General features: G+C 42.4%; 1 protein-coding gene and 6 non-coding genes across 7 annotated transcripts; 6 read left to right on the top strand and 1 right to left on the bottom strand.

Moving 5' to 3' along the window:
• Positions 1 to 12,768: 12,768 nt before the first annotated feature.
• Positions 12,769 to 134,198, bottom strand: LOC138611332 (contactin-associated protein-like 4). Its single transcript, XM_069684380.1, has 24 exons — positions 134,114 to 134,198; positions 99,942 to 100,052; positions 85,761 to 85,954; positions 77,557 to 77,704; positions 76,212 to 76,415; positions 70,103 to 70,278; positions 69,788 to 69,934; positions 66,963 to 67,230; positions 65,485 to 65,634; positions 65,158 to 65,329; positions 54,792 to 54,898; positions 51,803 to 51,922; positions 50,522 to 50,722; positions 49,210 to 49,372; positions 47,475 to 47,602; positions 47,138 to 47,308; positions 43,831 to 44,049; positions 35,221 to 35,460; positions 29,753 to 29,977; positions 28,033 to 28,166; positions 23,222 to 23,309; positions 19,485 to 19,703; positions 17,791 to 17,862; positions 12,769 to 15,902 (listed from the first exon to the last, which is right to left on the bottom strand). Exons 1-24 carry the CDS (start codon positions 134,196 to 134,198, stop codon positions 15,706 to 15,708), a joined length of 3,939 nt encoding a protein of 1,312 aa, XP_069540481.1. The 3' UTR covers positions 12,769 to 15,705.
• Positions 63,655 to 63,737, top strand: trnal-uaa (transfer RNA leucine (anticodon UAA)). Its single transcript has one exon. It is a non-coding gene; the product is annotated as a tRNA-Leu (tRNA).
• trnal-uaa (transfer RNA leucine (anticodon UAA)) lies at positions 64,159 to 64,241 on the top strand. Its single transcript has one exon. It is a non-coding gene; the product is annotated as a tRNA-Leu (tRNA).
• On the top strand, positions 66,704 to 66,786 carry trnal-uaa (transfer RNA leucine (anticodon UAA)). The gene has a single exon. It is a non-coding gene; the product is annotated as a tRNA-Leu (tRNA).
• trnal-uaa (transfer RNA leucine (anticodon UAA)) lies at positions 72,676 to 72,758 on the top strand. The gene has a single exon. It is a non-coding gene; the product is annotated as a tRNA-Leu (tRNA).
• Positions 77,786 to 77,868, top strand: trnal-uaa (transfer RNA leucine (anticodon UAA)). The gene has a single exon. It is a non-coding gene; the product is annotated as a tRNA-Leu (tRNA).
• Positions 78,106 to 78,188, top strand: trnal-uaa (transfer RNA leucine (anticodon UAA)). Its single transcript has one exon. It is a non-coding gene; the product is annotated as a tRNA-Leu (tRNA).
• Positions 134,199 to 214,209: the final 80,011 nt, after the last annotated feature.

Here is a 214,209-nt window from a genome sequence, read left to right as displayed (position 1 = left end):
GTTCTCAGGAGAATAAACAGGTTGACTAGAAGAAGGTTAAACAAAAGGTTGACCTAAGTTTCATGAGGATAGACAAAGGTTTGGTGGAAGACGATAACGAACAAGCACAGAAGGGTAGGAACACAGAGACTAAATACCTACGGTGTAATCAGGGACAGGTGAGACCAATCAAACACGTGAAAACAAAAGGGGCGGGGCACACAATCCAAAAGCAGGAAGAGAAACGAAGGAAGTAAAGCATCACGAGAGACAAAGTGACAACAGTTACAAAGTAAAACCCAGTCCGGAGGTCTGCCCGGAACCTGGGCGTCATAATTGAAGACCAGCTAACCTTTAAGCTTCTCGTGGCCTCGATTGCTCGGTCATGTCGATTTGCCCTGTACAACATCAGGAAGATCAGACCCTACCTGTCAGAGCATGCAACACACCTGCTGGTACAGGCTCTCGTGATATCACGCACTGACTACTGCAACTCCCTCCTGGCAGGCCTTCCTGCATGCACATTCAAACCTCTGCAGATGATCCAGAACGCTTCAGGCCATTTCAATATTGCAATCTGCATAATGAATTTAAAGGTTTTGCTTTTTCCCTGTATCATTCTTGTCCGTCTCTCCCTCTCACCATGTCTTTTCTTCTTTGACCAAAACCAGACTGCAGCCGGCTGATAGCAGGCCTTCAGTCAGCGCTGTGATGTTTCTATCAGCAGACAGACGAATGAAAAACTTCCTACTGTGTCTCTGAACCTCTGAAACCACATCAGCCCTCCTCCTGCTCACCAGACTGACCTTTCACCTCCCTCCTTTTTTCTCTCCTCTTCATGGCGACTTTCAGCCCTTCCTTTCGTCTCGTTCCATCTCTCCGTCTCATTTCTATAATGTCTCTTATTCCTCTGTCATCCCCTCTGACTTCTCTTTCTGTGTTGTATGTTTCCATCTTAAGACTGAGTCCCAATCAATCAATCAATTAATCATCGTTAGCAGGACTCCGGTGTTCTAAAATTCTCCTCTTTGGGTATTGAGGTTTGGAATGTTGGTGTCTGGGTGATGTGGGGCTTTTTTCTCAGTACGGGTGCATTTAGTCGCTTTTGCTGCTGTTCATTTGCTTTTCAGATTTACCAATGCCTACACTGCAAGTCAAATTGTGTTATTATTTATAAAGTCTGAAACAAGTCTGAGCCGGCATCGGAGGTAGTAACAGAGGCGAAACAGCGTCAGTGTAAACAGGGCGGAGCCGGCAGGGTGGAGCAGCACCGTGTATGTAAGCGAAGCATGCGCTGTCTTTACACCTCGCACACATTTTGCTTCTGCAACGCTCGGACGCTGTGTAAAAACCAAGCGGCAACCTCCGGTGTTGAAAAATGAAGCCAATGCGAAAAACTGCAGTTCCTCGAGTGGCCACTTGAGGCTCCAGAAAACATATAGAAATAACATTACAGCAGGTGGGAAAATGCCCATTTTTACAGCAGAAATAAACATGTTTACAGCCTGGTACAAAAAACGGTAGCTAATTTTATTTTTCAAGATAACTGTACGGGGGTGAATTTTTTTACAACACGTTTTAACTATATTAAGCCTTAATTGACAGGTGGATCCTGTCAATTAAGGCGTTGCTTGGTCCAATGTAAAATTGCAAAGGCGGCATGACGGCGGAGCTTCGTTACGGCGCTGTGGCTGAATTGCACATTGGATGTTTTCCAAATGAAGCTTACACTTGTGTTTTTCTTCGGAGTTGACTCCACCAGCTTTAATTAGCTTGAATCTATCCTCACGGTAAAGAGAATCCTTTTAGAGGACACTGTTCAGTATCTTTACTTTACTGTGATGGGAGAAACAGTTGGAAATGTTCCCTCAGATAATTAACTGGAGGAGAAAATTGGAGAGGTTTCAGAACTTCATATAATTATTTAAACATTTTCAGAAACTAACCCTTCACTTTTTCGTCTAAGGCCGAAGGTACGTCTGCTGACATGTGCTGACACTTGCAGAGACACGCATCGAGATGAGTAGAGGACAGACGTGGGGGAGCGATGAGGAAATAGAAATATGGGCTGACCAAACAATTTCACAAATGCTTGTTGAAATGCACGAGAACACGGAGGTGTTCAAAGTGTTCAGTAAGAAACTAAAGGAGATGGAACTGATCGATCTGTGGAACAATGTCGGTTAAAAGCAAAAAACTCAACAACAAAACATTAAAGTCCGCAATCATGTTAAGTGTGACTGATCAGTGTGCTCTCTCTCTTTGTTTACTTAAGGGGTTTACTCACGTGGAAATTCTGACCAATCAGAGAGCAGCTTCCCCGCACATCAAAACTTTTGGTCCGCTGCTAAAAGCTGCCAAACCAAACTCGAGGCAAAATGCGACTTTGTAACAGTTTGGTCTTTGATTCGGACCAAACAAACAGACTTTAGGTGTGAATGCGCCCTTAGCGACACACTTCCCTATATAGAGCAAATCACCTGTCACAGATGTGATTTCCAATAAGCAATCAGCAGGTGATACACCTGACGCACTTCCTGTCAGGAAGACAGAGTTAAAGCTTTTGTCTTTAATTGTCCTGTACTTTTCACGGTGTCTGCAAACGAAATCATCAAAAGACATCTGTATGATTCGTGGCCTTCATTTTATTGGACCAGTGTAGCTACACGACCCTTTAGAGTAGAGTATGCAATCTACGCGATGTTGGAATGAATTGCATCTACCTCTTTCTCTGCTGTAACATGCTGCTGCTGCTGCTGCTGCTGCTCTTTGGGCTCAGCTTATATTTGCATTAGTAACTGTTGACATGGCAGTCTTTTTGTTGACAGCTGACAAAGTGACTAATAACGTCACCATGTTAGGTTTGGGGCAAACAGATATTTTCACTAATGAGTTGTACAACCCATTATTTTCTTTACAAGAGCTCACACGTGTCCTGCAGAGGCGGTAATGCTTTCTAAAACTCTCATTTCAACAGGGCCGACTCGCCCGGTGGGGAAATTAAAGTGTAGCCGTCAGCTCCACCTCAGCTTTGCTGCTCTCTGTGTGAACACACGCACAAGCAGAGAAAACCTATCTTGGTTTAAATAGATCTATTTGCAAATACATAATTCATGTTCCCAGTGTAAGCACTAATATATTTCTACCTGCTGCTATGTTTAATTCATTACCTGCAGACATTTCTCTGCCTTCAGACTGGGGGAATAAATTGTGAGATATGTTGTGCGATATTTCTCAGTGGCTGTTGTGTCCACTCAGACCGCATGCCCCCGGATAGCACTAATGATTCCCTCAGCACCGAAATCCACCTTACTCCAGCTGAAAATATATTTCTCTAGGGGTTACCAAATTGGGTCGCAAATACCAGGTGATACAGGTGTCAGTTTGTGGCAAAACTGTAATTATTTTCACTGACAGCCAAGTGTTTAAAATGGCACAGGCACTAATGAACAACAAACATCGCCCGGACACCTTTACAGCAACTTTTGTCAAAGTTTGTCGAATGTGGGCAGGTGGAAACTTTGCTAAACTTCCTTTCCGGTTCATAAACTGACACTCATTGATTGTAAAGTGAGGGTCAGAGTGTAAGATGTTTCCTATTCGGTTGATGGAAAAAGGTTGCCAGATCCTTTTCAGTATAACTGCTATACAGTTTAAATGGAAGTATTTTCAATTCCTAAACTGAGACACAATGTATGAACCCACCTGGGTGTTGTATGAAGCTGAATTGTCCACACAAACATGAGAAGCAAAATATATGTTTGATGCATTCCAGTCACAAAAGGAAAGGATTATTACAGGGGACTAAATCTGTGCTCAAAGCCCAGCAGAGCAGCTAATGAAACAATCAAACTGCCACCAAACGCAACAACAAAGGGCAGTTACTATAAAGCTGTTAGTTCATGTTCAGAGTTAATAATATCAAACAACCTGCAACTGGCAGAAATTTGCATGCAAAAAAATCTGTATTCCGAGCAGACTCCCTGTGGTTTATCGCAACTAAACAGGAAAGGTACATCGATTAATATTCAGTCTGTAGGAAATGATCATGCAGGGATATTGCAGATTAAAGGTGGAGACAGAATCAAGGGCGGACAATAAGGCAAGAAACAAACAAGCTTGGGAAGAACTAAGTGGCTGAAAGAAACTAGAGAAAATTGCAGAAGGAAAGTCAGGATGAAGGAATCAGAGAATAGTGTCAGGATGTAGCTGCCTGTAATGGGAGAGGAGCAGTGGAAAATGAGACACCTTAGCGCAAAAAACAAACGCCTGGAGGTACTGATGACAAAAAGTGCCTTGGAGAAGATCTGCAGCGCAATGAGAGCTTGAAGTGTTTCACTGAAAACAGAAGTTTCATATGAGTTTCATCCGTCTAAAATCACAGCTTGTTCTTTCTCATGTTCCTTCCAATGACAGCTGTCAGCACAGAGAACACGGGAAGCTTCGTCTTGATGCAACAGATGTCTGTGCCTCCTTGCTGATGTTCAAACACTTATAAATGCATAAAGTCATACTCTTGGATGACTCATTAAAATGACTCTGGCTGTTGTGATTTATTCCCTTCAGTAATGCACAGGAAAATTAGCTCATTTATTAAAGGGGAAGGGCAGCATGGTGGTTAGCACTGTCGCCGGGGGGGAGGGGCATGATCTCTGCATGTGCTCCGGCTTCCTCCCACAGTGCAAAGACATGCTCGTTAGGTTTATTGGTGACTCTTTAAATTGCCTATGATCGTGAATGGTTGTCTGTATGTTTGTGTCAGCCCTGTGACTGCCTGACCAGACGACCTAAGTGTCGCTCAATGACAGCTGGGATCGGCTCCAGCCCCCACACACCCCCAACAGGATGAGCTGTATAGACAATGGATGGATGGATGAAAAGGGAAATGGTGTCCTCAGAAAGGCTGTACTCATTACTTTTGATAAAACACCTTTGACATTAGTTTAAACTGACTTTTAGTTAGAGCGGAGGTTATAGTTAAAGTGGTAATCTCGTGGTAAAGCTCTGCCTTCATCTGAGCGTCGACTTTGTTTCTTTTTCTTTGGATTTTCACTTATTTTTGGCTGCCTGCGGGGTCAGGCCTACACATGGGTCTGTATGTGACTGACGGTACTTTCAGAGCCGGCCCGGGGAACACTTCAAAATAAAAGCATTGTGTCGCAAGAGGGGAGTCAGAATTCCAGATCGAGCTTTTACTTTGAAAAAGCTTACCGGAAGTGTTGACGTTCTTTACTCTCCATGCCTGTGACTTTAATTACAGGAAGAGATGTTAATATTGCTGTCAGAGATCAAGAGGACTCATCACAGTTCATTTTCATCGTGTATTTTGACCGAGAAAAACAGGCGAGCCTCCTATTCTCTACATTTTGGCGCGTGAGTTGCGCGAGATACGCCCGTGTCACGCCAGCATTGTGAAGACTTTCATGCATTTCAAATGAGCCGCAGCCATCAAGCACACGCCACGCTTCCAGTGTCGCCCACAAAGGCGCACATTGACCTGATGCGTTCAGCCGCATACTAGGTTTGGACCTACTCTTGTGGAAGTTGTATCTGAAGTCATCCTTCTTTTCTTTGTTTGTTCAGCCATAGTAGATTACTGTTTACTCGCAACACTTGCAGAGAGCGGAAAAGCAGCTGCTTAGCTCCGCCTACCCTCTCTATCAGACCAACCACTGCTGGCTGATGGAAAACGCGTCACTAACTGGGCGCCACTTGTGATTTTGTCTGCAAAAGTCGCACCAGACTCCGAGTCCATAATACTGCAAATGCAAAGGCTTTCATCAGTGGGCCACAGGCTCAATCAGTCGGCTAACTTAGTGACTTAACAGACTTATTTGAATGAAAGTCTTCTAGATTATTACTTGCAGACAAAATTGTAGTGTCTAAATTGGCAAATATATATTTGATAGCAAGGCTGGTCGATAAGAGGGCTGTAAAAACGAAACACTTCAGAGGAAGATGTGGAAGAATCAAAATGCTTCCAAGGTTGTTTGACTTCGATGCTTAAGTGTTGCAGGGTCACATGGTGGTCTTTGTTTCAGAGAGGAGGCTAATGCAAAACAGGTCGTCCAGACTCTGCCGGTTGGAGGCCTGCGCCCTCTTCTCCACCGGCATGATAAGAGTGTGCAGGGGTGACAATTTATTATATGATAGCACCGCAATAAGCCGGGTCTGCCGTGATGTGTATCACAACAAGCACTAACTCGTCTGTGTGGAGGCAGACAGAGGGGAGGAGCTGGAAATGTTTCAGAGACAGTGTGGATAATGCTTATAAAGTAAATGTCGTCTGCAGGGAGCCATGTTTTAAAAGTTGTCCTCCTCTGCTGCGACAGATTAGCTCTGTGTCTCCAGGCACTGTTATTTTTCCATTAGAGATTAGACCAGTGTTATCTCCTGTTAAGAGGAAGGAGGTGGGAAGAGTCAATGTGCTCTTAAACCGAGGCTCTGACACTGTAGAACAATCTGATACATATTCTCTACGAAACATCCGGCTGATCTAATCTGATGAAACTCTCACTGCTACGATTATCTACCCAGATTTCAGCTAAACACATAACATTAAGATTATAGGCAACGATAAGACCATCAATTGGTTGGTGAGAGATTGCATAGTAAGCGGAGCTACCTTTGACTGGATGTGGTTTGGGTGGTGAACAATCCTCACAGCTGATGGGTGTAGAGGGGGCTCCTCTTATTTCTTGTCCTCTGCAAAGGGAAGAGATGGGTGACACACAAAGTAATATAACTCCTGACTTTTTAAAGCAGATTCCATCTCAATTGCCAACGAAGTCCTCTGAATTTTACCCTTGAGACAATTTTTTGGAACAACCAATATGGCTGCCGCTGATCCGGAGCAGTGAGAGTCATCTATGCATCAGTATTAAACAAACTAGAGAGTAGTGTATTATTGGCTACAAGTCATGCCATGCCAAGTGTATGTATTTTATGTTTACAAGAAGCCTAAGGGATCAGTAGGCGATTTGTAGGGGGATGAGGGGGGATGCCATCCCCCTTGTTAGCAAAATGACGAAAAAGCATCCCCTTTGTTAACCTGCCATCCAGGGCCAACCCCCCGAGGTCACTACTGCGCATACCCAGACGCTGTCATATTGGAACTATAACCAAAAAATGATTAAGTGTTGTCACAGTTCTGGTTAAGGCGGCCTGCAATGTCAATGAGAGGAACAATGGGAGGTGTACATTACACATGTGGGGGCAGGGGGGTTCTCCCATTGGACCATCCCCCTTGTTAAAAATTAACAAACCACCTCCTGCTCGGGATCAATAAAGTATCTACCTAAAAGATGAGTGTGTGTACTTTCACATTAGTACTTGACTAAGATTTCCAGGACCACAGACATCAAATCCGTCCGTGTACATATATTTGAATGAGCTGCTCAATCGACGCAGGTACCAAATCCAGCAGATGTTCTGAATGAACAAGAACACATGAATAAAATGAAGCGTTGTTCAGGTTCATTAGACAAAAGAACGGGATCTGATATCTGCTGTAGGTGGACTGACAATTAGCAGGACTGACTCTGCCATCAAACTACATCTCCACAGCCGCTCAGATCAGGTGGGCTTGATAATTACCAGCAGGCTGATAAAAGCGTCATGACGAATCATCAAGGGCTTTCATCAGCGGTCAGGTTTGATACTTGAGATAGGAGAGACGGCAGTTATTCTAATATATCATAAAACTAATTTCAGTAATATGAGGTGTTCATTCTGGACTTTGTTTATTACTCTCTCTATTACACGGTCTGTTCAAGGAAACTTAGAGGAACCTTGAAATGATGAAATAACACCTTCTTTTTCTCGAGTAGCTTTGCACTGACAGAGGACGTCCATACAAGAAAACTTCCTACAATAAAAAAGTTACCACAGCACCAGTCTAACCTGACATTTTTACGCACCGTATTGCCTGATCCACCTATCAATCATCTCCAACTCCACTGTTTCTGTCCACGTCCCGTCCTGTGTGGCAGGTTTGGGTCCGATAAGAGAAATCAATACCAGGAAATGGCTTTCAATGAGATTCGTCTTATCAGTGAATGCCATAAAAGGAGCGAGTGTCTGCGGGCATTTGTACATGCAGTGTGCATCCTGCTAGCTCATCTCCAACAACCGTGATAGATGGGTAGATTGTTTGATGCCCGCACAAGGAGCAGTCTCTATAAAGAGTCTTAAAGCTTTGCTAAATGTCACCCTAACCTTCTGGATGGTTGTAATAGATCCAGTCTGACGTGACACTGAAAGTCTGAAAGTGGTGAAGAGTCAGTGAGTTTATGAAACTGGTGTAAAGCAGAACTATCTGCAAAGAAGGCCACAGGTAAAAAAGCACCCCAATTACAGCATGCAGGACAGCACATTATCGCCCAGCTAAATTACACATTCTACTCCAACATTTAACATGTTTTAAAAAATATAATTTGAGCAGTATTGCGGTTGTTGTGAAGAAGGAGCGGACCTGTAAGGCGAAGCTCTCCATTTACTAGTCGATCTACAATCCAACCCTCACCTATGATGAGCTTTGGGTAGTGACCAGAGGCATGAGATGGCAGATACAGGCGGCCGAAATGAGTTTCCTCCGCTGGGCGTCTGGGCTCAGCTTTAAAGATAGGGTAAGGAGCTCAGACATCTGGAGGGAGCTCCGAGTAGAGCCGCTTCTCCTCCACATCAAAAGGAGCCAGTTGAGGCGGTTCGGGCATCTGATTAGGATGCCTCCTGAGCGCCCCCCTGTGGAGGTTTTCTGGGCACATCCAACTGGGAGGAGACCCCGCGGTAGACCCAGAGCTCGCTGGAGGGATTATCAGATCACCAGTGAAGCTTCCCCAAAACATCAACTGCAAGACGTTTGACCTCTCCACGTCCAAGCATCATTATCATCAATCTCATTAATCAATAAATTGTTAAATCACATCCTGTTGATGGTTCGGTCCTTGCTAGTGAAATGCACAATAAATCATTGTATTGCACTGTGCCCTGCTAATCCATACACAAATAAGACACTGAAGTAGTTGGAAGTTTGAGGCTGTGTCACCTTTCAAAATCACTTATTCCAACTGTATTCATTCTAGGACTCTTCTCTGTTTGTTTCGCAGGAAAAATCACAAGCGGCGCCCAGTTAGTCACGCGTTTTCCATCAGCCAGCAGTGGTTGGTCTGCCAGAGAGGGTAGGCGGAGCTAAGCGGCTGCTTTTCCGCTCTCTGCAAGTGTTGCGAGTAAACAGTAATCTACTATGGCTGAACAAACAAAGAAAAGATGGATGACTACAGATACAACTTCAACAAGAAGTGAAAATCCAAAGAAAAAGAAACAAACTCGACGCTCAGATGAAGCAAACAGTCTGAAAAGGAAAGCGACCGTCAGCCAGGAAAATCAAGAGTTACAACCGGAGCTGACCGTGGACGTCACACATGCAGCACTGTCTGGATATCTGGGAAGTGTGCTCCTGCAGTTACCGTTTATCACCACAGGTGTCGCCAAAGAGAACGAAACTGAGATCTTCGAGATTACATCTTTAAATTGTCGGATTTTATCTGCCTTGGTTTTGAAATGTTTGAATTTTCTTGTGCAACCATGTAAAACACTTTTTAAAACGTGCTGTGTAAGAGGGATTTGTTGTTGGCGTTGTTGTCTCACAAATCAAATTGAATAACGTTGCCTGAATATGTAGGAAAAATAACCTACTTTTCATGATCAGAAGCTGTATGCCGCTGAAGCTTGGGCTGTGTGCCACTTTTTAAATTAATAATTTATTCTGTGCATTTCTCTTCAAACACATTTTAAAAGCTGATCTTAATCTTTAAATTACTTACAACACATTATTCATCAGAATAATTACAGCACTCTAACACGTCAGCTTTTTTAAAATCACTTCAGAGTCAGTGTGTTGAGTCGGTCTGCTGTATTCATATAATTCATTGGGTTTCTTCTCCCATCTCGATGAATAAAATAACAGCAGACCTTAATCCTTAAATTACCTCCATTTTTTTTCTTGTATGCCTCGAGCGAGCGGGTTTCAATCTGCAGGAGAGAAGCTGCCGATGGAGGGATCAGCGTCCTGCAGCTCCACAACAAAGTGCACATCATGTGGAGAGCAGAAGAGGAGCTGCGGATCAGACGGAGGGAGATACATGAAGTAGGAATCAGAGACAGAGGAGTAACTTCACGTCGTATTTACTCGGCCTCATTACTGCCCAGCAACAACACAGATGTTTATTGCATTGCATCACTGGCAGATTGAAGCTGCTGCTGTTGAAGAGATAAGTGAATGTTTGCTTATTCACTGAACTTAATGGAATCAGCTTTAAAAAAATGCTGCAACATGTCAACTGAAGCTGAAATAACTCAACTGCACAAGGGATAAAAAGGTGACATTAGGGTTCAAAGAAAACTCCATCAAGACAAACTTGCAACCAACTTCACCTCTTTTTTGTGCTTAATTACACACAGGGTGTGAAGATAACTGTGACCAAAACAATCATAGAATTTCTCTTTGTTAATGTTGGACTTGAATAGCTGGGGTCCCCTGAAACCCCTCCAGGATCCAGTATCCCTGGACCCCTGTTTGAGCATCCGTAGGCTACACAAAATGAGTTGGATCATGACCGATGCTTCACACTAAACGGAGATATGTTATGCTAGTTAGCTACGCTTACAGGGAGATACCTGTGCTCTGAATCAGTTCAGACTGCAGAATCAAATTAAATCCAGCACAAAGTCCTCACATTAAAAATCTAGCAGCAGTGACACTTCACCCTAAGCTTTTTTTTTTTATGAGTGACAGCTAATCTTATGCGTGCGACTTCAGACTAACACTTCATTTACAGCTCTGACGACGCACAGCAGCTGAAACGAGGTCAAACAGGGTAATGTAATTCATGTCATTTCTGCAACATCATTCACCAATTTATATTATGCTTAATTCTAAAGATGATTAAAAAAAAAAGAGTATACTTTAATGGCAAAACAGCAAAAACACCTAACATCCAAGACAAGCCAACCGCGCTAAATCACCAGCCATCAAGCTCGAATGTACTGATGTTAGACTCGGTGGATAATGGGGAAAAAATCTTTCGCCTGGGATTTCAAACACCACATGTGACAAATCTTTGCTTGCTCAGGGAATGTTTGTGTGCTCCCCTAAAATCAGCTTCAGTAGACAAATGAAAAAATCCAGGTACAGGTTTGCAAAGTTGTGGTAAGACATTAAAAGTGACGTGAACATAAACACATTTTTGAGGAGAGGAGATTTTGAACTAACAAAGGCAGCTCTTCATTTAAAAATGCAATTTGTCATATTACAGCTGCACATTTAAGTTATGTACCCGTAAGTGTCTGTAGATGATGATGTAGTCGCACCCCCGACTCCAGCCACTCAGGAAGCTCCACCTGCGGACCGACAGACAAAGATCCACACACTAACAGAGCACACACTCGCACACAAACACGGACACAGTCTCCACAAAAAACTACAGAACTACAGCCAAGGCCGTAACAATGATCAAACCGATGATCCAGGTCTGGTCTGCTCACGTTCCATTGTGGCTGTCGCTTTGCAGACAGTAGATCTACAATATTCAGGCCTTTCAGGTCCTGCAGCTCATTGGCTGACAGAAGAATAATAGAGAGAATATTCATCACATTAACACTTTGCATCTGATCTCTTATAGTGTTCAAAATCTTGAGCATCATCAGTGGTATTGCAACATTCATGCAGGCAACTCAGTTTTCAGCGATGCATCTTGTCCCACATCAGCCATTAGATCAGCCATCAGATCAGTGATCTGTGGCAGCTGAATCGTCTCGTAACCTCGGGCGTCTGAGTGTTTAAACAGGCAGAGAGGCTAAGTGGCTCTTCACAATGAATCACTTTGACCCTCTCTGCTCCTGAATGCTTCACGGCTTTACATATTTCCCTCATCCCTGGTCTGCAGAATATTAACAGCTATCAGGAAGATACAGCAACAAGGAGATACGTGAGAGGTTATTTTACGGGAAGTTAAGAGGTGCAATCTCATACAATAGAGGTCAGTAATTAGTCTTTAAAGTAATCTCGAAGATTTTCATGTAAATAAATGTCTATTAAGTCTCTATCTATCGCTGAATGAGGTAACGCAATGGTGATTGAGCCTATGACCCACTGATGAAAGCAATTATTTGCAGTATTAGAGGCTGGCTGTCTGGTGCGACTTTCGTGGAAAAAAATACAGGCGGCGCCCAGTTAGTGACGCGTTTTCCATCAGCCAGCAGTGGTTGGTCTGCCAGAGAGGGTAGGCGGAGCTAAGCAGCTGCTTTTCAGGTCTCTGCGAGTGTTGCGAGTAAACAGTAATCTACTATGGCTGAACAAACAAAGAAAAGATGGATGACTACAGATACAACTTCAACAAGAAGTGAAAATCCAAAGAAAAAGAAACAAACTCGACGCTCAGATGAAGCAAACAGTCTGAAAAGGAAAGCGACCGTCAGCGAGGAAAATCAAGAGTTACAACCGGAGCCAACCGTGGACGTCACACATGCAGCACTGTCTGGATATCTGGGGAGTGTTACCCTTTATCCCCACAGGTGCCGCCAAAGAGAATGAAACTGGGATATTTGAGATTACAACATTAAACTTTCCAAAGATTTTATTAACAGATGTGTTACCATGTCTGGTTTTCTGTTGCTGCAAACTACAAATTCTACTAAAAATACGGTTGTAAATATGCGACTCCTTAAGTATTCATACTCCTGGGTTAGAATCCAACAACAAAAGGAAAACAAAAGGAAACTCTCAGTCTCTGAAAAACATTTTATTTTCATTAAACAGGATTTTGTCTGTAACCAAACAAACCAGAATGTTTAAAATCTTCTGGATATTTTTATGCCATGTCACTCAAACTCACTGACGTCACTGTTATTCACCAATCACCAATATTAAGTACCATTACATTGTTATAGTTACACCCAGAACCCTTCACGTTATGCCAGAGATGATTCAGCAAAATCTCATGAAATTAAAAACTAAAGGTCTGTTGGCTGCAAAATGCTCCTCTTTCTCTCCCTATTTAGAGTCATGGTAACGTATGGTAAATTAAGACACCTTTCTGAACGACCAATAACGTTTTTTATGCCTTGTTTTCCCTTTGATGTCAGCAATCCTTTATCGGATCTGTGCAGGCTTGGTTGTTTCGTCAGTTTGGAGTTAAAGACGAGCAGCTGCTGCAGAACTGATGCAGCAGAGATGCAGCACACCGGCGAATGCTTGTTAACACCAGTGACAGAAACACAGCAGAAAACAATTCCTGCAATCAGTCACTTACTGTTGTGGGGTAAAAAAAACACAAAGGGATTAAAGACTGACTTTAAAGTTTGATCAACTTTTGCCATTAAAATCCCATCTGTGCTTCGTGGTCTCACAGAGAGACGGTGGTATGCGTTTGAGGAACAGCTGCTGTCGATCCTCTTTGTGCCTCTCCTCTGTCAGCAGCTCTCTTCACACATGGGAGGACTTGCTTTATTTCCAATGTTAATATCTGAATTGCTGTTTTCATTACATACCTGTCTGTTTGACTCTCTGGGATTAGGTCTCTGTCTCGTTCTGATCATCTCTCTGCTTTTCATCGAGTCACAGCCCACCTGTCAGACTGAAAAGATTAGCATTTCAAAAACACATTAGCTGTCGCTGCGTGCAGTGAACGAGGTGACAGACAGCCTCACTGTTATAGAGTCTCTGCTGCTGTCAGCATTAAAAGCTTTACTCTTCAGAGACGTTTAGAGAGCGGGGAGAGGAAGCTCGCAGCAGGCGACATACAGCAGGACGGAGAAAACTTTTAAGTGGGCGCAGCAAGAGAAAGCAAAGTGAACTGAATGATGAAGGCCTATCAGGGGAGCCACACATGTGATGGAAGTCGAGAAATGAGCAGTTTCATCTAAGTACATATGAAACTGCCTCCATGTTTATACAGGAGGGGGAGCATGAACTGAATGACCCTGTTTGACCACCGCCCTGATTATGGCTCAGATATATTAAAGATCAGCTCATGTTTTAAGACATATAAAACGTTCTGCTTGAAATAATAAATTGTGTCTGAGATGAAATCCTCCAGAACCTGCACAGGCCCCGCCCACTGTGCACATTTCCAACCGCTCCCTCCGTCGCGAAGACAAAACCCATCTCTGCCATCGTTTAGTGGAAACTTGTTGAAACTCAGCGAGCTTGAAATGTAGTAATTAGAAGCAGTAATGTTAACTTTAGTAGTCAGTAGTGAGTTTGGAAAAATGACGATGGCGGTTACAGCTGGCTCGGGCATCGACGTAGTGGTTGCCATAGGTTACACATAATGATATGCACAGCGTCACCCCGTCCATTAACAGGATTGGCTCCTTAGGTTTGTGACGTCTCAAACCTGCCAATCTGAACACGTGTTGTTCAGCCTGTCCTTGGTACGCTGCAGTTTAACAGCAGACAGGCCCAGCCATGGAGATGACTGCTGATGTTGTCCCTGATATGTCTTGTAGCACATGAAGAACACCACATGGAGATGTTTACAAGGTTAAACACTGGATTTTACCTGGACAGGGTCTTTAAACATTTTACTGCAACACACTTTCACAAAAGGAAGGGAAGACGTCTGGTGGTTTCTGTGGGAGAAACAGCTGGAAATGTCCTCAGATTACCTTAAACTTTTTGTGATGCGTTTTCAGTACAGGTAAGTCAACCCACATTTGTCTCTCAGAGGCCTTCTTTGTCTACAGACGCTGCTTAGCTTGTAAATTACTTCCTGTTGTGTATGATGTATGCAAGGATGTCAATAAATCTATGCTGTGTACATCCCTAAAAGCTTATGTTCTATAACATAAGATTTTAAAGCTGCATGCATCAGTGAAAACCAATGCTTAAAGAGTGGAAACAAAACCGTAAAAGTGTAAAAGCGTCTGTTCCCATCTTTCTTAAAGAGGAGGTGTTATGCTGTGTCACACCTTAAGACATATATATAATGTTACAATGTTGGATGTTCAGACTAAACATGGGTGAAGTTTCAGATCTGTAGGTAAAAGCATGTTGGAGTAATCCCCAGGCTTCTCAGCTCAGTCTGCAGGCTGCTGTGAACGCCAGGTTTCAGACTGTGACATCACAAAGTGCAGCCTCAGCAGGCTTTGGCGAGCTGGCCAATCAGAGGAAGGCGGCCTTGTGGGGGCAGGGTTTCTTAAAGGGACAGAGCTAGAGAGCAAGCAGAGGCAGTATGAGGGCCTGCGTGAGAAAAAAATGTCTTTAACTGTAAATTATGCTAAGCTACACCACAGGTATCACAGAGTGAAATATGAAGCCTGAAATTAGCATAAAACCCCCCCTTTAAAGAGAAACACAACTACAGGAGGGTGTGGCTTCACATTTTCCCTCCCCATACATCAAAAATACTGATACCTCCATTATTTCCACCACTTCAATATGACAAAGTGACATTAGCCAGAGGTTGTTACAAAGACATTAATTCAACATTTACATTTTCAATATTTACAGTTTAAACAAAGATATCAACACCTCATGTGTCCAACACTGTTGCATGTTTGTATTTACAATTTACAGCAGAGACGACACAGTAAAATGTTTGCTTCCGCACTTCTGTCGGTGAAGTCTCTGAGTGGCTCTGAGTGCAGTTCGAGTCCTGAGGCCTGACAGGACTCACCCTGTCTGCAACCTCTGCTCCAGAACCCACCACTTCATCAGGCCTCCACTTAAATGAAATACTCCTTTGGGTTTTCACCGGAGACGTTCTGGGAGTCAGTCTGGTTGTTGAAAGGAAAATCTTGGCTGTCTTCCTGTTTGACTCCCTTCACCTCCTGATTCCGGTACGTCTCTTTTCTCCGGTAGAGGAATCTGGCAGTTATCGCCATGACGGTCACAATAACAAAGATCACCACTGCTATGACACCTGCAAGGGAGAAGAATGACAAGACGTAGAAAGGCTGAGATGTCAGATAATTTCCTTTTCAATATTTCATATTTAAAGACTCAAAGGAACTGAAAATATAAGCCCCTTTTTTCTCCGTTGCACTGCTATTTAATTTCCTAATGTTTTGATTATCTCTCTGATCTTAGGTTCAAGCACATTAAACTCATTTCAAATCTTTTGTATCTATTGGACTTTTCTGCTCTGCTGAGCACATTTGGGAATATGAGGGCAGCTTTCATCTAATTTGAATTTCAAAATCTGCCTGAAATCAATTTAATACTGCATTACATTAAAAAGACACCTCGCTTTTTACTATAAAGGCAGAAAAGTTTTCTCATCAGCAGGTCATTCGTGCAAATGTTTAATTAGGTGAGCTGCCCTTTGTGCACTGAGACAAAGTCAGGCCACTTTAATGGACAGGTTTAAATGACTTTTCTCTGTGTCTCACCTTTTCTATCTACAACATTATAGATTGAACCTTTTCAGACTTCACTTTGAATCAATCAGTGCTGGCAGGGCAACAAAGTTTTAAATGAGTTTTAAATGGACTCTTGCCGGGAACGTCGCTTCACTGTTTCTTAGAGCTCAACATCTCTCCTCAACTTTGTTCACCCGAGCAAAGGTGAGGTGTAACCTTTAAACTTCATCTTTGTTTGAAACTAAGTGACATCTTAAGACATAGATATATATATATAATGTGACAATGTTCAGACTAAACGTGGATCAAGTTTCAAATCTGTAGGTAAAAGTATGTTGGAGTAATCCACAGTTTTTTCTACACGCTGCACTTTGTGATGTCACAAAGTCAGCAGGCTTCGGAGAGCTGGCCAATCAGAAGAAAGTGTGCTTGTAGGGGCGGGGTTTCTTAAAGACACAGAGCTGACTGAGTGGTTTCAGGCAGAGGCTGTATGAGGGCCTGCACAGAGCACCAGTGTGAGAAACATGAGGAGTTTGTTGTGTAAATTATGCTAAGCTACTCCACAGGTATCACAGAGTAAAATATGAAGCTTGAAATTAGCATAATACCCCCCTTTAATTATTAACATTTAGTGATGAAAGTATGATTGGCTTGACAGTCAATAGTGTAGTGTCAAAAGTGTACCACAACTAAAGGTGTTGCTGCTGGTGTTTTACACGTAAACTGTGCAAAAGAAGGGGACATATAAGTTATTCAGTGTGTTGACGAACAAATGGAAGCCTGAAGTTTTGCATTTTTTAGCTGCCATATTGTTTTTATTGGAATAAGAAGTGATCATATTTAGACAAGAGAAAGGAGGGGTTAGCAAACAATACGTTTTCAGCTAACACTAGTGCTGTCATGGTTAGCAAGATGCAACCATAATTCATGGTAACTGATATTATTTGGGATGCTATGAACTCAATAAAAATATGAGCAGTCGACTACTTAGTGTGTCTTGTAGTCCAACCTAAAGCTGCAGAGGACATTTTCAGGGCCCATTGTGACAACTTGTCAATCACAAAGGTAGCCATGCTCCGAAGCGTACGCTGTGTTCACCGGATTTTAATCTAAATAGGACCACATTTAAATTGTATTAACAGTATGTTTCATTGAAGAAGACTTAAACTAAAATTGATACCATAAAGTCATTTAGAAAATGTTTTTAAGTTAATTAATCAAGTGAGAAGTCGGGTCATTTTCTCATTGACTTCAATATAATCAGGCTTCTTTTTTCAGCCATTAGAGCCGCCCCCTTCTGGTCATGAGAAAGAATGCAGGTTAAGGCACTGGCTTCATGTTCAGACCCCACGACTGGATCCACTTGTTACAAACAGTCTTTGGTGATATGAGGGAAACGACATGAGACAGGTTCCTGTTAAAGTACAAGACATTGAAAAGGTTCAGTACCTCCAATCAGAGCTGAGTCAGTCCTGATGGCATTGACTAAAGGTTCACCTGAACCCACAGAACCAGACTGGTCTACAAAGGAGAGAGAGAGAATAGTGGCAGAGGAGGAAAGGAAGAAAGACAAGGTGAAGATTAAAACCAAAGGGCAGCAGGAAGCAGAAAAAGTGCAAATCGACAAAAAAGAGGTGATAAAAGAAAATGAAACGGCAATTAGCAAAAACATGAACACAATCAGAAAGAGAAAGACAAAAGAGACAAGATCAGAACATCAGCATTCAGAGTCGACAGGAATACTGCAACAGCTCCCCAATGAGTCTAATAAAGCATCACAAACTGTGACAACGAGCCCAGAGGAAACACTATCCCAAAGGAGACTTTCCCACTGTGTGATCCAGATTCATTAAAACATTCATCACACTGTCATTAGTCTCCAGCAAACAAGGGGGATGGTATATGTGATAAATGAGCCTCTCGCGAGCTGGAAAAGCAGCTTTCATGCAATTTGGACACAGAAACGGAAAGACAAGAGGAGATACACGCCTCATTACTGTAAGTAGATTAAACCCCAAAGCAGATAGACGGACACAGAGCTGAAATATAAAGGTTAACCAGTTCCTAACATCATCTGACCTAAGAAATATACCTTCTTGTTTCGTATTCTTTAGTTGCTTTGGTTTATAAGAGCTGTACTGTCTGCTCCAGATCAGTTGCAGTACCTAATCAACTCTTTATGGCTTTGCTTGATTTACTAGTTTTTAACAGATGAAGATACCAAAGTCTGAATGAGCTGAGCAGTACAACTCGTCATCCTACACAATAAGGCTTGATGAGTGAACCAAAGATACTTTAATGACTCCTAATCTGGCATAAAACACAGCACTGTTGTTGTAACTGTCAGCTGCTTCTTATTTAGTACTTAAAGGATAAAGGGGATAGTATGTATTTTTTTTGTTATTTTAGAAAAAGGCCATGAAAAGACCAAAATAAATGGTCTCTCAACACTTACTAACCGTGCCTCAATTTAGGGGCTGCATCCTTCCAAGGACGCGGTCTACGGAGGATGAGTCATTCGGAGCCTGCGCAGGCCGCGAAGGCCGAACTGAAATTCGATGCTCTCGCCTACGGAGGATTTCCTGTTTTCCAGCTGTTCCCGCCTCAGCAGGACTCCTGTCGCCTAGCAACAGGTAGCTAGCAGGGCTAACCTGCTAACATAAATAACGTCACGTAACTTGCACGTTTAAGAGTCCACCGTCACACCTGGTGGATCCTTCGTGGCCCAGGAAGAGGAGGACGCATTCATCGGTCGCATCTGAAGGAGCCTCCGAAATGGGACAGCCTTCGACGCACCACTGTGATGCAATCTGCCTTAAAATAAGTCCTTCGAAGGATGCGGCACCTGAATTGGGACACAGCTACTGTCTGTCTGTCGTAGCATTCGTTCATACTTTGGGGATAAATCTTTCAAATATATTGTTTAATGTGATTCATTGTGTTTTATGGCTGCAGGAGGGTTTATGTGGGATTGAATCAAAATCAATGAGATCGGAGTGTAAATGTGCATCAGATTAAATCCTGATAAGTAGTTGATGACAAAGCATAATAACAACATCCAGTTCTGAGCTTCTACATGCAGCTTTGTATCTAAGATCTTGACTAACTATTGTTATGGATTTTCTAAGACGTCGCCAACTTACCTGACAGGTGGTGCGTGTTCTCTGCTGCGTAGGGATTGGCCGGAGCCGAGGAGCCGCAGTTGGATCGGACTAAAGGTCCGGTGATGATGACGGGGCTGGTGTCCGGGTGGAGCAGAGCAGCTTTCAGAGGGCTGATGGAGTTAAAGCGGACCACCGACAGACAGCCGGTGAAACCCAGAGACGCCAACCTGACCAGGTCTGGATCCAAATCATCAGACCCTGAGGAGAAGTCATCGTCAAACTGATGAATGGAGAGTGAATGGAAACGGCCTCTACAGAAGTACAACAGGCATGATTACAAACATTTCGCCGGCTATGACTTTGATAATTATTGGTTATACATTAGTGGTCTTACGTGTTTTACTGGTTAGATTTCTTTCCACTTCTTAGTGCGTTTCATATAACATACAGTTACTTACACAGCTGTACATTCTTCTGTTATCGGTACGCTGACTTGATCTGCACCCGGGAACATGTCAGTCGTTCATAATGCCGAGTACAATACTGTTTATCTGTTGTAGATTTGTTTGTGTAATGAGAGCAGCAGGACACAAACTGACATCAAGTCAGGATCCATGATGCTCATCACTGTCCAATCAGACAGACAGCCAAGCACACAGACACACACCACCCTCATTACTGCAGACAGGCTGTCAGTGACTCAGCTTCCAGTCTGCATCTATCACTCCACAAGACAGATCCCCCCCCCCCCACCTCTGTCTGTTCATGTTATTGACTTTAATCCCTTCATCGTTCACCTCCTCTCCCTCACAGCAGCGTAAACAGCAGCTGTGAAAGCCGACATCACCGCTGTAAACAGCTGCATCAGTGTCTGTGAGGATGACTGAGAGGTGACAGTGGTTTTACAGGAACACATCTGCATGTTGATGAGAGCAGCAGGAAACATTAGTGCAGCCTCTCAGCAGAAACACTCCTCACTCCATCACCTCTCTCTCTCTCTCTCTCTTTGTGTTCCTTCCGGGTCCATTAGTTAGGCTGATGGATGACAGCGTTGGCAGGAAACGACAGAATATCCACTTTCCTGCTGCTTTTCTGATCCTGATGTGACTCTCTGCCTCCTCTGGTTTGACAGAGGGGAGGACCGGTCACATGCTGACATGACGGGGTTAAAACACAATGAGCTGACGTATACTACACTGGAGCTTTACATCCAAACGGACACCATATACTGTGGTATTTGTACCCCTAGGATACTGGTGTCGGTGTTGATGTAGATGTTAAATATTTGGCTTTAACATATATTTTCACATTTATGACAGAGAAGGATATTTGAGGGTCAAAACAGCAAACAAAATATTTTGTGAAATTAACCAGCAGATGACACTTTTGAATGCAATGATTTAGATCATTTTCATGCCTAAAATTTTCACCGATTTTCAGTCCTATCATGCCATAATGGGGAGCTAACGCCATCATGATAGAAAAAAATGCAATGTCGCTCTGTGCCTTTGGAGGACGCTATCCGCTTCTCCAATGGGCCCTGGAAAACCCAGGGAGCTTGCTAAACGACACTTCTTCAATCTAGGACGCCCGCCTCCCATGTCGTGTCTCATTCAAAATCAGGTTTGACATGTAGACTGCAGACCTGAAGATTCTTTAGACGATCCACCGGTACATTCTCGTCGTATTTTGGATACATTGCTTGCTGCAAAAACGGTAGTATTTCACTGCAGCGTCTCTCGCTGGGCCGCTCCTTTCAGAGGGAGGGACGCAATGCATGCTGGGTGTTGTAGGAATGTAGAATGGGTGAAACCACGAGCTGTTTGTACAACTTCTTCCACAGCTATGGCGGCAATTTCAAATATTATTGCTTCTATCGATTACAGAGAACACCAGCTTTGGTTAAATATTTCTTGTGTGAGTGCTTAAACAACATCATATCCATCCATCCATTATCTATATCGCTTATCCTGTTCAGGGTAACGCGGGGGGGCTGGAGCCTATCCCAGCTGTCATTGGGCGAGAGGCGGGGTCACACCCTGGACTGGTCGGCGGTCAATCTCAGGGCTGACACAACGGACAACCTTTCACACTCACACCTACGGTTAATTTTAGAGTCACCAATGAACCTAACAAGCATGACTGTGTACCCGGAGAGACTCCACACATGCACACAGACAGAACATGCAAACTCCACACAGACAGGCCCACTACATCTTCGATTCAAACCAGGAACCTTCTAGCTGTGAGGCGACAGCGCTAACCACTACACCACCACGCAGCCCGCAGCATCATGTACATATTAAAACAGGAAATGACGACCATTGACCATGTCTTTATTTACACATAGCCAGTGTGTCTCCTTTTATATTTGACATTGCAGGGGCTGTGTCGGTCTTATCGGAGCGCTGACTGCAGCCTCTCAGCCCCTCAGGTTATTAACGGCTTATATCTCGGTCTCTCTCTGATGGAGCCATGATGGAGCCAATTACCATCTCACCCTGACTGTTACAGGTCCCTGTCCAGGACTACTCAGCTAAATGGCCAAAACATGGCACTGAAACATCCCTGTTTGGTGACATTCTGCAGTAAAGCCTCCATTAAATGATCCCCTGTGCACTTCTGTAACGAGACGAGGAGGGCAGAAGAGATCTATTATTCTTTCATTCATATATTCATCTTGCTCATTAACTATTTAGCCTTGGGCATAACTGTATGACTTTGGTAATCCTCCATCCATCCATCCATCCATCCATTATCTTCCACTTATCCAGGCGTCCCTCTCCCCAGCGACGTTTCCCAGCTCCTCCTGGGGGATTCTGAGGCGTTCCCAGGCCAGACGGGATATATAATCCCTCTAGCGAGCTCTGGGTCTGCCCCGGGGTCTCCTCCCAGATGGATGCGCCACAGGGAGGTGCCCAGGAGGCATCCTAATGAGATGCTACCTCAACTGGCTCCTTCAGATGCGAAGGAGCAGCAGCTCTTCTCCAAGCTCCCTCTGAATGTCTGAGCTCCTTACACTATCTCTAAGGCTGAGCCCAGACACCCATCGGCGGAAACTCCTTTCGGCCACTTGTATCCGCGATAAACAGCTCATGACCACAGGCGAGGGTTGTAACGTAGATCGACTGGTAAATCAAAAGCCTCGCCTTCAGGCTCTGCTCCCTCTTCACCACAGCGGTCCGGTACATCGCCCGCAATGCTGCTGATGCTGCACCGATCCGTCTCAATGGGGTTGACAGATGGATCCAACTCCACCCTCTCATCCAAATATGGTCATTTCTGGACCGAGAAATTAGATTAAATCTTGGTCTAGCATCAACTCCATCCATCCATCCATCCATCCATCCATCCATCCATCCATCCATCCACCCATCATCTTCTGCTTATCCAGGGTCGGGGGTCGCAGTGGCAGCAGGCTAAGCGAGGTGACCCAGGCGTCCCTCTCCCTGCAGCATGTTCTTCTTGATGTGAGCATCCATTTAACAACACAACAGCTTGTACATTACGTGGCCAAATCAAACTCCACTATCAGCTGAAGTAGTTTAGTAGTTTAAATCCTGACTCAGCACAACTTAGCATCAGTACGGTAATATGATTCATATTTTCATTTCGGTACAAAACACATTTGGCTACTTTCAGTACTTTCATAAAAGGGCACATTCTGAGTGCTGGATGGGTCCAAACATCTCAGCGCTGTTGTTCAGATGAGTGCCGGTCTGAGTGCTCTCTAACTAAAAAGGCCTTGTCTCTGCTTTTACTGCCTCCTCACTCACCGTGCACTCTGCCCAACACCAGCGACTTGATGGCGTTGAATTCTCCGTCAGACGTCAGGTTAAAGTCTTCTCTGGCGTTTTGGTCGATCTGAAACAAAAAACATTTTCCTCTCCTTAATTTGGGTTAAACTTTTTGTCTCCTCACTGGATTGATTTAATAAAAGCAGTAACTTTCAAATGACTCAGCAGGTTTGACCTTCTCAGTGCAGAAACTGAGGTGAATTTGGAACTCCATTAGTTTTACAGTTGAATTTAAAGAACAGTGTTTCATCTCGGCAGCTCAGTGGGAGAAATAGGTCCACACTTTTGGTGAAAAACATTCAGGCTGAAATCCTCCACTGGTTATTATTTTAATGAGAGCTGCTCTACAGAGTCTCACACCCAGCGTGGCTGTGAAAAGGAGAGGAAAAGAAGCAGAGAAGTTTCAAACTGAGCTTCGCATTTAAAAGCCATTTAACCCCAAGCTAGAAGTCGAGCTTACCTGATTATGATGAAATGTTCTACTTCTGACTTTGTAAGTAGGAGCTTCACAAGACACGTGCCTCTACATCTAAACAAACGGAAAGTCTACAGACGTGCTCCTCCTTGACCTGACAGCAGCATTTGACACTGTCGATCACGACATCCTTCTAAACATCGACATCCTGCTGGTTTCAACCCCCCCTCTCTAGAAGATCAGAGTATGTTGTGTTGGGAGGAGCAAAGTCCCGGACACACCCTGTCACTCCTGCGGGGTCCCCCTAGGATTGGTCCTCGGCTTTTCACCCTCACACGCCCCCCCACATCAGCCACGTCATCAGCCAACATGGAATATTGTTTCACTGCTGTGCTGACAACACCCAACTCTACCTCAAAACTGACCCTACCTCCTGTGCAGCCATGCCATCATCATCTGCACTGACCAGCTGCCTTGAGGAGATAAAGGTGTGGATGAAAAATAACTTCCCGCAACTAAACAGCTCCAAAACTGAAGCTATTTTGTTTGGCACTCCGCATCAGGTCCTGTCATCCAACTCGACCTGGGTGTAAAAATTGACCCTCACTTGACCTTTGAGGCCGACATTAAACATCTGTGCAGGAGCTCCTTCTTCCACCTCAGAAACATCGCAAAACTCTGTCCTTCAATCGTCCTCCCTGATGCGGAAAAACTCGTCCACGCCTTTGTCTCCCCAAGAGCTTGACTGCTCCAACGCACTTCTCATCGAGATGCCTAGCCAGAGCCCCCAGAAGCTCCAACACGTTCAAAACAACGCCGCTTGGGTCTCAATGAGAGTGTGTTAGTATGATGACATCACAACCATCCTTCACCAAATACACTGGCTTCCCATCTCTCACAGGATTGAATACAAAATCTCCCTACGAACTCTCACACTCTCTCTCTAACTCAAAGAAAGTTTCACCCCTCAAACTGCCAAAGCAAACCTGCTGTTGTGATCAACTTGGAAAACCAACAGAAGATAAAGCTTACATGCATTAAGTCCTCAACTCAAACTTTGAGGCAATGAGCACTAGCCAATCACAGCACAGATCAGTTGGATCTTTTTATTTCAGGAATATAACAGTTACCCTACTTAGGCACACACACAACCATACTTTTAGCTAGCTAGAGGAAATGTCAGGGGAACACACGGGTACCAAATCTCATGGCCATCATTCTAATAGTTGTAAACATATTTCACTGACAACCACAAATGTCAACCCGATGGTGACGCAAGAGGAAAAGTCAGAAGATCACGAAAGTCAGCAGGATTCAGCTCGTTGACCTGCACAAATGTCACGGCAGTCGATCAAACATTTAGTCCAGACAAAACATCTCAAAATATCCAAAGAAAACAGAAGACAGACAAACAGCGTCATGCCAAAAAGCATGGCAATTACTGCATTCAACCCAAAGCTGTACGACTCCACACAGTGAAAAGACACATGCTTAAAATGCTTGCAATGAAACGTTATGGATGTGTGTAAGTTGTCGATATATATTTTTGGTATTGTGCTAATAAATAAATGCACAAATGGTTAAAGAGAGTGATAACCAGCCTGATACTGAAAGGGTGAGCTTACTTTACTTGTGTAACCCGGAGTATTTCTCCTTCAATGTGAGGAATAAGTGGAGCATGCTGCGCGACCAACAGGAAGCCCTTGGAGGAACACACCGGACACTGGCCTCTCTGATGACAAAACAGAGGACGCAGTGTTTTGGTAGCCCAGAGTGATTCAGGATTCAGTGAGTCATTTTTCAGCGGGACACCTGCTCAGGGGAGACGATGGGATACAGACTGTAAGCTGCCGGCCATCAGGAAACGGCACACAGAAACTCAGGCTGTGGTTCACGTGATGTCCCCGGAGTATGTTATAACGATGGAATGATTCAAGGTGATGGAAAGTGGCAAGATGAGATGCACCTCATATTTCACTGGACCCTCACAACGCAGTGAGGCCGCGCGGGACTGGGTCACCTTGCATTCCATCTCAGCCTGTGGATAATTACACACACGTTCATGCTGCTGGCTCCTGGTTAGATGAAGTGAACCTCATATATCATCTGCGGCTGCTGTTAACAAGATAAGACATCGGTAGATCCAGGTAGCATAAAGATGCTTCATATTTCATCCGAGGCTCTTCTAATGTGGAGTTTGTCCCTGCTGCCCTGCCGTAGATCTGCTGTCATAGCCGTGGCAATGTAATGACTGTTTGTTCGCTGATTTAAACACCCACACATGCAAACTACCATGTGTCCCTGGCTATGTGAGTGACAGCAGGCGACTCATTATCTCAGAATTTGGGAAAACAAATAATTTTAAAACGCCATGTGCCCACGACTGTCACTTTATTGTGTAAAAAACATACTTAATTTTTTCATCTATTAGGAACTTATGTCCCTGTTTGAACTGAGGATAAGCTGGTGAATGGAGGGACACCATATTAGCCTCAACACCATTTTAACACAACTTAAATTCAGTTAACACCGTGTAATGCTCGTTGTAAAGTATGTTAAAGCGTGTGAAGGGATAAAAAGGTAAACAGTATCTGTAGTCATCAAGATAATTGATTTCTGTACTACAATACAGCAGAATACACAGTTCCATCACTGGTGTGGCTAGCTGTTAATGTTTGTTATTACACAGCTGTTGTTAAATACTTGATTCTGATTGGTTAGTTACAGCATTCCAAAGTCTGTTGTTTCTCGAGAGCAGAGAAGGTTGTTATGAAGAACAGACCGTTCTTCAATCCGGAGGACTAACTGTGACGTCAATATGTTTACAGAGGGAACAAAAGGAAAGAGACGAAAACAGCGGAGAGAAAGCAATAAAGGTGAAACGAGGCAAAAACTGACGGTTACGACAGAGAGATCTACAAAACTGAAGACGGCACAGGAAGCAAACATTAAGGTCAAGCTGAAACGGCATCTCGAGAGTATCTAGCTTCCGTGTCGTGACGTATTTCCGAGTGAAACAGGACGTGCAGGCGGGACATATCATTAGAGGGATTTGATTTGATCGTTGAGAAGTGGGCGTAGACAGACGTTCTCCACAGCGCAGTAGCTAGCTAACTGACCGAGCGTTCTTGGTGCTCTGCGGCTAAATGTTGCAGATTGATTGGTTGAAATTGTTTGGTGCTAACTTACGTAAGCACGCGTGAAATTTAGTTTTACTGGAAGAAAAAATGATCAGATTTTGATATAAGAATACGAAGAAATTGATTTTCTGTATTTTTTTTGGCCTATATTGTCAAATAGATGCACAATATTACCGGGGATGTGATCTAAAAGGATTAAAGTGACATTTTTCATTTCACCTCGACTTTAAACGGAACATAGTGCGGGATACGGGATACGGCAGTGAATGGCAAAGAAAACGTCAACAGACTGGTGCTGCGCTGATTCCTGCGCTCCCGTTCAACTTGTCTTACTTCAGTGGAAATGTTTCATTTAATGTGAGTAAAAACAGCTAGCTTAGCTCATTTAAATGTGAGCAATATTAGCTAGGTTAGCTCGTTTTAAGTTTACTGTTGCTATGGACGCGGCTCTCACTGAGTGTAACAGACTATTTTTAAATGGACAACTGAAGGATGATCATTTTTAAAATACTTTCCACATCAATATATTGTGTCAAATAATTGATTTCATAAGAAAGAAGCCGTGTAATCGCGTTGGGGTCCCGCTCACCCTGCTGGGGTTCCATTCCTCGAAAACAACCTGCTCAGTATACATTATCCCTTACTTACAGGACATTAGGCAATGTTCACAACATCCTCGCCCAATGTGTTGAAAATGTGTATTTAGCAAATGTGGAGCCTTTGGAACAGACTTAGCATGTCGATAGGAAACTGGATTAGTCTGCATAAATGGTTTGTCTTTTTTATTATCTGGAAACTGGGTAGAAAAATGTTAATACAATATAAACAGCTGCCATCCCACATGATGGGAAGAGTTACTTTAACAGGACGTGCAGATATGTGCATTTTTCAAAACCCAGGAAGGGAACCCTAAAGATTTTAATTCCATCTGGTAATGAAATAATTTATTTTGAAAGTAGAAGGACTGTAATTACTTTTGCCGGCTCAAATCATCTACAACTCTCAGTTTTGTTCTGCGCCCTGCACCTGCTCTCCAACATCTTGACTTATAAATATTTAACAGCATCCAGAACTAGTTTAGTGCTCCATTAAACCCTTTTCCCTCTATATACTTACACTATACACCTAAGGTCAATCTCCCGAAATATCTCGAAATATTGTAAGGTGTATTCATTCAATTCATGGAAATGGTGTAAATAATGATGATATGTGTGAATGTGTGTGCGTATTGTTACCTGCACTGACACAGAGTCCGTCAGTCTCCTGATGCTAACAGTGTGTAGCTGTCCGTTGGCCAGGCTCCTCGCTCTGCTCCTCAGCACTTCAGCCTCTCTGCTGCTGTCCAGCTTGTACCTCACCTCCAGCTTATCTTCACACACACAAAACGAGACACGCACACACAGTTAAGTTGAAGTTTTTTTCAACTTAAACTTTTTCACTTGATAAAAACACCCACGTCGTCTTCTCTAATCTTTACTTTCTTTAAGGAGGTATTTTTCACGTTGATGATTAATCAGAGAGATGAGTATCTGGGTCAATAAAGCTTCCATATTAAGAGGATTAGGAGCTAATTCCCTATCAATAATGACTCACAGTCTAATTAATTTTACTCATACTTTGAGGATTAACAGCAGATTTATTAAAATCCCAGTGATGTGTTTGAGCTTTTAGCATTTTAGGAGAATAAAATATTATCATATAAAATTGATATATCTTGAAATTAACTTTAATTTTCAAGTATAATAATTGATCCCACAAAATGCTCACAAAAAGATATTTTATATGTTTTTATTACCAAGAAGAAGGAAGGCGGTTTACCAGAAGCAAATGAAGAAAGATATATATATACTGTATATAAAGGGCAGAACAACAGAAAGCTCTCAAGGATTTAATTGTACACTTCAGTTTGAGTGCATTTACCTGACGACTCCTCGGTCAGCATGAAAACCTTAATGCCCTGCTGTCCGTCAGCTTCCTCTGACTCATTAACACCAGAAAAAAAAGTCAATTTAAAGCTAATCTAGCAGCAAAGTGCTGATTTTATTAGACTCCTGGAGGCTGAAAATGTGATTTTAAATTCAAAGTGCCTCCTACTTCTCCTAAAAGCCGAACTCGCAGCATAATTATTTCACACTTACAGGTAGATAAAACACATCAGCAGGTTTTCTGCTGTTTTGTTCAGCAGCACACCAACCTGCCGCCCATTAGCAGCCCACCAAACTTTTACTCCCTCAGCTTCACTTTGCAGGCCTCAAAGATAAGACCAGCGAACACTTCTTTAAACCTGAGACGAAACTTAATAACAGGCCAGGCTGGACGGATTAAAAGGAGGTAGAGACTGACGGCGGGAATCAGAGAGAGGAGATCTGACAGATCCTGATAGATCTGCTACAGCTGGAGAGCAGAGCTGATGAGGAGGAGAGAGGGAGGGAGAAGAGAGGAGGAGAGGTCGATATCAGGAGGAGATGACAGGAACGAGAGACAGGATGAGAGCAAGAGAGGAGGTAAGATGAGAGGCAGGGAAGAGATGTGAAGAGAAAAAAGTAATGGATGGTAGAAGTGTGTAGAAAAGGAAAAGTCTTGACAAGATTTTTAATTTTAGGTTTAAAAATGCAGACAGAATGACCTAAAAGAAGAGAGCAACGGGCAAAGAGCAAAGGGACTACCAAGATGTTATTAGGGGAGAGATGGTGGGGGGGAAAGGAAGCAAGGAGGAAAGGAAGCTTTTCATAAATAACATTTAAACTTAGGTGTAAATGAGCTGGAAGAAATGAGAAAAAAAAGGGATGTGAAAAAGGAAAGTGAGGAAAGCGGTAACGAGGATGCGTTTTAAAACAGTGATACACGTAAAAAAAGTGTGTAAAAGAAATGAAGGTGAGAAGACCTAGAAAAAAAGATGGCAAGCTTCAGTCACAGCCTAACAAACACGCTCCTTCAAAATAAAAGCCTCCTCACCGTGCTTGTTGATGAGCAGGGCCAGGTACTCTCTGTAGTAGGAGCTGACGTAGAACAGCACAGCCGGACTCTGGTTGGTCCTGAAGCTCAGGGAGACGTTCTCTCCTCTCAGCGTCATGTCAGAGTAGATGGAGGACGGCAGAGCGCTGCTGTTCCTGTGTAACTCGTACGGCTCCTTAAAGGTGTAGACGACGGACGTCCCCGACTTGAAGCTGGCCGACACCTCTGGAGGAAGGGAGAGAGACAGCCACAGACAGGTTAGTGTGCAGGCTTTTATTTTGTAATAGCAGAAATGAAAGGAGAAGCTGATTCTGCAGAATGTGAACAGCAATGTAGAGCTTTCGTTATGGCTCATGAAGCAGACATATTTAAGCCTGTTGATTCTAGAAAGATAAGTGAAGGTGATTTATGCTTTTAACAAGAATACTGCCAATTAATATTTTCATTATTTTCCAATCCATATTGTTCTTTCACTTCTCCACATTGTATTGTAAAAAAAACGCACAAAGACCTTTGCAGTAGGTTTTGATTGTCAGCATGTCAGAGACTCTTTGCACATGATTAAACATGTCTCAACATCTGCTTTGGACCTCCTCTGCCTCGGACCCCTACACTGTAGCATCACCTGCATCCGGTATTTGTGCCGCTGGTGGTCACGTATCCTTCCCGAGGACACTTTGACTGGAGGAGCGGGGGAGGACCCACCGATCCAACCCCTGTCATACTATTTGGAATAGTTTCAGAACAAGAACTAACACTCAGTAGAATTTAATTACTGATATGATTCACAGCCCTTACGGCAGCAAATTTGCAGCCTTTTATTACTTTAGTAGTTTTATTGATAATTCTCTTTGAAGGGGAAAGCATTGACTTTTTATGCACGGACACCATTTACTTCACTTTGCAGCATCTCTTTTGTTTTTCCTCCAGTGGAATAAATGTTCAATATTACCAGGAAGAGAATAATTGTGTCCCTGCCAGTTTATATATTTACAGTAACATTTCACTTTATATTAGAATGAGTTGCTCAGAGTTTTTAGATCAATAAGATATTTAAAGCATTAAAAGAGCTCCAGACCAGAAAACAACCTTAATACTAATTACAGAAAAGGGTGTTTTAAAAGTTCAGCTCCATTTCCTCACAACTTTAAGCACAGCTTTATCCATAAAGTATTCACTAATGCAGCAAGGCGATTAAAATTCCCTTCCTGTGCCTCCGCCTGCTGACGTAGATGCAGACAAGCAGAAGAGATACCAGCAGTGGTTGTGAGGAGGGCAAAGAGAGTCCTCGTAAAAATGCTGAACTCACTTAAGTTCCTGAACCCAGACACAGAGTTCACTGTGACGATGCATTATAAGTGCACTGAATCTAACATCAAAAGCTAGACTTACATAGACTCTAGCACTTCAAACAGACACTATTTGCATGACACCTTTGATGTCACGTGGTAGCTAAGTACTTCTTGATGAGTGTTAAGTGCAGTAAAAGGTTCACTGGAATGATACAGACTCTTAACCTTTAAACAGCAGCAGAAAAACACCCACACGCCGACGCTCTGATCAAGAGAAGCTCTCTCTTTATTTCTGCATTTCCATTTGATTAGTTTTATAAAAGGTTAGTGTGAGGATATTTCCGAGTAGAGTCATATAGAAATAATTGCCTATATGCACTAATTAACTTATTAGACTTCATCTTTACGGAGATAATAGATCTCCAGGTTTCATCTGCAAAGTAAAAGACAGTTTTCTGTATTAACTCTTCCTTTCTCCTCCGAAAGGAACCAAAGCTGACATCATAACAGCTTTAACCTTGGATGTCGAAATGTTTGAGTCAACTACAGTAAAAGTAAACTGCAGAAGCCGGGATGGAGGCAAGAAGTGCAACGCAGCGGCGTAACTAGCATGGATGCACATAATGCAACAGCATACGGACCCTGCAACATAAGTCCCTACCAATCGCGATATTCACAGTCACTTCATCATCATCAAACTGCTTTGAAAGGACTTAATAAACGTTTATAACGATGAACCTAAACACTTGTGCTTTGTGTTTATATTGCCGTTGCCCAGAGATATATATTGTTCTCACTGTGTGGGCATGCTGTCCCAATTTTAATGGGTCATGTATGTCGCCGTTGCTGGCTGTTTTAAAGCTGCATTTTTACACTTCTTTCATTCATTGCTGACATTACGTCATGTTACATCTGATAGTGATGTTGAGCAAGCTGCTGGTGAGCAGCGCACAGGGCCACTGATGACTAATCTATGCATTAATCATGCTTTATTGACTTATCATGAGGAAAAAAAACAGCACCGCTGAGCTTTCAGGCGCTGTCCGAGGTGCTGAAGTTGTAAATGCGCAGAAACAGGTAGGCCTATATGAAACAGTCACTAACAATAATGATGTATGTTTATGACATTCTTTCACATGTATTCAAACAAAAATTTATGTTAGAATGAGGCTGTTATTGTAACTGAGCAATCTGTACATAAGAGCGGGGGAGAGGCAAAGGGGAGGCACGTTGCAAACTGATGAGCAGGCAGAACATTATGATGCATGGTGACTGACAGGGCCCGCTTTAAGCCTCACATTGGGGTCCGGGGCTGACATGCGACACCGCTGGTTTTCTGTTAGGGTCTGGAGTTTTCTTGTGTTGTTTCTGTTTTTCATTGTGGCTCTGTTTTTTCTCTCCTCTCCCCCCTCCTCTTTGTGTTACCTTTTTTCCACAGCGTGTGTGGCAGGAGGCGTGGCTGGCTCACTCTCCTCTGGAGCTGCAGCACACCTGTACTGAATCGTCCAGCGATTACCTACTCCATAAAAGACTGGTCAAGACTCCACCACTCTGCCAGATAATTCCGTCTCGTTCGGTAGTGCTGATGCATGTACTTTTTACCTCTAGCGTTCCATAGTGTTTTTGCTAGTCCCTACTACCTGTAGCTTTAGTAATTTCTGTAGCTAACAGCTTTTTCTTGCCTCACCGCCTTCAGTGGTCAGCCAGCCTCCAGCCACCACCACCTGGCTCATTCTGGTTAAGCCCTTTTTGGACTTTTTACTTTTTCGTTGGATAATTCTGCCTGCACTATTAATTAAAGACCTTTAAACTGCTTTCCGTGTCCGTCTCAAGCTACTGTGGTCCTAACACTAGACCAGCGTTAACAGTTTTCCCCAGTATTCCCTAATGGCAGTGGCCTCTTTCAGCAGGACCATGCACCCTGCCACACTGCAGACATGGTTCAGGAATGGTTTGAGGAACATGCCGAGTTCAAGGTGTTGACTTGGCCTCCAAATTCCCCAGATCTCAATCCAATCGAGCGTCTGTAGGATGTGCTGGACAAACAAGACCGATCCATGGAGGCCCCACCTCAGGACTTAAAGGATCTGCTGCTCACGTCTTGGTGCCAGATACCTCAGCACACCTTCAGAGGTCTAGTGGACAGGTCAGGGCTGTTCCAATATAAGGCAATAATGTTATGGCTGATCGGTGCACGATGGATTAAACTCTTTCAACTGCTTCAGCTTTAAGAGCTCCATTAGAGTTTTGACCACTAGAAAAGCAAGGGATCCTCATTTTTATGTGGATGAGGACACAGGATAAGCTTAGTCCAAATGTCTGGATTTACTGACTCCCACACTTCAGTCTTACTTCGTGTTCACTTTCTTTGTCTGCCAGGATACGAGATTGCTAGGATAAATAAACCTCGGCTAGACACACTACAATAAAAACTCATTTTGGTAACAGCTATAGGAGATATCTCTCCAAGTTTATTTCTGGCCTACATGACTCATGTAACATTTTCATAAAGTAATTGCTTTCTTTACTTTCTTTTCAAGTTCTTTTTGTTTTTTTAGTTCAAGTCTGTATTGCAAAGAATCAAAGAATTGCAGAAAAAGTCTGGTGAATTTTGCACTCTAACTGGCTCTCTGGAAGTCTGCAGGAAGCTGCTTTAGGTCCCTTGGGTACTGGTTAAATTGGGGGTGTAGACAGCCTCCATCACCCAGGCAACATATTTAAAGCGTATTTTTGACACGCATGTGTCAGGACAGAACCGCTCCGATGTTATTCAATGCTGCAATCTCCAGCAGCCGCGTATGCTGTGCGGGAGGCGGGCGTAATATGCGAGTAATTTTCTGCTGCTCCATTCGTTTTACGCGTCACGTCTATTTCTCCCCGCTGCTGCGCGTCAGTGAAGCGTAGAAAGCCACTGACTGCTGTGTAAATACATGCCAACAACCAAAGAACCCATGTTAAACGATGTGATCTCTTCATTTGGACGACTTTGATGTCAGTTTCCTGTTGAAGTTATTGATCAGCTAGATGAGCAGGCGAGATTAATTTGAAAGAGTAATGCATCTGTACATTTCCTCAACATCTGGGTAAACCAATCCTATAAATGAATCCTCCTTTGACTTGTGCATCCTACTTAAATATGGAATTTATGCACAATTAAGAAATAAGTCTACAAGAAGTTGTCTTCTTCTACGGTTTCCGACAGACTGCACACTTCTCGGCGTCACTGCCACCCTTATTTATGTCCAGGAATCACAGCTACCATTGGCTAACTTGAGACTCATCGTTGCTGTAGTCACAGCCGGTGTAGATCATAAAATAGATGCTGCCGTGACGCTTGCGTGTCACGCAATTCCCAGTGTAGATTCCCAGTAACATATCACACAAGAGACAGATGAAGTCCAGACATTTGGATTCAGTCACACAATGTTCCCAGCATATTGGAAATGTGAATCTCAGACCTTTTTGTACTGTGCGAGCCGACACGTACGCCAAGATCCTCGGGCAGAGGTCTTCTATATGTACCAAATGCCCGACTGAAGACGAAGGGGGACAGAGGATTTGCTGTGCGTGCTCCGAAGCTCTGAGACGACCTGCCCGAGGAGATCAGGTCAGCCGAGTCAGTTTTTTAAAATTCATTTTATATAATTGTTAAATTTCTTATTTTAATATCTGCCTTTGATTTTACGACCTGTCTGTTTTACTTTGGGACCTGTTTGTTTTGCTGCCTTTGTAAAGCGCTGTGTAACATGGATTTTGAAAAGTGCTCTATAAATAAAGGTTATTATTATTATTATTAAAAGATGCAATGAGCCAATAATGGTAGTGACAAAGACGTACATGGATGTAGACGACACAGGATTCAAAAACAGCGTTACGAATGTTTTACAGAGAAGGAAACGCATTCAACACATCTGCTAAACCTCAAGGATACACACATACCCCAAAGGCCACCAGTAAGCTTATAAATCCTTCAGATTACACGGCCCTTTTTATGGGTGTGACATGCTGCAGTGAGGATCTCTGTGACCAAAGGGATATTCTTATTACACTCCTCTTCCAAATACTTTTATTTTAATACAAACTAATGTTGTTAAATTTGTTTATATAAGATTCCCCAGCCAGAGAAAACTGAGTGTAACGGTCTGGCCTGCTTTCACCTCTACAGCATGTGTGTACCTGTGTGGCAGAAGACTCCGGTGTATGCTGACAGGCTGCAGTCACAGTGGAAGCCGGTGGCTCTCTCCACGCAGCGGCCCTGGTTCTGGCAGAGCGAGCCGTAGCTGCTGCAGTGACCCGGGCAGCCGGGTCGAACCCCGGGTGTGATCTTCGCCCTCTCCTCCAGGTCCAGAGTGACGCCGTTCAGCTGCAGGGAGCGAATACAGCCGCGAAAGCCCTTCTGCCTGGACGCAGTGCCTCCTGACAACACAAAAACAGTGCACTGCATTTACTTTTCCTCATCTCGTGTTTGCGTGTTAATATCAGAAGCAATTAACATCAAAGCAGGAAGGAATCAAAGCTAGCACCCACAGAACCAAGATAGAATAAATATCTGTTCTCTTTGTCTCAGCCTTTGTTTCATTCCATTGTGTGTTGACAGTTCTCTGTGCTTTCTTTCTCCCAAGTTTGCCATTTCTCCTCCTCCTGTCAGCTGCAGCACATCCACATGTCACCTCTGCACCCCCACAAGCTCCAAACTGTCAACACTCTTCTCATGAAATGACACAACAAAGAAACAGCTACGAGGCAACAAGCTGGAGGTGGAAAACAGCATCAAGGACAGAACTTTCATCAGCTGTCTTTAGGTCTATCTGTAGAGCATGAATTCCAACTGGTGACTGGCGAACCCGACGGTTGGCTGCCTCGCAGAGTTACTGTCTGGCTGTGTCCGGTCAAATGTGTGTCCGTGTGGAGCAGGGAGACAGATTTCCTTCCCTTTCGACCACTTTTCCTTCATCTTTTATAATGGCTACAAACCCGAGGACGGTGAAACAACATGCCACAGCAGGAGTTCAGACCTGACAACCTGTCAGTTCTGCAAAGATCACAGATTGTAACTGCTTTTGTCCCCAGAGTTCAGACATGCCAGCACTTTGCTCTCAGCCTTCAAAGCTGGCAACTTCCTACCGTTCATCAGCAGCTGCTTTTCACACCGCTAAATCACAGCTGAGGTCTGTTGGGCCCTGTTCCTGCTCTCTACAAGTCAAACTTTACCTCATTACAACAGGAAGGTAGAAGTAATGTAACAGGGAAGATGTCACACGGCCGAATGATGTAATGGGAAGTATCGGGATGTCGGTGTATCAGTATAGATCTAGATGGATGTAAAGTATAAATCTGATACGCGTGTGCTTTCTTTAATGCAGTGTTTACAAATAATTCTGATGAACTCAAACTTCAGAAGCTGTTTCAGCAGCTTAGATCACTTATTTATATATTATTTTTATATGCAAGTAATAATCTGGAAGATTTTCATGTAAATAAATGTCTGTTAAGTCTCTATCTATCGCCGAATGAGGTGGAAGCCTTTGTATTTGCAGTATATAGTATTATTATGGACTGGGTGTCTGTGGCGACTTTCATTAAAATAATCCCAAGCGGCGCCCAGTTAGTGACGCGTTTTCCATCAGCCAGCAGTGGTTGGTCTGCCAGAGAGGGTAGGCGGAGCTAAGCAGCTGCTTTTCCGCTCTCTGCAAGTGTTGCGAGTAAACAGTAATCTACTATGGCTGAACAAACAAAGAAAAGATGGATGACTACAGATACAACTTCAACAAGAAGTGAAAATCCAAAGAAAAAGAAACAAACTCGACGCTCAGATGAAGCAAACAGTCTGAAAAGGAAAGCGACCGTCAGCCAGGAAAATCAAGAGTTACAACCGGAGCCAACCGTGGACGTCACACATGCAGCACTGTCTGGATATCTGGGAAGTGTGCTCCCGCAATTACCGTTTATCGCCACAGGTGGCGCCAAAGAGAACAAAACTGAGATCTTTGAGATTACAACTTTAAGTAATAACTTGTTAAGACAGTAATGTTTATCGCTACTTATCCTTAAATTCCAGAAAGTTACAAAGGAGGTAAATTTAAAAAGACTCCTACATGGACTGAAAATTGTCTTTTGAACAACAGTCAAAATAAGCCAGACAGTGGCAATAGCGGTCATTAGGTCTGGTCTTTTGTTTTGTTGCTTTGTTTTAATAATCATAATAATGATAACAATACTGAAAACTATAACAGTAATAATTGACTTGATATTCGGCACTTTTAATGTAACTGAAGGACACTTTGTGAGAAGTTGGTTTCCGGGCTGACTGATGAAAACCACTGTTCACTTAAAGAGTTTACAAACACTCTGAACATGCAGACAGTTTTTTATAATAAAACCTTCAGAGTCTGGAAACTTTTAAGCAGCTATTCAAGCTGCAAAGCTTCCTCAGTGAGGGCTTCAACATATCCAGCAGCGCAGCTTCGGCTCTAACAAGAACAACAGCCTCTCGACATCAAGTGAAGACGGTGCTTACGGTTTTCACTTCTGGGAATGAAAGATCATTCCCAACAAGCATAATGAAGGAGTTGTGGAGTAAAGTTCAGAAGTAAAGATCAAAGAATCCAAATGTAGATAAGCTCCACCTCTGACCGAATGAGCAGCGTTCAGTGAGAGCTTCAACCTCAGACGACCCCTCTGCAGGAGAGCACACTGTGGGAGCGCTCTCTGCACTGAGGCATACAGTATGAGAGGGAATGGGAAAACAATTACTGAAATGGAGATCAAAGAGAGCATCAAAGGCAAAGCGTGTGGCTTAAAATACAAAGAACCTCGACCTGCAGGCCCGGGAGTGTAAAAAGAGAGAATTAACTGAAAGAAAACTGAGGAGTTAGCAGAAGGAGAGAGCCTCAACCTCACATCCAGCTGCACAGCCTCAGAGAGCAGAGGAGGGGAGGGGAGTCCTGACATGAAAGCACGATATTATGCAATAAAACACACCGGATCTAATTAATGATCAAAGAGTTCAGTGAGGATGGAACTGATGATTATTTTTTAATCATCATTTAAGCTTCCAGTTTTAGCAACACCAGCAGCAGGACTCGAGGATGGCAGTGCCGGTTAGTTCTAAACTTTGGTCTGGACTGAAATATATTAACGTTGGGATTTCAATTCCTTTGTGTGTGTGTGTGGGTGTGTGTGTGTGTGTGGGGGGGGGGGGGGGTATCGGGAAAAGCATTAAATTAATTGCCATGAAATTTGGTAAAAACATTTATGTTCGCCTCGGGATGATTTGTGATATCCTGCATGATTCTCTTACTTTTCAGAGTAAAAACGCGGAAGTTCAAGCAGGAAGACTCATTCAGTCAATTATTAAAGTAATAATCTGGGAGATTTCCATGTAAATAAAAGTCTGTTAAGTCTCTATCTATCACCGAATCAGGTAACACAATGGTGACTGAGTCTGTGGCCCACTGATGAAAGCCTTTACATTTGCAGTATTACAGACTGGGTGTCTGTGGCGACTTTCATGGAAAAAAATCACAAGCGGCGCCCAGTTAGTGACACGTTTCCCATCAGTCAGCAGTGGTTGGTCCGCCAGAGAGGGTAGGCGGAGCTACCCAGCTAGCAGGGAACGTTCCCATAACATTGGTTAATATTACCTACAAGTTGTAATTACGTTTGGAAGAAAACCATTGAATCCAATATTCAAAGAACATTTCAAGGATGTTTATCATTTCAAATACAGTTCTTGTAACGTTAAAACTGAAACTAGGACAAAACGTTTCAACTGCAACATTCAGAAGATGTTTTCAGGACGTTATTGAGGCCTGGGGTGTCAGAGCGCCTTCTATACAACATTTGCTCAATGTGACATAAAAACAAAGGTAGAACAAGCTTACAGCAACATCCTGAGGATCTTTTCTGGATGTTAGTACGGCCTGAACTATCAGAACGTGATTTATAAAACGTTCCTGAAATGTGATTTGAACATTCTCACTGCAACTTTCTGAAGATGTTTTCAGAGAACGTTCTCCTGCTATTAAAAGGAACTTTCTGGGAACCAAATAAAAACGTCCCACTCAAAACATTACCAGAACATCACACAAAACATATCTAGCTGGGAAAGCAGCTGCTTTTCCGCTCTCTCCAAGTGTTGCGAGTAAACAGTAATCTAACTATGGCTGAACAAACAAAGAAAACATGGATGACTACAGATACAACTTCAACAAGAAGTGAAAATCCAAAGAAAAAGAAACAAACTCGACGCTCAAAAAATCACAAGCGGCGCTCAGTTAGTGACGCGTTTCCCATTCCCAGCAAACAGTCTGAAAAGGAAAGCGACCGTCAGCCAGGAAAATCAAGAGTTACAACCGGAGCCAACCGTGGACGTCACACATGCAGCACTGTCTGGATATGTGGGAAGTGTGCTCCTGCAATTACTGTTTATCGCCACAGGTGGCGCCAAAGAGAACGAAGCTGAGATCTTCAAGAATATCTTATCTTGTCTCTTTGTCAAGGTTCATTGTTCCCAAAAAGGAGAGGACCCAGATGCAGACTTTTATGATTTAATAAAACAAAAGTCCAACTGAAAATCCAACAAAAACAGGAGAAAACACAAGGAGCCAGGTAATCCAAACTCCATAATAATAACACGGAGATCCAAACGGAAGACGTACCTTGGGTTTTACAGACAAAGACAATGAACCAGCCACCTGACAGGGGAGCACAAAGACTAAATAAACTTAGGAGGTGAGGCTAATCAGACACAGGTGAGACAATCAAGGGGCAGGTGAAAACAATCAGGGCAGGGCACATAATCAAACAAGTGGGAAACACAAAGGCAGGAAGTGGATCAACAAGAGAGACAAGGTGACAAAGTAAAACAGGAAATGATCTAATCAATGAAACAAATACAAGACTAACTAAACAAGACTAAATCCTGACAACACAGAATAAACTAAATACAAAACTCAACGATGAGAACTCATGACGATAGACAAAGTGACCAGGTAAACACCAAAATACAAATCAACAACAGAACTAAACTAGAATAACTCATGACATTCTTATTATCACTAAACCAACCAGATTGCGCCTCGACTTCTGTCGACCAATCATCCTGCTGCTGACAAATTTTAAATCTGTTCTCTCTGCTGTCTGTTTGTCATGTTAGCTCGATCACTGCGACGCTCCTCCTCTCCACTCACTTCATCAGTGTCCAAGTCCAGCTCCTCATCCGGCGTCCTTCCTTCACCACCACCACCAGTGTCTAGACTCCATCGGGGGGGGTATCCTATCCTGCTCTCGGCCTCACTACCCCTTCGAGTACACGAAGACATCACGATGGGGTCTAATCGCCAAAGACTTTGCACATTTCTCATCTTTCCTTGTAAATAAATAATTGTTTTGTGCTTAGTGCTAAACACAATATATAGTTTAAAGACTCTTGTGCATCTGCTCCTGTTGATAATTAGTTCAACTAAAACTCTCTTTGCACGGCATCATTTGAACAACCATCCCATTCGATTGCACTTCTCCTCCCTGCTCACTGTGCCCTCTGCACAGGGCACCTAAATACCACACGGATGGTAAAACCGAATTGTAATATCAGGAAAATAATCTCAGCGGGATTGTGCTGGCTTATATTCTGCAACAAAAGCAGCAGAATCCTCTGCAAGTATTTGAGAAATTAAATAATATCCCAGAGGCAGCTCAGTTACAGCAGGTTTTCTTCTAAACCAAATGGAATACGGCAGCGTTCCCGGGATGCACAGAGGGAATATTGCAACACACCAGTCAACATGGATGCCAATGCAGCACCAATATAACCGCTGCTTATCTTTCCGAACCAGGCCCTACAACAAGTAATGTGAAATGCTGCTGGCAATGAAAGCTAAAATCTTTGAATTAAAAGTGCTGCGTGTGGATATTTTACACCTTCAAATACCAGGCAATACTACGCCTTCTGAATCCTACGAGGCAATAAAACGGGCTATTAATCGAAACAAGTAATTCACTGCCTTTTAAATAGTACAAGGAATAATTAAGAGTCATAAATGCACTGTTTATGGAAGTACGGATTATGAATTAATAGAAGACAACACTCTGCTTTATTAATTCATACAAGTAGACTAATAAATCCATGGAGGGCTCATGAGAGCGCTGCAGATGATACATGCAAGGAATGTTTCCTCATGAATCGTCAAATCCAGGATTACAGCTCACAAATAACTAGCACATAATTACATACAACAATGTTTTGGCTTGTAATTGCATACAAGCTAAGCTCTTATTAAAGCCTATTAATACCAGTATTGTGTTCTTTACATTTCCGGCACACAGCTGATGCCTTAAATTGCTTTCTCAAGGACACTTCAACAACAGATTCCACATTAAACTTCCTGCACCGAACAAGGAGAGGGACAATTCGTCACACCTGCAGGTCAAATCATAACCATCATGTCAAAAGTTTGATTAAAATTTTCTGGGAAATAACTCCTTTTCATGTAAACAAACAAATCTATCCGACTCATCCCGGTGTACTCTTCTCATAATGTGGGTTGCTGACCTCAGACTGGATTATTGGCTAAACATATTCTGCAAATCAATATTCAGCTCGATTTCCCTGCTGCTGCTGCCGCCTGCATCCAATCTCATCAATGTTTGCTGGCTTGTTTTCCCGGTGTGTTTGCTGATATGAAGTGACATACATAATATTTGCAGAAAGATAAAACCTGGTGATAAATGATGGATTTTCATGTTTTCCTCCTTCAGGTTTACAGACAGAGCGAGAGGTCAAATAGGGAGGTTTATTAGTACAACTGAACTGATGACGTTGAGATAATCAAGGCTGCAGTATTGATGAGTATTGATAAGTCAAAATACCCCCCCCCTGACGGGCGCTGCCATTTTGAGCTGGTGACGTCATTTGGAGCCGGAGCTGCGCAGTCGAGATCGGCAGGTGAATCCAAGCTTTCATCTCTTCCCAACTCGATTATTATAACTCCCTGTATACTGACATCAGCCAGTCGTCCCTGGTCTGCCTGCAACTGGTCCAAAATGCAACAGCCAGGCAGCTGACTGGTACCAGGAAGAGGGAGCATATTGGTCCCATTTTTGTCTCTCTTCACTGGCTTCCAAACCAAAGATCCCGCACGCCGGCGTATTTAACATCAGAACAGCTTCTTGTGTCGGTCTGAAGCAGACGCTCACAGGTATGGAAACCTCTATGACTGTTGTGACTGTTTTAGTTACGTGTCCTCTCACTGTTTCTTCTCTAATCTGCTAATCCGGAACAGATCGGCTGCAGGCGTGGGATTTGTCAACAGAGCTGTCAATCATCATTAATTAAAGATAATTAAAAGTAAACTTGTCAGAAAATTAACACTTGGACATAAATCAGCACGATAAGAACTAACTATAATGACAGAAACATGTTTGAGAAACGTTTATTTGACGTATATTTTGATTTCAAAGTTTCACCCATGTCCCATCTGTTAACATGGAGGAGGCGGGCTTTATGACCTATACTGCAGCCAGTCAGCAGGGGGCGATAGAGAGGGTTTGGCTTCACTTTTAGGGAGCCGTCAAGTCGTCCATCTTTTTTGTACTGTCTGCAGCAGAAACCATCGACTGCTGGGCAGCTGCGAGCTTCGCCCAGTAGAAGTTAAGCACTAATAGAGTATTTATTTGTTCTTCTTAGAGTATGTAGGAGTCTGTAGGAAGAGGTCAGACTGTCTCGAGGCCGGGATCTCAGTCTACAGAGACTCTCTGAGACTTGTGGGATCTCAGTCAGTGAGGTTATATTGCTCTGCTGTGGATAACAAGGCAGACCCAGCACCACCATATCCAATACAGCTACAGAGACAACATAAGTCGCCCAGTAGAAGATTAGCATGTGTGACATAGAGAGTATCTGCAGCCCTTTCCTGACAAAGATACACAGCACTATGTAGCATGCACACCGTGCGCTACCTGCTGATGGTCTATGAACATTGATTTACCTATTAGGTTCTGCTATTGAAGGAGAGCTGCAGTTAAATGGACTGTACTTATATAGCACAGTTCTGGATGCCCTTTACATGAATGTTTCAAACTGACATTAGCTGTGCTTATCACTGCCTAATGGAAACTAGCAAACCAGTTTAGCATGTATAAGACAGCCAGAGTGAGCTTACTTCTATCTGTAAAAGTGATTGACTCTGCAGGGTCCGAAGCAGAATCAGACTTTGGAGCCTCCTTTTCCTTGAAGCAGGTGTTAAGTTTTCTTATCCCTTGAACTGGATTTGAACTTACTTTGCAAAGATTCAAAGAAGACTCTGTAACGATGATCAAATGTCCTCCTATCTAAATGACTTTTCTTTCTACTACTACTCCATGTACCGCCTTTTATAAACTTAACAAAGACACTGAGAGATACTTCTTCTGACAGAGAGACTAAAAAAATATTTGACTAGAAGTTTTCTTATCAAGCGGCAAACTTAGAGGCGCTGCAGAAACAGAAACGCTGAAGTACAAAGAAGATAAGAGAATCAAGGCAAGTGTGTGTGGAATCTAGTGCCTCAGAGATTTGGAGAGAGAGAAAGAGACTTCCATTTCCAGTCCCAAAAGACTTGGGAAAGGACCGTGAACCCACCAGCGAGACTAATGAGGCCTAAAGTAAACTCATATACCCACGCACACATTTGATCTATTATAAGAGGCTGTTTTTCTGAAGACAAAAAGTTTATCAAAAAGCACAAAAATAACCAGACTTTGGAGACTTTCTAAAGAAAACCAAAAGGAGTAAATTGAACTGCTCACCGATGAACAGCTGGCTGTTGAGCTGCAAGTGGAAGTGTCCGTCAGCAGGAGCTTCCTGTGCAGCTACAGGAAGTCCGTCCAATCGAAGCGACGCCTCCTTGATGTTCCGCTCGGCTCGAACTCGATGCCAGCGGTTGTCGTTCAGCGGGACCCTCGACTCAACACGAACCTCCAGAGGCCCGTTACCCACATCGAAGGAGAAAACCACCTGAGTGGAGGCTGAGAGAGAGGAAGAGATGGGAGTGACAGGTAAGACAAGAAGGGTGATCAATGTAGGGGACGTATGGAATTACTAAAGAGATAATTAATGGCATTTGTTTAAGGCTTTGATTGTGATAACAGTTTTCACCACATATTTTCGCATTCCTTTTTGTAAATGTTCTCTGATGCCTGTTCATTGTTTGATCACATTTTTGAAAACGGGTTGGCATGAATCTTTATTTTTTAGCTGCATATTTTTACAACAGACCTGCCAGCGCTACATATGGGAATAAACGCAGGAGCTTTAACAAGCAGGTAAGTTGGACTCAAAGGTATGGACACCTAACAAGCAGATGGAGAGAATAAAGGGCTCCACAGAACGTAGTTTAATTAATCTTTTACAAGAAAACAAAAACACAAACGCCAACAGAGCCTCTAACTAAGCATTTAGTTCTCACAGGATAACAACAAACAAAAGACCAGAGAGTCTGGAAAGAAGTACTGATTACGTGGAGGAACTCGGCTATTCTATACTCATTTGCAGACTGCTAAACTGTTCTTTGATTCTGATTGCCAAGCCTCGCAACGAGGAAAGAAAAATGTCAGCCAGGCAAAGTAACAGGCTGGTACAGATCTCAGCATCTTGCTCTCAGCCATATTAGTATTTCTCATAGTTTTAATAAATCACCCAGGAAGAGACATTAACAAGTGCATTTACTAAGAACTCTCCTAGAGAACAATTTCGAAGTACTTCCCTACATTTTGCAGGGAATTGTTGTACTCTTCCCAAACTACATTAATCTAAAGGCAAGATGGACATTTGGGCACATGCAGAAGTGGAAAGTAACTAATTACATTTACTCGCATTACTGTAACTGAGTAGGTTTTTTTGTGTGCTTTTACTTTTTTAAGTAGTTTTTAAAATCTGTAATTTTACTTTTACTCAAATGAATAATAAGTTTAATAGGACTTTTACAAATATATTATAAATCATCAGGCTCAATCAGGCTTATGGGCCTCTATAAATGTGTGTTGGTGAGTGTGTGTGCAGACCCTTGCAGACCCTCTATTCAGGAGGGGCGCTGTTGTGGTTCCCTGAGCAAATCACACGATGAGGTGAGCGTTTGAGTGGTTCAAATTAGCAACTGGGCCCCATTCAGACCGCTGAACATGGCGAAAGAGCGGCGCAGAGCTGGCCTTCTTTCTGTTGGACAGGTAGGTGCCTCAAACCAGGTAGGACAAGCTAACCGGCGTTTAGCATGCAAATGCTTTATTCGGGCCAGTAACTAGCATAAAACGAAGCGAACGGGAGTTAATATTTGGTGGATGTATGACCTTGCCCTAAAGCTTCAACTACATTAACATGCAACTTAACTTACGGAACTATGAAGAGGCCATTCTTCACAATGAGGAATTCATCTCATTAAAAAAAAAATGTTTTTCTCATATCATTAATGAGGACTCTGTTGTTTAAACTTTCACTCTTATGATTTTTTGATGTAGGACTTTCTCTTTTCATCCAAAAAAGTACTGCCAAGTTCCCTTGAAGCTTCAGCATCTTGAGTCAGGACCACGGCCAGCTCCTTGGCCCTGTTGGAGCTGCCTTGTTTCAGCGCCATGGACAGCTCCTCGGTGCTGAATGTCTGTAATTACTCCTCTCGGGGTGTCTGCTCAGCTCTCTCTGTTCTCTCCAACAACAGCGCAAGATTTAGGAGAGTGCAGGCCAAGAAAACCATCATCCTTCATGCTGTGCTGCCGGAGAGTGAGGATGTATTACCATGGGAGTACAGAGCAAGATGAAGCAGTGTCCCAGCATCCTGTGGTAACTTCATTTTTGCAATTGTTCTCAGGCAGGGACACATTGTTACAGAGCAATCAGAGGCCGCCTGCAGCAGAGCAGCAGTATTCAGAGCCTGAACACCCACACTGACCGTGATTTCCCTGAGGAGAGGGGCAGTTGGTGCAGCAGTCTCCCAGCGTAAGGGGCTGTTTGAATCCCATTTCTAAAATGGCTTCTTCCTGAATGCAACACAACACAAAAAGAACCAAAATACTGGAAATAGAAGCAAAGCAAAACAGGTACGGTGACGTAAAAGAGCTTCAAAGGGCAACTATGGTCACTCTAATAACAGATTCAAGTCATCTACGCAAGCCGTTCCACACAACACACATTACTGCCGCCCATAAATGTGCACCTCATTCCATCTGCAATGCTGTCATAGCCATATAGGCACAAGGACACCTTGCTGGATAATACAGCTATATTTTAAATGACACAATCTATTGCAGGCTATAAACATTCATCTCACACCCGGCCACATTTCCATGGCACCCATAAACTAAATCACACCCTGTTAGTTATTACTGTCATAATCCAAATGACACCCTATTGCCACCATAAATGTGTGCCTTACAAAGAGGCAGGAATTAATGGAGGGTCACGGCTAAAATGCCCCTGACAGTTCATAAAGCCGCTAAATTAAAAACAAGGGTGCAAAAAAAAAAAAAGCAATGATAATGAGTCACTTTTTATGGATATTATCTCGACTACATTTTATTTGTTGTGTTGCGTCCCATGTGGGCCAGCGTGCACTGCAGTGTATGACTATGAAAATGTCTGTGTGGGAAGGAAATTGATCGGAAGACAACAAACACTGCGATCTAAAGCAGAACACAGCGTCGGATAAAACAAAAGCAGCACCTGAAGAAACACGCCATCCATAGAAATCAGCCTGTCGATAAAAAATTAAACAAACCTCTAAAGTAAAGGTGAATAAATGAAGTGGAAAATGTTATCATCTTCTCATGTACAGCCTGCATGCATTTGAGTCCCAGCACTGGGAAGGGAATGAAACAGATTGTATGGGTACAGGAGAGGGTTTTAAAGGGTGCAATGAAAAAAACCCTCAAGAAATCAGATTAAGACTGAAAAGTTTCTTACTATTGCATCACTTTTTCACACATAAATAGAAAAAAAAAGTCAGTATTACATTTGTAGCAATGCTAAAAATAACACTCAAACACCATACAGGGCTTAGAAGACACACAAATCCCCTTCAAGTTGGTTTGAAACGGATTCAGTCTTTATCCTGCAGCTCTTACTTACAGCTCAGTTCGATCCGGATGAAGTCTTTGATGCCCAGGTTTTCCAGGAACACACCGGAGTCGGCCGTGGTTTTGAACAGGAAGGAGATATCTGCGCTCAGCTCTCCGTGGAAGGTGGGGAAGTGGAGGTACGACGTCTCTTTGTCGAAGAACGCAGCGTTCCAGAAGTTCTCTGAGAAACACGGTAAGAGCTCAGTTTAAAAACAGAAATCACAAAATGTGAGGATGTTGAAGCTCTTACGTCACTCATGCAGATTTATAGAATAAGAACATTTCAACAGTAAGATTTCTATCATCTTAGATTAAGTGAAACTTGGCAAGAACTGGGCCGGACTTACTGTCACCATGGCATCGGAGCGGTCCCACCCTGTAGGCGGCCTCTGACCCCGGCCTCCGGAGGTCACCCAGCACCAAAGACCTGACAGGGAGGCTCTCCTTATGGGTGAGCAGGCCAGAGTCTTCAGCCCTGCAGGGAAAGAAAAGAAGAAGAGGGGATATGATGGAGAATTACAAGCATAAGAAGATGGTACAAAAACAGGATAGAGGAGCCAAAAGAGAAAAAAAACTATGATCATTTGTGTGCATAGATGTATTTGTGGTGTTTTTTACGTTACATCAGTTTGGGGACAATATTACACGTTGTTACTCGCTGATGTAAACATTGCAGTGTGAAGGTGCAATCTCTCTGGGACTATTTATTCCACAAGCTGAATTATAACCATCCTGACAGTCAACATTGTGACAGTTTTTGGAACAACTGCTCCAAAAACTCCTCCTGTCCATTTACGCCCACAAGCAGCTCCACGCACTGACGATAACCCGCCTGTTAGCCTTATGCTGAGGAAAGTGGTGTATAAAAATACATCCAGGACTGGAAGGACTGGAAGTGAGGAGTGTTTACAGCACTTTGTGAGTCTGATGAAATATTGAAGAGCAGTGGTGGCAGCTCCAGTCTATAAAATTAGACCATTGCACAAACAGTTTGTACTGGGAAATGATAGAAGGAAGGAGATGAGGCAAAAGCAGGATTGCTTACAACTTAAGGAAAGACTAACACACTTTCTCAATTTCTCCCAACAGCTAAAGTTAAACTGGGACAGTTTAATGCTGTGTGGTCTGGTCTGAAGTCTTAAATTATGTATAGTGTCCTACAAAATATGACATTCAATTAAAGGTATAATCAGTATGATCTTTCCTTGCATTTTGTCAACAACGCATTCAAACTGGGCCCCTCCTCCTGGGCTCTTGGTCACCAGAAGATCACTCTCACTCTCTCGTGCGAGAACACGCCCACCCCGCCGAGCTAACACCGACAGCATCACGGTTACCTTTGTGCTAGCATGCTAACCGCCGGTTAGCTTTACGGCAGCATGCTAACCCCCAGTTTGCTTTTCCTGACCAGTTTGAGGCACCTACCTGTCCAACAGAAAGAAGGCCAACTCTGCATCGCTCTTTCGCCATGTTCACTGGTCTGAATGGGGCCCTGTTGCTAATTTGAACCACTCCCACACTCACCTGTACGCTGTGATTGGCTCAGGGAACCACAACAGCATCCCTCCTGAATAGAGGGAAGGGTCTCACAAGGGTCTGCACACACACTCACCAACACACATGTATAGAGGCCCATATGTGATGATTTATATTATATTTGTAAAAGTCTAAATCCTACTTATTATACCTTTAACCAAATCTTTTAACCACCATGACATATTGAGAACAGTGTCTAAAGTCCTCAGTCAAAGAAGAGGAATACTACACATTTTTTTCGAGACAGGTGCGTAGGAGATCATAAAGTACAAGCAAACTCCTGCACACTGTCTAACCTTCATTGTCAAGTCTTTAATCAGTTATTCTTCTTCTGGCATCATGGGGTTTCTACCACATGAGAGATAAACATTAACAATGAGGAGCACTTACAAAAGTATAAATGTTTTCCTTTAATAAAACATGGCAACCAGCCAGTAGATGTTTAAACTGAAATGAGTAAACTTGCAGAAGCAGGATAACCTGCCGTAGACTTTGTGACTATTAATGAGGGGAGAAGTGTGTGTGTGTATTGATAAGGTTCAGTACCACTCTGTGCGGTCGGCGTCACAGTTGCAGTAGTGTTGTGGATCCACACAGTCGCCCTGCAGGCCGCAGGCACACTGCTGGCTGCCTGGGTGAGCTCCGCCCCAATAAGTCTGGAGACGACCGGGACCAGGACCACCGAGCCACCAGCTGAAGGGAGAGCCCTCTGAAACAACCAACAGCGACAGACTCGTTTGACTTACATGAGAAAACATTTGGATCATTTAGGTTCAGCCTTTTACATCACAGTCCCGCGACTCAAACAGTTTCAACTTCTAAAGAATTGGAGATCCAGATTCAACACGGTAGCTTTCATCGCCATCATATGAGTCTGATAGCAAAACAGCACATTTAAAATAAGCTATCGAAGATGATACATAAAACAGAACTTGTTTAGTGGTGCAATCTGTTCCCTCAGAAAAGCTGCCTTATATACCTCAGCTCTGACAATAAAACATCGAGCCAAAAATGACTGTGCCCATGAAATGTTTTCTGTTGTTGGTTCTGAGAATCTTTAATATGCAAATACTTTAAATTAGGGTAAGGAAAGGTCCATCTATCCATCATTCGATGTTTTTTACTGGAACAACCTTTACACAGCAACAAAACAGCATGTGCTTAAATACTGCCTTTACACTGCTGCTCTCAGCGTGTGCTGCTCTTTTCCTGCGCTGTTGATGTAACTCGAAGAGTCTCGGCCAAATGCCAAGAGAATAAAACACTCCTCCATCCGTCCATTCATCCCTCTCTCCCCTAGTCCTCTATCCATCTTCTGCTTGCCTTGACCTGTTCCTGTCTTGTTTTCCTGCCAACTGACCAGACAGCAGATGGACAGAGGACTGTAATGCTGAGAAAGGATAAGATAAAGGCTGCATGTATGCATGAATCATAAAAAGGATCCCGTCCGCTTCATCATCAGCTCTGTCGACACCAAGTTAAATGAAAGTACAAACAATGTTCTTGGTTGGTAGACTGATTCTAACTCACAGCATCTTGGGCGAGTGATGGCTTGTTAACGTGACGTAAAGAGGCACCATCAGAAACACAGATAATCAAATTGGACTTGACAGACCGTTGGCGAATGAAGGAGACATTTAAACAAATCATACTTGATTCATTGGTCTGGCTCACTGGTAAACAGGACGGAAACCTGCAAAGCCTGGTTTAGTTTGTTGTAAAGAGCATATGTGCATACATGTACATGTCTATGCTTCAAATTAGATGAGAAGCATTTAACCTAATTTGATCCTGTGAGCCAGGACAGTAAAAGAGTTCAACCTTACCGTCTTTCCTAGATAAACAAACAGGCCCTTACCTGGAGTGTTGAGGAGGCGGGACTTCCTGCAGTGGTATGACAGCTCCTGTTCACAGTGCTCTGATTGTCTGATGGCGGCCAACAGCTGCTCGTCTTTAGTTGAATAGTCAAAGTGGACTAAATGCTGGTTTCCACCTGAAGACGGTCGGACTCTGGTCAGCTCTGTGTTGTTGTGCTGGATCACCATCCATGTGTTCTCCTCTGCAGAGGGACAGACAGACACAAGAGGACACCTAAGAGTCAAAGGTATGATGACTTCTGCTGACAACCTATGGCTGAAGATCATTGCCTCAGGTCTTTACCATCTCTGTTCACAGCTCTCGAGAGCAACTTTGCCATTCACTCAGTATTCCATTTATGTCATGTAAATAGAATTTATGATTACTCTTAAAATGTTAACTCATACTCAGCAATACACTGACGTTCATTTAACACTTAACTTTCCAAACACTGAATAACTAAAAAAGAAAAAAGAACCTCCTGAGTGTGAACTTTAACTCGCTCCACCATGATTCAATCGAAGCTACTTCCATTTGCAGATGTCGCCAATCTAAATAAATTATGCAGAAAAGCACAAGTAAATGTTTCTTCCACCTGTGGTTCTTTGTTATTAATTAGGGAAAAAGACAGTTTGAAGATGGGCACGTGGGCACATTAATGTTACTACTGCAACATTTCAAGCGAGCTAAGTTTCAACAAGTTGCCACTGAACGATGGCAGGGATGTGTTATGTTTTTGCGTCGTTGGGGGCGGTTGGAAATCTGCATAGTGGGCGGGGCCTATGCAGATTCAGGAATTTTTAATGAGGGAGAAGGTAATTCAATTTATTTTGCAGAAAAATCATATCAGACACAATTTATTATTTCAAGCAGAGCATTCTATATCTTAAAACATGACTGGAGCTGCTCTTTAACCTTCAGGTGTCCACATACATTTGGCCAGTTAGTGTATGTGACAAACAAAGACGTATTGAGACACAAAGAGAGGAGGAAAGAAAAAGAGAAAAAACTGTAGAAAGTCACAAATCATAAAAAATATTCAAATTTATACAATTATGTAAAACATGTAGAACACAGATGGCAGGAAAGATGTACATTAAGAAGGGAAAAAATAAATTCAACAGGATACAAATTATATAAAACACAAAGACACGAAGGGAACAGAAGACATCAAGAAAAGTGTGGGGTGCGTGATGACTGTAGCATCATCATTTACAATTATGTTAATCATTGTGTTGTGTGATTACGAGTGTTTGTGTGTGTGTGTGTGTGTGTGTGTCACCTGTCACGTTGCAGTAGACCAGCTGTGGTTTGATCGGTCCGCTGCCGTCCACGTCGATGTAAAAGTGTCCCGACGTGTTGCCGTTGTGTTTGTACGCCTCGCAGGACTGTTCGTACACAGCTGGGAGGAAAATAATGAGATCAGCTGCAGCGTGAATCAACATCAACAGATCAGCTGTGAGGGGAGGAAGAGCACACACCGTGCAGGATTACGTGTGCTGCTTCACACACGTGTACGTATGACCACTGAATCACTGAAGAACACGAGTTTGATTTCTGCAGCAGCTGCTCATAAAGTAAAAATGAACCCGGCTGGGGAGGACAGTAACGACTGATGGGAGTACAAAGACCTTTATCAGAGCTGCATCTTCCTCTCTGTCTCTGTAAGTCTTCCTCCGTCCTCTCTCTCTCTCTCTCTCTCACACACACACACACACACACACACACACACACACACACACACACAGAGCTTCTTTTGCAGTAAAAAACTGAACTTTTCAAGTCAAATCCATACCTTGAGGTTCCCACACTCTGCTCACCTGTTTATCTCGCTTTTTCCTCACAAGTCTTTTATTCATCACTTTTCCTTCAGTATAGTTGGAAGGTTTTCACAGCAACATCAGAAATAGAAATGAAACCGAAGATGAACCGTGTGTGTGGGAAACTCTCTTCTTCTGTTGTCGAGGTTTTGACTCGAGGAAATTGAAACGGGAACTGTAAATCTCACCTCTAAGCTCACCTGCTTCCATTTCATGTATTTATTGTATTTTTGGCAGTTCAGTCGCAGCTACAGTCTCATTACCCTCCGCCTTATCACTCACCTACATAAAGATGTTATAAAGACTGCTCTGTGAGGGGAGAAATGCTGGGTATAAGGTGTGAAGGCAGTTGAAATGGGTCCCAAAGCTGCAGCCTCAACAAAAACCAAGAAACCTTCTCTCTTTGTTCAGACTTAAGTCAAGATTTGCAGCAGCCCCGCTAAAAGGCCCATCTGCCGTTATAAAACAATACGGCTGATAAGTGCATCTGTGATTGGCAACCTGGAATAACTAAAGGTTTTCTGTGTATTGAGGTAAACTGTAAAAAGCCTCTTTGGAGCTGCCAACTTGAAAAGTCTCTTAAACATCCTTGACATGAATGATGGAGAAGCTGACATGTGCACAAAAGTAGAACATTGCTCGTTTGTTGATCACATTTTCGTTTCAGTTTGCCTCCGTGCTGAAAGTGGAGTAAGTGTTTGTAAAAGGAAATCCATTATCTGCACTTCTTTGAATGTTTCACTCACTTTTCATTTCTCATTTGGTTCTAATTTACATTTTCTTTTGTTTCAGCACGCTCTAACTTTTTGCTTTCTCCCTTTTTTAAAACTGTCTGCTAGAAATGACACTAACATGCCCCAAATCTGCAGCAGCAAATGCAAACATAATGCCTCCTGCATTCCATTTCACATCAACATAATTAGGAAATATTTCTGCAAAACCTTGACGGATAATGTATTTTATTTAAATGGCAATACAGTCTCCGCTTTTAGCCACTAAAGTATAATGAATGTTTTTACTATGCCTACATTCAGGACCAAGTCAAATATAAGTTGAAGGAAAAGACACAATGTGTTTACTTTATTAGTGTTTAACCAGAATTATAATTTTTAAGCCTCACGGGATGAAAAACCTGACCTTCAGTGTCATGTCTCTTTGTCCCTCACCATCCACTCATCCAACTCCCTACGATTGTGTGCGGTACAAAAAATGAGCACAATATTGCATTGGGAAAAAACAACACTGCCAGCATAATGCAGTTTTCCTCAAAACATATTTGGAGGATCCATTTAACTTTTTGTTTCATATCTTATGCAGATTACCGACATTTAAAGAGGGGGTATTATGCTGTTTCACATCTTAAGACATAATGTTACAATGTTGGACGTTTCAAAGTTTGAAATCTGCAGGTAAAAGTATGTTGGAGTAATCCCCAGGCTCAGCTCAGCCTGCAGGCTGCTGTGAACGCCAGGTTTCACACAGCTTTTTCTACACGCTGCACTTTCTGACATCACAAAGTGCAGCATCAGCAGGCTTCTGAGAGAGCTGGCCAATCAGAAGAAAGTGGGCTTTTAGGGGCGGGGTTTCTTAAAGGGATGGAGCTGACTGAGTCGCTTCAGGTTGAGGCTGTATGATGGGTGAGTTTTTTAAAGTGCAAATTATGCTAAGCTACTCCACAGGTATCAGGCTTTTATTGACTGTTTTAAAATACAGTATAGCTATTCTGCCTACATCCAACCAAAGGTGCAATCTTTGCGCTTTTTAATTTGCTGTCTCGATCATTAGCGGCCCTAACTGTTTCTAGATGTTTGAGTAGAGTCCACAAGGTGGTCTGAGTAGCACCAGGTCTTGCTGCTGCTTTGTGTTTTACAGTTTGTCATTAGTTTTGAGAAAATGACTTTTGTTCCCCTTCATGATTTCAATGTGCACAGTGCACCAGCTCAGGTAGCCAGAGGGAAGCAGAGGAGTTACTGTAAGGTTAAGTATCATGGGAGAAGATCATTTTTTATTAAACAGCATTTGTATAGAAATGATTCAGTCCCAAGTGATCTATTTAAGGTTATCATCACTGTAACCGTGTTTCATGTGAGCGGTTTACAGTATAGAATAGCAGTATGTAATTTTTGTGTTTCATCAAATGTTTGTCGTTATTATAGCATGTGACATTATGCAAATTTGCTGCATATTTTTTACAGCCATTAATTTTATGTGAACCTGGAGGCAAAGTATAATTTCTGAAGAGGACCACTGGCTGATTTCTCTGCATGAAACATTACTGAGTGGATCTGAGTGCTCTGTGCCTGATGGGTACTTAAAGGCTACAGGACACACACACAATACACACAGAGTGGGAGGAAGTGCTGAGCCGTAAGCGACTGCTGTAATGGTTTAGCCTGGCCCTGCGGTCCATGGTAAGAGTATGTGGTGATGTTTGACTGACAGGTGACTTACAGCTGTGGCAGGTGGCTCCGCTGTATCCGCTGTCGGAGCAGTTACAGTGAAACACGGTCCAGGACTGACTGCAGAGGCCGCCGTGTTCACAGCGACTGGGAGAACACCTGAGAGACACAGAGAGAGAGAGGAGGAGAAAGTTTATCACAAAGTTTCACTCTCCAGTAATATTCTGATTGATATGTACGATGTACTGTAGGACCTTGATTTATCTTTGCTGTCGAGACCTTTCTGAAAAAGTCAGGAGTGAATTGTTATATATTCTTTTATACATACTAAGACAGCAGAGTGGAAAAATCCATTTGCTTGTTTTGGCAGCTTGGAAACAAATCTCCAGGTTAAGCTGCAGAAAAACATTTCAACATTTCGAGGACAAAAGAAGCCGGTGCCAATAAACACCTTCCATCCCTCATTGCCGAGAGAAGTAAACTTTTGTTGTGAGTCTGGAAAAGCAGCTGAAGTACATTTAAGGTTTCATCTGAGTCATTAATCTTACAGTGAGCTCCGTGAGGCTCGGTGTGTTTGTGGAAGAAGAACAACAGGCTGCAAAGATTTAACCTTTGACCTTTTTCACTTTCTAGATATCGGATAGTGTTAATAGACCTAAAGAGGCGTTTTAAATCTCATTATAATGAAACAAATGTGCTTGAATAAACTTCTAAATGAGTTGATGAAGTAAAGTCTTTTCAGAGAATATTGGCAGAACAATTATTGAATGATGTTTACTCAAGCATGTTATTGGTTTCATGGCCAAATGTGAGCAGGAAGGGCTGGAGAGTTTTAATATCTGGAGGAGGTCTTATTTTCCATTCAGGCAACATGTTATTGGAGGTTGTTGTTGAAAAAAATATTTTGGAAGCATTTTATTTTTTAATATCAACAGGACAAACACTTCAATTGAACCGCTGCTTACAATTCTGCAGGAAGAAGAGACAACATTTTACTATCCATCCATCTATACCGCTTATCCTGTTCAGGGTGGAGCCTATCCCAGCTGTCATTGGGTGAGGTGGGGTAGACCTTGGACTGACACACAGACAACCTGCCACGCTCACACTCACACCTACAGGCAAGTTAGAGTCACCAGTGCACCTAACAAGCATGTCTTTGGACTGTGGGAGGAAGCAGGAGTACCTGGAGGGAACCCACGCATGCACAGAAAGACCCACTACGTCTGAACAAGGATTAGAACTAGGGACCTTCCAGCAGAGAGGCGACAGCGATAACCACTTTCCTTCTGACAAAAAAAAAAGAACCTTCTTGATTCCACATAATGAGAATAGGTAAAGGTAAATCTTTATAATGTTCTCCTTCTGTGTTTAAAGTGAGTCCAACAGAGCTCATTTTTTAAAGTCTGTATTCTTTTTGTTAATTATTATTATTTGGCCTTTCACCTTTATAGACAACAGTGAAGATATGGTGGGTAATATGGGAAGAGAGAGTGGGACAGACATGCACCAAAGGGCCGAGGTCAGAGTCGAACCGGCAGCCGATGTGGCGAGGCCTTTGTACAATGGTAAAAACGACAGTACATGTCACATTCACACTTTTACACACTCATTCACACACTGATGGCAATGACCTAAGTGCCAATCTCCAGTCAGGATTCTATGCACATTCATACCATACCTGGGGTTCAGTGTGTTGCCCAAGGACACTTTGACATGAGACTGTAGCAGTCAGGGATCGAACCCCCAACCTTCCGATTGAGAGACAACCCACTGTACAACTGAGCCAAAGCTGCACCCTTGTCTCTGTATATAAGGGCCTCTTCTCCACCGACTGAGCTAAACCTTAAAGATTAAATAAAGAGCAGCTCAGCGTCTGCTCTACACTGAAACTATGCTGGTAAATGCAGACTTCAAGAGACTGACCTGATTCTGCTGAAGTGGGGAAGAGAAAAAGAAACACACAGAGAGGAAGGATAAAGATGACGGTTTGATGCACCTTGCTTGCTAAGCGTCGCTCTGCCTAAGAAAACAAAGAAACTATCTGCAAGTTACGTTACCGCCACTTTGTCATTTGCTCTGTGTGCACTTTTGTGGAGCTTTGATAAATATTACAGTATTCTCAAAGCACTATAGTTCAAGCTGTCGTTATATTGATCCTGCCGTGGCCTCTTTTGAAAGACCTTTTTCTTCTTGCATCTGACTCAGATAAACATATTTTTAACCACATGGAGGGCTTTACGGTTCCATTTCCTTTTGTAGGGTTTGATTCACTCACACATTCCAACATAACACACACACACATGCACACATGTGCACATAAAAAAAACATAATCATAGCTACAGCACTCTAATCCTGTGCCATCCTTTTTCAGTTCGGCCTCTGTGACTGTAAATGGAGTGCTTGCATGTTGGAGTTCAGGGAGCAGTTCGTCGGCATGCTTCTGTTTATATCGCAATATTAAGAAATGCATGTTTTGAGTAGTAAATATTTGCGACAGTGTTTGAGTGTGTTATTGCCCAAACTCATGCAGGAATATTGAAAAGAAAGTAGATGTCTGCACAGAGTCTGCAGCCTCCTCGTTATTCAGCTAAAAGACCCGACTCATTATCCTGAGTGAACAATGAGTTTATTACCTTCATGTATCTCTATACTGCTTTGATCTAAAGAGAGCGAGTTAGTTTTCACATTAAATATTAAGCTTGACTACTCCTGCCTGCTGCTGACGTCTTCTCTGCTTGTTTGTTAGTAGTGACATCTGTTGGAAACAGTAAAGCTGCGTTCAGGATATGGCCCACGTTTCAGCTGGTTAAACTAGATCAGTGAATAATTTCCCTTCTAGATACAAAGGAAACCCAAACACCATCATGTTTTTGTTCATGACATCATCCTGAGGTGGACACGTGTCTGACTGAACTGTTCTGCTGCCTCAAGCTTCTTCCGGACTGGCTAGAGCCAGTTTGATAAACCCAGTCAGTCTCGATTTAATTGACATAATAAACAGGTCGAAAGCAAATTAACTACAACATGATGCAGAAGTTGCATGTCTTCCAACAGAAAACATCACTTGTTTTCTTAATTGAAATCGGATCAACAATTTCTGCAAGGATGTCAACAGAATCTCGTAGCTGATATGCTTTCAAGTCACAGTGTCACGCCAATTTCTTCCTCGACTTGAAAAGATTCAAGCTGACTAATGAGGGAATTTGCATGATTCTTGTGACACCCATTTCTAACCGCTAGCAATGCCAACACCCTGATAATGGTGATGGTTATACCTAAAGCATGCCCTGCACCTCCTGTCCTCATTACACACACACACACACACACACAAACACTGGACAGATATACACACACACAGCCCCCACTACAGTGTGTCACGAAGGACTAACACTGATAGCTTCTGACAAACAGTTTCTCCCGCAGAGACCAAACATTGCACAGTCACAGATGGATAACCAGTTGAGTCAGACTGCAAACAGTCTCATCTAAACCACACATCCATTGAAATGTCTTTCACAGAAACAGCTTCATACTCAGCCCCGAGGCGCCCAGAGACCGGCCCTTTAAACACTGATTCTATCCCGCAGCGCCCTGTGAGCCATGTGGCCAATTTAGCCCGACCAAACCAAAAATCCAACACTTTAACTTCTGTCACACAAAGTACATTGCACTCATTACTGGAGAGAGCCTCATTCCCATCTTCCCTCAGACTGTGCTGCATGCTTTGACAATAAAACCCCGGTGGTGGAACAGTAGTCACATCTTTTGCTTCAGTAATGCCACACTGTGACTCCACTACACATAAAAGTCCTGCATTTAAAAGCCATAAAAAAAGTAAAAGTATGGTAGTTGTAGAAAGCGTGACAGTCCCTCTGCTTGGTATACTCTGCTGTTGCTTTTTCTCTCCGTCTCCAGGGCTGCAGACCTGGTGGTTGGTTTATAAGCCAGAGCAGCAGCCAGTCTTGGTCAGACCTCCTCTCACCTCTGTGTTGCTCATGTTTGCATTTCTTTGTTTTTAAAGTGCAGCATCCCTGCAGCACATTTCCACTCATCCACACCAAACACAAGTGACTTTACAGATTATTCATAGCTACTTGTTTTTATTAGTTTTGACTATTGTTCTAGTGAATGAAGTACTTTCTTAATTAGTATATCTGTGTGTCCTGTTTTTGTCTTGGTCTAGAGCTGGGCTGTGACACAAGAAATCTGCTTGTATTAAAAGTAAAAGTCAATGTGCAGTGAAAGTGTGTTTTATACAAGGTGTCTGCACTAATATTATTGCTGCTATAATGAGTTTGTCACATTTAACTGCTATTGATATTTATGGCTCAACTAATTTAAGACATTTCATATATGATAATGTCATAGGCTGCCACGATCATCCATCCATCCATCCACCCATCCACCAACCAATCCATCCATCCACTCACCGAACCAACCAACCAACCAACCAACAACCAACCAACCAACCAACCAACCAACCAATCAACCAACCACCTACTTACTCACCCAACCAACAAACCAACCAACCAACCAACCACCTACCTACCTACTCACCCAACCAACCAACCAATCAATCAACCAACCAACCAACAACCTACCTACCTACTCACCCAACCAACCAACCAATCAATCAACCAACCAACCAACCAACCAACCAACCAACAACCTACCTACCTACTCACCCAACCAACCAACAAACCAACCAACCAACCAACCACCTACCTACCTACTCACCCAACCAACCAACCAACCACCCAACCAACCAACCAACCAACAACCTACCTACCTACTCACCCAACCAACCAACAACCTACCTACCTACTCACCCAACCAACCAATCAATCAACCAACCAACCAACAACCTACCTACCTACTCACCCAACCAACCAACAGTACCTCAAATTTGTACTTAAAGCTCCTGTGAGGAACTTTCAGTTTGTGTTGATTTTGGCGCCTCCTGTGGACAAAGCTGATCTTTTGCCCTGGAAAATGTAAACAAAGGCAGCATGCAGTTAATCGCTTCGTCTGACACCTACCCCCCCCACCCCCCCCCCCACCAGCTGCTTCAGGCATTAAAAATAACTATATAGAAATACTCAATCTTGTTGCTGATGGTCTGTTTGCTTTTTTAGGTCATACAGAGGCATCACAATTAATTCCAGTCTGTTTCATAACCAGTGAAAAACTCATCACAGGAGCTTTAAGTAAATGTACTAACTTCCATTATGCCGCTGTTAAAACCAGGTGCACCTAAAAAAGCCATTCCACAGTTTGGAGCAAAGACAATGCAGCCCCATGTAACAAATTCTACAACTTAATGAAAACATATGATGTTATATCAACAACAAAACACAGTTGCACCTTGACAAATATCTGAACTGTGGTATTTTTCACGAGTTAAGCTCACATTCTTTCAGGCTTTTATGAGATTTGATAAAACACAAGGTGCTGAACTTCTGAACTAATGTGGTAAACGAGAGGCTCCTTGTGGCTTTGAGCTCCGTTTTTGTCTTAAAGGACTATTTGCTCTGGCCAATAATACTCTTTGCTGCTGGCAACAATCATAAAACACACTGCAGATATAATAACCTGCTCTGACGTATGACCACCACATTGAGGCTGTGTCAGTGAGTCCATTTTCAGGCTGAGTTTACAGCACAATATATCCCACGGGCCCCAAATTCAATAAGCAGGATTACAGCTAGAGAGCATATGGTGGATTTTTTTCCTGTCTTTACTGGAAAACAGGTTTTTTTTTTATTGGTTTGTTTCAGTGAGCAGACAGATCTGTGCAGGGACTGTATTCTGATGAATAATAATCTGATGAATGCAGAAAACAGGATACGTTTAATTAAAACCAGTCGAGCGGATTCTCCTTTTCTTGCAAAAAAAACGTGCTTGGTCCAATATTTGTGTGTATGTTGGCGCTTGCATCCAGTTTACTGTAAAGATCGGTTGTGTGCGTGCGTGTGTATGTGTGTGTGCTGTTCCCCGGAGGAACGGTTTTATAATTGCTGTGATTGTCTCATTAATTGTCGTGCTATTTGGCGTGACACCAAAACAGCAAACGATTTGTTCTGCGCTCCCTCTCTCTCTCTCTCATCTACCAAGGTGAAAGTTATCGCTCCGATCCTGCATCCTCATTGATCATATACATATGTATACTTCGATTAACTATCTTTTATGGTATTTTTTTATCTAGAAGCCTGGGGCACCCTTGTGACTGGTCTGGTAGGGCATCATTTAAGCCCTTATTGCAGTGGTCTGAGTTGGATTCCTCCCAAGCCCCTTTACTGAATGTCACCCCCTCCTTTCAACCCCACATTTACTGTCAATCTCCAGCTGTCACTGCCTAATAAAGCCACATTTAATCTAATTAAGAGCAAGGATTCTGATGTTTTTATTTGAGCTTTTGTACCATTACCCATGAGAGTTAATGTTTTACATTTTGTCCTTGAAACATGAAGCTGCTTTTGTCAAATTTTCAGCTTTTAAGTGTTGACACTGTTTCTATAATTGGAGAAGAAGTGCATCTCTGCGTGTGCTTCCTTCATCGGCAGACAATAAACTCATTCCCCTCTTTTTGCCTCCTTTTGTCTTTCCCTCTTTCCTTTTTATACTCCGTCTTTTTACAGTCAGTGAATTGCTAGATGTAACCATGTGGGATGCATAATCCCAACCCTGTTCTGACTTTTATAAAACATAATTAATCGTTCTCTATTTGGAGATAAACTCAATTGGAAATTAGGTTTCTATAATAGAGCTTGATATTTTTTACCCACACATTATTGTAATTGCGTGTACGGCTCGACGTGCCAATCAAAGACACACAAAAGCCAGACAGCAGCGGGGCTGCACGACATAACCATATATGGACATCATTAAACTCAAATGGGATTTTTGGAAAACCATTTTCTGCTTCTAGTCTGCTGCTATTAAGGAAAGGCTTTGTTTTGGACAGGGGTGTTCACAGACTGTTGGAGGACTCGGTCGCACTGAGCTTGAGTGGGAAAAGTCAGTGCAGAACAGCAGGAATATAACTGTAACACTACTTATCTAACATATCTGAATTTCACAAGAGAGAAACTGTGAGTGTGTCTGGCCCTTATTATGGTTGTATTTTTATTTGTGTGTTGTCCTGATGGGGAAGTCTTTCTCTAAAATGCCTCCCGCTTCACCTCACAAATATATTAATCTGCCGGCAAAGAAACATGATGTTGAAAAACAACAAAGAGTTGCCTCTCAAAAACTGTCATGTGACAAAACAGAGGAAACATTTCTGCTTAACAACCAACTAAACCCAACTCTGTCTGACAGAACAACAATGCAGCTGCTGCTTTCTGTCAAATCAGTTTTGTTTTAGTGCTACAACAACAACAACAACAACAACAACAACAACAACAACACTAGAAGGAAATGGTTTTTAAAAGCTGCTTTAACCAGCAGGACAAAGGAATTCCCCAAGTCTAAATGAGATATCCTCATTGGTAAAGTACAAAAATGGTTTTCTTTAAAAGCTAATTATATTGGTCAAATAATATAATAAAAACATGTGCTTATGTAATAGTATAAATCTCTTCACAAGCATATTAAATCTTTCTTTTTTTAAACCACTTGTCATAATGACAAGGATTCATTACTTATTCATGAACACGTACAACTGCTTTTGGATCATTTTGTCTTCATTTAATTTTTCATTACACTTGCAGTCAAAATCACCAGGATGGCCGAGTGGTTAGGGTTTGGGTTCGAACCCCACTCCTGGTAAGCTCCATTATGCACTTGGATTTCTGACAATGGCTGTGTCTGAAGACTGCAGGCCCAGACTAACCACTACATACTCAAACAGTCTGTACTGCATACTGCCTACTAACCTGACTATTAGCATGCTGTTCGCATCATACTCAGAGCCATCTTCTCCATGTCACGTGATTAATCGTTTACGTGTGTCTGGTTGGATCTGCGGTCCATCTGCGCCATAGTAGAAGCTGAACAGCCGCAATGCATTTTGGGGCGGTTGAATACAACCAGTGAGCTCCCGTCTCATACTCAAATATCTGGGCCGATCTAGTATACATCCGGGCATTTCTCGCATACACAAAATAGCATACCATGAGATGGGAACGCATGACATACTCAATTTGACGTCACAGTTAGTATGATTAGTATGATTAGTATGATAGTATGCGGTTTCGGACACACCTAATATGACATGCTTGCTGCAGGAGTCACCATCGGTTTACTACTCCTAGAAACATCAACCATCTTACTGGGATGGCTGAGTGGTAAAGGTGTGACACTTACAATGTAATAGACTCAATTCTTTGGAGTTCAAACGGAGATTCAACAGGCGTCAGACCTGTCAAGTTAATTTATTATTTTGGCATTTCCTGTTTTATTTTGTTAACCCTTGTCTCTGGTCTTTTTCAGTTCCTGTCAAGCTGTCTCCCTCACCGTTGATCACTGGGCCCCTCCCTAATGTGTTGCACCTGTGTCTTGTTACGTTCACTCCCTTTTCCTTCTTAAGCCCTGGTGTTCCCTCATCATCAGATTATCACTAGCCTTAGCAGTCGATACATCCAGCCCTCTTTATTAGCTTTTTATAGACCCTCGTGTTTTGACCAGCTTCTCGGACCTCTGTTACCTTTGCCTTCGCTTTTTGACTTTTTTTGGAACAATCCTCTGTCCCCACAGTTTTGAATCCTTACTCTGTGCAACGGGCAAAAGCTCTTGTGGGTTCAAACCCCACCACTGATAGAAAACTGCAATTCACATGAAAATGCAGAGCTTGAGATCACTGAACATTTTACCTTTGACCTTTCAGGCTTGGCATTTCAATTACCTCAATGTGACATAAAAACAATTTTGCTTTCAGTGTTTTTTGTCTGCTAAAAGAACAGGAAGTGTCACCAGGATGGCAGAGTGGTTAAGGCGTTGGACTTAAGATCCAATGGGCAAAAGCCCTTGTGGGTTTGAACCCCACTTCTGGTATTGAACTGCCTTGATTAGAAAGCATGTATCGTGTAAATTAACATTTGATCGAGGAAACAAGTGGTTACTGCATGGTTGGTTTCTTCAGCCTCCAGAGGTTTCTGGAATTTCCAATTGAAAAAGTGTGTTTGTGCCCGAACGAGGCCATGCGTTTGTGTTGTGTTTTTATATCAAACCTCACTTCCCTCCAGCAAAGAATGTTTGTTGTATTTTTTAAGAAACCTGTAGAGACTATCGTCATATTGACAAATGGGAATAACACTGCCAAGACAACATGCTGAGCTCACCATCTCATCTCACTTACCTTTGACCTGGCTCAGCATTTTATGTAAATGATCGATTACTTCAACATGCTGAAAGACACCTCTAACACACTTTTGACCTTTTGTTTATTGCTGCTAAAAAATACATGGCTAAAGTCACCAGGATGGCCGAGAGGTTAAGGCGTTGGACTTAAGATCCAATGGGCAAAAGCCCTCGTGGGTTCGAACCCCACTCCTGGTATTTAATAACGAGGAAGTAAGAAAATCCCTCACAAGTCAAGCTACATTGTGGTCTTCTTGAAGGGCTTTTATTTCAGCACATATGTACCTAGAGCCGATGTATTAAAGGCACATAACTGAATCCTTGCTCCCTTCAAGGGAAGTATCTCTGCAAATCAAAACCAAGGTGTTCTGATTGATCACCTCTCTTACGGAAGCACTCCTTTTCCATATGGCACGAGGAGTCATCCAATGGTTTAAAGAGTATTAAAAGTTGAACACCTTTGGAACATCTGGACTAACACTCTTCACTAACACACCAACTGAAGGAATATCTTTTAGAAAAATGGTGTTCCATCCCTCCAGTCGGATTCAATTAGTTGTAGAATCTTATGTTGTGTTTTACTTTAATTGTCATCCATCTTTACGTTAAATATAACTCTTGATGAAAGCAGCAACTAGGGATTTCTGCAGAGATCATTTAATTAAAAGAAACCAACTAACCTCACCAGGATGGCTGAGTGGTTCAGGCGTTGCACTAAAGATGCAATCGACTCAAGCCCTCATGGGTTCAAATCTCACTCCTGGTAGGTGGTCTTATTGTATAAGTATCAACTTCTCTCTTTATACTTGGCCAGAGAGTTCTCTAAAATTGAACGTGCCAAACATAAAATAGCTTCCACCAAGTTTGACTGTGAGCCTCCAGTCACCAATTGGTCAGCCTTATAATCTGTATGTCAAAGTATGCCAAAGCTCCATGATTTACTCTACAGCCATGAGGGACTGCACTGGCTATGGTGAATGAGTTTCACTGTTTAAATGCTAATGTGATGAAGCTCTATATGCTGCTCAGAATATTACTTTAACAAGTGATGTAGTACCAAAACATCAAAAAGGCATCTTAGCAAATATCACTGAACTACTGTTTGTGGACTAACCTGTCGATAATCCCACACATGTCGATCTGTAAGTTGCTGTAGATTCCCAGCTGCTTTTGCTGCACCATGATCAGGTCAACGTTTTCGTTGTCCAGAGTTAAGAGACGCATGCAACCCTGAAAGACATTAAAGGGGTTCCTGCATTGCTGCCGATCATCCTCAGCAGGACATCCTGGAAAAAAAAGTACAAGGCAAGAAGAGTCATTGTACAATCATAGACATAAACCAAGTTTTGACATTAGCTGAAAAATCTCAGGTAGCCTAGTGTTTAAAGCTCAACAGGGCTCAATGATGAAGAAGAGTAAAGGGGACCTGTTTCACTATTACCTCCAAAGAAGACATGACTTTCTATGGTGACAGGGAACGAGGGGCTGGCTTGAGCACTTCCTCCATCCTCTTTATCCACGTTGATGCTCAGACGTCCTCGTCTCGAGTTCAGCTCCACTGAATGCCACTGGCCGTCATTCAGAGCAGCACCTGTGAACCAAAAAACCTGTTCACACACAGTGCGGCATAATCTCTCCAACATTCGATTATGGCTGCACATTAGCCGTTTTTTTTTTCAAGTCTGACCCAAGCTTGGTAATTATCAAATTAAATATCGCATCAAACCACAACCTGCACACATGCACCAAATTGCTTTTTGAAAACAGCTTGTAAATCATGTCTCTAACTCTGAAACAGTATTTAGCATAATGTTATCAGTCAACATTAAGAGATGATGTGGGAATGAGTGAGGATAGCCTGCACGGTGGGTGGATGTGGTTCACGTGGATTGCACAGGCCACTGGGAGAAGACGAGTGCAGATCACACAGCGGCCTTCTTCACTTCCTGCATCCTCTGTTTCTTTGATTGACCTGCAACAAGTGTGCGCTGGGCTGTGCCTGCTGTGACAATCTGTATGTTCTTAGGTGTAGAGGGAATGAATCAATATCTCATTATCTCCTCTATTTTTCTTACTGACTACTTTGCAGAAGAGCACTCCCATCAGCTTCACAGCATTCTTCCGGGGTGATGTGGATGTGTGACCAGAGCTTTGGAAACAAGTATAATACCAATTGTGGACTTAGGCTGTCTTAGGGGCAGGGGCGAAAACGGTGGGGCACCATCACCAACAGTTGTAAATTCATGGTGATAGAGTAGTTAAAGTAGTAATAGAAAAATGCTGTGTTTAACCTATTGAGAGTGATACTTTTTGATATTTTGAGGGTTGTATTTATTTATCATCATACCAAAACCACATCAGCAAAAGCGTAGAGAACAGATTAAATAGTATCTTTAACAGCTCTAGTACAAGCTGCAATTGCTAGCATGTAAAGCTAACTAGCTCACCAATACTGAAAATGAGCAGCCTTTCAAAGCCATGTAGGATTATCATTAAACATTTGTTACTTGTTTAGGTTTTAAAGGTTACAGGTTTAAAAAATCCCTAACTAGTAAATCCAAAGAGAAGTGTTTCCTGAATCTGTGGATGCCAGTCATGGATGCTTATCAGAGTTTAGGGTAACCACGTTTTGATTCGGCATACAATATGCTGTTGTTGTCACCAGGATGGCCGAGTGGTTAAGGCGTTGGACTTAAGATCCAATGGGCAATAGCCCTCGTGGGTTTGAACCCCACTCCTGGTAATTTAATGTCTGTTAACTAAGAACAATGTGCAAGGAAGGATTATTTGGATGGTGAAATTAGCCACCCCTGTAAAAAATATCAGCCCTTTCCTGCTGTTTATCTGTCTTCTTGCTTACTATCTGTATGAGGACGTACGTAACAATCTCCGTAAACAACTGGCTATAAAGAAAATTACCTGCGCTAAGCTCCAGCAGCGCCCTGCCAGCTCTATGGATCTGCAGCCTGAGTTTAGCCTCACTCAGGTACAGCCAGACCACGCCACCTTCCTGAGGCAGGTCAAAGGTGAGCAGAAGCCCCGCCTTGTTCCACGTCCTGAACTCGAACCCAACCGACACGGCACCCGAGGAGGAAGCCGTGGCCCCCGGCAACTGTAGGAAGCTCTGGGGGCCGGGGAACGTCACAGCAACGGAAACTGGCTCAGCACATGAAAAGGTCACATTGCCCTGAGAGAGGAACAAGCGGAGTGAAGAGAGAGGAGGAGGAGGAGGGACAGAAAAACTGATTACAGGAGAGATAAAACAACGTAGAACATGAATATTAATCAGTTGCAGAGGGCGTGTCGATGTGACCTCATGTCACGATGATCTCATCAGCAAGTCTCCTTAAAGAGGACACCAAAGACATTTCCATAACGATAACAGCAAGGCTTGGAATGAGATTAGGAGGCAAAGTGAAAACACAAAGTCACCTAGCTTCGAGGTAAAGGAGATAAAGAATGAAGGAGAGCATACAGTAAGCCCGTTCCTACAATATCTTGACATCTCTGTTACAGTCCATTGTTTTGAGTAGTGGTAATGACACCAGGTTCATTGCTAAGGCTGCAGCAGTAATAAATTACAGTCCCGACTCTCTGCTGGGAATATCAGTCGGCTCCGGAAGCACAGATGACATCTAAAAGCCCTTTGTGGTGCATTTAAAGTGATGCACAATAACTCATGTTGGAGTGGGCTGTGCTAGTGCACAACACAAAGTCAGATGTTACCTTAAAAACCCTCAGAAGTCATAGGACTAAATAACGAGGAGCCGGTCCTCAAACACCCTTATTTCCTTTGTATAAATGCCCCATTGCAAAGCACCATTTAGTCTCTGTATTGAATTGGACCATAACTTTGTGGCTAGTGCCTTAAGAGCCACATCATGAAATTGCCTCTATTAGATCTTCAGTCATGCATGTGAAATCTCTGAACCTCTTTACAAAGAATTCATGTTCTTTCAGCTGCCTGGGCCTCTACTGTAATGAGAGAACATTTATTAGTCCCTGCAGAAACGCTTCACAGCCTCTCCCTGATGAGCTTGCTCCACTCATTGTAATGGGAGAAACATCTGAAGGTCCTAATAGCCAAGACGGGGAGGCATTAGTAAGAGTCTAACCACCATCTACACTCGTTTTGTTCTGGCTTCATTTAGCAACAGCAGCACCATCAACCAGCAACTACAGTGCCTGAGTGGTAAGGCCAATATTTCACCTCTTTAATTGAATCCCAGTGGGGGAAAGGGGGAACCTCACGCACAAACAGAGAGGACGCATTCACACTAGTTCGATCAATAAAAAACAGCTGAAAGACGACCAAACAAACAATCCTATCACTTAAAACAAAATAAAACATAACGGGCAAGGATGGATCACTAACAGATACGCTGCTCTGTACTTCTGTATGCACTGTGTTGAATAATTGGTACGTATTCAAAAACAGGTCACAAAAAAACACGAAGCAGAATATTTGATCAGTTTTTGACTAGAAGGAACTTTTATGGAGGGTCACACACGAGGCAGTCAGGCTGATTGTGGTTCCAGCGGCTCTTGTCCTGTAATTGAAGCTCTGGATAAAAGCCCAGCAGCCCACTAGTGTAAGAAGACACTGAAAAAGAATATCAAAGCTCCTGTTGTCTACATGGTGTAGACGGGTAGGCATTGCATCACTTTAAAGAACTCAGTACAAGCTTGAGTACCATGTAGTCCGCACATTGCTTACCCCAGTGTGTGTCAAATACGTGTGATTTCAATCACCATTATATGACCACTTTCCATTGCTTTCATTAAACTTTAATTTAAGCTCTAAAGTGAGACGTAGCCTAATGCTTGTTTGTATTTCACTTTTTAACCATCAGACATTGTGAGATTTCTGTCAGGGGCATTTGTGACTCCTTTTATGACTATTACTGTTTTGTACTGACAGTTGATTCTTTGTTTTACTGCCAATAGACATATTAAACTATGTTTTATTTTGGACGTTGTTAAACCAGGTCTTTGGGTTAGCTTGATTTTATAGCTACCTACATAAGCTTAGGTCAGCAGCTGCCTTTTTAATGCTTGGAATCAACTTATTACATATGTGAGTCATTATGTTAGCATTATACGGTATTAAGAACATTACTTTAAAGACGTATTTACCAGTCTAAATAGAAATATTCCTTGAATTAAACCTACTTGTTAGTTTTTTTGTTTGGCTGTTTTAAGCTAGGTGTCTGTTAGCGAGCTTACTGTAACTGTTAGCTCTAATTGTTCATATGAGTCTTTCATTTTCACTTTCAATTGTCTTATAGAGCACATTGTATGTAGTGTATCAGTGTAAGTATAAGAAGAAAGCAATATTTATTACATTAACCTACCCTGTTTTTTAACACTAGCTTAATTTTTAGCTAGCTGCCAGTAAGCTAACTTAACTTCAGACATAACCCGTTATGTCTTTGCACAACTTCAGGCACGGTAGCCTTCAGTTACTTGAAGTCAGTAGTTAACTTATTATATTAATGTAATAATCTTTCTGTAAATAATTGTATTAAATAGCTGCATTTCAGGGGCTGTGCGTAAACATCACAGTACATTTGTGGTTTTGTATTTAGCTCCAAGGCTTTAAACACATTTTAATCACATTCATTTACACTCGTTGGCATTTTACTAAATCACTCAATAAATATTCCCATACGATAATGGCAAACATTTAACTGTACACAATATTTGAACAGGCGTGCAGCTGGTTGTTAGCCAAATAAACGTACCTTTACGGTAACTTGGTGGTCTTTATGTTTTACTAGCTCTATCAGGTTGAGGCCGTTGTACTGCAGGTTCTCCAGGCAGCCATTGAAGTTCTTCTTGGAGACGACTGGTTTGTGAGAACCGAAGCTCTGCACTGCCCCAACACTCAGCTGTATGCAGACAGTAACACACAGAGAGATTCATTTACATTAAATAATAGCAAAACAACATCTACAAATCTCCTGGGTCTTTGGTATTAGTGAATATCAAATGGTTGTATTTGGTGGCACAATAATGTCTGCACGTGTCTACTTGTTTTCTCCTGTGTTTTATCCCACCTGCTTGATGTCCCAGTGGCTGAACTCTGCAGGGATTTGAACCCTCTCCGTGTGTTTGTCCACTGTGAGGTTGAGGTGAGAGCTGCGCCGCTCCAACGCTAAATGGTGCCAATGCTGATCATCTAACAGGCTGCCGAGGGAAGCGAGACGCCGGGATTCAGAGGGCGAAGTCCTACCTGGAGGAGAAAAGGTAAAGAAAGAAAGGGAAGCTTCTCGTTTCTTAGTAAGTCCCACAGGAGACGCATACAGTGGTGAGGATCTCTCATCGCATTAGGGTCTATGAGACATCGAGACGCTGAAAACTGAAGCCAAATATGTGATAATCTCTAAAACTAGAGAGGAAACATAGTGAGACATCATTAATGATAGATGAGCACCAGACGGTCCAAATTAGTCGATCCATTTCTGCATCCCCCAAAGTACTGAGAGAGAAACTTCTGCTGAGAAGGAGCAGAATACTGGCAGCCATTAAAAATGTATCAGATATTCTATTGGGAGAACTTCAAAGAGAGACGCAGACACAGTTTGGATGATGATTGACAAATGTATGTTTCTCAGCCAGTTTTGTCTGATGATATATTTTACAGCTGTTTGGAGGAGAAAAGCAACTTTTTCCAACGAGGGAAAGTTAGCACAAGGCCTTCATAAACAGTGGAAGCCCGTCCTGTCAACACATTTATTGCCATTATTTATTTGATTAAAGTCCGGCTGAGTGGAAAGAGACAGTAAAATCAATATGAGAAGAGCGATGGCAGGACTTAAAAACAAATACGATGTTGTTGGGGGTAGTGAAGAAGGCGACAAGATGATGTTTTCATTACTGGCAAAAAGACTGGAAAGAGAGAGAGCAGGAATCAATAAAGGCGGTCCAAGGGCGAACAAGTAGAAAATGAATTGATATTAACATACAGAGCCCTCCACTTCCTCTAAGGTTAAGGTTTTAGCTATATTGAAGATTTGGTATTGAAGGGGGAGAAAAATCATGTAGATATGTTTGCACAAGATTGTACATACTTTGAAAAAAATGTTGGTGTGGATAAATAAAAAACGAGCTGTCTTCTGTGTAAAGCTAACCGACCTGAGCAAGATTGTGATATGAATTGTGATTGGGGTGGGTCACCAAAAATCAATAGGTTACTTCCTGGTGGAGCCATGAACGCGCTCAGAAAATATTAACAAGCAGCAGGTCAACACATTTGAAAAATTTAAACATCTGGGTGATGGTGGTACAGAAGAAAGGTCGAGAGGTCTGAGGAATCGAAACATTTTTCATCTTTGGAGCATGAACGTCCATATTGAATGTTTCATGTGGTTTCTTATATATATATATATATATATTTGCTTCCTGCTGAATTATTTGGTGTTCTAGAAAACCCCCAAAATCTAACTGTGAATCAGGATGTGTGAGACTGTACGAGGAAGTCTGCTGAAGAAGACAAGTATGTTCAGCAAACTAAATAAATAACGAATGAAACTGCTAATGACAACAGAAAAATGTCAACGAAAGTGGGCCTGAAGGCATTTGCCTCATTCTTGCAGCCTCTGCTGAACACTTTTTGCTTTTCTCCTCCAAATAACACAGTATCATATCCTTTCTGCAATTTTATTACAGCTGTTCACTGTGACTCCAAATCTGATAACACAGGAAGTGAGCAAAAGCCCTGATCAAGAACCGCTCCCGCTGTAATCAGCTCCAAACAAAATTGCTTCAAACAGCAAATATTTATAGCACGCTGAAGATATGAAGATTTGCTGTGTCATCTCTCTAAGATCTGTATCTTAAGAAATTACTTGCTGTCAAAACAAGCTAAATAAATTGGGTCAGTTGTGGAAGGCACTTTGGAGGTTCTTCTGAATGTCTTTGACAATAACATCTTGGGTATCAAACTTCAGCTATCAAAAATTATTATTTTTGTACACTTCAGAACCTATTGAAAGTATGCTTATTTGGTGAAAACAATTTGTTGCTTTTATACTGTTGAAAATGGCTGAGGATGGCCGAGTGGTTAAGGCGTTAGCTCCACCACCTGATAAGCAGATAGCTCACAAACATTAACCTGGAATACCCAGAAGAGTTGCAGCTAAATTCTGCCATTCATTCTCTCATTGGTCTCAGTTTAAACTAAAGAAGAGATGAGTAATGTTAAGATGCAACCCTGCTAATAGCTTCCTCAATGTTTGACTAGGAGTCTTCAGATAATCAGCCTTGCAATGTGCGTCAAAGTCAAACCTCTATGATTTTTTGCAGCTGCACTGATCACGGAAACTGAATCCAAGTTGTGAAGAATATTACAGTAAAATTAGACGAAATAGCAGAGCAAACAAAAAAAGTGTAAGAGGACTGGGCTGAGTAATGTGCCAGAAAAGATGCAATAGATCAAACCGACACTTGAGTGGTTTTGGATGAAAAACATAAAACGTGGAATGTAAAAGTATCGGCCCAAACAATAAGCAGAGTGTCCTTGTGGTATTAGACCCTGAGTCCATCAAGCTAAGCTTACAATACATAAGAAATTATCCCTGTATGTCGACGACTATTGCTTCTTTATCTCCATTAGTCAAATGGTAAAACCACCAGGATGGCCGAGAGGTTAAGGCGTTGGACTTAAGATCCAATGGGCATGAGCCCTCGTGGGTTTGAACCCCACTCCTGGTAATCTGTTATTAATCCTAGCTGGGTCCCAGTTGGGACCCAGTTGGTGGTTAAACATCACAGGGCCTGTGATGATGAAAGAAATACAGCAAAAATCCCCCATGCACCCTTTCAGATATATGCACTTCGTGATGTTGATACTACTTCTTAGTTGATCCTCTGGCAAAGGGGAGTTCTGTTGAACTGGATGGTGTAACTTAGCAAATAGCTTTCTATGTATTGAAAATAATATGTTCAGTATATGTTCAATATAATGTTTCAAAGTAAGCTCAGTGATTTACTTCATTTCAACAAGCGAGAGCGCTGATCATGGGAACTGAATTCCCTGTTTGAATGCTTGGTGGACAAAGCACTATTGGTTGTGCAGAATACGATAATACTGTTAGATAGCAGAGCAACAAAAGCATTATTGTTGAATGTAAAAAACATATCCTTTCCTGGCACTATTTGACTATTTTTTCATTTTTACTTTCTTGAGTCTTGAAAACAAGGTAAACAGAAGTCACCAGGATGGCCGAGTGGTTAAGGCGTTGGACTTAAGATCCAATGGGTACATTATGATAAAGCTCTATAGGTGTTACGATACCATTTGATCAACAGTTTATGAATAAAGTAACAGGAGAGGCCTGAGTTAAGAACCAGCAACATGATGTATGCAAAGCAGGTTGGGTTGAGTTGGATACCTCACATAACTCTTATTAAACCACAGAGTGAATTTCTGCTGTTTGTAAAGCAACTACCAGACAGTGGAGATAAATGTAAACATGTTTATTTCAGAATCCTTTGTAAGTTAATGTGTTTTGGGGACGTAGCTCGAGGGGAAGGCTTGAAGGGAAGGGTCTGGATTTTTTGGTGGGTTGGAAACTTTCAAATCCAGGCGATTCTGGCTGTTTTTTCCAAAGCTGCTGACCCCAGCTTTAAACTCATCTTACAGTTTCGATTGCATATAAAGCTAGTTCACTTATCATAACGTTCATGTTTTCATCTAAAATATAGTAAAGAGTTGCTGTCTCTATGCATGGCTGTTACTTAGCGTTGCCTCATAAACAGAAATGCTTCCGCTCCGGGGGGTCAGACCTGGATGTGTGAGTGCAACAAAGAAAAGTGGATCATGCATGTGCTTAGGGTCAGTGCACACAGAAAATGACCTGAATTAGACAATCTGTAACCCAAAAAGACTATGTAGAGACACAGAGAAACAAAGAGTGGAAGAAAAATTAATTCAGGGGAAGAATAGACAGGAAGGAGGGCAGACTGAAATAATGGCCGACAGAACGATGAAGGCATTGAAGTGGAAAAAAAAGAGCTAAAAAAGGGCTGAGGTCTACCGCGGCATGACGAAATGTCAAGGAAAAACAAAAAACATGGTGAGATAGATGAAGAGAGGATAAAAAAAGCCTCTTCTGAAGTGGAAAAAAAGGAACAGGAGATCTGTGGAGGCAAACAACGGTAATTAGGACAGAAAAGGAGGGAACCAGAGGAAGAAGAGAAGCTGTTTGTTGTTTTCAGTGTTGGTCTGTCGCAGCAGAAGCAGAGCTCCTCTTGTGCTCTCTTCTAGCATTTTAATAAACAATTTTAATTTCCTTTCTCTGAGCTGCAGACACCAAGATTCTTTACATGACCCTCTGTGAGGTGGAAATATCTTCTTATAAGGTGGTACTTTTTCTTTCTTTAAAGTGCTAATCTCAAAAATTTCAGTCTGTTCTCTTTGGCGGCACCTGTGGCGATAAACGTAATTGCGGGAGCACACTTCCCAGATATCCAGACAGTGCTGCATGTGTGACGTCCACGGTTGGCTCCGGTTGTAACTCTTGATTTTCCTGGCTGACGGTCGCTTTCCTTTTCAGACTGTTTGCTTCATCTGAGCATCGAGTTTGTTTCTGTTTCTTTGGATTTTCACTTCTTGTTGAAGTTGTATCTGTAGTCATCCATCTTTTCTTTGTTTGTTCAGCCATAGTAGATTACTGTTTACTCGCAATACTTGCAGAGAGCAGAAAAGCAGCCGCTTAGCTCCACCTACCCTCTCTGGCAGACCAACCACTGCTGGCTGATGGAAAACGCGCCGCATGTGATTTTTTCCACGAAATAATTGATATTATTCTGGTAGTTACTAAGACTCACTATCTATAAGGCAAGTGTATTATGAGAGGTGTTATCTAGTCATCTCAAATCAAGGCCGATAAGCAGATACAAGATATAAGTCTCTGTGGGAATTTTCCAGGGATCATCAAGGGGGTAACTCTTCTAAATTTAAAATTATATGGGGGGGCAATTTATTTTATGACGTTGACTTGGTGAACCCCGGTTTCCCCTGGCTTCCCCTCTGGAGAGCAGAGAAGGATCATCTTATCTTGCTGATGAAGGCCATGTGGCTGAGTGAAGTACCATGTGGGGATGGGGTACGGGGGTTGTTGATGTTGTATATAAGCTTGAACACTGCAACAGCAAGGGAGAGAACTGCTGTACTTCTCTCCATGCTGCATGTAAAATGTAAGTAAAGAGACTTGATTCATAACATTGAGTTTGCTTGTTCTTCACAAATTATCTTCAGGAGGAGAATTGCCCTCACAGTCTCTCACAAGGATAAGAACTTGGAAAGAGATTTTCTTTCGATAGTGTCTACATTAAGAAAGTGTTTGTGAGACTGCCTTTCTTTGAGAAACATTCCCTTCCCTTAATGTGTCGCCCATCTGTCCTCATGGGAGAACGTGACAGACTGCGAAAAACATATGGATGAAAGAAAGATGGATAAAGGAAGACAAGGATGTAGTGATGATGAGAGTATTTGTGGAAAAAGAACATGACAGAGAGGTAGACAGAGGGGAAGATGAAAAAAGATGAGGAGCGAGGAGGAAGGAGTGTTCGGGGAGATATGAAATGAAGAAAGAGAGGATGTGAAGAAGGCAAGGATGGAGGGACTTAGAGGGAGATGAGGTGGGGGGTGGATGGATGAAGAAGGGAGTGCAGCAGCCAGATGGGGTTCCTGAGGAGAGGTGAGACATATGGTGATGATTCAGCATGGCAGCCTGACAACCTCTGCTTTAACCCTGTTTACACACACACACACTCACTCACACACACACACACACACGCCCCTCTGTATGGACTGTAAGCCATGCATCAAGTCGTGCAGAGTCCGGCCCTAACACATGCTACAGTGAGCGGGAATCATCCATCATGGCTGTAAGCAGACAACAGAGCGTGAGCCAAGATTTAAACCAATCAGGCGTCGGCGTGCGTGTCAACTGTCTCCACCCAACCACAACCAATCTAAAGTATTCACAGAGGGCTTTATACCGCCTCCACCTTTTTCACAAGTTCTGTTGGAGGTGTTTCTTTGTATCCAACCATCCCCATTGAGCACATTTATTTGTTCCACTCCTTGGTAGTAGGTGTCAGTATCTATGAACAGTCGCCAGTATCTGACAGGAGATGTCGGTAACTGTTGTTCTGTACCTGTTCTGAGCAGCAGCAGCAGCTTTCCTCTCTCTAACTCCAGACTGAGGCCGAGTCCTCCCTCTCCCTCCGCGTGCAGCAGCGTCCCGGAGTTCCTCAGGGTTTTAAACTTCAGGGAGATGGCGTCTCTGGACGTCTGCCTCGGCCCGGGACTCAGCCTGTACACCAGACTGCTGCTGCCGTCCAGACTCACAACATCAGAGGCTGGAAGACAAAACAGAGACAGAGCAGTCAGGACTTTGTTGTGAGCTGTGAAGCATTCAAATTTGTACCATCTGAAACTAAGCTAACACTGTGTTTGGCAGTAGATTATTTTTAGCATCAGCATTTGAACTGACAGCAGATACTTGTGTGTCTTGAGCTTTTAGAATATTTGTTCATTTTTCTTTACAAGAGGCTGGATTAAATAAAGAAATTGTTATTTTTCCAACCGCAGTAGCAGTAAGATAGAAAATATGTTGTCACAGATAAAAATAAAAGAATATATATATATTGGTTTTGTTTTTATTGTTGATGCCAGGAGTTATTAATGCAAATATACAAAATGAAGCTGGAGCCGGTTAACTGTGGACAGTCGCTAAGTGTGAAACGTCTTTATCACTGACAGGCGTGTAAATGAAACCAGGGGAGATAACAGATTGCAGTAATCCTTCGTGTTTCTTTGTCTATGAAAATGATAATAAACCATTAACACAACAGGTGTGCATACACAAAATAACAAAGGTGTGAAAATTGTGAAACAGGGAAACATACGGCTTTGTAAATAACCATTGGCATGCGGAGGAGTTGGAGTGAGAATAATCTGTAAACTAATTAAAAGTCCTCGGGATAGAGCAGAAAGAGTCTCAACACACGCACACATCCAGTTTCCTGAGGCACGTCTTAAAGCTTCGACATTATAAAACATTACAAGCTGCAATGAAAAAACAGTGTTATTGTTGAATTCTTGCAGCTGCCCAGAATTTAGAGAAAAAGCTTTACAAGCCTGAATACGCTGAGAGTAAAAAATACCTTCGACTGCTGTTGTGCTTTTGCTTTACTTCCTGAACTTTCCATAACAATTTATTTCATTAGCTACATTTTTGAGAGGAATAATGTACTCTACTGCACTCCATGCATCCCTTTAATGTTGCATGTTGAAAACCTTGCAAAGTAACTAAAACAAACTACTACACAGTATATTTGGATCTATTAACCATACTGTATTGTAAGGAGATCCAGAGCAGGTTAGGTGTACAGTCTGCGTTATCACTGTAATATGGATGTCCAAAAAAGGAGCCATCATCTGTCGACTCTTTTGTTAACCCTTTATTCAAGTCAGGTCGGTGAAAAAGGAAAGACTCACTGTAAGGACACCCGTAGGCCTCCAGCCGGAGCCCGATCCTCCCGCTGGGATTCCAGTCCAGAGGAGTGAGGCGGAGGAAGCGAGCGATCACCGGCTGCTGCAGTTTATACTGAACCACGCTGTCTGCATTACTGTTACCTGGAAAAGACTGAAAACACAAGACACCTCTTATTAAAACATCTTCAGTCAGATTGTTGTTTTTATATGCTACTCATAAAGTGAATATATCACCAGGATGGCTGAGTGGTTAAGGCGTTGGACTTAAGTTCCAATGGGCGTATGCTCTCGTGGGTTCGAACCCCACTCCTGGTAGATTAACAGCTCAAAATTAAACGAACAGGAAGCTTGTGGCAACTGGTGCTAAAATTCTGATGGCTGTGTTGGGGTGAAGAGGGGAAAATAAGGAGCACAAGTTCTATGTGAGCCTGAATGTTACCTATGCCAAATAATTAAAGCAAAGTTGGAGAGATTTTAGAGGCATGTTTTGGTGGAAATTCCAAATGGGCCATTTGGGAACATTTTAAACACCTTTTAGGTGCAGATAAAGCCACCAGGATGGCTGAGTGGTTAAGGCATTGGACTTAAGATCCAATGGGCAAAAGCCCTCGTGGGTTCAAACCCCACTCCTGGTAGATTGACAGATCAGAGAGGGTTGTGCTACCATGTGGCTTCTATCAAAGATATAACCCCTGCTTGAATATGATATGCCAGGATACTGAAGCATAGTATTTATACCTCAGCAACTATAAAATTTGGTAATTTAATTCAGGTGACTCTTGAGTCATTTCTGCAGATTTTATCTCTAAGGTCACCAGGATGGAAGTAGTTAAGGTGTTGGACTTAAGATTCAATGGGCAGAAGTGTGGGTTCCTGGTACACTGACAGCTTGGAAAATCTTAAATTGCTGCCATTATAACTGGATATATATATAAGACCTGAATGCCTAACCCCTACAGTAAGTTGATACGATGTTGGGTGGTTGGCTGACATTGTTCGTGTCTACTTGTCCCCTTAGAAGAACGGTTGAAAACACTCTCAAGCACCACCATCAAAATACCTTATGTGGGAGTATCTCTTGGAAGAAGGGTTTTCTATGCAGTTAATGGAGTTCAGAGACTTGTAGAATCACAGCTAAGGAACACGTTTGCCGTTTGCTGCTATTTTCATTTTTTAAATGAAAGTTTCAGTCACATGCGTTTCCTTTACACCTTTCAGATATTGTTTCTATCGAGACACCAACCTTTCTGCCTCAGCCAAGCATACAAACGGTTGCCATCTCTGTTTTCTGATGATGAGCTCACTGCCTCTGGTGTTTAAGCTGAACAATAATGAATAGAAACATTCACTTGATTAATCGGGATGATATCTTTTGTTCTCGGGGAACATTTTCTGAATATTTTGAAGAGCGAGCCGATCCGTCTGTCTCCCCTCTGACTCTGCTGACTGCTGAATGCCTGATGGATCGCTCGACTCATCTCTTTCCATCTCTGCCATCTGGCAATCTATCCTAATTACATCTCAGCCTTGAAGTTGACATGCAGGTTAACCGGCTCTCCCACTGCTGAATAAAAGCTTAGACACATAATTAACTTATTAATTCCTCTTTAATCATGAGAGAGCAGAGCTGGACTGCCTCATTTGACGTAGAGAGTTACATTTAAAAGTCTTATAAAAGTTATATGTGTGTGTGTGTGTGTGTGTGTGTGTGTGTGTGTGTGTGTGGATCCTGGATCTTTATTATGTTTGTATAAAAATGTTAAATTGACAGCAAGATCCATAAAAGCAGAATCTGATCTCAAAGCAAAAGTGAACACATGCCTACACGTTTCCAACAACACGAGTTTGTTACGTGACATTACCTAGGTCATGTTACGACTCGTCCACACTGATCACGGGACTGCTTAAGAGGAAGCAGCTTGGCAAACATTTTGCACTTGCCCTGATGAAGGCCTTAATGGCTGAAACGCGTAGAGGCATGGCTTTTACTATGAATCTGTAGCCCTGAAGAAATAAAGGCTTTTTATTAATGACCCCTCTGATGATCTCTTCAGTAACTTTTAACTCTGATCCCCGCACTGAAGAGCACCAGAGCGACACTTTTTTTCACACCCATGCAGCACTTCATCTGCCTTCTGATCTCAATGCAGTTTTTCGTGTACATTGACGAAAACGTCCCTATGTTATTGTGTCAGTATGTATGATTTATCCATTAAAATTGGAAATATATTTAATGCACCTTAACATGAAAGCTTGTAGGCTGTCAGGCGTCAGGGTAAATAGGCTCGGCTTACTAAGCTGCTGTTGGGGGGCCTGGAGGGGGTCAGACAAACACAGGACTTACGCCTAGTAACCCGTAGATTGAGTAGCGTACAAGAACAAACCGACTAAGTTACGGCACGTTTGCAACATGACTCAACGTCCTTCTTCTGTACTTGAAGTACAATATTTCAACCAAAACCAAGCCGAGTAGCTTTGGAGCTGACACCAAAATGACTTTCTCGGTTTTGATTTGAGCTACAATAAAACGTCAGCGTCGACCTCTGGTTCCCCATGGGACACGAACAGCGGTCAGCTGGCTGAAAGAGAAGAGAAATCTTTCTGACAAAAACATCTGGGGGCTGCCGGGCACGTTATGTGTTCCTCCACCAACTACTGTGGTTGTGCTGACTGACAGGAAAAAGGTTTGTGTTGCAAGTATGTTGTGCTGCCACAAAAAAGGGAAGTACGTGTCCATTTAAAAAAAGAGACACACACCAACATGAAAAAACAATAAGTATGTGTCTGGTGTGTGTGACTGTGCTGTACAGTATGTGAATATAATGCACAGCTGGGAGGCATCAATGAGATTCATGGGTCATGAGCCGGCTTTTTATAGACCGAGCAGCTGAACAGTTTTTTTTCCACAAGGCTGGTGAACCAGAAGACTTTGAGGAGAGGAAAACATCCACTTTTACAAACACAACCTGAGTCTCCCAAAGTGTTTAAAGACCGAGGAAGGAGGTGAAACAGGAAGTACTCACACACAGAGAAAGATGAAGATAGATTGCATATGCATACGTGAACAACAGCAGGTGAGATGCACTTGTTTTTCTCCTGCTGTAATTAACTCAAAGTAGCTCAAAGTTTGTTCAATTTACAAGTATCTTAACTCCCTCAGTCCTCCCTCCTCTAGTTACAAAGAGATAAATGTGAACAAAAATAGAAAGAGAGAAAACATCCCCTCGACGGGATTTCAGCCCTGAAAGCTGAAACCCAGCCAGGAACTGTGTTGTGGTTGATCCAACAGCTCTACCATTAACTCTCTCCCCTGACGGGCTCTCTAAGCTCGGCTGACTAACACAGGGAGGTTCAGAAGCACTTTAATATGAGACTGGGATTGTGCTCAGTTTATGTAGAGTGTCAGATCAACATGTTTTTAAGCTGTGAGAAGCCGTTCTCTGCTCTCTCAGAGAAGATCCTCAGCGCTCAGATTAGCTGGATTCCCTCCACACGAGGAAATTGCCTCAGCTCGACTTCTAATCAAAAAGCTCCTCTCTGCACCGCTGTGACAAATGTGCTCTTACACTGGAAAAATGTCCAAGCAAATAGGAGAGAAGAATTACACTTTTACCATGTTCGTTGCACGATTTAGCTCACGGGAAGCATGCAGGAGAGAAACTCGGACAGAGTTTGTGACTGGCTCTCTGAGCTGACAGGATTCGTCACTGTGTTTGCTCTCTACACCAACAAACTGCTTAGTATTCCTGTGGCTGTAAACAGAAGCATGTACCATCACGACTGTGGGACAAACACAAACCCAACACGACACTTAGGCGAGGAGGAAATGTGTCTTCCAGGAGGAGACGTCTCACTACCTCTGCTGTCCGTCTGACTCAGTTCTACTTTCATCAGTTGTACAGAGACCGGCTGAATTTTGCACTTGGGGATATTCTTTGAAAGCATATACTGTGCTTCTTACACGATGTGGGCCTGCGACTCTGGACAATATTTCATGTAGTTTTCACGTTTTTATTTAAATTAGCAACCTCAATGTGAGATATTCCGTTTAGCCTGTCACTATGTTTTCATTTGTTTTGTGTTCACTTCCTGTTTTATTTTGTAATCCTGGTGCTTTAATGTCCCGAGTTACTTCCTGTCTGTTTTCAGTTTCCCGCCTGTTTTCCCCGACACACCTGTGTCTCATTAGTAATTAGTCTGACCTGTATATCAGTCTTGGATCCCATCAGCTGTAGTCTGACGACGATATAGGCCTTTTTCACAGCGGACATTTTTACACCCAACAGGAGGAAAAGCGCAGGTGTTTATAGAAGCATTAAAGATGGCTGTATTCCATTTAGCTGCTTCAATTTCATGGTCCTGGTTGTGTGCATGCTGACTGCCTGTAATGGCTTTCTCAGACACCTGAATAGAACAGAACCATTGTTAAAGTTATTATTAACACCTGTGCTTTTCCTCCTGTTGGATGTAAAAATGTCCGCTGTGAAAAAAGCCCATGGCCTCTGGGGACAACGTTGAACATCCAGTCAAACTTTTCCTTGAGCTGCAATTATGTTGCGCCTGCTTTTGCTCTCACACGGGTTTTCCTGCATATGCAGCAGCCTGCTGATACGTGATTGGTCAATAGTACTCGGACTACAAGCGTAGTTCAAACGGAAATCAGAACACTTGCCATCCCTAAAATCATAAACGTTTCTATGTAGAATCTGTAAATAGAGATTACCTGTATATACCCCTGTGTTTCCAACTACCATCTGCTAGATTGTCATTGTTGCCTTAGTGCAGTGACTCTCAAACTGTGGGGCGCGCCCACCCGGCATGACAGGGGTTTTTTTTTCATTTGGAAAATGTTGCAGGCGGAACTATCTTTTGACGTCGGACAACCCGGACTCATTTTCGGGTGGCACAGTAAACGCGTTGCCCTGGTGTTTTCCATGACAGATTTCACATTCAGACACACACACAAAAAAAGTCTAGCATTGCCAATGGACAAATATATTACAGGGGCGAAAACAAAAACAGCTGACGCGTCAAACACCAACAAGACGACGTCGGCCAACACTAATGCTGACCAACCGCCAAAATCCAAGAAGTCAATATGAGGACGCTTATCTTGCTCTTGGATTTACAGCGAATATGGTCGGAGATGACGAGAGACCTGTCTGTGTTATACGTCTGAAAAGTCAAAAATCTGTTTGTTGTTGTTCTTAGCAAAGATTGAACTTTATTGTTAGTTATTGCACATTTTATTATATTTCTATTTGAAAAAGTCTGATGGAGCAATTGAAATAGTTTTTTGTTTTTTTTGCACAGCAAATTACTCAGAGAAAAGTGAAAAGAACTTTCTTTCAATAAAAGTTAAACTTGACCCATTTGTGACTATTTTGTTGGGGCGGGGGGGCCTGGAAATCTTTCTTTCTCCAAAGGGGGGCCTGACAGAAAAAGTTTGAGAACCACTGCCTTCGTGTGTTCATGCTCTCCAGCCTTGTTGTCCTCGTGTTTGCTTGCCCGGTTTTTAACTCTGCTTGGGTTTTTGGTTTATTCTGCCCTCGTTCTGCCTGCCGTATGTGTATGATCTGCGAACTTTTAAGTTAAGAACTTTTTCTTACTGACTGGTTTTTGTGTCCTGGACTTTCCTCTGTGTTTGAGTGCCAGTTTTCTGAATTGTTACACAATTTCAGTTTTGTTGTCTTTGGCGGCAGATTTGGGGATAAGAGGTATTTGCAGGGGTGTTTTTGGACATTACTCTCAAAAGATCCAAAAAGGCTCCAGTTTTAGGCAAAAAAAAACAGTACACAGTCAGCTCCTGTCTACACTCTCTGGCCAACCAACCATGGCCTGATGACGGATGCCACTTGCCATTCTTTCCCCAGATTAACACCCAATAATATGCATGAATACAGTGACTGTAAGGGCTTTTATAAGCGGGCGGTGGCTACTTGACAATTGTGTTAATCCACTCATGTAAAGGATAGTGACGTAACTAAAAATCTGAACATTGAAAGCACCATCGAAACTTCGGTTCAGCACACACACAAAACGTTTCCTTGTTAATTTTAGTATCCAGCTGTGCTCCGGCTCCGGCCTGAACCACACGGAGAGGGGAGCGACACCAGGCTGCATCACACTCCCGCTCTGTGTCCATCAACAGCAGCTTAAGTGTTTTGGCAACAAGTCTGCTCAGTCAGCAGAGCTCTTTTTATCAGTTCATCCATTATTAATGAAGAGTCAAAGGCTCCTGATGACTGTGATTATCTCCTCAGGATGGACTGGTCCCTGCAGACCTGCGCTGCTGAACACCACATCCACTGTACATATGACTGTGGTCGTCCAGGACAATGAGCTGGACTAAATCTAACGTTCACTTTTACAACTATTACCTGATACTGCACGGCTGTTTGTGCACGTGTAACAGTTATGACCACTGGAACTTCTTCTCCTCTTGTTTTCAATGGATTGATGATCTGCTACTAAGCCCTATCTTTATGGTCCTGTTAAACTTTAGTGTTCAAACAAATCGTTATCAATGATTAGTCATACCGAAATCTATTCAATACATTAAAGATAGACAGTAGTAATAGCGCTGAAATACAGTGATAATTAATTATCTTTATACGCGATGTTTTAAATGTTGAATTGTTTTGTATAACTTTACTCAACCTGTGATCAGTGATCTGTGTTTCTCTGTAAGTCTGGAACTGACTGCTCAGTTTGAGGTCATGTCCACACGGGTATTTTTCACAACGTAGCTTTTTCTCTGCGTTTCGTCCTGTTGTCCAGACAAACACCGTTTCACTGAAAACGGATCTTTTGTAAAACTCCGGCCAGGGTGAAGACTTTTAGAAAGACGGGGTCAACGGCGTTTTTGGCTCGTGACAACAGGCTGTGCAAAACGTGATAAAAACAGTGACTTTTTACACGTTTGCACACACATGTACAGTTACTCGTCCACTATATTGAGGAACAGATGCATCGGAATGCACTATGGAGGTCTTTTTCTTCGTTGCATGACCGGGTTACATCGCCGCCTGTTGGTGTGGCATGACAGCGTTTCTGTTGAGTTTTTGCGTTTTCGTTTGGACGAGGATTTTTTGGGGGAAACGAAGGAGGGAAAAACTCCATTTTGAAAAATACCCGTGTGCGTGTAGACATGGCCGGAGATTGCCATAATTTGCTAACATTTAGCAAATCAAGACAACCAATAAAAGTGAATTTACCAAGACAGTTAAGAGCTGAGTGTGCTAAACATTTGATGATTCAATATTTTGCACATTTCTGATATGATTTCAGGATATACTGTAAGTCTGAGGAAGAGCATGTTGGCTCGAAACGTCACTTTGTGCTGAATAAAACCCTCTACGGGAGCTTCCTGGTGTGCAGATCTTTATATATTTTTTTAATATACTCGATTGTTTGGGTCCAGCACCCACTGGGGGATGTGCATGTCTGTATTAGATTTTTTGTTTTGCACATTTCTGCGCATCTTTTTTTCTTTTAACCAGCTTTCTTTTAGTGCTATTGCCTCACAGGTAGAAGGTTCCTGGTTTGAATCCTGGTACGCACGTAGAGGGCCTTTGTGTGTGCATGTCCCCCCGTGCATGCATCGGCTCCCTCCGGGTCTGGCTTCCTCCCACAGTCGAAACACACGCCCGTTAGGTTCATTGGTGAAATTGCCCGTAGGTGTGAATGTGAGTGTGACTGATTGTTGTTGTGTGCCAGTGCACGGTGCACCCCGCCTTTCGCCCAATGACAGCTGGGATAAGCATGTTTATTGTTAACGCCATCAGACCCGTGCAAATTCCTTCCTACAATTTTGAATGCCAATGATAATTTGACAGCCCTCTGGAAAAGTATGTGCCAAAACAAAACTATTTTAGTGTATTTGACATGATTGTATTGTTTGGTGCTATTTATTGCAGCTGAACAACCCTTACACTGGCCCTTTTTCAGGCAGACAACAGTACAAAGTGGAAAATGCACCCTATTCATCAGTTTCCAGGAAACAATGGATTTAGCACATCAGAGCTCAAACAGACGCTTCAAACACAGACAAGGCTTGCTTGCCAAAGAGCTGAACTTTTTCAGTGTTTGCCATTGTGCTGTGCTGCTGTCAGTCTGAGCAACCACTCCACGTCCTGCTGCAGTTATTGTTCTAATGTCTCCCACAGTAAACTATTTTGCTCATGCTACGTTCTGTATGGACTCACCCCAATACTGTCCTCCTGTCTGTACTGTTTCCAGTTGTGTCCCGTGTCGCTGAACATCAGGAGGTACGACATCAGCCAATCAGAGCTGCCGTAGCGGCCCTGAGTAGCGACAGCGGTGATCTTGGTCCGCTCACCCAGGTCGACCTCCAACCACTGGTACCTGTCTGAGGTGAGGGGAGACCAGCCTCCAGCTCCTGCAGGGCGAGAGACAAACACAGGACCAGTTGATTTATTTTAACTGAAAAGGTATGCAATAAGCTTTTTGAGTGACCCGTGAATGTATGTGTCTGACGACTTAATAGCTTGACCTTTAAGTATAAGCTTGCATCACATTTTACTGCTGCAGCCAAAATAAAGCGCACTTTTGTGAAACACACATTTAAATCTATTTCAATGCAATTATCGAGCACAGTGTCGAGCCTTTTGCTCGTGCTGAAACAAATGATTGCTTTCATTCCAGAACACTGCAGGCTTTTTTAATGCCGGAAACTGAATCTGAAAAAAATGATTAGGTTAGATTGCCGCTGTGTATTTTAAGAATGTTTCCAAATAGCCATTTTAGAAACAGAACATGTTTTAGTCTGTATGAATGAAAGCTCTGCCGGTGTTGAATCGTTCCCACTTTGTGAACCTGCAGCCTCGTTACTTTCATCCGGGTTTCAAGTTTGTCTTTGGACTGACATTTGGATTAACTGGGACAATGCAATGATGTTCAGTGGGCGCTCTGTTTGACAGACTTTTTCTACATGGCTGTTAATTTTCTCAGCACTTCCAACCTGTGATTTTAGCAATTGTTAAATAATAAAGGATTGAGAGAGTCCAGTGCGTAACAAAAGGTAGTCCCCTCCTTCCTACACAGAAAATGTAATTATAAGACAAAGATAATTTTTTATTCTAATGGGTTAAAAACATAAAATTACTGTAAATAGAACAATTACTTGGGTTGCTATTTTTTTTTTTAAAGATTGCAGAAACCTCATATCTCCAAAACCACGTTTCAGGAAATGGAAAAAACCCTGTGTTTGTAAATACTTCAACACTGCATTGTCCCAGTTGGTATGTGCCCGTCTATAAAGTCAGTTACCTGTATGTTTCATTATATCTACACATGTAAAGGGTGACTAATAGCATCGATATGCTAACACGCTCACAAATGTTTTATTGTCATAAATGCTACCTTCTTCACCAGATTATTTACAATGTTACAATTTCATTTAGCAGACACTTTTGTCCAAAGCGACGTACATCTGAGAGTTAAAACAACACAAGCAACGATCGAGACAGGAGGGGGCGGAGTCAGTAAGAGCCAACAAACAGCTTCAGGTGCGATCGGACACTGGTGCTGACAGGAAGTGTAACAATCATCATCAGCAACATCAACAAGATCAGTATAGCCATCATCATGAAAATCCTAGTCAGCATAATCAATATCATTAAGGTCAGAGGTCATAAAGAGCTAGGTCTTTAGCTTCTTCGTAAAGGTGAAAGGGACTCTGCGGACCGAATGGAGTTTGGTAGTTCGTTCCACCACCGGGGGGCGACAGAGGAGAAGAGTCTAGTAAGAGACTTAGAGCCCTGTTGTGATGGGAGTACCAGGCGCCTTTCATTGGCAGAGCGTAGTGGGCGGGACGGAGTGTACACCTGGATGAGGGCATTCAGGTAGGCAGGAGCCGTTTTTTTTGCTGTTCTGTAAGCGACCAACAGGGTTTGAATTTGATGCGAGCAGCGACTGGGAACCAGCGGAGGGATATGAACAGTGGAGTGACATGTGCCGTTTAAGGTTGGTTGAAGGCCAGTCGCGCGTACCCTCACACTGGGGCTGATGGGGATCCAGTGGATCTGATTTTGCTTTTTTTATTTGTAGTGACTAATGTACAGTATGTTAACCTGCTGCCTTTATCCTGTAACGATATTGCCCATGACTTTTGTATGGACTGGCTAAGCTGCAAATGATGTTGTACAAATAAAAAATTGACCCGATGCTGGGGCTTAAGGAAAAGTCAAAGACTCACCAACGCTACTGTCATTTATCCAGAGTGGAAGCATGAATATCCAGGCAACAGTTAATGAAAATCCATCCAGGAGTTGAGGAGATATTCCACTCTGAATCAAGGCATTGCACCAACTGACCAAATTGTCGTCAATAGAGCCAGTTTTGGATACGACGTTAGTACTTGGTTTTCATCTGTCCTTTAATCAGTTCTTTTATGTTTTTCTCCTCAGAATGCCCTTTGACCTCCAAAAGGAAAATAATGGAGCGTTTTTCTATCCTGAAACATGAGGTAACTTTCTGTCAAATGCCGTGACATCATCATGGCGGGACCTCTCACCTGTATCTCCTTTGACCCCTTCACTGAGATGTTTTTCTGGATTAAGTTCATGACAAACAATTTTCCACACATTACTGTGTAGTTATTACATTTCCAAACCAGCACATCATCAATAAGAGGCGGAGGGGCCATGCATTGATTGGGTGGCACAGAACCATTTGCATCCTTTCCCCAAATATAGCATTGCTAAGAGGCTGAGGCTTGATCTATCGATTAGTTGTACACTTTGTTTACAAGATCTGGGTCCTTTGCTATATAAAATACCATCAATAGGAGGTTGTGGTGCCAAGCATTGATTAGCTTTAAAGTAGCACTGCAGGTTTGTATTATTTCCTGTAATATATATCAACAATAAAGAGCATCGTTGGTACATATTGATCGGCTGCATTCCAGGTCAATAGATTGAAAGAAATAAAAAGAGTTTGGAGAAACACGCGGCTCAGTCTGAGAGTGCAGTTTTTCAATAACGCCGTGAAGCAGTTTCTACTTATTGCACATAATGCTTGTAACAATGTGTCGTATCCCAAAGCACTTTCAATAAAGGCTGGGCTGCTATTGATCAGCCGGATACAAGCTCATGTCATTAAATTTGTCTGTGTTTTCAGATACAGAGAAACTGCTACAAGAGAAAGAAGGAGCCAGAATGTGTGTGCGTGTGTGTGTGTGTGTGTGTGTGTGTGTTGGAAAGTGCTTTGTCAGGCCAATAGATGCCTCAAAGCTCAAACACCAGATGGACGATTCTGAAGGAGCAGGCTGCTGACCAGTGTCCCACTGAGCTCTGGCAAACAGAGACAATAAAGAGAGCAAAGCACAACATACACAACCACTAATACCAAGGACAGAGGACAGACAGCACACACACAAACACTTTGAGCCGAAGAGAAAATCATTAAAAGAACCAACAGTATAAATGTCACTTGTTCTCGTGTAACCATGCTGTTGTTGGCTTTTTGCTGCACCAGCAGGAAGCACTTTGAAACAAAGCTACAAACTCAAAGTATTCGAAGCCTCCAGAAGACAGCACTGAGCTGTTCGGTCACAACTGAAGGCCATGCGATGCCCATGGGCCTTTAAAGCTCTTTTTTTCCCACACGAATCCATCACAAAAAGAAATACTTGTAAGACAAATTCTGCTTTTCAGTGTGGTCCAGCGGCCACCCGAGGGCCTAATCTTAATGGCCCAAGAAGAGGGAACCACCAGGAAGTGTTGAAACTTTTCCACAGTATGCAATAAACATGCATCAGCTGACGCTTTCAAGGTCAAGATAATGCTGAGTTCTGATCCCGATCCAACCTGGTTGTTAATCTCACGCTCAATTTTACTCGATTTGGAGCCCAGAGCGTTGGATCTATGTCGGGATACCAAACACTCCCGACCTGAAGGAGGAAATCCTCGCCTGGGAACCAAACAAGCTACAAGCATGTTTCATTTGCTTTGGCAGATATGGCTTACTGCTCCCCAGTTCAGACAGATTTCCATCAGTCCTGATTCAGGTCGGGCCAATCACCTCTGTTTATCAGCCAGCTTGATACAATTACATTGTTTCTAGAAACAACCGAGATGGCCGTTTACATGTATGATGTGTTCATGATGATCAGTTTGTTCATGATATTTGGCAAAAGGGTCAGCACAGACCTTCGCAGACTTAAGGTCCGTGCTGACGAGGGGCGATTGACGTGCCAAGTCATTCATTTTCAAGGCGAGCGGGCAGGTAGGGAGGCGCAGGCAGTCAGACAGGCAGAGCAACAAGCGGGCGCAATCCCGTGAAAATGTTGCGCTCGCGCTCGTCTCATGCAGTTCTTGAACTTTTTTCTACGCGACACGCAGTAGCAACCACAAAAATCACAATGAATGCGAGACTGATTCTTGCTGTATGTGAGTTCCCGGAGATATATAACCACCGAGACAAAAACCTTTGCATTGCAGAGCAGCGGCGCAAGACTGAATGCATCATTAACGTTAATTTTAACTTGAAGTAACAACTTTAAACTTTTTCATATTAATAAATGTCTTTTAAGTCTCTATCTGTCACTGAATGAGTTAACACAATGGTGACTGAGCCTATGGCCAGCTGATGAAAGCCTTTGCATTTGCAGGATATTGTATTTTTATGGACTGGGTGTCTGTGGCAACATTCGTGGAAAAAAATTACAAGCGGCGCCCAGTTAGTGACGCGTTTTCCATCAGGCAGCAGTGGTTGGTCTGCCAGAGAGGGTAGGCGGAGCTAAGCGGCTGCACCAACTTCCGGTTTCTGTAAGCATTTCGAGTAAACAGTAATCTACTATGGCTGAACAAAAAAAATAATAATAATGTGTGTTAGTGTCGCCCCCCGTCTGAGAAGACTACAATTCCGAGTATTCAAGTCCATGACATTTGCTTTGCTTGTTTTTTTTCCTGAGGCTGTCTTGTCTGAAACGTCCAAAAAACAAAATGCCACAAAAGCAAATAAATTAAACATGTTAAAAAAAAATAAGAAGTTAAAATTTTAGGTCCATAACATCTTTGGGATCCAAAGGTCAGCCTTGTTGCAGAGGCATCTCTGGTAAGTGTTCTTGAGAGAGATACGTTTTGCATTAACTTATAGTTAAATCTATCTTCGTTTTCTATGTGTTAAAGCAATTCTATACTTTCTCGTTTCTGGGCAGTGCAGTTGGAAAAAGGAAAAGTTCTCATATACCCTTACGTTTGTGCAAAAACGTCTGTGAACAATGTGTGCTGGCAGGTCGAGGAGAAAAGCTCAGCAGTGAAAATGAATCAGTGCCGGCCTGGTGGCTGCTGGAGCCGGATCTGTAAAGAGCTAAAGGCCAGAGCTAATAAGCACTTGACTAACAGACGTGTCCAGTGACAGAAGAACAGAGAAGAGCAGACACTCTGACCTTTACTCATGAGCATCACACTGCAGAGGGAAAGAGGAAGAGATCAGACGGACTCAGAGGCCGAGCGGAGTCAGAAAGACCGACTGTGTCCACCCTGTCAGATATAATTGAAACAGAAGTGAGCTGATGGCTGATGGTCTGAACGCTTTCTGTTCCGGCTGTCACCTTAAATCAAACAGATCTCCCTGGTGCTTTCTCCCCCCCAGTGTCTGTCAAGGTACCAAGTCTAACCATCCACGGAGCAATGAAGCTAGATCTAATGAGGGTCAGAAGTGTGACATCACTGCTCTGCCAGCCAATTACAACACCAATCTCTCCTATGCTACGGCTTTACAATGAAGGAACAGGGAAAGGCTCATTATCTAGCGTTTCTGTCAGATACATAAACATCATTTTAGTTTAAGTCCGACCGGCTAATGCTGCGTGAAGGCTCAGTCACATCTGGTCTTCCTGCAGCAATTAAAACAATAATGTCTCAGGGTGCATTCACACCTAAAGTCTGTTTGTGTGGTCCGAATCAAACACCAAACTGTTACAAAGTTGTATTCTGCCTCGAGTTTGGTTTGTGTTCACACGGCAGCTTTTAGCAGCGGACCAAAAGTTTTGATGCACGGGGAAACTGCTCTCTGATTGGTCCGCATTTCCACGTGGGAAACTCCCTGAAGTAAACAAAGCGAGAGAGCACACTGATCAATCACACTCAACATGATCGTTTTCAATGTTTTGCTGTCTGAGTTTTTTACTTTTAACCCACACCGTCCCACAGATCGATCAGCTCCATTCTCCTTTAGTTTCTCACTGAACACTTTGAACACCTCCGTGCTCTTGCGTGTTGCCACAAGTGTTTGTGAAATTGTTTGGTCAGCCCATATTTCTATTTCCTCATTGCTCCCCGTCGTCTGTCCTCTACTCATCTCGCTGTGTGTCTCTGCAAATGTCAGCACCCCTAAACATACTACAATGCACAGTTTAATGTTTGTTTCCTGTATTTGGTCCTACTTTAAGTCTGTTTACTTTCTCACCAGAATCAAACCGGACCGTGGTTTGTTTGTAAACGGACCGAGACCCATCTTTTCTAGCGGACCACGGTGCGGTTGTTTGGTCCGCGTTCACACCACCTAAACGAACCGCACCGAGGTGACAGTAACAGAAACGTCCAAACAACTGGCAATTCATTTTGAGGCACCTGAGCAACATGTGCTGTCGTCATGGTCTTCCTTTCTTTCTCCCCATTCTCTTGTCGTTCCAAACCTGTCCACCAGATGCCCTCAAAGTTTCCAACCTCTTGCCAGCCGCTTCCTCACCTGCACACCTGTCCATGATTTCCTCACTGAACCTCACCTGTGCCTTGTTCCTTCATTAAGTCTCTGTATACCAGGGTGTTCCCTGTCCTCTGCTTCCCCTCTTGCCTGTCCACCACCTTTCTTGTTCTGCAAAAACCTGCTTCCTGTTTCCTTCACCGACTGTTTTCAACAATCTTCAGGCTGTCTGTGACCAGCCTTCCTGCTTCTCTCTCCTGTCAGACCTTGTTTACCTTTTCACAAGTCTTCAAGTTGCCAACCATAAATCGCTGACCTTTTATTCAACCCGCTCTGCCAGTGCGTCTGCATTTCTTACATGATGCCTATAGCTTGAAATGTGACAGCTGAAGGCTGCGCAGAGACTAGCATGCACTGTCTCAAAAATAAAAATATAGATCTCGCCCACAAAGCTACAGAAATACCAGATGGAGAAAACAAAAGCTGTGATTGGTTGGATTGGACTCAATTATAAGCTATGCTTAATTTTTGTCTTGGAAGACAAACATATAACTGAATCTGAGGTGGGCTTACCACTCTCTTCATCCCCCATACCTCAGAGATCCACTTCACCTGTAAGGACTCTGACACCTGACACCAACTCAATTTGTCTCCGTCTTGTTATTAGAGCAGTACAGGTAGTGTAACAGGTAAGGACGAGAGCCAGTCAGGCTGCACAGATCTCCTTCTGCGTTACCGTTGAAGGCAAACCAAGCTTGACGAGAGTCCTCTCTGGACAGCAGCTTCACTATAAGGAACAGATGGATGGATAAGTAAAGAAAGGACTGCTGAATCATTAATAATGCACCGATATTCCACCTGACAGGTCCAGAGGAAAGACGGGAGCACACACAGAGAGAGTCATGCGGAACGGAAAAGGCTGGACAGGCAGGGGAGAGAGCCAGCGGGATGGATAGAGAACAAGCAGAGCTATGGATGGACAGGTAGCTGAAAGGAAGAAGATAGAGGTAACAGGCACACTGTTCCATTTAGGCCTGGGGTGAGAGCTAATAATTTGCATGAGAATAACAAGTCTGGATGGTAATTTCAGCGGCCTGATAACATGTCAGCCAGACAGAGTCCTAATGGGCCCGATGCAGCAGGAGGCAGGAAAACATCGGATGTCTCCCGCTGGCAAATTACTACAAATTCCCACTCGATGTTTAAGAGTAACATCGGAAATCCACAATACAGGACACACTGATCATGCTCGTGCAAATCAATACTTGATTAGTCGCCAAGCTGGACACAAAACAAAAGAAAAGTCCAATACAACCCACTCATCTAGTGATTACTGTGGCACACTTCAGGTTAAAGTATGTTGCAGCATAATTGCAGCCACATCGCTGATTATTGTCAAGAAACCTGAAAGTGCCGTTAACTTCTGCCAAGATGACAAAGCGGGATAAATTACAGATAGAAATGTGAGTGAAACTTAAATCGTTATTCTGTGAGGACTTTGTTCTGTTGTTAAAGAGGTTAATATAAAGCAAGAGAAAAAAGAGGCGGGGGTAGAGATGAAAGATACAAAGAAAAATGGGAAATAAAAATGAAAAATAGGACAGAGTGAGGATGAAAACGATGCGGTGGTGAGCCAAAACAGTGAATCATTCATCCTGCAGGTTCTTTGTGAAAGAGACATTCATCTCCAATCAGCCGCCTGCCACAGCTTTAAAAGCCAAATCTGGGCCTCGCTGTGGAAATGATGTGCATGCACAAAATATTAAGCGTGAGACCTCTGAAATATAAAGAAAGTATGTCTCTCCATGCACGCCCTGCAAACACATTTATCACTGCTGAGCCGTGTGTGATAAAACAATGTGGCAAATAGAAGAGAGATTGTGGACGTTTCAGCTGAAGCCTTTGTCTGTTCAGCGTGTCATAATCTGTTATGCACACCGCAGGTCTCAATACACTGTAGTACTACAGGCTGCATCAACTGGCTGCAATTACAGAAAGGCTGGTGCCTGGTGGGGGAAGCAACAACTCCAGTAAACTTGAGTCCAAATCCACTTGAAGAATGGAGTGCAACAGGCACACACAGAGAGTTGGACTCAATAGGTGTATTTCTTGTGTGAAAGAAGATGTAGCCTCCAGGTCTGAAGACAACGTGGAAGAGCCTTTAACCTGTTGTCTTTCCAGCCAGCAGGAGGCCACTCCACTTGATTTATTACCTCTGTAAACATTCACTCAATACTCTCCTACACTCATCTTCCTAATGAGTATAAGGTCTCAGTCACAAGTTTCAGTCTTCTTAAATGAAGCATTTTCCGAGTGATGGTCCCATTCTGAGTAAAAAGGATGGTAAAGCCGGGTGTGCTTCAGGGCAGGTCTTCCTTTTGATTGATCATGGTGACCAGAGAAATGTCTTGATCACAGTCCGGTTGGACTAAAAGACACTGAGGAGTTGGCTGTGCTTCTTTCAGTATATGTTTACAGTGTATGTCACATTAATATTGCAGCAATCTCGGATCCCATCAGCTACAGTCTGATGACGATATAGCCTCTGGGGACAACGTGAACATGCCGGGCGTTCCTTTTCCGTGTGCTGCATTGCTACAGAAAGAGAAACTGTTTTTTGTGTGATTGACTTTAATTAACGGGTCTTACCTTTTGCCGAAATTTCAACATCATGATGCAGATTAGTAAAAAGTCAAAATGAAGCTCTGTCAGGTCTCAGGAGGAGAAGAAAACTACTTTTAAAATGCTTGTTTGTTGAACGGAGGTCGGATCGATCATTTCTGATGCATTCGAGGAAGTCGGGAAATCTGAACACTGAACAGCTTTCTTGACACAGCGCCAAGGGAAGTTTTCTCAAGTTAATTTTTAGATCTAGAACAGATTGTTAGCTGTTAGCATGCAGATGTCTGTTTATAGAGATTAATAGCCGATGGGTACGGTGGCCCTGAAGTGCTAATCACAAAGGCAAATCAGAAAACACAACGACATTAACCAAACGGGAAAAGGTAGGTACCCTCGAGCGACATGAATCGCCGCTGATTGGACTGGTCTGTCCTTTGAACCGGAAGGACAACACCGCCAGTCAAACGGAAAGAAAGGAAAACGCCGCGATGTATTGCCAAATGGTGGCAAAGAGTTTGAGGACCAAGGCTGGAAGTTAAGACCCGTAGCTGGTGCCAGTTCACCACTGTCAATGTGAACTGCGAGGGGCACATGTCCTCACTCTGCCCCCTCATTATGACATCTCTCCATCAATGCATGTCCATAGGGTCCGGTTTGTGCATGTGTGTTTCCCCTGGTGGATTAATAACTTCTTCTTCTTCTTCTTCTTCTTCCTACTTCTTCTTCTGTGTTCTTCTTCTTCCTTCTTCTTCCTACTTCTTCTTCTTCTTCTTCTTGTCTTCTTCTGTCTTCTTCTTCTTCCTTCTTCTTCCTACTTCTTCTTCTTCTGTCTTCTTCTTCTTCCTTCTTCTTCCTACTTCTTCCTTCTTCTTCCTACTTCTTCTTCTGTCTTCTTCTTGAAAGTTGCCTTTTGAAACACATTGATCGCTGCTGACGAGCCTTCAACACTAAATGTGTTGCTCCAGAGTAAAGGTGACTAAACAATACTATAATCTAATTTAGCACCAACTGAACCATTTCAAACACGGAAAACTCTTATGACGTTTTTCACAATCTGATTTATACAGGATATTATGCATCAGGCTCCTCGCACAGCTTGTAGTCAGACTTATGCCTCCAGTGTTTTCAGCTTCACCAGTTTAAGGTCTAAAACACAAATAAGCTTTGGTTTAGTGCCTGAGGCCAAAACACAGCTGCAGAGTTCATACATTTAGATAGTTGGACATAAAACTCTATAGTTAAATTAATGACACTTTGATTATGGTCCTTTGTGAAAATCTAGGATCCACACACCCGTGTATATAATACCTGTATTAATCTTAGGCAGTATTCCAGGGCTTTGATAATCCATTCATTTAGTGAGTAAATCAACTGGAAGCGAAGCTGCTCCTCTGAGAGCAACTGGAGGAGGCAGCGAGTAAGCGGCGGCAGCAAGGGATGGAAATGAGACGTTCACTTATTCATCGATTTCCTCAGCAAACAGCTGGAATCGTGTCGGCTTTGCACCGTTAATACAGCTGGGGAGGAAATGTGACACAAACAGCTCCCCTAATCTGCCAACGACTGCGGCTCGATGTGAGAAATGCAGCAGTGAGGCGGTGGCTTATGATGCTATCAGAAGTCACTCAGTCATGTATTACGCTCCCACTCCTGATCCCGGCTTTTTCTCATATTGACATGATTATTATTAATGAGAGGAAGTCTGGTGAATCTGTTCACAGGCTGTTCGAGGTCTACTACTGCAGGTTTGTAAAATACTCTTCAACAGATAATGTTATAAAGGATAAAGCTGGTTTATGGAGGTCATAAGTATTATTCATTTATTTTAATATTTAGTAGCTGAAATTGATTTTTTTGCCACTTGTTTACAAATTATGACACTATAGAGCTGATACTGAATCTATGTTTGTGTCCACCTGATGAACGCAAGTCCAATATCCGCTCTGCTTTTAGCTCTGTTGTTGGTCTCCACCAACTTCTGAGGGAAACATCTGACTCTTTACATGCTACATGCTTCACCAGTAATAGCTATTCAAGCCAATGCTTGTGATTCCACTGCACGTCTCCGGCGCGTCCCAGAAGCGTCTCTCCGCTCTGCTCTGCTAAAGATACGCGCCGGGTCTGTTTGTGACGGAGGCCGCTTCAAGCACGCGTCAAGCTGAACAGAGCAGATCGTTCCAAACAGGAAGTCACACACGAAAGCAGCATACAGCATCCGGTCATTTCAAAATAAAACACCATGTACAGACCGGTACAGACTCACGTTTTCATAACAACAACACACTGAAATCCTGAAAAAAGAGCACTTTTAATTAAGTAGTGTACTCCTCCATGGTAGAAGCACAAAAATCACAGAATGATCTCCAGATGAGCAGAAAATCAACCTCGGAGGAGCAAACTGAACTGTTGTTAGTATGTTGCTCTGTTTAACGTTGATTTTATCGAGTGATTTCGCAGTCCTCGTGCGATAATGTAGTTCTCCCGCGATCTTGTGATCTCGATAGAATATATACATAGAAAGACCCTCTACGTCCGAACCGGGAATCGAACCAGGAACCTTCTAGCTTTGTGGCGACAGCGCTAACCACTGTACCATCGTGCAGCCCTGAAAAGAATACATAAAGGAGGGAAAAACGTAACGGGACGTCCATTCTTTCCGGCAAATGTGGGCTAGTTGAAGCTGTATTTGCAATCCTGGAACCCTCACTTACATAACTATGTTATGAAAGGATGAGTCATTCTTTCCACGAGGTGGAAAGAATGGCACACCAAGGCTGTTACCAACTGATTCCTCCAAGTTCCACCTCACCCTGTTTCCAGTTGCACCACGTAGCTCCAACCACAAAAAAAACCCCCAAAATTCTCCACGACGGCACTTCTCCGCCCGCACACTGGATTCACGATTGAGTGAAGATTCAATGATGTTGCTGCATCATTAAAATGACTGCAGTGGAAATAAGTCCACTTGACTCACAGAGATGGCAAAAGTGCATCACATATGTGGAGCAGCTTTCCCTCGTGTTCTGCACACTCTGCTTCCCGTAGTTCGCCAGGTGGTGAAAGTTATTCAGATCCATATTAGACCCATCTCACCCCCCAGCTGATTCTGAGCTTTGATGTGGGGATGAAGCAGTGAAGCTCGCTCCCTGCAGAAAGCTCCACAACAAACCAGGATCTTCACTTTGTCAGAGCCTCACATCAGCATCCAGAACAGGGCTCCCTGCTGGGTTTTTATGTTGGATGAACAAACAGCATTTATCCTTCTGGCAACACACACAGCATCTGTAGAGAATAAAGCCGGGACAAAGCAAACTATTGCTTGTTCTCTGTTTTATTCTGTTGCGTCTCTTTCAAGTTATTCTGATCCTCTGCTTCGCTCTAAACTAGTCACTGGTGAGTTTTCAGTCGGTCTTTGTGAATCAAGTGAAAACTTTCCTTTAAGTTACGTTTTGTGCTTTGAGCTTAAATAAAGTCTTTCCTGCGCTGAGCTCCGTTTCTGCAGAGCACTACAAACAAAACGATCAAAGAGGTCATTTTGATCATTCTCAGTCCACATTTAGTTGCATACATAATAGAAGCATTAGCATGAATCCCTGCCAGCTCGTCATCTCCAGGCTTAATACAAGTTTAAACACAAAACAGGGAAGCAATTCATGTTTCAAATAAAGTGCATACACTTTACAAGCTAAAAAGACACTAACACTGTCCACAAAAACATACAATTTGGAGTCTCTTTGTAGCTTGAAGGTTACATGATGGCATAGCTGGACTTGTTTGCTAAGAGGCAAAGTAGATCGTTTGTTCATACCCACTAATACAAGCCACAGGAGCATTTCTTGGAGATAGCGTCCAACCTTGTTTAGTCAAAACATTCTTCAGATCTGTAGTCAACAAACACACGAAACACTTTAATGGTTACCAGTAATGGTTTGGGTTGATTATAGAGCGTATGTTTGTAGGATAATGCCAGAGGGTTTCTTTGAGAGCGACATGAAAGCGACATGGCCAGAAAAGATCTCCAACAAGGTCCTGTACAGAAACACAAACTGTTGCAATGTGGTGCTGGAAATTAAAAACTGACGCCTCCGACGGCTTGAGCCCGTCCTCAGAATGAACCAGGACCACATTCCTGGTAGGAGGAAACAAGGGAGGCCCAAAACAACCTGGTGGAGAACTGTGATCTCGGAACTGAAAACAGCAGACCTAACGCGGGGTGAGGCGCAACATGCTGCACAGGAGAGGACCAGGTGGAAGCAGATAGTCGCAGCCTTATGTTCCACAGGGAATGAAGAGGATTAAAGGGATAGTTTGGTTTGTTTGGAGTGTGCTACACACAGTAGATGCCGGTCAGCATGGCCCTGGTATTGAGAAACCGGATGCTAGGCTTTATGCCGCTGCAGATAAGGTTAATTTCACAAGTAATTTAACCACTTAAAAGGACGTCCAACCTAAAAATTAATAGTGGTATCGACTGTACGCTATATTTGAATAGTTCACCGTGTTTCTCTTTTCAGTAAGAACGCCTCTTTATTTGGCACTACTTGGTGTGGACCGCAAAACGCATACGTGTTACTACGCCTGCAATGACGGTGTCGGATCAGCTGTTTGTGTCAGCGGTTTGTAGAAGAGACAACAAACTAAAGAAAATACAATATTATGGAAACAACAAAGTGCCGTTCATATGTGTCCTTCATGTGTGAAGTGTTTAGATTTTTAGGCGAGACGTCCTTGTAAGTGGACGGCATAAAGCCTAGCATCCGTGCCGGTTTCTAAACACCGGGGCCGTGCTGAGCGGCATCCACTGTATGTATCTCATACAACCCGACTTCAGACAAATCGAACTATCCCTTTTTAAGTTTGTTTCTTTTCGAAAGTGTCTATTGTCACACTGAGCATATTAAACCCTTTAACCAGCTACACTTCAGCCCTACTTGCAGCAGATATCAGTCTTGTCATGCAGTGTAGAGGATGTTTTCTATTGTGCACCAAAACGATGCCGTTCATTCCAGTCATGCCGTGCGTTAGCTCCTCAGCTCAACACACCCAGTTTATAATCCTCTCATCTACCCTCCAAGGCTGAAACTCTTCCTTACCGTCTCTCCTGTTGAGTTTGGCGAAGCCCGGAGCGTGACTGCTGGACAGCTGGGAGGAGCTTCTGAAGGACGACGGCAGCAGATTGGACACCAGCGCGCTGTCACACACCTCTGCAAACCAATCACAGAGAAGAAAGAAGCACAAGGTTAGGGATTCGCTCGTCTCTTGTACCTACACTGTTTTGAAAATGCAATTATTCAAAGACTCTGTTGGTCAAACCACCAGGCAACCAACTTGACTTAAAGGATAGAGTTGCATCGATTGTATTGATGGATATGAGGAAAACCTTCGCTGTAATATATGCACGTTTTGGGCTTATGGATTCCTTATCAAACAGCGATGTAGCAAACTGGTTGCTCTGACCTTTGCCTTCTTTTCTATTGTCGATTATGGTGTTTCTGCCGGTGTTGGAACTCCATAACTCTGATTGCTCGGACAAAAACAATATTATAAAAGTATATATGTATTATTGTAATCTAACTATTGCATGCAGCCAGAGACACTGGTGGCTCCCAAAAAGTTTGGGGAAGATGAAGTTCTCGTAAAACATCCCTTCCACAGCATCCTTCCATCCGCCCAGAGGCTCCGAATAGTGGAAATGGTACAACATAAGTACTAAAACACTTATCCTGAGTGATTCAGCACTTACTGGTTCATCAAAGCAGAATAGGAGAGGTAACTGAGCAGAGGCAACACATTTTCTAGCCTGGATAGACACCATTGAGCAGCTGAAGAGGAGTGCAGCTTTATCTTTGAGCTGCAGGTTTAATGTCAGCTAAGTGCAAACAGGCCTTTGACTTTTACGCTCCAGTCTCTCACCGAACAGAGAGAAGACGGTTGATACAGGAATGACTCCACTTTGAGCATGAATATCACATTTTTTCAGGTTGAAATTCATAGACGTTGATGGAAAGAGGCAGCCAAACACAGCTGAGGGGTTCAGAGAGCAGAGATCAACAGTAAAAAGCACAATATCACACACAGCTGGAGGTGGATTATCATCGTTTAGCCTGAGTGAAGAACTGCAGAACGGGAGCTCACTGACGCTGAGAGGTGAAATGCAGACTTCTTCTCAATATGATCAGCATTCATCCACTGTAAGGCTGACAGGATTTATTATAGTAATGTAATACATGGAAATGCAACGCCTTTAAATAACACCAGAATCAGTAATAACAGCTGCTCCATCCTTTCTGCTCAGTCTTTGAATGTTGGAATAGCAGAGTCTAAGCGGGTCTAATGTTCCCCAGGTGGAAGCAGGTCTTTCAGCTGTAATGGCACCATATTAGACAAATGAAGAGTGTAATAATGTCCACTTGGATAAATGAATGTTGCAATCATGTCGTGTTGTGGAGATGAATGGTGTCCTGACTGGCTCATTACAGGCCGGGTGCTGATGGAGACGAATCAGCCGTGTCAGAAGAAACCTTCACACGTTTCATCCTTTAACGGTTCACGGATGATCGACTGCAAAATAAACGTTACACATAATGTGAAATAATTGGCCTTTTAATCGTTTTTTATCTCCGGAGAACACATTCCCAACCGTGCAGCAGCTCTGACTCACAGCCAAAATAAAGTGTTCAATGAAAGTGACCAAATCGGCCTTAATAAAAGATCTTTTATGGAAATAAGACTTGAAAAAAAGGGGTTGTCACATTTAAGGACTAAATAGTGACAACAGAAGATACTAAGTTTGAATGGAGAGAGTATCATAGCCCTGCTCCAGCACCGAGTCACAACACAGCCCCGATAACTCCGAATCTGTTGTTACTTTTAGAGATAATCACTCACGTGTTAGTCCAGTTGAAATTGCAAGAGAGTTTCTGGAGGTTTGTGTTAGGCTATATGTTTTGCTGCAACAAAGGTACTAAGGTCTTTTGGGCAGAAATAAACCAGGGAAAGTTTGACCGCTGCCAAGACGAACCGCTGTCACAAACGATGATGAGCTGGGAAAAAGTTAACGGGGTGCAAAAACAATTTTGACTGCTTGGAACAGCCTGACAGAAGAGTTTGTGATTGATGTGACCGATTGAGAAGGTACAAAAATGGGGGATTTAAGTTTGGCTTTATCTGAACAATTTGTTGTTGCACTTTCAGAGGACGTTCCTCTCCTTGTTTGATCTCGGGGAAACTTTCCCAACAGTATGAAAGTGTGTAACTTTAAAATTGTCTTTTTCCATAAGTGTGTTTGAGAGGAGGAGGTTGATTTAAGTTGTAATCTCAAAGAGCTCAGTTTTGTCTCTTTGGCGGCTCCTAAGGTCGATAAACGGTAATTGCGGGAGCACACTTCCCAGATATCCAGACAGTGCTGCATGTGTGACGTCCACGGTTGGCTCCGGTTGTAACTCTTGATTTTCCTGGCTGACGGTCGCTTTCCTTTTCAGACTGTTTGCTTCATCTGAGCGTCGAGTTTGTTTCTTCTTCTTAGGATTTTCACTTCTTGTTGAAGTTGTATCTGTAGTCATCCATCTTTTCTTTGTTTGTTCCGCCATAGTAGATTACTGTTTACTCGCAACACTTGCAGAGAGCGGAAAAGCAGCCGCTTAGCTCCGCCTACCCTCTCTGGCAGACCAACCACTGCTGGCTGATGGATAACGCGTTACTAACTGGGCGCCGGGATTTTTCACACCCAGTCTGTAATACTGCAAATGCAAAGGCTTTCATCAGTGGGCCACAGGCTTAATCACCATTGTGTTTCCTCATTTGGTGATAGCTGGTGACCTTACAGACATTTATTTATATGAAAATCTTCACGATTACTTTAAGCCTTTATTTCAACCCCAATTCTCTTTTACATTAAAATATATTAAAAAAGATTCAAAGCTCACAAGAACTTCTTGTTCAGTGAGTCACTGCCGCTGTATCACATGGCTATTTGATTTATCATTTGGAGAAACAGTGCACTAAACAGTAAACACAGTACAGCCCACACACACACACACACACACACACACAGATACAAACTCGTGAACTTCAGCTCAGTAAATATTCACAGCTTTCCTCTCGAGCTCCAAACTGTAAAGTCAAACTAACGCTGCCTCCGTCTAAAGCCTCTCTGTTAATGGATGTTGTTCTCCACCGCTGAGACAAGAGCCAATTACTATGAATCACGCTGCGGGCCGATCCGGCCCACAACTCTGACGAGGCTTTAGCTTCGATTACTCTGTCAACATCCCCATCTTCATCTGCCTTTCTATCCACCACAGCCTGATGATTTTATCGTTGAAAGACGAGTATCACGGCATTCAAACAAGAAAGACAATAGTCAATAAATTCTTCTGTAATAAAGAAAGAGAGCTTAACATGCTGCATAGAGGATAATAATTGCAGAATAACATCTAAAGAAACTTGTTGAATGTATGTTAAACAGATGAGTTTTTAAATCGATGAATATTTATTAAAGAACGCCTCCAGCTCGGCCTCAGTGACTCTGAGAAGATGAAATGATCTGTGTAGGCCAGTTTGTTACAGCAGTTATCTTTAAGATGATGTGCACTCACATTACATATTAGAGGCAATCTTTAATGATTCTATTGTGAGTAATAAAATGGTTCTGAGCTTCATGCATATTTAATTCATTCTGCAGCCTCCAGCTCTTTGGTCCTCTGATCTCCTCCTGATGGTCTTTATCCCCGCAGGCCTCAGCCTGACAGACACTTGTTCCTGTGGGAGGTGGAGGAGCCCTCAGCGTGAAAAAGCAGGTGAATTACAGCCGTCTGAAGAGCTGAAACAAGAGGGACGGCGCTCCATCGCCGAGTGCTGTAATCCCTGAGGAGATAATGTGTGGTGAGAGCACAGTCTTGCTGAGGAAACACTCAGCAGAGAGCGAGAGAGGGAGCGGAGGAGTTTAAAAACACGGGTCGCTCTTCCTCGGCGGAGCTGTGGCATTTAAGAGGCGACGTCCCTGAAAGTGTGACCAGTGGAGCACAAACACAGACAGCTCAGAGGAAAATGGAGCTAAATGTTGAATACCTGCTGGACTCTGCAGGCACTGAACCTCGACACTGACCCCGGCTGTGTCCAACAGAGAGCTTTCCTGAATATTAAACTGCTGCAGCTTCCTCCTCGGCACAAACTGCACAACAACAAACACGCCTCCTTTCTCTGTCTGTCAGACTCCACATCCTATGGAGGGTAGGAGCAGTTTTCTCCAGGAATTTACATCTCAGGCATCCAGATAAACAGGAGAATAAAGTTGACATTTGTGAATAAGTGGCATACGTTGAATCTAACAGTGTTGGGTTCAAGACGTCAGAGCTACAGCACACCTGCAGCAGACAACACAACCTCTGTTTTATGACTATAGAAGTCCTGTTATGATGAATAGATATTAAAATAGGAAATGTTAGGCTTCAAGATAAGAGGAGGAAAATATGTGCGAGGACGTGATGTTCGCCCCTGGTGTTCTCTGGAATCGATAGACGCAATAATATTTGAAATTGGCGCAATAGCTGTGGAGAAAGTTGTACAAACAGCTCGTGGTTTCGCCCATTCTACATTCCTACAACACCCAGCATGCATTGCGCCCCTCCCTCTGAAAGGAACGGCCCAGCGAGAGACACTGGAGTTAAATACGACCGTTTCACTGCAGGAAACGGCTCAGAGCGGGACAGAATCTGAAAAACGATGAGAACATACCAGTGGATCGTCTAAAAAAATCTTCAGGTCTGCAGTCTACATGTCAAACCTGATTTTGAACGAGACGTGACATCGGAGGCGGCGTCCTAGATTGAGGAAGTGTAGTTTAGTGAGCTCCTTGGCCTCCACCAGATGACGTGTTTTACATAGTCTGGTGGAGGTTTTCCAGGGTTCATTGGAAAAGCGGATAACGTCCTCCAAAGGCACAGAGTGAAATTGCATTTTCTTCCACCATAATGGCATTAGCTCCCCATGATAGCATGACAGGACTGAGGTTGAAAATCGGTGAACTGGCCCTTTAAAGTTAATGTAGTACCAAATCGAGAAATAACAGATCTATTACAGAAAAAATAAAAGGGGTGTAATGCAGCACTTTGATATTGACAGCTGAATGATGGGTTATGGCTTTTCATCTCAATAAAATATCCTCCCATCAACTGAATGTTTAATCGTTTCCACCAGAGGACGATTTAGAGGGAGGGAGATCCTCCAACAGCCCATCCATCCAGCCGCAGTGTCAGCTTTATCATTCAGGGTGAATAAACTGTGAATCTGACAGCAGTAAAAAGTCTCAAAAGATTACAAAAAAAAAACCTCTGGAGAGCCGAGGCCTTGGCTCTGTCAAGCACAATTAATCACCGCTGACATGATAGGCAGACTGATACTTGGCACCAGAGAGACAGAGGGGGTTAGAGCACGGCTCATTCACCTGCTTTGTCCACTTCTTTACGCTTCTGGTGAAAGCAAAGTGCCAACAGAGTCCATGACAGAGCCGGAGACCCTGAATACCGATGAGCTCCATCCATCACCTCAACAAACAGCAGTGAACACAAGGTCCTGCTCCTCAGAGCTCTGTGAGCCCCACAAACTCAGAGTTCAGAGCCTCTCAGTGCGAGCGGAGACTTATTTATCCATTCAGAGCATGTAGCAGTGAGCAGGATAATGAGGCTGCAGCCATGCTTGTTTTTGCTCCAGAGCGCTAACAATCATCCTCGAGCAGAAAACGTCAATGTTCATTTCACTAATCCGCACAACTTCTACATCCAGTTTGACCCAGAGAGACTCGAAAGCAGTGAACAAACGCAAAAATAGAGTGTTTGTGTAACGTTATGTACGACATGTTCGGGATGTCTAAACAAGCCGACTTCAACTTTGAGTTCAAGCTGCCAGAGAGCGTCCATCACCATAACTAGAAAGGAAGGATATTTCAGAATGCATTGATTTCCAGCTGTCACGTATCTTTTAATTGATTTAAAGTCATTTAGAACAAATGCTAATTTACAATCGCAGTCTGAAAAAGGCAAAGCTTATCATGAGAAGAAGGAAGGGCTAATGATACATGTAGGTCTTCTGCATTAAATCAGGGCTGCAGCTAATGTTTATTTTCCTTGCTGCAAAATTTGCAAAACTGATTTTTTTATTTAGCCTCTGAACTGTTGGATAATAGAGAAAAATAAAGATCCCAGATCCTAAGTTAATGTCTTGTCTTCAAATATTTTTTGTCCAAAGAAATGTGCAAAACCCAAAGATAGCCTAAAGAAGGAAAACCAGACATTTGGCTGGCAGTAGGACTAAACCATAGACTGTATAAATAATGGACATAGTCTCAGTGACGTCACCCATGAAGCCCAAATTGCTCCGGCGCTGGCGGTCGCCATATTTGAAATTCACAAGTCGGCTTATCCAGAGGCGGGCAAAGAGGCGGAGCGCGAACGAGCCGAGTCCTATGGCTGAGGCCTATGGGCGGGCCGCATGATTCTTTGTCGCTGAAACACACCCATTTAGCTCGAAGCTACCAGGCCAGCTACAGCTCAGAAGCTAGGCTATATGCTTTTCAGCGTATCCACCTCGGCCCCTATGATTTAAGGCTTCATATACTGTAATTAAAACAGTATTGTAACCCTCGTACAGTTATCCTGAACAATAAAATTAGCTATTTATAACAAAACTGTTTTTTGTACCAGGCTGTAAACATGTTTATTTCTGCTGTAAAAATTGGGCATTTTCCCACCTGCTGTAATGTTATTTCTTGGCTTCTGGAGCCTCAAGTGGTCACTCGAGGAACTGCAGGTTTTTGCATTCCGCATTGGCTTCATTTTTCAACACCAGAGGTTGCCGCTTGGCCTAAACAAGGAAAATGTTGTCCTGTTTTTAAAAAAAAAATCAACTTAAACGAGTCCTTGATTGTTAAAATGATTGCATACAACTAGTACACCACACTACTAGTAGATTTAGTTGAACTGTTGTAGCTGGCAAGCTAACAGTTAACAAGCTATCTAGCTGTGAACATGCTAGTGAGTCAGTCACAATGACTGTGTCTCAATTCAGGGGCTGCAACCTTCGAAGGACGCATTTGTTGGCTGCATCTGAAGGAGCCTTCGAAATAGGATAGCTTTGACTATGATTCAGTTGGTCTTGAAATGCGTTCTTTGAAAGACGCAGCCCTTGAAACGGGACATTCATGAGCTTTATTTTCTCCATACTGCATGGTTTACTCAAGTCTGGCAGTAGGTTGATATGGCCAATCATTTTATCATTTCAATCATAAATTTGGTTGATAAAGAGTGTCTGATGGGCAGAACAAGCTCTCTGAGTTAGCTAGCCTGCAGTTCACAACATGGCCTGCTTGGTTGTTTGAGATTTGCATAACTGACTGAAAACCATGGAGAAGGTTTTCTATAGGTCTGTAAAACGGGAAGTTGCAACACAACTAGTAGTAGCTATAAGAGGTTTTTTTTCATTTTGGACTGTGCAGTTCTCGTTACCCTCAAAAGTCAATGTATGTGTTTCAATGGTGACCCTTTGCCCCGTGCGAAAACAAAGGCAACTGTTCATGAGCTTTCCCAAAGAACTGTTTGGTGCCAGACTATGAATATTTCGCTACGTTAGCTTAGTGTTGAAAATGTTCGCAATTCATACTTTTTTACACAGGACGTAAATCCCGGTGTCCTGGGTGAAAGTCCTGTGTTATCCCTTAGTCGCTCATTATACTACAGTACACTAACAATCAAATTCACACAAGGAAGAAACTTACTCCAACTTGCTTAAAAATCTTAGAAGAGTTTCACAAATGTAGAATAATAATCTAGACCTGACACTTGAATCAAATTTATGTATCACGACAATTTCTTTTAAATGAGGCAAATTAATTCAGTCGCAAGATTATGACTGGTTTGACTTCGCAGTAAAAATCCATGTTTTGTTTCAAAGCAAAGTTGCCCCAGTCCAAAGTGAAGTGTCCAAAGAATTGACACACAGCGCTGACGTCTCCCTTGACTAAATGAGAGACTACATGGGTCGGATGACTGTAAAAAAAGAGAAACAAAAATAATGACCTCATTAAAGAATCCATGATAAAATGCATCAGCGATAAAGATGAATATAAAACCAAAAGTAACAGCCATCATTTTATTTTAATTGCTTGTATACCATGTTAGAAACATACTCTGCCTGTGATAGATAAAACAAGCTGATTTAAACTGCTGAATTATTCAACAGGAGTCAGTATCTGCTCTAAAGCCGCCTGTGGCCCGACTTGTTAATTGATTAATTGAAATGCAGAGCAGCGTACTGTGCTAACTAATACCCTGAAGGTAAGGACATGGCAGGAGCTCTCCTCTCCTCGTTTAATTAGCATTGCTTTGACACGTAATTAATAGCGCAGGATGAGAAAGTGTGATCTGGCTTCACAGCAGCATATGGCACCTAGCATCTACAGCCAAGCTGCGACTGCAGAGACTCACCAGGACATGTAATGCAGTTTATGCCAGCGTGTACATAAACAGACACACAAGGGGAATTACTTTACATTTATTAGCGTGCTGCATACTAAACATAAATTGTTTGTAGATTATTTACGCCTGTGATGGAAACTGACTTTCAGAGTACTGTACCATACAAGGAGAGACGATTCCATTTGTAAATATCCAACATTTCTAAAATAATTCTAATGAGAAGGACAGTAAGTGATGTGTTCCAAAAACTATTACCAATCTTAGAAGTTGATATTGCATATATTACGTTTTGAATACACTGTTTTATTAAGGAATACACTCATTTGTTTCTTGCAGTTAAATGAAATACCACCTTTACATGTATATGGTAAAGATAAAGCTATAGTACGTAACCGGTTTGCTTTAAAGTTGTAATGTCGAAGATCTCAGTTTTGTTCTCTTTGGCGGCACCTTATGGCGATAAATATAATAATAATAGCGTGTTGCATGTGTGGTGTCCACGGTAACTCGCTGACGGTCGCTTTCCTTTTCAGACTGTTTGCTTCATCTGAGCGTCGAGTTTGTTTCTTTTTCTTTGGATTTTCACTTCTTGTTGAAGTTGTATCTGTAGTCATCCATCTTTTCTTAGTTTGTTCAGCCATAGTAGATTACTGTTTACTCGCAACACTTGCAGAGATCGGAAAAGCAGCCGCTTAGCTCCGCCTACCCTCTCTGGCAGACCAACCACTGCTGGCTGATGGAAAGCGCGTCACTAACTGGGCACCGATTGTAATTTTTCCCGCGACAGTCGCCACAGACACCCAGTCTAAAATACTGCTAATGCAAAGGCTTTCATCAGTGGGCCATAGGCTCAGTCACCATTGTGTTACCTCATTCGACAATAGATAGTTAGATCATTACTTTAACTTAGCATAACGACTGAAAACAGGGAAACAGCTCACCTGGTTTTTAACAAAATCCACCTACCAGCATCCGCTCAGTAGATTTAACATCTGTCAATTAAGTTTTAGAGGTGCTGTTGGAAACATTTTGTTACCTTTGGTATAGTCAGGCTTGCTGTTCTTATGCACTGTCATGTTAAACACATCTGCTGAAGCTAAGCTAAGCCAGCGGTTCAAACAAGTCCAGCTCTGAAAAGGTCAAGGTTTGATTGCATTCGTTTAATTGGTGAAGTGGGTCAAACATGGGGGTCAAATTGCTCCTAAAGAAGACCACACAAAGACTTCTGAGCGATCATAACACTCCAAAAATAAGAGACTTACAAAGGTAATGTTGTTCCCCGAGTCTGAGGACGACATGTCGATGAAATCACTTTATAAGAAAATAATTTCTCTGCAGAAGAAACATACATACACAAAGTCTAATAAAAGCCTGGAGTCAAAAGATCTCTGAGCCTCACATGGTTCATAAAAGCACATTATTGCATATGTACAGAGAGCAGCCCACACACACAGCAGCCTAATGCATGCAGCACTCTGCATCACACTGATCTACCGCTGCCTCTGAGAGGAGAAAACAATCATGGTTCTTCTTGAGGCTCGTCACACTGAGCAGCGATGTGGGTGGCTGTGTGGGAGACAGACATCAACCAAATGAAGTGATCAAAACAGCGATGAGCCACATCACAGCAGCATTTAAAAGCTCTTTATCTTTAAACTGCCAGGTTTAACTCGCATAAACACAGACAGAGCTGAAAGAAGCTGCTGAGAAAACAAGACTTTCAGCGACAGGGCTCGGTTCAAACGCTGCTGCAGCTCAGAAACATTCAGTGTCAATCACACCGGCTGAATTATGCAGATTGAGAGGGACTGCTGAAGGCTGGTAATAATGACTCCAGGGGGAGATATGATCATAAAATATCCACTAATCCTGTAAGTAAGTGATGTGAATATATTTGCCTCTTAATTGAAAATATCAACAGATCTCCATAAAAAAAAAGATAAGTTGTTTTTGTCATTCAGGCAAAAACACACTCCGATATTCACATTATCCGAGCAGCTTAGCAAAATTAATTTATTTCAACAGTGAGACGTTTAAATGAAAGGGACCCCAGTGACTCATAAAATGAAGAAGAGGAAAAAAGCAGCACTGCTTCAGCGGGCGACAGAGATGTAGATGATATGATGCCAGAACAGCATTTCATAACTTAGTAACTTACGTATAAAATCATATATATCCCTTTATTCTACCGTAATCCACTGATTTACCATTCATATTTTCTTTATTGAGACAAAGCTCAGTCAAATGTTCGTCGACCAATCCTGGTCTATCTATCCTGGTGATCTGATGATTAGCTTCTTATTAATCTCTATAAACAGACTGCATGCTAACAGCTAACAATCTGCTTAACTTGAGATAAATTCCCTTGATGCTGTGTCACGAAAGCCGTTCAGCATTCAGATTTCCCGACATCCTCAAATGCACCAGATCGATCCGACCTCTGTTCAATACAGGAGCATTTTAAAAGTTCTTCTCCTCTTGAGGACGGACCTGACAAAGCTTCATTTTGACTTTTTACTAATCTGCATCATGATGTTGAAATTTCAGCAAAGGTAAGAGCAGTTAGCGAAAGTAAACACAAGAAAAATTATTTTTCTGTAAATAATGCAGCATGCGGAAAAGGAAGCCTTGACTGGAAGTCGCTTATGCTTACCGCTGACCCACACGCTACAGCACGTTCACCGCTGTCCCCTGAGGCTTTATCGTCGTCAGACTATAGCCGATGGGATCCGAGATTGTGTGTAGCCTAAGGGAGCAGTTAAAGGTGGGGTGTGCAATTGTAATCCAAAACACTTTTGGTCAAAATCAAGGATTATCTGGTCATGGTGGTGCACTGCCTGTCCAAAATATCCAGTGTTTGTAATTGAGAAACACAGAAAGTTACTCTGATGGAGCCATGTAATTGTTGCCGAACACGTTAAAGTAATCTCAAAGATTTTCATTTAAATAAATGTCTGTTAAGTCAACATCTGTCGTGAATGAGGAAACACAATGGTGATTGAGTCTATGGCTCACTAATGAAAGCCTTTGCATTTGGAGAATTGGGTGTATGTGTCTACTATGGCTGAACAAACAAAGAAAGATGGATGACTACAGATACAACTTCAACAAGAAGTGAAAATCCAAAGATTGCTGTAACAGTTAGCTAACCCACAAACTAGCTAACATCAGTTACATTGTTAGCTTGCAATGATTGCTCCAGCTTTATATCCCGTTATTTGTCTATACAAGGTGTATGCAGGGTTTCACAGCCCAGATCTTATCACCAATAGCCTACACACAAAATCTGTAATCTTCCTTCAGAATTGCATACTCTGTTTTTAATGGTTGGAGAGATTATTGTCTCAGTTTTATACTGCAGCGACCGGCATGATAGCATTAAGTCTTTATTAACATTTAAACGAAGCCGCCTCTGCCTGACCTAAGGCAAACCTCACACTTTTTCCAAAGTTTCCAGCAATACTAAAAATGAAAGAAACTGCACAATTAGCCTGCGTGAAGTACCTTCTTCCGGTGCCGCAGTAGAGTTTTATTAAAACTCCACAAGACTGAAAAGTTAAGCTCTCTTCCTGTGTGTGCGTGTGTGCGTGCGTGCGTGCGTGCGTGTGTCTCTTTCCACCTTCACTAAACCACAACAGGAGCTGCAGTCACAGCATGTACGTACTTTTACTTCACAGCCATCCTCCCTCTGGACACATTAGAAGATAAGTGCTTCTTTTAAAAAAAAAGAAACGTCTCTACAGATAATTTGATGTTCTCCATCTTCTGCTGCCTCTCGAACACTCACAGCTCAGCTTCCCTGAGGCTGCAAGCACAACGGCTACATAGATCTCTTTAAGTGACTAAGAGGAGAGTTTCTGTCCTTTATAAAAAAGTTGTGGAGACAAACGATGCAGAACTTTAAGGGTGATCTACTTTAGTCCAACAGGACGGTGTAATTGGTGGTGGCTGGGGTTGAAAATCAAACAGACTCCAATTAGGGTCAGAAATGTGGGATGTGGTTTGGAATATCTCCTGTCACAGTTTGTTGGTCACATCCTCCTGAACTGATTGATGTTGAAAAGTCTCGATAGATCATGGTTGCTTGTTGCATGTGTAGTAATTAGACAATCCTGACCTGGCAGAGGACACTCAGGAAGTCTTTTCAACTCATGTAAGTACAAAAAAGAAAATGAAAACAACCCGTACACCAGATAACTCGTAAAACTGATGCACCAACTCTTCACACCAAAGATGCACTCCACTTCCTGTCAGAAACGTGCTGCTGAGGGTGATGGCGTTGATGATGGAGGTTGGTAAACCGAGGATTATATGTGGCTCTGCTCCGCTCCAGTATTACACACATTTGTTGTCTGCCTGTCTTTAATTTAATCTTCTGCTGAAGCTTGACGTGTTTTATCTCATAGTTGATAATGTACTTCACAGAAATTCAATTTTTGTTGCTCGGTCCGCTGAGATGAAATCTATCACTGTTGTGATATGACCGGGCAAGACCTGCAACCCTCCAGCAGCTCCTCTGTGCTCCCCGAGGAGCAGCATCGCTCTGCTCGGAGACTGTAATTTTTTATGATGATAAGCGATACGGAATAAATCCCGGTAGGAACATTATCTTTTCTCTTTCGTCTGCTGGAGTAGGGTTAAAGGTCGAGTACAATATGTAGTTGGTGGGGATTAAGTGTCATAATGGACTTCTCTAATCACTGCACTATGTCTCCTAAAGCTCTAAGGACCAGCACATGATAGTATGATGTGATAGAATAGACTCTAATGCAGATAATGTGGTCATTAAACTATGGGCATAACCCAAGAGATATATGATTGATTAATGAATCATTCTAAAGACAAGTCCTAATATAGCCTCGCAATAACGTAGCCTACAGAAACTCTTTATGCAGCTGAGCAAACCAAGGCTACATTAGTCAAACTGGAAGACAAACATGTCACAACAGGAAAAGCACAGTTTCAAGATCTTTGTATCAAGATAAGATTGGATAAGATAAGATAGGATAAGATAGGATAAGATAAGATAAGATTGGATAAGATTGGATAAGATAAGATAGGATAAGATTGGATAAGATTGGATAAGATAGGATAAGATAGGATAAGATAGGATAAGATTGGATAAGATAGGATAAGATTGGATAAGATAGGAAAGGAAAGGATAAGATTGGATAAGATTGGATAAGATAAGATAGGATAAGATAAGATTGGATAAGATAGGATAAGATAGGATAAGATTGGATAAGATAAGATAAGATAGGATAAGATTGGATAAGATTGGATAAGATAGGATAAGATTGGATAAGATAGGATAAGATAGGATAAGATTGGATAAGATAAGATAGGATAAGATTGGATAAGATAGGATAAGATAAGATAGGATAAGATTGGATAAGATTGGATAAGATAAGATAGGATAAGATTGGATAAGATAGGATAAGATAAGATAGGATAAGATTGGATAAGATTGGATAAGATAAGATAAGATAAGATTGGATAAGATAGGATAAGATAGGATAAGATTGGATAAGATAGGATAAGATTGGATAAGATTGGATAAGATAAGATAAGATAAGATAAGATAAGATAAGATTGGATAAGATAGGATAAGATTGGATAAGATAGGATAAGATAAGATAGGATAAGATTGGATAAGATTGGATAAGATAAGATAAGATAAGATTGGATAAGATAGGATAAGATTGGATAAGATAGGATAAGATAAGATAGGATAAGATTGGATAAGATTGGATAAGATAAGATAAGATAAGATTGGATAAGATAGGATAAGATAGGATAAGATTGGATAAGATAGGATAAGATAGGATAAGATTGGATAAGATAAGATAAGATAGGATAAGATTGGATAAGATTGGATAAGATAGGATAAGATTGGATAAGATAGGATAAGATAGGATAAGATTGGATAAGATTGGATAAGATAGGATAAGATTGGATAAGATTGGATAAGATAAGATAGGATAAGATTGGATAAGATAGGATAAGATAAGATAAGATTGGATAAGATAGGATAAGATAGGATAAGATTGGATAAGATAAGATAAGATAGGATAAGATTGGATAAGATAGGATAAGATTGGATAAGATAGGATAAGATAGGATAAGATTGGATAAGATAAGATAAGATAGGATAAGATTGGATAAGATTGGATAAGATAGGATAAGATTGGATAAGATAGGATAAGATAGGATAAGATAGGATAAGATTGGATAAGATTGGATAAGATAAGATAAGATAAGATTGGATAAGATAGGATAAGATAGGATAAGATTGGATAAGATAGGATAAGATAGGATAAGATTGGATAAGATAAGATAAGATAGGATAAGATTGGATAAGATTGGATAAGATAGGATAAGATTGGATAAGATAGGATAAGATAGGATAAGATTGGATAAGATTGGATAAGATAGGATAAGATTGGATAAGATTGGATAAGATAAGATAGGATAAGATTGGATAAGATAGGATAAGATAAGATAAGATTGGATAAGATAGGATAAGATAGGATAAGATTGGATAAGATAAGATAAGATAGGATAAGATTGGATAAGATAGGATAAGATTGGATAAGATAGGATAAGATAGGATAAGATTGGATAAGATAAGATAAGATAGGATAAGATTGGATAAGATTGGATAAGATAGGATAAGATTGGATAAGATAGGATAAGATAGGATAAGATTGGATAAGATTGGATAAGATTGGATAAGATAAGATAAGATAAGATTGGATAAGATAGGATAAGATAGGATAAGATAGGATAAGATTGGATAAGATAAGATAGGATAAGATAGGATAAGATTGGATAAGATTGGATAAGATTGGATAAGATAAGATAAGATAAGATTGGATAAGATAGGATAAGATAGGATAAGATTGGATAAGATTGGATAAGATAAGATAAGATAAGATTGGATAAGATAGGATAAGATAGGATAAGATAGGATAAGATTGGATAAGATAAGATAGGATAAGATAGGATAAGATTGGATAAGATAAGATAGGATAAGATTGGATAAGATTGGATAAGATAAGATAGGATAAGATTGGATAAGATTGGATAAGATAAGATAAGATAGGATAAGATAAGCTTTATTGATCCCCCAAAGGGGAAATTAACTTGTTACAGCAGCTCACAAAACAGGCAAATTAAATAAAGTACTCAAGTAATAAAGAAGACACTAAGTAACAAAGTGGCAATCAAAAGATTAAAACATATGACAATATAAATGGTAACAGCAACAACATAATGAACAAACTATTCACACTGTGTACATGTTTCCTTGTTGAAAGAAGCAGGGGTTATTTCCTGCACAGAAAATAGTGCAGTTACTTTTTCAAGTCAAAACAGAGTTGTGCATGCTCCTTCACTTTTGTACGGAAGCCCTAAGCGGACACGCATCCATACAGTTTTATTTACTCCGTTAATTTCAGTTGTTTTCTCAGATCTCGACTTATTTATCTTTTTATTCAAAGACAAAAAAAGCTGGTTTTCTCATGATAATTGGATCATGGGATCATTTTGTCTAGACAACAGAACAACAGGCTGCTCACTGTGATATAACAGACCAGGACACGTCATGCTGCCATTGCCCACTCTAATGAGGTAAGTTGAGCCTGTGACTATGTTTGTTTTGTGCTTTTGCAGCTCTGGGGATACGTCATCTGACATTACGGTGCAACATTGTTATCTCCAGATAACATGATAAATAATTACTCATTATCACAGGAAAACAGAGAACATGAAATGTAGAGATGCATGTCCGCTTAGGGCTTTCGAACGTGTACCCTGTGAGGGCTGCTTGGAGACACAATCCAAAGAGCCACTGTAACCTCGAAACTGTTACCTACCTAGATAGGAGAGTTTAGCTCTATGTCTTATCCTTAATATGCATCTGGAAATATTTTTGTAATGTAAGAAGCTTAAGTGATTAAAGTCGAGCTGAAGCGGCATTTCGAGAGTATCTAGCTTCCGTATCGTGACGTATTTCCGAGTGAAACAGGACGTGCAGGCGGGACATATCATAAGAGGGATTTGATTTGATCGTTGAGAAGTGGGCGTGGACAGACGTTCTCCACAGCGCAGTAGCTAGCTAACTGACCGAGCGTTCTTGGTGCTCTGCGGCTAAATGTTGCAGATCGATTGGTTGAAATTGTTTGGTGCTAACTTAAAAACAAAAACAATCGGATTTTGATATAAGAATACGAAGAAATGGATTTTCTGTATTTTTTTTGGCCTATATTGTCAAACAGATGCACAATATTACAGAGGATGTGATCTAAAAGGATTAAAATGACATTTTTCATTTCACCTCGACTTATAAGCGTGTTATGCAATCACCTTATTCAGGTTGAGCTGTGTAAAATGATGACTCCTTTAACTAATAACCACGACAGGTTATCTCTTATGGAATATGTGTACATTTGTCAACGAGCCGAGCGGGTCTGATGACAGTAAATGTCCTATTTACATTCAAATGGCTTACATAACTCAGAGTTTGTGTTTTAATCTATTCAGTTAAGTAACAGAAAAACACGGATGTAGAGGCTTTAAAATATGAATTTATATAAGAACTTCTAACAAGCACAAACGTAAAGGCAGCGTGTCTGAAGAGATTCAGAGTGACCCTGAATCTTTTAAGCGGACCTTCACAGCCATGTCATTAGCACGGAGAAGATGGCTACAACTTAAAGTAGTGATCAGCTCATCTTACCACTCTACTGGAAACATGTGTGACCTGACCATCACTAAAAATAAGTTTATAAAGGAAAATCTTCATAAGTTCACTGTAGCTTCGCATTTAAAAACCTGATTCAGTTCTGGTTTAATTGGCTGAGAGCAGCTGGAACACAGAGGGAGAGGAAACCCCAGTTCGGGAGACACTTCAAATCTCAAATATCAGTAGAATCGTTTTTTTGGGAGGCGTGCATTAATATTAATATCAGTGCAGGCTTGCAAAAATCCATAACTTGCAGTGTTCTGCAAAACTGAGAGCACACTCACACTTAGGAGCCAGCATGGGGTGTGTAGAGGCAGCTGGGAATGTCGCTGAGGCAACAGCTAAAGCCAAACTATCTTTTCATCTCTCCAGTATCTTCTCTCTCACACTCCTTGTTCATCCTTTCATTTCTACTGATCATGGTTCTCCTCTCACTCACCTCAGATTCATCCTTCTCCTGCTTCGCCCACCCTGATATCATTTCAGTTCCTCTCTCCTCCCCGTCCTTCATACCTGCTGTCCTGCCTGTCACCATCCTCCTCTTCTGCCGCCTGCTTCATCTCATGAAGTCAAATCATCTCAAAGATGTGAGTCGGTGCATCCAGAAAGCAGATGGTGGCCCGTACACACACACACACACACACACATCAGAGTCATTGAGGGATGAAATGGGAAAGCCAGAAGAAAATGTCACTGCGGTTGTGAGAAACACAGAGGGAATACTACAACCAGACAGCCTGCAGACGCTGACCCCTAAACTTTACCTCTCTGACTTTCTATTGCTCTTCCTTCCCTCCCTTATTGTCCACCCTCCTCCTCTCCCTCACACCTCCTCCTCTCCTGCCTCACATTAGTGCTTAGCTCTGATTAAACTCTCTTGTCGTGTTGAAATTCAGCCTTTCCCTTCTGTCTTTAATGGCCACTGACTCAGCTCTGTCCTCCTCTCTGATACGAACTGACCGGCCCTGCTTCCTCTCATCAGCAGTCACTGCAGAGCAGCAGTCTGCAGAGCTGTGGTCACGCAGCAGCGACTTCATAAAAAATACACAGCAGTGACAGCATTAAGCTGTGATCAGCATCTATCTTAGTTTGTAACGAGGACACATTAGAGCCCAGACTGCGAGAATGAAGTTATGTAGATGCTCTCTAAGTGAAGACAGATATCGGCCAATTAGCCTTGCAAATTTGGAATAATGCAGAGTTCATAAGTAAGGTATTAAGTGGGACACTTTTCAGATTTTCAAGGTTAAACTTATTATTCTAATGTGGAGAGGACGTATGAAAATGTGACATTAAAATTCCCACAGCAGTCTGAGTCTGCAGAGCTCAGCCACACCACCTGTCTCTCTCTCTCTCTCTGAGGGCTGGGTGTGGAGCCCGTATTTCATCATTTTTAGCAGGTTAAAGTTAAAGTGAAGGCAATGCTGAAATCGTAGCGGTAGCCTGGTAGTTTTAGAAGCATAGCACAGCTGATTACAGCACCGCAGAATATAAGCAAAGTGAACATCTGTGATATAAAGTGGGATCAGATTACTCGGAGTAGAAGCTGTCGTTCCAGAAGAATCTGTTACCAAATGGAGAGTTCTATAACTGGGCCCACGTGTGTAGGTGCACACAGAATCCTGAGTAGGAACCGATGAATGAGTGAGACACAGATGACAAACTAAATGCTTATACTTACTTTAATACATCTTTAGATGCTTTATGAAGACAACTTAAAAGTTTAAAGACTTTCACCTCTGAAAAGTTCCCAAACCAGAATCTAAGTACTGGATTCTAACTTAAGTGAAATGATGGCAGAACTAAATAAACTGAAGCAAAATAAATGAACCACAACAAAGAGAAACTCCTGAACACAGAAGGTGAAACCAAAAAACAAAACAACACTAACACAACTCCCCACAAGAAACCAAAAGACAGTCAGAGCTCACGTCTGCTTCAGTGCTCTTTGCAAAATGTGGATGATGATTACATTTTAAAATGAACACACACACTAACACGATCTCACTGATCTAACACACAAAACACACGTTTTACTTTCTGTCTTTGTTTCTGTTTGCTCCTTTGTGCTTGTGTGCCCCGCCCTTATTGTTTTCACCTGTGTTTAATTAGTCTCACCTGGCCCTGGTTACCCCCGGTGTATATAGTCTTTTGCTGTGTCCGAAACCGCATACTAACGTACTGCCTACTACATACTCAAACAGTATGTACTGCATACTGCCTACTAACCTGACTATTAGGATGCTGTTCGCATCATACTCAGAGCCGTCTTCTCCGTATCACGTGACTTAATCGTTTACGTGTGTCTGGTCTGATCTCCGGTCCATCTCCGCCATAGTAGAAGCTGAACAGCCGCAATGCATTTTGGGGGCGGTTGAGTACAACCAGTGAGCTACCGTCTCGTACTCAAACATCCGGGCTGATCGAGTATACATCCGGGCATTTCTAGCATACACAAAATTGCGTACTATGTGATGGGAACGCATGACATACTCAATTCTACGTCACGGTTAGTATGATTAGTATGATAGTACGCGGTTTCGGACATACCGCGTGTCTTCCCGGGTCTTTGCCAGTATGTCTTTGTCTGTGTCTCTATCTCTGTGAAACTTCTGTCTGTCTCTGTGAAACCTTTGTGAACTTTGTCAACTTGCTGCTGCCCTGCTCCTAGTGCTCCTAGATTCCTCATGGATCCCTATGTTGTGCCTTGTGTGCTCACCTGTTTTCAGTGGTGTTAAGTTTGATCTTTTGGTTGGACTTTGTTTGCCTGGATTACAGTTAACCTTTTATTTTTTTTGCCTTTTTCCTCTTTGTTTAATAAACTTATTTTTGTCTGTCTTTTTGTTTTACCCAAACGTGACATTGGTGGTAATTCTGCATGTTTGGGCATTCATGTAGGAGACCAGTTTGTATTCTGACACCTGCAAAAAATGTTATTTGTATTAACTGTTATTGAGACCGTTGCCTAATCGCAACAATGCCGCAGTTGCCATGTGAAGATATTGCAAAAGGGGCGTAATTTAAATGCATAAGCATGTGACATCAAAAGAAAACTTTCTGTCATTGAACAAACAGAACAAAATGCCGTGGACAGTGTGTCCAGCAGCAGTGTGACGCAGATATCTTGACCTCTGCAGATGAAGCAGGTCCAGAACTTGAAGCGGCAACAACTCATCTTACATGGAGACGACCTCACATGATGAACAGCTTCATTTTTTGGGGAGCCTTGAACAAACAGCAGTTCAGCAGGTCCGAATATCTAATGCATGGACCGCAGTCGTCTGTCAGCTCCTCACTTAACTACCTGTTCCTGGTGAAATAAATCCACATTCATGACTGGCGGCTCCACATTCGTTCTGTAACCTTGACTTCATCACATCTCATTCATGGCTCCACTTTGCCTGCACACATTTCCATAAATGACACTAAAGAAGAAATATGAGGGGGATTTATCCTCAGCTCTACGTCCGCTGATGCTGCCCTCCCATGAATCATAAAGGATCAGCAGGCTTCACCGTATCCACACTCAATACTTTATATTCACAGGTTTATGTTCTTCTCTGTGCAAACAACCAGTACGTTGAAAAGTAATAAATTCATACCAGACAGGGCAGTGCCACCCCTGGAAATAGGCTGCTGAATTTGCACCATCCTCAGCATTTTCTTTACCAGATTAATCCTGCAGAAGATGAAAGATACTTCTTGAGTTCAGAGACTTAATCAAACACCTCTAATATCCCCTGGAGCCTCCACAGCTTAAATAACCAACTCTTTTAGAAGTGCCTTCAGTGAGTGACTAATAACACCCCTGAGTTTGCCTTTCTCTCCACAGCGTCTAAATTACTACCTTCAGTTTCAAATATATGAATTACCAAACCACGCTGTCTTCATTCTGACATAATGAGAGGAAAAACTGTTGACAAGATCAAGGCAAAAACCTGCCTGTCGCGTCCGCCTCTCTGTGGCCTGATCACAGGACGATTGGAGGACAGGCAGTAAAAAACATGTGGCACCTGTCTGAATGTGAATGAATTTCACCTCAACTTTCACAACAGTGTGTTTCACCTGACAAGCATCTGACTGCCAAACAGCTTTTCAAACTCAACAACTGACTTTGAGGCCAGACAGGACGCCTCTTTCTCTCGGCAGGCAGGAAATAGCTCACACCACACTTTGAAACGTTTATAGTGTGGACAATTGAGTATCTAAAAAGGCCTCATCCTTACGTCCTTTGCTAGCAAATTTACACACATAAGGCCCTGTGTTTCTGACAGAAAAGTGCTGGCAGGGCACTGGGGAGCGCTGGGATGAAGAAAAAACGCTGCATGCAGGTTTTGTGTCTATGACAACAGCAGGTTTAACTAAACTACACAGCTAACAAGAATGTTACAACGCACAAGGCAATAAAAGCGCAACACTGACCAGCAACATTTAGTTTCCGCGGATCTGCTCCCACAAGCGGGCTTTTCGGTCTCTATTGCTGCTGCTCAACACCTTGCCCTTAAGCTGTCTATGACACATTTCTAAGGTGGACTTCGTAATAAAAATCTGGAAATAAACTGTGAATAAAGCAGCTTTATAGAAGTAAATCGGCGGACACAGGACTTAATGAGCCGCAGCTAACATTAGCTCAGCTAGCTTGTTTTTTAATTAAAATGTATTTAATACTTCACTTCTTACAAGTTTTTACACAACCTGCACTATCCACAGAGGTCTCTTTGTCCCAGAAACAAATGGACCTGGTAATTAAAACCATTAAAAACTGTTTCACATTAAAAGTGTGTTTCTCGTTTGTCTTAAGCTAGTGCAAACGTTAGCTTAGCTTGTTTCTCTGATAACTTAGGATCCAGACATCCAGTATTCATTCGTCCTTCATTCAATTAAGAGTTATGACTATAGAAAATGACCAAGTTCTCAAAAGTGATGCTGATATGTCTTGAAACAATGAAAAAAGTAGCCGGCTGTAAATACTTTAATGTCCCTGACAACTGTTGCTAACGAACCTCGAATGGCTGCTCCAGTTCAGACGTTCGAAATAGAAGTTAAACCATAAAATGGTTCATGGTTTATTTTCTTAAATTATGAAACTGCTTTGAGTGTGCGAAAAAAAAACAAAGGAGTCGAAAAGTACAATCAATTTTTGGGCCATAATTTTGTTTTGTTAAGTGTTACCGGCCTGAGCCTGTCCCTTTAAGACAGTGGCCTTATGGGTAATGGAGGCTGTGTTGCTGTGTTCCCATGAGAGTACGTGTGGTTTCCAGTCTACTGTATCTACGGCAACAAAGTGACCAGTTTCTGCAAATATACTCCGTCTCTCCTGCCGTTTTACCGTCCGAATTAACTCGGACTGCGAGTTACCGAGCATGAACGAGCCAAGCAGCGGTTCCATACCACGGTTAGGGACAACGGAGCTGAGGAAGGTAACATTTTTTTGGTTTAAAATAATAGCCTATTGAGAAGAGTTCCATGCATGAACGGGCATCCTAAGGTAGTAGTATCGAATGGTATCAGAAATCATTAAACGGTACCCAGCCCTACAAGAACCTTAGGATTAAAACTTGTGTCCTTGTGGAGGGCTGGGAATCCTTAAAGTCAGGGGAAGCAGTGAGCCACGACTATCTTAACATTCAGGGATGAGGGTGAAAATGCGAATCAGAATACACACACACACACACACAGCAGGAGTGAGGCGGTATTATCTGTCATTAGGCTAGGATTAAAGTCATTTAGTGTTCTTGAGATTATCTGTCATTAGGCTATGATTATAGCACACACTCCAGTGGCTCTAAATCAGCTCAGAGGGGAGATAAAAACCTCCGGAAAGACAGATGAAGCGGAGCGAGAGAGACGGAAGAGCAAGACGGAGAGCATACCTGAAGAAGACAGCTGGGAAAGTGAGTGCAACCATCCATCCTTCACGTGCTGATGATGAGTAATATGATTAATGTCTTACAGGAAAAACATTTCATTCCTGTCGCTGCCAGAGAAGATAGCATTGCATGAATAAATGATAGGCTTTGCAATACCATAGCTGGTCCATGCATTGATCGTAACATGACCCTGTGTTGCTCTCAAGTTTGCTCAGAACATGATCTGAAGAGGGCGGATTCATCTCCGTCCATAATTTTCTATGCAAGCCACAGTGTCTGTTTTTCATGCTATCTGAGCTGCTGAGATATTACAGTGAAACCCCTCCCCCACATGTGTGATCCCACGTGGGGGAGCGGCCACACTGCACTGTCACTCCAAAGTTGTAGAAAACATGGCTGCACCAGGATCGGTTATTCGGCCTTATATGTACGAGCCAGAATCGCCAGGTATCGGAATGGTAACCCTCAAATTTAACAAGATCTGTCTCCAGGCGCGTTCCGTGTGGGTCACGACCTCAAGTCAATGCTCGCGATTCCACAGCACGTGCCGCGGTCCGTCTCCGGTGCATCCCAGAAGCGTGTCTCCGCTCTGCTCCGCTAAAGATACGCGCCGAGTCTATTTTCGACGGAGCCGCTTCAAGCTCGCGTCAAGCTGAACAGAGCAGATCGTTCCAAACAGGAAGTCAGACATCAATTCAGCATAGAGCATCCGGTCATTTCAAAATAAAACACCTTGTACTGACCGGTACAGACTCACATTTTCAACAACACACTGAAATCTTGAAAAAAGAACACTTTTAATTAAGTAGTGTACTCATGGTAGAAGTACAAAAATCACGGAATGATCTCCAGATGAGCAGATAATCAACCTCAGAGGTGCAAACTGAACTGTTGCTCTGTTTAACGTTAATCTTATTGCATGAAATCGCAATTCCCGCACGATAATGTAGTTCTCCAGCAATCTTGTGCTCTCACGAATCCAGCTGCTTGGGCCAGCGCTCCGCTGGGGCGCGGACCAGACACGCTTCCTGTGGGCGAGGGCTCACGCCGTCTGACGGACCAGAACCATGGCACAGACGGATCCTGTAGGATCGAGGGGTAAGTCGAAATCTTGACAACAACTTGACTACAAGCTCGTGCCAGAAGGCAGCCTCAGGGGAATGATGATTGGTCGATTTCAGCGAAAGCGAGGTTCTACGTAGAAACCTGCAGCTGTCCTGAACGGCCCATTTCAGAGGCGACCTTTTTAGAAATGTAATTCTGGAAAGAATTATGCAGTTTTCACTTTTTCACTGTGAACAATAAACACCCAAACATGTGAATCCCATGAAAATATGAGAATATCCATTCAAAAGATACGGCCCCTTTAGGTCTGATGTTTCGTTGATCCAGCCACTGACCCCGACCTCCTACCTAAGTGGAATCTGTGGCTGTAAAGTCCCCTTTCGTCCTCGTTTGCCGACATCATATTTACTGCGGATGCTTGAGGTCTTTGTCACTTAAACGACAACATATGTTGTTGGTCGCTCGCTCAAATGACCATTTCTGTCTTTTGTCTTAGGACAGCAGTCTTACATGGAACAGAATTAGTAGCACCAAGAAGTAGGCTTCCTAAAATGATATTACATTATAACTGTAAGTGCCTAAATCAAATAAAGCTGCATATATTGAAGGGTTCATTTCAAAGTACCAGTAGTTTATGGCAGAGTTGTCCATGGCTGTAAAGTAGTGGATGTTTAACTACATTTTTAACATGGCTGTTGTATGAAGAATGTAGTCTTTTTCAGTATAAGCATCCAAGCTGGCAAGCTGCTAATGACCTCGTAAAAAATGGGGGGAAGTTCTTCCGATGCCTTCCAGGGATCCTCACGTTCTCGCATTCTTTTGGTGCACATCTGAAATCTTGCGGAACAAACAGTCCAAGTGCTTCCCTCTCATTAATTACTCAATCTATCACCCAGCTTGTGGTTGTGGTTCATGCCGCACAGATGCTAAATTATTGTGAAGGGAGAAACACAAACATTATAACCTCCCGGGTCGTAATTTTAGCTCCTTCAGTTCCCTCTGACAAACAGCTTCAGACAGACCTTGCCCCTGGCGCTGGCACCGCATCAAAACAAACTATGTGTGGAGGAAAGTCATGGACGATTATTGAGTGAATGATGAACAATGGGCGAGCTCTCTGAGGAATCAAGTGAAGGACAACACCTTGGATTGAGCAAACTGTGGGTCCTTTTTTTCCTTTTGGCTGTGGCTTATAACGCCTGACACCTCCATTTTTCCAGAGTAATATCCTTTGAGGCAGTAAGTTCTTTAATCCTGCTGCTGTCTGTCTCTATTATATTTTCTGTCCATCACTCTTTCCCCTCATCTGTCCATTCTTCTGCTTCTTTTTTTTTCCTCAATAGTAAATTGTTTTATGAAATATGATAACACGTCTGGTTTGTTCTGTCTTCATGTGTATTTGCATCCATCCTTCACTTTTATACTATTTATCCATCCTAAATATCTTTGCCAGCTTAAAAAATGATCTCAAATTCACTTTTTCAATACTGAAAAATGTGTTTAAAGATTTCCCCTTCATTGATACCAGGACCTTAACTTGGATAACGGTTCATGCATGGAACTCTTTTCAATATCAATTTTTTTTAAAGCACTTTAAAGTAATAATCTCAGATATTCATGTAAATAAATGTCTGTTAAGTCTCTATGTATCACCGAATGAGGTAACACAATGGTGATTGAGCCTATGGCCCACTGATGAAAGCCTTTGCATTTGCAGTATTACAGACTGGGTGTCTGTGGTGGCGCCCAGTTAGTGACACGTTTTCCATCAGCCAGCAGTGGCTGGTCTGCCTTCTTATTAGCCAGAGGAATGCTAATAAGTGGACCTTAAGTTTAAATTAAAGTCACATTACTATTTTCAAAGGTCAAGAATGAACTTTAACTTTTTAAAAATAGTAATTAACCAGTCTTTAAAGTGATAATCTCAAAGATTTTCATGTAAATAAATGTCTGTTAAGTCTCTATAACCGAATGAGGGAACACAATGGTGATTGAGCCCATGGCCCACTGATGAAAGCCTTTGTATTTGCAGTATTACAGACTGGCTGTCACAAGCGGCGCCCAGTTAGTGACGCGTTTTCCATCAGCCAGCAGTGGTTGGTCTGCCAGAGAGGGTAGGCGGAGCTAAGCGTCTGCTTTTCCGCTCTCTGCAAGTGTTGTGAGTAAACCGTAATCTACTATGGCTGAACAAACAAAGGAAAGATGGATGACTACAGATACAACTTCAACAAGAAGTGAAAATCAAAAGAAAAAGAAACAAACTCGACGCTCAGATGAAGCAAACAGTCTGAAAAGGAAAGCGACCGTAAGCCAGGAAAATCAAGAGTTACAACCGGAGCCAACCGTGGACGTCACACATGCAGCACTGTCTGGATATCTGGGAAGTGTGCTCCCGCAATTACTGTTTATCGCCACAGGTGAGAGAACGAGAGAACTTTCTGGCGATCTAGAAAACAGAACAGTCTGCTCACAGTGATATTACAGACCACAACATGTCATGCTGCCACTGCCCTCACTAATGAGGTAAGTTAAGCCTTATCACCGATTAAATAAAATGTATGGATGCATGACCGCTTAGGGCTCCTGTAGTTTTCTGTTATTTCGATCACAACCTTTTTTCCTTTATTTAATTGTAACTTTATTTTCCAAACCTTTAATTTCGCCATTTTTATTCCCCTTCACAAACAGCCAGGCTCGCCTTCTTTGCTGTTAAGTAATCTTCTAATCTTGTGTAATCTACACCCTCTGAGAGGCTTTTATGTTCATTACAGCCTCTGATTTCTGACCACGACTGCGCTTAAACAAGCATTGCCAACACAGTTTCTAAATTTACAGCCTCCGCCTGAGGAGGTGCTGTAGCAGAGGGAGAGAGAGTCCACAGAGAAACGTTAATGTGTTGAGCAGCAGGTCAGATGTGTCTCTTTTACTTAAGGCGTCTACATCTTCATATTAATGTGCTTACATAAACTTTAACCTCATGTTCGCTTCAAACACCCAGGGCCCGTACAATTAATTTGAACTAACAGCAGGAAGAAAGCACAGATGAGCTGATTACACACCAACCCACCCACTAGGACACACACACACACACACACACACACACACACACACACACACACGGACCAGTTTGGTTTGTGTCATATTCACCATACAGGGAATTCTTCACCTCATGAGGTCGTCAGAGCTTTGTGTGATTTGGTTTTAGACTTCAAATTTTGAAATGAATTCCTGTGTTAGAAAGGACCTGTGCAGCAAAGGCCAAGTGAGAGACAATTTAAGTTGCACTCTGGGAAATGTAGGATCCACTACTACTTAGTCTGCTTAGCTTGCCACTGTAGATAGTGTCAGCTCTCTGGAGCTAGCGTGAAACAGCTGCAACTCCAGGAGCTTTAAGCAACATAAATACACAATGACCTTTAGCTATGTGCGTTCAGGTACGTGCACACAGGTTCATGCTGCCACTGTGCGTTTCAAACCTTTAACTCTCTGGTTGAGCGGTCTACAGCTACGACTCAACAACTGAGCGGTGCCGGAGGTTGTGCAGGGGATCTCGTTTTGTGCTGTCACTTGACAGAAGATTCTCTCAGACCAACTAGACATGGACAGGCTTTTAACTCCACTTTGACAGCACCAGGCGCTGCCCACAACTCTTACAAACCAAGAACCAACAAAATAAAAAACATGCTGTGGCATGCAGTGAGAAGAGGCAGAAAAGTCAAGATATCTTTGCAGCAGGTGTTTTGATGTGTTTCTTGTGGAGCCCTTACCTTCATCGAAACACCTAACTCCCCCTTTTAAAAACTGCAGTATGCATCTTCTTCACAACAAAAAATAAGAAGTAAAGGGTTAACGGTTTAATATACATTCACACACATCATCACTGAGCTGCTGGAGTGGACAGGACATCACAATGTTTATATTGGAGTCAGCGTGCATGTCACTGCCGCACTCCTGAATAACACAGCCTTTCATAATCATAGGTCAACATCAGCCACTTGTGGAAAATCAAGCCTGCGCTTATAGCCATATGAGCACAACACGTGGCTCCGTGTATAGTTACACGGTACAGTTAACAATTAACAAGGAGAGCGCAGAGTAACATAATCAAGCCTGACATGTTTTGAATTTATTTCTGCTGTGAGAAACAGCCGAGTTCTCCATAAGCGGAACTAGTGCAAGAATCAGGAGGATTCCTGAAGGCAACAGAGAAAACATCACTAATTAAATTACCCACTAATCAATGTAGAGCTGCTCTCAAGGCAGTGTTGTACCTATACTCAAAGTATGCTCAGAGAAACAGCAGAACGAAGTAACTCAGCGGAGCTCCAAAGTTTTCTGAGGGCACAATTAGAGACACAGCAGAGATCCAATAAACACGACAGAAGAAGAAGAAGCACAACACTTTCTGCTTTTGCATTTCTGCTTTGTTGGAGCGACAGAGGAGGCTTCAACAAGGAGGAGGTGAGGAAAAATAAACTGTGTCCACCTTTATTATGCGTCAATGCAGCATGGCTCGTTTGATTGCAATGTTGGCCTTTCTGATGGACAGTCCACCTGAAATACCTCATCAATCTATGCATGCTCCCAGGAGGCAGAGATGTGGACTTAAGACTTGGTGACTTGGACTTGCAAGTTAATGACTTGAGACTTGACTTGAGTGTGTTCATAAGATAGAATGTTAACTGTTAAATCTAAATGATAAAATTGTCAAGTTTCTGTCAAACTATCAAGTATGTACGCAGCGCAAACTGTGAGTCATGATTGGACGACTCAAAAAGCTCCCCGGTATGTGATAGTCATGATTGGATGACTGGCTGTCAGTCAAACTCCTCGCTATGGCAACACGCAACATCAAAGCCCCCAAAGAGAAGCCTCATCAGTCGTACTCGTTACTACTCAACACGGTCTCAGAGCAGACCATCATCATGGCTGCGTCTGTGCCAAGAAAATACAGATACAATTCACTGTCATACTTTTTGAACAGGTTATATAAATTGGCCAATAATATCATTATTGGACGAGCTGCTAACACCTTGTCTATTCCGGATACTACAGGTAAGAATGCTGGATCTCAGGTGGGAAAAAAAGTGACTTGACTTGGCTTAACTAAGGACTCGACTTGCCCAAGAAAAAATGACTTGAGACTTGCTTGGGACTTGAGCAGAGATGACTTGGTCACAACACGGCCAGCAGGATGAGTCCTACTGACTGTGGTGATTCCCTTGCATCCTTCAGTGCTACATTACGTGCTACAGTTGCCAGAATTCACACAACAACCAGAGTTTAACTGATAATTTGTTGTTTTCAATAAAAGTCCAGTATATTGGCAGACAGACAAGTTAGGACTGGCTGGCTTGCTTGTAGAACACATTTATGATGGCAGCTGCATGCTTTATTCAGAGCACATCATGCCCCGAGGCTGCATACGCTTCTGGTCTGTTTTCTGCATCTCTGACTTGAAAAAAAAAACCTTCTGCCCCTTTAGCATGGATTTCTCATGCAATCATTTTCTAACATAACTGCAAAATCGCTCCTATTGACAGACGACCTCGCTCCTTTGGGCTGACGGGCTGACTCAGACATCTGGATTTTAGTGTTGATTAAACGTTTCCTGCTCTTTTTCTGAGTCTCTGGACTTTCTGGCTTTCTGCATGTTTGTTGTCTCTATGAACTACAGCAAATCAAACGTAGAAATTAAGCTTAAAAAACCTTTAAACATCCGCATGTTTTCTTGAAAGCTGCACTAATCAACAGGTGTCGTTCACAGATGTCAAACATACAGATAAGTATTACCAACCCTGCTCTTCTCCTCAGCTCTCCGAGAGTGTTTAAGCGTCCTTCAGCCCGTTGTTTTGGTTTAGCATCTGTTTGGGTTCACTATCACAGCTCCTATCAGCACATTTCCAGCAGCAGCAGGCAGCTGGGAAAAAAAACTCTGTACGCTACCTGCCCAGCTCAAGAAGGCCCTCAGACAAAGAAGCTGACTTCAAGGTGAACATAGCAGAGATTCTTATCCGATAGAAGTCGCATCATTTCCTTCAAATGTTGATAGAGATAAAAACAGAGTTAAAAGGAGATCCAATATTTGACTTAAATCATCAAGGCCACACAGCCCGTTCTCGTTCATAGGTCATCAACCACACCAACACTTTTTCAGCTTCCTCTGCTGTCACACAGACACACAAGGTACCCTTCAGTGATGTGCCAGGCTTTCACTGACTCCCATTTTAACCCATAATCACATTAGCTTCTCAGAGCAACTGCTGGTAGTGGCATAGTAGAAAATCCAACAAAGTCTACTTGCAGTTTGGGGTGATGGACAGACCAAACAAAACTGGAGTTTCACCAAAGACACAGGGGTTAAAGTCTCGGGTCAAACCAAAAATATTAGACGCTCAGAGCTTCTGCTCTGGCCATCCAGAGGGTGGGAAGTCAGGTGATGTGGTAGAAAAAGTGATTAAAGAGCAGCTCCAGTCATGTTTTAAGACATACAACATGCTCTGCTTGAAATAATAAATGTTTTATTGCATTTTAGTTTATTGTAAAAATCTTCCCAAGGATCTCCTCCTCCCTCATTAAACATTCCAGAATCTGCATAGTCCCTCCCACTCTGTACGACCTTTCTCCTTTGGTAAAATTACAGGTGAAAACAAAACACGTCCCTGCCATCGTTTACCGGCAACTTGTTGAAACTTAGCGAGCTTGAAATATAGTAATTAGTAGTAGTAACGTTAACGATAGGAGTCAGTGTCACCCCGTCCATTAACAGGATTGGCTCCTTAGGTTTGTGACGTCTCAAACCTGCCGATCTGAACACGTGTTGTTCAGCCTGTCCTTGGTACACTGCAGTTTAAAAGCAGACAGGCCCAGCCATGGAGATGACTGCCGATGCTGTCCCTGATATGTCTTGTAGCACATGAAGAACACCACATGGAGATGTTTACAAGGTTAAACATCAGGAGGTTGCTTTAAAGATGCGTTGTGTGGCGGTCAGGGGGGTTAATAGGTTAAACAACACAGAACTTAAACTCAGGAGAGTCAACATTGAGATATTATCTTAACAAAATCCAAGATCGGTTAGCTAAATATAACCAAGTTGTTTGTGTGATTGTTTCACAAGTGTTAACCCCGTCTTAGAATGAAACAAACAGATGCTGAGTGGAACCCTGACACAGGCGTGAACAGACACTATTGAGTGTCTTTATGGGTCAGCACTTACAGGCTGTGACAGAGCGTCGGTATTGGATGACCTGGGATGAGAACGCTCGGGGACACGACTCCAAACAATGCTGATATTGCTCCGTATCCACCAGACGTGCATCAGCAAGTAACTTCATGATATGTTACAGCTGCTGTAAGCTGTTTCCCTCCAAATGGACCGAATACATCTTAAAATGAAAACTTCTTTATTCATCCCGTAATCGTAACACAGCGGCTCCTTCCTGTTACATTATGGTCCCTGCAAACATATGGCCAACCTGCCTTCTTTCCTCTGCCTCCATGTAAGAGGCTGTTTGAAAACACACAGTGTCTCTGTCCTGCTGTTAATATCAGAAGGCGATTAAACGCACAGTGACTTTACGGCCCTGCAGGATGCTGTTTCACACTCCGACTTCCTTGAATCTCATCACATAAACCCCAGTGCTTCACTCCTCCGGCTAACAAGTCATCGGAGCGCCATCTGTGGCTGTTAAAATATGTATTTGTACTTTGTTGTCATTTAGTGCCACCCCCATAATGAACAGCGAGCTGTCTGCAGGGGGGGAGGAGGAGACGAGATGCTTAGCCTGAAACATGCGCTTTAGATCCCCCTGCTTCTACAGCCTTAACTTATTATACTGCCGTGGTTTATGGTCCGTGCATGATGAGTGTGCTGCTGGGGCGGAGATAAACAGAGAGATAGACGGAGGAGAGGGAGAGCGAGAGAGACGTGGAAACCAAAGAGGGAAAAGGAGAGGTTGAGCAATCGATTGCAACTAAAGCTGGATCAACAGAAAGCTGAGCCTTTAATTACATATCCGACACTGATTTGTCCACACAGCTCTGAATAGACTGAAGATTATCTCTAACATGAGAACAAACTGTAAAACATGCAGGTAAATGTTGGCAATAGAAGCTTTTTTCAGCAATGTGCAAAACTGTTAAAAATGTTCCTTAAATTAACTCAATGGAGCCAAGATTTTCTGAATGCTTTGGAGAGCTGAAACAATGTCATCAGTCTGAGCCTCAGTGGACGGTTTTAGTGTCCCCGTTGTGGTGTAAAAGCTGTTTCAGAGGCTTTTACTCCCTGACAGGTGTAAAATTGAGGGTGAAAGTGAAGCATTTGCATTGGATTGGTTGTCATGTGGGTGGACCTGTAACAGCTGCACAGGAGGAGGTGACGGCAGAAACATCAAATCACTGAGAGAGGAAACAGCAGGAGGAGAGAGAGTACAGGTACAGAGAGAAATGGGGTGCAGCTAGAAGCAGGGAGAAAACACAGGAAGAGGGGGAAGGCAAAGAAGAATCAGGGAGGAAAGATGCGGCGACACAGCAGTGGCTCTCTGATTCAGAGACAGCAGGAGGGAGAGATGGAAACAGAAGAAGGGATGGATGCAACAAGGGGAGAGAAATGTGTTGATGGGAGAGAGGAGGTGGACAGGAGCTGACAGAAAGCAGCAGGAGCACATCACGGAAAGAAAAAAGCAACAAGCGGGAGGACACGAGTTAGCAGCGCAAGAGAGGCATGAAACAACCCGGAAAGAAGAGAAGCAACTGTTTTAACAGCCTCCTTTCATCACCTCTTCTCTCATCAGTCCAACTGTAGAAGAAGCGATCAGTCTCGTGTCACTCTCTCACAGTCGACTGCCTTTCCATTAAACTGCAGCAGAACCATCAGACCTGAGTGATCACGGTGCTTCATATGACAGTCTCATGATGATGTGTGCGAAAGACCGTCAGTCATGTGGAGGACTACAAGGGTGGGGATGAAGCAGGGGAGGATGGTTGATGTTGGCCACACAGCAGAGGGTTAAGAAAGGTAGGAAAGAGAAAAAAAACGTAGAAATAAGATTCATAAAACACAGAAAGTAGACGAGAAAGAGAGGAGCAGGTGGTGTTACCAAGAGTTGTAAGACAGGAGCATAAATCTGAGGAGCGATGGAGAACTTCTGCAGCCATCTGCTTCAATTACTTACAGGCGTGTCTCATTACACTCTGAGATTCATCTCTGTTGTTCCTTAACCCAGACTTTCTCCCCTTTGCATGCAGGGACAGTATTTACTGGATAAGTGAGGTATGAAATAACTCAACACAGGCAGAGAAAATCCAGTCTCTCCTTCCTTTCTCCAGAAAAAGAAGGTCGCATAACTCAGAAGCCTCGCAGTTCCATCCAAACCTCTCCAATCTGCACACTCGACAACCTTTTTCTCTGACACTCAAATCTTCACACCCTGGCTGCTCTCTGGAGTGTGCGAGCACAAACTCGGTTCAGCTCAAGGATGACCCTCACGCTGCTCTGTGTTTTTACGCACACGGTGGATGAAGTGGCGTTCAACACGTTTGGAGTGACAAAGAAATGTTTGTTCTGCATCAAAAGAGAAAGACTAAGAGCAAATCTGTCTAATGCAACAGCATCTTTCGAATACGCAAAGCTCCCCATGAGGGAAAGTGGTAAATCCATTAGTGGAACAGTTTAACAGGTCATACAATTGCGGGGAAATGTCGAAATAAAAGAGGACTTGGTTGCTTAAATGGCGTGATTAGAGTCTGCTACCTGCACAACGAGCTTTAACCGCCGTTTAATTGTTAAAACTGTTCCTTTTGTCGTAAATAAGAGAAGCAGCAGCATTCACATCAAACCACTTGAACTCTGACAACAGTAAGAGAGCGCTGATGCGTAACAGTCGCGCGGAATCTCGCAGTCCTAAGAAATATATCTGCACACTTTTTCTAAATTAACATAATACTTATATGAGATAAATCTCATCCAGAAACAAGAAGTCTTGTATTTTTCCAGACGGTAAAACTGAAGGATGATGCCCCCGTTTAAAGCCGCCCCTCCGGGGCTCCGCTGCCCGGACTCACTCCATCTCCTCCGGGGAGTGAAAAGTAAAAAAAGCGCACAGCCTGCTCACCTTCTCCGGTTGTCCCGCGCGAGCTGCAAAGAAGCAGGGCGACCTGAGCGATAATCCCAGCGACTCTTTTAGTCCACAGATCCATGATGAAGCGGCGAGAGGCTGCAGAGAAGCCCGGTGGCTGCTGGAGGAGAGAGACGGCCAACCTCTCCTCTCCAGCTCCAAGAGAGATCTCCTCACACCCGACCGAAGGAAGAGAGGAGGGTGGGGGAGAGAGAGAGAGAGAGAGAGAGAGAGAGAGAGGAGGGTCAATGAAGTCGGCTGTGCAGTCTGTTGTTTTCTCAGGCATTCAGCCCCTTTGTGCTGGGAGCCAAACTGAAATGGGCTCAGGCTCACACCCACAACAGATTCACTGGGATTCTCGCATGATGCAGCACTCAGGAATGTAAAACAAGTTGAAGGGACGTAATCAAGGACTTTTTTTACACACGCACAAGTCTTTATTTTGACCACTGATGTGAGTAGAGAAGGAGACACTTTAGGAGACAGCTACAACGAAAAAAAATCAAAACAGCAGAACTTTGTCTGACACAACATCTACCTGGTTTATTTCTGAGTCAGGACCTCCAACTCTTCATAATGTTAGAGCCCCTCCTTCCTTTATTTCTTCTTCTGTGGTACTTTTATAAATCCCTTGGCCCCTCCCCTCTCTCCCTTTCCCCTGTGGGAGATGTGGGTGTCATTACTTTAGGCTTATCCTAATCCATCCCCTTATTTATCATATTCTTTGTGTATATTTGTATTTCTCTGCACTCTTGTTATATCTTTCCCTCCTGTTACGAAAATATCGTCCTATTAAACTCGATTGCCGCTAAAGTTAAGTCAAACTAATTTAACTTGTTGTGTGCCGGAGCTGGAGCAGATAAGATGGAGAAAGTACAATCAGACACCGGAGGAAAGAATCAAGGGTGTGTTAAATGCTCATGGGATGCTGGAGGCAGCACAGCCGCCAAAACTTAGATTTTCGGCAAAGGCATGAAGGGTGCCGGAGTCAACAAAAGAGAGGCGAGTGAAATGGAAAATAAGTGGCATCAAATGTGCAACTGGTAAAAAAAAAAAACACCCATTTGAAGCAAACTGACAACCTTGCAAAACTCCTCTCGTTCCTCTCAAGGACAGATCCTCTCGTGTTAATGAAAAACCTTGGTGCTGTTTGTTTACAATTTAACGAAGAGAAACCCTGACTTCAACGTGGGGGGGAAAACTGAAGCCCTCTCTGCAGCAAGGGCTGCATGCATGAAAAGTGGAGTTGTTGACAAGTGGTTCAGGCAGTACAGGGCTCTCGTCCGTCCATGACCTTCTAATCATAGACGTGCCTACACACCTCCGGAATGGAGATGAATCTGGGATGTGAGTTCTGCTCCGTGCGGAAGGTAAGTGGAGTTGGCAGACCTTGTGTTGAGATTACTGCTGGGGAGAAGGGGGAGACAACAACAGTCCTCGCCACTTTCAGTGTCGTAGGATTGTGGAGCTTGGCGATGGTAATCTTCAAGGGTAAACGTTTGAAAAGGGAGTGGGTTTAAAGCTGCCCATCCAATGTTGTTACCAAGGTTTTTAAATGGCTGTGTTAACAAGACGTGGTTAGTGGAGCTGGGAAAGATGTTCATAGAGAACCTACCAAACATTTACAACACTGAATTTCTACAAAGAAAGGGTACAACGTGCATGTAATCTGCTATCTGCCAGATACAGCTGAGAAAGATCTCCTTTAAAGCCTCAAGCACAACTCGTCAAAGATGAAAGTGGACCAAAGCTGCTGAAATCTGATGTCTTGAAACTCTCCAGTAAGGTATGGAGCCTCGAATTTCCCTTTTGTTTGTTCTTATCATTAAGTCCACAAAGCCCACAACTTCATTCCAGGATCTCATTCACATACCATATGAGACGGGGAGGGATCAGCAAGAAGGCTAATACACCTTAAGTCCACAGAGATGGGATATTGTTCTACTACAGCTGTGGTGAAGCCAATGGGAGCATTGAAGCTGTCCAGTTTGAACATGTCATTGATGTAAGGTGCTTAATGGTTCAAAGTCGTTTATTTGGTGACATATTTTCTTTATAGATGTACAGCAGAGATCCAGACGAAGTTATAATAGTAACTGTGTGTCCCTGAGTGAGATATAATGTGTTGGTGAATGTCCTGCTCTTTAAAAAGCACCTGCTCAAAAGTATCCATCCATCCATTATCTACATCATTTATCCTGTTCAGGGTCGCGGACGGGCTGTAGCCTATCCCAGCTGTCATTGGGCGAGAGGCGGGGTTACACCCTGGACTGAGCGGCAGTCACTCACAGGGCTGACACAGCTGAGTCCCAATCCAGCAGCTGCAGCCTTCGAAGGCCATGAAGACTGATTGCGTCACAGAAGCGCGTTGAAGACTGTCCCAATTCGAAGGCTCCTTCAGATGCAACCGACAAATGTGTCCACCTAAAGTTTGTTTGGTCCAAATTGTTTCAAAGTTGCCTCCAGTTTGATTTGGCAGCTTTTACCAGCGGACCAAAAGTTTTGATGCACGGGTAAACTGCTCTCTGATTGGTCAGAATTTCCAAGTGGTCAAACTCCCTGATGTAAACAAAGAGAGAGAGCACACTGATCAGTCACACTCAACATGATCGTGGACTTTAATGTTTTGTTGTCTGAGTTTTTTACTTTTAACTGACACCGTTCCACAGATTGATCAGTTCCATCTCCTGTAGTTTCTCACTGAAGACTTGGAACACCTCCGTGTTCTTGTGCGTTTCCCCAAGCATTTGTGAAATTGTTTGGTCAGCCCATATTTCTATTTCCTCATTGCTCCCCGTCGTCTGTCCTCTACTCATCTCGCTGCGTGTCTCTGCAAATGTCAGCACCCCTTAACATGCTTCAATGCACAGTTTAATGTTTGTTTCCTGTATTTGGTCCTACTTTAAGTCCGTTTACTTTCTCACCAGAATCAAACCGGACCGCGGTTCGTTTGAAAACAGACCGAGACCCATCTTTTGTAGCGGACCACAGTCTGGTTGTTTGGTCCGCATTCTGGTGTTCACAGCACCTAAACTAACCACACCGAGGGGACAAACGCTCTAGGGTTTGGTTTAAACGGACTACACAAGGCTGCTGTGAACCCACCCTTAGTATATAAGGCCATCAAAATCACAAACCACCAACCCAAAGTAGCTGAAAAGAATTAGAGAGTAAAGCATTCTATCTGTGACGAGCTTCATGGACAAAGGAAACGTAAAGAAATAATACGTAGCACAGATTCTTCCATCAAGCAGGACAGATGGAGGGGGCTCAGTGCAGAGCTGATATGAATGACAGAAGCATCCTTGTGAAGTCGTCAGTGTTTCAGAACAGATAACGCAGGAAGTGTATTTCTATATAGGCCCAGAGGGTTCAAACTGACTCAACGTCGATTGACTGACAAAGGCACGCGTTGAAGAGTGAAAGACAGCAAACCCAAATAGAAATAAGTGGTAAGCAGATCATATACACTGTACAGGAAATAACGAGGCCTCAGAATAGATATGAGAAGATATTCACGATGACATCCAGGTCACGAGAGAGTCAAGCTGTCTTATCGTATATGATGGTACAACAAATGACAGGGAGTCAGAATCAGAGTATGCTGGAACTAACTCTGCAGTCACACCGTGTTCACTGGATGGATTGAGATTGAACTGTCGTGGAGGATTGTGAGTATTCAGGCATCAAGTCTGTTTACCTTTTTTTTTCTCTTCTTCAGTGTTTGAGCTCTGATTTATAGGTTTCCTGCTTCTCTTTACAGATTAGTAACGAGAGGGTTGTATTAATTTAATCAGGGCAGGGCAGTGGCAGAAATCTCAGAGTGGACTGTAAAGACGTCTGACCAAAGAGGCTATTTTTGGCTGGAATTTGGAGAAACCAATCTTCCTATCTTGGGGAGATTAATACCTTTTTCATATTTGATACCATGGCCATGGGCAGTACTAACTTTGATTGCCTGGCAGGTGTTCATTTAAATTGTACAACTCCCAAGAAATAGATTTTAAAGGTCACTGGCTGAGCTGTCCTCGAAATTAGGTACATAAAAAGGTTCCTCCGCCTGAAACCCCAGTGGGTGTTAAAAGACTGTAATTTCCACATGAATGGAGAGAAGTGGTTCGCTTGACGAAGTTGAAATCACAGACTGTAGAGAAGAAGAAGACATAGCCACACTGACGTCATCCATTGTGTTGTGGACAGCTGTTTTAAGGCCTTGAGTTTGGTATCTTGGCAGTCGCCATGTTTGTTTTTTGGGGGCAAGAAGGGACCATTTCGACAAGAGGATGGATACCCAGCAAGTCAAGTTCAGTGACTTGAATTAGCAGCACCCAAAATTATGCCAAACTTTAAGCCTTTATATAAATTAAAAAGTTGTCATGAATGGAAAAATCTACTTTATACACCAAAACAGTGTTTTGTCCCTGGCTCTATACAGGTTAATTCTGCTGTGAAGTTGGGCCTTTACATGGGGGTCATAGGGATGGACTCGCTTGGAGCCAGCCTCAAGTGGCCATCGAAGGAACTGCAGTTTTGTTTTTTTCAGAATCAGAATCGAGGTTATTGCCAAGTAGGTTTACATGTACAAGGAATTTGTTTTGGTGTTGAACAATTATAACAGAACTAGAATAAAATTAAGTAAAAGACTTAAATAGAACAAGATAAAAAAATCGGCAATAAGAAGCTCCAGAGATCAGAAATCAAATATGGCTGACTTTGTGAGATTGAAAGTCACCTGGCAGGTGTCCAGGTTGAGCTAATAGGACTTGGTGCTTCAATAACTTAAACTGTGCTCTTAATCAGGTGATTTTTTTTTTTTTTAAATCACTCCACCTGAAATCCAACTTCATGTTAAAGGCTATAGTTTTGACATTTACCGAGACACAGTGGAATAAATTATCAGCCTTCTAAAGAAACCTATCAAAGCACTCCTGCAGCATACTATGTCATGTTCCACAAAGGCATTACTTCCAGCAGAGCAAAAGAGCTCAAAGGAGGAATCCACACAGAGCAGTGTAATTTATAGTCAGAAAAAAAACGTGTTCCCATTGGAATCTGTTGTAACCAGTCAATGCTTTCTGCAGCCTCTGTAGTAATATGTGATAAAGGTCATGTAATAGTATGTATAATACAAATGTTTTACAGCCTATAGGAGGTGGGCAATGTTGCACTTTGAACTGAAGGAAACTAAGGCTGCAACTATTTTGATAATCGATTAATCTGTTGATTATTTCTACGATTAATCGATTATTAATCGGTTAAAAAGAAAAAAAGCTCAATTTTAGGATTAACATTATATTCAAAACACAAAAAATATTATATCTTGTTTTCTTGTACAATGCAATGTTAATATATCAATTATGTAACTCAATTTCTTGATTTACTGAATAATTTCACATGAAAAAGGAAAGTACAGATGAGGCCTCTACACTAAAACAGGACGTTGGGGATGCAGCCATGACCTGAGTATAACAGGGAAACTTACCAAAATATATTTAATCAGACACTGCTCAAGTTTCTGTTGTGAATAAATAAAAGATTCACTCCAGTCTGTCTCTGACTAACGGCATGAAATATTCAAAAACTCCATAACGTCATGTTACACTCCAGAGTCTGTCAGACCGTGTTTCAGCTGATTAGTGATAGATTAGTGTTGTTCTGACGGACAAACACACCATTACAAGTTAGTTTAAACACGACGTGACGGACAGAATCACTCCCCGCCGGGCATTAGCTTTATCAAGAGTTCGCGTTAAATTAGCTTATTAACAGCTTTATTACCACGGTATACTGTCCTCCGCTGCTTCATCAGCGGCCCAGCTGTGGGCCCATCACAAAACGGAGAGGAGAGAAAACAGAGTTTCAGTCTGTTACATTTGTTTTTAAATACCGTAATGGTGCGTTTGTCCGTTTAAACGGGCACTAATCTACCGGAGGCGGACACATCATCAGCACTGCACAACAAACGGATGCTCCTCGGTGAAAAATAATCAATGTTTATCCCAGAGGAGACCGGAGATGTTTTAACTTCCTGTTATTGGCCACGTGAGCTACACAAGCCTCAGCATTGGCTGGCTCCCCCCAATGACGTTTTCACAGCGCATGCCGTGCATCATAACAAAGACGCAACAAATCGATGATGAAATTCGTTGGCAACTATTTTAATCATCGATTTAATCGATTAGTTGTTGCAGCCCTAAAGGAAACAAAAGCAGCAATTAATATGCACCATAGTTAATAGAACGCATCAGAATTCTGAGGTTTCCCACAATAGAAATAATATATGGAACAACAGCACTGAGTCCAACATCAACTCAAACCCGTTAAATCTAACCCAATTAAACCCCAAATTTGCTTACGCAAACTCTTTCAAACAGAAAAAAGAGTTCACTCATTCAGAAACAATGTTATGTGCAGTTACAAACATTAAACTGAACAGTGAGCAGCTGATTCTGTGTAAAATTGGAGCAGCAAGACAGCCAATTTTTCATGCAGCTGGCCATTAAAACCCGACTAAAACAGCTCTGTGTTGGCGCAGATGCAGCCGTGTCAGGGGACAAGAGGGGTGACTGTGAACCCACATGGGAGAGGAGCTCTTAGTTGCATTCACCGGGAATTGTGCATTACAAGAAAAAGCCCTGAAAAACAGAGAGGAGAGGAAGGCGTGCAGAGCGAGTCAGCGGGGGAGTCTGATAATGAAAACCTAGTGAGAGCAGAGACGGCAGGGGAATCAGGAGATAAAAAACCTGTTGAGAGCAAACACAGCGGGGGAATCAGATAACAGTGAGTCTGCGAGGAACGAGGGATCACACTCAACATGAGCGTCACACACCTCAGTGGCCTGTGGACACACCTCACACAGAGAAACCAGCTGGCTGTTAAAATGAGACAGGTGACTAAAACTATGCAAACCTGAGATGTGCAACATGTTTCTTAATGAAGATTTTATTTTGTTGGCTCTATTTTCTGCAGCTTTCCACCAAAAGTCCTCCAGTCTTCCTATTGAAGTGACGGCACAATGTCACTTTTTGTTAAGTGCCTTTTGTTACCTCCTTCATTGTTGAAAAAAATCATTCCCCCATTTTCAGCTTTACCTCCTGTGGAACAGGTAGAATGGTGCTATTCCTGTTTTGTTAAGGGAAGATTACTTGTTGCTGCGTCTCAAAGGTTTGATAGAAATCTCTTGGCAGCCGTGAGCGAAACTGGGCCACAATGGGAAATGTGGGAAAGCAATTTGTTTCATTTCAAAGAGAAGTGTGCGTTCAAAGAAATGTGCGCAAAATGGCATCGGAACCAGTAGACTTAATAGTTTCTTTTTCAGCAATAGACCTTGGGGCAATGATTTTAAAATAAATCTCAGGAATTTGTCATTTAGAAACTTGTTTTCTCTTGAACAACAAAGACTAAGGCCACGATTCCCTGTGGGAGAAAGGCGCATTAGAGATTTTTTTCCCAAATAAAGGGGCTTAATGATCTTGCAGTCCTTTTCACAAGGCATGACTTCGACGGGTGGATCAGCGATACCGGTCTCGCTGGATCATTGAGGTCAAGAGGGAGCAGAGCCTGAGGGGGACGCTGATTCACTAAGTGCCAGTTGAGGTCATGAGCTTTGAGTGGTGATGGAAGAGGCGAGATCACAGATACGAGCAGTCGAAATAAATTTCCTTCACAGAGAGACCGGGCTCATCGTCAGGGACGTGGGGAAGAGCTTGGATGTCCACATAAAACCAGCCTGTTGAGGTGATTCAAGTATCTGATCAGCATGGCTCCTTTAAGGAGGGGGTATTATACAGTTTCACATTTTAAGACATAAAGTATATAATGTTACAATGTTGGATGTCCATACTAAATGTGGGTGAAGTTTCATATTTCTAGGTAAAAGTATGTTGTAGTAATCCCCTGCTAAAAAAGTCTGCAGGCTGCTGTGAACGCTCGCTTTCAGACAGACTTCTTCAGGCGCTTCCCTTTGTGATGTCGCAAAGTGGAGGAACTCTATATTTGGACTTACTGCCTTTGGCACAGTTCAAGGACACACCCACCCAGCAGCTCAGTCTGCCTCGGATATCCTTTTCACTCCACCACTCTGCTCTTCAAGTTGTTGAAGAATATTTTGGAGAAAGTGTTGGCTGTGAAAGAAAGACATCAGAGTTTACTTTTCCAAAGGACGAGAGCTCCAGACATTCACTTCAAACCGAAAAAGTGAAGCTTACTCTTTGCCGACAACTCTGTAACACGGCCACAGGACAGGAGGCAGGCCTCAATCACTGAGGTCTGCCCCTCGGCAGGCTTCAGAGAGCTGGCCAATCAGAAGAAAGCAGGGTTTCTTAAAGAGACAGAGCTGACCAAGTGGTACGAGTGTCTGCACTGAGCACCAGTGTGAGAAAAGATTTTTTTTTACTGTAAATTATGCTAAGCTACTCCACAGGTATCAAAGAGTGAAATATGAAGCTTGAAATTAGCATAATATCCCCCTTTTAAATTTGTATACTAAGAATTGAGGTCATATGATAATATGAACACCTCCAGGGAGGACATGTTATTGTCACTGGACTTTGCTAAATGATACTAGCAGGTATTTTTATATAGTCCCCTTTTTTTCCCCCACACAGGACATTTTGAAATGTCACTGCAGGAAAAGTATCGATAATAAATGAATGACTGCTGAGTTCCATTTAGCTGCTTCAGTTTTGGTGTCCTGGTGTTTTTAATGGCTTACTGGAACACTTAAATAGAACACAGCCGTCACTAATATGAGTAACAGCTTTGCTTTTCATACTATGGCAAGTCAAACTGTCTAATGGGAAAATGGCAAGCCCAGCAATTCTGAGGCTCACAGTTTATGTCAAATAGCTTTATACTGGCAGTGGAAATCTGGGCGGGGGATGGGTGTAGTGTTGTTAACTTTCATGCAGGCAGATGAAGACGTAAATCATTACAATCGAGACGAAAGACGTCTTCAGACCAAAACCAAACAAATTATAACCTCGCTTCTCTCCAAGAACTGTGTCTAACTTTACTTCAAACTCCGTGTGAGACAATGTGAGACCACTTATCCCTTTTACGTTCAAGTTACATATTACACCATACTAACCTTTGCTTCTGTAAAATAGAATCACTTACGATCCCAGGTTTGTCTGTGTTACAGTTCACATCAAAGCATATGATAAAGTTAAAGCAAACTAACGCTCATGTCTGTTCATACGTGCCTATTCATGTCTTTTGCATTGACTTTCTTTATTATTGCATGGTGCAAAAAAATCTGCTTTACTTTTGGTCTGAACACACTTAAAAAGCCATAGCCATGCTAGTGTAACCCTCGGTCCTCTTGGCATTAAGTATGACCTTAAAAGGCCTTTTTCACAGCCGACATTTTTACATCCAACAGGAGGAAAAGCGCAGGTGTTTATAGTGGCATTAATGATGGCTGTATTCCATTAAGCTGCTTCATTTTCATGGTCCTGGTTGTGTGCATGCTGACTGCCTGTCATGGCTTTCTCAGACACCTACAACAGAACCATTGTTAAAGTTATAATTAACACCTTTTCCTCCTGTTGGATGTCAAAATGTCCGCTGTGAAAAAGCCCATGGCTTCTCAATTAAACCCACTTCGGTGAAAGCTAAAACTTGTAATGTCTACTTCAATAATAGGACAACTGAACATTAACTTCACTGGCACTGCCAATTTCACCATGACAACATTATAGGCAAGGTACAAAATATTACGTATGTCCAAATTATTTCAATTCATATGCAAAATATCTCAATAAACCTGAGAACGATTAGTGAATGTGAGTAAATATGAGGGAAAAAAAGGCTGTCATATAAATCTCTTAGGCCTTTTCAGTTACAGCAGTGCTATGAGCTTAATGCTAACATCAGGAAGTTTACATTCTTAGAGTGACAATGCTTAAATTAATAATTACCATGGTAACCTTCTTATTTTAGCATACTGACCTGCTAACATTTGATTAATGTTCCATTAAACACACATTGCAGCAGTCTGATGGGAATGCTAGTTTTGCACGTTATAAACTAAAGCATTGAAAAGTAGCAACAAGTTTGAATGATATATCCAGATGAAAAGTCAGAGGATCACCAAAGTTATTACATACAAGCTAACCCAGTTCAGATCAATGATTCACAACGCAACAAAACAGTTTTAGAATGTTGCAGAGAATATTACAGCAGTGTGAGCTGGTTAGTTGCAGAGCATCTGAAGCCGTTGCGTTGAGTTACAGAAGATTTGACTTGTCAAATCTCCAAATGCAGTTTTAGACCTGAATGATGTCGCTATTTCATTTAAGCCAATCAGGAAACAGCATGCGTTGGCGTAGGCACCCTGTCTCTGGTGCTGCAGTAGCCAAAGACGGTTCCAGATCCTCTCTTTCCAAACTCTCTGTCTTCGATGTTTATTAATCAGTGTTACAGCTAACACTGTGAGCATGTCACTGTCAGTGTCATCCCCTTCTTTTTGTAACCATAACAGAAATCCAGCTAGATAATACATGTAACCTCAGCCTAATACGTTATAGTATGAACGCAGTAGTAGCGGGGTATGTCAGTGCGTCGTTGCTATGGAGACGGTCAGCTGCGATGCGTTGTGTTGCTTTGATGTGAACGGCCCAGTTCTAGAACGCTTACGATCAGATGTCGAGGCATTCTTTTGGCAGTTGCAGCCAGTCTCGTTGCGGATCATTGATCTGAACTGGCCTTAAGGGGACGTAAAGGTGTGAACTGAATTTCATAGCAATCCATTCAAGTGCTGACTTGACATTTCACTGAAAACAAACACCTCATGGTGGCGCTATAGAGTAAAAGTCAGCTGATCACCCGAGCATGAGGATCCACTGTATAGGAAACATGAATGTCTGTACCAACCATTACGCCAGTCCATCCTGTAAAATGTTGACGTGTTTCATTAGACATGAGAAGCTGAATCTTTGTCTTGTTAGATGTACACGTTTTACATCAACCGACACATTTTGTTCCTTCTTTCCCCCTGAGTTTATTTAGTCGCAGAGTTTATTTAGTCGCAGACATCCCCACCTGTCTCTAAATTTAGTCCTCACACCTCATAAAGCGCCCTGCAGCTCTCTTAGAGGAGGACGTTTCAGGTGTTTCTGTTAATGAGAGCCCTGAGAGTGCAAATGACTTCACTCTCAGTTGGCCAAATTAACCACATTAAAAGGACTCAGAGATTGAATAAATTGTTCTAAACTCATCAGCAATTCGGCAGGAATGACTCCCAACAGCCAAACAAACATGTTGAATGGACTTAAAAAAGAAAAGACAGAAGCAGGAACCAAGTACCTTTACCAGTGACGAGATGGTGAGAGTCAGCTCGTAAATGCATCATCCTTGTTCGAGCTTCTACCTTCAATCTGCAGCTATGACTGTGTGTGGAAACTCATTGAGCAGACTGTGACAGTGAATTTTGGAACATGTTTTTTTAAGACCTGAATATTCATGAACAAACTGTGAAAATTTGAGAAAACATTGACTCAGGATTTGTTAGTGTGTCTGTTTGATTTGGTGGATAAATATTGATAAGAAACAGAAGCTTTTTGTTTGAGTCTGTTTACTGTGGCGTCCTCTCTGATCTGAACCGTGTAAATAATCATATTTGTTGTCGCGCTCGTGTCTGATAATGAAGAAAAGAGCTTTCTGTCTTGTCTCGCAGAGCATGGAGGAAAAATATGTTTTTATTCTTTATAGAAAATGCTTATTCTCTTCTGAATTAAGAGTCATTTTGGATTGGGCTCATGCTAGACGTGATCATTTTAAAAGCTTAATCTGTCGGGAGTCAAAGCCTCGCTGCTCAGTCGATACGGGAATTAAGCGAACTATTAAAGGCTCAAAGTGTCTGTAACATCTTTGGCGATTTTGCTGCCTAATAATGTTCCCAAGCTGCTGCCCCGTCTCTTTTTTTGTCCACACTCGTATTTATGTAGAATAGCAGACGGAGCGAGCTGGTGATGGATGCACTCTGACTCTGCTTTATATTCACGGCAGCAGCTGCAGGCTGTTGGAGGCCTGCTGCCCGACCGGCCAGCCAGTTGGCTGAAGCAGAAAAGACACTCAGAGTTTCTTTGAGAGCAGAGATCAAGCTGCTGGAAGCCTGAAAAGAGGTTGAGAAATCAGGCAGAAGTCAAGTCTTTGTACTGTACACTGCTGCATTGCATTATGGGAGGTGAGGCCTGCTCCTCTGTCCTCTGTAAATTAAGTCGAAAAGGTCTGCCACGATCAAGAAATGAAGGGAAATTACTTGTTATGTAGGGGGTGTTTCTTCCCAGCCTGGCAGGCACTGACCTCCTGCTAGGCTGCTAATACAGAGCGCTGACACCCTGAACTGCTTTTTAAGTTACCCTGTGTTCCCCGAGCCTCCTAACTCTCACTGCTCTCACTGTGTGTGTGTAAGTTCACGGCTTCACAGCAGGCTGAACACAAATCCGATAAAGGTTGAAGACTGCAGTTTGTCTTTTGAAGTTTTTAACAGAGGCAATTGGGAAACTACTGAAAGAGTTGATCAGTAGACTAAATTATAGTCATTAGAAATCAGAATCAGATGAGACACCATAAACCACATTTAGACCAAAGGTTTAAAAGTGAATAAGTGGGTTAGGGATGCAAGTCCAATCGAACTAGCATTACATACATGAATCTGCAACCAAATCTTTGAAGCTCATTGTGTTGTAGGAGCCTGGTTTTACCAAGGAAGAAGAAAGCATGGGATATAAAATTGAAATCTTTTTCTGCTGAATCAACTTTGATCCTTTCATCGTTGGTCCGACATTAAAAAGCATCTCTACTCTTTTTAGGGCCTGTGTCCACTATGATGTTTTTGCTCTGGCAGCGCCTGTTTTCTATACAAGACCAATGCAGATCAGCGTTTTCAGCACTCAGCACCCTCAGCGCAATTACGCCCTCAGCATCAGCTGTTTTTTGTCGCTGCGCTCACAGTGCTCTCAGGCCACATCTACAAGTACATGAGTATTATTGGAAACGGAGTTAAAGCCTCCTTTGTTTCCAAAAAAACCCCGTCCACACAAGTGGGCGAAATGCAAAAACACAACAGAAACGCTGTCATGAGAATGCTACACCAACAGGCGGTGGTATAACCGGGTCATGCAAAGAAGAAGAAGAATTACAGCTAATCAAAACTCTGAAAAAAATCTATCCTGACGCCTCTGTTCCTCAATATAGTAGACGAGTAACTGTACATATATGTGTAAACATGTAAAAAGTCCTGTTAAGCATCACTGTTTCTGTCACGTCCGTCATTTTGCAAGGAATGTCGCCTCATTAGTGACAAAAAAAATACCCGTGTATATGTGGACGTGTTATCTCCATGTCGCATTTGTCAATGCCACTTCTACTTTACCAATCAAAATCAAGAAGAGGCGGGACTTCAGATATCAACTTTGTCAACAACAATGGCCGAGGTGAAGCTAATTCTTTCGTTTCTTCGAGGGTACAATTTCCATTGGTTCTATGTTTTCTTTGTAAAATTTCCTTGAATAAAAGCAAAGATTAAACATCCAGAGCAATTTATAACAGACTTCTTGGTCACTACCGAGGGAAGCAGAAGTGCCGCCTAACAAATTCTGTAACCTAGCAACAGTAAGATCCGGCAAGATCCGGCGAGACGCACTCTGAAATTGAGGTTGTGGGCGCTGCCAGCCTAAAGAGTGCCGTTAGTGGACACAGACCCTGAAGCTTCACCTGAGCTATTAAAGTTGTTTTGGAAAATAACAAGAGAACTCCAATGTAATGTCCCATCTTTGCAAAATGATAAAAAAAAACCTTTTCATCAGTGAAAGTTAGTGGAGATTATATTGGACATCAACTGTTGTAATGCTTAAACTTCACTCTTTAGTTAACTATCTAAGCTAACTGATGCATTTGACACAATACTTCATCTGTTTTATCACACAGGAGTGATGAAAACACAAAACACCCTCAAGGCTTTTCTGCTCTTTCTGAAATATTAACAGTCGGTAGAGACCTCCAACTTTATAACAGCCTGCCAGAGTGCATTTCACAGCTGCTAACATGCAGCAGGTACAAAGTGATACTAAGTACAGGCTGTCACACGCACAAGCACCGACACAGGCAGCAGAGTGACGTGTTAAACCTGCCGGGAAGACGACAAACAGTGAGGCAGAATGAGGGGGCAGATAATTATGCATAACTGTATGCCATGTATTTGCATGACACTTCATTAAACAGGCGTACTCTGCAAGACTTACATTTTAGCTAGGATAGTGGAATCTGGAAGATATTGATCAGTGTGGTGTGATGAATATCTTTCCCTAATTTAGGAACCCAAAATTAAAACACGGTCTCACCTTTGGATGAAATCAGAGCTAATTTACATTACCTGTCTGTTCTCTGTCAGTTACACGTCAGAAGTCGGATTGTTAAATCGAGTTGTAGAGCCTTGGGTATGGATAGTTTTGTGTGTTTAATCCCTACCTGACAGGTGGTGTGAAATGCCTTTAGGCTGCCAGTCAGATGATGAAGATAGCCGCAGGTTTCCTCAGAGGTGCACTTCCTGCCTCTGCCGGGTGGACTGCAGGGCTTCTGACTGTCATCTAGAAGTCTTCATCTCTGCTGCATCTTACCTGTTATGTGCAGGATGATGCAGTTAGGACAACATCCATGGTAGTGCAAGAGACGGTTAAGTCACGTGTTGAGAATCACTGAAAGTTCACTCTGCGCCCTAAGATTTACACGTTGTAGGGGAGACCGGGGATGGTAGTAACGTTTTTGTTTGAGCATCTGTAACTCAGTGGTTGTTTGTGCTAGATCTCTCAAACTGTGATACACCGGCTGTCATAAAACTTGAATTACCACTACACAATCACAGATTCTGTGAGTTCATGTCAAATACAAAGAGGTCCAGTGTTACAACCTAGTGAGTTGTAACACTAGCTGGAAAGATGTAACAATAAAAAAAATTACTTTCTTACCTGAAAATCAGTTTTTTATGGTCATATGTTGCTCACAGAGACTTCTCCTGTTAGCTCAAAAAGGAAATGAGAGTGTACGATATTGATGACATCACCGCAGCTCTTTTCTGATTGGTCAAACTGACAGTGTTACAACTAACCCAGTGTTACAACACTCCCCGGCTATTGTGCTGTTTATCTGTGGAAACAAAATAAAAATAAACATTTCATGTTTGCAGCCAATTTCTTTCCAATAAGTGCCACTCTGTTGATTTTATCAGAGGCATGTGTTTACTCATTTATTTCACTTCTCTTAAATTTGCACATTGGCTTCCAATTTATTCTTGTCTGCCTGTAAAAACTTTTATTTCAGCCTTTTGAGTTATTGTTAAAGGGAAGGAATCAACACAAGAATACAAATAGATTTATATTTTTCAATCCCAACAAGATTTTTAATACATTTTAATAAATTCAAAACCCTGTTGCTCGCTTACAAAACAGCAACAAAAGCGACTCCTGCCTACCTGAACGCCCTCATCCAGGTGTTCACTCGGTCCCGCCCACTACGCTCTGCCAATGAAAGGCGCCTGGTGCTCCCATCACAACAGGGCCCTAAGTCTCTAACTAGACTCTTCTCCTCAGTCGTCACCAGGTGGTGGAACAAGCTACCGAACTCCATTCGGTCCGCAGAGTCCCTTTCACCTTTAAGAAGAAGCTAAAGACCCAGCTCTTTATGACCTCTGACCTTAATGATATTGATGCTATTGATGATGATGATATTAAGAATGTTGTTGATGTCTTAAATTTGCACATTGGCTTTGAATTTATTCTTGTGTGCCTGTTAAACTTTTTATTTTATTTTGAGTTGTTGTTAAAGGGAAGAAATCAACACGAGAATACAAATAGATTTCCTTCATTTTCTATCCAAACAAGACTTTAAATAAATTCTTCTCTTGGTTTACGGTGGTTTAAGGAGTCGTGTTGAAAAACCTGACTTGTTTTTAAAGGTCTCCTAAGTCTCAGCAGGCAGAGACCTTTAAAAGCCTGCTGAGACTCAGATTTGTATATTCACTTTTCAGAACGAATGGCGGAGCAACAACGGCACCAATGCAGAAATTCTGACAGAATGCGTGTTAATGTTTACCCAACGATATTATGTTCACCACATTATAAAAAGCCATTTCAGCTGTGGCATCCTTGGAAATAAATTGGCATTAAGTCGTTTTTTGAAACCTGAGATGAGCAAATACATTTTGTTTTTCAGTGTGGTTTTATATTTGCCCCCCCATGCTCCAGTCTGAGGCAAGCTTGCAGTGTGGCTCTGTGAGGACAGCAATGTTGGTCTGATGGTTGGTCAGTAACCACTTTAGGTTAACAAATAGGGGATGCATTTTGTAGCATTTGGTACAGACATTTGCGGTCCCCAGAGGAAGTATAACAGCCTAGTTACTAGGGAATCCCCCTAACGTCCTATCACACACCACCATCAGGTTCACAACAGGTTAAATGAAGTGCAATTAAATTTGGGTTCACGTAAATCTTTCCCAACTTTATTGATGGTTTTAACTTTCCATTATGCAGCATCACAAAAAAATAGATTTCCCAATCTTTGGTTTCAGTGTTCATTTCATTGACGATACTTATGACTATTAAGAATTAAGAATAGATCTTTGATAATAAAAACTCGAAGGTGGTTGTGAACTTTCTCTGTTGACCCAGGCTTTCTGCTTCGGGCTCTGTGCACGCTCACAGAAAAAAGGGGCGTTTTACTTCTTCTTCCGCACAAAAAGGAGCGATCATCGGCCGTCTGCTTCAGTCAGACTGTTTGATTTAGAAGCAATGATGAAAAGTAAACTTTAGATGCTGCGTCTTCATCGTTCTTTTACTGTTTGGATGATCTGCTGAGATTTAAAGTGTTAGGTTTACCTGAAGCGAACAGGTAAAAACGAGAAGAGGGAGACTGGAGGAGAGGGGGGTCATATTTTCTCAAGATAGAAAACGTTTTGACTCACTGTGACTTTTTATTGACAATAACTGGACTGGAATGTTTTGAGTTTTCGTCAACTAAAACTGGACTTGAGCCGTAACGGGGAAAATTCGGTAAAATGTGACTAAAACTAAAAAGCATTTTCATGTGGAGACTAAGACTAAATCTAAAATAGCTGCTAAAATGAACACTGTTTTGTTTAGGGCCAACTGTAAGCCTTTGCTAGCTCTTTATTCCATGCTAATAAGCCTGCTGCTTCAGCTTTCAGCATGCGAGGAGTCATGGTGAAAAAGAGATGTAGTCAGGGGAGATGGAGGTGTCAACGAGTAATCTGAAGCCACACCATTATGAAGTTTCTCCCAAACTTCACAGAGTAGTTTCTGGCCCAGAGCCTTCAAAAGGCGGTTTAAAGATAACTGCATGTGAGAAAGGAGGAACACATTCTCACGGTTCGGCTCATTAGTTTAATAACTGAGGTGAGACCCTCACGGTGCTGCATGGAGGTGAGCTTTCTCATCTGATCTTCCCTCACCTTGTAACAACGCCTCCTGGCACATACTATAAATATGAATGTTTTACACAACATGACTGGATCACTAACCGTTAAAAACAGCCTCAAGGTGTTTTATAATCCAGGATTTATGAGGCAGGTACGAGAACAAAAGAAGATCCAGTTGGCATTAAAAGTTAGCAGAGTCTAACTTTTCTCTGTTTTATCCTTGAAACACTGATGTTAGACAAGTACAGACAGCAGCTTCACTAATCCTGTTGGTTTCTCCTGCAGGGAAACTCAGGTTTGTGTTGTTGTAGAACAAAGCAGATCAGACTGGCAGCAGCCTCCTGGAAGCTCGAGACGGACGAGTAGTCGGTTCACTGCAGCTCCACTCTGCCAGGAATTAACACGCTTACTGCTGGATTACACAGAGACACACAGCAGCTTGTTCATCCACAGCAGAGTTAAATATTTTCACCAACTTCTCATAAAAGATAAATCTCACAGTGTAATCCTCACACTCTGCACCCCTATGACAATTAAATATCAAAGCAGAAGCAGTTCTCTTTGTTCATTAAATCTAACAGTATTATTTGTAAATCAACTGCACGTCAGGGAGGATACTGCTAATCCATGTTGGTGCAATAATTGGCAGAATTAAATCTTCCACCACTTCAGCATTTTGTTTTTCTCTGTCTCTAAGAAATGAACTCAAATGCATCCATGTTTGATGTTTTCTTAACAACAACATGAACTTTGCCAAAGTAAACTAAGATGAAAAATAATCAAATGTATAGTTTTAATCTACAATCATAATTTCAAAAGCTAAACTAATTAAAGTATGAAGCATCAGCAAAACAACAAATATGCTTTGTAAGCCGAAACCTCAGCCATGAAAGATTAACTATGCTGTATTAACTCGTAGCTGATATCATAGAACAACAACAGTTAATGTAGAGATCGGACCCTACCTGTCAGAGCATGCGACACACCTGCTGGCAGGCCTTCCTGCATGCACATTCAAACCTCTGCAGATGATCCAGAACGCTGCAGTGTGACTGGTCTTCAATCAACCCAGAAAAGCACACGTCACTCCACTGCTCATATCCCTCCACTGGCTCCCAGTCGCCGTTCGCATCAAATTCAAACCCTGTTGGTCGCTTACAAAACAGCAACAAAAACAGCTCCTGCCTACCTGAACGCCCTCATCCAGGTGTACACTCCGCCCCGCCCACTACGCTCTGCCAATGAAAGGCGCCTGGTACTCCCATCACAACAGGGCCAGGTGGTGGAACGAGCTACCAAACTCCATTCGGTCCGCAGAGTCCCTTTCACCTTTAAGAAGAAGCTAAAGACCCAGCTCTTTATGACCTCTGACCTTAATGATATTGATACTATTGATGATGATGACATCGAGGATGTAGTTGATGTTGTTTAGGATATTCATGATGATGATGATGATGATGATGACTAGATTGATCTTGTTGATGTTGCTGATGATGATTATAAAACAAAACAAAATCAAAAAAACAAAAAAACGCCCTGTTCACTGTCTGCCTGTCAGCACCAGTGTCCGATCACACTTGAAGCTGTTTGTTGGCTCTTACTGACTTTGTTCCCTCCTGTCTCCATCGTTGCTTGTGTTGCATTAACTCTCAGATGTACGTCGCTTTGGACAAAAGCGTCTGCTAAATGAAATTGTAACATTGTAGTCACAACATTTTTACAACTTGCCAGATATGATTATGAACCACATTTCTCATTATAATAGACATAACAATACCAATGCAGCCCAGCATCACAGCAAAGTGTGATGACAGCTAATGCAGGATAGTAACTTGACTGGTTAGCAGTTAACTGAAAAACACAAATCAAAAAAAGAGAGAGAAATGGAACACAGGTAATGTTCAAATAAAGGCATTTGAGGGCGGATAAAAACATGTTCCGATAATGTTTGGGAAGTAGCAGATCTGACAAAATGACTGATTCATCATTCTTAGTTTAAGTTCTGCACAGCAACATTCAGTCGCTTTCAAATGTTCAGCTGGGTCAGATTAAGAGCCTTCCGTAGATCAGCTGAAGACTGATCAATAGGACCGCACTGGTCAAATATATCTGATGTACTTGGGCTCAAAAGCAGCTTTTAAATTGCAGTATTAATATAGATGTGAAAGTTTATACTGTGTTAATGTTGCCCTGCATTTACTGTATTGACCTGTCAGTGACGCACATCACATGCATTACCACAGTAAGACAATATCCTCCCTGATTATCTATTGATCATCTCTGTCACTGGAGCAACCTTGAGTCTACCTTGACTGAAAATACAGAATGTTATTCTGAGTTATTATGAGGGAATGTCGACATTTGATTTAAGCGACTGTAGTAAATATACTGAAGACATCATTCACACAACAAACAGTTTTACTCAAATCTATATTTAAAAATGTATCGATACATTTAGGTATAAGGATGTATTCTGCTTTCACTATACTGTATATATTTAAAGTGGCTTTGACCAGTGTCCACTGACTCCACCTGGCTTCTCCATTATTCTCCATTAATGACCTCATTTGAGGAAAAGAGGGAAATAGGCTTTCATTAAACCTGAAAATAGCATTTCTACTCTCCTCCTTCATTAAAAATGTTGTCCAAAGGAAATTCATCAGAACCAAAACCATCCGTTATCGGAGCGCAGCAGCTCAACTGGTGAGGAAATTAATCTCACAGATCATAATTACCTCCCTGAATATTGTCTGGATGCCTCTGCCTCTGCGTCTCCTACCTTCAGTCAGACGAGAAAGTGAGGAGTGAATTTTTGAAATGTAATTTACTGTGGATTTATTTCTTGTTGTAATGCGATGTTTTTGATGCAGATTTGTTTGCTCATTTCAGCTGCTGTGCAAACACGGTGCAGCAGGAAGGATGGATGGTTGGCCGGCAGAGTCGGGGGGAGATTGAATTATTCTGGAGGAATGTTTTTCACTTCCTCATATGATCGTGTTATTAGCTGACACATACAGTAGAGTGTTGCAAATAACTTACAGTGCTCAGATGAAGTTGCACACAGAAAAGTAACCGGCCACACAAAGCCAGGCGAAAAACACTGGAGTGAGACTCGAGTGGCTACGCTGGATATAAATTACTTAATTAACATTAGAATTAAGTCTGTTATATTGGAGCAGAAGAGATACAGAGGACAGAGTACGGAAGCCCTAAGCGGACATGCATCCATACATTTTATTTATTCAGTTTTTCCCAAGTAATTTACAGTTGTTTTCTTGAGCTCTCTTATTTATCTCGTTATCTCGAGATAACAACAAAATAAAGCACAAAACAAACATAGAAACAGACTTACCTCAGGAGTGTGGGCGAGGGCAGCATGACATGTCCTGGTCAGTAACAGCACAGTGTTGTTTTGTTTTCTAGATCGTCAGAAGATTATCCTGTTATCACGAGAAAACAAGCTTTGTAATCTCGAGATAATGAGATAAATAAGTCAAGATCACAACCGGAAATTAAATCGTTATCTCGGGAAAACGGAGTCAAAATGTAAGGATGCATGTCCGCCACTGTTAATTTAGTCTTCCTTTATAGTTTTAGTCTTTTAGTCGACGACAACTCAAACCATTTTATTCCAGTTTTAGTCAATAAAAAGTCATCACATTTTAGTCGCTTCTTTTAGTCAAACCGTTTTTTACTTGTTTGCTTCAGGACAGCCGACGATCGCTCCTTTTTGTGCGGAAAAGGTGTCAAATTGCACGTAAAAAACTTGTTCTGTGAGCACCCACAGAGCGAGAAGCAGAATGCCTGAGAGGACAGAAGGTTCACGACCTCTTTCGTCATACAGGTTATCTCCAACTGGTGCTTCAGGCTTTAAAATATATAAATGTCCGACAGCCCAACACTAACGCTTTAGTCCCGTCTCGTCTCGTTAACAAAAACAAAATGTATTTTTAGCTCGTTCATGTCTCGTCTGCGTCTTGGAATAAAGATCGTTGACGAACATTTTTCGTCATATTTTCCATTAACAAAAGTAACACTGATGTCTGCTTAGGGCTTCTGTTAGAGACACTCAAAAGGCAAGTACTTGACAAAATCAAACTCTGCACGTATATGTATTTTTCCTTTTGTAAAGACTATTAATGTGTATTGCTTTTATTCAGATGTTATTTGCAAGATAAATGTCTTAAGCATGGATTGTATCTGATTAATTCAAACAGCCTCAAAGATGGGAATGTTCTTTCTTTTGTTTTAGTGCTTCAGATGTTTTTTCACTTTATTCAGCCGTGATTTATTCTCACACAGTCAGACAGGAGCAGAATTATACATGAAAACAGTGTCTGTAGTTATGAAGCTGTGTCTGGTTTATCTCGCTGACACACTAACAGAAGTGGAAACGTCTCTTTTAAGATAAGAGAGCAGATCTCCTTAAGCTCCGTCAGATATATGAAGGATATACAATAACAGTTTATCTCAGATCAGACGGTGAGAAGTTGTGACTGAGCGTCTGGTAAATACCTTTTGGTTGAAATGTTGATGCGAGAGCTTATCTCTGTAATATCCCTCTCTCTGGTATGAAAGGAAAACGGATCCTGACTTCAGATACTCAAAATGTTTGCATCCTCTTCACATCCTGACAGCTCTTTAGGTGTAATAAAACATCTCACTGTGTTTATCTCTCTGGACAAGTGAATGCACCATGAATCGATGATGATGTTTTTACCTCTCTCTTATGGAAGCGTAGCAGGATCAAACAAACATCTTGTTTATTTAGAGACAGAAATAGTCAGAGAGGTACTTTCGTGTGTACCTGTAGACATTTGCCTCAGAGAAAACAAGATGTTGCTGTTGAGACTGTTGAGAGAGTCAATAGAGAGGTGTTTACTGACTGTTGAATCAATGAGTTCTGCTGGATAATGAGCAGAGGAGAGCTTTGAACAGTGGGCAGAAATGGTAAATAGAAACATACGCTGTAAATGCAGAACATCTGCATTACTCTGGTTTGTGAAAATGAAGCGGCATTGTGTACGTATGGGTACCACATTGAACATCTGCTTCAGAGCAACACAAGAAGCTGTTAAACACGCCAACGTGCGGGATCTTTGCTGTCGGTAATTTAAGTGTGTGTGTGTTTTAGTTAGTGCAAGATGGCAGTGCCTATCAGGGGGCTATTTTGGCATCAGTTCCGGACAATGAGAGCAGATGGAGACACATCATTATAGTCATTGGTCTGTATGAACAGGAGGGGGAGTTACATTTTAGGCTTATATGGACTAAAACGCATGTTTGCTCAACTTTAACACACTGGAACAATTGACGGGCAGTTGTATTAACTCGAGATGAATTATACAAAATCAAACCAAGACTGATGCTGCTTGGTCTGCTTAGAGCTGCGCCATCAAGTTGCACAATGATCAGTTTTCCAAGTAACCCAGCGGCTATTTCATTTTTTTTTTTGGCCTTTGCCTTTATTGAATTCGGAACATTGACTGTGTATAAAGACAGACGACGTGTCTCCATCTGCTCTCATTGTACAAAAGTGAAGCCAAAATACCTCAGAGGCGAGCGCTACCTTCTTGCGCTGGTGACGTGATTTTGAACCAGAGTGTGCGCAGTAGTGATCGGCTGGTGGAGCCGCGGTAACAATGTCCTGCCCCTCCTGCTAACCAAAACACACATTGAACTGACTGAAAAAAACAGATCCCTCATGTCGGGGTATTTTTTCATTTATGTATTTTATTGGCTTTTGCCTTTATTTATAGGAGAGCTGAAGAAGCTGAAGCGCCCCATGTCAGCGTGTTTAACAGCAGAACAGCTTCTTGTGTTGGTCTGAAGCAGACGTTTACAGGGATGGAAACTTCAATGACTGTAGTGATTGTTTCAGTGACGTTTCCTCTCGCCGATCGTCCTCTACTCTGCTAATCTGGAACAGATCAGCTGCAGGAGCCGTATTTGTCAACAGAGCTGTCAATCATGAGATCACACCCCCTTTTTGCAGCATCAAATAACTAATTAAAAGTAAACTTGAATTAGATAAGAACTAACTATAATGACAGAAACCATGTTTGAGAAAAATGTATTTAACCTTTATTTTGATTTTATAGTTTGACTCATGTCCCATCTGTTAACATGGAGGAGGCGGGCTTTATGACCTATACTGCAGCCAGTCAGCAGGGGGCGATAGAGAGGGTTTGGCTTCACTTTTAGGGAGCTGTCATGTCGTCCATCTTTTTATACAGTCTGTGGGTGAGACAGGGGATAGAGTTGGAAATGTGGGAAGAGTGACTTGCAGCAAAGGGCCGAGGGTTGGAGGACTGAGCCTCTGTACATGTGAGCTGCACATTTTAACCGCTGAGCTAAACCGGCGCCCCGAGGAAACATTTAGTTTTGATGTTAAACTGCTTCATTCATAGTTTCACCAGCTCTCATCACAGGGTCTTCTTGTTACGTAGAGGAGGAGACCTCTGCAGGTGATTCCTGCTGAACGCCTGGTGAACACTGAAGGGTCATTCTGAGACTCAGTTTGCTCCGTTTACAGCCGGCCATGCTGTTTCTCCTGCAACGCTTATCCAAACAAAAGTCAAAGATTCACCTGGCGATACGGGAATGGACTCAGAGCCTTCCTGAGTGATGATTAGAATTGTTGACTGTTAAGGGGCAACTTTGATGGACTGATTGTGCTGCACTTGAGGAAGCCCTTTAGCATCTGTTGAATGACATCCTCCTTTGATACTCTGCTAAATAACGTGATATTAGTGCAAGAATTGACCATAATAACAGAAAATGTATGTTTATTCATGCAGAGGGATGTGCAGGATTCACATACACATGCCATCAACATGTAAACCTTTTTAATATGACACATTTAAACACAAAGTAAGCTGACACTGACGAGCTTTATAGCAAAGTGCATGTATGTCCTTAAAGAGCAAATTATCCTGACCTTTAGTACAGCTTTATGTTACTGATGAGCACTTAAGGTGATCACTGTCGCACTGTTTTACCAACTGATGAACTCCTTCACTAGAGTGAGAGAGTGCTATGGAGCATGACATTAGCCCAGAGCTTCACTGCAGGCCTGAATGACTGACTGAGCGAGAGAGAGAGGGAGTGCCCGTTTGACTGACTGATTTTCTGAGGTTTGTATTCAGCTGAGGATCCCTGAGGAGTGTTATGAAGCGTGATATTAGACCCTGAGCTTCACAGCGGGAGGCTTCAGAGTCCTAACAACCTCTGAGCATCTCTGACCCGTCAGCTGTGACTGACAGCTGCCGTCATCTGGAACAACACGCTGCTGGAAGAGAAGGAACTGCCTCTGTAGTGTGAAAGGACGAGGAGAGGGTCAGCAGACTAAACCTGCTATTAGGACAGAGTCTGTCTGCAGATCATTGGACGCTTTGAGAACACTGATGCATTTGGACAAGACCAAGAAGTGAACCTGCTAATAGGAAAGCGAACCAGCCACAGATCACTGGCACTATTAGAAGAATAGGACGGCTGCCCGGTCACACCAGAAAGGGACAAGAGCGTAAGAAAGTCACGACCGCTGGCCTTGGTGCTGCTGGAGGCTGCTTCCAGTAGTGACAAAAGCTTATGTTAGCTCTGACTAGATTCGTTCTTCTTGGATATGAGGGAAAGAAAAATTGGCATTGCTTCTTATTCAGCAAAGCAGTTGTAAACTGGATGCTGTGACGAAGCTTGATTTATAGCTTCCTTTCTCTTGGACTCTCGCTCTGTCTTAAAGGGGACTGGTATTTGTACTCCTACGATAATTGTTTGGGGGTTTGGAAGACTACCAGGTACCAAAAGTTTTGGAGTTGCTCCAGTAGATTTCTTCCTTATGTCTGTGCAGCTGCTGTAATGGCTGCAATGTAACCTTTCAGGGCAAATAGGCCCATAAATATTACATCCAGTCAATGCAGCGTCCCCTGGCTGTGGCTCACATGGTGTCGCACAGGCAGAAGAATTGAGGAGTCGGTCCTCTCCCAATCCGAAGGTTGGGGGTGTGATCCTCGGCTCCTGCATCTTACCTGTCAAACTGTCCTTGGGCAAACCCCGAACCCGAAAATGCTTCCAAAGGCATAGCCATCGGACTTTAAGGCCATGTCTACACGCACACGGGTATTTTAAAAAACTTTCGTCCACACACAAACGCCGTTTTAGGCCGCTGAAAATGGATCATCATTTTTTCTTCCTGTAAAACTAAATTTCAAGCATGCTTATGTAAGTTAGCACCAAACAATTTCAACCATTTAAGCTGCAACATTTAGCCGCAGAGCACCAAGAACGCTCGGTCAGTTAGCTAGCTACTGCGCTGTGGAGAACGTCTGTCTACTCCCACTTCTCAACGATCAAATCAAATCCCTCTAATGATATGTCCCGCCTGCACGTCCTGTTTCACTCGGAAATACGTCACGATACGGAAGCTAGATACTCTCGAGATGCCGCTTCAGCTCGACTTTAATGAGCTTGAATGGTTAATTCCTGGTTGGAGATTGGCACTTCATGAATGTGTGTGTGAAAGGGTGAATGTCACACGTAGTTTAAAAGTGCTGACAAAAAGCGCTATATAATCGTAGTCCACCTACCGTTCACACCAGCAGCTCTAATGTTCTAGAAGCTAAAATGACTGGTTTGGTCAATAGGGTTTGGTGGCTTTGAAGAGAGCGCTGTAAGGGCTGTTTCTTACCTCTACAACGGGTCTTTCTTTGCAGACACAATCTGAGACTGTCAGCAAATATAAGCACTTTTAGTGGAGGTACAGAAATCAGGCCTGTTTTACTGCTGCCAGCTGGATCAGCGCCACCAAGATCTATGATTGGTTAATAGTCACAACAGTTGAACTCGACATAAAAGCACTGCTAGAGTTGACTTTGCTTCAGCACAAGATTTTCCTGTCAGAGTCTGTCAGAGCCAGGGAAGTTAGACAGAGCATCATTTTACGAACCGTGAGCGGTGAGCAAGAAACTCTCTTCTGCCCTTTCAGTGTTCTCAAAGTTAAGCACCGTGCATGCTTCAAACAGAGCTCCACCGAAGACTTTCCAACGAGCCAGCCAATGTAAGAGCAGCGTCGGTAATCCTCTGACGCTGAGGGCATTGATTGTTACTGTTTTAGTTCTTCCTTGTGTTTATGTCTGAATATCAAACGTCTACAAGCAGCAGTACAGATTTGGAGGGATGCTGCAGGTCCATCAAGGACTGCAAGCGTGAGGATACAGACTGAAGACATTCGAGTATTTGATTAAAGAGATAATTGGAAATGTTAATAAGACATTCAAAAAATTGATTAAGCTCCAGATGCACATTAAAACAGAAGATTCGACCATTAATCTTCTGTTCATCGGAAGTTTCTTACAGATGAATTAAAGAAGTGGCAAAGACAGACAAAGCGAGGGTGAAGCTTAAAGACGGTTAATTTTAAATAACATGAGTGCCAGTTTTAATCCAAATCCCCTGACATCGATACAGGTCTGTCTTGACTTGAATATTAAAAAGGCCTCATAAGTAAATCGTAGGGTACAGGGGCGGTCTGACATCTGGCTGCTCTGAGGGTTTTGTCTCCCAGATGTGTTTGAATCATTTCATAAAATACTGCGATGCTGCTGCTCTGGTTTCAGGGCTCAAACCTATAAAAAGGGAAATTGCCCGCGTATGCATTTGGACAATTATTCATTTCTAATAACCTGCTTCACACTCCTCCGTTATAACATAATTTCCTGCTCTTCACTAACTCTTAATGCATTTAGCGCAGCCCCAGGGTACACTCTCCATTTAGATTAAGTTTTTCTTTCACATATGTAATTTCCTGCTCCTCCTGTCTCACTGAGTCTATACACCATCCTCCCCCTGTCTGTCTCTCTCCATCTGTCTGTCTTTCTCATCAGCTCGTTCCGTCTCTCAGTCTCCGCCTTTCTTCCTGTCACGGCCGTTCATTTCCCCCTGCAGGGTTTCTTCCTGTCACAGCTGACACTTGTTTCCCCTCCACCAATCTCCCGCTGACAGCAGCGAGGCTGATCTGAGCAAACTATTTCTCCTCCCATGTAAACATCCATTACTGACCACCGAGAAAGGAAGAGGGGGAGAGAGACAGAGAGGATGTCTGGTGCCACAAGGTGTTCCTGCATCCACAGCTGATGTGCTGCAGATGTCTTGAACAAAACAAGCCCGGTGAAAGCTTTGACCTCAATTCCACAACAGGTGAGGACGTTTCCATGCAGCGGATCGGTTCCATTTCAAAAACACCACGAGCGTCCCTTGTTTCCAACAGCAGGTCGCTAGAGAAGAAGACGGCTGCAGCAGCTGTAGTGGAGGCAGCAAGAAAAATCTGATCAGTGCATATCACAGCTGACTCAATAATGTTTGCTGGTAGGAGACAAAAGAGCAGACACATTCACTGCACATTTTCAGACGGCTCCATCAGCTGTATATCAGCACTATTAAGTTATATATAAAATTCTCATCATAATTAAAGTTAATATAAAGTTAAGTGTATACTTACTGGCTGCTGTAGGTCAGTCGTAGAGTGGGTCGTCACACAGTTGAAAGGTTGGCAGTTCGATCTGCAGTTGACATGTCGAAATTCCCTCGGGCAAGACACTGGATCTCCTGAAGGCAGTACAAGACACACACAACACACCACTGACAAATAATCATCTTACAAAACCTCATAACCTCTTTTGTGTAACAAGTCTAATATACATTTTTATTCAATCATTCATTTTTAGCTCCGTTTTTGGTGATTTAAGATTTAAGCTAACTTGCTAGCAAACACTTGCCTGTTTACGTCCATGAAACCCCACCCAAATTGGGATTCATTTTGACTGGCGTCTCTGTCATCGAGACCCAACTCTTCTTTTAGCTCCGTTTTGGTTTCCACCAACTCCCGGAAAAAAACATGCTAATACTCCACAATGTCCACAAGATGGTTGCTAACTAAGTCTGTTTCGCTTTTAGGTGAGAGTCAGGTAGCGTACAGTTAGTTTATTAGAGTTTTATTTTGGTGATAAAGCTACCTGTTGTTCCTGTAAAAAAATCTTTGAGAGCTGTTAGAGTGAACAAAATGAAGTTATAAGTCGTTGAACCAAAACAAGCTGCTGAAAGATGTTAAAGTGCTCAGTAGAGTTGAGGTGAACTGCACAGCTGTGGGTTAATCCCATTGACTGAATAAAAAGTGAAGCCAAACCCTCTCTATCGCCCCCTGCTGACTGGCTGCAGTATAGCTCATAAAGCCCGCCTCCTCCATGTTAACAGATGGGACATGAGTCAAACTATAAAATCAAAATACAGGCCAAATACATTTTTCTCAAACAGGGTTTCTGTAATTCTAGTTAGTTCTTATCATGCTGATTTCTGTCCAAATGTTCATTTTTCTGACAAGTTTACATTTAATTTTCTCTAACTAAGGATGATTGACAGCTCTGTTGACAAATACGGCTCCTGCAGCCGATCAGTTCCACAAGTTTCCATACCTGTGAACGTGAACATGTGCACAAAATAAAGTCACGAGTGTGCTGAAAGATGAGGTGAGCTGCAATCCTGTGGGTTTATCCCAATGAGCAACCTTTTGATTATGTAAAGATCTAACGCTAACACACTTGCCTGTTGACATCAATGAAAATTGGGATTCATTCTGATAGTTGTTTCAGTCCATCTAGGCCCAACACTCACTCTTCCTTTGGCGCTGGTTTGGAGTCAACCAACTGAACGCTCCAGCTGCAAAGGGGGTTGATGAAGGGCTAAAGGGTGTATAATGTTCTGTAGTGCTGCAGAGTTCTGGATTCACCCCCGTCTACCACTGAACGAATCTAGATAAAGCTAACTAATCTAATGTATAACAAACATCTGAATGTGCTGTAGCAGCTGATAAAGACCACATCCTTATCCTCCGCTGCCATTTGAGTTTCAGCTTTTATATTTCCTGTCAAATACATGCTTTACATCCTACGTATCATCCGCCATTATGGATGTAACATCAATCTGAACATGATTTAATGAAGCCTTGGATGATGAGACATTGAACAACCGTTTCCTTGAAAAACAGTCGACACCTGACCGTAAAACTGTCGGATCATTTTTTACAGCCTGAAGGATTCTTGCTCAGACCTCTCAAAGGTCTGACTCAGTCTACAGTGACACTAATGCTCAGACTGACACAGAATAAGTTAAACACCTCATTTCCCATCAGCTCTTTGCTGCAAAGGTCAAGCAATCATACGGCAATTCAGCATTTTTATGGCCAAGCTGCAGAGTTCTTCAGAGCTGAGGACTGTCTCTGAGCTCACCTTCAAAATGTCACCAATCATCTGGTGATTCAGAGTCTAAATGTTTGACCTGCACAGCTGTGTTTGAAATGTGACATTTTCTCAGCGATGAATATTTGGAAGAACTGTTTCATTCTGTTTAAATGATCCTCTCTGTTACTGAAGTCCTGCTTATTTAGTCCGCAGGCTGTTTAAATGTTGTCTGCAGGATCTGAACTCCTCAGTGTGGAATTAATGGAGACACTAATGACTCTACTGAATCAGAGCCGAGCCGTTTGTGCTTCAGTGGCTGCAGGTTCAAAAGGTTAATGGATTATTTCTCCTTTAGGGCCACGAAGGCAAATAATGTGGTGATTTAGTTATGTGATGAGTGAAAACTAGAGCATGTTTGCTCCTCATGTATGTATGTACCTTCTATCCTTTTATCCTCCTCTCTTCTCTCGTTGTCTCTAAAGGCGCAACCCTGAAACGCATTTTAATTCTCTTTACAGGTGTAAAAAAGCAGGTCATTTATTGCAAGTCACACTCATTTATGCTCTGCCAGGTCTAATGAGCTGCTTAATATTCCCTTTTTTCTCACGCTGGAATTAATGAATGCCCTGACCTGAGCGGAGAGAGAAAAAAAAGTCCCACTACATCATGTGTTCCCCTCTCTCTCTCTCTCTCTCTCTCTCTCTCTCTCTCTCTCTCTCTGTAATAAATAAATGGTGAAATGAAAAGTGACACTGTGATGTTGACATTCAGCAGTTCACAATCTTAATTGTGATTAAGTGTTTGCTGCGTACAGTAATTAAAAATACATTTCTGTGATCTTCAAATTAAGTCTGACCTCTTGAAAACAAAGGCCTTCTCAGGGGGGGAAGCATGAGCACGCTTTAAAGGGTCAGTTCACCCAAATTAAAGGAACATATTTGCTCCATTACTTCGACTGATATGTAGGTGGACACACAGGTTTGGATGTATTTGTCCACGAGAATTTTTGTAGTTGGAATTTTAAACAGCAACATTTCTTAACCGACACTATTTTCCGACGAAATAGTAAATTAAAATGACCATTTAAATTGGCTTCACAATAAGTCTGGATTCCAGTAATTATCCCACAGATGTCTCAGGATTTCATTTTCTATTTACTAAAATAAAAATTTATAAAAATAATTTGAGCTGAAAAAATGAAACCACCTTGATATCTGAACTCTTGATATAAAGCTACAGCCAGAAGCAAGCTAGCTTGGCTTAGCATAAACACTGATAACTGATAAGCAGGCGTGGACAGTAACGACAGGCTCTGGCCATTTTGGCGCCCGAAGCGAGTTTAGAATTTGGCGCCCCCACTACAGAGGGTAAAATATAACTTTTTTTCTGCCACACAATATAATTTTTTTATTTTGCATGTCAGTGTGCAGCACAGTTATCCAGAAGAGACCTGATTATTAGAGTTGCTACAGATCGATCAAGCGTACTACAATGTGTTGGGATATGAGGACATAGTGGACATAAAAATGTGCACATCATCTGCTATCATTTAAGATTTATTGAATCGACTTGGAAAAATGTGAAATTCAAAAGTTATAAGTTTACTGTGATATCATCAGGGTTTTTCTTCATTCAGAAACTCACAAGAAACTTTTGAAGATTGAGTTTCTTTGTCTCTTTCCTCGCTCTCTCTTTCCATCACATGCTGCTGTCTCTCTTCCCCTCCCTTTCAGATACATGCTGCCTGTCTGAGTAGGGCGAGCTAATCAAACAACAGAACGTACATTACAAAACCTCTTACCCTCCCCTCCATTAAAAGATCGAGCTTGAGTTTTTCCAACTGGGCCTGAACGCATCTCTCCTGTCCTCTCTTGAAACTTGTGTCAGGAAGCGCTGAGCGAGGTCGAGGAAGTTAGAGAGAGAGCGCGGCAGAGTGGCGGTTAATGCGAGCGGAGCAGAGAGAAAGGTTGGGAGTACAGGTGTCAGTCAAGCTTGAGTTTAACATTGGGGCTTCATTAAAAATATTTGAGGCTCAGGCCAGCGCCCCCCAGAACGTGGCGCCCATAGGCGACCGCCTATATCGCCTTGAGCCGGCCCCTGAGTTAACAAAGTAAATTTACTTAAGTACATTTTTTGAGTAGCTGTACTACTCACTACTTTTGAAAGACAAACATCATACTTTAGACTCCGACATTTCTATGAATGTTCTCGTTACTTTCGCTCTGAAGTCAGCTCATGAATTTTCTTTCCTTTCCTAAAATCTGAAAGCCAATAAACTGTGTTCGTGTAGTTCTGCGTGTGGTTTGTCTAAGTGGTGTTGCCGTACCTGTACCTCACGCGTCTCCGTGGTTGAACGTAGAGCAAATGCAGAGCAAGCGTCACTCATGATCCGACGCTTCATTTAGTGGTGGTAATGATGGCTCCAGCAGAGGATGACGATCCTCCACCTGAGCATCCGTGGGCATATCTTCAGCCCATGTTTGAGGTTTTTGAAAAGAAGAATGATTCGTATTGTTTAAAATGTTCGCTCTTATTACCGCGCTGACCTTTTCCCTGGTCATCAGGACGGCAGCAGGGTCATCAGCCTCCATTAACACCTCCTCGAGGTGGTGGAGTAACAGTAGGGACGTCTCTCCGTCGACCCCTGCAGCTGTCCCTAGGAGCCTTACCTTCCCCACGCCTGATCCTTCTTAGCCAGAGTCAGAAGCTCCACTGCACCGCCTCCTCTGCCAGATCTTTAAGGACATCTTGAGTTTAGGACCAGACAGAAGAAGAAGCACTGGGTGGATGTCATATATTGGTTAATACACACAATAGCTGGAGTGTATACTTGACAAGTTGTGGTTTTATTGGAGATCTGCGGGACTATTTCTTGGCCAGTTGACTGCCAGAACAGGGCTAGGCTAGATGTTTCCCCATGTTAGCAGTCTTCATGTTAAGCAAAGTTAATTGGCTTCTGGCTGCAGGTTTATATTGAGTTTATGGGAAATTACAATACCAGAATCATGTTTGCAAACTGTTGAGCAGTTGCTTTCAAGATTTTTACCCGACACATCAAACAGCAAAACGGAGGACAGAAGGAAAACGGCAACAAAAGAGTTGCATGTGATTGGCTGTATGTTTTGAGCCAGTGGCAGCCCTCTTCTGTAACACTTGTTACACAGACTTACGATCCGATTCATCGACAAAAGTAAAAAGTGATTCAATACAATATATCTGATAAGAAACAGAGTGGAGACTGGGATCACAAGCTTCATCTGAAACCAGCCAATGGCAGTCTGATGCTGCAGAGCAGAGGATTTTGTGCTGTTGGTGTCCAACCATCCCTCCCACCAGCAGAGCTGGACTGGGCTCTGTCATGTCGCATTGGCTGAATAAGTGAGGCTCTCCCAGCTCTGTTATTATCACCCATTTGACACAGTCTGAGCACCTCGTCTGGAATATGAATGAGGAAGATAAAAAATACTGAGATCACAGCAAACTAGAACCTTGTACCCGAGAGAATTATCAACGCCTCCACTCCCATCAATGTCCTCCCTGAGCCCTCACTAACTCACAACAATCATCTGTTTGTAGCCGCTTTGCTTCCTCACGTCTTCAGGCTGCTAATTCACTTCCTCTGAGAGGTGAGGTCCTGTAGTAAATCCTAAATATCAGCCAGTGTGTCGCAGGTTTCAGAGGCTGTATGGCTCCGAGCCCAGAGCTGCTATTGATGCGTTCAGCTTTTAGTAAATCAGTTGTGTGTTTGTTGGGTTTTTAATAGCTCATGGGAATCCTGTTCACATATATGAGGGGTCGCGTCCAGGCGGTTTGTCATCGCATCCTGTTTACAGACCTTTGATCAAAGGCCTTTCAAACGCCCTCTTTAGCCTTGACCTTCCTTAAATATGCTAATCCAAAACCCACAAAGACATCCTTGTAAATTAAATCCAATCCTTTCGTTTCAGTTCCATCCAACGGCTGATATGTGACAAAAGACATTAAATCTCTTTTGAAGTGACTGAAGGAAAGCGTGTTAATTGCTGAGGCGGTTTTGGCACTGACGTTTCAGAGACGTGTTTTTAAAAATAGCCTGTATCCGTGGTATTTGCAGAGAGGTGTTGATTAATTTCCTCTCCAGATTGAGAAGGCTTTTTAATGAAGACCTTTAAAGACCACTAAAGTATGAGGGGAATTTCTCCTGTCATCATCATCACTATAATCATCAGCGGAGATGATTTGTCAGCTCTCAGCGTACTTTCAAAGAAATAAATCGTGTGGTTTCCGTTGTCAGCAGAGCTGCTCTTGGCTGTGACAAGCCTCATTAGTCCCTGCAGTGAAATAACAGCCAAAGGCCCCCGCTGATCGCCTCGTCAGGGCCTGACTGGCAGGCTAATGGCCCTGCTGGCTAATTGTACCTCACAAGCTTCTACTTCAGAGATTGAAAATCATAAGTTTGTCATGGCGGACATTCAAGTGCAATTGGCCGGCAATAAAAAAAAAATGGACTGTGTAAAAAAATCTACAATTTAAAGCTGTTTTTAGGACTTTAAGTGTGCGGAGGTGATAGAACGACGCGGATCAACCAGGAAAATTTAATGTGAAAAAGAAGTGAATTTAGTAGATGACAGGTATAAATGTACCAAACTACAGCCAGGAAGACCTGAAATGAAGTGAAAGACCTTTAAACACAAAGGGGAAAAAAACATAAAAACTTGAGTTTGCACTTCAGGACAGTTTTCATGTGTAAAAAAGAACAAACCTATTTCATATTTCCTGTTTTTGAATCAATATCTAAATCATGAGACCGATGACAATAAACCGTTCAGCTCATAATGTCATGACTTTTTGAGTTTGAGAAGATTCTGTGATGGTTGTTACCATTCTTACGTTTCTCTTAATAGAAACCTATCATATGTAGCAACTGTATCTTAAGGTCTTAATTATGGCATCATTAATAAATACTGACACAAACATAAGCTGACGACTCTTTTGGTAAGAAATAATTCCATAGCCTTCTGCATGCATCCTTTGAAGGACATATTTGAAGGCCTTTTCTTAACAAGGTTACAAAGTGACAGAAATATAAAGGAAAGCAGATAAAAACACATTAGATTACAAGACAGTTAAAGACGGAAGATAAATTAAGAATTCGGTAAAAGAAGAGAGGATTTAAAAGAAAAGTTGTGGCCTGTCTGTGATTGGCAGAGAGTTCCTCAGCCAGTCGAGATTTAGGAACAACAGAGCTGAACCCACTGATCTTAAGGAACGCCCAGGCACATAAGGGGTTAAAAGATCTATAATGTACAGTGTTTTGGGGAAAGGCCATCTAAACGCTCCTTCAGATGCGGCTGGCAAATGCGTCCTCCTTTTCCCGGGCCATGAAGGATCCATCGGGTGCATCGTGGCTCAACGTATCCCAAGATTCATTGTGCACCAATTCAAACGCGATGCCGGACTTTAAAGCGGCCGAGGAATACACTTTAAATGTAAAAGTTTTTGGTTCCAACTCAATCGAATAGATTGCGATACAAATATTAAAACACTAAAGCAGCTATCAACCGTTAAATTATCTTAAAAATAATAGCTTAAGTTACATGACCTTAGCTATGTTAGCTAGTTAGCCAGCAAGCTAACTGTTGCTAGACGACAGGAGAGGCAAGACGCAAACAGGAAAATCCCTGTAGATGCGTCTCACGTCTCATGCAGTCCGGCTTTAGCGTGTCCTTCGAGGGATGCTGCCCCTAAATTGAGACACACCAAAGTTTCCGACATGATTTGAAGCCAGTTTTTGTTGCAGCTTGTTCAGTCGTCTTCTGGGGACACAAAGATATGTAGCGTCTCACAGCGCTGCTCATATTGTTCCTCACACTGTCACAGACCACAACATGACTGTTTAAATAAAATCATCATTATTGTCAGAGCTGTTGGAGGCACTGACTCGTTGGCTGCTCATTGTTTACACTGACAGTCCTGTGGGTTCAGATTTATCTGCCTGTGAATGTGTTCGCACAGAGACAGGCGCTAATTAAATTACACAAAGCTGACATATAAGTACACAGGAGTGAATGTACAGTAAACACATCCAGCTGATGGACGTTAAAACAACGCAGGTTTGACTTAAAACACATTAAGCTGCGTTGGGAATAAATGCATGCAGTGAGATGACAAGTGATGATGCAACAGCTCGGATGTTAAGCCTCAAGAAGAAAGTATGTTTGATCTACCAAAAGGTTTGACACAAGAAGTAGACACATACTGCTCGACTTGCACGTTCATTAAGGCTACTTTAGGATTCAGCAAACTCTGAGGCACATTTATGTTTCTGTCTTTTCTAATTAAGCCACTAAAGAGTTTGTCTGCAGAAACCCTGACAAGACGGACAACTCTTTCTGTGGGAGGAAATGGAATGAAATCAGACGAGCAGAAAATGGTACGGAAGCAAAACAAAATCATTAATTCTTCCTCTCCACCGTGACCTTTGTGCACCACCTCCAGCCCACACGGCGCCGTCTGTCCGTCTGCGGTCCGGCTGAAAAGGAGGAGAGATTAAAAGTCTTCCACGTGTCAGTCGCGGTGAAGAAGAGCAGAACATGACGAGAGCAAAGAGCAGAGAATCAATCTGAGGCAGTGTCAGATTTAGAGATCGCTTCCTTTCCTCTTTGTCTCCTCCGCAGCATTTAAAGTGTCTCAGTTTTATACCCAACAACATTTTTGAATGGAAACTTTGTTAAAACTCGAGCTGTGGTTGGACAGGGTTTGTTTCACAGAATGGGCAGTGGGAACGTGATCACTACAAGAGCAAATTACTCCCCGGAGACAAATTTACCTGCAGTCAGTCAGACAACTCACATTTCTAATAGTTTGTTGCAGCAGCAGGACACAGCTTGTGTTTGGCGTCTCGGCTCTGACCTCATCACTCCTCGCAGATTTATTTTACATGCAGAAATTTAAGCAGTGATGAGATAAAGTTTTAAACCCCCTCTAGCTGGAGCCTGCAGGTGGATGCTGGGGTGGTGGTGGGGCTGAGCGCAGTCAGGGCCGTGCACAGACATTTTTGGGGGCAGGGGCTCAAGCAAAGAAAAGGCCACTTGGCCCAACCAACATGCAGTAGTTGCACCCACCCAGATGTTGTCACACCGTCGCCATCCATCATCACACATTATGTTGATAACATTGGAGCTTTTTATATTCTACTTAACCACATTACCACGAAGAAACTATTAGATTAGACATGTTTTCATGAAAGTAACGCAGTCAGTGATCAGTTGTTAAGACTAATTCAGTCTCATTAGATCGGTGGTTTCTTTGAGAAAGACAGTTAGTTGACCTTCAAACACATCATCCACCATCCAATTTCTATACTGCTTATCCTGCTCAGGGTCGCGGGGGAGGCTGGAGCCTATCCCAGCTGTCATTGGGCGAAGGGCGGGGTATACCCCTGGACTGGTTGGCAGTCAATCACAGGGCTGACACACAGAGACAGACAACCTTTCACTCTCACACTCACACTCGCACTCACACCTACGGGCAATTCAGAGTCATCAATGAACCTAACGAGCATGTGTTTGGACTGTGGGAGGACATGCACGTGCGATGGCCAACTTTGTCCAAACCGGGGTTTGAACCAGTGACCTTCTCACTGTAAGGCAATAGCGCTAACCGCAGCACCACCGTGCAGCCCCCTTCCAATATGTACACTTCCTAAAGGTAGCATGGTTCATGCTCTACAGATTGTATCACCCTGTCTACAACAGAAATTCACACAGACATCCCAAACAATAATACAACATATAACTAACCATCGAAACCATGCAAAATGTAACTACCTGCTTCAGAAATGAATTGCATATTCTGTCTTTATTTTTGATAGAATAAAAAAAATAGGGCACTTTTCGACTGTGGGGGCACAAAGGCAGGGGCTCAAGCCCCCCTTAACTGTTCACATGCCTGAGCGCAGAACTGGTGCAGGGCAGCGGTGGCAATGACAGAGCAGAGGGAGAGGCTGGAAATCTTGCAGCTTAAACAGGCCGACACATTAGGAGGAAGTGTTCTGCAGGTGATTGTGGAGAGTGACGCGTGTGAAGTGTGAAATCAATGCAGCTCGAGTTGCCTGCATGAACTTGCTCGCAGGAGTCGCTCAATTCCTGCAATGTCGCCTCGCTCTCAGCATGAAACATGACGTGTTCTTACATGTCTGCTGTAGGAAATCATCCTACTGTAAACATGAGTCTCCTGCAGGTGATGAAGCATCAATGTGGGTTTAAAATGTTTCATGCAAAATACTTTAATGTGCCTGAGGTTGTTTTATTTTTTTACCCACGTTCATGAATGTAACGTAACCATCAGACACGTTCTATTCTAGCTAGCTTTGAGCTGCTTTCTGTACACTTTGTACTTTTGCAGTTTGAACCTGTTTGCACAGTAATATGAGCCAATGATGCAATGAGAGGATTTTCTCTGCTTTCTTTCTTCCCTGTCTGAGAACACCTTAACAACATGCTGCAGTGTGTCGTCTGGTATGATGATATTTTTTTGTAAAACGTGAAACAAAGCAGGTCATCTATACGACAACGTATTGCAACTAAAATTAACTCTTAGAGTTATGGGAGAAAAGACAGGAGACAGGTGACTGAGTATAAGGATATATAGAGCGCCTTTCAAGAAACCCAAGGTGGCTTTACCTGGGAGCTCAAACTAAAACAAACACAAGGAAAGAAAGCAAAGTGAGCTGGGCAGCAGATGTCATTGATTGTAGATCTTGTTGATGGTTGTTGCGCTGCAGATCTCAATAGGGAGGAGTTCCAGAGAGTGGGGGCCGCCACACTGAAGGCTCTCTCCCTGAAAGACCGCAGGCAGGTGTGGGGAATGGTGAGCAGGCCCGTGTCTGAGGACAGCAGATGCCGGGGTATCGGGGAGGAGGAGGGTATTGCTGGCACAGTGGTTTGTGGCTCTGTAGCATTTCTTAGTCCGATGTAGTGTTGGGAATTACGACTCTGAAGGGAGCCGGATCTTATGGCTCCGTTCCTTTCCGATGGACTGTTCTCTTGAATGGCTCATCATTCAGACTCACGAACGTACCTGCACTGTTTTCTCCCGTGTCATCACACACACAAGTTTAACATTCTGCGCTTTTAAAATTTAAAACAAAACAGCAGAATAATGTAGGAACAATTAATCAACGTCATTGTTATTATTTTTATTATTATTATTGTCATTATAAGTTATCATGGAGCTAATCTCTATTTACAGATTCTACATAGTAGAATAGTCTATGTAGTACAATCTGTAGACAGGGACGTGGATTTTCGGGTAGGCAAGTGTTCTGAACTACGCTTGCAGTCCGAGTAATACTGACCAATCACATATCAGCAGGCTGCGGCGTATGCAGGAAAAACAGTCCGTGAGGAGAGCCAAAGCAGGCGGAACGTAATCCGCCGTAAAGACATCCCAGCTCCAATCAGCGCCATCTGATGATTAGCTTCTTATTAATCTCTATAAACAGACATCTAAATGCTAACAGCTAACAATCTGTTCAAGATCAAAATTTAACTTGAGATGAATCCCTTGACGCTGTGTCCCAAAAGCCGTTCAGCGTTCAGATTTCCCGACTTCCTCGAATGCATCAGATCGATCCGACCTCCGTTGAACAAACGAGCATTTTAAACGTTTTCTTCTCCTCTTGAGGACAGACCTGACAAAGCTTCATTTTGACTTTTTACAAATCTGCATCATGAAATTTCAGCAAAGGTAAGACCCGTTAATTAAAGTCGATCACAAGAAAACATTTTCTCTTTCTGTAACAATGCAGCACACGTAAAAGGAAGTCTTGACGGGAAGTCTTGAATCGCTCACCAGTGTCCCCAGAGGCTGTATCGTCTCAGACTATAGCCGATGGGATCCAGGATTGTCATGGAACTACATCCTTTGGGGCAATCCACACCTGCTGCCAAAAACAGATCACTGTCTGCCTACAGTAAACAGAAAATATAGATCCATAGTCAACACCCGCGGCCATCAAAACCCACCGAAGAGCCAAATAGCTCCCACGTTACTATTCCTCAGATTGGTGAGCGTTTTAATGCCTAAATTTCTGAATGAATAGTCGAGAGAAACCACATGCAACTCAACCTAATGTCAGGACAGTTGACATAAACTGATATGATAATATTTTGTTTGGATTAAAACTTTTTCCTAAGACGTTTTCCTACTGTTGCAGACTATTATATCCATAATACACTAAATTACAAAGTTGCAAGGCTGGATTAGGTTTTACAGCGGCATTAAACTTTTAGATAAGTGGCTGCCTTCTACTAAGCTGTACAATCAGTTTGCACAGCCCAATAATGGCTACAACCACCTGAGAGACAACAAAGACTTCAAGTGTTCAAGTGCTGTCTGGTGGAATTATGTGTCTCAACAAAGAGAGAAAGGCAGGGACGGAAAAGGATAAAGGAAAATAGTGAGCGGTAAACTGAGAAGGCAGGACAAAGATATGAGACTAAAAAAGGGATGTTTCAAACAATCAGCTAACTTTCATGTCACTTCTTCCGACATGGAAAGATTCAAAGGTCCATAGAGAAAGAGAGGAGATGGACGGAGAGGAATAAAGGTGGGTTTTGTGTCTGTGTGGAAATAAAGGAGCGTGCAGGTTTCATCAGCTGGCAGGAGGTCAATGAACCGAGTGGGACACTGGAGCTGTGTGTTCAGCTGCTGAATGGAGCTCCTCGGAGAGATCGAGCGCACACATTTACTCTCTCACGTTTATCGAGGTCGAAGCTCAGTCATCCAATCCTTTGATGAGCCGCAGATGAACTGAGGAGCAAAGCAGTCATTGTGTCAGAGTGATCGGAGTCAGGACGCCAGACGGCAGGCTGGCTGAGAGGAGGCGGGTTTCTTTTTTAAAGAAATCTGATTCACAGATGATACAAAAGCATGGTGGTGTAACTGACATGATGAAAATACAACACCTGCCTGCTGGGAAGGAAGTATTTAGGTCCCCGAGTATGAATGCTAAAGCCTGCAGTAAAAATACTCAGACAGTCCCTCCAGGATTTTGCAGCCTTTTCTTTGTTGTTGTTGTGGCCAAAGGTGATTTGGCGGTAGCTTTTATAAAAAGTTGCAAAGCAATTTGCCATTATTTCAGCAACAGTCAGTTTAATATATAACACATCTACTGTGAGGAAGCCATCTATTAGCTGAGCGACGCCAAAAAAAGCGTACTGTGCATTTAAAATTTCAAAGTACTCAAATGCTGAATGGGCCCTGTGACGGATACACCGCCCTGTACGGTGCAGATTTGTTTGGTTTAATGTATAAATAATACATGTCTGTATGTAGTTTTATGTTAACAAATATGATTCTGATTCTGCCGGGTACACCGACATTCATCTCAGTCCACTGCTCGAACATTTTTCTTTCACTATGCATGGTCACAAATAAGTCATTATAAATAACTGGGTTGACTTAAATGCACCGATTCACAAAGAATGGACCACTGAAGTAATGAAAATAAAAGGTTGGAAAGGTAGCTTTCCGGCTGCAAAATAATGAGGAGGAATACAGTTGGTGGGACTCAGTTCCAGTGTTGGGAGTAACACGTTACAAAATCCGTTAGAGTACTCAGGTTACTTTTTTGTTGTAACGAGTAACGTAACAGGTTCGTTCTGCACGTCAAGTTATCCGTTATTCAGTTACTTTTTCATAAAAAGCCCAAAAATTGCTGCATTTCTCTTTTCCTTTTGTTGTGGAAAAAAAAATGAACCAGAAAACAGCGTTTACTTTCTGGATTTATTCCCATTATTCTGAATGTTTGGGTGAAAGGGACGAGAACAACATGGCGGTGAAATGTAAGCTGTGTCTGGAGGATAAGTGCTCGTCAGCTGTGAGGGACTACAGGTGGCTACACACTGCCCGGACAAACGGCGACCAACTCCAACCAACACCAGCGGGTCAGTGTGCGCCGACTGTGTCTGTGTTTGTCAGATGGAGTAGTTCGAGTTTGACATGTCCAGTCGGGGTTGGTGGAGTCGTGGAAAGTCGGACAGATGTGCGCCTTTTCCCAACAAACCGCAACTTTCTGAGTGCGTTCCCTTGACAACTAGCCTATTTTGCATGTGGAACATCAGCTCACACGACCGTCGTCCAGGTAAAATGAACGATAAACTTAAATAAGATAAAGTAGGCATCAGACGTCCTGTCAGCTGATGAGCAGCGTGGAGCTGGCAGCTGGTTTTAAAGACTTTAAACTGCCAACTTTAGAATGTTGAGGTGAGGCGGTGTGCCGTCGCCTTGAGAGCCCGTGTTGTGTTGTTGTCATGGAAACAGCTGTACCTATTACTGTACGCCTCTGCCCAGTTCACTGTCAGATTGTTATTATAATAAAGAGCTGTAAAGGTCATACTGCGTCTGTCGTTCCTGTTCTGAGTTACAGATAATGGGCCGTAAACGAGGCGACGCAACGACGGCAGAGTCGATACATCCAAAGGTAGACGTACAGCAGGCTACACGCCGTCCTGACGATATAACACACGTGTGTAACGAGGCGCAAAGGGGGTTTACATTCTTGGAAACGCGAAAGTGATCTAACGCGTTACTTTTCTCAGTAACGTGATGAGTTACGTTTAAAAGTAGTTTGTTATTAATGGAGAAATCCGCCATAAACATGACTTCTCTTGGTTTACCTGTACACGTGTCTCTGTTGAGCAGGTTTGGTGAAGTTCAAATAAAACATTAAAGATAAAGACGTTTGCATTAATATTCCTATCATGTGCTTCACATAATGTACTTTGAAGAGCTTTAAATGCTGCACACGCCCTCAGACATTTCCTCCCATCATACACAGACCTTTAAGGGCTAATTCCACATAAAGAGCTCTAATTGGACTATTTATGTCCACTTCCTCACCATTAGGACGTGCTGACAAAGCCACAACAGATTGAGGAGGAACATTTTGTCACAGCCACGCTGCTAACAGCCGGCTTGATACATTCCTTCTTTGTAAATGCTCATCTTGTTATAAGTCAAATGGTCACTTACAACATAAGACGATAAGGAGTCGAAAATGAGGGAGGCGTAAATCTGTTCCCGGTTACTGAGATTATTTCCGTCCGTTTTTGTTAAACATCGGCCGGTTCGACGCATTTTTTCCGTTTGTGCCTTTAGAAAAGGACGAGGCTTCTGACCTTTGGTTATATTTAAGACACAGGAATCTGAAGATAGTGTGACTGACAGTGTACGTAGGTGTTCAGCATTAGTTACCATGGCGATCTACTAACGTGTATTTTGAGGCAGACCTGGTTTCTGTGAAACACTGAAAATGTCTTATATTTGCAGGCAAAATAAAAAGTGTACCTTTTCACAGAGATTGGCGCTGACTGATTTCTTTGTAGTCTCCGTTTTGTTGTTCAGAAGTGGCTGTGCACAAAACACGTGTCTTTTGCAAAATCTGCAGATGGAAACAAGTTGAGCTGTGACACTGCCGTCTCATACTATTACATAAAAAGTGGTTTGTTCCCTGCTGGAAATCATATCCCCTTTTAGCCTCCATTTAACCAGTTATCATGTTGCCTGAGGACGTCCGCAGCTGCAGATTTTATGTTTCCATTATGACACCGAAGCTTATAATCATCTTCCATTTAAGCCTCTTGCTCGGCACATTATCCAGCCGGAGATGACACTGACACACGAGGGAGAGGAGTTTGTTTACTTCTGTGTTGACAGATGTTTTCAGTTCGAGCTCTGCTTCACTGTCATGTTGACAGATTGTCTGTGTGGTCGATGCTTTCCAGTCGACACAGCATCCAGGCCCTGATGGAGCAGACGAACCATCACCCATAACAGAGGACCCCCTCTCCCCTCTGACTCAGCTCTGCAACAAGCTGCAGTGTTGTCAAATGTTCACGTTAAGACTTGTTTTAATTAATGCTGACTGATTGTGGTATTTCAGTGTGTCAGAGTATCATTAGAAAGTAAATGTAAGTTGACAAAAGTATGCTGAAGAAATACTGTACCTCTGAACCTTATTTAAGTTCACATACTTTTTAACCACAAATTAACAGCTGAATAAAAGATCATTTCTCTCAGGACAAGAAGGAAACTAACAAAACATCTAAAGAGTATCATGCACCAAACTTCACGTCTCCATGTTGACTCCCTTGGCATGTAAATATAACAGTGTCAGAACAGTTTAAAGTTAAAACTCCCCAAATCCCTGAACAACAGAGATATATTTCCCTTCTAAGGCGATGAACAGACTTTACTTGTTCTTTCTGATGAAATCACACAGGAGTAACTTTTCTCAACTCAATATAAGTAACCCTGTAACAATCTATTCATGTAAGTTTAGGTTATTTCCCTGCAGACATGTAAATCTGTCTGCTGTGGAAAATGACAGAATTCTATTAATTTATTCAGTAAAAGCAAAGACACAAACAGCCGTCTTCACGTGTTTCTCTCAGGTGTGAATGGCATTTAGAATCAGGCTGTGCTGCATTGAATATGTCTTCAACATTTTCTTCTTTTCGACCTGATACATGAGGATAAATGTCGACACTGATATGTTGCAAACTTTAACAGACACTCACCCCACAGGCCTGGAGCACTCCGGTTGTGTCGACTGGATTTGCAGCGTTTTTCTTTTGCAGGTGTTTTCGGGGTTCGTGTGTTTGAGTTTGCCGAGCGTTTGATGTTAATGCATTTTTTTCAGCATGTTTTTTTTTCATTTGCAGCACGTTTCACTTATTGCATGTGTGTGTGAATTGCATTGTTTCTGAGTTTGCAGCCTGTTTCTTCTAATGGAAACCGTTTGGGCCGTTGCTACGGTGGCCGAGAGTTGTCGAACAAACTCCATATCTGAAACACTTTGCAAAATTAAAAAAAATATGCAAAAGTTGCAACACAAATACAAAAGTAATGTTGTTCAATGTCTATATTTTCATATTTTTGAAGGCTACTCTCCCATATAATGTTAGGCCAACATTGCTGACTTGTAACAAATACATTATAACAATAATAACAATAACCTTATTGATCTCCAAAGGGAAATTCATTTGTCTGGCATCTCATCTACCATTAACTGAAGAATTTAAAAGTCTGATGGCTGTGGGTACAAAAGATCTTCTACATCTCTCCGTCCTGCAGCGCAGAGAGAGAGAGAGGAGCCGTCCACCACCGTTGTTTCTTTGCTCCATCGAGGTGTCATGAAGTGGATGATCCGTGTTAGAATGGCCTCCACCTTCTTCAGTGTGCATCTCTCCACCACATCCCCCAGTGAGTCCAACCTGACTCCAATCACAGAGCCAGCTTTTCTCACCAGTTTGTCCAGTCGCCTTGCGTCCTTGTGTCTTACACTGCCTCCCCAGCAGTCTGCAGCATAAAGCAGAACACTTGCCACCACAGACTGATAAAACATCTGCAGCATCTTACTGCAGATGTCTAGAGATCTGAGCCTGGCACCACCTCGATGTCCACCCCAAGTGTTCACTGGCTGAAGAGGGGGCTTGGACCTGCGGGAATCTATTATCATCTCCTTTGTCTTTGAGGTGTTCAGTAGGAGGCAGTTTTTGTGACTCCAGTCACTGAAGGCTTTCATCAGATCCCTATATTCTGATTCCTGTCCGTTCCTTGTATTTGTGTTGCAGCTTTTGCACTTGTGTTTTTTTTTATTTGCAAAGCGTTTCAGATATGGAGTTTGTTTGAAATCCCTCGGCTACCGTACGTTGCAGTGTGATTGCCATCAAGTGCCACCGTAGCAAAGAGATAAGACGTATTGCTACGTCTACAGGGTCCACCAAAATCAACACAAAAATAAAAGTTCTTTCAGGAGCTTTAAGTAAAACGAATCTTATCTGATATTACAGATAAATTCTAAGAGTTAGAAGCAAGTAGGGGGAGTAAAAAATCCAACACAATACACAAAAAGTGTGCAAACATTGAGCAGCTTTGAAGAATGTAAATGCCACCGGCGCACCTGTTCAGTTCAAAAGGATCACAAACCTCAGTTTTCTATTCAGCAGCCTCTCCGTAAAGAGAAGCTGCTGTTATTTATGCTTTTGTTGTTGTGTATTCAGAAGTGGAACCCTGTCATGTTTAATTCAGCGCACACTGTAAAATCATTTAACAACATTTCCCCCACAGAGACGTCGAGCTTTCCGTCAGTGAGCTTTGAACACCAAAACTCAACATGGATTCTGAATGTGATTTTGTACGTCCAGAGCTGCAGGGTGGAGTGCACGTACACGCGCTCACACACAAACACGCACTGGGCTCTGCGGGAGTAGATCTGACGCAGGCTCTAAAATTAATGATTGGATAACTGTTGAGGAGTTAAACGGAGCGCGGGGAAAGACGAGAATCTCAGATCTAGAGTGAAAGCTGAGCTGAACTGGCTGCTGATGTGATGTGTGGTGTTCCTCTCCCCCTGCTGAGACTCATGCTCTCTCTCTCTCTCTTTGTCTCTTTGTTTTCAATTCCAGGTCAAGTTAGATTTATTTGAACAACCATTAAACCATGTTGGCACCCAACCTTTGAAAAGAGCAAGGAACAAGCTTCAGCTAATACTTAACTTGATGAAACGTTTTTAAAAAAAGGAGGAGTTGCACCGGGTGATGAGAGTGGAGAGATAAGGACAGTGGTTCTGCTGCTTTGCTCGGACCATGAACGCTTCATCCAGACCTCCTCCAGGATTTGACCTGATTCTGATTGTTTGGGGCTTTACACTACAATCTGTCAGCAGGTTCGAATCAGTATCAGTAGCACATTAGTACCACAGGGATCCGTTCTTAGCCCATTATTATTTTCTGTCTTCATATGTTAGTTAGGGGACAGTGTGGGAATAATATGTTTCTCTATGCAGATGATACCACCATCTTCACACCAATAACATAATTATATTGGTCTGTAAGCCTACACAGACACATTGTGGAAAACATTAGAAAGAGGCCTGAGGCCTGGAAGGTCACCTTCAGGCACAACTAGTTTAACTCAATGATCCTGTCCAGAAAGAGGAATACATTCTTTTCTTTGGGAACACTAAAATAAAGCCAAGTGAGCAGATGGAAGTTAAGTAGTAGAACTTAAGTGGCCATTTGTCCAACATCAGCAAACACGCTTGACATCAAGGAGCTTTGAGAAAGTTGCAGAGTCAATGTCTACAAAACCTAGGTCAGGAAAATCACAGAGTCATTCTGCTTTGCCTGGATGAATGCCTCACAAACTTCTCTTACGCAGCAAGATATCTGCCAAGGATTTTGTCAATACCAAGCTGAGCCACAGCAGAAAAGTCGTTGCAAAAACTTTTCTTTTCAAGAAACCCTAATGCGAAGGATCAGGTCCCAGGTCAAACCACAAGCCATGTCTCGTCGCTGTTCAGGGCTAACACCAAATGCCTCGAGAAGGGCTCTCTCCACTCTACTGCATGGAAAAGCCTTTCCGCGGCTGTTGTCGGTGACATCACAACTAGCGGTTTTAATTCTTTGGAGAAGAAACTGAACAGCCGACAAACTAACCCTCAAATTCCACATGATCCGTCCGTGCGCTGCAATCTCCGGAGTCGATCGCGCCCATTCAAGTCAATGATCGAGATTCCACAGCACGCGCCGAGCGGTCCGTCTCCGGCGCGAAAGATACGCGCCGGTGTCTATTTTTGTTGGGGCCGCTTCAAGCATGCATCAAGATGAACAAAGCAGAGCGTTCCAAACAGGAAGTCACACACGAATACAGCATACAGCATCCGGTCATTTCAAAATAAAACACCATGTACAGACCGGTACAGACACCCGATAAACCTGCCTTGCTTTTACAGAATGTGCACAGTGCCAGCTTTGGTCCGAGCGTGCTGCATTCTTCAAAAAAAAGAGAGCGTTCAGGCAGTGATGGTTATGATCCAGGAGGGAAAGTGAATCGTCTGTTTTCGCCATGGTCTATTAAAGTTGATTACATGAAGGAACCAGGTAACAACAGTTTGTAAGAGGGTCTCCTGAACCTCCAGTCTGACTCTCAGGCTCTTCTCATGCTGTCATTAACAACCTGGCTGCAGCTCTGTTCTGCTCTCTGAGCTGCAGGCAAAGTCAGCCACTAAAGACAATTACACACATAATGAACGCTGCCGAGAGGAGGAATTAAAATTTAAACTGGGCCAGGTGTACCGCTGAACGAGAGCTTAATGTGCCGCCAGGTTTATGAAATTAGACACAAGGACGAGAGGAAAAGGTGGGACTGAATAAATAATCCAACTGAAGTGAGGTGGGAATCAGTCCGACTCGATATGAATTCAGATTTCTCTCCATCATCGGCTGTTTAAAGATCAGGCAGCAGCAGTGATTACACAAAGAGATTAAAAGGCAAAAGAGAGAAACCCCTGGGCTGTGATTTCTCTCCATAGTCAGAGCAGTTACGAGCAGTCGGCTGATTTCTAATAAACCTTTGTTCAGTTTTAAAGCTTTTGAGTTTTGGGTTTTTACAAAGACTACAACTGATTAAATCAGGCTGTTTTCATTATTTGTAAAAAAATAAAAGTATTGCAGCATAATTTGTATACTATAATAGTGAGCCTTACCTGGTGAAGGGAAGTTGTAGATAGACGTAGATAGACCAACATAGACTAGTATCATCCTTTCACCTGGGAGACTGGGATTCGAGCCACAGCCCTAAAAAATTGTCTTTTTTTTACCTAAAACTAACCGGCCGTTTTACTTTAACCATATTTTAGAAAGAAACAGATCTTTGGCGAGGAAGGTTACCTTTAAAAGACCTAAGCGTGTGTAAGGCAGGACGACAACAGACCTGAAAACAGATGCTTGAAGCAAACAAAAGCTAAAGTCAGCCTTAAATCGTAAGCCCCTTACACACGTGCACTGCACTCTTTCCCGACATTGTCAGGGTGGGTTGCATGTGTGAACACAAGTGGGCCAATCCCCCCCGCCCCGAATTTATACGGTAATACTACGAATAATGCTCAGGAACAATCACCACAAGCGAGTGGGTGGGGTGATGGCGTTTTACACCATGCGACTTGTGCGAACGACCTGAAGGGTGACACATAACAGGATGATTACAAACATCTGAGGCTGAAGAACAGGCATCATTTACACGACAATAGCAAAGCGGGCTGCAAAATGGACAGATGAAGAGATTCTGTAGCCAGGAGGGCACGTGTGAAAGAACTGTAGAGTACCTTAAAACAGACACTAAAGAACTAAAACTGACTTACCTACCTTAGGATACATAATAAAGGGAACCTAAAGCAGACGCTGAAGGTTCAGACTACACATTGTTTAACTTCTCATATATAATCGAACTGTTGACTAAGGATGAGGTGATCAAACAGCTTTCTGTGTTTGAATACGTTCAGACTTTTGCAAATCTGGCTTGAAGACAATCTTTTAGCAGAACGTTGTGTTTACTGCAGTGCAAAGCGGCCTCATAACTCTCTGTCTCTCTCTGATGACCTTGTTTTCTCTCGACTATAATTCAGAGGTCTTGAGTTAGGCAGCCTTTTGCGTTAAATGACGTCATTAATCAGCACCCAGTAGAGAGGAGCACTAATGACCTTTATAATGAGAGGGCTGGAGTCAACATGCTTCCTTCTTCTCTCCTCCTCGCCTCCTGCCGTGCACTACTTTGTCCTCCCTAGTCCTCATTTCCTTTTCCTCTCTCCTCCTCCTGCAGCCTTCTCCGACCTTTTTCAACCTCTCTTTTTTTTTCTTTCCTCATCCCCTTTTCCAATTATTTATTTAACCTGGCTGTGAGTTACTTTTAACCACTAATTAAAGAATGCTCCTTCAGGGCCGCCTTTGTGACCAAACAATTTTCCATCTGCTGATGCCTTGATGCTATTACTGCTCCTCTCTGCGTCTCACCTGCACAACAACAACTTTGTAGTTCAAACGACACATTGAAGCCTTTTTTGACGAATACTATTTTCACCACCGTCCAACACAATTGCAAATCAGTGAAAAAACTGTGGGCTTAGTCAGGTTTATGCACTAAAACAATGTAAGTATGTTTAAAGGAGCAGTCCGCCCCTGGAAAAAGCCTCTGTCAGTCAGAGCTGGTGTTCTCTGTAATCAGTTGAGGCAATAATATTTGAAATTGGCGCCATAGCTGTGGAGAAAGTTGTACAAACAGCTTGTGGTTTCGCCCATTCTACATACCAAATGTGCATTGCGCCCCGCCCAGTGGAGTGAAATACTACTGTTTTCTCTGCAGGCAATGGCTCAGAGCGGGACAGAACCTGAAATACGAGGAGAATATACCGGTGGATCTTGTAAAAAATCTTCAGGTCTGCAGTCTACATTTCAAACCTGATGATTTTGAACGAGACATGACATCGGAGGAGGGCGTCCTAGATTGTGGAAGTGTAGTTTAGTAAGCTCCCAACCTCCCAGACTACGTAAAACACGTCATCTGGCAGAGGTTTTCCAGGGCCCATTGGAGAAGCGGATAGCGTCCTATAAAGGCACAGAGCCAAATTGCATTTTTTTCTACCATAATGGCATTGGCTCCCCGTAATAGCATGATAGGACTGAGGTTTAAAATCGTTGAACTGGCCCTTTAAGCAAACAATGCGGACTTTGACTACTTCTTCCTTTGCTCCAGAAGGAGAAGAGTCATAGATCCGTCAGCGGCCAGAGGTCTTTATAACTTGCTTGTAATGCACATGTCTTTTTAGTCACACGTTTTAAATAGGTTTGATGTCAGGGTTATTATGTGTAGGCAGCGTGAAAGTCACAGGAAGGGTCACGTAGCAATAGGAGAATAATCTATTACTCAAACAACAAGACCAGATGTGTTTGACAATGCACATTGATAGCTGGATTTAAGCTTTATGACCATGTTGCATGGCAAACAATCGGTCTCTACTTTAATAACTGGAATTCGATGCATTTCACGGCACGTTCCCATGTGTACACGAAGGCCTTAACCTGCTTAATAACCTGCTGTTAGACAAGAAGAAGACCTGCCGCCTCAACTGTACAACAAAGACAAATCTAAATGTGGGCGAATAAAGCTTAAAGAGGCTTAAGATGTAAATAGAGGCATATAAAGCATACACACACATAGAAAAACAGACACAGTCGTGTTGGTTGCTTTTGTGTGGTTCGCTTTTCAGACAAGAAGGAATGAAATGAAAGAGACAAACGTTTAACAGATCGATGACGCTGATATCTGTTGGCATCTTCAATGGCAGCGTAAAATGTAACCTGCTACCATAAAAGAATGGCAGCACAGGAGAAGGACAGATCCTGTTTCTCCTCTGGACATTTCCCGGTTTCATATATATTATATTTCAGATAGTATTTTAAGGTTGAAATGGCCTTGCACAGGAGCATGATAGTACCTCCCTGCCAGGTGCTAGATTAATATCATCAAACATCCTGCAGACAGTCAGAGAAAAGAGCAGATATGGTCCTGCTGGTCCAGAGACCAGACACACGGACGTCAATGTGACTTTAATGAAAGTCCTGTCTTCTAATTTTTTATGTTTCAGACTTGCACACTGACAAGAAGGAGGGTAAGGAACAAACACTTATACAAAAATAAGACATAGAGCTGTTCGTTTTTATTGATCTTGTCTGTTGAAACCCACACTGCATGTTTTAATCAGTACATGCCAGTGGCTGCACGGCAACTTTGATGCTCACTGTACAGATCAATTGACCGGCCACGGCATGGGTGGCGGGCGGTTTTTCAAAGATGATCACAGCATCCTCAACAATGCTGACAGAACAGAGAGCAAGCAGCTTTGCTTTGTGCACTTTTACTTTGAAGGGAAAGTAAGAAGAAAGAGTGAGAACTTTAGAGCTGCGGATGTTCGTTTTTTTCATCACAGCCGTCTTAAGGCTTCAGATTTAGCCACAGTTTGTAAAATACTCATTCAATAATATCAAAACAAGCCTCCAACAGTTTGAACAAGATTATTATAAAGCAGCCATGAGGGAGATCAGAGTGTATGAACTGCTCAGTGCCTGACAGCTGAACACAAATGTGTGAACCTACCAGGATTCAACCACAGACAGATGTTGATTAGTTGACATGCAGTTTGAAGGGGGGGGGTCGCAACACCAGATTCATTTACAAACATGAGACACATTTCAGAGCAGAATTCAGCCCTAATCGCTACAGTGTCTGCTCATACGAACAGTCTAAACCCAGTGCATGCAGCTCTGTGCTCTGAGCTACGCTAACATGCGAGTAAGGGCTAATGTAGTCTATGTGAGCGGGTTGATGTAGCAGAATGGAGCCCCGACAGCGTGAGCAGGACTTGACAGATGACAGGTCTTGTTTCACTGAAGGGTCTATTTAATATTTACTTCATGTTCACCATCTTTAATCACCGCTGTATCCCTCACTGGGTTACATTTAATGTTGATGTCGTCTTTTTTCTTTTTCGTCCCTCTGTAAACAGATCAACATCAAATTTACCTGAATTCTTTTTTGGATTGTTATGATTACAGTTAGTCCTCCAGATTCTGTGATTAGAGCCGAATCCCTAGCAACGGTTTGTTCTTCATAGCAACAGTCTGTTCTTCATAGCAACAGTCTGTTCTTCATTGCAACGGTCTGTTCATCATAGCAACGGTCTGTTCTTCATAGCAACGCTCTGTTCTTCATAGCAACGGTCTTTTCATCAAAGCAACGGTCTGTTCTTCATAGCAACGCTCTGTTCTTCATAGCAACAGTCTTTTCATCAAAGCATCGGTCTGTTTTTCATAGCAACGGTCTGTTCATCAAAGCAAAGCTCTGTTCTTCATAGCAACGGTCTGTTTATCATAGCAACGCTCTGTTCTTCATTGTAACACTCTGTTCATCATAGCAACAGTCTGTTATAGCGGAATATGGAATGCCGAAATGAACCAATCACAATCAAGTATTTAGCACAGTCGTGTAATAAACAATGCAAACATGCTGGTGGGTGTAATGATTACCATGTGTACCGTCTTGTTTTAGGGGGTTAATATGTTAACATTTGCTAACAAGCATCATCATACACAAAGTACAGCTCACACTGACGAGAAAGGGATTTGGTTATTTAATAACGTGTTGGAAACATAAAAACATTTGACCTGATGATGGAGCAAAGTGAAAAGTTAAAGGAAGTAAGATTAATCAGGAACATGATTGTCATCCGATTGTTGTTAGGACATTGCATTTAAAAACTATAACTATAAACCTCATTGGTTCCGCTGGGAAGGTCAGAGGATCAATAACATCGTTAGGATTAATCCTCAGGGGACCATGAACAAGAATTAAATCAATCCAATGGTTGTTTAAATATTTAAGTTATGATTAGATTTTAACACGTTCATTTTGACACACAAAGGACAGAAATACAAATCAAATTCTCCATTCAAAACCATCTTTTACCTTCATTTACATGAAAGAGTCTCTTAAATCTCCACATGATAACCTAACCTGAAAACAGAAGTCTGAAATAGAAGGATGTGATAGGAATACCAGAATAAAACCAGCTAAGCCTGAAATGTCACTAAATTACTCTAGTCAGAGTTCTTTAATTATCTGCTGTGAGGAAAACTAATCATCAATAACTTGGATTGGACAAATAACTATGATCACACCGTGATTGATCTTCCGAAGACCCAACTGTCAATCAGCAGCTCGACCATCCAGCGCTGTAATCATGCTAATCCTCCAGCTGGAGACTTGGTCCTGAATGTTTGCTGTCTGTGTGTTAGTCTGGCAGAGTGTGAGAGCATCTGTTTGGCTGTGACCTCGTCCTTTAGCTGATTCTGATGGTGACATTTGGCACATTAGACACCCCTGCCTCTGTTTTTAAACCACAGCCAACATGAACTCTCCACCAGCAGCGGCATGGTTATTAACATGTTGTGCACGGAGGTGTGAAACCAGACAGGAAGTCAAACAGCATGCAGGCTTAGCTTGGACTGTTTTCAAGTAACAGATTATAAGTTGTGGAGACGTTTCATTCAAAAGCATTTTAACCTCATGGTGGAACAGGAGGAAAGGTCAGTAAGAGCATGGGCACCTTCAATTATGTTCAAAAGACTGTGACAATTCATGTTTGAATGGTGGCTAAATTATTCATTTTAGACCAAAAAGGGACATATAGGGTGTTTCAGTTGCTTAGAAAATCAGGATATTTAGTGGCTAATTTATCTGCTGTACTGATACATAATGTTAAACTGCACTTTTTCTTTCCTGATTCTTTCAAATCAAATAGTAGTTTTTGATGCAGCTTCTTCCTAAATCCAATTTATTTTCATCAAACTTTTAATTTGTATTTTTTAAAGTTGTAATCTCGAAGATCTCAGCTTCGTTCTCTTTGGCGCCACCTGTGGCGATAAACAGTAATTGCTGGAGCACACTTCCCAGATATCCAGACAGTGCTGCATGTGTGACGTCCTTGGTTGGCTCCGGTTGTAACTCTTGATTTTCCTCACTGACGGTCGCCTTCCTTTTCAGACTGTTTGCTTCATCTGAGCGTCGAGTTTGTTTCTTCTTCTTTGGATTTTCACTTCTTGTTGAAGTTGTATCTGTAGTCATCCACCTTTTCTTTGTTTGTTCAGCCATAGTAGATTATTGTTTACTCGCAACACTTGCAGAGAGCGGAAAAGCAGCCGCTTAGCTGCCCAGTCTGTAATACTGCAAATGCAAAGGCTTTCATCAGTGGGCCATAGGCTCAATCACCATTGAGTTACCTCATTCGGTGATAGATAGTGACTTAACAGACATTTATTTAAATGAAAATCTTTAAATCTTATGTGTGAGCTCCTGCAAACAGCTGAACCTTTCCCACATGGCCTTGCCTTAGAAAAATAGAGGAAACATCTCTGACTGAAGGGCTGCTTAACTCAGATTTGTAGCTGCAGCACTTTTTGTTTTTGATCTCACAAGGTTATCTCTTTTCATGAGTAGCTGCTTTGAGATAACAGACATATTAGACACAGTTTTACACATTAACTAATTATGAGATAAAGATTTCCACCTGCGGTACATAATGAGATGCCTCTGGCTTCCTTTAGGCAGACAGCCAATCTGTCTGTTACCTTCTGTTCTCCACAGCTACAGGTGTGTGGGAGTAATACCTTTGGGCAACGACTAAAGTTCAAAAATGCATTCAGTATTGATTAAAATGATTCTTATTGTCCACTCTTCAGAGACACATTACCTGTATTCTAAGTGTCTCTCTTGAAACTGTGGTCTCTGTAAAAAGCTTCTCTGTTGTCAGAGCTCACTGTTCGTCCTCTCCTCGGACACTCAAACTGGAGTTTAAACAAGGACGTCCATCCACCTCGTCTTGCTCCAGTCAAGTGTGAACAAGTCCAACTCCCATTGGACAGAAAAACCTCCTGTTGTGGTTGCTGTGACGAAATGACCTTGCACTTCTTGTACCTGGAGAATTTGACACAAAGCCGGCTGACTCTTGTAAGGATTTTAGTTTTCGTTAGCATTCAGCGGCGGCAGATAAAGACTCCTCAGAGAGCCCGACAGCAGCAGCTGTAGCACGCTTTGTCTGGAGCTTTTCTCTTTAAGTGTGATGCTGCAGGTTTATTATTTAGTATCTGAGTAACACAGTTGCTTCATTAGCTGCTGTTCGGTCTCCCTAATGGCATCATTATCTGGTTAACGGGTAATGAGAGGCAGGTGTGTCTGCAGCAGCTAACAGGCGCTGGTTAAAAGCTCTGTCGCTGTCCATGGTGCTGAAGTATGATGAAGTAGTTGCTGTCTGCTTAATGCTTTGAACCTTTTTGACTCACAATTCCCCTGGAGAAAATGTAATTGATGCACAGCTAATGACCAGTTTACTCCTTTTTTTATGCAGTTTAATTCAATAAATTACCAAAGGCTAAACTCACAAAATGATTAAGTATTTCCACCACGAAATTTAAAAAAAGAAAACAATTGTAGAACAACACTGACTCAGTATTCACCAGTCGCACAGCTGCCATTTTCCTCCTGTGGCTAAAGATAATTTGGCTTCTTTGGAGCTCTTTCAGTTCTCTTATTAACACCGTCACATTAAAGACCTTATTACCATGGCTTTATAATGGCTGACAAATGCTGCTAATTGGCAATCAACCTGAGAGAACGCTCATTATTTAAGAGTTTAAATGCTAACACATCACATTCTGGTTCAACTAAATTTGGCCCAGACAAAGAGGATGACTAATTTTTCAATAATGAGATAATAAATATGATCACCCCTGCACTATTGCACTATTTTGGGTGCTCTCACTGGAGTTTATGTCACGTTATTTGCACATCAGCCTGATCCTCTCAAAGTTAGTGTTTCCTACATTATAAATCTTTTAAAAATCAAAATGCAGCCAGGTGCCTGGTTTGAAATTTAACTATAATATCTGAATATCTGTTGTTGTTTTTTTTACCAAGTGCAACAAATTACAGTCACAAAAAAAGAGTCTTAAATGTGCAGAGACAGAAAAACCGTTAGCCATAACATAAACAAGACTAAAGACGCGTTATAAAACTGGATCCAAAATACGGCTGATGAAGGCGCCTGTGCAGCGGTAGAGACAATAATAGGCAGTGAAACAGATTTACTTGAGGGTTTGAAAAGGTTTATGAGTTGCCATTAATAATCCTTAATTACACTGTTTAAGCGCTCTTTTTATTGTAACCCCATGCAGCTGCGATCAGATCAGCTTTCACTCAGCCTCGACCAGCTCCATCAGTAACAGTCACTCTGTTTCAGGTCACAGATACGACTATATACTGTTTTAAAAAATCACTCAAGGGCCATTACTTAGAGAAATGTCAGTCTTTAATATAAATTAATTCTTGTGCTGTAATGTGTCAAGGGGCTTCTTTTTTTTTACATTGATATATGAAATAATGATAAATTCATATGGAGCTTGTCTGGTGTTTTTGTTAGCTCTTGTTTGATTTGTGTCGATGTATAAAGTGTTATGTGTTTGTGTTGTGATGAATTGTGTCAAAGTGGTCTTGTCACATTCTAAAATTCTGCAGACTGTCAAGAGTTTCTAGTTTAGTTCTGGTTTTGTCTTGTATTTTGGTGTTCAGTTATTATTGTTTTACCTTGTCACTAAGTCTCTTGTCATGAGTTCTCATCGTTTAGTTTTGTATTTAGTTTATTCTGTGTTCTTGTCAGTGTTTAGTCTTGTTAAGTATTTCACTTGTGTCTCTTTGGTTAGATACTTTCCTGTTTTACTTTGTCACCTTGTCTCTCGTGTTGATCCACTTCCTGCCTTTGTGTTCCCGCTTGTTTGATTATGTGCCCTGCCCTGACTGTTTTCACCTGCCCTTGATTGTCTCACCTGTGTCTGCTTAGCCTCACCTCCTAAGTTTATTTAGTCTTTGTGCTCCCCTGTCAGGTGGCTGGTTCATTGTCTTTGTCTGTGAAAACCCTAGGTACGTCTTCCTGTGTTTGCCTGTGTATCATTTTGGGTTTTGGATTACCCGGCTCCTTGTGTATTCGCCTGTTTTTGTTGGATCTTCTGTTGGATTTCTGTTTTATTAAATCATTTAAGTCTGCACCTGGGTCCTCACCTTTTTGTGAACAACAATCCGTGACACAGACTTCAGGAAGAATATCTTCTGCCACACTGAAACTAATGGGGATCTAAATAAACAAACAAAACAATAGCGAGCCTTCAGTCAGTCATTTGAAAAGACCATTTGGGCTGTGCAGTTGCAAAGCAGCTTCATGAGGAGTCTGAATGCAGCACAGGTTACATGTTAGAGCTTTGGAGTGTTGGAGAGGTATTCCTCCAAAAACATGAACGGTTGCTGCATCGTAGCCGCTCCTGTGAGTCTGTAAGTCAAATGAGATTATAAATAAGATTAAAATGGTCCATTTGCAAACAAAAGTCAATATATTCAAATTATATGACCCTATTTTTTTCCATGTCTATGCTAATGCATTTTAACATTAAGAAATAAGTGAAAAGTGAAACACGGTGTGCTTTGATTGTCGGCCTCAGCCTCATTTTCACCGACCTTTCATCCCATCTTTTCAATTTTTAATTTTGTTTCCATCCTTTTAATTTGTACTTAAAAAGACTTGTGCTGTATTTTTAACGTGATGTGTTTTATTCGTTATGTAGAGCACATTAAACTGCCTTAGGGTGTGAAATGTTTCGACTTTAAATATGTTTTAACAGTTTTCCTCTGCTGATATGAAATGACTTCTCTTTCATTCTCCAGGCATAAGTTATTTTGTTGGTGGCCATAGAATTAGTAAAGTTAATCTCCTTTGTTGCCTTTGGTTTGCACCTCCTTCCAAGGTCTCCTCTAGCAGTTTCTTTCCGTCAGGTCACTCGGAGACCTTCAGACAGTCAATAAGAGTCATTCTAAATCTTCACCCTGAATGGCTTAAAACCACCAACTCATCACACGGCTCCGTCCTCTGCACCACGCCTGAGCACCCTGAACAGAAACCTATTTAGTGGAGAGGATTTTCCTTTGACAGCGCTGATTAAAGCCTGTTGGATTTGAAAACGACTGCATGCACAAAGACCTAAAGAGGATTCTGGTTTAGGGTTGTGAATTAGTATTACGGGTTAATTAGCATTTTAATTATTAACATTTTTGGTTGGTTTGCAATGGTTTATTAGGATTTAAGCAAATGCATTACAGCAAGTGGATGAATTATTTGTCCTTCAAATGAAACCGACGAAAGGATGTACGTTATTTTTGGGGGAAGAACTTTTTATTGTTTTATTGCTCATTTGCAACATTTTCCTTTCAAACGTTTCTATAAATCTTACCAATTATCTAATGAGAGCATGATGATGTGATTTCTTTCAGACCTGTTCATTTGAAGGTTTGTTAAGATGAACATCTATAGAAACCATGTCAGTGCACATAAACCAAAATACAAAATGGGAAGGAGTGAGCACTGCGGGGGCGGCCATTTATCACTGATGGATTTGTTGACACAAGAAATGATTGATTTCACCACCTGACTGAAGTGTGCTCAAGGACTAATTGGCCCTGTGGATGGACAAGGAGCCATGCTGGTTCTTGATTTGCCAAGATAGAGGATCACCTTCAAAGTCACAGTTGCCTTTTAAGAAAAATTTGCGGTTGTGTAAGAGCTCTTTAATTAAGTTGTGTTTGTGTCCACATTGTCAATGTCCTTTACTCTCCGTTTGGGTCTCCACCAACTACTGCCGGAAACATCTGTTAAAGTCGAGCTGAAACGGCATTTCGAGAGTATCTAGCTTCCGTATCGTGACGTATTTCCGAGTGAAACAGGACGTTTCATATCATTAGAGGGATTTGATTTGATCGTTGAGAAGTGGGCGTAGACAGACGTTCTCCAGAGCGCAGTAGCTAGCTAACTGACCGAGTGTTCTTGGTGCTCTGCGGCTAAATGTTGCAGATTGCTTGGTTGAAATTGTTTGGTGCTAATTTACGTAAGCACGCGTGAAATTTAGTTTTACCGGAAGAAAAAATGATCGGATTTTGATATAAGAATACGAAGAAATGGATTTTCTGTATTTTCTTTTTGGCCTATATTGTCAAATAGATGCACAATATTACCGGGGATGTGATCTAAAAGGATTAAAATGACATTTTTCATTTCACCTCGACTTTAAGTAGCAAAAAAGCGGGATTATCGCAGATTTTTCTTTGCTGAAAAAAGGCTGCCTGCAAAGTCTGGGGGGTTGGAGTCATAACAGCAACGTTTCCATCAGCAGAACCAAAACAATGAGCTGAAAGAGGCTAACATGGTGCAGTTCCCTCTGATTTTGTCTCACCTTTCACACTGCACATAGTCCTCTTTCCACGAAAAAGCTCAGCTTCACTGTTAGGATGTGTTCCTTTCCTTTCCACCATTTAGACAGAATCTCTAAACTTCAGTTCTAGAGACCAAAATTCGACAGCTGTTTCTCAAAATTCCGATTTCTGTACCAATTCCATCCCAGCTAGCAGGGAGCGTTCCCATAACATCGGCTTACATTACCTACAAGCTCTAATTACGTTTGAAAGAGAACCTTTTAATCTAATATTCAAAGAACGTTTTAAGGATGTTTATTATTTCAAATAAAGTTCTTGTAACGTTAGAACTTCAGCTAAGACAAAACGTTTAAACTGCAACATCCTGAGGATCTTTTCAGGATGTTAGTTCGGCCTGAACTATCAGAACGTGATTTATAAAATGTTCATGAAATGTGATTTGAACATTCTCACTGCAACTTTCTGAAAATGTTTTCAGAGAACGTTCTCCTACTATTAAAAACATTGCACGTAACATTCTCAGAACGTTCTTAGAACAAAACATTTCTAGCTGGGAACTCTGCCTCTATCACGTCTCTAAAACTCTGAGTGTCTTTAAGACTTGAAGTAAGAGTTAACTGTCAGAAAAGTGTCTGCCGGACACAAAGGTCCTCCAAAGCTCAACAAGTCGAGCATCTCCTCCACAGTCGGTGGGTTTTCTTCCTCCTGGGACGTCTAAACTCCATGAACTGTCAGTGCTGTGAGCCGCTGCGGATAAGAGGGTCCAGCGAGCAGCGTGTACATATGATGACACTGAGGTGCTGATATCTGTCTCTGTCTGCAGCTTCTGTCTTCTTGTTGGCGCAGACAAAAAAAGGTAAAATTACTGCTACCTAAAAAACCCTCCTAGCTGCCTGGTTGAGCCAACACTTCCTGTCTGACGGCCTCCTGATAGAATCCAGAGGAGACCAGACTCTTCCAAAGGTTTATCAGCAGCCAACAGCAGCACAATTACACCACAATCTACAATGGAAACCATGACTGGAAACAGCTACTGGAAATTTACATAACTCAGAATGACTGCCCGTCTCTCTCTGCAGCGTCGCAGCATTATCCTCGGCTCCACAGTTAAACCTGTTAACTTGTGTTACACGGACAAAAAGGGTTCCCTCGCTTTAATTCACGCTGCTGTGATTTCCTGGGCTGTTGTGTTGTTCTGGCAGGTTTCAGTTCGACAGCGATTAGCGCCGGAAACATGTAAAAACATCGTCTTCTCCTTCCACAGCACTTTTACACACACAAACATCTCCACATTCTGCCAACACGCCTCCTCCATCTTCAACAGATGTCATGCTGGATTTTGTGTTTGTTGCAGTTGTTTCAAATAAGACGACAAACAGGAAAAGAAGCTGTTCCCTGCAGAGGCTTGTGGTGGCAGAGAGGGCAGCTATTATGCAAATGGCTTCAGAGATCAAAGGTTGTTTTCCACTGGAACTTGTTGACAGCAAATGACAGGAGAAGTGGAACTTGTTGGGAGTAATCAGGCAAGACGACGAAGCTCGACGACGTCACGGTGGTCAAACTTAACCGAGCATGTAAAACGACAACGTGCCGCTCTTCCTGTTTTTGTTCGACAGTCTCCCCGCGGAGCAGGAAGCTCACTCATCTAACCAAGCATGCTGTGTTAGCAGATGCTGCGACGATCTGCAGGACTTACTTAATGATTTCTCAGTGAGTTTTAGCTTATTTTGTAAGGAACAAAAACAACCAAAAACAGAGGAAAACAAAACAGGCATTAGGACGACGTGTTTCTTGGAGTTATTTTATGCACTGAATACATTTTGTGGAGACAGTGTGCAGTACAAGTGTGGCGACAAATCCCTGAGCTGTTCCTTGACACTTTATGCTAATCTGCTCTATTATTTGCCCTTGACGGAGACAGCTGCAGCCTCAGGCATGTTGGAGAAATGTTAGCATTGATCTGATATTTTGCCTTCTAGCAGCGATCTGTGACACAGCCACAGCCGGCGAACATTTATGAGCTCTGTCATCCAGAACGACAGAATAACACGGGGCTGCAGATGCTCTCATTGATAGTTTGTGTGGATGAGAGCCTTCGCCGTGACTTTAAAATGTAACTGCAAATATCTAAAAAGTTTTTTTTCTTTTTGTACAAAGAACACGTGCTTTCAAAACATCAGCTGCAGGGTGGGGAAGAGCAGCTGGCTGTTGTCTGTGAAAAGCTTTAATGCCAGTATGTGACTTTCACACTGTTTTTTACACCTCACCATAAAGTTTACACATTGTTTGAAACACAAAGATTATTCTGACTGAGCTCATGAACCCCTTTGAAACTCCCACGTAGACCTTTTGGATCAGTTTGACTACAGAGCTGGTAACATCCCACACTGCATATGGCTGCAGTAATACAGCGATGATAGTAAGAGGCAGCTCTGCGTGCTACAGGTTGTGTGTGAAGCCGTGTGTCAGGAAGGGGAAGGACAGATGGTGCGATAATGGATTTAGGCAGCAGGTGGGAAAGCTTAAATTTAATCTCATATCGTGTCTCTTTATTTTCTGAGTATTAAGCTGCTGAACAGAAACAAGCCCTGGAAAACAAAGGCGAACAAAAATCTCTTAATTTAAGAGACAAATTAAAAATAAGAGACATTCGACAGTACTGTCAAGCAATTTCTGACATTAACATAATTGGACATGACAGTTACAACTTCAATTATAAAAGATGATTATGTTTCAGGGGGATGTTTGTGTCACATTTTTGCAACCTGCACAGGTAGAACATTAGCTGTAAAGTCCAGGGGATTTAATGAAGCCCGATCGCTGTTCCAGCTGCTAATAGACCACAACAAACACTTGCCTTAATGCCTTAATTGCCAACAACAATAATGGATGCAGGCCTTACCTGAACCCCTGGGAGCTCAATTTGCTTTCTGCAATCACTTCACCCGCAGTGTTCTTTCACTCACCGTGTGGTTCGTGTTTTCACCAGAGAGCACTGAAGTAAAACGAAATATCTGAAGGATGATCGTCATCATTCAAAGTCGGTCTTGGTGTCAGGAAGAAAGAGCTCCTCACAGCAGAACCAGAACTTCTTCAGTAACAGTATCTTGGAAGGAAAATTAGTTTTAGAGAAATACAACAAAAATGTAAATGATTGTCCCCGTAAGTTTTTGTTTCGTACCAACACCCTCCCAGCCAACCCTCACTCAAACACAACACAACATGACAAATCAAAGAAACATAAATAACAGTATTAACAGTTTTTTATAATATAAATTTAATTAAACAAATAAGGGCCTGTGTCCCCTAACGCCGTTTTTTGGGCGGGTAGCGCCCACAACCTCAATTTCAGAGCGCCTCTAACCAGCTCTTACTGTTGCTAGGTTACGAAAGTTGTCTGGGGCACTTCCACTTCCCTTGGTTGTGACCGTTAAGTCTGTTTTAAATTGCTCTGTAAACTTAATATTTGCTTTTTTACAATGAAAACTATAACAATTAAGTGTCCTGGCATTAGCAGCAGCTCTTAAACTGGAAATTGCACCCTTGACAAAACAAAAGGATTAACTTCTCCTCTGCCGCTGTTGTTGACAAAGTTGATATCGGAAGTTCCGCCCCTTCTTAATTTTGATTAGTCGGTGACGGAGAAGTGACGTTGGAGAGCGGTGGTGTTCCAAAAGTAAGACTATTTTAACTCAGAGCGCTGTGAGTGCAGCGACAAAAACAGCGGATGCTGTGTTTTTGTGCTTAGGACGCTGAAACGCTGAACTGCATCAGTTTTGTATAGAAAATAGGTGCCGATCAAATACTCAATGCTTCAAACAAGATGCATATTATGTACAAATGAGCTGTTAATGTTTCATTTTATTTTGGTGTTTCCCGTTGAGTCCTCAGTTGAATCATCTGTTTGCAGGCATCTGTGCTGACAATTTGGTCTATTTAGTCTCTTTACATGCATGCATATTCAAACCTCTGCAGATGATCCAGAACACAGCAGCGCGACTGGTCTTCAATCAACAGCTCATATCCCTCCACTGGCTGCTCGCATCAAATTCAAACCCTGTCGCTCGCTTACAACACAGCAACAAAAACGGCTCCTGCCTACCTGAACGCCCTCATCAAGGTGTACACTCCGTCCCGCCCACTACGCTCTGCCAATGAAAGGCGCCTGGTACTCCCATCACAACAGGGCCCTAAGTCTCTCACTAGACTCTTCTCCTCAGTCGCCCTTTAAGAAGAAGCTAAAGACCCAGCTCTTTATGACCTCTGACCTTAATGATATTGATGATGATGACATCGAGGATGTAGTTTATGCTGACTAGGACTTTCATGATGATGATGATGAGACATGAAGACAAAAAATGGCCTACACACGGTAAAGGAAACAGGAGTCCTCTTGTAAAGTGCTCTTGTAAAGTCGATTACCAAGTGGTGCCGTTTCAATGTATATAACTGAATGAATGGGAAGCAGGCTTTGAAGGAGTATACACATAAGTTAAGACCATATGGTGTTCCTCTGTGTTAATATAGGGTCAATATAATAAACATTTTATCTCACTTCCATAGACATTAGAAAGGAAACACTGAGACAGGGAAGGTCAGGGGTGAATAGAGATCACCCCTCACCTTGAACTGCCGTCCTGGAAGCAAAGACTCCAGGAAATAAAAGCTACGACCAAGGGCAATGACTACAGTGCGACTCAGTCACAAACACACACACACACACACACACACACACACACTAATGGAGATTCAGCCCATGAATCCGAGGTCAGGGGATTTCACGGTGAAGTAAGTTCAGTTAGCGAAGACGGCAGAGTGGAGCTACGCTTAGCATTAAATTATCATTTATTAAAGAAGAGAGCTGAGACCATGCATTTCAAAGACTCCGGGTCAGTTTAGTCAGGGTCAATTTAGTTTTTATTAATCTTTTAAGAAAATTAATATTCAAATGGCCTTCAAGTTAAATGTCTGCAAATTTCCTTTGCAAAGCAGCCTGAAGAACAGACCTGACGAAGCAGCCTGCCGCCACTGCAGAAGTATTATTATCCTTTGTGCTACGTACATTCACAATATACGATTTTATAGCAGCTATTGTTTCATTTTATAATTCTTCCTATGACACTGAAAACTTCACCTTTTGAGAGATCTACAAGTGTAACCTTTAGGTGGCAAAATATGAACAATCAGTTGTTTTCAATTATTAGTTTAAAGCTAACTGGTCTGCTAAATAACCATTAGCTTAACTCTAAAGTCTCACACTGACAAAAGCTTTTTCCCTACTTCTTGATTTTATAAGCTCTAAAACTAACTTCCAGTCATAAAGAACTGAATCATGTTTTTCCATCTAGGCTTACAGTATGCGCTTGCTGCTGAGAAAGCACAGCAAACTAAACAGTGAGGTGTGTGAAAGCGGAGATAGCCACAGCTAGCCCTAGCTAAGACTGAAGATGCTAGTTTCCTGAAGCTCAGGAAAAATTTAATCCGCCTAAATCTCGTCAAAACCTTTTGTTTTCCCAACCCAGTGGGCCAAAAGTATAAAATGTCACAGTGAACAACAAATCAAGAGTGAAACAGTTTCGCTCAGAGCTAACTAGCCTAGCCTAGCACAGTAGCAGTAGTGTTGGACTCTGGGGTGGGAAACAGTTGATTTGACGTAGTTAAGTTATCACTTGGTTAAAGTAAAGGCATCACAACCTTCATAATTCAATTTTTCCAAAGTATTTTGTTAATATGAACTCTAACGCTAGAAGCTAGCTGCCCTCGACACTTCCTCTTCATGGAGAACCGACGCCTATATGTCGGCAAACAGCACAGAGACTGTACATGCATGCACTGACTCAGTGCTGTGCGTACTATTCCTGTTCTTTGTTCCCTAATCTCTTAATAGGAGTTACCGTATTCCAGTTTCCATATTAAAAACTACCCTTGCTTCTGTTCCATTTCGTGGATAGCTTTTGGTGAAATATATTTAGCTTTAAATCATCATATTGTGGCGTCCTGGAAGGTGGGTGTGTGGGACAGCCGCTAGGAATTGTGGGACAGTGTGAGTTAAATGTAGCTAAATATTCCTGCATTGTTATTGAGTTGTTGTGTTAAACTTATGTGTTCTGTTATTGTTGTATAGTTGGCAGGCAGTTATCACTGTTATTTCCTTGTGGAGGGGTTTTACCATGAGTGTGCTTGGGTGCACAGGCAGTCATATGGGAATGGAGATTGTTGTGTTGTGGGATTACAGTCACTCCGATAAACAGTTAATGAAGTGCCTTTCAAAACCTCACATCTGTTCCCCTGCGTTTGTCAAAACATCAAGGCTGCTCGCTGCGATATTTAATGATTTAAAATACATCTACAAGTTAAAACCCCTCCAGATTTAAGTAACAAAAACTTAAACCATAACCATGTCAGAGAACTCATGCGTATGATATAAGAGTGGCACAGGGTAGGTATTTCAAGCTCTCTTTATTATATACATCAGGCTACAACAGGGGTCTCTAACAGGTAGCTCGCGAGGATTTTAGCAGCTTGCCAACAGGTTCACAGACTCTGTACAAAAATCCGACGACAATAAATGCACTTCGAAAGCCTCTTCCCACTTCAATTCAATCAAATACACAGATGTCCCGCCCCCTCAAATACAAAATAATAGGATCAGCTGTCAATAACAAACGGTGATGCTCCTGCCAAGTTTGTCAACGTCTGAACATAACCAATCACAGCGATGTTGCAGCAACCTCCATCGACAGGTCGGGTCAGTTATGCAGTACGCTAGCTGAGCTAAAGGGAGGAGCTCGGTGCCTGTTTGTCCAGATTAATGATGGACAGTGGAGGTGGCCACGCCAAGAAAAAGCAGAATACTATCTCCACGGGGAGTGGGACAGCAAGTTTTTATACCGGAATGTGAAGGACGAGTGTGTGTGCCTCATCTGCGGTACCAACGTTTCGGTCGACAAAAGAATCAACACGGGGCGCCACCAGCAATTACAGCGATGTGATGCAAGAAGCTCTTGGCCACTTTAATTTTTCTAAAGTAGCTCTCAGATGAAAAACCCCTGGGCTACAAGCTACTTTTCAGGGCCACATTCAAGGTCTGTTTTAGGCTTGAAGGAAGATTATGATTATTATTTTACAGCAGCAAAATAAACTTGTCAAAGTCTCGTAGAATTTCTGGAACTACCTGCGAAAACTAGCTGCGAGTGTCTCTTATCATTGAGAAGTAATCTATACTGAAAAAACACATTTTGTATTTGTATTTAATTTGCATTGCAATTGACTGGCAACTCGACCATTAAACCACCACGATATAGCTCTTTTTGGTGCCATAAAAGCGAATAAACGTGGCTGCCTAAAGTCTATTACTTAAGGCAGTAACACCTTAATGTTACACTGTTTTAACAAACAGTTCATTCAATGTGTGAACGACAGCCATTAACTGATAAATTAATGGCTGTGAAAGTCTTACCCATCACTACCCTCCATACTACTTACTGTGAATGCCACATAAGAGCTCCATACATACAGAGGAGAGGACGTGCGGCAGATTAAAGCTGTGTGTGGCCTCCTGCGGGGCTGTATACCAGCGCTATAAAGGAGTAGGAGGCAGATCTAAGTGTTAGATTCTCCCCCTTTTCATTTGATGATGCTTCCGGGTGATTTAGCTGCAGCGTGTTGACATGCAGATCACTGTGGGGAGCGTAATCGCCATGCAGATCTGGTAGCAGGACTTAGCAGAGAAGCCTGTTGGGATGTAAGTGTGTGTGAGTGTGTTTTAATGATTAAGGGGAGTATGATTACCATTCAGACTTGGTAGCAAGAGTCAGAGAGGAGGTTGTGTGTGTGTGAGGGAGTTCCTGTGGGGGGACTGGAACACACACATGGTCTGGAAAGTGTGTGAATGCGTGTGTTTACGGTCCATCATTAAGATTATATGTGTCCTTATTTCATTCTGGTCTCTCTCAGGACTTTTTATACTCAGCCTTATAATGAAATCCAAACAAACGTGGAGACATTAAAGGGGAGCAGACAGTCTGGCGACCAGCTTCATTAGAAAAAAACGATTAGCATTCATGGAGGGATGACGTTATTAATGACTTTGTGTGACTCAGGGAAGCTTGAGACTGAACCTTCATGGTTGGGGGGACGGGAAGTAATGACATGAGGAGAATATTTGCAAGAAATCTGCCAGAAATGAGCTTAAACGAGCACTTAACGGATCAGTGCGGGGATCAGTCATTTCCCACTAATATGAAATCTAATCGTGTTCGAGGGTTTTTCTCTTTAAATTATTGAAATGTTGAGGCGACCAAACAAATCAACATTAGTGGATCGCACAGGGGGCCGAGACCATTGTATCGGCCGTCTATGCAACCACTTATTGCAACCCATATTTTTTCCATTTCTTTTAAACCTGGCTGCTTTTCTTACATATTTTGGGGTCACGTTTTGGAACTGCTCCTGTAGATTTCTTCAGCCGGGTATGTCCACTGAAGTATGTACACTTAAAGCTCTCATTATTGCCACTTTAATCTCTATTTACAGACTCTAAATAGAAATGTAGAATCTGTAGGCAGGGCCGTGGATTTTAGGGATGGCAAGTGTTCTGGTTTCCCTTTGTACTACGCTTGTAGTCCGAGTGATATTGACCAATCACGTGTCAGCAGGCTGCGTATTGTGTGGAGAGCAAAAGCAGGCCCAACGTGATGCGTCGTAATGACATCCCGACTCCCATCAGCGGCTATCTGATGATGATTTATCTTCTTATTAATCTCTCTAAACAGACATCTGCATGCTAACAGCTAACAATCTGTTCTAGATCTAGAATTCAGCTTGAGATAAATTCCCTTGACGCTGTGTCATGAAAGCCGGTCAGAGTTCAGATTTCCCTCAAATGCATCACAAATGATGGATCCGACCTTCCGAGAGGGAAGTCTTGACTGGAAGTCGTTTAGCACTAACCGCTGGCTTCACGCCCGGCATGTTCATCCTTTTCCCCAGAGGCTCTATCGTCATCAGACTACAGCCGATGGGATCTGAGATTGTTGCCACTTAAATGCTCAGATTGTTATTCTGAGTATCTGATAACATTACAGAAAGGATCCCTGCTGAGATAGAACTTTTTGTTAAGGTAAAATCCTTATTTGAAACCAGAAACAGCCATTACCTTCCTCTTTTCAAAGCCACCAGACTCCATTCACAAAAACAGTAATTGTACCTTGCACAACGTAGGAGTTACTGGCCTACTGCTGCCTCGATGCGTTACTTATTATTGTGTGATTTTGGTGGGTTTAACTGTTAGTTAGGATCAAATACAGTATTTGTGAAACACACAGCAACAAAACGTACAGATCAAGGCAGTGGTAGACAAGAAACTATTGTGTTCTGCGAGATAAAACTACAGTAGATTTGCGTAGTAGCAGTAGAAGAAGAAGAAGAAGAAGGTACCTCCCGAAAGATTGAATTATGTATGAAGCACAATAACTCCACAGTAAATGTGGGCCATGGGTATTTTTGGTTCTATTTCTTTTCATGTTTTTCTAAATGATTTTTAAAGGGTGACAGCAGTTTCATTATCTTTCTCAAGGACATGTTAGCAGTCTGGACACCGCCTGCTGCAGGGGTGGAAACCGTGACATTTAGCTTATTGCACAGCCATTGTAAGCACTAAGTCAATCTGTCACCCTTTCACTGTCTTTGTTTCAAGCACCTGTGCAGGATTTCAGCTGTACATACACTATCCTCTTTTGTAAAACAACAATGGCCCCGGGGCTGGATTCCAGTTTCTATTGTCCTGATGGAGGGGACAGCAGCTCAGCCTGTTTTTTTTTTTATCATTTTCCATGCAGCCAGCGACTGAGCAGATATTAGTTTGGCCTTATCAGCAGGAGCCACAAAGGGCTGAGGGTGAAGTGGGGAGGATGTGGAGAGGGGAAAGGCTCCTCTGGGAGGCGGCTAATGATTGTCCCCGCTGACGGAGCTCGATGCTGGGCCTGAAGCAGCACCACGACAGCCTCTCTGTGGACGACGAGGTACGGTGTAATTTAAATGTTAACTGGGAAATCTTCTTATCATGTAAAGCTGGAGTAAACAGAATGTGTGACGTCCAAAATGTGTTTGATTAAAATTCATGGTGTAAGCAGCCAGGTGGTTTGAAAATGAGCCTGAAGGCTGCAAGGTCAGCAGGTCAGATAGGCTGTGAATGATCAGAGTTGACAGCATGAATGATTACTGACCTCATCCTTTGGCAGCGAGTACTGTTTACGTTTAAAAATGTACCCTGTTTTTTTTTTAATTGATCATTAATCAAGAGGAGTCATTCCACATGATGGAAGACGAGAACTTCAGGGATGTTGTTTCCCAATGGAATCATGATCTGTAATACCACTGACCAAGCAAGTACGATTAATAACCAAAAGGACATGCTTTTGAAAGCTAAAACATTGTTGTAGAAAAATGTTGTTTTTCTGTTCAAAATAAACACTTAGCAATAAAATGTAGGGTCCAAACTCTGAATGATTTTAGAGGCGATTTTGCCTTGTCAACCAACAACAAACAAAACTCAAAATCAAAGCAGTGTGGCACGAGGAGAGTGGATCATACGCAGGATCAAAACAAACTTTCAAGGTCCAGGCAAAATATGTTTCATTTAATATTTATTTAACACCTTTTACTCACAATCAAACAATGCTTTCTCTGGTGTGTCCTGGTGATGAACCATTCACCTTCCCGTTGCCTGCCCACTCTATCTTACCTGGCCATATATATATACGTCACCTGGTGCACACTACCTATTCAAAATAAAAGCCTAAATAAATACTCAAATATATTAATAACAACAAATTGTACCAAACTTCTTATATCTTCCTTTAACGAAATAACAACAAATTAATGAATCGCTGAATGTAAAACAATCAAATTATACGAAACTATGTAAATATTGTTCTTGTGCACACACGTGCAGGTGACGTGATACACATTCCTGTCATGTAGTATTCCAACTGCTGGTGGTAATGTGAAGAATACTGCCAGCTGCTGTTATACATGGACAGTAGGATACACAAAATGTGTTGTGATGATTAAATCTGGATGCAAACAGACACACAGCGCACATTTAAAGCTCCTGTGAGGAACTTTCGGTTTGGCGCCCCCTGTGGACAAAGCCGTACCTCTTTTCTCTTTGCTGATTTTGTCCTGTACATGTTTAAAGAGGGAGTGTTACGCTGTTTCACATCTTAAGACATATATAAAATGTTTCAATGTTGGATGTCCAGACTAAACTAGGGTGAAGTTTCAAATCTGCAGGTAAAAGTATGTTGGAGTAATCCCCTGGCTTCTCCACTCAGTCTGCAGGCGGCTGTGAACGCCAGGTTTCACACAGTTTATTCTACACACTGTGACATCACAAAGTGCAGCATCAGCAGGCTTCAGAGAGCTGGCCAGTCAGAAGAAAGTGGGCTTGTAGGGGCCGGGTTTCTTAAAGGGACAGGCTGTATGAGGGCCTGCACAGAGCACCAGTGCGAGAAAAATGATTTTTAAACTGTAAATTATGCTAAGCTACTCCACAGGAATCACAGAGTGAAATATGAGGCTTGAAATTAGCATAATACCCCCCCTTTAAGTGGTCATCCTGCTTTCTTTAACAGTCATATGTATCACTCACTTTAAATTTTTGCCCTGAAAATGTAAACAATCTCTTCGTCTGACACCTGCCCCTCACCAGCGGTTACAGGCATTAAAAATAACTATATAGAAATAATCAGTGCTGTCGCTGTTGGTTGGTTTGCTTTTGTAGGTCATGTAGAGTAATCAGAATTAATTTCAGTGTGTTTCATAACCAGCGAAAAAGTCCTCACAGGAGCTTTACCAACAAAAACCTGTTTAAAAAGGCACCTGAGGAAAAAGTGTGTTTACACCTCAACGGAGAGAGAACACCAATAATAACAATATCAAGCATTTATAATGCAACACATGGACTTTTCCTCTTGGCTCAAAAATCACATGTTTCTCCTGATGGAGCTGGTAGCATGTCCATTTGTTTGCACTTGTTTATGATGCATATTGACACAAACACCTGAGGCCTGTGACAAGAGAATGGGACCATTCTTACCCTGGTTGGATGAACAATACACGTCCTGTATGTGCAACTTTTACTTTTACTTTTCTTGTTTCCGAACTTTCTCAAGTCGTCTTTGTTGTTCTTTTTTTCTGACATAAAGACCATTAGAAACGATGACCTCAGAAAACCCTCTCATTATTTTGTATTTGCTTTATGAGCTTTTCTTCTGCTTTCATAGAAAACTTTTGATGTGCAGTGTCTCTTTATCTACCAAGACTGAGCTGTAGAGTTCAGCTGCAGAGTGAGAGGTTTATTTAGGGGTCACCCAGTTCGCTCATGGAGGTAGACTGTGACAACAACAACAGCCTGCTAACACGACCACTTTCCATTAAAGAAGAAAATGTCCCTATTAAAACTGTTTACATCGCTATGCACAGTAATGGGAACGGTTATCACAAAACCCAGACACATAAAACCAGAACTTTCCGAACAATAACACCAGAAGTAAGTGAGGAAATATATGTTTTGTAATTTGTTTGAACCACCTCTTAAAGTGGATTGTTCATTTCCAAAGTGGGATGCGCTTAAGGCGTTTTCTTCTCCGGCGTTTCCACTTCAAATTAAAAGCAGTTGTCTTGAATAATCACGTCTCTCTCAGGAACATGCTGAGAGACTGTATGAAAACGGTTCAGATGATATCTCAGCTCCCACTGCTGCACCTGCAGGGAAGACAGTTACACTTCATATCTCACATCATATCTAATGACAACAACCGTCTCAGCTGGTGTTTGTGAGAGAAACAGCTCATCAGATGTTGTTCTGTGGTCTGAAGCGTGTCGACATGACGCTCCTGTAGGAGGCCGCACAGCATGTCATACTCTATGTTTCCTGTGTCTCTGCCTCATCGTCGCTACATGTTGTTTCACACGTGTGTGCATCCCTGAGAGCTGGGATAGGAGCTGCGGAAGTCAGATTTAGATTTGAGTTGAAATCTTCCACTCAGAGCTTTCGCCTTTTGGCGGTTTAATATCATCAAACCAACCATAGTTTTCTGTTAAGGGAGGCCTGAAGCCTTTTAGAGAGCAAAGGCCTCTGAAATGGGTCTGCAGGCTGCGCAGGAGATATCTAATAGTACATTCCTCGTGCATTTCTCTAAGAGCAGAGCTTTCGATTTCGAACATTAAATTTAATCGGCCAGAGAACAGCGAGGGGAAAAGTCAAAGTTGCCGATTTCTCCGACACAGGAGATATTTCCATCACGGCATAAAAGAAAACCATTTTATCTCTGCCAGATGCATCGCATGAGGCTCCATACACCCGGATATCTCTGATAAAAGAATCCGTTATCAAGGTTTAACTCTGACCACACATCAGAGATCTCATCTGATTCATTTCTGAGAGGAACACTGCGGCCTTTGTGAGCATCCACGTATCAAAACACACTTTGAGGTCTGCTTTAATGGGATTTCGGTTCTAATGCTCCTTTTAAAACTTGCTGTATGATGTTTGTCTGCAGCCCTGTTTCATGTTTTTTTTGCCAAAAAAAGTTTAAAAAAAGACGTAAGAGGAGCAGATAATAGATTTGGGGGTTAAAACACAGAAAAGATAATCATAGTAAATTGAAGGATAGATTAATATTTCACTTCAGCTTTAATGTGTGCGTGTGTTTGTTTGTGTGTGCATGATGGATTGTGTTGCCAGCTTCAGAGAGCACAGCAGAGATCTCTGTCAGTAAACTGTTTGATGTTGCTATCAGACGGTTTTCAAGCTGAGTCATTTCCTCTGCTTCAGTGAGACGGCAAAATACACATCGACAACACACAGAGGGGTGGAACAAAGGAACACCTGAAGGCTGTAGTATGTTTGTAGCTGCAATGCAACAACACAAAACTACAGCCTGAAAGATCGTCAAAGCTTCCATCAGTGGGCCATACGCTCTCAACCACCGTTGTGTTACCTCATTCGGCGATAGATAGTGACTTAACATACATTAAGAGAGAGTATTACTGACAGAAGTTGATTCAAAAGTTTGTTAAGGACCAGAAAAGTTCTGAAGGTTTCAAGTTGCTGACATGTGACAGGTGTTTCCACAGGTGATGGTGAGGATTGTCTGGTGATCCAACACTCTCTTAATATCTCTGTATGTGAAACCTGCAGGTGCCGCTGACGCCCATTAGCACTTTGCGCGAGGAAAGGAAGAGAAGAAAGCTCAGAAACTGTTACTTCATGAAGAGGTTACATCAGAAATGTGAAACTTCAGACTGAATTTATTCTCCTGATTTCGCCTGTTCTCTAAAAGGAGTTTTTATTCCCAACAGGCTGCAAATAAACCTGTAATAACGCTCTCGATTCACACTGGACGTTCATTTTATATCTGTACACGTTAAATATGAAGCTCTTCACAGGAAGGAGGAACTTTTTGTTTTTGCACAGACACCAAATACTGTATCTTTGTTCCCCCAGAAGCCTTTGTGAGCACAGACTCTCATCAGGGATGAAATGAAGCGGCATCTCTTCTGTGTGCAGTGTCGTGGTTACAGTCAGGGTTTACTCTTCCTCCCATTAGGTCGAACCTGAGAGGCTCTCTAGCTAACCAGAGGGGCCGCGGGGGCGCTCATGTTCCACTGTGGTTTGACAGTAGTAGGAACAGGGTTCAACAGGAGTTCACTGAATCTGGTTACAGTAAATCAAATCTCCTGATGGAATCTAAATCCTTTTTATTTTGTGACACACAGAAGCTTTAACTTTTCTCCAACTCTGAAGCTATTTAAGAACAAATGCTGAGGTTTTAACAGACCCAGTTTTTTATAGTATATATAAATGTGTTCAACATCTATTATGTTTTGACAAATCTGGCTATTTTCCTTACCAGATAGATGATAGATGTAACATGTTGATAATTCTTGATAATACTTTGTAACTCAGCCGTACTTTAAACCAATCATAGAGAAAAGATCACACTGGCTTTGTTCCCTCATCCTGACCCACATTTTGATCCAAGGATTCTGTTTCGTCTTTCTCCCCACCACTGCGGGAATATTTGTCCCTCCTGCACGCTGCTGCCCTTCTGTTTGACATTTCTATTAGACGTTGTCATGCAGGCCGATCAGGTGCTCTGCGAGCTGAACATTCAGAGCTGCTACAGTCTAAATATTATATAAGATCAGTGAGGACGCAGCTGAATAAATCACCGTGGTTACAGTGTGTGACACAGATTGGACAAAACAAACATCATTAACAAAGAGCCCCCCCAGTGTGTGCAGATTTTCTCTGTTAATCCTACATCTGTGCATGTTTGGGGGGGTTAATGAACACAACATTGTTGCTTACATAACGAGCGTGGGCGTTGTTCAGCTCAGGAATAACTGAAGGTGTGACAGCAGCTCGTGTGTCTGCAGCAACAGACTGTAATGTGACTTTCAGTGGAGACTGTTTCGCTGACCTGTTGCTGCTTTATTATTTATTTTACAGGAGGTTTCTCCTACATGATATTTAATATTCTATTAAGATTTTATACTTGTTTTAATATTTCAATCCAACATTTCTACTGAATCCCCAAAAATCTGTCCAAAGCTCCAATGCTCACCTACGTCTCATCTTTTGTCAGCATATAGACACAGTTTTGAGCAGTGGCGTCCTCAGTGGAGGATAGAAAATTATGAAGTGCCCTCTTGGTGCCCTTCCAGTGGATAAATGATACATGTTGGAAATGAGTTGGCCTCCTCATACTCCTGCGGGTGAGACAACGTGCCCTCATGTAGTGCCTCTACTTGAAAATGCCCTGTCATGAGTTATTCTAGTTTAGTTCTGTTGTTGATTTGTATTTTGGTGTTTTGATATTATTTCCTGTTTTACCTGGTCACCTTGTCTCTTGTCATGAGTTGACATTGTTTAGTTTTGTATTTAGTTTATTCTGTGTTGTCAGGATTTAGTCTTGTTTAGTTAGTCTTGTATTTGTTTCATTGATTAGATCATTTCCTGTTTTACTTTGTCACCTTGTCTCTCGTGTTGATCCACTTCCTGCCTTTGTGTTTCCCGCTTGTTTGATTGTGTGCCCTGCCCTGATTGTTTTCACCTGCCCTCACTCTTTGTGCTCCCCCGTCTGGTTGCTGGTTCATTGTCGTGCTACCCGTGGATTTTTGTCGCCTGTCCATGTGCATCCATCGTGTTAGTTTTCCTCGTAGCTCCTTGTGTTCCCTGGATTTGTTTGTAAGTGTTTTTTGCTCTGCTTTTTGTTTTTGCATTTTTGCCTTTTGTTAATTAAACTCATAATATCCAAGTCTGCATCTGGGTCCTCAACATTTTGTGAACAATGAACTGTGACAGCCCCTGTTGTTGTTGTTGTTTGTTGTTGTATGAAATATACCCTTTTAAAAACAGTTGTGTGGCAGCATGTTTCTACCTCATTCTCATCCCTGGTTGGAGCCACTAAACTCTATTTTGGAGTTTGTTAGCATGTTAGCTTAAAAAGTTAGCATGTAAAGCCAGAGAGAGAGGAGGACGTCTCAGAGATTTTCAGTGTCTATTCTTTGTGTATTCACTGCAGTTAATCATGTTAAACACTCGTGTGAGACATTGTTTACAGCTTGAAAAGGTGTTTGGTGATGATTGATGGTCAAATTTGACCGGCAACCCCAAAGTAAGGCGGGAGAAACAAACATGACAGGAGGGTTAAGTGCAGTGGCATCCGCACTTAATCATATTATGTTGGACACAACACCACCCAGCATCTCCGCTCAGAAGGCCCGCTTCCACAACAGCTTCTTTCCTGTCAGACTAATAGCTCAGAACATTAAGAGGGGAAGGAAGTACCACCCCCTTTTAGAAAGTGTGTTAATTTAGTTGATTCTGGTGCTCTTCTATGTTATTTGATATTTTGTAAAGCTGACCTGTACTGTCCTGTACCTCTGCAAATGGCAATAAACATCTATTCTATTCCAGTAGGAGATGCACATGCAGTAGTTATGATAATTCCACCAGACAAGTCCAGTGAGAAAAATTTACTGATGCAAAATAAACACTCCAGAAAAGTATAAGTAATATACAGCTAAATATACAGTATATAACTGTAATCTTAAGATAATAAAAAAAAAAATTTCAACACAAAACCTGTGTCTACAGGCGCTAATCTCCGCCGCCTTTCAGGCGCGATGCTATGCTCTGTCAGTAAATTCTGCGACTCCTCGTCATCTCAGCTCCAAATTCCGCCCGTCTCCGCTCGAACATCGTTCCAAATTTGTCGGCACCAAGTTTGATCAACAGACTAAATGAGTAATAGATACAATACAGACCTAACCACGGTAACATCTTCACTGTTTACTAACCCTGTCTCCGGCGTTTGTATCAGACGGTGACGCAGCAGAAAACAGACCGAAATGAGTATACTTCACTGGCAATGGGAAAAGAGACAATCAGCATTTATAAGCAGGTCTTCCCGGGTCTGAAAAACCTGCGTCAACGCGCTAATTTCGTTGGGAAAGGGGTATCACTCTGCACAAGGGCCCAGTATACCCACACATGCAGCGCACGGTATCACAACAGCTGTTCGGGTCAGTGGTTCCCGAACAGCTATCCCTTTAAACAGATCTTAATGATCAAAATTTGCCGAAAAACGTATCAAGAAAATAAATCACACCCACAGACCACAAACGTTTTTGTAATTTCATCAGTAGAAAGAAAGAATTTCCAATGATAATCTTCTATACACCCATCCATTATCTCCACCTTCACTGCAATACATTATTTTTGTAATTTAGGTGAACTGGCCCTTTAAATGAACGTTTTCTTTGCCTCTGCTTGTATAACTTCTGTAACTGTTATTCCCTGGTGAGATGGTTTTGTGCAATGATCATTTACCGAAGGTATCATACAAGTTTCCGACCTCACACCTTATTTTTCCTTATGTGTTTGTGTGTGTGCGTGTGTGTGTGTGTGCGTGTGTGCGTGTGTGCGTGTGTGTGTGTGTGTGTGTGTGTGTGTTTGTCAGGGGTTGTTGTGATGGGAGGTTTTGAAATCTACCACTGAGCCATCAGTGCTAAGCACCGACCTTTTCACTCTGCTTTAATCTAACACAGGTTACATTATTGCTTTGGCCAGAAATGGCATCCAGCCCCCCCAGCATGAAGGTGTGAACCTCCCCGCTGAGCGATCAATGACATGTTGTGGTTGGAAGGGCAGCTGTTGTTATTATTCTCTGATGTGATTGAGGTTGAAAAGGTTATTGCATTTTTCCAGGACTCAAACCTGGACCTCCTGCATGGACGGCTCTCCTGAAGCACCGCTGCTATATGGTTTCAGTAATAACAGGCAGCATTAATGGGCCCCTGGAGGACCGCCATCGTTATTATTTTCCACACCATCGTGATGCACCTGACTCTGACCTTCACTGCATGATTGGTTGGTTATTTAGCTGTTATCAGATATTCAATAAATAAAGTTTTAACGCTCTGATGATGTTTTTAACTGATGCAACAACTCAGCAACGCTGGAGTTTACTGTTAAAGGTGGGGGAAATCAAAACAGCATAGTACTGCAATATGTTGCATGGCAATATTGGATCGATACAAAGATGCCAAGTTCTGATCTTTTATTATATAATTATTTTGGTAATATTGAAAGACAAGTTTTTGCAACTGAAATGACAACAACAAAAGCTTCTTATGTCCACGAGATGATGCTCAATGTTTCTCCGGTGAGGTCAGCAGAGGTCAGAAGCTTGTTTAAATAAAGATGAAGTCTCCATTTTTTTTAGTTTAAATCTAACCATAATTTACCTTCAGTTGTTAACGAGGCTGCAGGACTTTGTTGTACAAGTTGCTTTGTTTGAACGTGTAATGTTACAGTTCTCCCCACAGGTTTTCATTTAGCTGCGTTGGACTACAAAGACTGCAAATAAATCTAAATGTGTCATATTAGCAGGAACAGCATAGTAGTGATAATAGACTGATATCAATAATTGTCACAGTTGTAGTCAACAGGTCTGTTATTACCATAAACAACTTTAATAATGATGATATAGCAGTTAGAGTAGCGCAACTTTAAGATTAATATTAACAATTTATAGTGGCATTAAAAGTAAGACTGATTTTAATATTCATAGCAGTCTGGGTCGAGCAGGTTCATGGCAGCAGGTGGTCCGCAGCAGCGAGCCCCAGGAACCTACGAGACAAGGGAGCTCAAACACTCCAGAGAACATGTATGGTTAGCAACATTCATCTGACAAGAAGATATAAAGTCAATAAGATGATTAATAATGACTTAGAGTGAGATGAACTGAATGAAAACTTTATATTATTAGGTTATTAGAAGACAGAAGATGTAATTTGCAGCCTGAAAACGGTCATAAATATTATCATCATGCTGAGCATTTCCAAAAAAGTTTACTGTACCGCGACTCAAGTGAAGTGATAACAATGTGGCCTCTGGTGATTCCCAGCCCGTCGGTCTGTGCACATCATCGTATTCATATTCAAAAGTGCGCGTAACAAGTGATGTATGAGCCGCTTCAGCAGTCTCATTTCCAGTCATTATGATGAGCGTCACTTGATGCAGACAAACGATGACAGGCGGTGAAGCTGCAAAGAAGTTGTCCTCACGTTGGCCGGTGATTTGTTTGCAGAACTCATAGTTGATGATGAGGTCACTGAAGGCATCATATATCAACATTGTCCTTCCTGAATATCTCTGTCACAGCAGCTCATTAAAATTCAAATGTATATTAACTTGGTTGTGATGCGCTAATAACTGATGCTCATGTCTTCCCTGCAGCCTGCACTTTTTCTCCGTTTATGTAACTGCTCTCTGCAGCTAGCGCCGCTTATTTCCAATTCCTGACCAGTTGGTTTCTCTATTTAAAGCCAATTAAAAGCAGTGGTTCTTATCCAATAACCATTATTTGATATTTCATTCTGCACAGTCAGCTTTTTCACTCTATAAAGGAGCCCGTTTTGAATTTGAAAAGAGCTTCCACAATTAGGTAACAGCTCATTTTGAGGTTCATGAACCAATTGTGATTTCTGTTCTTGGTCCACCGCTCTCGTTTTTTGGTCTTTTTACCTTTTTTGGTCGGACAGTGAATAGAGGAATATGTGGAAGAGAGAATGGGGATGACATGCACTAAAGGGTCGAGGGCCTGAGTTGATCGAGGAGCTGATGAGGCGAGGACTTAGCCCCTTTACATGGGCACGTAGGCGTCTGTATATACATGCAGATGTGTCCTGGGCAAACATCTATGCCACTTTCATTGTGATTAGGAAAAGATGGAAATAAGGAAACCACTGGAAAAAAGTTGTATTATACAGGCAGGAATCATGATTAAAGATTAATATCTTCAACGAGACCCTGTGCATACAAAGGTGAGTCCTGAATACAATATCATGTTTTCCTAATGTATTACCAGGGGGTGAGAAAGCTCAGATATAACACTAAATAGCGTCCCTAAGGTGCAAACATTTCATCACACCTTCTACAGCTGGTAAACACCTTTCAGGGCTTTTAGAGGTGTTTTCACTTCAACAAGAGAGCAGTCAGTTAAAAAACACATATTTTAATCCTCAGAAATGTCTTGTCTGGCCTGTATGTTAGTACACAACATGCACTACAGCTCATTAGGCACAGCATGGATTTTTTCCCATTACCAACTGATTGACACAAAGTAAAATACATTTTGCTTGAGAGCTGAAAAGTTTATATTTTA

The sequence above is a fragment of the Semicossyphus pulcher genome, unplaced genomic scaffold (genome assembly GCF_022749685.1).
Source record: "Semicossyphus pulcher isolate SPU_LCO1_2020_fin unplaced genomic scaffold, fSemPul1.0.p SCAF_7, whole genome shotgun sequence".
Taxonomy (NCBI): Eukaryota; Metazoa; Chordata; class Actinopteri; order Labriformes; family Labridae; genus Semicossyphus; species Semicossyphus pulcher.
This window is presented reverse-complemented; position numbering and strand designations above follow the sequence as displayed.

What these genes read in the sequence shown, in the direction of transcription:
- LOC138611332 (XM_069684380.1), bottom strand. Translation starts at nt 134,198, where the DNA reads ATGGATCTGTGGACTAAAAGAGTCGCTGGGATTATCGCTCAGGTCGCC. An exon ending in GCCACTGGGACATCAAGCAG is followed by an intron (nt 69,935 to 70,102) that starts GTGGGATAAAAC and finishes GTCTGCATACAG; the next exon opens with CTGAGTGTTGGGGCAGTGCA. An exon ending in ATGTGTGGGATTATCGACAG is followed by an intron (nt 54,899 to 65,157) that starts GTTAGTCCACAA and finishes TGTGTCTCTCAG; the next exon opens with GTGTTCTCCCAGTCGCTGTG.